At 37.6% G+C, this 288,358-nt stretch overlaps 1 protein-coding gene across 2 annotated transcripts; it reads left to right on the top strand.

Annotated features, from left to right (window-relative positions):
* Positions 1–54,557: 54,557 nt before the first annotated feature.
* Eya1 (EYA transcriptional coactivator and phosphatase 1) lies at positions 54,558–191,213 on the top strand. Of its 2 annotated transcripts, none has more exons than XM_042666172.1 (17): positions 54,558–54,601; positions 56,152–56,279; positions 77,244–77,321; positions 86,131–86,200; positions 86,523–86,668; positions 90,490–90,612; positions 108,585–108,667; positions 109,061–109,247; positions 126,682–126,821; positions 128,892–128,975; positions 154,314–154,403; positions 176,812–176,870; positions 176,992–177,152; positions 178,031–178,145; positions 178,250–178,371; positions 182,004–182,104; positions 189,267–191,213. In XM_042666172.1, the coding sequence occupies exons 2-17, from the start codon at positions 56,156–56,158 to the stop codon at positions 189,345–189,347; spliced, it is 1,764 nt and encodes a 587-aa protein (XP_042522106.1). In that variant the 5' UTR covers positions 54,558–54,601; positions 56,152–56,155; the 3' UTR covers positions 189,348–191,213. The 2 variants fall into 2 exon arrangements, with proteins under 2 accessions (XP_042522106.1, XP_042522098.1); XM_042666164.1 differs by having other exon boundaries at positions 90,475–90,612.
* The last annotated feature ends 97,145 nt before the right edge of the window (positions 191,214–288,358 follow it).

Raw genomic sequence — 288,358 nt, 5'->3', positions numbered from 1 at the left:
TGTTTAATTTTTGACTCATGAGACACAAATACATTACAGAAGTGAATGTATTAAAGAGATCAGAGATCTGACTGTAATCATTATAGGCAACCAGTCTCCTTGTATGCTGTCCCAAGAAATCATTTCCTTGGACACAATTTATTATTGAATACTCCTTGGCATTAGAAGAAGTCATATTCTAGCTTAGGAAGTACTGCTGGGAGGTGATGATAATTCCATCAAGCTTTGTCCTTTGTATAGCATATTTATAAAGCAACCAGAGCCTTGTAATTCCTATAAGGAGAAGGCTTTTGTGGGCCATTATTTAATGTATTGTTTAACATCAAGTTAAGGGACACATAAGAAATACAAGTATTAGCTATCCAAGATTATATCTGTTTTATTATTTTTCTAGTAACTTATAGAGTTATTTGGCAATTTTTTTAAATCAAAAGTTTTGTATTGTTTACTAGCAACTGATTTTTGTTTTAGAAAAACAATGTGAGTACACAGGGGAAAACAATCTAAGTGATTTCATTAGACAACTTCCAATACAGAATTGAATATTTGAAACACATTAAATAAAATCACCGAAAAGACATTTGTTCCTCTCCTTACTCTTATTTGTCATGGATCACTAATCTTGTATGCAAAGATACAATCACAGTATAAGGAAAACAAGGGTAACTAAACCAGAAAAGCAATTAAATGTTAGTCACTGAGTGAAAATTATTACTATTATCCTGGAGGAATAAAATCAACTTAACTATGGGTTTCTCTTGTAAACTTGAAAAATAAAAACAAATAACACTTCATTAAAATGTGATGGATTAGAAAATGCAAATCATTTTTGAAAAGTCATGGGAATTACATTAGTAAGTAGGAACATTGAAATAAGAGTCAATTCTATTTGTACCGTTGTTGGGGAGAATTTAAAATAGTTTGCCATTGTCATTATTTAAATTCAGCTCTTAAGAATACTTTTGCCATAGGGCTGGGAAGGTGGCTCTGTGGTAGAGTGCTGGCTTTGCATACTTGAGGCCCTGGGTTCGATTCTTCAGCACCACAAAAGCAAAACAACAACAACAGCAGAGCAAGAATACTTTTGTCCTATTAAAAATTTTCTAATAGATGTAGATGTAGGCATCTTTCCTTGAAAATGCACAATTGAAAAGAACAGCCCTGATTATGACCATGAATGAGACAGTTGAGGATAATGAACTTCCATCCCTGTGAAAGGATTAAAGCAAACTTTCTATCAATGGATATACTCACTCTGATTTCCATAGAGTAGTAGCCAATATCATGGTTCTTGGAGTGGCAGCAGCCCTAAAGAATAAGACCTTTTGTGTCTCCAGGCAGAGAATGGACTAAAACACTTGTCCTACATATTGTCTGTCTTTTCCCAGAAAAACTCATCAGATTATCATTTGACTTCTCTGTAAAACAGGACAAAATGTAAGAGACTTCTTCCTCAAAGTGACCATGTTTCTAAAAGTCATCCATAAAAGCAGATATGTTTTGCAGATGAAATTCCCAAGTACAAGAATATTTATTCTTAAGTGAAATCAGACATTCAGATAAAAGAAATAACTAAAAGGGGGTGTCAAACCACTAAAGAAAACTTCATCTCCTTTAAAAGATGGCCATTTTCTCAATGTAACACAAAGATAACCTCAAATATGGAGGCCAATAGTTTCCAAGTCCTAGGATGCCCTTGGCCTTGTGTCCACCCAGCCCCTCCATTCCATGTGGACACCACAACCCATTGTTCCTTTTACAGGTGCAGCAACAGAGTTGCAGGGAACACATTAGTTCAATTATGTCATCCCAATCCTCTGGAAGATTGGAGGGAAGGATTGAAGCTTGGAGGAGACTCATTGAAAAGCAGACAAAGCCATTTCACTCTATTTAATCTGTGGCTGCTTACTGCCACCATCCACAGTTGTTTGAGGTATTATATTATGTTCACATTCTTATGACCCAACCCTCCCCATAGCACTGTTACATGCTTGAGCTTGGAGCAATGGAACACTATGATGACCCCATCACTGAAAATTCCTTGTGGCAGTTTGTCTTGGTTCTGCAATTAAAGAGTTGGAAGATCCTGAGTGAGACAACTTCCTTGGCCTTTAATTTCTCCATTGTAAAAGGAAGCAGCTGGACTAGGAAATGTTCACACGTCTGTAATTCTGTGATAAATTCCAGTCCAGGAGAAACATTCATCAAGGTTTCAATGAGATTCCTTGCAACAGCATCACTATGAAAGGAATTGCTCATCCATCTCTTTATTCTTGATGAAAACAAGGAATTTCCCCATAAACAAGATGCCTCTTTTCCAAGGAATAAAGAGCCCCACAACTCAGGTTTCAGAGGATGGACCAGCTTCCCTAGATGTAGACCTTGGACTCTAGGACCGTGATCAGTGTTGTTTCAAATGCAAATTTAGACATGGCTACTCCATGAAAAGTTACATTTAATTTAAAAAGAAATCAGGGCTATGGCTGGTTTGCGCATGGTATTGCTTTGGTTCTTCTGGGGAAAGGGCCCTGCCTGGGCTACCTGGCTCAAGTTTTGTGGTGGTTGCACCTTTGCTCCCCCAAAATATTGCTGAGATAATATCTGATAGAAGAATGATGCCTTTCACCATTCATATTAACTCATAACTGATCATCTGTTACCGGGATAGCTACTGAGACTGCAATTTTACTATGCTAGTCTGGCTAAGTGCTTCTGGAGACTTGAAGCACAAAACTCTGCTCACTCAAAAAGCTTGTTAATGGGTCCCTCATGACTCAGCTATCAATTTTTTAGTATCAGATATACATGCTCTATCCATTATTAGTTTCACTTAGAGCCAGATCAGACCTGACTCTGCAGCAGCTTATGAGATTTTATTTATTCCCATATTAATGATGGATTTAAAAAATTGAAATAATGTTACAAGGAAAATGCATGTATTTTTTAATTCTGATGTAATATTATGGAGATAGCTTCTCCTCTTTTTAAAAGAATGGTTCATTTTTGCATGTTTTCTACCTTTAACTTATCCCAGGTTGTTTAAATGTGCTTTGTAAGCAATGATAAAATGACAAGTTATCATTGATCTGTCCTCTCTTCCATCTCAGAGGGATGCATTAAATAATGCATGCACCCATGTGAATTGCTCTCTTCCCAATAGTATCCCCTGACCATTAGCCAAATATAGCAACATTAACATCTTTCAACCCTTGGAAACCTTTTTGGCTTTCATTTAATTAAATTATCCCATTATGAAAACTCTTATAATGAGATTAAATGAGATTAAATTTAATTATTTATTAGACACTTATTTGCACTAGGGAGCCTATCAATTATGCATGCTCGAGCTAAACATCGTTCAGCCCATCACCTTTTTCTTTTCAAGGAAGGTGCAATTTATTAAGTGTATTCAGTCTATATGTCTAACAGGACTTGAGAGGATTAACTTTTTAGCCCTCTTAAAAGCTACTGCACTAAGGATTCAAATCACTATGTCTGGAAAAATAGGGAAGAGAATTTCTGTCAGATACTCTCATGTTCTAGACTTGCAGTCTTATTTTTTAAAAAGTTACTAATGAAGTTTACAGTTCGTCTTAAGAGTAGTTTTCTATTTTCATATATCAAATTAGATTTAATATTTTAATATAGCTTAATTTTAATTATGGAACAAGAGTAGGGTTCACTTAAAACAATTCTGAATTAATGTTGGCAGTCTGTTAAATGATGAAATTTAAAATGAACTTTTATGGGACATATCAAAACAGACATAGCCATGATTATATTCAGAACTCTTATGCAGCCATCTTCCAGTTTCACACAATTCTCACTCATAGCTAATTTGGTTCAACTGTCAACTCCCACTTAACACAGCTGAAACAAATATGAAACATGATACTATTTTGACAGTCCTTATGAAAAGAAAATTGAACATTTCAAAGGCAAAACATTTTTTTCACAATGGAGTGAGATTTTAGTCAATGCTGTGATAACAAAAATTAATTTCTGACATAGAATCCCCTAAGAGGACTCATCAATATACAGTTACTCTTGGGGTATGATTTATGCTGTCTTAAAGTGAAGATGATTTGATGCAATGACCTGAACATTTCAATATATATGACATTAATATCATGCCTATAATATGATGGGACAGATTTCCCTGCCGTCCCTCTGTCCCCCTTAAGTTTGCTTTCAACATAGAAGCAACAGTGATCCTTTTTAAAGGAGTGTTAATGGAACTCAAATGGTAGAGTTCTTGCCTGAATTCAAAACCCTATTACAACCAATAAAAGCAAACAAGCAAAACCAACCAACTAAAATAACTGCTTATACTGTGACTCTGCTAAGACCCCCCGTAAAGCGAGTCTTCATATTACTGTGTATAGCCCCTGCCGTGGCCCTCAAGGCTCTGAAACCTGAATTTGCTAATTGAGCCGCTGACATTACTTTGTTCCCCTTCCTCACATTCTGGGGCAGGTTCTAGCCTCCAAGCTTTCCCCCTGGCTTCCTGCCTTGCTATCTCCAGAGTCTTCTGTCCTCCTCTCTTCCAACTGCTGTCCTCCTGTCTTCTGATTCCTGTCCGATGTTATCAGAGATCATCCCTGGCTATACTGCATAGAACAGCATCTCTTGTCCAATGGTTATGACTCTTCACACCAGTGCCCTCTTCCTCCTTTGCAGGACCCAGCTCCATCTATCGATGACATTTGTTTCCTTCATCTCCTGACTGATGAAGGGTTTTATTTTTATTTTTGCTTTGTTCTGTATTTTCTGTGATCACACGAATGGGGTAAAAACACTGTCCTTGCTGAGTAAATAAAATATTTTACTCAGTTTTCTGTGTAAGTTTGTTTAGATGGCTTTGAGTACTGGAGAAAGATGAGGAGAGGAGGGCTGGGAAGGTGGCTCAGTGGTAGAGCGCTTGCCTTGCATGCTCGAGGCCCTGGGTTCGATTCCCCAGCACCACATAAGCAAAAAGAAAAAAGCCAGAAGTGGCGCTGTGGCTCAAGTGGTAGAACGCTAGCCTTGAGCTGAAGAGCTGAGGGACAGCTCCCAGGCCCAGAGTTCAGGCCCCACGACCAGACCCAAAAAAAAAAAGATGAAGAGAGAAGTTCGTGCCACTCACCAAATTGAAATCTTCTGGAAATTGTTCTAGAAGCAAAAGCTTATATAGGTTCAAGTCAAAAAATGGGCTTAGGCCTGAAGAGTTACTGGGGCAGACTGAGGAACTTGTGACCTAGCAAGAGAGAAATATCAGAAGCAACTAATTGTGTCTGAGGGTCAGGGAATGAGGCATTTTTTAGTTTCTCAGAAGTTTAGAAAAGTTAAATTTTATGATGCACCTTTGAACTCTGAAGAATCTGTGTAAACCACACGAATCATCTCTAAAGGGCATCATTTCGCCATGTCAGCACCAAATATTGGGGCAGCAGATTAAATCTGAGAGGGTTACATCTGCCCTTTGAAAGATAACCCAGGTCTCAGGGTAAAGAGTAGATGAGGGCTAGCAAGAGCCAAGCAACAGAATGTGCTAAGGCTGTTATGGTAAGTGAAGTGAGAATGAGGGTAGATGCCTAAGATACCAAGAGGAAGGCAATAGAAGTGGATAAGAAGATTACTGAGGGAAGTAGAGGCAGGCATGTGAAATGAAATAAGAAGGAAAGGGAACAGACTTAAGGGCTTGTTTTAGGTCTGGAAATAAAAACAGGAAGATTATAGTTTCATTAAATTATCTCTACATATTTAGGGAGATCTTTCCACTGTCAAACATATGGAATGGGGAGCTTGGAGGGTAGGAATGAGGCAGATTTCAGCCTTGGTGTTATTGACATTTCTGTTGTTGAATAGTCCTTTGTTGAAGAGGGCTGTCTGGTACCAGCTGGACCACCTAGCAACATCCTTTGTGTCTATTCACTATGCACCATAGGTTCTACAAACATTGACAAATTCCTGTATAGAAGAAAACTACAACTCTTCCCCTCCAACCTCCCTCCCCAGCCACCCTCCTGTCATTGAGACTTGAGAACCACTGAGCTAAAGATATAAGATTGGTTGCATCATATTTATACCTCTGTGGATATGACACTGCCAAATTTTTGAGTATAAAATTATAGGTGGCAATTGAATTCATAGGAATGGGTCTGGTCACCCAGGAATATTATGTAAAGCAGACCTTTTAAATAGAAACAGAGTTTTAAAGGACTGCTATGGTTCAGATTGGGAATGGCCTCCAGAGGCCCTAAGCTCAAGGCCTGATCCTCAAGTTGGTACTGTTTGGGAGATGGTAAGGTAAGAGGTGGAGCCTTGAAGGGGATTTGGGACACTGGTTTCTTCCCTTTTTTTTTTGTCTGTCCTGGGGCTTGAACTCAGGACCTGAGCATTGTCTCTGAACCCTCTTTGAGCTCAAGGCTAGCACTCTACCACTTGTACCACAGCACCACTTCTGTTTTTTTCTGAGTAGTTTATTGGACTTTCCTGCCTGGGCTGGAAACTACTGTGATCCTCAGATCTCAGCCTCCTGAGTAGCTAGTAGCACTGGGCTTTCTTCTTCCCTCTTCCCTTGATGCTTCATGTCCTGAACATGGGGTCAATGACTTTGGTCCACCATGAGTTCCTAACCATGACATGTTCTGTTCCAACCTTAACAGAGACTTAAAAATAAAATGTACCTTAATCATGGATGGCACCTTTTAAAACTATGCCAAAGCAATTTTTTTGGTAAATTTAACAAACATTTTTTGTAAATGTAGGTGTTCGTTGCAGTAACAAAAGGCTAACTACCATGAGTAGAGGATATGACTGACATCAGCAAATGATTTATTTCTTCCTTTTTCTTCTACTCACCCTTATTTTAATTGTCTGCTTTTTGCATCTTAAATATTTTCATTACAAAGACATTATAGTTTTGTGGTCTTGATCAGTTAGAATCCCAGAAGGAGACAGAATTCAATTCAGATGGTAACAACTGAAGCCTACTTGATAAAGAACTACTTATGCAAGTATAACACTTAGAAAAACAATGAGGAATGGGCAAGGCATCCAGCCAGCCACGGGGGAGGTTGGGATGCCAAAAGAGATGGCAGTGTGGAGACAGGACTGCTGAGGACCACACCTCTGCCAGAACCATGGCACAAAGCTGGAGGGAACAGGGAAGAACAGCCATCTCTCTAGGACCTCTAGCCTTCTGCATCCTCCTAGAGCTTCCTGTGAGAATGTGAGAGCTGGGTGATAGAATTCGAAGCATGAGGGTGGGAAGCACAGAGGATGGATCTGTGGGATAACACAAAGCAAAGAATAGCTATCAGATAGTCCAAACGGGAGTGTACAGTGAACATTCTCAGACTATGTGTATCTCATCATCCCCACATTGTGATAGTTTTCTAGGTATAGAGTTTACATAAAACATCCTACCAGCATGATCGTCATAATCATAGAAATGTATCTTGGTTATATTGGATCTAACAATAATTGGGGAATGTCGATGGGAATTTTAGCTGTATTTGGTTTTACTGTCCTGTGACTAGGCCATAGAGAAGGTTTCTTCCTGGCCAACTCCTTTCTACTCAAGCCTGAAGCCAGGCAGCTAAAGACGCAGCTTGTATGTCACACTCAAAGCATACCATGTAATGCTGATTTTTTTAGGGGAAAATTCAGTTTAAAAAAATGTTTTGCAGATCTTTAAATCCAAATTATCCAGAGATGTTGAAACATACAATGCAGACTCTACAATCAAGCTGCCCAGCCTTGCACCCTGGTCTGCCCCTGACCTGTTAAGTGCCTTTGCACAAGTTAATCTGCTTTATACCAATTTTCTGTAGATACAGGAGCTTGTAAACTAGAAATGATTAATACTCCACTTATTGTGACAATTGAAATAATACAAGTTACTGAGAGGAAGCTGAAACATTTTGTCATCAGGAAAGAGTCGAAGGGAAGGGGGGAGATAAATAGAAAGAGAAAGGGTGGGCAAATGGAGTCATAATATTAAATGTACACATATGAAAATGGAGCTGGGAAACTTGAGGGCATGCATGGGATTAGAAGAGAAGAGGGAGAACTGTGAAATGTGTGACATTCACCAAGATGCATTGTACTTATAAGCCAGTATGCTAGATTTGAAACTCTTTTACACAACTACTTCCAGACAGTAAAAATGTTCTAAAACCAAAAAAAATGTTACTGAGAATTATAGGTGGTATATTATGAGCTTTGCGGTTATAATAAAATGTCCGTCTCCTATGGAAAAAAAGGGTTAATGAGAAATTGTCCTATGGATGAGCACTGATTAGTGAGAGCTTTAAGTGCTCTGGCAGAGGTCAGAGAAGAAGAAATGGTCTCTTTGTGAAAGGATGTCACTATCCAAAGGACCACTGACATTATTTCCCTACTGCCTTCAGATAGTTACTAGAAAAAGCTACTGATGGCCTTAGAACACCCAACATTACTGTTTATCTCCAGTGCATGCTAAGGCCATCAACAAATTCCCTTCTACAAGTTTTAGATCATAGGAATCTATTGATTTTTTTTTTTGGTGAACAAATTAGGGTATCTGAATAGTCACTTGAGTGACAAAAATACCATCTCAAGTTGAGGGAAAGATCTTGACTAGAAACACAGATCTAAGTTGTTGTCTTTTCCAGAAATGTAGTTTCATAAATGAAAAAATATAGTAAGGATTTTTCTCTGCTTCAAAAGAAAACTCCCAGATTTTCCAGAAATGAAGGCTTTAAGACCAGATGTTTCTCTTTCTTGGAGTGGAAAAAAAAAAACGACTTGCAGATTATTTGATCAGAGTGGTTCCAACATGATTTGGCTTATATTGTAGAAAACTTAGGCATATGGTTGAGGATGTGAGAGACCTCTTTAAAACAAGAGTAGGAAACTTTTTGTTCCCCTCCCCAAAAGAGAAAGAGGGGACTATAGATGTGTTTAGTTTTGGTGGAACTGGAGTTTGACTTCATAATTGCTATATAGATTCTAGATAGAACCATGCTTCTAGCCCATTTTGTTCTGGTTATCTTTGAGATGATATGGTTTTACTTTTCATCTGAGCCTACCTGGACTGCAGTCCTCCTTCTTATACTTCCTGGTGTAGCTAGGATAACAAATATGTGCCACCATTCCCAGTCTTTTCTCTTCCTCAGGGCTTCAGAACTTTATGCCCAGGCTGGGCATAATCTCTGTTTCCCCCCACCCCCACACACACATAGCTAAAATTATAAGCCACCAGTACCTTGCGTGAAGGTAGGTTTTACTGTGAAACTTTTAGTACCCACAACCTAGACACAATAGTAATAAAGGCTCCAACCATTTCTCTATAGTAAAGACATGAAAGACTAACCCTTGTTACAGATGACTCTATAGACTTAGGAACCAGGAAAATGATGGGATAAGAATTCATGAAGCCAAAGAATTTGTTATTTATTGATAGAAGCCTCTTGCAGTGGATATTGTGTGTGCTCCCAGATCTGAAGGATATATTCCCTTACCTCCCAAAGAGCTATTGAAACATGCTCCTTAGCTGCAAGTTCCTTTAGGAACTGGCTAAAAAGACAAAGGTACATTGTATCCAATGACTACTTGAAACAGGCACATAATGGCCCAACTCAGGATAACTCTTTAAGACTTTTCCTCTGCCACAGGAAGTTCTTCTTGGCATCTACCTTCCAGTTAATCTCTTTCTCTGACCAATCTTTCTTCTGCACCCTTCCATTGTGTCTATCCAACTATATCATCCTAATATACTCCCTATGGGCCAATCATCTTAGATTCTACTTTCTAGGAAACACACTTGGTGATGCACACCCACTGCTAACAGAGGGAGCAGTGTAAAATGATTCCTTTCTTGCTTAGATATAGTCATTAAAAGTAAATTCAGAACCAATCACATATCCAGAGATGACATAAATATAGCATTACAATATGACCCTTTCCCCCCCAAAAATAATCACTGAAAAAAAAAACAAACTGGTATTTTCTTTTGAAAATAATTAGGCCATTTTTACATATCTGTATATATGTAATTTCCTTTTTTATAATGGCCATTAAAAAATCTGTGACATGAAGATTGTTTTATAGTCTGTGTATTTAGAGTGGATTTCCCATGCAATAAAATAAATGGCATGCCCAATTTTGTGTGTAGGTGTTTATGGTACTTTATCCTGGGGAAATGGTCCATGCTTTTCATAGGATTCCCAAAGGAGCTCCTGACCCAAAAGAGGTTAAGAACAATTGGTATAAAGTAAAATGAGAAGCAGATCTTGGATAATAGGCTGAGCATATGGAAGGTGCTCTAATTCATGCTAACTACTGAGGGGCAACTGGAGTTGCCAGTGCGGGAGGCTGTGGCTGGCTGTTGTTGGCCAGGTGCCTGCGGTGACATCACTGCCACTACACTAGTAGTTCAAACTTAAGAATGGAACTCTACCACAATTTATTTTTTTCCATTTAAAAAGTATTCTTGCCAGGCGCTGCTGTTTCACACCTGTAATCCCAGCTACTCAGGAGGCTGAGATCTGAGGATCGTGGTTCTAAGCCAACCCAGGCAGAAAAATCCATGAGACTCTTATCTCCAATAAACTAACAAAAAAGCTGGAAGTGGTGCTGTGGCTCAAGTGGTAGAGCTCTTGCCTTGAGCAAAAGCAGCTCAGTAGGCTTTTTATTGATCTTGCTAGCCATGTCCTTTGCCATGCAGAAGCTCTGCAATTTCATGCAATCCCACTTGTCCAAGCTTTCTTTGATTTGTTGTGTTTCTGGGTCTCTATTAACAAATTTTCGGCCTGTACCAAGGAGACCTAGGGTTTCTCCTATTCCATCCTGTAATGTTTTCAGAGTGTCTGCTTTGACTCCAAGGTCTTTGATCCATTTGGAGTTGATTCTGGTGCAGGGTGATATATAAGGATCTAGCTTTAGTTTTCTACAATTAGTTAACCAATTTTGCCAGCACCATTTACTGTCTTTCTTCCATTCTATTTTTTTAGCTCCCTTATCGAAGATTAGATGGCTATAGGTCTTTAGGTTCATTTCTGGGTTTTCAATTCTATTCCATTGGTCCTGAGGTCTGTTCTTGTGCCAGTACCAAGCTGTTTTAATTAAGCCAGGCCCAAAGAAACATAGGTCCCATGGTTTCCCTTATTTGCAATAACTAGTGTATGTCTGAGTCAAGCACAAAAGGTCAGATAAGTTGATGTTAGGGGAATGAACCCCAAGATAAGTATTCAAATTTTTTTTCTTTCATGCATCTGCTTTTAACATATTTATAAGGTGATTTCTATGTTGCTTTGTATGCCCCTCCCCCATGGTATAACCCCTGCTTTCACTGTATTTGATGTTGGTATAATTTGTGGAGGGGAAGGGAAAAAACAAATCGTTTAACTAGGAATACAGGTGGACCCATTGCAACAATGAGATGTACAAGTTGTTATGTCAAAAACCGAACTTTACAACTTTGGTGGCGGGGGGAATGGAGGGGAGGTGCCCCGTGAGGGGAGGAGAGGGGGAGGATGGGTACGGATGGAAAGGGGAAACAAAGAGGAGCAACAATGCTTTATAAGAAATATACTCATTATCTTGCCCATGTAATTGTAACTCCTCTGTACAGTATTCTCACAAAAAAAAAAAAGCTCAGTGACAGAGCTCAAGTCCAGAGTTCAAGCCCCAGGACTAACAGAAAACAAACAAAAGTATTCTCTATGACTTTTTGCTCATCTTGTATTTGATGCCCTTTTGAGAGGACAAACTTTCACTTTTGTGGTAATCTCTTTTCATACCAGTCTACTCTTATTCTGAGAAATTAAACTGAAGCTTTTTTATGTAGGGTATTGCTTCAGATTTTGATTATGGGTTCTCAATCTGGTTTTGCTGCTTCACAGAAGTCCTTTAGACTCTCTCTAATTTAGACATGGACCTTCTTTTCCTAGTATTTCTCCCCAGGTGGTATTTCTAACAGACTTTGTGATCAGGAGAGTGGAGGTAAGGAAAAATTGGGACAGGGGAAACATTGGAATCAAACATAAGATTGTCAATATGCAAGTGATAGGAAGTAGTGTCATATGACAGTCATGATGATGACTTGAAAAGATGCTTGCAAAGGGGTGACACTGATCAAAATGCATTGTCTTCATTAACTGCTTGGTTGAATGGCAACTCCTTTGCACAAATGCATAAAGATCATAAAAATACATGTATAGGAGAAAAGAAAGAAAACTTTACAAGAGAAAGTGGTGTTGTGGCTCAAAGTGATCGAGCACTAACCTTGAGTGAAAAAAGCTCAAGAACAGCACCGAGGCCCTGGGTTCAAGCCCTATGACTGATAGAGAAAGAAAGAAAAAGAAAACTTTACAAGAAAAACAGACTGAACACCAATGAAAGTGAACTCTACAACTCTTGGGTGTAAATGGGAGGGAGGGACTAGGAGAGAGTAAGAGAATAGAAGACAATAAAAGGACATGTACTTATTGCCTGACTCATAAAATTATAATCCTTCTGTATATCTTCTCTATAATAACAATGAAGTAAATTTAAAAATGAAAAAGAAGCGTGGTTAAAATGAAAACAAAAAAGATGCCTGACATGGAAGATGGGCAATGGGGTTACTCGGAAAATACTCATAGCAGTTAAAGTAGGATGTTGGGGATAGAATCCCTTTGTTAACTTCTTTTTATGGAATATTAGTAATATAACAATACATAGTTATGTACTTGAGTCCCATATTTAATAATTTTCTCAATTCCTAGTTTTACTTTGTGTCGTTTGTCTCATCTACAATACTATTCTGGAATAAAACCTTCGGTATCTTATTTCATCCATAAATCTCAGGCTAGAAGAAAAAGTCACTTGAAATATAGTTATACCAATCTTTGTACCTAAGATAAACAAAAAAATGTCTATATACTATCAAAAGCCTAGTGTATGAATTTCTATAATTTCCCCTTGCTACCATTTGGCATAAGTTTCCTTTTTTGGAGGGAGGGGTAAGCATTATCAGTGTTTGAACTCAAGGCCTCACCCTCAACTCTCTTGCTCAGAGCAAGCACTCTACCACTTGAGCCACATCTCCAGCCCAGTCTGAAATTTCACAGACTTTTCTGGCTGGGTTGGCCTAAAACTACAAGTCTCTAGATTTTAGCCTCCTGACTAGCTATAGTTTACAGGCATGAGTCCCCAGAATCTGGCTATAATTTTTTAAGGCTTGAAATAAAAAGTTTCATGCATTGAAGTTTTTTAATATCTCTAAAATCTATTTTAAATCTCTCACTTTTTCATTTATTGCTATTAGCTATTGATCTAAAGATTTTTTTTAAAGTGAAACTGATGATAAACCAAGAAGTGTATATATTTATGTATTCAGCTTAGTGAACTTGACATATACAAACAATCTTAGCTGCTAAAGAAATTGGATTACATATTCCATAAGAGTTCGTTGTACTCTAGATTTGGTTGTCAGTGTTCCTGTGGTATATATATATTGTCTGTGTTCCCTATAAATTGCAGCCAAAAACATTGATTGAGATACATTGTATTCATAAACTTTGTTGAATGGTGACTCCATTGTACCGCTACTTAAAGATATTAAATATATATTTAAAATGTGCAGTTGGACTTAAATTTTGATCAAGGGAAGCCATATTGTAGGAGTTCAGAAATGAATGCAACAAATTGGAGAAGAGGAGAGACCTTAACTTGTCTGGCTTTCCAGAAAGTCTAGTAGTGATAAGAAAGAAATGACTTTAAAATGTGATGAAGTTTCATTCCTTCTGATTTTGTGGGTGACAAGGACATAATGGAAAGCTTGTTTGTGCTTATCAAACACAATGAAGGAAAAATGCAGACAGAAGCTTAAGATAGAGAGAAGAGAGACATTTATGAAGCAAAGGCATGTAAAATACAGAGAATAAGAATCTACTAAGTGGCATAGCAGGAATCTATATTCACCTACGCCAATATTTTGTTCCTGTACCAGATGTAGTACAAGATATTACAGCAACAAAGATAAAAACAAATAACCTACATTTCATAACTTCTTGTTATAGATGATAGAAAGCCTCCATGTGAACCAGTAAGACAATAAATTATTAATAACCATTCCTTGGACATCTGTACTAGGAGCAGTGGGTGACTGAGAGAAAGGAAGGATCCAGTCTTCATTTCTGATTGGACTAAAATTCTGTGTAATAGGTAGCTACTCAGAAAAAGGTTGGAAAGAAGTGGACAGGAAAGAATGAAGTTGGGTTCAGATGCTCAAGGAGCTGTTGTTCTAAATGACATCCCATCCTCGTCCTTGTCCTCCTCCTCCTCTTCCTCCTCTACCTCCCTCCCTTGCCCCTCCCCGGAGTCTTACTCCTCCTGGTTTCTTAAGAACTAGTCTAGATTGGACAATGATTCTAGAAAGGAAAGATAGTAATAGTAAATACAGATGCTAGAATGGGGTCATGCCTATGAGCATTCACCTTTCATGGTAAGGTAATATGTTGGCACCTAGATACCATTCTTATTTCTTTTTTGGGGCGGGGGGCCTGGTCGTGGGGCCTGAACTCTGGGACTGGGCACTGTCCCTCAGCTCTTCAGCTCAAGGCTAGCGCTCTACCACTTGAGCCACAGCGCTACTTCTGGCTTTTTTTCTTTTTACTTATGTGGTGCTGAGGAATCGAACCCAGGGCCTCAGGCATGCAAGGCTAGCGCTCTACCACTGAGCCACCTTCCCAGCCCCTACCATTCTTATTTCTAAAACTGGATTTGGATTCTACTTGAATGTAGGCATCATGGAGTGGACTTGAACTGGAAAGGTACAGTTATCGATGGTGCCTGTGCACAACACAGGGAGGTGTATTATCCTTTCATTTCTTTTTTCTTCTTTCAGGAGAGGGGGTGAAACTGCGGTTTGAACTCAGGGCTGTATACTTACTTGGTAAGCACAGGCTGAACCACTTGAGACATACTCCATTCCTTATCGTTTTAGTTACTATGCTTTAGTTAATAGTTTTGTTTTTAAATAGAGCCTATGTTTTTCCCAGACCAGACTGAATTATGATTCTCCTATTTAGATCTCCAGGAAAGCTATGATCACACATAACAGGTTACTACCTTTGGGGGACTGGTTGAGATGAAGTCTCACTAGCTTTTTGCCTTTGCTGGCCTTGAACTACAGTTCTTTTAGTCTCTGCCTCCCAAGTAGCTGGCATGAAAAACTGTGTCGTTACCCTTTCTTTTCTTTCTTTTTTTTTTTTTTTTGCTTTTTTTTTATTGTGAAAATATAGAGGGGTTACAATTACATGGGCAAGAAAATGAGTACATTTCTTATCAAGCATTGTAGCCTCCTCCTTTGTTTCCCTTTCCCATCCCATCCTCCTCCCATCCCCCCACCCAACCCTCCTACTCCCCCCCCCCACCAAAGTTGTAAAGTTCATTTTTCTACATAACGACTTGTACATCTCATTGTTGCAATGGGTCCACCTGTATCCCCATTTAAACGATTTGTTTTTTCCCTTCCCCTCCACAAATTATAACAACATCAAATGCAGTGAAAGCAGAGGTTATACTGTGGGGGAGGTTACCCTTTCTTTTCTATCATTTAATTCTCTCTTCCTTTACTTCACCATCACGTGTATTCTGTCCATTTTACCATGAAAATCAATGGCTTTTAAATATTTTGAACTGCAAACCATAGTGGGAAATATGAACTTGAATGTGTGAATATCCATGTAGCTAAAAATCGTCACTGTGTTACCCTCATTTGATATGATACCTTTTGATACTTTATATTTTATTTATTTTCCAAAAAGTTTACCAGCAAGTCATTCACATCATTCTAAGATTCACTAATGGCTTTTGAAAACTAACAGTCCTATGTTTTCCCTCTTCACCCATTTAACTGGGACTTTTTAATAGCTCCATGATAGGGATTACTTCAACATCTTATACTCCTGTCTGAAATCTGATTGCTTTCTAATATATAACTTTCTGATTAGATCATTTCCTTTCTTAAATATCAGAGCCTACACAGAATAGAAATATGTTACTCCATGATCATCTGACCCCTGTACCATTTTTCTGTCTGAATTCACTGTTCCCTCTCAGTCTTATTCTGTAGTCAATGACAACAGAGTGGATTTTTTAAAATGTCTTTAAGTCAGATGCCGGTGACTCATACCTAGTTATTCCTAGCTACTCAGGAGGCTGAGATCTGAAGATCACAGTTCAAAGCCAGCCTTTACCAAAAAGCTAAAAGTGGAGCTGTGGCTCAAGTGATAGAATGCTAGCCTTGAGCACAAAAATGTCACAGGGACAGCTGGTAGGCCCAATGATCAAGCCCCAGGACCAGTATACACACACACACACACACACACATACACACACACACACACACACACACACACATGCACTCACACACACACACACACACACATACACACACACACACACGCACTCACGCACACACGCAGTACACACATGCATGCAACACACACACATACACATACCACATGCCTTTAATGCTTTCTAAAGTCACAGAAACTAAGGTTGTACTTTAAAAAGTGGCATAAAACAAGTACACGGGAAGAGAGTTTCAGTAGCTCTCTCTTTATCTTCTCCTTGTGAAAAATCCAGTGCTGATTTTCTTGGAAGTGTACTTTCACACATTCCTATGTCTTTTCTTTGTATTATTTCATAAAGTTTGTTTTTTAGTCCAAAAGGTGTCACAGCATATGATTCCTGCAAGTTGCTTTTTGACTTGAAAATCACTATTGCTTTTGTTTTGCAGGTAAGAGCCCTAGCTGATGCTGTTTAGAAACAGAATGAACTTTTATCACTAGATAATTCATCCATTCATTTTTCTACTAGCAGGTGATTAAACTAATTCCATTTTGCCATTACCAAAATGATAATGGAAAGTAAAACTGGTTTTTTGTTTGTTTATTTTTGGTTTTTGTCAGTCATAGGGCGTGAACTCTGGGCCTGGCCGCTGTCCCTGAGCTCTTCAGCTCAAGGTGAGTGTTCTACCACTTGAACCACAATGCCACTTCTGGTGGCACACAAACTTTCCTGCCTGGGCTGGTTTTGAACAGTGACCTTCAGATCTCAGCCTCCGAGTAGCTAGGATTATAGGTGTGAGCCACCAGCGCCTGGCCCCAAAGTGAAATTCCTTAACATGATTCATTCCCCAAAGTGGAATTTCTAGACTCAGCCTATATTTGTAAACTGTGGAGTGTTTGTTTTTTAAAAAACAATAAACAGTACCAACTTGAGTTTCTAGTCCGCTGTAGTATCCTCCAATGTGACATGTGGCGTTTTTCACACCTGTTTAAGCCATTTCTCTGCAGCACCACTTAACTCTTGAATATTTCTTTTTTTTTCATTCGTCTGCCAGTAGATGCACTTCTTTTCAAATGTTTATGGCCTTTTGATTCCTTCTTCTGCCAACTGCCTGATTGAAGGATTTAAATAATTTTCTATTGAATTACTTGTTTTTTTTTCCTAATTCTTATGTAGAGTGTTTCTTGTTTGTGATTATTAACTCAATTTGTGTCAAATACTTTCCCATTCTGTCATTTTTGACTTCAGATATTCTGTCCTTTGCCATACAATGGTTAATAGTTTAAAATCTCTATGGATAGTCAGTTTTATATTTTTCCATGGTAGCTTTTCAGGTCTTGGCTTTTGCCTGGGAAAAATAACAACTATTCAATGCTTATATAAATGGCACCCTAGTTTTCTTCTTAATATTTTTCTTAAAAAATCATTCATGCTTGAATTATTAATTCATCTGGAATTAATTTTTATATGGAACACATACACAAAATGCAACTCTGTTTCCAGCCAATTATGCTTGCATTATTTATTAAATAAACCCTACTTTCTCTAGTGAACTGAAATGTCATTTTGCCGTATATTAATATCCACAAATATTTGGATTTACTTTTGGTTTTCTGTTCCACTCATTTCTTATTGATTTCCTCTGCCAAAAGCATACTGTCTTAATTAGCATAATCTTATAATAACAGTTATAATCTGGAAAATCAATCCATGCTTTATTCTTCAATTCAAAGTTTCAGAGTATCTTCTTGAGTGCATTTTATTTCATATAAATTCACAAATCATTTTAATTATCTTATTTTCTCCACATTCAACACACTTTACTTGAAATACATTATTTTATATACTTTAAATTGTGTTTCGGGTATGATTTTAGAATATCAAAACTGCCTGTCTTTTATGTACTTGAAAAACACTTACTAGTAGTTTATTGTTTTTCTTTATAAAGCCTCATATTCCTCATTTTAAGTACACTTTAGATTTCTTGTATTTTTTATTGCAATTGTGAATTAAGCTCACCATGGTCTGACTCTCATCCCTTGTTTGCAGCTTATTAATTGCTAACAAGCTCTGGATTTCATCTTCTTAAATCTGAGAGAGAATAGTATAGAATACAAATTTATGATTCCTCAAGAAAACCAAACAGATAGAAACCTAACTACTTAATGAGGTGGTTCTCAGGATGCCTCAATCTTACAAAATCCACAGGCGTATAGAAGGCCTACCGTGGTAGTCAAAAGAAAACCACAGTTCCTGAGGTTGATGAAAGACTTTTTTAAACCAGGCAAACCTTGAATCAGAGAATGTCTTCCAGTGTTTACAGGTTCAGTCATGAGGTGATCTCAAGAACAGAAATATCACTGATATTTACTGTAGACTTTTCCATTAATAACCTGGCTTATATGGTTGCTGAGGAAAAACAAAAATTCATAAGGAAACAATAGAAAATTGTAATTCATTTAAGTGAAATTCAGTAAAAAGTATTTTAAAAGTTGTGAAAACAAACATTTATCAAATGTATACTCAATGCCAAGCACAGTTTTAAGATCACTTTTTAATTATTTCAACCTTTAGAATTGTTACAGATGTTAGGTCTTATGATTACTCCCGTTTGACAGATTTTATTAGTCACCTTTTTCATTTCTGTGACAAAACACTGGAGCAAAACAAATTCATGGAGAAAAGGTATATTTTTCCTAGTTGTAGTCTTCAGTCCTTGACTTTATGGAGAGGCATGACTCGAGAGCAGGAGGAGCTTATGACAAAGGCTTCTAGCCTTATGTCAGACAGGAAGCAAAGAGAAACAAAGGAACTTGGGACAAGGTATAACCTTCAAGGGACAATTCAAGTGACCTTCTTCTGGCCAGGCCCTGCCTCCTAAAGTTTCTGTCACCTCCCAAAATACCACCAGTAGCTGAGGTAGAGGACTAAATGTTTAACACGTGACCTAGGAGAGACACTTTGAATGCAAACCTTAACATTCCTACCACTGACTCCCACAGGCTCATGACACCTTCTATTGACAAATGCATTTAGTCCTCCTGAGGAGTTCCCAACATCTCCACAATACCAACATTGTTTAATAAGAATCTCCTCTGAGACTCAATGCAAACTCTTAGCTTTTAGCCTTTGTAAAATCAAAAAATCAAGTTATATATTCCTGAGGTTCAATGATACAGATTTAAGCATTTTGATTCCAAAAGGGAGGGAAAGGAAAATAGCAAGAAAAGACTAGATCAAAGCAAGATTAAAATCCAATGGAGTAAACCTTAGGGCCCATAGCTCCATGGCCAACATCTGGAGGACATGGGGTTGTGATGTGAGTTTCAATGGGCTCGGGGAACTCTGCCTCAATGGTCTTTCTTTGTTCACCCATATGACCTCTCTTTTGGACTGACTGCTTACTGCTTGAAGCTTTCCTGGGCAGACATTCCACATTGGCATATCTAACTTCCTAAGATCTCCATTGTGTCTTCAGCTTCACCTTTACAGCACCACCCCTCCCCTTTGCCAGTACTGGGATTTGAACTCAAGGCCTTGTACTTTGTAGGCCAAGTCCCCAACCTCTTGAGCCACACCTGAGACCGGGTGTATACGTCTTAATGTTCCAATGTATAATATTTAGCATCTCTTTTAGTGACACTAACTTTTTCAGAAACCAGGCACTCCTTAGATCCCAGTTTCACCTTGGCTTTTTGCACTTTTTAATCTTTCTGCCTTAGCTCAATGACAAGTCTCAGTTAAGAAGCTACAGTTTAAGTTCTGAGAGGAAATATGCTTTCAACTGTATGATGGAAAAGGGGAACGGAATATGGTGGACTCATAGAAGACAGTTGGAGGATGGCCTCCCAATGGCACATGTCTTGTACTCACCTGAATTCTATATTCATGAAATAAATCAAACAGGACAAAGACTTTAAAGAATTGTCCACCTAGACAAACCATTAGCTAAGTTCTGTGCTAGCCCCTGAGTGGTTCTCATATGGCAACATCCCAAATAGCCTTAAAGGATTTCAAACTTAAAATGACATTAGAACCACCGTACATACAAGAAAGCTAAAACTTGCAGTCTGAATCTAGCCAAATTTATTGCTGGCTGAAACAAACAGAAAAGCAACATTCTACAGTGGATTTCAGCAAGATCTAGAGTGTCAAAATATAATAATCAAAGATGCCAGATCTGAAATATAACCCAAACTTCCTTACCATAGAAACAATAAGGAAAATGTGACTGAGTCTTAAGGGAAAAGACAACCAATAGATGCCAACTCTGAGATGACAACAATGTTGGAATTAACAAAGATTTTAAAGAAACTCTTATGCTAATTGCAATCAAAGTAAGCCCTCTGGAAATGATTGGATAGAGAGCAGCTCCCAATAACGAAACAAAAACATTGAAGAACACATTGAAAATTCGAAGTACATTATCTGAGTTTCACTGTATTTACTCAGTAGCGGAATCCAAAAGTACACAAGGGGTTAAATAACCATCTAAGAAATCAATAGAATTCAATGTGAAGAATGGTAAGATAAGCAATGGAAAAATATTAACACTCCCCTAGGAATCCATAACATTCATGAAAGGAAGGGAAACTATTAGTGTAGGAGAAGAAAATTGGAGAAAAGAACATGTGGTTCTTTCTTTTTTTTTTTTTTCTTAAGTCATGGGGCTTGAACTCTGGGCCTGGGTACTGTCCCTGCACTCTTCAGCTCAAGGCTAGTGCTGTACCACTTGAGCCACCACAGCACCCCTTCCAGTTTTCTGGTGGTTTATTGGAGATGAGTCTTGTGGACTTTCCTGCATGGGCTGGCTATGAACCACAATCCTCAGATCTCAGCCTCCTGAGTAGCGAGGATTACAGGCGTGAACCATCGGCACCCGGCAGGTTCTATCTTTAAAGAAAGAATAATTCCAATAAGTTTTTTGGTTTTTGCTTTTTGGTAGTCCTGGGGCTTGAACTCATGACCTTTTTATTCTTTCTATTCCATCAGAATCACACATTTAAAATAGTTTACTCTTTTTTATGTTTTTGCATGATTTATGATGATAAAAATGCAGCAAATGATATTTAATTGTATTGTTAAATTCCTACTTTAGAGAAAATGACAGCATATGTGTTCTCTCTTCTATGAAAAAACAACAAAGCAGGCTCAAAATATACAGGTTTAATGAACTGCAATTTATCTAAAATCTCCACAAACTAGATGTATAAACACTCATATAACCATGAATACTTAGCAAGACATTGTGAAACTGAGTGACAAGGTAGATTTTTGTATTACCAGAGCAGCTTTTTCTAAAGAAGTTTTAGCTAGGGCTTCCATGCTGTCTTAGTGGGTTTGGCTTTTGAAAGTAGACTTCCTCAAATAAGTAGATTGAAAAAATATGATGGCTCATGCATGACTGTTGATATACGACTAGTAAATTAGTGTTGAAATTGTCATCTATTCCTTATACTGTGTCACCTAAAGTTCAACTGAAAATCTGAGGATCTGGATGCTGTCCCTGAGCTTTTGTTCTAGCACACTCCTACTTGAGGCACAGCTCTGTGTCCAGCTTTTTGGTGGTTAATTGGAGCTAGGAGTGTCACAGACTTTCCTGGCCATGCTGACTTTGAATCACTATTCTCAAATATCAATCTCCTGTGTAGCTAAAATTACATGTGTGAGCCACAACATGCTTGTAATTCCAATAGTTTTTAACTTATTTTACTTAATACAAAAAGATGGTAATGTCTCATATTTATTTTATTGAACAATATAACATTAACATCAAATTCAAATTTTAAAAAGAGCTAATTGTGTGATTTTTATAAGATACAAGATTAGGAAAACTTCAAATAAATTTGATTAGAAAATCAAATTTTTGAAGGCAGAATATGACAATTGGTAATGATGGACATGATATCAAAGAATGATGCAAGTGATTCTCAGACTGGGAATGACAAGAAGTCAGTATTTACAAGATAGAGAATGGAAACAATGTGTTGTTTCTCATCAATCTATAAGCAGAGAGCTATTCATATTTAAGTAAAGGTGAACACTGACATCTAGTTTAGCTAGATCACCAGAGTAGATAGCAAAATGGATAGATTTGACAGAGAGACAAGTAAGAATTAGAAGTACCACTTAAAAGACTATTATAGGGTCTAGGTGAGAAGTCTGAGGTTAGAGCTGAGAAAAAAAAAAGAGACAAGAGTTTTGCAAGAAGAGTGAGCTAAAAAAACGTTTGGAAGGCAAATTGTTCCACCTGAGTGATTCTTTATATGATGATAGAACTGAGGGCAAACAATGCAATGACTCACAAATTTCTAACTTAGAGTGAGTCAGAATGCACTTAAGTACTAGTGTCCAAAAAGATCAATGATAAAGAAGAGGAGGAACAAGTTTCAAGGAAAATGTTGCATCTAATTTGAATGTTCTGCAATGAGGAGCTCCTGGGTTAGTTCAGCGGAAATTTTTAGCTATTTAAATCTTGGGGATGAGCTATGAGTGGGAAACTACTTTTCAAGGATTCAAAACCACAAATAATGGGTAAAGCATGAGGTGAACAATGAGAGTGAGTGTGTAATGAGAAGTACAAGGCCAGGCCATAGAAACTATGGGTGATGTCATACTACAGAAAGAACCATCAGCCAGGTAAAAGAACTGATGGACTAAAGATTTCAAGGTCAATATTCAGCACTCAATATTTCCCAACTTATCCCTTGGTTATAGTAACTTGTATTCCTGCCCATCATCAGCCTTCATATCATTATATGTGCCAGGTTTCTGTTAAAAAGTGAGGCAGAGGACATACTTGCAGTCTTAGCACTTGGTACATATGAGTCCCCTAAAGAACAAGAAAATGTTTGGTGTCATGAATTGAACGTGCACCCCACATCTGCTCAACAAATTTTATATTAGAATCCATTTTGCATAGCCATTAGTCAATAAGATGATGCAAAGTGGTATGAAACTTTACAGTTTCATGAATCTAGATTTTTGTTAAATGGCTAAGGGTAACCTCCCTTTCTGTTTTGAAATTCCTTAGTTTGGGCTTTCCATCAACAACACTCACTTACATTGGCAGGAGTAATTTCCTCCTTAGTATTCATTCTTCAGTTCTCTAATATTCTAATTACGTTTTATACCATCCTAATTTGTAACCCGTGGAGGAAAACAGTGTTCCCTTCCAAATCTGAACTAATAATGATAGGAACTTCAAGTCTTCAGGCCAACAGTTCTATGGTTAGATTAAAAAAAAACCTAGTCAAGTGTTTATTGTGAACTCAGGACCCACAAATGCAGTTTGCTCTAGACAAGTGTTAGTCAATGCAACATTTAAAAATGTACCTGTAATGCAATTTAATGATTAAAACTCTCTTGTGAGAAGTAAGCTTTCTGGTTCTTTCAAAGTTCAGCAGCAATGAATCTCCAGTCCTGCACGACAACACCAACTCCAGTTGAGCTGCAAAGCATTTGCTGTTGGCCCATTTATGAGGACTTTTTGCCCCACCCCATCTCTACTCCCCAGTCTTTTCCTATATTGGCTTCCATGTTTTAGGTCTTGACCCTGTCTTGGAGACTGAGCTGATTAAAGATGTTTGGGGACTTTTAGATTGTTGCAATTCAGAAGATGGAAAAACAATCAAAGAAACTTAAGGAAAATGGCAAGATGATTTGACCTAATGGAGAAAATTATCATTTCTGAAAAACAGAAGTGTCTTTCTACATGGTATGAAAGTAATACAGTGAAGCATATTTTTTAATACCAAAACAAAACAAACAATTATAATTTCACAGCAACCTAAATGGTGCAAAGTTAGGGATAGATTTTCAAAGAATTACGTAGGAATTGACCTACTTGATCTCTATTAGTGTTAATAAGAACCACAACTACGTTGGAAATGAACTTTATAACTTGTGAGGTGAGGGAGTAGGGAAGGTGGGAGAGAGAAAGGATAGTAGGAGAACAGCAAAAGAAGGAGTAACAATGCTCTACAAGAAAAGTACTCATTACTCATGTAACTGTAACCCCTCTGAACAATATCTTTACAATCAAATAAAATTTAAAAAAAGAACCACCACATCTGTGCTTTGAAGATTTCTCCTAGGTATCTCCCTATGAATATTTATGCACTCAGAAGCAAAAATGCCCAGCTAAAATTCTCCCACTAGATATTATTTAATTATAGCAGTTATGAAATTTCTAAATACCAATGTAAATATGTTTACCTAGTAGTTTTTTTTTTTAAGGAAAATTAACTCACTGCCACATTCTGGAGCAAGACTAAATTAAAAGTTTAATTGTTTGGGGTGAAACATCTATCCAATGACATCTCTAGATTGTCCTTTGTCTTTCTGGGCCTCAAGCTCTTTATCTGTTGAGCAAACATCTTATCTGATCTACTTAAACTCAGGCTTGTTGTGGGCTTTGAAAGACATTGTATGTGAGGACATTTTGTAAATAAAATAAAGCAGAATATTGCCATGGAATTAGTAGATAGTTGAAACAGGAAAAACCATTCTTTTGCCCCTATGTGTTTCTCAGCTCTTTTCTTCTATCACATTAACATTTCCACCCACTTTTATTCTCCAAGATGACTAAAGTAAAACCAACTACTTTCTCTTTTAGGGTCAGAGAAGAAATATTCTGTCATAATGAGGCATTTACCACTCAGTCACTCACCTTCTGCCTGGTTGCCCTTGAGTATTTTCCAGCTATGCCTTTTAACTTAATAATAAATTTGAATTTACTTTTAATTGTGTGTGTGTGTGTGTGTGTGTGTGTGTGTTGGTACTTACTGAGGCTTGAATTCAGGGCTTGGACACTGTCTCTAGCTTTTTTGCCCAAGGCTGGTACTCTAACACTTGAGCCATAACTCCACTTCTGGCTTTTTAGTGGTTAATTGAAATTAACAGTCATAAGCTTTCCTGCCTACCTGGCTTCCAACCTTGATCTCTCAGATCTCAGCCTCCTGACTAGCTAAGATTGCAGGCATGAACCACCAATGCCTGGCTTAATTAATTTATTTTATAAGAAATAAATATTTCATTAAATCTGGACAGCCATCAGCTTCCTTCTTTAATTTCTACAAAGGACATTATAAAAATCTTTTGGACATGTTAGTACTTTATATCCATGAACATCTATATGCCATGTCTGGTATAACAGAATAACAATAGCTGATTAAAAATTACTGTACCGGTAAACCTCCCATTTTGAGAACTCTTCATTATCAGATCAGAGCTGTTCAGTGAGAGTGGCCTGTGCTGGATTACTGGGTAAAATGCGTTTTACTTCCCAGAGGCATGGCTTTTCTTAGGAAAGAGCCCCATGCTGACTTGCTTTCCACCACACAGAATTATCCAAAGGACACTAGTAGTAGAATTTGAATGCTGATACTTTAACATCTTCGTAATTCATTTACCTACTTAACAAGCACTTAGCTGGTAATTATTTGTTCTGGGACAGAGTAGGTAAAAGGAAAACATAGTTGGTGCTTTTGTAATTGAGGAGATGAGGGATTGCCAGAACAGCAGGGGCCTGGATGTTTTCCCCCATCCCTGGACCTGCAGGGCACTCTGAGAATGAAGGCAGCCAGGGGAAGGAACTCAACCCAGCCTCTGCTGATCAGAGAAGACAACCCAGGGTAGGTCCTACCTAAGGTGACCCCTAAAAATGGAAAGTCCTACTATGAATTAAGTCACCCTGATTCAGATTTTCTAATGCTTAGGCTAGAAGAAACATACATGGAATGGTTGAGTTCTGTAAGGCTGAGTGACAGACAAATATACCAATATTAAAGTAGATGAGAGCAGGAAAGGGATGGCACAGTTCAGAAAGCAATGTGCTCATTACCTTACTTCTGTAACTGTGATCCCTCTGTACATCATCTTTACTATATACACATAATATACTATGTACTATAATAAAGTAGACTATATAATATATAGTATATTTGTATATATATATATATACATATATATAATAAAGTAGATGAAGGCTTGGTAGTGTAAGCAACATAGCAAACAAGCAATTGCCTATTAGAGGGTGTATCACCAGAAGCCAAAATATGTCTCCTAGAGAGGTTAGGCAACTGGGTACAGTCTTACAGAGAGTAAATGATTACTATGGAAAGATTCATATAGTAGTGACCATCTCTGAGAGGCAATGAAATTTTAGAAAGTAATATAAAGATAGTAACAGACATACTAGCAATATTTACTAAACTGAAGGCAAGGTCGTTATTATTTAAATGTTTGAAATATTTTAACCAGAAAATTAGAAATAGTATTCTAAGGTCTCAGAGTCCACTTGCTAATTAAGGTATTAATTAGGAAGTAGTATTAATGTTAATACTAATAATTATTAATACTGTTAATATTTTATTGTTATTAATATTTAAATATTAATAATTAATAGCATTAATTTGGAAATAGAATTAAGACTTAAATGCATACCTACCTAGTATGCAAAATGTAACAATTTTTATGTTCTTTTTCTTTCCTTCCATCTTTCCTTTCTTTCTTCCTCCCTTCCTCCCTCTTTTTCTTCCTTCCTTCCCTTCTTCACTCCTTCCTCCCTCTGACATGAGATGTCAAAGAAACATTGAATCACATTGGGAACTTTCTTCATTTTCACTCTCCTTCCTCTCACTTTGGAGTTTATGTCCATCATTTGCTCTCATGATTTTATACTTTTGAAGTAAATCTCTATACGTGATTCATTCACATTATTACATGTTTCACAACATAAGTTAAGACCTCAGCATGTGTAAGTACAGCTAGTAAAAAGTTTAAAATATATTCATTGTAGATCGATAACTTATGTTTGTCATGTAGCTCTTATTCATTCCGTTGGGCACCATAAAATAGTAAATATCTTGCAATTTTAAAGCCAGCTAAGTGATTTTTCTTTAAAATGATTAAAAGTTGTTTCTACCTCTTTGAAACAATGTTATGGTGAATAGTTTTATGAGCTATTTCATGTGCATATTATTAATGTTTACATATTATTTCATGTGAAATCATAGGGTACTATGTTAGCCAGCCTCCTTTACTATAACAAACACCTGAGAAAATCAACTTATAAAAAGAAAAGTTTATTTTGGCTTATAGTTTGGGAGCTGTCAGACAGGATCAATTGGACCATTGTTTTGGGCTTTTGATGGGCAGTACCTCATGGCTGGAGTATATGGCAGAGTTTAACTGCTCACTTCATGTGCAAGAAGTGAAAGAAAAAGAGGTGGAGGAAGAAGCCAGAGTCCTAGAGTCCCCTTTTAGTGCTCACCTGTCGTGATCTAAAGACCTCTTACTCACTCCCACTTCTTCAAGATTTTATCCTCTTCCATTCACACAACCCTGGGAAGAAGTGTCTTTGTGGGGCCACTTGGGATCCAAACTGTAGCAGGTACGATGGTATCTTTACTTTTTATAAGCTTGCTATAGATTCTTAAGCTTCGATAGCAGTAAAAGTCCTTATCTAACTTCTTTATCAACAGTTTTGGTTGAGATGAAGATGAAATTGTGTGTCATCTTAGTTTGCACTTTGAAAAAATGAGATCATTTAAAAAACTGTTCATGAAATAATCTTAGAAGGTATCTCAAATTAGTGTAATTAATCTCTGGGAAGAAAAGTAAGCAAAAGTGTAACCTCTCCTCCAAATTGTGCCCATTAAAGCTTAAAAATAATTGTGGTCATTTGGGTAAATGGCCAAAAATGGGATTACTGGATCATAGGGGAGCTCTATGTGTAGTTTTTTTGAGGAACTTCCATACTTCTTTCCAGAGTGGTTGAACAAATTTACACTCCCACCAACAGTGTAGTAGGGTTCCCTTTTGACCACATCCCCTCCAGCATCTTTGTTATTAGATTTCTTGATTATAGCATTTCTAACTGGGATGAGGTGGAATCTCAATGTTGTTTTGATTTGCATTTCTTTTATGACCAGAGAAGTTGAGCATTTATTCATGTATCTATTGGTTATTCTTATTTCTTCTTCAGAGAAGTTATTGAAGCATTATTCCATAGCTAAAATATGGAGCCAACTCAGATACCCCTCAGTATATGAATGGATCAAGAAAATGTGGTATACATACACAATGGAATTCTATGCTTCCGTCAGAAAGAATGATACCACCCCATTTGTTAGGAAATGGAAAGACTTGGAAAAAAATCATATTAACTGAAGTGAGCCAGACCCAAAGAAATATAGGTCCCATGGTTTCCCTCATTTTCAATAATTAGTATACATCTAGGATAATTTTATCAGATGAGCAGAAAAGCTCAAAAGCTATGTACATATGACCAAATAAGATAATGAACCCCAAGATAGGGACACAGAGGTCTTTCTTTGTTGTTGTTGTTGTTTTTAATGTAGTATGTATTTTTTTGTGATTTTTTGTTTTGTTTTGTTTCTTTTGTATGTTCTTCTCCCTGGTATTCTGCATCTTGTATACACATTTGTCTAATTTGGAAAGGGGAAGGGAAATAGCAAAATGCTGAAACAAGGACAGAGGATGACCCATTGCAACAATGCTATCCACAAAACAGTATATTGGAAGTGAACTTTACAACTTTGGGGAAGGGGGAGTGAGGGATAATGGAGAACGACAGGGAATGTGCTCATTACCTTACTCATGTAACTGTAACCCTCTGTACAGCAGCTTTGCAATCAAATTTAAAAAATAATTGTGTATTATTCATATTCATGTCTGACATGCCACATCCATTTAATTGTATCAGTCTTCCCAAATGTGGACTGATGCCAATTTTCTACAATCATAATATTAAGAATAAAAATTATTCCTGTATTTTAAAATCTTTACAAGATCTACACATTTTTTTTTTTCAGTACCAAAGCTAGAACTCAGGGCTCACTAGGTTTTATTGCTCTACTAGCAGTATATCATTTGAGCCAAGAATTTTTTTCTCCTTATTTTGCAAATAAATTCTCACTTATTTTTCTCTGTGGGCTGACTTCAAACTATAGACCTCCAGATTTCAGCCTACTGAGTAGATAACAGGTGTGAGCCACTGGCACCCATCTTAATGTATTCTGTGTGAGTGGTTAGTATCCTGTGCAGTGATCTAGCACTTGGATTGAAGCAGAGATTACTGGATTCACCAAACCACAAAATTCTGTAACTGAAGAACTCTGTGAAACACATAGTCCAATTCTGATTTGTTTCATGCAAGAATTTAAAGAATAAGTATCTGTATCTTTTGTTTGTAAGGAAAAATATGTACGCTCTTTAAAATGCAACATACCTTAGCAAGTTTCCTATTATAACTTGTAAAGGGGTAAATTGCAACATCAAATTAAAGATAATTCCTTGTAGTATAAAATAATATTTCACATTGAAATATTTCTGAAGTGAATATAGCCTTACTTTTAATATGCTTACAATGTAGATACTTTACCTCTGGTATACTTTAGTCATCAGGTGAATAATTGGAGTACTTTCTTACCTTTATATGTGTCTATGAAGGGAGCAAACACAGAGATAAAGTTCTTATGTGATAAATTGATGTAATACAAAGTAATATTCTACATAATAATTTGTTACCACTGGGTGAGTGCTATTTCAATTCTATATAATATAATTTTAATTATGAAAATTAAGCTTTTATCTACTTTCATCTGGTTTTGATTTCTTTTTTATTGTAAGACCCTTTCATAAATATTATGTAATTCATCTGCGGTTCCACAACAATGTCTAGCTTTACTTTAACAAATGGGAAGATGAGATGGTAGCCTTCATAGACGTGTTCTCTTTCCTCTCATCTTGCATGTCATTAGGAAAATAAGGATGGCTGTGATGTATAATGAAAATGCAGATTTATAACATGATTACCTTGTTGTAAAACAAATTTTAAAGTGCCCCAGGCTTTAAAGACTGGCTCTGTGCCCATATCATGTATACAAAATGCTCTTTATAGTTTGAGATCCTAGAATTGACCAAACTAAAATACCAGTAAACCCACAAATGATGCACCGAAGAGAGAGAATTTCAAATGATATGGCGGAGGGATAGGAAGCAGAGGCTTTGTGATGTGGTAGAAGCTATATTGGGATGTCTCTGCCTTCTCCTAAGAGAACTGAGAAGTAGAGAACAGAGCTCCGGAGATGTGTGTCTGCCTGATTGCTATGCACAAGTGCAGAAGTCTGACTTTACAGATAATACCATAAGGATCAACTTAATAAAATAGCTCTGGTAAATTTCCTGAGCGCTGATTAAAATGACTCCTACTTTTTTTTTCTTTCAAAACACTGAAACCTTTGCTTATGCAGTTGCTTCTAAGTCATTGCGTGCATGTGGTATGTCTCAGCTTCAACCTGGTCATAGTCTTCTCTTTTTCAACCCCGCTTTCTCAGTGCTCTCATATGCCCTGTTTTGATTATGATTATGTGTATGAAATTGATGACTTTTCCAAAAGCACCTTTAATGTGGTGGTAGGTATTTTTATTATGCACTGCAGCATTATAAACCACTCGCTATTTTATTTGCCCATAATTTTGTAGATTGGCTAATCTCCATTCTAATTTTGAAATGATAGGTAGGGCTAGAATATCTAAAAGAGCTTCTTTCTCATGTCTGGTCCCATGAGGGGTTGACTGGTAGGCTAAGATTTTTCTCCCACCACATAGGTAGCCCAGGGTTTTTAATGGAAGCTAAATCCAAAGCTAGCATTCCCAAAAGATTAGCCCCAAATGTCCAAACACTATTCAAGTCTCTTCTTGTATTGTCCTTACTAACGTCTCCTTCACAAAGCCCAGAATCTGGGCCCCAATAAGGTAATAGTCTACCATAGTAAGATCGAAATGAGTGGCAAAAACCAATTGATTAAATACAAAAGAATGGGTAAAGACAGTTTATGTCAGGCTAGCAAGTACCAGAAAATATGAACATGTATACAAAACCAGGAGAAAGCTTTGCTATATGGGAATTACAAAAAGAAGGCTGGTGAGGTGTGAGTATGGCCAGGGGCAAGGATATATCAGATAGTTTGATAAGGCAGCCATGAAAAAAATTTTCAGTTGACTGTGAATTAGTTAGATACTGGTAGTTCAGGCTCTTGGTATTTATGTCATGTCATGGTATGCTCAAGAGAGCAAAAAGAGCAAACGAATGAAGATGAAAGTAAAATCAGTCATGTTTACAGTTTATGCGGAGAGACTGGAGTAATTCATCATTTCTTTCTTTGCCTCAAACCACATCTAATCTTGAATTCCTATTGGCTCCAAATTATGCCCCAGATATGACCCCATGTCATCAATTCTCAGGTAAAATTGTATCTCACCTGAACCACTCCAGTAGCCCCCCGGATTTGCCTTCCAGCCTCTGTTCTTGCTCTTCTATCATTTATCCACCTCAGCAGCTAGAGTGATCTTTTCTTACACATACAACATGTGTCACTTTTCTTGCTCAAAAGCAATGTACAATAGACAATGTACAATAGACCACTGGTAGTTGTGGGTATCTGGTTTTAAGAAGACCACCATTCAGGAAAGTAGGCATGCTCAAGACATCCTGTACATGCAACAACACTACACTGCTGATGCTTGGTTAACTTTTCTCATGTCTCCATCTTCCACCAAAGATATGCCCTCCTGCCTTCTAACGAATCTCAGTTTTCTCTGTATCACAGGAATCCAGCAAGTCACTTTTACCTTGTTTTAGGGGTACTACTTGTTTTGGGAGAGGCATACTCTATTTTTACAAAATTAGAAGCAGGGAAAACATAAGCAGATCACACAATTTAAGTGCACCTGTTATAACGTAGGACTGACAGCTTCTCTGCATCCCCTGAACTGCGTAATACACACTTGAGAATTTCAATCATTATTTTTAAAATATCTTTTCATTAAAAAATATTATTTACCATACTTGGTCAAAAGTGCACAATAAATCCATGAATAAGATGCATACAATAAAAATAGGCAAAAAGCAGCCAGGCACTGGTGGTACACATGCCTGTAATCCTAGCTACTTAGGAGGCTGAGATCTGAGGATGGTGGTTTAAAGCCAGCCAGCCAGGAAAGTCCATGAGACTCTTAATTCCAATAAACTACTCAGAAAAAGCAGGAAGTGGTGCTGTGGCTCAAGTGGTAGAGCGTTAACCTTGAGCTGAAGAGCTGAGGGGCAGTGCCCAGGCCCAGAGTTCACGCCCCAGCACCAACCAAAAAAAACAAAAACAAAAATGAAGGGACAGGAAGTAGTCTAGGAAAAGGTCAGCAAGACCTTTATATATATATATATATATATATATATATATATATATAAAGAATATGAGATATATGAAGGATAATTTCTATTTTTATTCAAATAAATTATATGTGCACAATTTTAAAAGTCAAATTATTTCATAATAATATGGAGTGGGAAATTTCCACAGCACTCTCATTTTTCCTTTCCTAGTGAAACACACTTCTAGCATTTGGCCAGATTTTGTTTGCTTGCTTGTTTTTTCTGTTGTGCTCTGTATTGTTGATCTGCCATCTTCAGGGGCTGTCCACTAACTGACTATTGAAATAAGGATGTGTCTTCCTTTCTTTCCCTTTCCACCACTATACAGATACACATCCACACTGCCAGGCCTTTCCTCCCTCCAGTGGAGTAATGATCAGGAATGGGCATCTGATTTTGATTGCATCATTTTTTGGTGTTTGCATTATACCTCCTATACAGATGGGCTTTTTCCCATTTTTATTTGGATTTTTTTGACTATTGAGTTATTATGTAGGTACCTTCTATATTTTGGATATTCGCCTCTTATCAAATATACATGATTGTGAATATTTTCCCCCAAATTGTAAGCTGCCATTTCATTTGGTTGACTGTTTGCTTTGCTGTAAAGAATCTTTTAGTTTAATGTGGACCCATTTTACTCTTGCCTTTGTTACCTGTGCTTTTGGTATCTGTTATGGTTTGGGCATGGAGTATTCCTGCAAAAGTCATGGGGACAGGCTATTCTCTAATTGGTGTTACTACTTTGAGAGGTTTTGCAAACTTTAGGAGGTGGGGTCTCGTGGACTAAGGATGTCACTGAGAGCGAGTACTTGGTGACTGTGTCTTGTCCCAGTCTCCTCTCTATCTTTCTTCTCCACATATTCTTATCAGCTTCCTCTCAGGATCAATGTATTAGAGATACTTGGCCAAGGAATGACATTAGTGAGACCATGAGCCAACTAAAACCTTCCTCCATTCGGTTGGTTTTGCTCAGGTGTTTTGTCACGATGACTCACAGTACTTAATACAGAAAATTAAAACCAGAAAAATGAGAAGGTTGCTATGACCAAATATGGCCAGGTGGTTCTTAAACTGCTTAGTGGAAGGAATTAGAAAAGGTTGGAGATGAGAGCTAAAAAAAAAATCCTAAAATGCAAGAGCAGAAGCTTGAGGGGAAATTCTAGTGAGAGCTCAGAAGACTAGCATGCAGATAGAAATGTAGACAGTAAAGACTGTATTTATAAGGTTTCAAGTGGACATGAGTACTCTCTTGGGAACTAGACAGAGGCCATACTCAGTATATTCTGGCAAAGAACTTGGCTACATTTGCCCATATGCTAAGACTGTGTGGGAGGGTAAGTTTAAAAGTGATGGAGTAATTAATCTGATGGACTGATTAGTCTGATGAAGGAAATTTCAAGGCAGGTCAACATCTAAGCTGACACATACTTATTACTGGCTGATTGTCATCAGGTTTATAGTGAGCAAAAAGCAGAGCAGAAAGTTTGTCCAAAAAATAAATGTAAAGTTGGACCCATTTAAAGTGTGGCTGCTAAAGAGATTAATACCATTAAAAAGAATGGAGAGTCAACCCGATAATACTAGCTACTTAGGAAGCTGAGACCTGTGGATTACAGTTTGAAGCCAGATGAGGCAGAGAAGTCCTTGAGGCCCTTATCTCCAATTAGCAACCAAGAAAAGTTGGAAGTGGAGCTGTGGCCCAAGTGGTAGAGTGCTAGCCTTGAACAAAATTGCTCAAGAACAGAACCCATGCCCTAGTTTAAGCCTCTGGACAGCCCAAGAATAAATGAATGGATGGATGTATGGATGGGTAAATAGATAGATGAATAGGTAAATAAATAAATAAAATAAGAAGCTGAGCATTTTGTATCTAAACAATATGAAAAGTGATTTGTGGGCATCTCAGGAACCAGCCAAATCTCAACTGTCTCAAGCTCAATGAGTAATGGTTTTAAATTACTTGAAAGACTTTTTTTTTTAAATTTAATTTTATTTTATTTGAGAACATATTGTACAGAGGGGTTACAATTACATGGGCAGGATAATGCATACATTTCTTACTTGAAAGACCTTCTTATAAGAGACCTGGGTCACCCTGTTCACATAGGATCGTCTAGAAAGCTGTATCCCCACATTCAGAGGTAACCACAGCCATGGTCCATGTGGGACAAGCTATTGCTTGAGTTGACAGTACAGACTTCAACATCATCCAAATGATGCTGTTTGCAGGTATACACAGTACAAGAGTGACAGGCTCACAAAGGTTTCCTTCCACCTAGATTTCAGAGGAAGACCGAGCAATGCTTGTCAGGGTCAGGACCCCTGTAGGCAGTCCCTGAAAGGAAATGCTTGATGTTGTAAGGAAGAAGCCAAAATTATAATAAAGATGCCAAAAAGTAAGAGATGACAAGGATTTGGAATGTTTGCCAAGGAAAGCTGGAGAAGTGAGCAGAGCCAGCCCAGGAAAGAGGCCACATGTGCTGCAAATGGCAAGGCCATAGGGGCAGGGCTGTCCAAAGCTACTGGAGCTGTACCAAGTCACCATCTTCCCTGGATGACAGACGTGGAACTATAGAATGTAATGATTTTCCGGTTTGGCTTTAGTCTTGCTTTGGTCACATTCTTCATTTTTGTACTCCTATTCCTCCCTTATGGAATGAGAATGTTTACTCTGTGTCATAGTAAGTTGGAAGCGTGTAATTTTCTTTTTGATTTTTACAAGGACTTGTGCTAAGAGTTTCCCTTGAGTCTCAGAGGAAACTTGGAACTTCTAAGCAATACTTGTGTCCACTGAGAGTTTGGGGACTATTACAAATGGAATACATTTTGCATTATGGTGTGGATTTAAGCTGTCAATGTAAAGGGAAGAATATTACGGTTTGAATGTGTTGTCCCTCCAAAGACTTGTGTAATAAAGTCTTGATCCCCAGCTAGTGGAGCTATTTTGGTAGATCTTGGAAACTTTAAGAGGTGAAAAAGTAGAGTACCAGGGCCTTCTCTTTGAACCTGCATCTTGTCTCAGGCCATTCTCTGTCTTGTTTTGATCCTGCTTGTCATTAGGTGAACTTCCTTCTCTATATGCTCTTGCTCCTACGATGTACAACCTTGCCTCAGACCCAACATAATAGAACCAACCAGTCACAGGCAGAAACTTGTGAAACCATGAGCCAAAATAAGCCCTTCCCCCTTTAAGCTGTTTTTCAGTTTAAAAATGTTTATTAGCATCAATTAGTTGTACAAGGGGGTTTCATTTTACCACACCCATTTCATATTCAATGCATCTTGATCGGAGTCACCCCTCTAGCATTCTCCTTCCTTCCTGTTCTCCCTTCCAAAACTAGTCTCAACATGTTTCCTTCTCCTATTTTTCAAGCATGTAAGAAAATATTTTGTATGTCAGGAGTTGTTTTTGTCACAGCAGTACAAAAGTAATTAATAGAGTCTCCCTCTAAAATGTAATTTCAAGACCAATGTCAAAGAGCTTTTCTTCTCTCTTTTCTTCTAGGAGTTTTATGGTGTCAGATCTTACATTTAGGTAGTAGGTCTTTAATTACTTTTGTGTACAGTATAAGGTCTCTTCTTATTGTTTTGCATGTTGCTATCCAGTTTCTTACTTCCACTGACTAAAAAAGGCAATAGTTTCCCTGTGTCTTCTTGGTGGCTCTGTCAGAAATTAGTTGACTGGGTATCCTTGGACTTGTATGATGCCCTTTATCCTATTCCATTGGCCTTTGAGACTGTTTTCATGCCAGACCATGTGGTTTTGATTACAATAGCTTTCTAATAGAATTTGAAATAGGACGTGTGAGGCTTCCAACCTTGCTTTCCTTCAAGAGTGTTTTGACTCTCTGGAGTCTTTTATGGTTGTATACAAATTTTATCATTTTTCCTAATTCTCTATAAAATAGCACTGGAATTTTGGGGTTACATTGAAGCTGGAGTTTGTGTTCACTAGTATGAACATTTTAACAATATTATATATATTTTTAAATTTACAAACACAAGGTATCATTTCATTTCTTTCTATCTTTTTTCATTTTTCCCCCTTAATGTTTTATAGTTTCCAATATATGGATTTTTCACTCATTAGTTACATTTATTTCTAAGTAGTTTATTCTTTTTGGTGCTGATTTTAAAATTTTCTTCTCTAGCAGGGCACCAGTGGTGCATGCCTGTAATTGTAGCTACTCAGGAGGCTGAGATCTGAGGATCGAGGTTCAAAGCTAGCCTGGCAGCAAAGTCCATGAGACTCTTATCTCTAGTAAACTCCTCAGAAAAAGCCAGAAGTGGTTCTATGGCTCAAGAGGTAAAGCACTTGCCTTGATCACAAAGGGACTCAGGGACAGTGCTTGGGCCCTGAGATCAAGCTCCAGGACAGGCAAAAAATAAAATACATATAAAAAAAATTTCTTCTACAGACAGAAGTAATTGATTGTTTTATACCGATAATTTACTGAATCCATTGCAACAGTTGTTTTGTTTTAATTGAGTCTATGATTTTCTACATATAATGCTTTATAATCTACAAACAGGGATAATTTTACTCCTGCATTTTTGTCCTTTATTTCTAACTGTCTCATTGCTCTTGTTAGTATTTCTAGTACTATATTGAATAGAAATGAGTGGACATTCTTGCCTTGTGCCAGATATTAGGGCAGGTTTCCCCTCATTTCCCCCCATGAGTTATGTCAACTCTAAGCTTTCCATAAATAAATTTGGTCATATTGAGAGAAATTCCTACTTTCTCTATTTTGTTGAGCTTTTTTTTGTTTTATGTTTTTGCTTTTTTGTTTTTTTTTGTCAGTTAGTGGGGGCAGAACTCTGGGCCTAGGCACTGTCCCTCAGCTCTTCAACTCAAGGCTAGCACTCTACCACTTGAACCATACCACCACTATTGGCTTTTCTGCTTATGTGGTGCTGAGGAAGCAAACTCAGGGCCTCATGCATACAAGGCAAGCACTCTACTACATATCCACCTTCTCAGCCCTATTTGTTGAGTTTTTATCATGAAAAAATGTTGAAATTTTGAAAAATACTCTTTCTATATCTTTTGATATGTTTGTATTGCTTTTGTCTTTCATTCTGTTAAGGTAGGATACATCACAATAGATCTGAAAGGTTGTACCAAACTTGTATCTTAGGGATAAATCCACTTCATCATGATCTATAATATTCTTGATGTGCTGTAGACTTTAGTTTGTTTATTCCTTTTCACAATTTAATTTTATGTTCTCATTTATTAACTTTCCTTTCCATATGGTTATTATCAACCTATTTATTATTTTATTTATTCATTCACCTTCATGAAAACTTTCCTGACACTATCTGGCCTTCTCCATTCCAAACTCTTATGTACAGCTCTCATCTTAGTATTTCTCTTTGCTATCAGCATCGGGGATTTGGCTTTTTCTTTAAAATTGGGGTTGTCTATTTCATAAAGGAGATATGTTCCATAACTTTATAGATTCTATTAGCTTCCTGACATCAGATACTGGTACTTAACAAATGAACTTTTTGAGAATCCATATCTGAACGTATTTTTCTTAATTTAAATGTTTAATGTTCCTCCTTTTAGTAAAATTTAGGTTATAAAAATTCTAAGCTTGAAAAATTATTTCTGTAAGGAATTTGATGCCATTAATCCCATACCTTCTCATTTTTCCTCTTCTTTTTTATTGTTAACATAAAAGTGATGCACAGAGGGGTTACAGTTACATATGTCATATATAGAGTACATTTCTTTTTGGACAGCATTATCCCTTCCCTTGCTCTCTCTCAGTTTTTCCCTTCCATCCCCACCCAAAAGTTGTATAGTTAATTTTAAATATAGTGCTTAGTGAATAGCATTGCTGCATTTGTTCTCCCCTTGTCTACAAACCCTAAGAAAAAAAACACACCATTATGGAATATGGACCATGATTTTAGACTGCTTAGATGGAACATGTATTTTTAGAAAATAAGAAATTTCTGTCCTAGGGAGGGTCTAGATATTACCCTTCATTTTCTCATATCTTTCTAAAGCTCCAGATACTTGGATGTCTATATAACTCCCCATTTTCTTGTGTTTTTTGTACTCATCAACTCGTCTTACTATATTTTCAGGTTTCCTGGGAAACTTTCTCTATTTCAGTTTCGAAATTGCACTGAATTTTACATTTCTGTCATCAGAATTTTTATTTTTTTCTTATTTTTGTTTTCAATGGTCAGGATTGGACCCAGGACTATGGGCTTGCTTGATAAGTACTCTTTCACTGAACCACACTCCCAGCCATTTGATGGTCTTTGGAAAGAAAGAGAGAGAGAGAGAGAGAGAGAGAGAGAGAGAGAGAGAGAGAGAGAGAGAAAGGAGAGAGAGAGAGAGAGAGAGGAGAGAGATAGGAAGGAAGGAAGGAAGGAAGGAAGGAAGGAAGGAAGGAAGGAAGGAAGGAAGGAAGGAAGAGAGGGAGGGACGGAGGGAGGGAGGGGAGGGAGGAAGGAGGAAAGGAAGGAAGGAAGGAAGGAAGGAAGGAAGGAAGGAAGGAAGGAAGGAAGGAAGGAAAGAAGGAAGGAAGGAAGGGAGGGAGGAAGGGAGGGAGGAAGGGAGGAAGGGAGGGAGGAAGGGAGGGAGGAAGGAAGGGAGGAAGGAAGGAAGGGAGGAAGAAGGAAAGAAAGAAGGAAGGAAAGAAAGAAAGAAAGAAAGCAAGGAAGAAAGGAAAAAGGAAGAAAGAAGGAAAGAAAGGAAAGGAAGAAAGAAAGAAGAAAAGAAAGAAGGAAAGAAAGGAAAGGAAGAAAGAAAGAAGAAAAGAAAGAAAGGAAATAAGAAAGAGAAAGGAAGGAAAGAAAGAGGAAAGAAGGAGGGAAGGAAGGAAGGGAGGAAAGAGAGAGAGAAAAGAAGGAAGAAAGGAAGGAAAGGAAAGAAGGAAGGAAGGAAGGAAGGAAAAACAAAGGAAAGAAGAAAGAATGAAGGAAGGAACAAAGGAAGGAAAGAAAGGAAGGAAGGAAGGAAAGGGAAAGGAAAAAGGAAGAAAGAAGGAAAGAAAAGAAAGAAATAAAAGAAAAAGAAAGAAAGGAAGAAAGGAAAGAAACAAAGAAAGGAAAGAAAGAAGGAAAGAAAGAGAAAGGAAGGAAGGAAAGAAAGAAGAAAGAAGGAAAGAAAGAAAGGAAAAAGACAGGAAAGGAAAGAAAGAGAAGGAAGGAAAGAAAGAAGTAAGGAAGAAAGAGAAAGAAAGAAAAAAGCAAGAGAAAGAAAGGAAAGAAGGAAATGAAAGGAAGGAAGGAAAGAATGACAGAAAGGAAGGAAAGAAAGAAAGAACGGAAAGAGAAAGAAGGAAGGAAAGAAAGAAGGAAGGAAAAAAGAAAGAAGGAAGAAAGAAGGAAAGAAAGCAGAAAGAAAAGAAAGAAAGAAAAAGAAGGAAGATAGGAAAGAACAAAAGAAGGAAGGAAGGAAGGAAAGAGGGAAAGAAAGAAAAAAGGAAGGAAAGAAGGAAAGAGAAAGAAAGGATAAAAGGAAGAACAAAGAAAGAAAGAAAGGAGAGAAAGAAAGAAGGAAGGAAAAAAGAAAGAAGGAAGAAAGAAGGAAAGAAAGAGGAAAGAAAGAAAAAGAAAGAAGGAAGATAGGAAAGAAAAAGAAAGAAGGAAGATAGGAAAGGACAAAAGAAGGAAGGAAGGAAGGAAGGAAAGAAGGAAGGAAGGAAGGAAGAAAAAAAGGAAAGAAGGAAAGAGAAAGGAAGAAAAAAGAAAGAAAGAAAAGAAAGAAAGAAAGAAGAAAGGAAGGAAAGAAAGAAAGAAAGAAAAGGAAAGAAGAAGGAAGGAAGGAAAGAAAGACAGAAAGGAAGGGAGAAAGAAAGAAAGCAGGAAGAAGGAAGGAAGGAAGAAAGAAGAAAGGAAAGAAAGAAAGGAAAGAAGAGAAGAGAAGAGAAGAAGAAATATCATCCAAGTGTGTATGGGAAGCAGGGATTGAGCTATCTTGATTCAGGGCTAACCCAGGCCTAAAAGTTTGCAAAATTCCATCTCAACCAGTGGCTTAGGTGCAGTGGCATATACCTGTCATCTCTAGTAATTAGAGCATACCCCAGGCTAACTGGGCCGTAAACTGAGACCCCACCTCTAAAATAACCAAGTAGCCCAAGGTATGGCTGGAGACAGGGCAATATGCCTGCCTAGAAGGCCTAAGGCTCTGAGTCCATTCTCTACCGCCACATACACACACAAAATCGTTTTCTTAACTAGTCTCGACTTCAGTGCATTCGGTTATTTCTCTAGGGATAATTATGAGAGTTTAGTTTGTCTTGGCGTTCGCTTTTGTCTGATGTTTCCTGAAAGGGTCCTTTCTCTACATTTAGTGTCTACATTTCTTGGTAGAAGCTTTCTTTGACTCCTAATCCTGTATATACAATTGTTGGCCTATATTAAGAGTAGTGAGGCACTCTTAAAGTTATTGTTAGAAAAGGACTTGCTATCTTTATTTTGGAGGAACAGGTTGAGCCTTTTCCTTAGGAAACTCCTGGCTATAAATATCTCTAATCTTTCTTTTTGGATTGGAAAGAATTCTTAGTGAAGGTGATTTTAGGCTTTGAAACCTGGATGATTTAGATTTGGCTAGCAGTGTTCTGGAAAGGTTGATGGGGAAATAGTTGTGGTGGAAAGGAGCAGAAAAGGTGATCCCAGCATGCAGTGGGGGAATGCTTTGTGACCTACCTGCTGCCGATACAGTGCTGCTTATACCACACCTTCCAGGGTTTTTCTCATTGGGACCACAGTGCACCTGCTCCACTAGCTACTTGAAGGGAGAAAAGGCTGTAACTGCTTCTTACAATGACTGTTGGTAATCCTCTTTTTCAGACTTACTTTTACTTTCATTTACAGAAGTACCTATATTTTGGATTGCTTTTCAGCTTTCCTCAATGCCAATTCCTCAGATCTGCTAAATAACTTAGAATGGTGTTTGCTTTAAAAAAAATTCCCCACTTTATTATTTTCTGTACTGGGGCATGAACTCAGGGCTTCACAGAGTGCTAGACAGGTACTCTATCACTTAAAGTAGCTCTTTTTGCTTTATTTACTTTATTTACTTTTTGCTTTTTCTTTTTACATTAATTCAAAATTCTATTTTCTCTTGCTTCTACATGGCCTGGTGAGTTTTGTCCTAGCAAGACATTTTCATTTCCATCTCCTTTTTGTAAGAGTTGTTTAACCTTTCATCTATTTTATAGTTAACCAGTTTATAGATTATAAAGCAAAAAAGATGAATAATTAATAACAAAGGGCTCAGGGAAAACCCATACCAAAGCCAGTTTCAGAACTCACTTGAAACTCTAGTGTATTTGGAATGGTGTAGTTACTTCTTTTAATTGTAGATAAATGTTTATAATTCAACACGCGTAACAAATAGAATAGCTTGAGCTATATGCCAGTGTCTTAGGCCTGTAATCCTAGTTATTCAGAGGAAGGCTGAGATCTGAGGATCATGGTTCAAACCAACCCAGTCAAGAAAGTCTGTGAGACTCTTATCTACAATTAACCACCAGAAAACCAGAAGTGGCACTGTGGCTGAAAGTGGCAAAGCACTAGCCTGGAGCTTAAAAACTCAGGGGCAGAGCTCAATCCTCAATCCAAGCCCCAAGACCAATAAAAAAAAGGCGGGGCAGGCAGGGGGCGGGGGAGGAGGAGAATAACTTAAGTAGTAATATACATAAGACCCAAGAACATGGAGGAAGATGGGAGAAGAAATCAGGTTCTTATATGCTTTTTCATAAAGATACTAATGTGAAATATTGATGTTTTCACCCCCCTTTTTATGTATTGGCCATTAATAGGATAGCAGTAGGCATACTTTGGGGGCAATTCTAACTAACCTAGAAGTGTAGTTCCTTCGGTTTAATAGTTATCATTAGTTAATCATGAATGAATTTATTAGTGGGGAACTATCATCCATATTTATTTACATGTTTAGATTTATTCTTCACAAACAATATAGGGATACCAGTAATGAGAATTGTCGATTTAAAATGTACAAAATCTGCCTATCTAAATCCATGATCTTTACCCCTTAGAGTTTCTAAATCCAAAGCATTCATTCTTTACAAAAGGCCTAGGATCCTTGGGCAGTTCTCTGATTATTGTCGTGAATAATTTCTTTCTTTTTCTGCTTTGTTTTTGCCCAGTCCCTCCTTTACCTCCTGGTAGCCCTCTACTTCCAGGCTGGCTGGCGGGGAAGCTTGAGCTCCCTGGCAAGGACCGGAAGGAAAGTGAACAGTCATCCCAGGAGGCCTGAGCTAATGGGGGCTTTGCGGATCTTTCAGCAGGGCTTGTCAATGAGAATCAAGCAGTAGAGGGCTCCTCCATGCGCACTCTGACCTCTTGATAAACTATTTGTTTTTCCTTGTATTGATTAAAAAAACAAGCCACCAACCCATACCTCCCTTTCAACTAGAGCATTGTTTTTTAAGAATCATGCACATTTAAATACCCAGAAAAGCTCAGATCTCTGGCTTTGCTTTACACTTCCATTCAGGCAAACCAGATCATTAATGATGTTAAAAACAGAAGCCCTGAAAGAAGCAAGGGGATGCTTCCAGAATTGTAATTTTAAAAAGTTTTTTTTAACAGAAACCAAGTCACAAATTTAAATAATCAGTAATTAACTCAAATGCGAATCCACCTAAAGTAAGCATTCTTGTTAATTATGGACATCTAGAGACTGAAAAATGTTTAATTCTACTTACATGGTTGTCCTGGGAATGTCTCCTCCTTTATTTTGAACAAATTGAAGCCATTGTTTTTCTTAGTATATAATGTTGAGTCTACCTTCTTTATTTTCCTGTGCCACAGCAAGCTAAGATAAAATTCAGTGTTCCAAGGCAACTTGATCGCCTTCAAGTTTGAATCTAGCGATACTTTACAGTGGAGAGAAAGCTCCAGGTTGTATCCCTATTGGCATTGCTTAATCAAAACATCTAGAATAATGGTGCTTCTGGTTGTGATTCCAATAGCAATGTGATTGCAGCACAGTGGATTAAGTTACCCAGCCTTTGAATTGTGACCTTCTGTCTAAAACAGCTTTAGAGGTTACCTTCCCGACCCCCACCCCTTCCCTTTCTCTGATTTGGGAGGGTAGAGGGAGAAAAAGTTAATGCTGTTTGAAGGAAGAAAAAAATTCAATAGGTCATTAATTTTGCCAATTTTTCTTTCCATCTTTGGTAACTTCTTTGTAAAAACTAACTTTTCTTGATTTTGAAGAGTTAAATTCTACCTTCAAATGTCTTAAGAAACTTTAGAGTGCAGTTCAAATAAAATTGTTTTCTTGGAAATAAGATTAAAGATATCACACAGGATAAACATAATTAAGTAGGCAAAATAGAAACCAATGTGACTGTTATCTATATAATTATCTATATAATTATTAGTTGTTAGTCTCTTATTGTAAAGATAACATTAGGAATTTTATCATTTCTACTTTAGGAAGATAATTCATTTTTTGATAAATGATAAGGATAAAAATCATGTATCCTGGTTCACTAATATTAAGTTGGTAGATTTTTTACATATTTTTCATTTTAACGATTTAATGTACTTTTATTTTTGAACCTATAACCTGACTTGCAATATGTGATTGTGAATAGTCACATAGTGTATAGAATTGATTGTCAGTTCACTTTGATGGATATCCAACTGTATAGTTACGATCTATCATTTCCATAGATCATACACAGACTTCTGGATTTATTAACTTTATTGGATTTCACTTTCTTCCAAAAATGATGATACAACCAGGAGCCATTAATGTCCCAGTGCTCCATCTACTGTTTAGAGATGACTTTGATGGTGTTAGAGAAAGAGGAAGATTCCATAACAAATACTGGAAGGGAAACACACACACACAGAGTACCCATATATTTAAAAAGCAGGATTCATAGAAATATAAAGTGCCCAGCACAGTACTTGGCACATAGTAAGCATGTAATAAATACTCATTCCCTTTTTTCTTTGATGAGCTGTTCATTGTTTCTGATGAAGCTAAAAACTGTGAACTCAGCTGTCATGAAACCTGGAAAACATGAAGCAAATTTCCAGATCCTCTTACATGTTATGGAAGGTGCTGACAAGTTTGGTTTCCCCATCCCCACCCATGGCTTAAAGAAAAAAAAAAAAAAAGGAAGAGAGACAACCTGGGTTTCCAAGCTTGCTTCATGTCAACAGAACTCCATTTACAACGTTGAGAAGGCAAAGGAGCTTATTGCTGAGATTAAACATATGCTCCAAGACCCATTATTTACCTATTTTTGACAGAAGGAAGAAAAGGTAACTCTGTTTGCCATCTTGGAAAATCAGTTGCTTTTTTAAAAAAGAAAATCTGTTGTGTCATATTTTTCTTAGATAAAATATTTATCCCATCTCATGCCCTTTTCTGAAAGTCTGCTACTGCCCTGGACATCATTATTCATTTCAAGAAGTGTTTCTCAAAGTTTCTATTAAGAATAATAATTTTTTATGAAAACATCCTATAGGCAGTCATTACTACCTAGGATAACAAGTTTTGAACCCTATATAAATAAATGACTATGATTCATATGTAATAACCAATGTGCTTATTAGGAGGTCAGGAAATAAGTTCTATTTTCATATTGTGTTGGCATAAAGACTATAATATTTATGAAAATAATTTTCCATGGTACAGTTAATAGTAATTGCCTCCTTAAATGTGCTGTTAAAAGCTATTCATGTTGGAGTTTGAATGGAAAGCATTTAGCAAAATACTGGTAGACCTTTAGTTTGGTGGATTTAATATCATTCTTAAAATAAATAGAGGATGTTGAACTTGGTTGTGTTTCAGCAGAAGGATGGTGGAGCAGGACCCTCATTGTAGGGCTTGTGCCAGTGGGGGAAGCGTAGGTCATGGAAGTGGCCACTCCAAATGCCAAGGAGCAGCTAATCTCAGCCATGCAGACATAGTGCCAAAAGTTCCACAAAGAAGCCAGAAATATAGTGACGTGGCATGGACCACAAGGGGGAAAAGAAAAAAAAAACTTATCAGGAAGAAGGAAGACTACAAATAAAGCCTTCTGGGAAATTATGTTTACCAGTCTACTTTGAGCAGTTTGAATTGCAAAATGTTTTATATACTTCTAGAAATTATTGGCTTTCACCGTGGGAGAGGAATAATGACTAGGACTCTGCTTTTGGAGCAAAAGCATTGATCTTCACTAATCACATTTTGCAACTGAAACTATATTATTACTCTTGAGAGATAATCATTAGAATCACAGGTGAAGAGAAATTAGAAACTGGTTGATCCAGGATATAGCTCTCATGCTTAGTGTTGAAATTAGGTAAAAATAAACTGGAATAGAAAAGGATTACATTTTTATTGAATTTTTTAAAATAATCATTCAAGAACTGGATTGCCATTCCTGGAATGGATCAGGGAAAAAGACATTTGTTGGGTTTTATCCCTTGTTTCTCTGTTTATTTGTTATATCTAATTAGATTATCCAACTATTCACTCATGTATGCTTAGAAAAGTTCCAAGTCATCTTTTAGATATATCTAAAGAATCCTTTATATCTTCCTTTGCTTTTAAAATAAAGACTATTACTTACAATTTTCTATTGCTCTAAAAGCACTGAAAATTTATATCAAAATTACAGACTAATATATGCCTCGCATGAACACAGGCCACAGATGACTGTCAGATAAGACATGTTTGTTGCTATAGGATATGCAAGATCTTTGTATCTCATTCAGGACATTCAAATGTGTCATTACAACTTATTATTTCTTTCCCTTTTCCAGATAAAATCATATGTTTTTGTTGGGGGAGGGAGGAATCTGAAACTTTTATAATGTGTTCATGTGTTGAGATTTCTATAGCAAATATCAAACGCTTATATTTTCTAATATTATCTATTTTTAACTAATGAGAAATTTTCAACAAATTTTCCTAAATTCTCTTATAATCTGTATGACTGTAATTAGGAAAAGGTGTGGGCCTTAATAGTACATGGTTGTTATGTCATTAATGCTAATGAAACATTTAAATTAGGAAGTTGATAGCACATGGCAACTGTACATATTAATAACTTTAGTTATTCATCATAAAATAACTGTTTTTAAATTGTATTTAATAGCAATTATTATATATTTGATATTTAGAAGCAATAACCAGATAAAATTCATGGGTAAACAAATGATTGTCTTTATCTTGTTTTGTTTTAGAGAAAAGGAACTGTCTCTAAGATGTAAATACATATCTAAACATTACTTTTATGCAGCAACTAAGTTCTTTGTCACTAATTATGAAGTATGGCCTCTGTCATATTGATTAGTGGTCACATTAAGTTTATCATGCTCTTCAGACTCTTTCATGATTACATGCCTCATTTCTTTAATAGTATTTTATATTTATGCAAGTAAAATACTTGAATTTCAACATTAAAGAACATGTAATATAACATTTAACAATAATGCAGGCAAGTAATTTGTACAGGACATGGTACTTGACATGATACTTCTGCTGTTTTGACTTTATGTTGTTTGTATATTTATATTCTGGATTTCCCAATGTATAGGAAATGGGTCAGGAAAATAATAATTTAGCCTAAATATCTAAAATAACTTTTAAACTATGGGAAGTGTGGGTACAATAACTGCATGTCATTTAAAATGAGGTTTAATTCTTAAATGAGCACCTCAAATGTTACATTTTATGGAGCCCAGTAACAAATGTAATTGCAAAAACAGGGATTGCACCCGTTTGATATCACAGATTAAATTAATGTAACATGTTTTATCTGTCAATACTAGATTGTCTTTTGTTTTCTGCAGCTATCCAAATAACCAATACTCCTCTTCTGAGAAAGTGCTGTAGGTGGTAATATAATTCCATTTCTGCTGCATATGTGAACAGATCCAATAGCAATTGACTGTATTTTGCTCTGGCTTCCCAAATATGGTAGATGCCTTTACCCCATGGTTCTTTGCTGGAACTATATGAGATGGAATCCAAAGTGAGTTTGCAGTTTAAGCTGTCTCCGAGGTTTGGCAATGTATTCTTTCCAAGACTGGGGTCTTTTCAAGACTAGAGGGAGGGGAAAGCCTGTGTGAATTTTGGTTCTTAGAAGCATTTTGTTTTATTTTGTATGTATTAGAATGGTGCTTCCTTTTACAAATTATCAAAGTAAAATAAGACTATAACTGCTTTATTAGCTAATGATCTACAAGTGTATTTATGATCATTTAAGAAGTTACTGAGATTTTTTTTTTCATACCAAGGTGAGCACGTACAAGATAGGACATTTTTGTTTTCTAATAGAATGACCAAATAAGTAGATTAATATTAGTGGTAATGACAAGAATTTTAAGAAAAATAAACAGATATAAACATTTTATTATAGGTTATAACATTGTTTCTGATGAGTACCATCATAAAAATATGTTTGAACTGCAGCTTAGAGCTGGAAAATTAAAATGTGATCAATAGTTCATACACACACACACACACACACACACACACACACACATACACACACACACAATGCTGTTTTTAAGTATTTCAAATCGACAACATGGTTAAACCGTTGATTAAGCCATAATCTGCAGAGCATAATGATGCATAAAACACCAAGGAGAGGGTTACAGCTTGTCCCCGTCAGAGGCTGTAAAAAATAAAGTTCTAAGCAAAAATGAATCTTTTCTCCAGAATCACTTACAAATACCAACACGGAAATACAATCTGGTTTGGATCCCGAGAATTGTTCCTTGAAGACTTGCCATCCTAGAAATCCTTGCAGAACTATCAGGCAGGCGTTCGTTTTTAAATTGGCAATACCTTACACTTTTGCTCTTTTCCTGCTCCACTTAGCCATCCCACTTTGTATGTTCCTGTTAGTAGGTAAGTAGGTTAGGGGGAAAGATTCGGGAAAATATTCATTCCTCATGTTTCTAGGGCTGAAAAAAAAAAGTTTTGGGAAATTCTAACAGATAACGTGTAACTACTCCCCAAAGATCTTAATTGAGAGCTACTGTAGCAGGAGGTTATGTGTGTGTGTGTGTGTGTGTGTGTGTGTGTGTGTGTGTGTGTGTGTGTGTGTGTCCGTGTCTCAGAAGTTATTCTCACACAGCTGTTTATTCAGATAGCGTGGGGTGCGTTCATTTACATAATAATTTTTTTCTAAAGCAGCAAGGTTGAGTCAGAGAGCGCAGTGCTCCTTTCAATTGTTGTATTTAAACCAATAAGGTTAGGACAAGAGAATAGCTGTGGTTTGCGTTGCAAAAACAAACCAAAAAAAAAAAAAAAAAAGCCCCGAGGCTTCATGGGCAGACCTACAAGGCTGCGCAAACAACTGGAGGGGTGAGATTGTGCTGGCTCTTTGTCTGGGCTTCTCAGATGCTATCTGTGGCTGCTGGTCGGTGGGCAACGCGCGCTGCGCGCAAAGTTGTTCCCAAACAGAACGGTGGGAGCTGATGGCTCCGAGTTTGGGGCGAGGTAGAAACTCTGCAGTGCCACTTCCGACTGTCAGCCTTCCTGTTGCCGTGCACTGTGGCGGGGTCCTCGCCGGGGAAAGCCTTTGCGTTCAGTCACTCGGCAGCCCGAGCCTGCAGCTGCGCCCGGGCGCCGACCCCACGAGCCCGGCTCTGCCCCGCACCCGCGCTCCGCGCCCCCGGGCGCCGCGGCTCCGCTGAGAGCAACGCCTCGAGTCCCCCGCGCGCTTCCCTACCCAAGAACAAAACTATGTCAGGAATGGAGCTTTGCTAACCCAGAGAACTCCAAGGAGAACTTTAAACTGGTGGATTGCCGCCGATGTAAGCACCGTAAGTACAAGCTGACTGTTTTGAAAAATGGTCGTGACTGACAACAGTTGTCCGGTGGCAAAGCCCAAGATAACAGGAGCGCTTTAAAAAAAAGTATTATTGTTTTGATTTGTTGTAAAAGAAAAACATTCTGGCATGGGGTGGGGAAGGATGACACTTGGTGCCTGGGACTTTCTTAGTCACTGGGATCCAGCATGAAAGTATAATTCTTAACTTCCATATGATCTGAGCGATTAGGATCAGGAAGAGATCATGACAAATTAATTGTTAACCATTACTTTGTTATGTTCCATATAAATAAGTGTAATTTAGGACCATGTTCTCGAGAGTATTTCATCTCTCTTTTCTGAACTGCGGTAGAAACTTTCAGTATTATTTCGATAGAGTTAAGCTTAGAAAGATGCATACACCCATTATTACATGAATGTAAGTTTTCCTACCCACTTCAGATTGATATGAGAAAATCAGTAAAGGTTTCATATTGGAAAGGACACCAGATAACAATAAACACAACCGACTTTTAAGGAAAAAAAATCCTCTGGCTTCAATAAATAAATCCCCAAATATTATATTATACTAGGCCCCATCCAAAAGGTGTTAGACGATATATTTGTAATAAAATGTATTTGTCACATTAATACTTTCAATGACTTGGACAGTCCTGCAGCCTAAACTCCAGATTCCTAAACTTTTGAGTTATCATTTTAAATGTTTGCCATTCAAAAGCACTGTGTGAATTGTTAATGACTCATGGGCTTATGTTTCTTGGGGAGGAGTTTTTGAACACATTTACACATAGCATTTACAAAAATTCAATTCAGGAATGTCACTGGATTTAGACTAGCTTTTTTAAAAAAATGTTTGAAACATTAAAAAAAAAGTTTAGTTAAGCACACAGCATAGTTTTTGGATTGTTTTTATAATGTGTCTTTCAGAATAGGCTTTATGCTTGTGGGAGGGTTTTTTGTTTTGTTTTGTTTTGTTTTACCTCAGTGTTTGGGGGTTGAGGACATGCATACATGAATAGTCATGCTTTTGTATGATCAAACATTTGATATTTGACTTTCTCGATGCTTGAGTTCTCAAAGGCCCAAAGTGTTTAGGAAGTGAGTAAGCAGCCATGGCTTTTCAATTGTTGAAAATTCTTTGCGGTGACAGACACTGGAGCCTAATTGAGCCACTGTTCAGTTTTAGAAGCCGACTGCTACATGAGTTTCAGACATGATAAATGTTTTTCTCAAAATAAAATTTCAAAAATTATTTTCTAAGAATACACTGAGAAGAAGAAAAACCACTGGTAGCAAGAGAATAAAATTATCTTAATCAGCTATCAAAAGTCCTCCACATTTTAAATAAATGCTAATGTTTAAAACAATTCTTGTCTTTAAAACATTAGGCAAAAATGCTGCAACATTATATACTTGTTTAGCTTTGGTTTTATAAAGGCTATTTTCTCATTTTTCTTAAAGAAGATGCTGCACAAAAGTGCCATAGGATATTACATTGAGATAATCAGCAATGGTATTTAAGCCATTTACTTTGTGGAGTCTTTGATAAAGAAGGAAGGATAGTCTTGACATTTTAAACCCATCTACTCTTCCCTAGAACTTCATTTTAATTTTGTGGTTAGATTTTTTCTTCTAAAAATTTGTTTTTATCCTAATACTTGATATCAGAGTTGGGAATTGATTTTGGAGAAATTTTTGCAAGACTATTTTCTGCTTAAAAAGTAAATTTACAATTAAGGCACTTTTTTTTCTCTTTAAAATACATTCTGATTAGAAAATTACCATTGTCTTTCAAATTTGGGTGTATTCAGGTTGATCTATGCTTGGACCAACTAGTTTGTCTGCCAATTCTATTTAGATAAGTTCTGTACTTTCACTTTGAAAATTTCTTTTCAGTTTGGTAAAAAAAAAAAAAGTTTTAAATTATAGTCATTTTATAAGAATTGCTTTTAGCAAGCAAAAAAAAAGCCCATGGAAACCCCATAATTTAGATAAGTACCTACATTTTATTTGCTCTGTGCTGCTGAGATTTAGAATCCCTTTCCATTTACAGTTTACTTTTCACAGAACATTATTAACTTTTTGGCTTCATACATGATCTTCTGTCAGATGCTTTTGATTTGTAATTTAGCAAAGTATAATAAACAGTGCAAAAAGTCATGAATTTCACTCTGCGTCCCGAGCTCTGTGGTAGGGAAAATGTGATAAAATGTGTACCTTAAGTCTTGTTTGATGATCTCTCAAAGCAAGTTTACCTTCTGGAAATAATTTCTGGGGTTGAAGAGCATGGTATTAACAGATTTAATGTGGCTATTCAATGGATTGGCCAAGTACTATGTGAGGTTTAACAAAATGAGAGAGACAAATTGAACATCAACAAAAGTTACATCTGTGAAGAATTATAAATTTAATTAGAAAAAAAGGCAAACTTAAAAGACCTCATTAACTAATCAGAAGTCAAAGTTACTAGTTTAAGATTCTTGAATTTAAATTTGAAGGAGTTCTGCTATCTTGGTTTTTTGTGTGTGTTTTTTTTCCTTCTTTGTAGGTTCGCAACTCTGACAATATGCATGCTACTATGTGTGCTCTCTACAAAGAGTTTTAAAATGAAATGACTTCATTGTAATGTAAGATGACCATTCCATAATGTAATAGGAAATAATTTTTTGCATTCCTAGAAGTACGTGAATTAAAAATACCAGGTTAGGAGAAGACAAGAAACATATCCTCTCCTGAACATAAACTAGAAAATGGGAGCTTACAGAATGCCCCGTGGCACTTTTCTGGAAACCATGAAATATTTCTCTTCTTCTACAAAAAAAAAAAAATATCTTTGGTTATTTTTAAACATATTATGGCTTTAGACCATTAAAATCCAGAAACTTCCATTGTCAAACATGAGAGCAAAACAACACCAATCAGGACTAGGTATTCTTTTTAGATAAGTCATTAGAAGAGTATGTTTCCTTACTGCACTGTAATCTTGTAGTACACATAAAAAACTAAAAGCATGTGAAGTGTAGCATTTTGTAAACTGTAACTAATTTTGCTCACATCTGTGTCTAATTGTTGTCTGCATTCGCATTCTTGAGAGTAGATTTATTTTTCCTGGACCACGATGTGGGTTCAGCTGACCAGCCTAAGTGAGGATTAGTTGTTTTAAAGTTATTTTGATTAAAGAGTCATTTTTAAATACAGTAACACACAACACATGGTTTAAATAATCCTTGAGACACAAAAGAACATATCTGAAGTATACTTAATGAAATGAAGATCGTGGATATGGACTCTCAAAAATTGGAGTGTTTGAAAGGACAGTGGGGACTAGGTTGACGCTTAAAAAAAAAAAAACCTGTTGTGCAGATGCTTCCTTCTCAATAAGAAAATTTGTTAGAATAATTCATGTTTTCATGTTCATTTTTAAATTAACAAGTTTGACTATTAAATTTAGATATGATAAGTTAAGCCTCAAATGTAACTAGAGCCAAACTCCCAAAGTACACAATGAAACTAAAAGTATATTCTCAGGATTCTGCTTTCTAGCCAATGTTAGAATGGAAATGTATTTTAACATTTAACAGGAAGTATGCTTTACATACTCTCTCACATAATTAAGCCAAGAGAGTTCTTAAAACTAAGTTAGTTCTCACCTATAATTTATTCCATGTGTATAAAAATAAAGGGGAAAAAGAAGAAGAAAAAGAAATTTCCCCTTGAGGTAGTAGTTTGCTGCTGTTTCTAAAGGAAACCATTTAATCTTGTGTGAGAGCATTAACTTTAACAGAAATTATAGAAACCTGTTATCACAGATAAATATTTGCAGGCATTAACATTTAATTTCTACTTAATACTCAAGCATCATATAAAAATATTATAGAAACACTTACCCAGAGATTTTTATATAACTTTATAGTGAGACACATAGATGTTAATGATGCCTTATTTGAGCTAGAAAGGTAGGCTTTCTTAGTTTCATAAATCATAATTAAAAAATAACAGGACTCAACAGAAGATGTTTGGTTGAATGTCATTTGAGAGGCCTCAGTTCCCATCTTTGTTCTGTAGCCCTAATTGATGTCAGTTCAGGTTGAATGAAAATGCACATCAAAGATTTGGAATTCTGAGCCATTTTCAACATTCTGCACAGTGCTTTCCTCTGCCTGCTAGGCGTTACTCTGAGCTTGGGAGCCAGCAGCAGCCTGCTTCACCTGGCCTTCTTCACCTGTGGGTGTCTAGCACTAGCCTGGGGATGGAGGTCCAGGACTATGGGCTCTAAGAATCTGCCTGTTAGTAAAGCTGTTTGGTGTACTCTCCCAGTACAGATTGATCTAGAAACAAAAGACCTGAACAGGCTGGTTGACTGGCTAGTTGAACTGATTGTTCAACCATTCGCTCTCCCCACCCCTCTCTCCTCGAAAAGATGAGAAATTCAACGGGCAAATAAATAAATGTCACTGCTTTTTCAATGTTGCCGGCCAGAGCTGCAGAAGCTCTCGTTGAATTTTAACTTGGCACCCATACACAGGCACACTGGGCTATGATGTAACTTTAGTGCTGAAAACTCCTTAGCCATTTATCCTGAGTCCAGCCCTGCCTGAAAGCTGCCCAGGAGCAGTTCCAGTGGATGTGAAAATGACAAAGAGTGAACGTGGGAGAAAATCAACAGGATAAGGATAGGAAACTGTCAGGAGTCAAAGGGGTGGGCGGGAGCTCTATTTCAGCTGGTGATAACCGAAGATGAAAGATCCTCCAAGGATGCTGGGAGATTATTACTTGAACTACTGCTAAACACACTCATTTTGGTAATAGCTATTTTTTTTTCTTCTTCTTCCAAGCACCTTTTGCAAACTGCCTGGGCAAGGCTGCTTTGCATGTTGATTGGGGGAGGGGTAATCCCGTTTGCAGCTGTCATAGGCTAGTGATGAATCACTATCCCGTCATTTGGCTGCCTCCCCTCCCCCTCCCTGCCCCCCAACACAACACACACACTAGGGGAGGAGGAGGATAGACCTGCAGAAGGAAACAACAGTTGAGACCTCAACTTAAAGACAATATGCCTTTCACTGCTGCAGTATCCTCCTTTTTCTTTTTTGGTTAAAAGCGGTCATTGTTGGTCTCAGCCATGTGCTCTGTATAATTAAGAGCTGACCCTGAAGTACTGTAACAACAGCTTCTAATTTTTTTTTTTTTTTTTACTCCTGACCACAGGTGCAAACATCTCAAACCAGTTCAGATGTGTCTGTTTCCTCACGTTGCAGGTAAGGATATTGTTGGTATTCAACATATTTGTAGATTACCTTTCTGTGACCCAGATCTATTTTGGGCTAGTATTTCTTAATTATTTCTATTAATAGCAACAGCCTCGGTTAGAAATTTCTTAACAATTTGTATGTGTATGTGTGTGCACTTGTGAAAAAAAAACTTACATAGAAAAGGAATAGAAACCTTGGTTGCAAAATAATTATAGACTATATTTTTCTGTGTTAGAGAAACTGTAAATGTGAAATAAGAACTAGAGGAAAATTGGGTTGAAATAATTTTTGCTTTGAATTCACATTGGAGGAAGTAAAGACTTTCTTCAGAAGTAAAATGGCTCATGGTAAGCTGCTTTAAAAACTGAGGTCCACAGTGAATTTAAGCGCAGTGTGTTAAATTAAAATAACTACCTTACATTGCCCTGGTAGATGAGGAACAAATAAGCTCATGCATCTAACATGAAGCCATCCTTACCTATTATTACTCTTTTTTAAAGGAAAATAAAATGTTTAAAATAAAGTGATGGGCCTTAAACCATATTTTTAAAAAGTTAGCTGTCAGAAAGCAGAACCCACACTTAGGTGTATTTTAATGACTTCAAATAAGTCTTCATTAATAAGACTATTAAATATAAATGTGAAATTGTCCTTATGAGCAGTGAGTGGCTTTTGTACCTTTACAATGTAACTACTGAGTCTTAAAAGAACTTTCAGGAGGAATTGAGTTGTTTTTAGATGGTAAAAGTGCAGATGATAGCAATGAAGTAGAATTGTCCTGGTTTCCCTAAGTGACAGCTGAAGTATTCCTAGTGCTAATGCTCCCAGGGACTCACTGTATGTTGGCCTTATCCCTTTTCAATTGGGCACGCTGTATGTAATCCACAAAGCAAACAAGTGAGCCGACATCATCATGTTTTAATGCTGCATTTGTTTCAAGGGAAACAGAGGAACAATTAAGTAGTTTGCCAGAGTAAACACATGCATCAGGACTATCTCATTCCCTGTCACTAGACTATAGGTTTCAAGTGTTTTATTTGGTTTGGAGACCCATTAAATTACAATTGGGTGGTAAATTATAAGGAGTACCTAGTGTTAATTTATTAGATGAAGCAGATTCCACAGAAGAGCGATCGATTTCTATTGGACTTGATACTTATTTGCCTTTTCATTTAGAAAAATAAGACCTTTGGGGATTTTTTTTTAATATAAAAAGAAAAAAATGACTATTTTTTCTTTGAAGAGTGAAATAGATGTTATTGTCTAATGTTAGGCCTTGTGACTTGATCTACTACGTAAGAGGAAATAGAGGAGATTTTCAGAACTCCGTTAAATGTTTGTCTGGATAGGAAGGGCAAGTGCCTCTTTTAATGGTACATGTAATGAAAAGATGACTGTAGTAAAAATGCAAGAGGAACTGCTCTGAGTCTGAGAACAGAGATACAATGGGACTTTTGTGTGAGTGTGTTTCAAAGGAGGTGTCAAGTCGTTAGCGCATTAAATGGTGGTGTTATGAATTTGGTCCCTCTGTCAAACGGAAGGCTTCTTGTCTTTAGGTCTATGGAAATGCAGGATCTAACCAGCTCGCATAGCCGTCTGAGTGGTAGTAGTGAATCCCCCAGTGGGCCCAAACTCGATAATTCTCATATAAATAGTAATTCCATGACTCCCAATGGCACCGAAGGTGAGTGTCTGCTTCTTATGGTTTGCTTTGTACCTTATTTCCTCATCAATATATGCCTTGTTACTGAGGGGTTGTGATTTACGTTGTCAACTCCATTAAACTACTGTTCTACTTCTCTAAGTAATTTGACTTAATATTCATCACTATTTAGGAGCTCCACATTGCTAGGCTATTTTAACATGACTGAGAGCAATGTTACTTGAGAGTCTGTAGTCTATTTTAATATACATGGGGTTAATTTTTACGTAGATGTATATATGTGTAGGTGTGTGTATATATAATATATATATAATACATTCATGTGTGCATAACATTATTAACTGTTGACCACAATATGCTGTCAGCATTGTTTTACTGTAGGATCAATGAAAATTTGGAATTACTTTATTTTACTTTTCATTTTGTTACTAAATATAGCCAAATTTGTTGAAATGTGAGTATTGAACTGGACTATTTCTAAAGATTTATGAAATAGTTTGTATATCCAGTATTCTTGTATATATTCAAGTATAAATAAGTTTTAAAAAGTTACTACAAAATATGAAGATATGGCAGATATACATAAACTAATTTTCTTAAACATGATGTAGCATATGCCTTAAATAATACTGTTGCACTTGTTTCTGCATATTTAATATGTGGGGATATTTGTGTGAATCTTAGGTAAATAGAAACACTTGTTTTAACCCATGTGTATGTAATTCTAAATATATCAGGGTCTATGTATGTATTGCTACCTGAGACGTACTCTGAGCATTTTTATAACTTGAGGATGTGGAAGGACATATGACATTCAGCATTGTATTTCTAATTTCGTCTATGGAAAGTATCTTTTTCACAGATTTTTAAAATATATTTATGCATTTTTAAACTTCAGGCTCTTGACTCAGAAAATAAGTATCAGGAATTGTTCATGTTAGAATTCCATCCTTGGACAAACCTTTGACTATAGGTTCCCAATCACCATGATTATCTTTTATCACTCAGATTTTACAAATAAACCAAGTAAATGCTATAATTATTGTCTTTTTTAGGGTAATATTTGAATATGTATCGGTGAAACCTTTTGGAATCTGTGAGCTATGAAATTTATGATAGACAAAATTTAAATCTGCCTTCTCCCCTTTGGTAGTTAATTAGAGATAAGAGTCTCACAAGACTTTCCTACCTAAGCTGTCTTTGAACCACAATTCTCAGATCTCAGACTCCTGAATAGCTGGGACTACAGGCATGAGCCACTGCACCCAGCTTTAAATCAGTTTCATATATATATATATATATATATGGTGGCTTGATTTTTATGCAGTGTTTTTTTTATACCAGTGTTCTTTATTTTTCTTTAAGGCTAAAAATATACATTTTCAGTGTTTATGAAAAATAGCTGTTGTCAAAAGTAGACGCTCTGCTGACCTAGCAAAACAATTTCTGAATAAAGGTCCTTTTCACCTGAAACTTCTTCTCATTTCAATAGTCAATCAAACAGAAATTGAAAACATGTATAGGGAAGCAATTGAAGTGTAGAAGTAGACGGTGTAGAGCAAGTAAAATAAAAGCCAGCAGAGCTGTTTCCTCTCCCTTTGGACTTGGGCTTCAGGTGAAAGCATGCTTGCTGTGAGTACTGGCTTGGTCTGGAGACACAGCCCACCCCAGGCTCTGCTCAGGTGAGCCCATTCCAGCCAGCATGCTGGGCAGGCAGCCACCGTGGGACCTCAGATGCAAACCATTAGCAGTCATTTCTGTCATCATAGTGTGAAGATCAGACAGTCACTTATCACTTGAACATAAGGACAAACTAGGCATGTCCAATTACTTTGCTTAATAGAAGACACCGGAATAAATTGAGTAGCATATTTATGTAATACCCATAATTCTTATGTGAAAAATGAAATAGGAATAAGAAGTTTCTATCTCAACATTTTTACCAGCAAGTCATCTCCTAAAAATAAGATCCACTATAAACTGACATGGTGAATTGAAACCCTTTTGTGTTGTTGTTGTTGATGATGATGATGGTAAAATAATATTGAAAAAAATCTACCCAGTACTAAAGCAGAGTATGAGTTGGAGGAATTCCCCCTTAGATGGCTTTGTGTATCTGGCATTGTTTGTTTTTTAAGCACTTGTAGAGAGTTATTTCTGAATATTTACATTTTTGACCTGGATATGATATTCATATTCTGGAATACTTAATTTTAAGGTAAGAGTTTTTCATGATTAAAATCAGCTTGGAATAATAAAATATTTTAGATAATTGCTTGAAGCATTCAATTTGTGAAATAATTCAAAATCTCTTATACAAAAGTTTAATAGTTAGAAATGAGTTTTTGTTAAGCCCTGATTTCAGAGAAATAATGGTTCATTTCATCCTATTTTAAAGGTTTCTTCCCTGGTGTACTCTGCAGGATTTTGGTAGGTTGGAAAGTGAAGTTAGAGACAGAAAATTGTACTTGGACGTGATAAGTTAAACAGGACTCTAAACATTCACACAGTGAGACCATAGGATGATATTCTTAGGAGAGGATCACAAGGGCTCAAAGCTATGTGCATATGATCATATAAAATGTTGTTTACCAAAATGGAAGTAAGAGGTTTTTGTTATTTTACTTGTTGGGTTTTTTTCTTCCCCTTTTGTCACTTTTTTTGATTTTTGTCTTGTATGTAAGTTTATCTAATTTGGGGAATTAATGGGGGACACAGAAATGATGAGTTAAAGAGTTGAATTAATGCAGCAGTGATACTCACTATATACTATGTTGAAAATGAACTATACCATTTGTGGGGAAGGAGGGTCAGAAGAGAAAAAAAACGAAGGAAAGAAATGAAGAGGTAACAATTTTCAAAAAGTCATTACATGACTTATGTAACTGTAACCTCTCTGAACATCACCTTTATAGTAAAAATAAATTAATTGAATTAATTTAAAAAAGAATATCAGTATACATTATCCCAGGCATTAAATGAACTTTTGTTAATTGATTGGAACATCCAGTTTTATTTTACAATCTGAAAATATAAATTACAATCTCTATTCATGGTCCTCTTCTCATACTTAGATCTAAACAACAGCATGAGGTCCACATGATTATTAAGTCTGTGAATTCATTTCTTTTGCTACTTTCATGTTCCATCAAGTACATTTTCCATTCCTCTCAGCCACCGCTAGAGGAGTTAGGTTTTAAATTATTGGGTTCATTAACATCTGGCAAGTGTCACTAGAATAAAATCATTATAGATTTTCCTATTCCTTCTTTGAGATCTTAGTTTGAAACTAACAGTATTTACAAATGAAAATTATTTTTTTACAAAAGAATAAAACAAAAATGCATTGAAGTTTAAACTTTTCAAAATATTTTTCACCTGCTTTAATTCTTACAACTATTTCCATCTACACACACACACACACACACACACACACACACACACACACACACACACACACACACACACACACACACACAGAGTTTATACTTAAGCAATTTCTCTGTAGCCCAAGTGAAAATAGTCTCAGCTCAATTGAAATTATTTAGGTCAACAAAACTTCCATTTAGTTTACACAGTTGTTGGCTTTGCCTGAATTTATATAGGTTGTCTCCTCTCACTCAGAGCCATGTTTTATTTCCTGCCACTACTTGTCCCTATAATGAGGCTAAGAAAACAAGAAAATCTCCTGTATCAAAAACCCTAACTTTATCTAAAGAACAAACAAGAAAGGAATGAAATGGCAAGGCACAGAATATTAAATTTCTTCTTAAGTCTGCTGCCAAATTATCATAAGACTCAATGTTTGTAGGTTCTGTACTTACAGGCTAGTGCCTATTTTCATGGTTCATCTAAGGGATAAAGGCAGAAAAACACCAAACTATAACATCAAGTACTGTGCTTTTCTATTTTCTAGATGACATATTCCTCACTTATAATAGTTACTTGAATGTTTCATTTTTCAAAGCTTTTGGCCTTTCCTATTTTTATATTTCAGCTTTTCTGTGAGTATTATTGTTACAGTTTAGTTGTTGGTATTACCAGTTTATAAATCTTTGAAACAGGAAATATAATTAGGTAGACATAGTATAATATTGGCATAAATGAAGGCTAGGCTTGAATCAGAATGACCACTGTTAGAAGTGATATGTTTCCAGATGCATTAATGAACAATTCAATTACTATTAAACAATTAGTGTTTAACCCACAGAACATCAGTAGATTATTGTAAAAACACATTGTGATCTTTGAAGTGTTGTCTCTACACTTTTGGAGAGTTATAGGACTAGAAACTTCTCACTAGAGAAAGTTTTGAGTGTAATTTTTAAGAAATAGGTGTTTGTATATTGATGTTTCCATTTGTACATCAAATCTTTGATTATGAGAATTTCTTATATTCAGTATATGTTCATTTCTCGCTCTGGCAAAGGTTTGGACTGATGTTTGTGTTAAGTGTGAAAAGTCATTGGGAACTTTTTCTTCAGAAGAACTCAAAGCTATAACAATAAAGAGGATTTTTATTTACACACCTAATGAGGGCCTTGTTTGCAAAGCAGGGATTCTTTCTATCTTTATCTCTGGTTGTCTTAAGTCCTTGGGAGCCTGAAGTTAGTCATCCACTCTGTTGCTAGTTTGAGTGTTTATTTTTGGTTGTCTGTGGGTAGGGAGTGAGGAAAAGCTCAAAAGAGGTGTGAATGAAGAAATTAAGAGCTCAACTTGGAAGTTTCCTCTATTGTAAATTCAGATTCAAACTCAAGAAGCTTACTTAAACTGGTCTCATAACAGATACATATTTTTTTGTTTGTTTGTATTTTCTTTTTGTTTTTTTTTTTCTCAGATAAATGTATCTTTAAGTGACCTAAAACCAGATGAAAGTTGGGATCTTCACTACAAATTTCAGGAATTCTCATGGTAATTCAAATAGTAATTTTGAATTAGTATATCAGATTTCCAAGTTGATAACAGATTAAAATCTTGAATTAGATGGCTAAATTGCCCCATTTAAAACTTACTCAGTTGTGTTTTGCATACTTAGTATGATAGGTTGTTTCATTTATATACATTTTTATTACCATAGTCTATTATAAGATGTTGCCATTTCTACAAAGCAAATAATCTGAATTTGTTTTTCTCACTATAATTTTAATTTAGAAATATGCAATTTTGTCTAATGAGGGTATCTCTAAGAAAACTTATTTATAGGAAATATCTAAACTAGAGTGAATATGTATAAGATTATGGTTTGTGGCTGCAGTATACAGGCCAAATTTGTATATTTGTGGTCAAACATACTGATGTCTATAGAAACATAGTAATCTAATTTTATTACTGTTTACATTCTGCACATAATGCAGTTTCTGAGAGATTAAGGAAAATCAGAGGTAAAGAAGTTTGTAAATGACGTTTTAAAACTTTGTCTATACCCAAAAATCTGAATTCTTAATTTTTAAAAATTATCTTTAAGTAGTTGTACAAAGGAGTTTCAATTCAACATATCAGTGCATCTTTTTTTTTTTTTTTTTGGTAGGGGGATGCCATGGGGCTTGAACTCAGGGCCTGGCATTGTCCCTGAGCTTTTGTGCTCAAGGTTAGCAACTCTACCACTTTGAGTCACAACTCTGCTTCTGGCTTTCTGGTGGTTAATTGGAGATAAGAGACTCATGGATTTTTCTTACCTGGGCTAGCTTTAAACTGCAATCCTGAGATGCATCTTGATCAATGTCCTTAAGCAAAGGCCATGAGAAATTAATTTGCAGGAATTTAATATCGGCCATGATATGTATATGTATATATGTATATGTATGTATTAATAATTTTCACATGTGTAATGCTAATAGTAACATGGCTGCTTATAAATAGCTTGCTTTTTCTAACATTATGTTGGCCACTCTCCCTGCATTGTTGCATTAATCTTCAAAAGTTTTTGAAGATTGTCAATGGAATGGTTAAGAGTGTAAGTTTGAATGCCACCTCCATTATTTGCTAGCTGGGCAAATGAATTTGGGCAAATGAACTTGGGTGTAGCTTGCTTTTCTCATCTGTTAGGTGGGGAAAATAGCAGAACTTACTTAGGCTTGCTGGAACATGTATTATAAAACTTACCTCATATTTGGTACTTATTAGTGCTGCGCAGCTATTAGATTTTATGCCCTTTATAAATATAGTTACTTCTGTTTGACAAAAGAGACTTAAAAAGCTCAATACCAGGTTTAAAGGTGCATGGTTCTTAAAGGTTACCACTGGTATTTGAATATAGTTCTATCTGAGTCCAGAGCCTAGACTTTCAGGTCACTGTATTAGTCTATGGAGAAAGGTAATGAGAATTATCTGTAAATGCCTCTTTTAATAACCTTCATCTTAAACATTCATGCTTTTCCTGACAGACTGGTGCCTTTAGATTAGAGAATGCCACTCCCAGGAAAAAAGATGATGAAAATATATTGTTCTGAATATGACTTCCAGGAGTAGTTATCCCCTGTCCTTACGTCCTAGTGTGTGAGTGTGTGAGATTTCTAACTGTGGTCACCCAAACTAACTATCAGACTCAACTATCACTTTGATAGGTTGACTTTAATAGGATATTCTCTAACTACTTTTCAAAGCTTCTGGCTTAATTATCATTCCATCAGCCTTCTGACTATGTTAAGCCTCTCTGAGATCAAACAGAGATGGGAAGTCATCGCTGCTTTTCATTACAATAATCATTATGTGCACATTTGGGTTGGCACAATATAACTATGAAATAAAAGCAGTTGTAAGTTTTGCTACTGCTTCGACTAAATATTTTCTTCCTTAGAAATATAGTTGATGGTAAATCTGGTCACATTTCTCTTGAGTTTGAGTATCCGATTGTAATAGCCACATAATACAATGCTGACATTTGTTAGGAGTTCTGTAAGAACAGCAATGAATTGGAAACGTGCTTTGCATAGTCTAGGAACAGCTAGGAGATCCATGTAGGTGGAGGAGAGAGAATAGCACCTGAGGATGAAAAATAAAATCAGAAGAATAAAGTTGTGGCATAAAGCTAGAAGATCTGCTCTAGCATATCATCTGTAGTGTAGTTGAAGGGGAGATTTTTCTGGTAAAACTAAGAATTCTTATGCTTATTGCTTACAAATAGACACTCTAGACAGCTAGGCTTTTTGATAACCTAATGATGAAATGTAAATGGTGCCATTTATTTCCAATTATAGATAGGCTGGAGGATCAGAGGTATGTCCTATCTTTGTCCTGGTTGTATCAGAGTATGAGTATGAACAGAAATACATCTCCTTAAGAACATACTATCTTTGGAAGAAACCTCTGCTTTTCTCCAGGGAAATTTGTGAAATTTCACATGAATTAATGTCACTCTCTTTAATCATAGACTCTTTGCTTTAAGTAGTTCTTCATTTCTGGTGATGTCCAAGAATGATTTTGAATAAGCAATATATATATATATAGATAAAATGGCATACATAGGATTGTGTGTGTGTGTGTGTGTGTGTGTTTCTTATTTTTCTACTTTGAGTAGGAAAAAACTTATCTGACCTATAAAGTTGTTCTTAGTGACTGACAGACATTGCCTTTACCAAGAGAATGCATGTTATGAGAAGCTAATCAAGGATTTATGTTAATTTTCAGAACCCTAAATTGTTTATGAGTGAAAGCTTATTATGATTATGTTCATGGTAATTTGCTGGTTTTGCAGATTTTTTCAGTTTTATTTCATTCCACAAATATCCCATTACACCAAAAAAATGTAGATGAACTCTACTAAATGAATTCCACAGAGGTATGTTTATGCCCCTAATACAAATTGGAAACACTTTTTTTCCTTCTGTGAAATGAAACAAAACCTAAAATGCTCACCCATGTTATCATTGCATTTATTACTAATAAGGGGATTTTGAGTAGAAGCAATACAATATAGCAAAATAAGAAACATAAACTGAATTGCTGGAACACAACATTTGGCTCTCTGCATACCTTTGAATTTACAAATGTTTTTCTGGTGACTTTTATGCACCTGATTTTGAAATGTTAAGTGATCAGTTTGTTTAAGCAGCATATTAGCTATGTTAGACAAAGTATTCAATGGTTAGGCTAATCTCAAAAGCCACATTCTTTATACTAAAAAACATTGCCTTCTAACTAATACTCCTAAGGTTATTAGATGAAAAGCTTGGTTCTTACTGAAATGCTTTATCTGCTTAAAAACTTTTTATGTTATTGTGTTTGATTATGACCAAGGTAAAAACACACTTGTAGGTATATTTTGCTTGCTGGAGTCTCTAATCTTGAAGCAAGACAAGCTTGATCTGTTGTGTCCTTCGTTTCCAAGTAGAAGGGTTAGCAGCCAATATTTGCTAAATTAATGCCTTATATTCTTAAGCAAATAATGTAGGTAGTCATGACCAGAACATCTTCTGATTTGACTTAAAACACATTGACCATGCTAGAATGTATGTAAAATTTTTCAAAATTTTGAAATTGATCATTTCACATACCAATTAATTGAGTCTGTCCCTAGTCAATTTCATAGGCTGTCTACCCACTGACACTGGCTTTGAATTTGACCTATAGTTACTGATGCATTTGACCCCTACTAACTTACTGTTTGACAAATGGAAACTAAAACTGTTTGACTAAGTATTTCAGCAGTGATGACGCAACTTCGGCAGTTAGTACCTGTTAGGTTTTTAAAAAGAGGGAGCCGAGTAAGAACCACACCACACACTTGGTATTCAGGTAAAGGGTAGGTTTATTCATCATTCCCCCTGGCACCAGGCCATGTTGGCCCTCCACAAGGCTGGGAAAGACCTGGGAAAAAGAGCATCTGGCCCTGGGCTAGGCCTTATCTAGGGTAGGGGTGGGGAAAGGTGTGGCCACATCGAATTCACAGGTGACTTCAGCAGATGCAGATGAGACCTCTTCCAGGTGTGCCGGTTGCCTAGGTAACACATGGGCGGAGACTTTGCTGCGAGGAGGGGTGGAGTCTGCTCACCGTCCAGGAGTGGACCTTACAGGACCCTTAGTTCTTTCGTATTTTTGCAAGATAGAAAGTAATTGAAAGTAAGCATTTTTAAGGTCGGGAAAATTAAAGGAGTAATGATACATCCTGCATGCAATAAGAGGAAGAACATAGTTTGTATAGAAGGTACATGTACCTGTGTGTGTGTGTGTGTGTGTGTGTGTGTGTGTGTGTAGTGTAAGAAGCACACACCAAATAGTAGTGATGGGGCCAAGGCAAGGCAAAGCACAAGATTCAGGCCCAAGATGACAGGCTCAGGCACTTGGATTCAGTTGTTCAGGGTCTAGGAAGCCTAAAGGTTTGTAAGGAGGAGTGGTATAAGATTGGGTTTGCATTTTAAGAAACATGCAGAGCATTTTGAAACAATATCCAAGGGATGGTAAGGATTGAGAAAGACCCTAGGTAAGAAGAAAGAGGAATATTTTACCTGAAGCGTGTGCTTAGTTACATAGTACTGTCTCTTTTGCACAAATCAGTTAAAGTGGAAAAGAAGCAATACTTAGATTCAGGAAAGTAGCATTACATGATAGGAGTGCATGAATTTTGCTGTATGACTAAACTCAGTGCAGTGTTATGCAAGAGGCAATTTAAGCTGGACTGTAGGAGGATTTTATCCTTTGGAGATAGGAACCAGAGGGCACCAGTAATTAGGCGGCCTCTGTCAGAAGCTGGGCTCTGCACTCACCAGTTAGTTAGTGTTGTGCCTCTGTGCCTTGCCTCAGCATCTTAATCTGTTAAATGAAGATGATATTGTACCTACTGATGGGAAGTGGGTTCAAGGAGTTAGACACAAAGCCTCATTCTCTGAAAGTACTTAATGGCCACTGCCTATTATTATCTAATTATCTCTGAGCCTATGCTTTGCTTCATTGTAAAATAAGGACTTTATTCTTGTTATGATTAGTTTATCTAAGATAGTAAGACCAGTTACAGGCCTCTACCACATGTTTAGAAAATAGAATCGATTATTAAATGATAACAAATGTTATATTTTTTTAAAAGAAACATATCCTTTGGGACTGGCTACTGTAGTATCTCTACGTGACGAAAGGATATTATCTCTTCTTTTGGATCCTTCACATTGCCAAACAGCCTTTGCAGGTACTCAGTAAGTACTTACTTAGTTAATATTTAGTATGAGTAGGATTTCTGTTTGGGTGCTCCCGTGAGTTGGTGAAGGATGGGAAAAGGATAGTAATCATTTGGTAGATTGATTACATTTTAGGCAAATCAACTGTTTTTCCATATTGATATGATTGAGATTCTGAGTCCTAGCCAGCTCATCTGCTTCCAATCTCTATCCACTGGTTTATTTTACCATCTGCTAATTTGCAACATACAGTGATCCACTTTTGCTCAGTGTCCTGGTGTGCCCAAGCTATCCTATGCTGTCATTCGCTGATTGTCTAGGTCTGTATCAGAGGAAGGGATTAAGGATGATTACTAACCATAATTGGAAGGCTTTAGACTCCTCAGTAGGTTGAGAAAAGAGAAATTAATTTAAAAAGTTTGACACTAGCTGTGGGGATGTGGAGTGGCTATTTCACATCTTTAAGTTGTAGTTTCCTCATCTTTGAAGGCACACAATTATAACAAATAGATGATAAAGTCACCTTGAGGAACACAAGGGCTACTGCTTGCTTGGACAATGCTTAGCATAATGTCAAAGTTATAGAGAAGCTCAGTAAATATACTTGCTTTTTAAATTACTACCATCCATCTAAAAGTTATATAAATATTGCTCGTGTCAGAAAGTGAAAATGCTGTATTTGTTAAGTTATTGAAATGGGCTATCTTTTCATGCTGTTACATCATGTTTCCATTTTTGTAATAAGCTAAAAATATTTGTGAATGCGTGTGTCTGTTGGAAGTCATCAAATGGCATGTTTAAGATAGGTACATTTTAATTTATATAAATTTGGCTTAAAAAGATCATAAACATGAACTCTAGTTAAGGATATAAATGTTGAAATATTATATCTCCAACTGATTTTGAAGTATATTTTTTGAAGCAAAATAAGTAGACTAAACTGTTCATTATTGAGTAAAGGTGGTATTTTTTTGGGTCTTGGTTATATAATTCTTCTATCTTTTATTAAATTTTATAGTAGATTATTGAGAGAAAAGAGAAACAAACATTTACTTGTCTTTTACTATGCATGAAGAATTCTTCTAGATTCTTAAAGATAGACAAAGAAAAATGTGTACTATCTCTGCCTTAAGCTCACAGTCTCATTGGAGGAAGTAAGTTTCTGAATATTTCATAAAAACTAAAAGGCAATATTATTCCAAACAAATTATGAAGACTAGGACTTTTATTAGTCTATGACTTAAAATACCCTAATACTAGGTCTTGGAAAACTAGTACCAAAAGTCAACAAACTTTTTGTTCAAAATCTTTCATAGTTTGATGGGAAAATTAAAAAGCCAAATATGTGTATATAATTTTTTCATATATGGATATGTTGTGTTTATTAAAATACAACTTTTTAGCTATAGTTTCTCAGTAGGTTTTTGTCATGTACTTTCCTCATACACAGATTAAAAATAGGTTATCACTTGAATTCTGAAATATTTTGGTTTTGGAAAGGGAATTTCATTCTCTAGAAGGTTAGAAACTACTGATCCAAACAAAAATGCTTTGAGAGTTCAGAAGAAAAAGCTCCTCAGCTTTTTACATTCTGGCCAAGCTTCAAGGAAGACATGAATCTGAGATGAGTGTTGGAAAATGGGTAGAATGTGAAAAGGTTAAGAAAAGATGGAATGCATTTTAAATGAAGGAACAGTATGAACAAAGGTAGGATAGTTTGAGAGACTGGAAATTACATTAGGTAAAGAAGGAAGGCAGGGCGCCGGTGGCTCACGCCTGTAATCTTAGCTACTCAGAGGGCTGAGATCTGAGGATGATGGTTCTAAGCCAGCCTGGGCAGGAGAGTCCATGAGACTCTTATCTCCAATTAACCACCAGAAAACCGGAAGTGGCGCTGTGACTCAAGCAGTAAAGCACTTTCCTTGAGGTGAAGAGTGCAGGCAGGGATAGCACCCAAGCCCAGAGTTCAAGCCCCACCACTAACAAAAAAAAAAAAAAAAGAAGGAATTGTTAGTAGATAAGCTTGGAAGAATTGGCTGGAGCCAAAATGTGGAGCATTCTAAATACTAGGCTGAGGAATTTGGACTTCATCCTAGAACCAGTGGAGAAGCCATTGAATATTTAGAGCAAGGGACTGATATGGTGAAAATGTTTCAAGAATTAACCTGGCATCAATTGCAAGGAGAGATTGGACTTGGGGAGAGATGAGCTGCAGGATGGAGACTTGGGCGATCTGTCCAGATTTTATGTGTGAAGAAGCTGGGCTGGTGTAACAAGAATGAGAATTACAGAAAGAGGAAAGCAGAGTTGCAAAAGCCCTTTCAAAGTAACCAGTTATCATTCCATTCACAAAACAGCACTACTAGCCTAGGCCTTTACCTGTTCAGTTATACTCGAATACAAAAGATTTCCTATTAATACCAGGTTTTGAAAATGACTAGTATTCCTTGCTGGCCATTTGTGTTGATTAATTTTTTATTGCTATGATAAAAAACACTGCACATAAACAATTTAAAAGAGGAAGGATTTATCTGTTGCTAGCAACTCATACCTATAATTCTAGCACTCGGGAGGCTGAGCTTTGAGAATCATTTCATGGTTCAAAGCCAGCCTAGTCAGGAAAGTCCATGAAACTCTTATCTCCAATATGCTACCAGAAAAGCCAAAAGTAAAACTATGACTCAAGTAGTAGAGTATTAGCTTGAACAAAAGAACTCAGAGGCAGTGCTCAGACCCAGAGTTCAAGACATAGGATCAACACACACACACACACACACACACACACACACACACACACACACACACACACACACACGCATCCCCAGTGATGTATTTTTTTCTAGGTAGCCCTACCTCCTGCCTTTCACCTAATAATGCTATAATGTTATGAATCCATAAAGTAATCTACTCATTCAGTAGGTCAGGACCTTCAGAATCGTGTCACTTCCTAAAAGCCCTCAATGGACAACCAAAGCTCCAGTACACAAGCCTGTGGAGGATATTTCATTTTCGAACCATAGCACCATGATTCAAGTTTGGTCAGCTTTTGTTCATGTGGTTTTCTTAAGATTGCACTCTGTGCTATTTTGAAAAGCTAACATGTTTTTCTCCTCTTTTTGTTTTTCTTAAATGAAAAAGGTAACTTTAATGTTTGGAGGGATAATAATTCTTTATCAGGCTATAAAGCCAGTTCAAACCTAAAGAGATACCTCATATTTAAAATGAGACTAAAAACATTGCATCTACAAATATGTACATTTTTCAGTGAAGAAATAGCTAAATGGCTATTGAGAGTAATTCAATCCCATATTTTTTAAAGTCATGTACCATTTAAGTGTGTAAATTTGTAAAGATCATTTTTATTTCCCATCTCATGTAAAAATTTTACTCATACTTTTTACATATACCCATGTTGGCTTTTGTTCATTTTTTGAATCATTTGACAATTTTTAAAAGCATAAAACATTTCCGTCGTATTGTTTAAGAAACTCCTTAAATCTATGAGAGATACTTTCATTGAACCTACATCCTGATACTGAATCACTGTACTTTTCTATTATGTTCTACAGCAGCCACTTTGTGTCATGAGTTTCTTTAGAAAGGGTACTTTTAAGGCAGTTTTACAAAGCATTATCCAATATTTGCTTTTGGATGATCATACCCAAGGAATTATTATTAAATCTGTGATGTTATTTACCTTTATTTTTACTCAATCAGTCAGGGTCCTCTCTAAACGTACAAAAGTTTCAGTGATTGATATTAATTGATGCTAATATGCCTTCTCCAAATAGTAATTTGTTCAAAATAACCTAGCTGATTTTCATGTATCATCCTGTAAGTGATACTTTGTAAGAACCTCTGTATAAGTTCTCAGTGGTAATTTGAGAGGAATAGAAGTCATCTTACATTTGAGTGGTGTTTTTAATTGCCAATGGAATATACTTAATGGCATGAAGTCAATTGTAATCTACTTTTTAAGTCCATTGCACACTTTTAAATTTATTCTTTCAATAAATGTTGAGTTCTGACTGTGAGCCAGGTATTGTGCTTAATTCTAAAGAAATATAATAACATGAAAGGTGAAGCTTCTACCATGAAAAAAATCTATGGCATATTAAAATGGATAAGACTAAGAAATACAAAATAGAGTAGCATAAGTATTAAAAAGGAGACACAAAGGCTTCAAAGTTCAAGAAAAACAAAAACATATCTGAAAATACATCAGGAATGATTGAACAAAATATGGTGTTTTGGGTTTAAATTTGATGTATATCATTTAGTCATGGAAATTTATATAATACTTAATGTTAGAGGATAAAGCAAAACTGTATATTTAAGGATGCATTAAACATCTTAGCAGGACAGTTTAGTTTAAATGTATATATAGGGACATGTCGTTTGTTGTAATAAGTGTCCATGAATTTTTTTTTAAATGACATGGCCGGCTGCCGGTGGCTCACGCCTGTAATCCTAGCTACACAGGAAGCTGAGATCTGAGGGTCACGGTTCAAAGCCAGCCCGAGCAGGAAAGTCCGTGAAACTCTTATCTCCAGTAAACCACCAGAAAACCGGAATTGTCACTGTAGCTCAAGTGGTAGAGTGCTAGCCTTGAGCTGAAGAGCTGAGGGACAGTGCTCAGGCCTAGAGTTCAAGCCCTACAACCGACAAAAAAAAAAAAAAAAAAAATGACATGAGGAATATGGTAGAAGTTCTAGACTTGATGTGTTAGTCATCTTTCCATTACTATAATAAATACCAGAGACAATTTATAAGAAAACTTATAAGAAAAATCAAGTTTATTATGACATATACTTTTGAGGTATTAGACCATGGTTGGTTAGCTCCTTTGGTTTTAGGCCCTTGGTGGAGCAACACATTATAACTGGAGCATGTGGCAGAGCAAATGGACACATCTTAAGGATGGGACATGAAAGAGAGGAGGAGGAAGGGGCCAGGTCTCACAGTCCCCCTTGAAGGCATAACCCCAATGACTTCATAAGTGCCCCTTTTATGAGATCTTACCTTATACAGATTCAACAGCATCTCAAAAAGCTCTAAGAATCAAGTCTTTATTACAGGGTCCTCTGGGGGACACTTGAAGTCTAGACTGTAACACTGCAAGTAGGGTCTGAGGAAATAAGAGGTAGAGAAGACTGAGGTGAAAGAAACCTTTCAGTGTACCTGAATGATAACATTAAATAAAACAAACAGAAAGAAAGAAAAAAAGAAAGAACACAAAATAAATTCCTTCAGAAAGATGTTTGGAAAAACTGAATTTAATACTTTACCAGGCAAGGACATTGCAAAGGGTTGAACTAATTGGGATGTAAGGATTGGTTAGAATTCTCTAGAAGAAGGTTATTTTTTAAAAGCTATGGCAAAGAAAGAAATTACCATGAAAAAGAATTCAGTCTGTCGAGGAGGTAGAATTATGGATCCATAAAGAAGGCAAAGGGGAAAAAAGGGAGTGAATACAAGATATACATGGGGGAGGAGGAATTATTATGTTGAATTGATGAATGATGAAAGAACTGAAGGAGAAAGGTCTGTTCTTTAGAAGAATTCAAGAAAATCAAGATTGAGAAAAGACTGGGCAAATGGAAAAAATTATTAGTAAAATAATAGATACAAAAGGAGGTAACAATGCTTGATAGGAAATATACGTATTACATTACTCATGTAACTGTAACCCCTCTGTACACTATTTTTACAATAAAAAAAATAAGAAAAAGGGCTGATACAGCAGGTGAGAGTCAAGAAAGTGGGGAGGGGGAGCAGGAAGTGGAGAGAACTGGAGGCATAGTGAGAGAGAGAAAACCAAGAAAACCAAGACACTTGGTGACACAGAAGACTGAAAAGTACCATGCTTGAGAGAAAACTAGGAACACAAATCAGTGTTAGAGTCTTTGCCTAGAGGCCCTGGGCTCAGTCCTTAGCACTTTACTTAACCAATGATATAAAATGAGGAGGGTTATCTGTGTTTCTAAGTAGAAGGAAGATTCAATTGGAGAGACTCAATCAGCATGCTAATTGTTACCTATTCTGAAAAGCTCATGGCCACAGAAGGGCGAAGACAAGATTGTTCCTCCTGAGATTAGAGTTTGGAGAGAAGATGCTTAGGGAAATGACATTAAACAGCACATAGTGAGGCCTAGACATAATTGCCAGGGGTGGAGACTAGAAGCCAGAGCCGGAGAATGGGTACGGACTTGGAAAGATGGGTTATTCTGATGAGTCTTAAGAGCAAGATGGTCAGAAGTGAAGGTAGTATTTTTTTGTAGGTAATGCAATTGTAGGCAGTGGTCTAGCTGGACCATTTAGTAATCCAAACTGAAGATCGCATCTCATTGAGGCAGAAGACAGGACAGAATCATCAGCAGTAGAGAAATGGATGTTCAACTGAATATCTGAAGATACTGAGCACACAGCAGGAAACAGAGTTGGAAGGAAGACTGAATTTATTCCAGGCAAAGGCAAACTATACTATCATGTTTAGAAAAAGCTGAAAGGATTAGATACTGGCTGAGGAGGACGTGGGAGTCGTTCAGGGGCATTGCTCTTCCCTGAGGCTTTGTGTGACTTCTTGAAAGCACAGGCTGTCTCTCAGCACAGCAAGTAGAGCTAATCCTTTTAGGGTGAATTTGTTTTAACTGCTCTGGTCATCTGTGGTGAGAAATATAGTCATATGTACTGACTGCTTGTCTCGTGGTTTAATGGGTGCTCTTCATAGATTCAATGATCTGTTAGATGAATCTCCACTTAAAATTATGGTAAAGAAAGACAGGTTTCTTATTTTCACGGGACCAAGTGGAACTTCTGAGTTTTTTTTTCAAGGTCTTTAGGAATCAGAAGAAAGACTGGAAATTTGAAATGGTAGAAGAGGAGAAAAAAGGCTGGGCACCGGTGGCTCATGCCTGTAATTCTGGCTACTTAGGAAGTTGAGATTTGAGGATCACAGTTTGAAGCTAGCCCAGGCAGAAAAGTCCCTGAGAATCTTATCTCCGCCTTAAGCAAAAGAGCTCGGGGACAGCCCATAGGCCCTGATTTCAAGCGCCACTACTGACAAAAAAGAAAGGAAAAAAAATAACTATTTTTAGTGGACTGGAGTTATGTAACTGAAAGAAGTATGGTCGATGTAATCTTATCGCTAGGGGATAACAGATCACTCCTGTATTTCATTTTTCAGACAGGTGGCTTAGGCGGGTAATTGTTCTCAAATGTTACAGCCCCTTAAAAATCTAAGACAAAAATTTGAGTTGTTTTTTAAGTGTTCTTAAAGTCAGCGCCTTAGAGAGGTACTCTGTTATGTCATCTTCAGCCTATTGATAAACGTGTTCACACTACTGGGAGGGAATGGGTAAAATTTTGGTGGCTAGAGATAATTCTTGTCTTTTTAACTCTTCAGTAGGTATACACTTGGCCACAATAAAGCCCAGAGGTAATATCTGTTCTTTTTTTGGCTTTTGTTCAGAAACTATTTTACATTACAATAAATCACCAGTCTTTTCAGCATCAGGTCCCTGGTGATCAAAGTATTCAATTACACTCCCTGATACAATCATGACTATCCTGATAGTTACTTTATGGACATCCTCTTCTCTTTGACAGAGAGCCTTGTTAAAAATTGGATTCATTGGGAGTCTTTATTTCTTAGTGTATAGATGGGTGTATGTGAACAATGACAAATGGCAATGAACTTAGGACCTAAGAGAGAAGTATCATCTTCCCTTCCTTTCTATTCTTTTTGCCTAGATTTAATGGGTTTCAAGTACAGTTGCATGTGTCTCTTGGGAATGAAAGTTGCATTTGATTAAGCTAATTATACAGAGATGTCAATTTTAGGGAACAGGAATGGAAGGGTTATGTTGTAGGTAAGCTTTCATAAGTAACTGTGTAGTCAAGTATAAAGGACTATAGACCTTAGATTTAGCAATTATTTGTACATATTCTCTACACAGTAGAGGAATTCCTTCTACACATTTTCCTGAAGTAAAACATTAAACTTCTACTTGAGATCTTCCCTTGAGTTCAATGGGTTGGCTGCAATGAGTATCATGGAGAGCTGGGACTGAGGGTTTTGCTGTCTACTAGGTCCACAGTCTATGTGGGTGCTGCCCTAAGTACCTTGCTCTAGCTCTAACTATTGGAAAATGCCACTTATTACCATTTCTTTAAGCTGTGGTCATAAGCCTGGGAGTCAAAAACACATCTATTTTTTTTTTTTTGGCCATTGTTTTTTTGACTTTGGGATACTGACTACTTTCCCTCTCTTCCACCCCCAACTGCCCTACTCTCAAGTTTTATATGTGAATCACAAAGACAGTGCCTGAGCAGGGACTTTTTGAGATTATTCTAAGACCTACCTGTACAGTGGTCTAAAAGGATTAATTATAATGACTATTAGCCAGGTGCTGGTGGCTTGTGCCTATAACCCTACTATTCAGGAAGCTTAGATCTGAGGATCAAGTTTGAAGCCAGCCCAGGCAGAAAAGTCCTCATGAGACTCTTATCTCTGATTAGCCACCAAAAAACTGTAAGTGGCACTGTGGCTCAAAGTAGTAGAGTGCTGGTCGAGTGCTAGCTTTGAACAAAGGAGCTCAGGGACAGCGCTCAGGCCCTGAGTTCAAGCCCCACAACTGACCAAAAAAAAAAAAAAGAAAAGAATCTGACATGTAATAAGTATTTTACCTGCTCTGTTTCCATTACACCTAATTCTAATCTTGGGCCCACCATGGAATGTTTGCTTCTGAGCACAACATCCCATTAGTGGACCGTCTAATAAAAAAACAAAATAAAGCTATTGTCTTATGCATCCACGGTATTACATAAGTTCTTTTTCAGGGTAGTTAGGTGTGATACAACTGAGTAGGAAGCAGAAACTGTACTAATGGTGGAATGCTGACTTCCCTAAAGCTATGGTTGTGGAAGTAAGGTGTTTTTTTTTTTTTTTTATTGTGAAAATACTGTACAGAGGAGTTACAATTACATGGGCAAGATAATGAGTACATTTCTTATCAAGCATTGTAGCCTCCTCCTTTGTTTCCCCTTCCCATCCCTTCCTGTCCTCTCCCCCCCCCCCCACTAAAGTAAGGTTTTTTAAGAAAATATTTTTATTATCTTTAAGTTGTTTTATTATCTTTAGTATTTAAGGAGCTGCCATTCAACCAAAGTAGTTTATGAATGCAATGTATCTTAATCAATGTCATTCCTTTTAATATTATTACCCACCCTTCCTAACCACTCCTTCCCTTACTTATCTTAATTTTAGGTTATATATTGAATGTATTGCCATCTAACAAAGCAATTTATGTGTACAACAAACACATCGTGAACAGTCATTACTTCAATATCTTCACCCCCACTTTGACCCACCCTCTCTCTTACATTTTTCAACTCTGTGTATGTCCAATAAATTCTTGTCTGCATTCTCCTCCCTTCCCCTTTATTTTTCTAGTCTTCTCCCCTTGGCCCCTCCCTCTCGCAAGTACTGGTACTTATTTTATTGGGTTATTTGTACTCTCCCTAAAGTCATTTTGGTTAATTCATTTGTAACCCCCTTGCTTACCACCTGGTGTATTTACTTGCAGATTTATAGGCACATTCTAGCTGCCACAAATGAGGAAAACCATGCAAGCTATGTTTCTCTGAATCTGGCTTACTTCATTTAATATTAAGCGATGTAATTAGTTTTTGAAAAGCAAAGATCATTAGGTGGCTGGTGAGAGAAGGGAGATACAGGCTTATGTCAGAATTGACCAACATCAACTGAGACTTCTAACCTAAAACAACTGGCAGAAAAGTTTCATCCTTAAGTCGTCTACCTGCAAGCAGGCAGGATCACTGTTTTTCTCTCCAAGATCATTTAGAAACCATCTAAATTTTTTTTTTTTTGGAAAGTGGCTATCTGATACATCTATTTAAAAATGCATCTTTTAAAAATGTATTATTCAGTGGTAGAATACATTGGGATCCATGAATTACATGCATCTGTCTTCAGGTGTTTCTGAGATCTTCTGTGAGAAGAGCTATGCTTTCTCTGTCATCTTCACCCATTTTAGAATGTGAGACCAGCCTCCCTGAATGTTCTCTAGTTGGGGAACTCATTATGGAAGCATTTTTTAGTTGGCTTTAAAATATTACTGTACTCATTACAAAAATCTGGCAGAAGAAAATAAGTAACTTCCACAAAGTGAGCTAGGCAAATTCCAATGATGGCACTTCATTTGAAATTTCTACCTAGAATACTAGTGCTAGCTCTTCATTAAAAAATAAAATATATTCTGAAATGAATGTAGCATGGTTGATCTTCTTGGTACAATAGAGTAACTCTGTTACTCTATCAGGGAAGTAGATTGCTTTGGAGAGTTCCATAGCCTGACTCAAAAAGTTATTTCTCATCCCAAAAGGACTTTATCAATAATCATATATATGATATAAGCATATGATGAATTAGCAATTTGGTATGACTTGATTATAATATCCATTAAATTGACAACTGTGGAAACTTGCTAGTATTAGAACAGCCATTTATTCCCCATTTCAAATTGTTTTGCTCTGTTCTTTTGAGTGTTAGACTAATAATGGATTTTTATACAAACACTAGGAAATAGCTCACATCGTATTAAAAGAGATGCAATCATTAATAAATAACAAGGTAACAATGCATATAATTACTTTTGAAGTGCTGCTTTAAGGAATAACTTACAGTAGTAGAATGTCTTCTTAGAAAAATGTGGATTTTTAGCTTCTTTTAAGAATATTAATGGCTTATGGGCAATAGGAAGCAATTGTTTTAAAAATAATTTCCTGACACTACTCTGAATGTTATATCTTCTCTACCATACCGTCACAAATGACTGATATATGTTTATTTTTGTAGTTAAAACAGAGCCAATGAGCAGCAGTGAAATTGCTTCAACCACAGCAGACGGGTCTTTAGACAATTTCTCAGGTTCAGGTAAGGAATATTAAATTAGATTTTCACATTAGTGTTAAGCATTTTGCCTAATTTGTTTATATATGAATGTGTGTACACTGTTGCATGTTAGAGTTTATAGAAGTATGTGTGTACATATGTATATGTATATATAGAATACATTCAGTATGATGAGCCTCCAGCTGCTGGTGGCTCACACCTGTAATCCTAGCTACTTAGAATGCAGAGACATGAGGATCATGGTCCAAAGCCAGCCTAGGCTGGCAAGTCTGTGAGAGTCTTATCTCCAATAAACTACTGAAAACTGGAAGTGAAACTATGGTTCAAAGTGGTAAAGTGCTAGCCTTTGAGCAAAAGAACTCAAGGACAGTGCCCAGCCATGAGTTCAAGCCCCACAGCCAACAATAACAACAAAAAAGTTGCTATCCTATGGAGAAGGAAAAAGGACTTTTTGGTCCCTGTACTAGAACTTCAAATCAGGATCTTGCGCTATTGCTAGACTTTTCTGGCACTCTAAACTTGAGTCCTGCTCCAGTCCAAATGTTTGCTGGTGAATTGGAGGTAAGCATCTCACAGACTTTTTGGCTGAGAATCCTCTGATCTCAACCACCTGAGTAGCTAGAATTATAGATGTGAGCCTCCAGTGCCTGGCTTGTGCTTTTTTCATCTACTAAATTATATTTATGAGTTTCTCTTTTATTTTTTAATTTATTTTTGTTAATACTGAAAATTCGCATAGGAAATATTTTTCTCCTGGTGTCCTATAAACAGACGTACAAACACATCTTCCCTAGCGTGTCTCATGTAAACAGAGGTCTAAATTAGACACTGCAAAACAGCATTAAATTCTTGAGTTCATTTTTTATCTTTCACATTAATAAAAATCTAACTACAGCCACAAAATATCCAAGTTTTACCTCTGTCATAATGATAATAATAAGAAAGTGATGGTGGTAATTAACTCACTATGAGATACTGATTTTGTGTTACCAAGTTACCCTGATTGGACTCTTTAACTAAAAAATTATTTCCAATAGAGATGACTTAAAATACTAACTTTTTTCATGTATTGGCTGTGTTTATACTTTTCAGTCAGAAATGCTATACTTTTATAAACCTGTGACTGGTAATATAGCTCTCAGGATCATTTTTAGTAAAAGGGATTATTAGATATAAAATTAAATGCAAATGGAAATTTTGATATGATAATAAAATCAGAGCAGGAAGAAGATAACAAGGCATAGTATATCCATTTGTTCTTTTATAAGACATTTACTAGGACCTATGTCAGGCTATGTGCTTGGTGGTATTATGAATTCTCAAATAATATAAAAACTGGCCCAGTTTGAGGCCTAATTAGGTTGACACAGTAGGATTTAATAATGTCATCCTTAAGACCAGCCAAGACATGTCTTGGTGGAGACAAGAATGTGTTGCACTGATCATGGAAGTTGTCTTAGAGTAAACACTAACACTCACTTTTTTAAAAGGAGGAGGGCCAGGTATCTATCTGATGGTTCACACCTAAAATTCTAGCTACTTAGGACACTGAGACCTGAGGATCATAGTTTGAAGTCAGCCTCAGCAGGAAAGTCCGTGGTACCCAAATCTCCAATTAATCACCAAATCTTAGAGTAGAGCCATGGTTCATATGGTAGAGCACCAGCCTTGAGAGAAAAAGCTAAAGGACAGTGCCCTAGGCCCTGATTTCAAGTCTCAGGAATGGCAAGTACACACGTGCACATGCATGTGCACATGTGTACAAGTGCGCACACGCACATAGTAAATAAATTAAGTAAGTAATGAAGTAGTCGAGTAGGAGAAACACATGTAGATTTAAGGAATGGGACAATTAGACATTCAGTGAGAGGTGATAGTAGCCACAGGGCATGTGACCTGGGTAATTACTACTAGGTTAGCAGTACTAGAGTAATGAATGAGTGGTGCTTCTACTTTTTCCTCTGAACTGCTCAGAATGAAAGTGGTGATAGGCTTGTGAGACTGAAATAAATGCTAGGGAGCATGAGAAAGCCTGAAGGTGCTTAGAAATACGGAAGATGTTTGACAGAAGAAACAAAGGTCCAAACAAGGTTGGAGCGATTAAATATGAGACCTTTTGTGGTAAATGCTTGTTCTAAAAGGGCTTCACAACCTAGATAAGAAGACATTTGGTTTAATTCAGAGTTGAAGACATGCCAGATAGGATATGAGAGAAAGTAGAGGCAAGAAATTAAGGGCTCCCTGAGAATAATTTAAAATAATTATGCGTGTAAATAGGCTAGAAAGAGAAGATAAGGTCCCATAACTTTGCATTTTTGTATGTTGCTAGAGAATGGAAATAAATATTCCAGAAAAAAGATGTTCCTTTATCTGAAAACTCAATAAGGTTCTATCACATTCTTCTTACAGTTCTCTGCCAGTCTCTTCCTCAGCCTTTATCTCACTACTTTTGAAGTATATTTTAGTATATGTCTTCCTGTTATGCCCTATAGAATAGTCTTATTCACATTGTAGTCCCATGGCCATTATAGTATTGAGTCCACTGAAGATGCCCAGTAAACATTTACTAAATCAGTGAATGAGTTGGCCAGTATGCTTGTGGCTCGAGTCATGGATTGGGGCAACAGGTACAGAATGTGGTGTTGAATTTGGTGGTTGAAGTTGGAAGCCAGCATTGAAATCTAGATGGAATGGGAAAAGTATTATACATATAATCCAGAATAATGTTAGGGCTCATCAGGAGATGTGGCCATTGAAGTTTTTTGGTACATTCAAGTTTTTAATCCAGGGGGTGGATCTGTGATGGAAATGTTGAAGTATTCTCACGAAAGCTCAGGAAAACAGAAAACCAGAGAAGTGGCAATGAAGGTGTTGTCTGGGATTTTTGTGATATCTGGAATCTGATATGATGTTTTGCCATTAGTTAGAACAGATATACAGGAGAAGCAGAGGGTCTTGGGAAAGAGGCCAGATGAAGGTAGTCAGATAATAAGATGAAGTGGCTGAATGTAGAAAGGATCCATTTCCCACAGATTGAATCTCTTTGTGTGACAGAGAAAAGAATTGAAAGGGCCTGGGGCATTGGATGAAGGTACAGAAAGCACAGAGACACAGGGAGATGTATCTTCTTTTACTGTCCTTTTACACTTTTCCCTCTCTCCAAAAGGAGAGAGGGAAAATGCAAAATAGAACCAAGAATGCTTTTGGTGGAAAACAAATCATGTGTGACAAATATGGTCATATAAAGGTCATTTTAAGCCAGACACTGGGTGGCTCCTGCCTTAATCCTAGCTACTAAGGAGGCTGAGATTTGAGGATCACGGTTTGAAGCCAGTCCAGGCAGGAAAGTCTTTGAGACTCTTAGCTCCAATTGATCACCAAAAAGCAGGAAATAATTCTGTGATTTAAACAGTAGAGCACCAGTCTTGAACAAGAAAGCCAGGGGACAGTGCCCAGACCCCTGAGTTCAAGCCCCAGAACTGGTACACACAAAAAAAGTAACATTGTGATCTGATTCATTCGTCCAAGTTTTTTGTTGAGCACAAACTGTGTGCCAAGCAATGTTCTTGCCAATGAGAATCTAGCAATAAAAAGTTGGAGAGAGTCCCTGCCATCTTGAAGCTTTCATTCTGTGACAAGGGCAGATAATAATTACTCAGGTGAATGGTGAGTCTTGGTACACCTAAATCAGCCACAAAAAAGTACACATGGAAGCTGAAGAGTGAGTGGAGTTCTTATTTAAGTTGGAGGCATCTGATAAGGGGGTAACTGAACAGTGATCCTCATAAATTGAGGACATGCAATTTGGTTAGATAACAAAGGGCTTGAAGTTGAGGATTCCATGGGTTGTAGCCTGTTATAATTTACAATTTTAAGATATCTCTGTTGCATGGAAAGACTGTGGGGATAAGGGTGGAAGCAAGGAACATTTCTGTGGCTCCAAAGGTAGATGGCTAGTAATTCACATTTTCCTAGAAGAGCCACTGAGGCAGGATTAAATGTGCCAGGATTCTGATAGAGAAAAGGAAAAGAGGAGAGAGAAATGGAACACATGATCACTGGCCTGGAGAGGCCCATTCAAGCATGTCCCCCTACTCTTGTATAGATAGATTTCCCTAGGCGTAAAAGGTACATTTTCTCAATGCCTCATTGTGGGCATGAGAAGACAGTGATGGACAAGAAGTGAGAAGCTGTCTGGTTTGGGGGTGTATTTTGAAGGGAGAAATGATGGCATTTATGATGAACAGGTACGTGAGGGTAAAGGGAAGAGAAGAGTCAAAACTGACCTCTAGACTTCTGGAAGTTGTCTAGATAGAGGTGTTCTGCCTAAGAGGGGTGTGGACATTGAGGCATGAATGAGGACTTGCCCCAACAAGATCTAGGGAGCTTCTTCCCGTGTTAGTACACGAAAGAAGGGAATAATTAGAAATGTGCTAAAACAGATACAGAGATAGGAGATACTATTGCTTATCTTTATGCACCCAAGATGTCCACCTTGGCAGAGAAACATGGATAAGTTGGCTGCTGCATTTACTGATATAGTTGAGGAAGGAACATTTCTTTTGCTTTAGGTTATTCTGTTCCAGGAAATTAAAATTAACTTAAATTGCTGGGTTATTGTGTCAAGAGGTGTTTTAGGTTACTAAAGGAAGACTACTTGAATTTTTGACTGAAAGCTACCCAGAAATATGGTTTGGAAAAGTCTCAGAAGAGAGAATTTATTACATGACATTAAGATGCTTATTAATTTTATTTTATTTTATTTTTTTTAATTTTATTTTATTTTATTTGAGAACATACTGTACAGAGGGGTTACAATTACATGGGCAGGATAATGCATACATTTCTTACCAAGCATTGCAGCCTCCTCCTTTGTTTACCCTTCACCTCCCTTCCCAGCCTCCCCCCTCCCCCCCACCCAATCATACCCCCCCTCCCCCCCACACCGACATTGTAAAGCTGGTTTTGACATGACATTTTGTACTTCTCATTGTTGCAACAGGTCCACCTGAATCCTTAAACGACTTGTTTGTCCCCGTCTCCTCCACATGTTATACTGACAAGATGCTTATTAATTTTAGGTTGCACTCAATTGACTAAACAGAAAGACCACATCAGGGGTTCTTTACACTTATTTTATAGGAAATACTGTTTCCTCCAATTAATAGTACCGAAGACTGGGTCAGGTTTATTATATATGCTGCTAAGTGACCTAAAATAAGCGAACATCTTCAATTCATTGTAGCTTTAAAAAAACTACATTGCTATGACACCTAACTATCATAGTCTTAATACACAAATATTATTTATTTGATTAGTTACTATGCACCTGGTCTTATCATATGGTAGAGAAATCAGAGGAAACTCCCGACGCCTGAAGCTCATGATTAGCACAGAAAATTAGCCTCTATATACTAAACATATTAACCATAATGCAATGTGGTGAGTGCTACATTACCAATAAATATTTGCAGTACTCCTGGGAAGCTCAGCAAAGGAAGACATGATTGTGAAGAGAAATGGATGTGTTTGTCTCTTGTGGAATAGTCCTCAGCAGAGGGAAGATGAGTACTCCAAGGCAGAATTGTATAGTACCCAAGCAACCAAAACAGACAGATAAAAGAAGGCGTGACCTGTGCAGGTATCTCGCAGTTTAGAGAGGCCACAGAGTACTAAATCAATGAATCTGGAATTTATCTTAAGGTAGAAAGTGAACAATCAAAAGATTGTGAACTGCAGTGAAAACAATTCACTTTAAGAAAGTAGCCTGTGGTGGCAGAAATGAGTGGGTGGTTGTCCCTGAATAGAGCAAAGGGATAGCAGTCACATGACTACCACAGTTGTCCAGATGAGTTATAATGAGTGCCTGCACAGAGCTGGTATCCTAAGAAGGATGGAACATGTAGGCAACATATGAACCAATTTCTATATTTGGGATGGGTGGATGAATGAATTTCATACATCATGAAATAGAGGGAGGAAGCAAACTAAGGATGAGGTTTCTAGTTTCAGTATAGAGGATTATAGATAGTATATTTTAATGAAAATACTAAGATCTGGGTTCAAGTAAAAACTTTCCCATTTATTTGCTCAAATGTGTTACTTCTTTAAACGCTGAGTTCCTTGTATGGAAATTGGAGAAGAGAACCCTTCCTGAGAGCATTTTGCTGGACAGGTGATCATGATGCTCATCGGGCAGGGTAGTAACACAGGTGATAGAACAAATTTAAGAGCAATAATGATAGGATAATGATAGTAAACACTTAAAAAGAGAAATGTTAATCACCTTATATTAATTGTATCATTTCATTTTCACTGCAGTCCTAGGAGGCTAGCCATTGTCATTAGAATCATTTTGTAGGAGGGCAGAGAGAGACTTAGAATAACCTGACTGAAAAGGTAGAGTTAAAATTTCAATCTAAGCTGATGTCCAATTCTGATTCCAGATCCTGTGGTTGTTTTCCATACTTGGTATGTATCAGGATACATCGTATGGATACTCATGAATCTCTCATGTAGTTTACACACACATGTACTTGTACTCTACATCCAAGCCTTTCACAACCTACCTCATTCTCTGGGATAAATAACCCTGACACCTTCCATTTTTTTTGTAAAAGTTTCTAGGTGTAACCTATTAAATAGAGGGTTTTTTTGTTTTCTTTTTACTTTATATGAACCATGACCTGCAAGTTACAAAATGTAAGTATAGAGCTAGAAAAGAATAAAAGGATTTCTGTGTCTTCTATCATCAGGAAGCATCCAATTATTTGATTTTTAAGCAGTTTGTACCTATGTATGCATATATGTATGTATGTGTGTATTTAGTGTATGTATTTGGTGATGGTGGTGGAGCTTGAACACTGGAACTGGGCACTATCCCTTAGGTTTTTCACTCAAGGCTGGTACTATACTACTTGAACCACAGCGCCAGTTCCAGGTAGTTAATTTGGTAGTTAATTGGAGATAAGAGTTTCATGGGTTTTTCTTGTCTGGGCTGACTGAACCATGATCCTCAGATCTCGGTCTGCTGAGTGGCTAGGATTACAATTGTGAGCTACCAGTGTTCAGCAAAAGTTATTTTGTTTTATTATGATCGTCCAGGAAAGTGGATAAGTCCACTTTGCCAATTGCCTCTTTTTAGGAGACCAGGCATTTTCAGGTGGTCTGGGCAAGAAGTACTCTCCATAGTTCAGTGTTCTAATCTCTCCCTCCTGTAGACCAGCACCTCACAATCTTACATCTATTTGTGCATCAGTCATCCCAGGTGGGGGGGCCAGAACTTGTCTGCCTGTTTCCATATGCAGCATCCGGAATGGTGCCTGCAAACCAAGTTGTGACTGAGTATCTTCCGAAATATAGGAAACACCTGCTGGGCTGCCCATCCACCACTTTAATGTAGCTGTTATCCATCTCTGCCAGGCTGACAGCCAGATAGAAGGTGAAAGCCTGGCAGTTTGCAAGCATAGGACTCATCTATATCTGTACTGTTCCCAGGTTAGACTGCTGTGTTTGTTTACTCTGGAAGGATTTGTCATAGGTTTTGAGATTCAGACCTAACTCTGCCATCGTCCTCCATAACACAAGCTAGAAAAGTCAAACATGAGAGGAGCAAATGCCCTGATGTAATAAGTGGGAAAAAAATATAATACTTTGCATGAAACTTTATGCAAGGTTTTTTTATAGAATAAAGGTAGTACACCATAGAGCTCTGAGGACAGTGATTAATAGAAGAAGAAAAATATAGAAGAAGAAAATGTATTGCATATTAAATTAACTGTACCCAAAGAATATGTATATTAGGCAGGTGGAGAGTAGGGAGTTTAAGGGGGAAATATAGAACACTACAAATAGAAACACACACACACATCTATATAGGTATCTACATATAGATATACATACACACATGCGCATACATATATATACCCAAATATAAATAAGTATGCAGCTGTATATTTGCACACACCTGTACAAAGAAAGTGTAGATTGTAGATAATCTATGTAGTTACACTGTCCTTGTATACAACAAAAGTTGAGAATTAGCATTCTAAAGCCTTGTTGGGGTTAAAGTGAGTTTTTTGCTTTTTAAACTCAGAATGAAAATGAATGAACATATCATAGAAGTTTGGTGCCCTTCTAAAACACAATGAATCAAGTAAAACTGATTACAAGAAATTAAGTGCTGCTTGAATGCTTAAATACCTCTTGAAAGGAAAAAAAAAAACCTTTTTGCTTGAACATTGAAGTTAAACACATAAATAGAAGGCAAAGGAGCACAGATCAGCACAAGAAAAAACAGGCTTAGCTTGCAACTTGAGTAATTTAAGATAGTTATAGGAATGCATTTTTTTTTTCTAAAACACATTGCTAAATCAATGCTGGCAAATGAGGATCTCTCCTATTTCCATTCACCTAAGAGAAGATTAGACCACGTTTCTCTGTAATCCAGGCTGGGGTTTGTGTGTTCCCACTGAGCACAGACAATAGATCAGGTGACCTTTCACAGTACTGCCCAACCCTGCAATTCAGCTCCATACCACCCCTTTCAGCCTGGCTTTCCAGACTGGAACCAGAACTCCTGGTTCTTCTAACGTATTGCCACTGTAAAAAACCATCTCAGTAGGCTGACAGGTATTTAAGGCTATGCCTACATTTTCTAAGAGATCATTTAAAATGAGTGCCACTCGATCCATTCCTATAGACTGTTTTTTTCAGTTGGTAGAACCATATGAAATGGCCAATTCTGTGAGCCACAAATATAGTTCTTAATATACCACTTGTTTATTCAGTTTCTTGTAATACTGAATACTTTTCTTTTTTGTTGTATCAGCAATCGGGAGCAGCAGCTTCAGCCCAAGGGCAGCTCACCAGTTCTCTCCACCACAGATTTATCCTTCCAAGTAAGATGTATTTTCTCTTAGTCAATAAATAACTTTTCTGAGTAGATTTTTACCTCATTTTAAGTCATGTCTATACCCACATGTTACATCCGAGTTAAACAAAAGTGCATTTTATAGAGGCTTACATGTATTTGTGCGTTTATTTTGAGCATCACTTGTAGAGATCCTGAAGCAATTTAATGCTTTGTCTATTAGATTTGGAAGTTTTACTTTGAAGATATACTCTCTTAACTGGAATTTGTGATGTGGTTGTTAATTGGTTACCTTGCATGTTTCCATCTAATGCATGGGCTTTCTATTTTCTGTCATTTCTGACAAATAGCAGACCATACCCACATATTCTCCCTACCCCTTCCTCACAAACTATGGCTGCATATGGGCAAACACAGTTTACCACAGGAATGCAGCAAGCCACAGCCTACGCCACGTATCCACAGCCAGGACAGCCGTACGGAATTTCCTCCTATGGTGAGTAATTCTACCATTGTTGTGGTGCCCTGTTCTAGTGGGTGTATGCATATCTTCTAGTGGTACTTAAATCTTGGGCAATCTTTAGGAAATTGTCACCTGTTGTGTCTAGATTCTCCCTGTGATTGTTTTAGTGAGCATGAAAAAACAATTGTGAACTTTTATCTTGAGGTCAGAGGTGGTGGGCAAGTTTCATGGGTCATATGTCTCTCATTTTCCTTTTCTTCTACGTACATCTTCACTCTGAATCTTGCCATCTGAGCACTGGCTGTGGAATCCAAAGTATTTTTTTGTACGTGTGCATATTTGTGATAAAGCCTCTGAGAATGAAGTCTTTTGGGGTAAAGATCCATTTCCTATTTATCAGATTCTTAGCTATGATTAGAGAAGTATACATGGAATTCAGCTAACTACTGCCCTAAACTTGGGGGGTGATTGGATTACTAAATTTCAGCATTATCAACCATTAGGAAAAGTGATCTACATATCACCTCCTGGACTGTGCTTTGAAGAAACAAATCAGGAAACAGTCAGAGCTCACATTGCTCATTTGTTCCTTCCCACCTAGAGATTATCTTTATCCTGGTGTAATTTAACTCAATTGTTTCAGGGTCAGTACCTGTAAATTAAAAATAAATCCAGCCAGATCCCAAAGTTCAATTTCTAAAAAGCCTTTAGATTTCACAACACATTTTCTTCAATTGAGTTGTGATTGCAATTTTAAACAAATTGAACTGAACATAAATACATGAATTACTGTTTTTTGTGAAGAAAAATAAAACTAATGATCAAGAAAATGCACACAAATATTTGAAGAAAGGACTGGTAGAATAACTAATTCTGTGATTGCTAGAATAGATTTTTAAAATTTCTATTCTTACACTTCTTTTGGTGTTCTTTTGTTATAATCTTTTCTGCAGAATCTTGAAACAATCAATGCTCTTTTCAAGTGTTTCGTTAATAATTAAAAGCTAAACTACTTTATTCCTCTTAGTGCCCTGTCTTTACCTCAAGCAAATATGGGCTTAAGTAAATTTCTTAAAGAAGATATAAAACTAAAAATAAATTATGTATAGCTTCAGCTTTTAGAGTTTTATTTCAGAATTGTCAGGCGTAAAGATTATCTCCTGGGTACTTTGAAAAACAGACTTTGAAAGCAGTCTTAAGTATTTTCTAAAATTGTTAATTTCATGACTTTTACTCAAAAGTTTCTTATGATAATATTATATATGGGTCAAAATTTTCATTTTAAACTATTTTTTGAAATGAAAGAAGTATTGGGTAGCTTTTATTCTACAATTTGAATCAAGACAAATCTCCATTACTCACGAATTCATGTGCTCATGTACTTGCAAGATGATTATCTGAAATGCATATGGGATTTTCTGTACATATACAATAAAGCACTGCTGATCTGCCAGTGCTGCCTTGGGAAGTTCTTCCTGTTACTCCCTGTATGCCCCATATTTCTCTTTTCTCTTTGACATCCACCTTGCAAGTTTCTGGGCTCTGGGATAGGGACTCTGTTCAGATCCATTACCAAATGGACCTTGTCTGAGATGGCTGTTGAAGTAAGATGAATAGAGAGTGAGATGACAGAATCAGAACTTGTAGATTGATGATAGGGATTTTAATGTTGATAGAGAGGGATGGGAAGTTCATGAAGGGAAGGCTCAGTGTTTAGAGCTTTGATGCCAGAACTATACATGGTTATAAATCTTCTTTCAGTAAATCTCTATCCTTAGCATCTTTCCTGATCACATTTTTTTATTGTTGTTGTGTTTGAACCTTAAGTACATAGAGATGCCCTGACTGCTTGTGCGGTTCTCTCTTTCATGGGCCAGTGCACTGAAAAATATAGCAGCATGTCTCCTTTGGCTTGTTCCTGGGGGAAGAACACAGGTTAGGCTTCTTTGGCTCAGATAGTCAAGGTCCAGAAATTGTAAAAGCCTTTCTCTAGGGACCTGTGCTTGAATTTTTACTTACACCTTAAAAAGAAAAAGGCATACTTTTCATAGTGAGAATCCATGGTCCATGGGTAAGAGTAATCCATTCTATTCTTCACTGTGTCTGTTTTAGTCTACCAGGGAAATGAATTTGCTACCTCTGGACAGTGGACATGGTAGCAAGAGTGTCTTTGACTGTTTCTCTCTCTTTCCTTGCTTTTCACCTATGCTTAGGACCAACATTCCCATCGTGTACCATCTGCTAAAAGCAGATGATACTAGACAAGGCTGGAGGCCAATCAGCCTGCCCTCAAATGTAGAGAGGAAGGGGGAAAGTCCATTTTGGTGATACAAGGAAAGAAAGGGAGTTTCTAAAGCCATAAAACCACCTGTCTTGGGCAGGTGTCTCCAGGGATCATTTACATGTACAGGTTATACAGGGGTTTAGGATTGCCTGTATAGTGAGAAAAAAAATCACAGTTTTTTTAAATGTTAAGGTTGGGCTAAGCCTTAAATGTTAAGGTCATTATGAAGTATTCAGAGATTCTCCAGGAATTAATTATGAAGAGACTCTTTCTGCCAAGAGTCAAATTCTTCCACTGCCTCAGGACAATTACCTAGCTTCATTCTACTGGTGAAATTCCCCTAAAATGGAAATAAACAGTAAGACTACTGTGTGTTCTAGATTTGAAAGATATCATTTATCTAGTACCAAACCAAAATGATTAAAAAATGTGAATTCTTTCGGCATGGATGTCCCTCTCCACCCTCTGGGGGGATTAAAGACAGTTGTTCATTTTTATGACTGTCTTTAATCATGATGCAGAGTGGAGCTGCCAAGCCCCAAATCCTGAAATTAGGATGCCAGCCAGGTACTTTGGGAGCTATTTCAGAACCACAAATACATATTTTTATATGATTGTGAAAAGCATAAATTAGTGTGTCTTCCGATACATTTAAAATAATTTTATTGGAATATTTTGAAACGAGAAGAGATAAAAAGGTTGCTGCTAGAAAGTCTTTCTATTTCATTCATTCATTTATTCATTCATCCAGTGCTGCCTAGCGTGTGAACTCCTGGGTCTTACATTTGCTAGGCAGATGTTCTTATCATCCAAATCCTTTTTTGTTTCTTGGTTATTTGTCAGAGAGGGTCTCCTGCTTTTTGCCTGAGTCCAGACTGGGAATGCATCCTTTGGAGCCACACCTCCTTTTCCTGTCAATCTTTGTTGTTTGTACAATAGAACTGTCTTCAGAGTTTACTTCTTTGATATTCTACTTCTTTTGTGTTTGCCTTCTGGTATGATCTAAATACACGGGAGAAGATTTTCTCTCTTGTTGCTTTGTTCTGCGTCCAGTGTTGCTTCCCCTGACTTCAAATAAATATATACCAGCATCAACAGTGTACGAAAGTAGGGGAGCAGGAGCAGGGAGAAAAATAATATGGTGAGGTTAGAGGCTCTAATTTCAGGGAAACATAAAGATTTTGGTTTAGCTTGTTAATTTTGGACTAGCCTAGGTAACATTTAATTTTGGATATTTTTCCTCTTAAAGAAGTGACTAACATATAATACACCAACATGAAGTATAGAAATATTTGTATTTTAGAAGTTGTAAAAATATCTATATTTTAGACAAAGCTAGGTGTGTGAAAATGAGAGAGAACCCAATGGGTAGGCACTCAAAGGTGGATTTTTCAACATTCAGGCATAAATTAAATTGGAGTTGTACTGTAAGCATGTGGATCCGAGGGAAGACGGGAAGTCGTTTGTGTCTGCACAGATATGGGAGCATATGTTTTTATATCTTTGCCAGCTTCTGCAAATGAACAGATAGATAAGCTGTCACTAACTGATTTAGGTACATTGTGGGCAGGCATCAAGACGGAAGGTGGACTGTCACAATCTCAGTCATCTGGACAGACGGGATTTCTCAGCTATGGCTCAAGCTTTGGTACCCCGCAACCTGGACAGGCACCATACAGCTACCAGATGCAAGGTCTGTATATAGCTTGACGTGGAGGCTTTCCTTTGCCTTTACATAGACGGACATGTCATTTGTGAAGTAAATCCGATGTTCCCTTAGATAGTACATGAAGTTATGTGGGCCAAGCGAGACATGACACCCACTTCTACTTCACTTATGTACATGCCTGCTTTCTGGGCTGCAATGCCCATATTTATAATATCAAGGATGTGGAATGATGTATAGGTTTTTTGCTAAAAGCACCATTTTGTATGTGTGTGTGTGTGTGTGTGTGTGTGTGTGTGTGTGTGTGTGTGTGTGTGTGTGTTGCTTAAGTTTTCTGTTTTTGTCTTAATTACCAACTAGAAAAAGAATGAAAAGCAAGGAAAAGGCAGCCATGTCAGGGGTTGTAGTAGTATATGCTAGAAACACCTGCATTAGATTTTGCCCTCCTTCTTTCCTAAGAGTGTTGTGGTTTCTTTATTTTCATGCTGGAAGACTCTAAGAATCCAGTGTATATGTATTAATTATCTACTGAAAATCTACCAAATTTACAAAGATCACCTTTACACCTATCCAATGAATCTTTGAGATAATTCTTTCAAGAGCCAGTCTCTGGGTTCTGTTTTTGAACTTGTAGACAAAACATAATATAGGAAGTACAAATCAAATGGTGTGACAGCAGAAAGTTTGCACTGTCAAAGCTTTCTCAAGAATATGTTAGCAGATTGTTATCATGTAAGTGTACTTAAAATTGCTTGAGAATAGGTCTTAAGTAATTTAGATATTCGAATATCTTTACTATAAATCAATTTGACAAGCAATATTTGCCTCCTAATACTAATAAATTGTAGCTGAATTAAATTTGTTATTACTACTTTTTGACTGAAAGGAAAGTTTTCATCTTTTAAAAACATTTTTGTGCCAATCCTAGGGCTTGAACTCAGGACTTTCAGCTCTGCTTTATCTGTTCATGACTGGTGTTATGCTACTTGAGTCACACCTCCAGTTCTGACATTTTGCTGATTAATTGGAAATCATAGTCTTTTGGATTTGTCTGCCTAGGTTGGCTCCTAATCTTGATTCTTAAATCTTAGCTCCTGAATAGCTAGGATTATAGGTGTGAACTACCAGCACCCGGAAAGTTTTCATCTTTTTTATATTTATTATTATATTTTTTATATTGATATTTATTGCTGATGAATTAGAAAGTGCATAAAAGCAAAAGTAAGTACTATGAATAGATCCCATATATTTCTTTTTGTTCTATTATGTATTCTAGGTATTCATATTTTATGATACTGTCTTGTAACATACTATTTTCAGCAGTAAATATATTATATAATTTTTAACATCAGTAAGTTCTTTTCTATGGAGTCATTTTAATGGCTATATAGCATTAATTGATAGATTGTATTTAATTTCCTATTATTGGGCTTCTGGAGGACTACTGTGCATATCACTTTATTTCATTTGGAAACCATCAAGTGTGTAGCTCCTAGGCAAACATATTTATTTAAGAATTTCTAATATATTTTCAGAAAGAAGGACTATGCACTAGAATGCATACAGTTTGGAATAATACTTTTGAATCATTTTTGGAAAATATTTTAAAAAGAATTATCACTTTAGTAGATACAAGATTTATTTTCATATTCATTTTTTGAAACTGAGGAGATAAATTGTCTTCTCATTACAATGTTATTACTTGTTAATGTCTTACATTAATGTTCTTAATTATACTATTTTATAACTATTTTTGGCTTATCTTACTTTTTTTAAAGCTAGGTTTTGAGCTCAGTGGTTTGTATTTGATAAACAAGTGCTTTACCATATGATCCAATGTCCCCTCCTGGCTACTCAAGAGGCTGAGATCTCAGGATCACAGTTTGAAGTCAGCGAGTTGCAGGAAAGTCCATGAGACATTTATCTCCACTTAACTACCAGAAAATTAGAAGTGGCTCTGCAGCTCAAGTGGTAGAGTGCTATCCTTGAGCAAAAAAGCTCAGGGGCAATGCACAGGCTATTGAGTTCAAGCCTCACAACAGACAAAAAAACAAAAAAAGAAAGAAAGAAAAGAGAAGTATTTTGCATGTAGTCTTCCATCATTATCTAGGCTGGCTGCAGACCATTATTTTTCTGTCTATGCCTCCTGTGTAGATGGAATAACAAGTGTACACCACTATACTCAGCTTATTTGTTGAGATGAGGTGTCACAAATTACTTCTCCAAGCTGGCCCTGAACTGAGATTCTGTGGATTTCTGCCTCCTGAGTAGTTAGGATTATAGACACAAGCTACTGTGCCTAAATGACAATCTATCTATCTATCTATCTATCTATCTATCTATCTATCTATCTATCTATCTATCTAGTGGGCCTTGAATGTACAGTTTTATGCCTGGTACTCAAGATCTCTATCACTTGAGCTCTACCATAAACCAGTTTGTTTCTATTTTGTTTCTGAAAGAGATTCTCACTGACTTGGACTGGGTTCCTGCCTCTACTTCTCAAGCTGCTGGTATTAAAAGTATATGTCATCAACATGTTTTATCTTCTTTTGTGGATTTTCCTTTCTTCTTTTTTTCCTTTTATTCTTCCCTATTTCCTATATATGTGTGTGTGTGTCTGTGTACACACACACACATGCACACACATATATGATGAGATATCTTAGAGTCCACATCTACACATGTAATCCATTATGTTTCATATACACCTAATATAAATATAATCTGAAGGTAATTGTATATATGTTTTTAGTGCATCTGTATTTTCACTGAAACCCATTCATGAAGTCAGATGTGGGAAATTCCACTTGGAGATGCCATGTAGATATTCAAAAAACTTCAAATTTTGGAATAGATCTACTCAGGATGCAGTGTACTTGGGAGTTATACTTATTTCTTATCTGACTCTCTTCCTAGATTAAAACCTTAGGCATCAGTAACAATTCCTTAGAGGACTAAATAGCTCTTAGTTATAGTAAAATGTTAATGTAGAGTGCAAATGAAAGGGGGAAAGAATCTTGCAGGAAAACAATACTTTTAAAATGAAAGAGGACGTGTATAGCAGTGTTGAATATTGCTTGAAAACTTGTCTTTTTGCATACCATGGTTGAATCACCTTTCCAAAGAGCTTTTAGAACCCATTTTCCATATCTGAGATATTATTTCCTGTGGAGATTGGTAAGTCATTCAATTTTAGATTGAATATAATCTGACATATATATCAAGGAAGATGATAATGTGACATTCCATTAGATACCTATTTTGCTATTGTGATATGATTATGGATCGTATGGTGTACTATGCTATCAAATATACATGGAAAAAATTTGGGTACATATAATTACATTCTAAGTAATATTTACTACTTAGCTAGTAAATGCCCTGTGAAAATGACTTTGCCTTTATTGAATAATTTTGTTTGCCTAATTGTGGAATTCTTTTTTTTTTTGTCAGTTGTGGGGCTTGAACTCTGGGCTTGGGCGCTGTGCTTATGCTCTTCTGCTCAAGGCGAGCGCTTTACCACTTGAGCTACAGTGCCACTTCCTAATTGTGGAATTCTTTTAAGCATCTCTTTAACATCTGACTTTTCAGTTTACTAATTTTGTAATGTCTAAAATTATTTTCAGAATTTGTCAAATTCTGTTCTTTTTGTTGTTGTTGGTGGTGGTTGTAGATCTTGAACTCAGGGCCTGGACACTGTCCCTGGGTTTTTCTGTTCAAAGCTAGTGCTCTACCATTTACAGTGATGCCTCCATTTCCTCAAATTCTATTCTTAATAAATGATAATAAATAATACCATTGCTTATATCAGTTTTACTTTACAGCTAGAAAGATGGAGAGTATATGTATTTTATCATCTGTGGGCATTTATAGGGGCAGTTTGGAGGATGGAACTCAGGGTTTGCACTTGCTCAATATGTACTCTTTTGTTTGATCCACACACCCGATATGTATGGTTTTTGCTCTTTGCTTGTTGTTGCTGCTGTTTTTTCTTTTGGATAGAGTCTCTGTTTTCCTTTTTTGCCCAGGCTATGCTACTCATTACTTCCACCTTGAGAGTAGATGGAAGTATAAACAGGCACCATTACTCCTGGGTTGTTTTTGAGGTAAAACCTCTTGCTATATATAGGTGAGCCTGTCCTCAAAATCTCAGTCCTTCTCTCTTTGCCTGCTGAGGAGCTGCCATGACACCCAGCCTGCTAAGAGCATTCTTGTCTAGCTTTTCCTCCAGCAATATCCTTTTAATCTTTAAAACATAAAGTATGATGATTAGTTACTCAGAGAGTTAGCCGCTGGAATTTAATATTTGGATTTCATAGTAGTAGGTTAAATAGTCTAGTAGGTCAGTCAACTCAGGTAAACTGAAATGTGATTGGATCAGAGGAAATGTAAGAGGACCACTTCCATGGGGCTGTGAGACTTGGAAGAATGAACTAAAGATTCAGTGATGTTTTGTAGTGTGGATCTAGAGGTTAAGTGCAAGCTGTTGGCTCTGCCCTTCCATTTATGGGCTATAGTATGAAATGTGACTTGTCCACACATTTCTGATCTCCAGTGTTGATATGGCTTCATAGATTACACTGCCTAACATTTGGTGCTGTATGAACTCAATGGTCATTTTTACTCTTGCTACTTCTTGTGATAGTGACATAGTTATACCCTTGTTTTAATTATTATCATTATAGTCCAGTTTCTGGAATACTTCCAGATTAGGAAGACTATGTAAATGCTTCCATTACATCCCAGTTCCCAAAGAAGGGGTGGACATATGTGTGAATGTATATATAATATACATATATATAATATAATATATTCAAAATATATGCATAATAAAAAGATTACATATTTTTAAATAGTTTTTAATAAACATGACAAAAGTAAAATAAAATAGAAGTAAAAGAACTAGATCAAATTAATATGCTCATATGGAAAGAAAATTACCCTCAACAGAAAGCACTTAATACATGATTAAAGATATATATAAAGAGAGGTAAGGAAACATGAAGAAGCAGCCAAGAGCAAAAGGAAGCAAATCAGAAGAGCACAAAAGCTGAGTTGGCAGCAGTGGTGATGGGCATAGATGGGCAAGCGGAGCTGTGGGGCTACAGAAGGGCCGTTGAGAAGGAAACAGCCCTGCATTGGTGGGAAATGAAGAACCAACCAGGTCCTTAAGGCTCAGTTAAGGGCCTTACGGTAACATCTCTGCTTTGAGTCCTATGAATGAGTGGAAAATAAGGGGAGATGTCAGTCATTAAAGCATCATTGTGTGATTCATAAGATTAGGGGAAGGCTAGAGGTGTAGCTCAGTGGTAGAATGTCTGCTTAGAAAGCACAAAGCCTAGCTGGAGCTCCGGTGTTCACATCTATAATCCTAGCTACTCAGGAGGCTGAGATCTCGAGATCATGGTTCAAAGCCAGCCCTGGCAGGAAAGTCCATGAGACTCTTACCTCCAGTTAACCACCAGAAAACCGGAAGTGGTGCTGTGGCTCAAGTGGTAGAGTGCTCAGCTTGAGCTGAAGAGTTCAGGGACAGCCAGGCCCAGAGTTCAAGCCCCATGACCAGCAAAAAGAAAAAAGAAAAAGAAAGCACAAAGCCCAGCATTAAAACCCCAGTACCATCTAAAAGAAAGTCTGAGGACAAAGTGGCATGTGTCAACCTCTGCCCATTCCTACTCAACAAAATAAAATGAGTATTTATTCAGCATTTTTCAAATTGCAAGTCTTTTCAACTTATTTTTACATGTCATCTTATTTAATCCTTACAGTAACTCTAAACATTGCTTTAAAAGATAAAAAAAATCTGAAAACAGTGAAGAATGAATTAAATTAGAAAAATCAATCAGTAATATGATCAAGGTAGGCTACTTAAAGTCAAACTGGAGAATAGTTTGAAACTCTCTGATCCTGACATGTATATACACCTAAAATACTGTACCTACCGGAGGGACTCCTAGCTACCCACACACAAAAAAACAAAATGTAGATGCCTATAATATTTCTATTTTCCAAAGGGTAGACTTAACCTTTAGAATGGTGGTGCTACATTATATACACAGCTATATAGTTAGTTGTTTCCTGACTGTTCATGAAACCCTAGCAAATGCATTTAGAAAACTCTTTTCTGAACACTTTCACAGCTCTTAAAGTGCAGATTTATTCAGCAGTTCTGAACTGTTTTGCTCTGTGGAGTTTGTGAGCTAGTCACTTGGTCACCCTCATTGACTCTGCGTGGTCCCAGATTCCTCCAACTGATATTCAGAGCCTCTGTTGTGGTGATTGGGCATCAACCACACTCAAAGATGCCATTTCAAGCCAAATAAGAGTCAGATTGTCATTTTCCGTACACTAACTGGAAGCTCAGGAAGTGAAGCCTCAGTGATCAGAAACTCAGATTACTTTCAGCTTTGCCACAAGATCACTAGAACATTTTCTCTCTGTTTTAATTATTTCTTGCATACATCTAGCAAAAGATTAAAAACTTAAGTTCAACTGAGAAAGACAAAAATGTCCTCATGCACAAACACGTATGCTTGCCCCAAACGGTGAAATCTTTGCCTGTTTATTTTTGATATCTTCCCGTTTTCCTCCTTTCTGGAAGATTTGTGGTGGTCTGAGGCATCCTTTCTCCACACACCTTGGACCAACCTGGCGGCAGGAGAGAGGGAGCCTGTAGATCCCTGCTCAGTAATGAAAAGGCACTGACAACAAGAGGGAAGCAGGGTTGGTTGTGAGTGCACATGTGCACACGGACATGCATACACATAAGAAAACTATCCAGGAGTTGCTTTAGTCTCTGATTTACTGGTTATAGATGATCTCTCCATGTGTCATAAACAATCTTTAGTCTCCTTTTATGTGATAGAGACCAGTGACTTGACATCAAGATTTTAATTATAGTTTTTCAAATAGTTTTCAAGCTTTGGAGCTGACACTGAAGTGATTTCCATTTAAAACCCACACAGCTTTAAGACTGAGAGTTGCAACCAGCACAGAAAGCAGGGCACTATGTCTAGAATCAGGGAGAGGGCTGGGAAAGTGGCTTAGTGGTAGAATAATGGAGAATGAAAATTTGCTTAGTAATCTGTTGAAAGTAAAGAAGCATATATTCACTTGCAAAAATACATAATTACATTTGTGCCACTTAGCTCATTAAGCCTGAGCTTTGAGGAAAATCCAGCTCTCCGTAATAACTTAATTCTGTTTATTCTACACTACTGGAGGTAGCAACCATCTTCACTCATTTCAGTTTTGGAAGAACTGGGGTTTGGATTCAGGGCTTCATACTGGGCAGGCACGCCCTTATCACTTGAGATATCCCTCCAATCCCTTTTTGATTTAGCTGTTTTTCAAATAGGGTCTTGTGTTTTTTCTGAGGCCATTTAGGGAAATGATTTGGACTTTGGCACAATGAGTTTTTAGTTAATTTACTATTGTAGGCATCATAGAATTATCAGGGTGGAGGTGCAGAATGCCTCCCTGAGGGATTTATTGCCCTAGTGTAGCAGGATGTGATTGGCATTCCTGTCATTCTCCACCAAGGAAGGTGTCAGGATTTGCTGTGACAGGTGGGAAGAGCTACCCAGAAGGTCCTGTACTAAACCCAGAGGACCTGGAAACTCTGCTCTGTTTATTTTCCTTTAGACTTCATTGCTCTCAGAGAAAAAAAAAATAACACAAATTTAAACTCCCTGTTTGTATATAGTGTTTGTTCTACTAAAGAGATTAGGGTTGGAACCAGTGAAAAGGAACAATAAATCAGTGTGGAAGTTTGTCAAAGGGCCTGTGGAAGGAATCAAAAGTCTGAATCAGCCACGTGGCTCCTCAGGGAAGTAATACTCTACATCGTGCCCCACCCCCTTCCTTCCATCCCTTTTCTGTAGCTTTTCCTAGCTGAACAATTCTATTGGTTAGCTATTTGGAACCTCAATTGCTTAGCAGAATGTCTCGCTGCCCTTTTAAAGCTCCTTTCTGCTCAATAGAAATGATAATTTTTGAAAAGGAATCAATAAAAAAAGATAGAATTTCAGGAAAATATGTAGTAAGCCTATTTTATAACCTGCTGTGATTAAAGCCTTTGAGATAAATTAAAACTTTTGGAATAAAGAACACGATAAGGTTGGATGTTGCTGTGTTGATATTCAAACTTTCTCCTTAACGGTTTCACTAGTCTACTTGGATTTTTTTTTTTTTAATTTAAAACTTATGCTGTTCCTGAGACTTAAACCCAGGACCTTGAGCAAGAATTTTTTGTTCAAGGTTGATACTCTACCACTTGAGCCACACCTCTACTTGTGGCTTTTTTACTGGTTAATTTCAGATAAATGAGTCTCATGGATTTTTCTTCCTGGGCTGGCTTCAAACTCTCATCTTCAGATACACATATGAGTCATCAAGCCTGGCAAGTATACTCAAAATTGTTTTTTAGTTCTCCTCCTCCTCCTCCTCTTCCTCCTTCTCCTCCTCTTCTCCTCTTCCTTCTCCTCCTCCTTCTTTACCTTACATTCTAGCATCTTTGCTAAAATGGTATCTTAAAAAATAACATTCATTGTAATTCTCTTGGCATCTTGTGTTATTATTTTAAGTATTGAAGTTCTATGGAAATCTCATGCATTCCAGTGATAGTAATAATTTGTGATATATACCAATTTTCTTGTCTAGATGAGTTGTTTTTAGTTGATAAAATAACTTTATCAATAAAGATAATAGCTTGCAACCTTTTCTACCTAACTTGAGTTTCATGAAAGGGAAAAGTTCCATGGAAGGGAAAAGTCCTGATTTTCAATAAACCATCTGGCCTTGGGAAAATTGTCTCTGCAGACCACGCTGACTCTTGCCACGTGGAATGCACCTGATGACGGACATGGCCCATGGCAAGGAGGCTGGGCCAGAAAGCAAATGGACTTCTGTGAAAATACACACGATACAGCTGGTATCTTGCTGCTGAGTAAGCACTGGAAAACATTCTAAAAGCTGTAGGCACAGACAAGCAAGTCCCAGCAGGTTCTAGCCTTGTCCTATTGGCCTGGTGCTGCTCTTAATATGAGCTTTTGCTCTCTCTGAAGTAAATCTTTGACCTACATGGTACTCATTTGTTTTGTTTTTAAGTTTTTTGACAATGTAGCAAGTGGCATTCTCCAGCTAATCACACACCAAGAACTGGCTTCATATCTACCCTAAATCATGTTACAAATCAATGTAGGCTGTATGATTTTTAACTCTGCAAAAGTAATGGAGATGTATCCGTACACATTCTGCAAGGTGGGTTTGTTTGTTAACTGAACCACTCAGGGCTTATGAACTGGGTGGCCCAGACAGGATCTTCCAGTGACTGTTTCTTGTCCTGGTCGACAAGACTGCTGCCCTTCTTCATAGGAGCCTCTGGCAGTGGCAGGAAGAAAGCAATTTATAATACACTATAGGTGATTTTATATAATTTACCATTCAAGTATACTAGCCTAGAAAGAAGAGTTGCAGTAAAATAATTTAAAAATTATTTTGTAAACGAATGAGTCCAAATGTATTTGTTTCTGAAATCCAAATTGATTTGTTAAACTCTCTGAGGTGTCCATGTCTCTGTTCCTTGTGCATCTATGAATTTGGGGTAACTGAAAATTAATACCACTTGTTATAATACTGTGACTGATTCAGAAAATCTAGGTGGGAGATTTGGCAGAGTAGATGAGTAAATGATTACCAGGAAACAGAGTTAAGGTGGATTTTGAGCCAAGGGACCATGTTCAAGGTAATCCTTCTCCTTCCTGGGCTTTCAGCTGAAGAACAGGAGTCTGCCTCAGTGGTGTCATTGGGGAATGTTACAGATAAGCTGAGAAAATGGATGGAAATAATTGAAATGGAAATGTATCTAAAAATAGAGAATTCCTAAGAGAAAACCTGGAGGCATCACACTGTCTGACTTCAAAATATACTACAAGGTGGAATCATGGTCCAATGGGATAGATTAGAGAGTACAGAAATAAATCCATTGTATAAGGTGGTTTTTCAACAAAGGTGACCAGAACAAAATAAGGCCTGGTACAGTGTCTCAATCATGTAATCTTATCTACTTGGGAAGTAATTGGGAGGATCATAGTTTGAGGCCAACCTAGGCAAAACGTTAAGGAAGCTCCATCTCAACAAACATGCTGAGTATGATAGGTCCTATCTGTAATCCTAAATATATGGGAGGCAGAGATAGGTGAATCACAATCCCTTATGAACCGATCTGAAAAATAACCTAAAAGAAAAGGAAACTAACAAGCTAAAAAAACACAAAAACTGATTGAATGTTTGGTTCAAGCGGTAGAGGACTTGCCTAGCAAGTGCAAGGCCGTAGTTCAAACCTCAGCATTCGCTGCTACATGCATATGTACAAAGTGAAATGGCAGTTGTTTCAATAAATGGTGCTGGAAAAATCAGGTTATCCATATGCAAAAGAGTAAAATTACACTGCTATCTCCACCATACAGAAATCAATTCAAACTGGATTAAAAATAGGTTGTTGTTGCTTTATAAATTCCAAGTCTTTCATGTACAAGCAAGACTCTTATTTTCATGAACATACCTATGATACACACAGGCATCTGAGCTATCCATGGGTAAGTACCCCATTAGGAGGCTGCATCTGACCATATGGTTAGTGTCTGGCTAGGATACCAGGAATGGCACCACCAGTGTGAATCTTCATTTTAGCTGACCACGTAGTATGTGCTTATGAAGTCCCCAAACCTCCTCTGGGCTCCAGTAGTACTCATAACTAAGTACAACATTAATTTTATTTAATCTATATTCATCTGGACTTTTATCCTGAATATTCAGAAGTTGTTCACTTCTTCCACCAAGTATTAGTAAGGCCTACATTTAATTTTCTTTATACTTAAACCCCAAATCTTTGTCCTTTTCCTATTATTATTATTATTAATTACTGTCATACCAAGTTGTAGAAACATAAATTGTTAATTTGATATGATTATCAATTCATAATAATGATCATGATACAATCTATTTTCTTCTTCTTTTTTTATTGTGAAAATACTGTACAGAGGGGTTACAATTACATGGGCAAGATAATGAGCATATTTCTTATCAAGTGTTGTAGCCTCCTCCTTTGTTTCCCCTTCCCACCCCTTCCCATCCTTACAATCTATTTTTTAAGGTGCTCTTCTACCATGTAGTTTAAAAAGAAGTTGACAGTGAATTTTCAAGATAGTAATTGCCACCGCCTAAAATAATGTAGTGGGCTTTGTATGGGGAACCACAGGAAATAGTTCTCTAATCAGCCTGTCACTCCTTCTCAGGCCTAGGTGAGCATATGCAACCTTGCCTTTATTAAAAGTTCCCTAGCTCTCTCTTACCTTTTAGAGACTTGTAATCTTAATATCTCAATTCCCCTAATATACTAACCTTGATACATTGAACACACAATAAAAACATTAAAAAAAAGAAATAATGCATCCTAAGTGGGGATTATTTCTACCTCAGGGAGTCTTCATAACTTAATATGACAGTAAATGTAAAGTATTTATCATAGTACATTTCTTCTGTGTTTTACTGACCTGGAGGTGATTTTGCACAGAAAGTCATGTGTATCTCAGAAGGAAAACAGTTCCATGTAGCTTTTCAAAGGTATTCCACACACTGTGCCTAATTCCCTGATGGGATGTTCTTTTTTTTTTTTTTTTTGGGTCCAGTCATGGGGCCTGAACTCTGGGCCTCAGCTCTTCAGCTCAAGGCTAGCACTCTACCACTTGAGCCACAGTGCCACTTCCGGCTTTTTTCTTTTTGCTTATGTGGTGCTGAGGAATCAGACCCAGCGCCTCATGCATGCAAGACAAGCGCTCTACCACTGAGCCACCTTCCCAGCCCCCCTGATGGGATGTTCTAAGAAAAGATTCCTATATACCCATGAGCCTGTGGAAGAAGTTGTGGTTTCCTATCTGGGTCTTGTGCTAATCCTTCTATGTCACCCATGTTCAAGACTAGTAGGTAAGACCCTGCTACAAAAATGTACAACTCTTGCTGGCTGCACAGAGAAAGTGGGTTTTGCAGTGTACACACAAGCTTTCTTGATGGCAGGGTCATTACCATTTTGCCTTTGGTTTTTCATGTTCCAAACTTCAGTGAAGCCCATCTTGTAGTACTGGCATTGAAGTCTGTGCCAATATCACTGTGGGATTTCTTGTTCCCTATGATCTTTAGACTAACTCAGTAACCACAGTTGTCCTATAATTGAAGGCTTCGAGGAGCTTCTTCTCTGAATACTTGAAGAGTATGATTATTCTCTTGTGTAAAAATGAAAGCTTATATGGGTTACATACTTTTAAAGCACTTTCTAAAATATCTACTGAAACTAGAACTAAATTATAGCAATAGTAAAGCTCAAGTATTTCAGTGATTGATATACATGTTTTGATGTTGTTGTTTGTTTCAGTTTGTTTTTTTTTTTAAGGCAATGCCTCACTATGTAGCCTACGGTAGCTGTGATCTTACTAGGTGGTCAAGCTTGGCTCAAACTCTTGCCTCTCCTGACTCAACCATCTTAGTGCTGCAATTGCAGTCATGTTCTACTACTTGGCCAAAAACATGTGGATTTTTAAGCTATACTCAAGCCCTTCAGCTCAGCAACTCTGGGATTCCTGCATGTGAGGAGAAGAGCAGATAGGGTCCTGGCGCCTCTTGATAACTCAGAGGCTATTCATTAGCTCATCAACTATCTATAAATATATATGTGTATATATGAATATAAATAAAATTTATTTGTTTATTTATTTATTTATTTATTTATTTTGCTGGTTGTGAGGCCTGAACTCTGGGCCTGGGCATTGTCCCTAATCTCTTCAGCTCTACCACTTGAGCCACAGTACCACTTTCAGCCTTTTCTGCTTATGTGGTGCTGAGGAATTGAACCCAGGGCCTCATGCATGCAAGGCAAGCACTCTACCACAGAGCCACCTTCCCAGCCCTCATCAGCTGTATTTTAAACATATTGGTTTTATTAAAAAAGGAAAAAGAAGAAAAATGGAGTTCAGGAGCTTTCACTTAAGAATCGCATGCCATGCATCTAATAACATTGGGTGGACAGTTTTGGCATCTGTGCAGTGGATTTTCATTATAGTGTGGTGTGAGGAGTCAGTTGGGACTGGCTTGTTAATGGAAGTTTTATCATTTGTTTTTGCCACTTCTATTTGGCTTCTAATATATGTATGTATATATGTATATATGTGTGTATATATATATATATATATATATATATATATATGCATGTGTGCATGTTTAAATCCTTTGGAATAGGCTCTCAGAAAATGTTAGTGCATTTTCAAACAATAAAACAATATAGGGTAAGAGGAGGCAGAAGGCTTTGTGTGGACTTTAAAACCAGACAGGCTTATGTTTGATTTCACTTTGATCCCATGGAAGCTCTGTTACCCTCTCTAATCCTCTCTTGTGAGTATTGATATTCACAATATCAAGCTGAAGAGTGTAAAGCATGTAAAAGATAAGGAGAGATCCTAATATATAGTGAGAATTCAATGTAAGTTGGCTGTTTTGTTTTGTGGCAGGGTCACGGTTTAAAGCCCAGGATGCTCTCAAATTCACCATCATTCTGCCTCTGCCTCCCAAGTGCTAAGATTACAGGCATGCTCTGTAATACTCACTCTATTTTTAATGCTACTCTGTCTCATATATTAAGTATGTTTTATGAATTGGGTACAAAGATCCTGTTATTTCTGTAAGCTCCAACATTTCTTCTTGTTGTTATTGTTAATCTGTATGGGAGAAGGACATATACCTTCAAATATAATTAGTACTTGTTAGATTCCTGGTTAATTTATCACCAGTAGTTAGATCGAAATATTGACTCATTATGCATAGATGTGATTATGCATGTTTATATGTGTCTATGTCTGTGTATCTATATGTGCATATAGGTCATATGTGCATAGCATAGATTGATTATTATTTAATGGATGAACTTGTATCTCAGAGTTAGATGATAGACATAGATGAGGTGTGCCAAGCTTTTAGGGAAATGAAATGAGGAAGTGATGGGGTGAGGCTGAGGAAGGAAGTTTCTACTGCAATGCTGCATTAAACTATTCAATAGAACTTAGGCAAGGATTTGAAAGAAGGAAGTCATTGCTGTGAGAGGTAGCATTAGGAGAACTGCATACTGTTGGACTGCTCGCAGACTGGAATCTAGCATGGAGAACATGGGGTTTAGGAAATACTGGGAAGAAACCAAACAAGTCTAAAAGATAAATGGGCACAAGACTATGCCCTAGTAAGCCCTGGTGAGGATTTGTCTTTTATCCTGCAGGTGACAGAGTATCCCTGATGTTCCCTTTTCAGGTAGAGGGTGACAAGATCAGTCGTGCCCATTAACAGCAAGATTGTGCTGCTTGTGCAGAGCATGCGGTGGAGAGGACCCAAGGGAGGGTAGGGAACCAACCAATAAGGCTCCAGCCCAAATTGAAGGCCTGTAGCCTGGATTAAGTAAGCAGCTCTATACCAAAGTCCTACTTGAAGGCAGACAGAACAGTATCACAAACTTGCTTCTGTTGGTAAAAAACTAGTATGACCTACCTACCCTCATTCTCCAGTAGGAACACCTCACCATGAAGCAAGTGAGATCCTTTTGAAAGCTACATTAAGTCTCAGGCCATTGGGGTGCTGTTAAACTCCTACTCCAGCACACTAAATGGAATGGAATCTCAGCCTGCAGTCAGCCAGTAAATGAGTATAACTTATGTTGAATTCCAGCTAATGTACAGTCTTAGAAGTAGGATTCAGTCTGGAAAGTCACTTGGGTACCATTTGAATCACTGAACTGTGATTTACTTGGTCACACCCTACTAGCCTGCATATGCCAATGGGCTTTTCTATTTTCTTCCAGGGAATAACTTACAGAATGAAAACATCCATAAAAAAAAGACACATCTTCTCTATCTTATTCATTTTCTTGAGGGAGAGGGATTATTGAGATCCATATTTATTGCTCAAAAATGTGTTACTTAAATAAAAGTAGCAAATCATAACCTAAAAATGTGTGAGTTAAATGAAAGTAAAGATTTGTAGTCCAGACCGATTTTTCCCCCAGTAAATATATATGAACTAAAGAAAGAAAAAGAAAACAGAAGCACATACTTGAATTCTTGCTATTTATAGGTTATCTTTATATATAATGTCACTATTAATTATTTGTTCTCTGATACACAAAGACATAAGGATTGAGACATAAGGACCTCATGGCATGAGGTCCAGTGTTTTAAAAACAAAATCAGTCTACTATCATATTGATATGTCCTGTGAGGACCAGCTAATGTCTTAGTGAGCCTTTTATTCCCATGTAGTCATCACTATGAGCTTGTTATTTCATATATGATTAATAGATATGTGATTGTCACATGCAAATGAGTGTTGATACAGGAAGCCTATCTATGGAGGCTCTGATGTTTGTAGGGAAGAATTAGCACTGAGAGCTCTTTTTATCCTCTGAGATAGGTGTTCTGGGAACTTTGATCAATAGCTTTTCCTGAAACGGGTAAATAAGGAAACCTCGATATGAATTTGTATGATAACTAAATTCGAAATGATCTGAGGAAATATTCCCTTCTCTATAGAAATAACCAATTCTTGGGTCAGGCTGACCAAGTATATAGATGCTTGATATGTAATTAGGAAAAGAATGTCAAAAATGCAAAGAGATTAAGTCATATTTATGTAATTTGAGCAAGTAAAAAAGAGGGAAAGAGTAATAAATGCTGTAGAGAAAGAAAGACTTCAGAGCACCTAGCATCTGTGTAATAAGGAGCTAATTGTGCTTTGTAAAACTTTAACTCATTCTGTGCTTTTAGAACCCTATAAAGGAGGGATTTTTTTCAGACAGATAGAAAATTGTGTCTTAGAGTGGTTAATGAGTTGTCCAAAGTCTAAACAGCTCATACCTGATGAATCAAAACCTCTCTCCTGTGTTTTCTGAGCAGTAAACCAGTATTTAAATGTTCAGCAGTAGATAATTGGCATAAAGTACCATGTTTTATGCCCAAACATATAGGTGAGCAAGAGATTTACACTAAAGACTCTCTTTAATCTACCAAAGCATTTCTTGCCTAATTCACTTGAGATACATTTTATTTATTTATTTACTTTTTTATTTATTTTTGTCAGTTGTAGGGCTTGAACTCTGGGCCAGGACACTATCCCTCAGCTCTTTAGCTCAAGGCAAGTGCTCTTCTACTTGAGTCACAGCACCACTTCCAATTTTTCATTTTTTAAAGAATAGATTCTATTTATTTATTTATATATTTATTTATTTGTTGTGGAGCTTGAACTCTGGGCCTGAGCGCTGTCCCTCAGCTCTTCAGTTCAAGGCTAGTGCTCTACCACTTGAGCTACAGCGCCACTTCCAATGGCTTTTATTTATGATCACAGAATCAATATAAGTTTTGAGAAGAAAATTTAGATGTGGACATTGACTACCAAATATGTGACCATGGATCGAATTCTTCAGAGAGAACATAAATTTTTATGTTCTTAAAAGATTTTGTTATGCTTTAAGAAGATTTTAAAGTGAGATTGTCAAAAATACTTTCTTGTTCAAGTTTTTACTTTCACAAAATTTTGCGATTCCCTTTTTCTGATTCCATTTTTCTGAGTAGCACTCATTAAGCAGTTGGAGCGATTTTCTGGGTTTGTTGTTAGTAACAATGCTGAAAACATCTTTGTTATCTGTGACTTTTTCCCCTAAATTTCTGGCAGTAACATATTTGGGTATAAATTTTGAATAAATTTATAATTGGTATGAAAATTTTCTCAGTGATTAACTACATAGCCCAACAGGAAGGTAATTCCTGTTTATAAACCACTTTATGGTATATGAATGCCTTTTATTCACCACATAATTGCTGATCCCTGTGCAGAAATCTTTGCCAATAAGACTATCAAGAATAGGATAATTTTAACATAGCTTACTAGTAAAATAGTAAGAAATTCAAGGGAGGAGATTAAGCTTTGTTCTTAGTTATATGCTATATTGTGCCTTTTGATAGTTGTTGAACAATATGGACATTCACCAGTACAACACCACCTTGACAATGCACAAGAGAGAAAACACTAAGCCTGGCCCTCTTTAATCCTTACTGAATCCAATTCTTCTATTGGTCTTCTACAAGTGGAAATGATGAGCTTTCTCATAAATAATAGTATCTCAAAGCACTTTAAGTTCTTGGAAATAGCATCACAGTTTTTGAGCTACCAAAAATTTTAAAGATGGCCAGGCACCGGTGTTTCATACCTGTAAAGACTAGCTTCTCAGGAGGCTGAGATCTGAGGATCACAGTTCAAAGCCAGCCCAGGCAGGAAAGTCTATGAGACTCCTATCTCCAATTAACCACCAGAGTGGTCTGTTACCCAAAGTAGTAGAGAGTTACTCTTGAGCAAATAAAGCTCAGGGATAATGCCCAGGCCCTGAGTTCAAGCCCCAAAACTGAAACAACAACAACAACTAAACATCAATCCATTAATAAATGGATTAATAATCAGAGCATGCATCTTTAATAGGAAGACTTGAAAGATCTTAGTGTCTTACACTAAGTATATCCTCAATAGAGTATATCCTCAAGTCGTAGAGCACCAGCCATGAGGGAAAACATTGAGTGAAAACACAAGGTCCTGAGTTCCAACCTCAGTTACAAAACAAAAAACAAAATAAAATAAAATAAAAATAGTATTGTGAAAGATACTTTCATACAAATGTATAATTCTATTCTTGGTTGATGTGACTTAGGTGTTCAGAAATTTGAACTTTTTATTTCTTCATCTTTCATAATACAGTGAAATTATAATAGTCAACCATTGTAAGAAAACAAAATTTTATTCACAGCAGTGGATTCCAGTGTTGAAGATAAATCAAATTCCAATTCTGCCTTAAGTGATATTTTTCTTCAGTCATATTTTTACGCATAGCTTAGTAAGTTTTATTTCTTTTCATTTTGTTTTAGGTAGTAGCTTTACAACATCGTCAGGATTATACACAGGAAATAATTCACTCACAAATTCCTCCGGATTTAACAGTTCTCAGCAGGTAATTTAAAGAGCCAATTTAACTTCTGAAATACGTTTAAGTACAACATGATATTATTATATTTTAAAAAAGCACTTTCTGTTAAAGTGTGAGAACTTTCCTCAGCTTTTTAATAGTTTTTTTTTCTTTAAACAGTTTCTTTAACAGTCTTTTTATGAGTTATTTGGTTTTCAGATTGATTTACTTTTACTGTACTGAATCATGGAAGAGAAGATATTTGAAGAATGTGTATAATCTTATGTAGTTTGTTTGCAAGTGTGTGAGCTCATCAATGAATATGAACTCATCTAGATGAATTTAGAAAACACACATAAACACAAACATACTTATAATTGTTAAAAACTTGAGAAATCATGGTTCCTGACAGATTATTCCTCTGCTTTCATTTAATAGGACTATCCAGCTTATTCTAGTTTTGCCCAGGGTCAGTATGCACAGTATTATAACAGCTCACCATACCCAGCTCATTACATGACAAGCAGTAACACCAGCCCAACCACACCATCCACCAATGCCACCTACCAACTCCAAGAACCACCATCTGGCATCACGAGTCAAGCAGTTACGGACCCCACAGCAGGTAATTCTGTTTATTCATCCTGAAGGCTGCATCTTTAAATGGTGTTTTCTTATTGTTGAATTTTAAGAATGCTTTGTACATCTGGGAGTCCCAAGTTCTTTGTCACTTATGTACTTACAGGTACTTTTTCACTGTCTATGGCTTATCTTCCACTTAACAGTATTTTTCACAGAAAACTTTTTGATTTTAATTAAGTCCCTAGTCAATCCCCCCCCCCCATCAGTCACACTTTTGATATTGTATCTAAAAAATTATTAGGAAACCCATAGCCATCAGTTTCTAATCTGTTTTGAATTGTTTCTTATGCAAGATTTAAGACTAGGGTATAGTTTTTGCTTGTTTTGTTTTTGGTGTGTGGATCAAGTGGTTCTAACCATCTCTTATGGAAATTACTGTGTTTTCTCCTCTATTTAATTTTGTCCCTTGTCAAAAATCAGTTGACTGTCTATGTGCATCTATTTTAATCCAATGATCTATTTATTCTTTGCCAATATCACATTGTCTTGGTTGCTATAACTCAATAGTAAGTCTTAAGGACAGTACATCATGTTACTTTGTTCTACAACATTGTGTTTGCTATTCAACATCTTTGTCTCTTTAAACTTCAGAATCAGTTTGTCAATATATACAAGCAAACTTTTGGTATTCCAGTGAAATTAAGAATAAGTTAAGATAAATTAAAATCTTGATAATATCAAACCTTCCTATCCATAGACATGAAATAGCTTTTTATTTAGTTCTTAGATTTCTTTTATTACGATTTTATACTTTTCCTTATAGATGTTGCATAACATTGTTAGATTTATAGCTTCTCCCTCTCTGCATCTTTAAATAAATACTTGCATATAAGTAAGCAATAGGCTTATATCTGGTACTTTGCTTCCTGAAACATTGTTATTTCTTAGTTCTAGGAGATGTTTCATTTTAATTCTTGATTTATCTGTTTTACATTTTCAATATAGACATTTGTCATTTATGAACAAAAGACATATTTATTTCTTCCTTCACAATCTATTCATCTGTTGTTATTTTTTCTTCTTAAATTAACTAGGCCTTCCTAAACAATGGAATGTACATGAAGCGTTTGATCTTTGTTCCTGATCCTAGGAAGAAAGCAGCTCGTTTTTTCACTATGAAGTTTTGATTAGCTGTAGGTTTCATTAGATGTCCTTTATCAACTTGAGGAATTTCCTATAAATTTCAAAATTTGACAGAATTTTTTTTTGTGAATGATGGTTAGATTTTGTCTAATGCTTTTTCCCTACTTATTAATACAATCATGACTTTTCATCTTCAGCCTAGTTGTATGTTGGATTGCATTTATTTAATTGTCAAATATGAACCAACCTTGTATTGTCTGGAATAAATCCTATTTAGTAATGGTAGATAATTATTTTTTAAAATATTGTATTATCATTATGTAGTTGTACACAGGGGCTACCATTTGACAAATTTCCATAAGTAGAAAGCATCTTGATCAATATCACTCCTTTCACAATTCTCCCCCATTCCTCCCAACCCAAGTGCACATCTTAATTTTCCTAGTTTTATAGGATATGCTGTGAATATTATGACTGCATTCTTTTTATGTATAATTCTTTCATTGATTCTTCAATTCTGTTTGCTGACATTTTGTTAAGTATCTCCCATCTACATTCATGACAGATCCTTGTCTGTAGGTTTTGTGTCTAGCAATATCCTTGTCTAGCTTTGGTAGTAAGGTAATGTTGGCTTCTGACTAAATTATGGAATATTCCCTCTGCTTCTGTTTTCTAGAGAAGGTTATGGAAAATTCAAATAATTTGCTCATTAAATGTTGGATAGCATTTACCAGTGAACACATCTGGATCTAGTCTGTTCTGTTGGGGAAATTTACTAATTATTGATTCAGTTTCTTCATTAGATATGGTTGTATTCAACCTAATCTGTTTTTCTTTGAATGAGTTGTGTTAGACTGTGTCTTTCAAGGAATTTGTTCATTGCAACTGCTTTATCCAATTTGTAGGCATAGATATGTTCAGAAAATTCTTTTGTTTCATTTTTAAATTTTGAGACAGGTTCTAAACAAGTAGTCCAGGCTGGCCCCAAACTTATGATCATTTTGCTTCAACTTCTAGAGCACTTGGACCAACAGATATATGCTACATGCTATATCATAATTTTATTATCCTTTAAGTGTTTATGGAATCCCTTGTAAGAGCCTTCATTTATTTATGATACTAACCATTTGTATATTTTTCTTATTTAAAAAATCTTGATTGGCTTGAGTAGAAGCTAAATTGTTAACTATACTTTATTAAAGACAATTTTACTGATTTTGTTCCTTATTGTGAAAAACTGTTATTGGCTTCTCTTAGTCTCCTTACTTCTTTGCTTGCTTTTGACTTAATCACTTTGACTTGTCTAATTTGTTAATATTGAAGATTGAGTGATTGATTTCAGATCTCCTTTTCCCCTGTATACAATTCAATCCTGTAAATTTCCTTCAAAGCACTGTTTTTGTTGTATTTCACAAAATTTCTTGGTTTTTTTTTAATGTATTTGAAAGTATTTTTAACGTAAGTTTTATTAGTATTGGAACCCTTCCTTTGACTTAGGAATGTATTCATTGAATTTATAGAAGTCTTAGCATTAGTTACAATCACCCCATTACTAACACTCACATCTTATCTGCTAAATGGCTTTCTGAGATGAGAGAATGTGTTTGGCTTCTGAAAAGTAGGTTATTCATGGTAAACTAAGTGGAAATTTTGTCTCAGAATCAAAATTTGTTCATTGCTCAATCTCAGACTGGAAGACAGCACCACAATTAAATCTACGGTTGCCTTCAATTTAAATACTTGTTCACTTCATTTTAAATTTTATAACAATTCTTTAGTTAGGTCATTGATTTTATTCAGAGTTTGAAAATATAGATATAGAGAAAAAAGTTTTAGGGTCTTTTCATTTTATGCGAATACCTAAACAATCATTTCATCTCTTAACCCTGAAGTAGAGATCTCCAAACATTAGATATATTAATAATAGCATCATAAAAAAGTGTTTTCAAAACAGAAGTGATTTAATATTTCAACAACTTGAGAATATTATCAGAAAGGATTTTTTTCTGAAAAGATCACTAAAAACAACCATTCTGTAAAAGTACCATTTATCCTATCATTCATATATGTCTGATCAAAACCTATGTTCGAAAATTCATTTCTAATTCTATTACTATGTGTGTTAAAATAATTTGGCTTGAAAATTTCGTGTCCAAAATCTCTTAGAATGTTTCATTGTAATTAGATTGTAATAATATATAGTAAATTAGGAGCAATTGCAATTGCTGGTCTTCCAGCCTTATTTGCATTATTACATTCAATCTTAGTGTATTCTTGAGATAGGTACTCTTGTCTGCATTTTATAAATTTGCCTATTTTTTTTGCTCAAAACTCAGGGTACTATACTCAGTCAGTTTTAATATATTAGATTCCAAAGACACATAGCCTTATAATGTTCAATAAACATTAAGTAATAAGAATTTTCAGACTGAGCTCATATGAAAGGATTCTATTTATAACACTTAAAGAAATGTTACAAAGCAAGTCAGAAGAAAAGGGAATAAATGGTAAATATAAAATTTATAAAATTTAAATATAAATAAAAAATTTCATGTTTATGCAAAAATAAAAGCCAATTGTTTATTAAGAATGAGTTTTATTATGAATGCTATAGAAAAGTCAATTTTTTCAAGAAGTTTGCTCATTGAATTTCTTACCCAAAAGGTGGTTGAAATCCACCTTTGCACTAGCTGACCACAGGAAGACAATTTAGTGGCTAAGGTGATGTACAGGAATCATGCCAATATTAAATTTCAAGTGACAGAGGAAAAATCAGTGTAAGAGGGAATTCAATATGCATGGGAAACCATTTGTTCCCTCTGTGCTTTGATCCCTGCCAAGGCACAAGAAAGTAGAGCAAAAGACTTGAAAAACGGGAATGTTCTTGTGTAAAGTTGCTGGACTCTGAGCTCTCACAGGAACTCAGTGTGACAGGATGAAAGACTAGACTGCCAGACATCTTTCCTGTAAAAGCAGGAAAATTGAGCCTCATCTATAGTACCTGCCATACCTGCGCATGCTCACTATGGAAATGATTGGCAGGTTTGCAATGGCATACAAGCCCTATATGTTCATGTAATAGCATGCATAAGGCTGCTACATGTGGCTTTGGAAAATCTGCTGGCCATACTTGCTCTTTTACACAGATGCTTGTGGACTTCGGAAAAGTTTGCAATTTGTTCAGCTCAAGAATAAACCATTTTCAGCAAAGCAATTTTAACTAACTTTTTTGGGGGAAACATTTGTCAGCAAAACAAATATTTGTATCTAAAATATCCAGGCTATTAAGATGTGAGAAAACAAAACAGATGTTTGTTTTGGGTTGTTGAATTTGTTTTGTCTTGATGGTAGTTATTTTTTTCTTTCTTTTTTCCCCCAAAGGACATACAGTGTTAGCCATAATGAGATTATAAGAGGCATGGAAATACAGTTTACTCTTCATTTTTATAATTGTCAGAAATGTCATAAAAGTAAAGTTTATTGCCTGTGAACTTTTCACTTTGTTTCTAAAAAGTGAAAATTCAGTCTTTTAACATTTCTCCCTTTCAGGACTCATTCTTGGTGAGCCTAATTTTTTGATTAGTTGGCCAGCTGTCAATATTAGTACATTGGATTCTAGGATACTGTCCTTTCTTACGTTTATACTTAACAGATAATTTGTATATAAATAATCAAAATAAGAAACCATATGTTATTGAGCTAATTAAATTAGCTTATTAACTCTCCCAAGCACTGACTATTCTGTACTCTTTCATAAAGAATTGTTTTCTTATTTTAAATGTTGTAAAATATTATCCTATGGGATGAATCAGTTGAGTTTTTTGGTTTAAGTTGGAAGACAATAGCATTTACCAATTTGTTGTTGTTTTTTAAAATAGAAGTAGTTGAGGAAACACAGTTGACTGTGTTTGCCATCTTTCTACTTCATTAGTTGGAATTAGATGGTTTGGGGTATGTGCATTTGTGTGTGTGTGTGTGTGTACATGCGTGCATGTGTGCGTGCTGCAGGGGAATATTATGCTAGACAAATATTTTACAACTGAGCTACATCTCTAGCTTAGTAAACAGGTTTGGGAACTAAGTTTTAAACAAAGATAGGACTAAGAGGTTAATAGCTATCACTTTTATTTTGAGATCCAGATTTTCAGCTTAGTAAGTTTAATGAGTAATTTTAGTTTACTGACTAGCAATAGTACCAGAGAATGGGACAGAATTGTGAAGGCACAGAAGTGTTTACAGAGAAGGGTGTATCTCCTTGATCTCTGTACCCAGCTACTTCTTTCCTTTGAGCAGTTTCAAGGATTCCCTTTGCTTATATAAACACACACACACACACACACACACATACACACACACACACACACACACACACACACACACACATCCTACTTGCCCCCAGCCATTCTTACCCCCATTCAACTGTGTATATCTTTTCTTTTCTCTGTTTCTTTTGTTTATTTTTCTTTTCTAAAAGCCTTAAGAGCTGAGTTAATTGTCACCCTGTTCCATGAAATATGGACAAGGTTGTTATTACTCCCATTTTACAGATAGGAAATCTAAGACAAAATCACTGATTCAACCTCCAGGACCTTGGCTTCAACCTGGAGTTCCTAATAAAGCATGTTGTTTCTAAAAAAACACTGCATCTGAAGTTGCCAAAGGATAGAAAAATAAAATGTAAAGAATCCTAAAAGGTATTAGCTATGCAACATTCATTTTCTTCATTCATAGCACACTGTGGAGGTATATTCTATGAGATCTCGGTTAAGTATGCGCCAAATGTTTTACTGAGCTCTACTTACCAATAAGATAGTGATAATACAGGCTGAAATTGATCAGGAAGAAGTATTCCGTACAGCGTATTTTAGGTTAGTGTGTGGAGAGCTTGTAGCTCATTGTTCACACTTAATTCTCTTGCCTTCCACTTTCCCAGAGTTGTTCTGTCTCCACTGCCCAGTCTCCTCTTTTTTTTTAAATTTTTTTTGGGGGGTCTGGTTGTGGGGCCTGAACTCTGGGCCTGGGTGCTGTCCCTCAGCTCTTCAGCTCAAGGCTAGCCCTCTACCACTTGAGCCACAGCACCACTTTCTGCTTTTTCTGCTTATGTGGTGCTGAGGAATCAAACCCAGGGCCTCAGGCATGCAAGGCAAGCGCTCTCCTCCTTAGTACCTGCCATCCTTGGCTTAGTAACCATTCAGCAGTGGGTGGCATCTCTTCACATATTTCTTCCCTTCCCTTCTTCTTCAATGGCCTCATGTTCCTCCTTCCCTCCTCCCTCACCTCTATTTCTCTACTCAGCACAGGCTGATGAACCATTAAGTAGATGAATAATATTGTCTGAAAAAAATGGGAGTCATTATTTTAAGGTGAAAGTGGGCTTGGTAATCCCCTAAATTATCTTCTAAGGCTGTGAAAATATTTATATGACTTTTTAAGAATATTGAATACCATCTACCAAATACCTTCACCAAAAACCTCTTCATACAATTACTGTTTCTCACTTCATGAAGCTGCTGATATTTGAGAATCATTTTCTACTGGTTTACATTGAATTCATAATCTTTTGCCTGGGAAACATAGATTGACTGGGGAATTGTGTGTGACATTGTTTTTGTGACAAAATAGCTTGAGTTTCAATCAACTGATTTGAAATATCTAGAGCATAACTTATATCCATAAATCTACTTCATTACTTTGGCATGAAACTGCTAGGCACTAGGGAAGCTTTAAACTTTAAAGTTACAAATGACCTTACAGATTCTTTTGTCTGAGACCTTCACTTTTGTAAGTATGAATAAGGAATCCAGAAAGGCTGAACTTTTCCAAAATGTCATAGCCTGCCACTGATGGAGTCTCTTGATGGCACATTGGAGGGAAAGCCAGGATATACTCGACTTTCTTCACATTTTCCCAAGAAGCCCAACCTTCTTCTAAAGATGATATATTACCTTGGTTTTCCCTCCTTAACCAGAGGATATCCCTAAATGTCTCTTGGGTATCACACTTTGTTGGTCGTGGGGTGCTGGGCCTGAGCTCTTCAGCATAAAGCAAGCACTCTACCACTAGAGCCACAATGCCACTTCTGGTCTTTTTGGTGGCTAATTGGAGATAAGAGTCTCACAGACTTTCCTGCCTGGGCTGGCTTTGAACCTCAATCCTCAGATCTCAGCCTCCTGAGTAGCTAGGATTACAAGCATGAGCCACTAGGGCCTGACCAATATCACACTTTTATACAATAAAATTTAAACCAGATTGATAGCTAGGGATTTAGAGCTGGACTAACTGACCATTGGTTTGAATCCTGATTCTACCACTTGCTCTGGGCAGGTCAATTAGCAGCTCCATATATCAGTTTTTCTATAAATCAAGAACAATATAACTCAAGAAACATTTATATGAAATTCTAGAGAACAGAAGTCTTTCCTATTTCACTTCTGTGAATTCTAGAGTCTCAATATGTACATAAAGAGATATTTGAAGGTTTTACAACTATCAAGACTACCAGTTTACTCTACAGGAAAATTAGGAAACTTGGGTGAAAGGCAAATGGCCAAGAGGTTTGTAGATTTCCACATTGAGCATATGGACTTCACTGGGCTTTAGCTGAGTGTGACAAGTGTTTCGAACTAGGCCCACCTCTAATGTTCTCTACAATATTTTACAAAATAGCTCGTATCCTGTGAGGCAGTTAGGGGGAGTGGCAGCCTGAAGTCCACATCCAGAGACCCTCAAGATTGAAACCTGAATTTCCTACTACTCCCAAAGTCCTAAAGAAATTCCAGTGGTGGTCTAGATTGCATGCTTAAATTCTCATGTGACAAAATGCTATAAAAAATATGTATAGATACAACATTCATTCAGCATACCCCCTTCTTCTTAGCTTATAAAAGGGGATCAGTGCTGGAATATGTCTTTAAAGAAGATCACATATAATTTTCTTTCCTATTCCATCTTTTTTTTTTTTTTTAAGTCAGTTGTGGGGCTTGAACTCTGGGCCTGGGCATTGTCCTTCAGCTCAAGGCTAGCACTCTACCACTAGAGCCCCAGGGCCACTTAATTTTCTTTTCTAAAAAAAGAAATCTTGGGAACAAATCAATTAGAAATATCTGCACAATAGGTCACCCCACCTTTGCACTGGATCTAATCTTGTGTCCCTATATCTTTTGCTATTAGAATTTGGAAACAGAAGGGAAAGGTGTTCTCTCTTTCTGTTTCTGTTTCTCTCCTTGCTCCTGACCACCACCTGTCCACCTGTGCTTCCTCCATGATCTACTAGGCCACCATAGGCCCAAAGCAATGGGCTGACCTTGGACCAAAACTTCTAAAGCCAATTAAACTGTTTTATATATGAATATGGTTATTTCAGGTATTTGTCACATTGATAGAAAGCTGAGTAAAATACTCTCCATTCCTCACAATATACCTGTGGTCCCATACCAAACTTTTCTGTAGATTGATTCCACTGCCTTTGAGAAACATTCTGGATAATTTTCTATTATATGTGGCATTTTCTTTGCCCACCCCTACAGTAAGATGTAATCTTATTTGAAGTAACCAACTTACAGTATAAGTAACCAAACTTCACAGAATAGTTTCCCCCGATAGTAAAGTTAATTTAAAATTAGAAATGTGTACAAAAAATGCCTGTATATGATTATGTTGGCCAATAGCATGAAGCTAACTACATCTACCACTCTATAGAGAAAACCAAGGGACCATGAAACCTATCTCTATGCATTCTTACTTTCAATTTTCTTGATTTGGGATTAGCGTGCCATCTGTTAAGTTAATCATGAGCGTTTCACGTTCAGGGCTATCACAGTGTCTACTACTGTCCTGTATCTACTTCATGATGCTCATTTATGTAACTGTTCTGGGTGCTTGAGTCTCAAACATAACAATGTCTATGTTTAGGAAGCATTATGTTGTTCTTTTTATCTGACTCTCACATGACCATAAGTAGGATATAATTATTGGATTCCACTCCTCATGTTCACTGAATTCAGATCATCTGTCTGAGGATCTTACAATCTGCACTATTTTTGTAAGCCATATGTTGTTAGCAGACAACTTCAGGGTCTAACAAGAGATCACAACTCATCTGGCCTTGATCCAGTGTCATTGTACCTGTGGTGAGAGCATCTTGGCTAGGAGATCAGTTACTTCATTCTGTTTGGAGGAGTCATCTTTCACCTAACTCAGATTTAGAGGTGAGCCAGGAGGGCTTCCATACTCCCTGATTAGAGAAGACAGCTTGTAAAAACCTTCTTCCTTTATGGTGACCATCTGATCTTGGAGTATAAAGTGGGATTAGAGATCCCCTACCACTCTAGGGTAAATGTGAATGCTTTAATCCTAGCTACTTGGAAGGCTGAGATCTGAAGATCCTGGTTTGAAGCCAGCCTGGGTAGACATATCTGAGAGATTTTTATCTCTTTAGTGAGCCAGCAAAAAAGCCAGATATGGAAATAATACAGCACCACACACACACACACAAAGATGTGAAATGTTCATTTCTAAATTTTCTAGGAACCTACCGGGCCTTCATGCCAGACAGCAAGACACCATAAAAAGTTTTAAAAAACCCTTTCTGTGACAGAATCATTTAAGGAGCTTACCAGGCCGGAAAAATATCTTCAAATATTTTCAACAATGAAATTATTTTATATTAATTAATAAAAGATATAAGATTATCAAAAGGTTTAGAAGTTCACAAAAAGAAATATAGGAAATATAACCTAAATATATATATATATATATATATATATATATATATATATATATATAAGCTTTTCTAACATATGCAAAGTAACAATTCAACTACTATTCAATGCCTGAAAAAATAGCAAAGAAGTCTTTAAAGAAAAGGCAACCCATGTGCACATGATTATGGTAAAACTGACAGGATTTAAATTGACAGGATCCTTGTTAAAACTCTGGCACTATGTATAAGCAAAGAGGTAACATATTGAAGGTGGCATAAGAAACATAGTTAAATGAGGAATTTGTGCTGGTTTTGTTAGGTAATAAAACAATGTTTATGATGGTTGGAGTTACTCAAGGTGTATCTTTTAGTTAGAAGATGACTAATCTACTGGAGGGAGAGCCTAAGAATTAACTGCTGATAGGAAGGTTTAGGAAGTCTTCATTGATAGATAAGAGATCTTTAAGGCTGAGTAACGCAAACTGTGTCCTTTACTTGATAAACAAGAGATAGAACTAAAAAAAATTTTTTTAAAAAGGAAGTCACTTGCCCCAGGTTCATTCAAGTAGGAGTAGGAATGAAGAGGAACTGACGGACTCTTCCAAGTTCCAGGAGTCTGTTTTACTTGCTAATATAAAAGGATTTATGGAATCTTCTGTAGTGTTTACAAATGTAGAATTTTAATGATCTTGTATTGATTTTAATATTAAATGATTACATAAATTTTAATTTTTAAATGAGGTTTTTAAAGTAAATACAGCTATTTATATTTTGACTAGCTAGGAGAAAAAAATTAATTTTCCTAGCTCTAATAGATAAAAGCTAGGCTGGAGAAACACTTTCCAGCATTGATTTATATGCCTGTGTTACACACTAGTTACTTAATGCAGAAATGAATAACCAACAGGTTATACTCTGACAAAGTAGAAGTAGAAGACCTTTTCTCAAAATAATTCTGTCTGGTTGTTTATTCTTCACTACAAACATAAATTACTGAAAATATTGTAAGACTCTGTAACAGATATAAGAATAATTACTAGGGACTAAACAAGATTTAGATAGAAAATTCAAAAAGAAGATACCTGGGTTGGTTTTCAGGGACTAATAGAAGTTTCACACTCATAGTGGAGAGAGAGTAAAAGTTGAGAAAAGACATTTGAAAAAGAAGAAATAACATGTCCTAAGTCTTGAAACAGCCTTGCACTTTCAGAGGCTTGAGATAATTAGATTTCTCTGAGGTAGAATATACCTAAAGTATTAGAAATAAGGTTTTGGATGACTCTGGGAGACTTTTCATTTTTTAGAGTATCTAACAGACTGCTGCTAGTGCCATATACAGCTCTAAGTACCTTTGCTCACATCCCAGTTTGATCTTATCTTACTTGCTTTCATTTCACAGATAATGAAACAAAATGGAGCCATTCAAATGGCAAAAAAACAACAAAAGCATATTATTAGTAGGAAAATGAAGAGTCAATAAAAGCATTTGAGCTTGTAGTTGAGTATCCTAAAAATCTATACTGTCTTTCCTGCTTCATTCTGGAAGTACTGAAGAGATTTGTTTCTTTGTCTGTTTTTAACTCTATGTGATTGATGGTAGTACAGAAAATAGTTAAAAGGTTGGAGAAGTAATACTGGATATTTCCAGTTATATAATTTAATGACAAAAGCTTATTCCTTTTGAAATATTTTTTATTGCAAAGATACTATACAGAAGGGTTACAATTACATGATGAAGGAAATGAGTTCATTTCCTATCGAGCATTGTTACTCCCTCCTTTGTTTTTCCCCTAGTATCTCTTCTCTCCCCACCTCCCCACCTCCCTAACTCCTCCTTCCCCGCCCCTGAAGTTGTAAAGTTCATTTTCAACATAGTGTCTTGTATGTCTCATTGTTACAATGGGTCAACCTGTCTTGTTTCAGCATTTTGTTATTTCCTTTCCCCTCCCCAAATTAGAAAAATGTATATACATGATGTAGGACATCAGAGTCAAATACACTGACAAAAGGGGTTATACCATGGGGGAAGAACATACAAAAGAAACAAAAAAAATCACATCGTACATTAAAAACAACAGCAACAAAGAAAAAAACCTCTTGTATCCATATCTTGGGGTTCATTTTGCTTAGCATCATCTTATATGGTCATGTGTACATAGCTTTTGACCTTTTCTGCTTGCTGGTAAGATTATCCCATGGTTTCCCTTATTTGTAATTTGTAATACAAATAAGGGAAACCATGGGACCTATGTTTCTTTGGGTCTGGCTTACTTCACATAATATAATTTTTTCCAAGTCTTTCCATTTCCTAACAAATGGGGCGATGTCATTCTTTCTGATGGAGGCATAGAATTCCATTGTGTATAAATACCACATTTTCTTGATCCATTCATCTGCTGAGGGGCATCTGGGTTGGTTCCACATTTTACCTATGGTGAATAATGCTGCAATAAACATAGTTGTGCTGGTAGCTTTAGTGTGGCCTTGTTTGTGATCAGTTGGCTAAATGCCCAGAAGTGGGATTGCTGGGTCATAAGGGAGCTCTATGTGGAGTCTTTTGAGGACTCTCCATACTTCAAAAGCTTATTCTTTTTTTTTTTTCTTTTGGTCGGTCATTGGGCTTGAACTCTGGGCCTGAGCACTGTCCCTCAGCTCTTCAGCTCAAGGCTAGTGCTCTACCGCTTGAGCCACAGCACCACTTCCGGCCTTTTCTATTTATGTGGTGCTGAGGAATTGAACTCAGGGTCTCATGCATGCAAGGCAAGCACTCTATCACTGAGCCACCTTCCCAGCTCCAAAAGCTTATTCTTAGACTGAAGGTGTTTAAAGAAAAACATCCATAGAACCTAATTCTGATTTGATAGGCTACAAAAGGAGTTTCTAGATTTGAAAACTGCAGAGGTATTGGTACCACTACTCAGACTTACTAATAGAGAGAGAGAGAAGATTCATTTTGGCGCAAGTTAAAATATGTCCATGGCTATTCAGATGGCATGGTCTTACAAACAGTGGGATACTCAGGTCAAGAGGTCCAGAGGAAAAAGTTTGGAGTGATCAACATTCAATATCACACAGATACAACCAGCCACTGACAGCTACTGGCAGAGAAAGGATCTTGGAGAAGCTGCTCAAAATACTGCCCACCTACCAGCTGTCCGTTTACTCATTATTACTAGACTAGCATAAAATTACTTGCTTTAGAATATCACCAACTATGTCACAAAGTGTAACCCTGGCTGACTTTTCTCTTTTAATCTTAAAGATGAATCTTAAAAGATTAAAGATTAGAAGCAGTGCACTGATGAACATACCAATGTACACTCTTGCTTGTCCTAGGCCAACTCTGTGAGTGTAACTGGTAGAAAACACCAAGTGTTTGGGTTAATGACATGGAGGGAATATCATGAAGCAGGAGACAAGGAAGTCAAGATGATCTAATGTGTTCATGGTTTAAAAGAGGGCAGGGTCAATACAACCACCGAGACGTCAGAGAGGATGGAGAACTCAAAAATCTTTCATAGATTTTCTCATTATGCAGTCACCAGTAACCTTGTAGAATTTCCTTCGTACTTACTTTGTATCTTCTCAATCCTATTCTCGATACTATTGCCATGTGTATCAAGTACTTCTTTCACTGCAAATCTGAAGCGCTCTTGGGTTCAATGTTTGTTTTGCCTTTCTCTTGTCTGATCTGAACTTATTCAATTACTATCCTTCTTGATGTACATCTTCCTTTATAATGTGCCAACCTTTGTTTTCTCCTCACGCCTAACTTATCTTTTTCTGTCCAATTCCTCTATGCACACTGCATTTCTTTAAATATATTCATTCTTATAAATGATGTCAGTTTTATATCGATACCTGCTTTGCTGTTCTCTCATGCTTCAGAGAAGTCTAGGCGTCTACTGGACATTTTTATTTAGATGCCAGGAAACTCTACAAATTTAGTATATACAGTGCAAAACTCCTAATTCTCATGTGCAATTCTTTCTTCCTAAATTTCTTATTTAGTATTTCAATCTACCTAATTAATTTCCAAAGCACTTGTCTCCCTTCTTCCTTCTCTACTTAGTTATTGCTTTTACCTTCTGATGACACTGCAAACCTCTCACAGCAATCACTGCTTTAACCTATCACCTATGTCTAGATCACTACCATCCTTCACATGGTCTCCGAATTATCCTGCTGCTCAACTTCTTTTCTTAGTTGGGATTATCTCCATTCTCTTGTCACACTGAAGCTGGAGTCCTCATGTCCTTGTTGAAGCCTTATCTTTCTGGCTTCCTTGTTTTGCTCTTTAGCAGATGAGAACCAGATTGAAGTTTTTTTTTAAATTTTTATTGTTTGATTGTTGTTTTTTACAGTTCATAACCGTAAGATACTTTCTCTGTACCTTTGCGTACACATGCCCCTGACTAGAACACATTTAAATCTATAGTCTATTTTTACTGTTAAGTTTGTCCATCATCTTCAAGAAGCTTCTGTAACCCTGTGAACCTGAGTTATGTAGACTTTCTCCAAGGTCTTCTAACATTCTACTATCCTCACGTTACAGACATTTCCTTTGTTTTGAAAGTTTTCTTTTTCTCTATGATTCAATATCTTCCTCTGAGTTTTATGCTCTAAGAAGATAGATATTATATCTGTTTGATACATTAATATATTCCAGGCTCTTAGTACTTGTGCCTAGAATAGTTGGAACATAGCATCTAGTCAGTGCTCAAGTAAAATGAATGCCCCTCAACATATTTTCACATCCATTATCTCAGTGGGAGAGAAGCTGAACAATTTGGAGAAGGTTTTAAGGAAACATGAGCTGCTAGTGGATTAGAAGATTAAATTATTAGAGTTGTTTTGCCCTAGTAGGAGGAAGAAGTTAGAATCAGGAAAGCTGGTTAAGAGAGTTAAAAGTATTCAATCCCATCCCAAGGAACAAAAAGGAAAAACACAAAAACAAGCTTTTGTATCATTTTAAATTTTCTAACCAATAGAAGTCTGTAAGTAATAAATGTGTGTATATATTAAGATTCAAAGGTGTCAGATTGTCCATCTTTTAGACATTCTTTCTTCCACCTGGAAAAACTTTAGATAATATGATTTAAAAATTTGCCTACTTCGTTCAGTGAATTTATTTTCTTTGAGAGAAACCTACAGAACTGAAATTTTGGTTTAATTATAGCTTTTCTATCCATTTCCCCAAATGAGGTGAATATATGTTTTAAAAGTTTATTTTGTATTTTAAAGAAGGGATAAAGTAAGTACCAAAAATAAAGAAATGAGTAATTAGTAAGAGGAAATCTAAACCAAGAAGACCTAGGTAAAATAAAGTACTTTGAGAACAAAATTAAACTATGCAGAAATAAGGCAGAAATCATACTGTTACTAGATACTTTGTTTGGTGTATTTTAGCTCTTGTCAAATAGGAACTTGTAAAAGCTGGGGAGCTCACATTCAAGGTAGATTTTATAATAAAGTACGTAAAGCACACGCTGAATCTGATGTTAACTCTGCCAGCTATGAAATGAATGCTTTGCCATGGAATATATTATCGTGTGTTCTGTCTCCAATGGGGCTCCTTAGATTCCACACCAAGATGTACATTACAGGATATCATTAAAAGAAAGACTAGACTGATGGTCTACCATTGAGCCATGCTTCTGCCCCTGAGTACAATTACTACATACTAAAATTTTAAAACAAAATAGAGGATAGGAAAGTCAGGCTATGGAGGTTACTAAAAGAAAGAGGGGAATGCTAACAAAGAAGGCAGCTGAGGATGGATGTAGTCAAAATACTTTACATATGAAAACAGGACAATGGAACCTTTGACATTGTTTTAGCAAGCCAGGAGAGAAATTAGGGAAAGTGATAGAGGGAGAAAGTTTGATGGGGACACATTTATGTATACATGGAGCTGGCACCATGCTATCCCCCTTGTACAATGAGTACATGGTAATTAAAAAAGGAAGGCTAAATCTTTCTGCAAAAATACAACTGTGAATCCACTTCACTACTCAAAATGTATTTATTTGGAGCCCCCAAGTCTCTGTAAAATATGGAGGAGACATGCTTGGTTTGTTCAAGAGAGAAAGCCTTCCTCTCCTACCACTGCAACCAAAGGATATTAATGAAGATTTAGAGAATAGTTAATTTTGACCAGTCAGCATCATATTCTAACAGTTCTGTGAGATGTACTGGCTCAAAACTACATCCCAAGGTACCAATACATTAACTTCCTGACTAGAGTTGCTTTGGACTCTTGGGCCATAATTGAATGATACGGTTGTAGCTCGTTTATGGTGGTTTCAATGTATCAGAATCACATAGTTTATATGAGGAATTTGCTAGGTTGATTGAGATAGAAAAACACATAATTGTCTCATCTATAAGTGGTGGGAATCTATTTAGTTGTCAAGATTAAATGGGAGGATAGAGCTATTTCATGTGATTTAGAAATGGAATTTATTCTGTAGAGATCTATTCCTATCTACTCTGACTCAGCGCTTTGAAAAAGCATTTAAACTTGGAAGTAATGCTGAGACCGCGCTGTCTGACACATGCACAGCGTTGGTGGTAGACTCTTGGCTGAATGTAATAATAAATTAATAAAGGCTACTAGGCCTTCAGTTGCTTGCCATAATTTTGTGGTGGAATAACAGTCAAGAACACCAGAGTGAAAACAATCATTCATGTTAGATTGAGAAATTCCCACCTTTATCTAGTAAAGAAATCTGACAGACGGTCTTTGGGGAAAAGCCAGCACACTGGACATCTGGAACTTAGGGAGGTGGCTGATTATCTGATGTAAGTACCGGATAGACTAAGAAAAACCTGCCTAAGAGGTGAGCATGAATGGTTTTTTTGTTCGTTCTGGACACAGGATAAGAATCTCCTTCAGCTACACAGAACTGCTCAGCTCTTCCTTCCAGCCATTTGGGAGTTGTTCTTTATTTTGTGGTTTCTATGTAATTATTTCAGTGGTTTCTCTGAGGTAGCCAGATGGGTAATTATAAGGTGCTGCCTAGTTTGAGATGTTTGGTTCAAAGAGACTAAGACACAAGAGAAGCCTGTGATAGTACTTACTGTGCTAGGTGTGGGTGTTCTCCATATATCTGCTCTCGCTTCCTTATTGTTAGTAAAATGTGGCAGAAAGCAGAGATTTTAGATTTTTCAAAGAAAAAAAAATCTGTTTGATGACCCAATTTTTCCTGCCTCAGAACTGGTAACCTTTTTTTTCCCATCTCTCTCCATGAACTAGAATCATTTTGATAGCTGGAAAGGACAAGCTGGGGTAAATGTTGGAACCTCTCAGGATGGCCAAGTACTATTTGTAGAAAGAGAAAAATGGTTTGGGGAATTGGGATTGGGGCAGCACTGTCTAATCACAGGAAAATCTAGGTTAGATAGTACAACCTGCTTTTTGTTTCCTCCAATTAAATATCAAAGGTTTCTAAACAAATCAGGAATCAGGTACCTCATATATTATGTTCCAATGCCAATAAAAGAGAATGTAGAATGTAAGCAGAATGGAATGTGCTTTACTCTTCAAACTTCCTCCTGAATTAAAAGAAGGTTGATCTTGGCACTATAGCCTGTGAACTTTAAGATGAAAGTCCTTCCTATGTTCTTACAGAGTACAGTACAATCCACAGCCCATCAACACCCATTAAAGATTCAGATTCTGATCGATTACGTCGAGGTTCAGATGGGAAATCACGTGGACGAGGCAGAAGAAACAATAATCCTTCACCTCCTCCAGATTCTGATCTTGAGGTATGTCATCATCCATATATAGGTAAAGAACAAAATATCATTTATGGTTTTATAGAACTGTTATGTGAACAGCAATGGCTATTACCCAAAAGCTTTTGGTTACTGCTTTCTTTTTTATACTAATATTTGGTAGAACAATTTTTCTTTTTTTCACATTAGTGAAAATATGCAGTCATTTTGTTGCTGTCATAATTGGTTTTGGTCTTGTTTTGTTTTGGTAGTGCTGGGGGGGGGGTAGGTAGATGCTAGCATCTTGTTTATGGTAGGAGGGCTCTAACATGCAGCTACATGCTCAGCTCTGTGAAATTCTTTGTTTTCTTTCATATTGACTATAAAATTTATAAAATTCTTTATAAAAGAATTTTATATGTAATGTAATTCATTCAGAATTTTATGTAATTCAGGCTGAACAAAATTCTGTCGTACTGTTTTGTACCATTGCCATTTCAATTAAGTCAGTGCCACGCTGAAAATGCTTAATAAAATTCACTTTGAAACTGAAGACCCACTTGTGTATATTGAGAAAGTAAAACCTGGAATGTTCTACACTAAATGGTAATCAGTTCCTCAGACATGTTTTGGTGAAGTTCAAAGCTGGAGGGATTAAGTAAGAACTGAAAGGGTGGCACATTTCACAATCTTCCCATCCACTGCAATTAGGTTTCTGCTCTTTTGCCAAAGTGAAATCTGATGGTGGAAAACATGATGATTTTGGCCAAAACGATGAACATTTTTCCAGCAGCATTTATGTACACAAATATGTACTGGTGTGAGTGGGAATGGGAAGAAAGACAAGCAGTCTTGGGAGGCTTTCTCTTGTGTCTTAAGATGTTTTTTTAAATAAATTCTTCCAAATACTACTTAAAATTCATTACACTGAAGACCGAAGTACACTTAAGTCTTCCCTCAGTAATCGTCCTTTAGTGTCCACAGGAGAACCTTACTAGAACCTCCACTGAAGATACTAACATCCATGGCTGCTCAGGTCCCTTGTATATGCGATAGGATTTACAAATACAGTCTTTCTTTAAATCACTACTACACTGCTTCTACAACCTCTCTAGAGTACTCTGCATACCAAATACTCATATAATGTAAAGGTAATATAAGTCGTTATTGTCCTGTATTGTTTAAGGAATGATAACAAGGAAAGCTAAGCCTGCATATGTTCCAGACACATATAATATTCAAGTATTTTTCTGTCCTTGAAAAGAATAGATAACAAGGTCTAACTCTGTAGCTCATCCCTTTTATAACTACCTAATGGTTAACTTACAGTGAATAGATTAAGCAAAGTTTTAATTTCTGCATACAAATTTTAATATTTAGCTTGATAAGAATAAAACATAACATTAGTTATTATATCACTTGTTAATGAATGAAGGACTGAGAAAAGGTCAACACAGTGACTTTTAATTAACTTCTCTTTGCTTTCTCAAGTTATAAAAAGATGATAATTCACTTTGTACTTTCTTAGAACTGATACAGATTTTATTCACAGGCAAGAAGACATATTATTTATTTTCTATATTTACATTGATGTTAGTATACTTATCCTCAAGTACCTCATTTGAGGTTATATGTAAAAACAACAACAACAAGATTGGGAGATACTCTTTGAAATAGTTTTGTTTAAGAAAAGGATGAATTAGCTAGGCCTTGGTGGCTCATATCTATAATCCTAGCTACTCAGGTTGAGATCTGAAGATCGCAGTTCAAAGCCAGCCCAGAAAGAAAAGCCTCTGTGAGACTTTTATCTCTAACTAACCACTCAAAAATTAGAAGTGGAGCTGTGGCTCAAAGTGGTAGATCCATAGTCTTGAGCAGAAGAGTTCAGGGACAGCACCAGGTCCTGAGTTTAAGCCAATGACAACAATAAATAAACAAATAAACAAATAAAGCCAATGACAGACAGGAAAGAAAGAAAGAATAACGAAAGAAAAGAAGAAAATGGTAAATTGATATTTTTCATCTATCTCAATTTCAAGACTACTTTGTCAATTTGAAGCAAATTGAATAACAGTTTTCTCAATGAAGCAAAGATACATTGATATGATTCTTCCTTTGTAGAGAGTGTTCATCTGGGACTTGGATGAGACAATCATCGTTTTCCATTCCTTGCTGACAGGATCCTATGCCAACAGATATGGGAGGGTAAGTTCTGACTGGCGTCAATTTTGCATTTCTTTGCAGTAAATAGGCCTAGAATGAATACAAATGTCCAGATGAATACAATTTTAATTTAAGTAATGCATTTTAAATTATAAAATGAGAAACAATTTATTGATACAGTTCAAATGTATAGAATAAGCAAAACATATAAGTGAACAGAAAAGAGATGACTTTTTTAGTCTTAAAAGTAAAATATGCTTTATATGATTGAGTATATGTTTATTTCCAACGCTAATGTGTCAGAAATAATATTCACTACAGTGAATGTTATTTACTTTATAAAATAACAATCACTAAAGTGACTGAATGCTTTTTAAAATATAGAGGTGAGATCTTTTGCTGCTGAATGCTTTAGATGCCTGACTTTTATTCCCAAATGGGACAGTTATTTAATTGATTATTGCCTTTAGTGATTAACAGTGGTGGTATTTTACTTTGAGAATACCTGTGGTGATGTTTTTATATGCTTCTTTACTGTTGAGGCTAAATTTATTTGAATGGTATATGATATTGAGCCCCTGGATGACTATGAATAATACATTCATATGAGAGTTTATTAAAATATTTACCTCAGTGTTGCAGCTAAACAATAAAATCAGAGATCACAGAAGGAAAAAAAAAGATGTCATTTTCATTTTCAGGTTCTGGTACTGTAGTTATGTGTGGAGAATAGATGACAGGTGAAGAAAACTGGGTATCCAGATAGGTAACATGAGGGGTTCTATGAATCACTGGCAACAGAGATGGAGAGAAATGGCTTGGGTTCTGGATTATACTGCAGGTATTGGCTTTTGAAGTGATTTTAGTTGGAGCAGTAGGTGTGATAGAGAAGAATGGCAGGTGATTTCTACATTGTGCCTGAGCAACTGAAAGAATAGTCATGTGTTTGTTCAGATGGGAAGAAAAGCTGATATGGATGGAAAATAGGAAGTATGGAGTTAGACACAACTGAGATGCCTGTTAGGTACCAGGTCCAGGCAAGGAGGCAACTGGCAGAAGAGCCCAAGGCACCCATAAGGTCTGCAGATTTAGAGTCAACAATGCACGATGTGGGGCTAAAACCTCCTAGTCTCTTGTTTTATTTCTTCTAACACTCACTGAGAGCCTTCTTTGTATAAAACACTGTTGTCTCACTGCCTGAAGCATTCCTTGCTGCCCGAGTGGCTTTGAAGGATACATTGCCGAGATATCCAGTCAGCCAAAAGCACTGGAGAAAGCTTACTTAATGCTGTACTCCTCAGGGAGCATTTAGGGTTGAGAAGAATTTGTTCTCAACTCATGATAATCAAGACATGTAAAAGTGTGAGCCTCAACCAAGATTACTCCAAACAATAATAATCACCAGGCTGATGAGAGTGGTTTGTATCCCTTTTGTTCCTCTTACATTCTGCAGGCAGCTTAGTGTCAATCTGCTTTCTTCTTTGGAGTGCAGATTTAGTTATGTTCCTGTCCATTGTTGGTGAAGTATGAGGCTAGGCCTTTCTCCACATGCATATAAAGAAATGAATGCCTGACAATGTGGTAGCTGTTCTGTCTCTATGGGAACCAGATACTTGAGAAGTAGCTTAGTCACAGTAGCTTAGACAGTTCAATGAGTGAGCCATTCAGAGAGGGGACACAGGATCCGGTTGATATAATGCAAAATTAGGGCATGTTACAGCAATATGTACTAAAAAAAAAAGGTTTGAGAATATCCCACCTTTTGTGTAACCCTAGCTGTGGGAAGAAGGCATGTTGGGTATTATAAGGAAGTGTTGCTTTATAACAAAGGTGATGGGAACAAAAAGAGAGTGCTGGTGCACAGTACAACCTTGGCTAAGAAAGGGGAAAACAACAGTGTTGTAGCTGGAAATGAAGTCTATGGATATTATTTTAAGTAAAGATGCTGTTAGTAATATCTGTCCTAGCTGTTTTTGCTTTATATATTTATTTTCAAACTAAATCCAAATTACTGAATTTCCTGAAAGAAAACTAGTCCTTTAAAAAAAATAGTTCTCCATTGAATGGAGAAATAGACGATCTAAACCAATTGTTAATATCAAAGCACACACATCTACCTTGTATTTAGCTAAGTATGATGCTGATGAGTCAGGTTCACTGGAAGCCTTCCTAGGGTTCCCACACCCAATGGCTCCATTGTTTACCTGCTCTCTTATTGTTTAGCATCTGTGTCTCATAGGAATTTGGGTTAGAATGGATCTTAATGGTATTGAGCCTCACTCCTCATTTTATGAAAAATAAAATCTGAATACTACACTAACATTTAGGAAAAAAAGATGGCATAAAAATCTTAGCCTGTTTCCTTGTACACCTATTAAAAACATTCTCAATATCCAGCACTCATTTAATGCAACATTAATACTGTAAAATTGCTATGTCCAAGGCTATTTTATAGAGGAGAAGTTGTGAGAGGTTAGAAATCAAATGAATAAAATATTTCGGACTCTGACATAAATTTATATTCAATAAATACTAGATGTATTTGAATATAGGTGAGACAACTAAAAGCAATAAAAACAAAAACAAAAAACAAAAAACCCACCAATGTGTACCAGTGGCTCATACTTATAATTTAGCTATTTGGGTGCCCAGGCAGGAAAATTCATGAGATTCTAATCTGCAATTAGCCAGCAAAAAGCTGGAAGTGGGCTGGGCACTGGTAGCTCTTGCCTAAAATCCTAGCTACTCAGGAGGCTGAGATCTAAGGATCTAATTATTTCCAATTAACTACTAAAAGAGCCAGAAGTGAAGCCGTTACTCAAGTGGTAGAGTGCTAGCCTTGAGGGGAAAAAGAGGTCAGGGATAGCACCTAGGCCCTGAGTTCAAGCCCCAGGAACAGCAGATACACACATGAGTGCTTGTGTGCACACATGTACACACACACTCACCCTGGAAGGTGGGCCTGTGGCTTATGTGGTAGTACACCAACCTTGAGGGAAAAAGCTAAGTGACAGTGTCCAAGCACTGAGTTTAAGCCCCAAGACCGGGTAGGTGTAGGTGCACCCACACCTCAAATATTGGCATGGTATTAAGTAATATGATAGTTTCTTCAAATTTCTCACTATGGAATGATGGAAAAGAGGTGATGACTGAGTTTAAACATATCTAACATACAGTCTCATCTCCATTTTCAGCTGTTTAGGCAAATTATTTATTCTTATTGAACCTAGATTTTCTCATCTGTTAAGCCATCTCATCTTCTTGACTTACAGGATTAAATTGCATCATGAGTTTGAAAGTACACTATCTTCCTAATGACAACAACCCATAGCTAGAAAAACATGTCAATTGTTGAACTTGTAATGGCTCTTTGAGTATTTGTTTTATAACACACAGAATCTCAATTCTCCCAGTGAGTTTTGGTCCTCTTAACCCATTTTAGAAAATGTGATCTTGAGGAGGTTAAAAATTTGGAGAGCAGTTTATCTAGTCTGTGTCATCAGAACACTTCCATTAGGTGGTAAAACTTTTTTGGGGAGCTGGGGGGACACCACTGAAATTCAGGACCTTTAAAAAGATGTACCATCAGCATAGTACAGAGCTAAGGATCCCAGTGTCTTCCCTGGGTTGCAGAGGAATTGGTTCCTTTGTTAATGCAATTGCCCTATTGGACCATTAATACCAGGGTTTTCAAACTTTCTGTAAAGGGTTATGAGATAGATATTTCAGACACTGTTGGCCATATGCTGAATATGAGTGTTCAGCTTTGCCCTGGGAAGAGCTAAAGCAGCTATGGCTGGTATATAAACAAATAAATGTGCCATGTTCAAATAAAACTTGATGGATAGCCCTCAAATTTGAATTTTATGTGATTTCCATGTCTTAGGAAATGCTGTTTTTCTGTTTCTTCTTAAAAATCTAAACTATGGATTGATAGACCACACTGTATAGGCCAACTATGGCTCACGGCCTGATTTTGAGGTAATGATGTTGTTTGACTTGTAAAAGCTTATTTTCAAAAGGAATAGCACCAAGAAGAATGTGTGTCAGAGATTCTGTATAGCTGGCAAAAATGTGAATATTTACTATCAATTTCTGAAGAGAAAGGTGAGCCCTGATTCAGCACAGACTCTGACAATATCACTGTGGTGACCCCAGACACCATGTAGGCATCACCTGAAGCCATATGAGATCCCAAGGAAGCTCAGGCCAGCACATATCTTTATCAGGGAAAATAAAAATGGCTAAACACGCAGGCTTAAAAAGTAAGGGTACAAACACAATGCAAGTGTGTTTCTTTCTGATTTGACAGTATAGAGTAGAATATTCCAGGTTGCTTAGCTTGGAAAGATTTAGAGGTGCAGATAATTGTCACAATAACTTTAGCATGAGGGTTTTGAGGTTTCCGGGATTGTTGTCATCAGTAATCAGCCCACAGAAAGAAAAGGCAAGGGACCACATGAATGGGAGCTTTGTGGACCAGGCTAAGGAGTGCATATCTCACTCTGTCCATGACATTGGACTTGACCTTCTAGCCCAGCACCAGGGAGGCTGAGCAATGTGGTATCTGTGTGCACATGAATAAACTGAGAATGGATGTTCATGAATGGACAGCATCACAACTGTTGTCCTCAAGTTCATTAATGAGTGAACCTCAAATCTCACTTTCAAATCCTCTGGGACTCTGGCTATCCTTACAGAGCAGAGTCTAAGCCTGTAGCTGGGAGCCTCCAAGATCATAAGAAATCAGTGCAATCTCAAAGGAGGATATCCTGTTTTGTTTATCTTCATATATCCATACTTGAATTAGATGAAAATGACAACATATCATTTTATATATAACGATCCCTGATGAACAGGAGTCATCCTAGCTCCCAACGACATGCTGTCTTGCCATGTCCAACCAGCCCCTTACCCTAGAGCCTTAGGAAAGCACCTTCACTTCTGCTGTCTTAACCTTCCCACCTCAGAATAGAAGTAATGGTGGCACTGTTAGGAGAAGAGTGTGAAAAATCTAAAAGAGTGTGAAAAATCTTGAGGACACTATAGAAATAAATGTTAGTATTGTTACTTTGGGGGCCCCAAGAAGGGAGTGGACATATTTTATGATTTCCAGAAGCAGCAGAAGAGATGTGGAGGTCAAAAATAGTACAAGTAGTCAAAATCATGTAGAGAAAAAGTATGTGTGTGTGTGAGTGTGTGTGTGTACATACATACATATACCTAGTTAGGGGCTCACACTTGGAGAAAATGAATATGTTAAAGTAGCAACAAAACATTACACTTTCATTCTTTTGTTCAGCTCTTAAAATTTGTACTGCTATCACACATATCTTTATCTTTTTAAAAATGAGGACATTTGGCTCTGAAAAATTAAATTATTCATATGGATGCTGGTGGCTCTCGCCTGTAAACTTAGCTGAGATCTGAGGATCGAAGTTCAAAGCCAGCCTTGGCAGCAAAGTCCATGAGACTCTTACCTCCAATAAACTACTCAGAAAAAGCCAGAAATGGTGCTGTGGCTCAAGTGGTAGAGTGCTAGCCTTGAGTATAATGAAGCTCAGGAACAAGACCCATGGCTTGATTTCAGACCCCAGAATTGGTAAAATAAAAATAAAATAATATATATTATTGACTAAAGAAAGCATCTCCATGGGGCTGGGAAGGTGGCTCAGTGGTAGAGCGCTTGCCTTGCATGCCTGAGGCCCTGGGTTCGATTCCTCAGCACCACATAACCAAAAAGAAAAAAGCCAGAAGTGGCGCTGTGGCTCAAGTGGTAGAGCGCTAGCCTTGAGCTGAAGAGCTGAGGAACAGAGCCCAGGCCCAGAGTTCAGGCCCCACGACCGGACCCCCCCCCCCCCGCACCCCCCCAAAAAAAGAAAGCATCTCCATCAACTGGCAATGCAAGGATTGCAATCTAGTGTTTTGAGTGGTCCTTTGCCCTGTACACAGCACTGAGTGACAGGACTTTATGCTGTAGGCTAGGGGATGCCAAGAGCGATCTGAAACATCAGAGTGACATGATGGACATGTACAATCAGGAAGAGAAATCTGATGGCAAAGAAAAAATTCTTGTGCAGTGCTCCTGGTAGGAAATAATGAAGGCCTAAATAGTGGCTGTAACACTAGAAAGGAGCAGAGAGATAGGAGAGTGGTTACAAATGAAATCTTGATAGGTCTTTTGATTGGATTTAGCTGTTTAGCCTTTTCCTTGGCATGGAGTGGGTTTCAGATGTTTAGGCCAATTGGCCAGGTCCACTCTGGCATTCTTTCTCTCCTTCCACCCTCTTGTACCACTTCTTGGCACTTGTCCTATGTTTGGGATTCAATGGTTTTTTTCTTCACAATCAAAATTAATCTTTGGAATGATGAAGTTCTTTCTCTTAATTCTTTACATGGGAATTTGAACATGTTGAAAGGGAATTTCTCAAGGAGAAAATTCACACAGTGAAGTGTCGGGTATCTAATCAGTAAAAACTACCTGATTAACACCACCCTGGAGTTGGATTTTTTTTCCAAGTCATTCAGGCAACAGTTCAGCCATGACTCATTTTTCACATGCATATGATCCCTTACTTTAATCCAGATTACTTCTTAATTGGCATCAGATTTATGCCCAACTCTCCAAACTTGACATTTTACTACAGCTGTCCAATGATAGAACCTTCACCAATTTGAAAAATATGAATGTACTTTAAAAACTATTGATATCTTTAGACAACAGAAAGGACATTGTTGGATGTCTGGGCTCTCCTGGGTTGAACTTATCATTTAAATAAAAATGTTAATGTTTTGAAGGAAAAATAATATTTCAGCATATAATTTTTCTCTTTTCTCAGATAAGGGAGCTCATTTGCAAAGCTTCCTTAATCCTTCTCCAGTAAACAACCATCAAGAGGCCTTGAGAAAATAAACCCTATTGGGACAGAGTGCCCATTCCTGTTTTTTCAGCCTTTTTCCCCCCAAACAAAAGATCTTGGGTAGGGAGAATTTTTAAATGACACCCAAGCCCTGTTTGTAGCTGTAATATTAGCATTCTAAATAAGCATTATAAACATAAGGGATCTAAAACATGTATTGCCCAACAGCTAGTCCTTGATCTGAGCATACTTAAGAAGATTTTTAAATGGAGCTACACATTCTCCTTAACCAGCTTGTTTTGTTAGCATAAGGCCTCCTAGGACACTACAGCTCTCAGTGATTGCTGCTGGTAGAGGGAGGCTTAGGGGGCCCATGTAGAATCTAAAATCCATGCAGATAGTTCTTAGAAATGTAATTGTTTGTTGCACAGTATCACCATGTCCAAGTAACTGATCTTGTCATAGTTTCTGAAGAGGCTGAAACATCTTCTAAAAGTTCTTTCTAACCTAAAATTAATAAATAACACTTATTTTATTTTATCATTAATACGTTTTTTTAATTGTGAAAATACCGTACAGAGGGATTACAATTACATGAGTAAGGAAATGAGCACATTTCTTATCAAGCATTGTTGCCTCCTCCTTTGTTTCCCCTTACCATCCCTACCCTCCCATATCCCCCCCAAATCCCCTTCCCCTACCCTCCCAAAGTTGTAAAGTTCGTTTTTCGACATAATGTCTTGTATATCTCATTGTTGCAATGAGTCCACCTGTATCCCTGCTTAAACAATTTGTTTTTTCCCTTCCCCTCCACATATTATACCAACATCAAATACAGTGAAAACAGGGGTTATAACACTTTTTAAGAACGTGATATATTCTAATTTGTGATCCAAAGTAGTAAGGCAATTGCTGGAATTGTGTAGTCCAGGAGAAGCTACACAAAAGACATTTCTCATGCATTTTGCTTGTGTTTATAAGCTGTGAATCATATTGGAATAATAATTAAAAGGCAAGGTTCATTTTCGTATTTATCTGGTTTTTAGCATGAACAGATAAGTACATTGCAGAGCACCATTACTAACTTCGAATTCTGTAGTCATCGAAAACTCAAACAGTACTTAAGAATTAACTTCTTAAATTAGGTTCTTCAATGTCTGAACCGAAGGAATTTAAATTAAGCACTTTATTTCATCTAGTTATTTACTTTCTTTTACTGTAAGTTTTTTTGTTTTTTAGTATAGAATAGTAAAATGGTAAAGAATATAAAAGTATAAGAAGGAATGCCTGGGTAAAGAACATTAAATGAGAGCTCTATTCAAAACAGGAGTCATTTTTCTTTGAACACTGTACTGGAGTATCTGAGCAATAAACACAGGCGCTTCTGTATCAATGTCTGCTGCCCTTTTTAGTTCTTATAATAAACTGAAGTGACTTTTGGACTACACAGATCAAGTGTAATATTTGGAATTTTTGGCATTACTAAATCAATACTAAAAATCTTGAGCCATATCTTTTAAAACATAGTTACATAAAAGATTGAGACACTCTATTGGTTAAATAGTTAGATTTAAGGTACCTCAAAGAAGGAGAAAAGATACTTTGATTTTATTTTGGTTATTATTTTTAAAGTATAATTCTATACTCAGAGACATACTAGATCCTATTCTGAAAAGCTAATAAGAGATATCAACACCTTTTCCTTCAGGTTTCTATTTCAAAATAACTGTAGATACTCAAAGCCAAAGTAAATATTGGAGAAAATGAATGTTGGGGTTTTGGGGGGTTGTTTTTTGCCCTCTCAGAAGCAGCCACAATTCTGAAGGGTGTTTTGTGTTAGCCACTAAAAATAGATTACATTGTCATTGGATGCTGGCAAGTAAGAGATGATGCTTTTTTTTTTTTTTAACTGTTCCTTGTGATGGTTTTGTTCAATATTTGACTCTCCCTTAAGCCAGTGTGGTAATTTTGTACAGGATGCCAGAATGACATACTTAATTGGTACTGAGCAGGTAGAAAACTCTGCAATAGTAACTTCCAGAACTGATCAAAGAACAGTGAGAAAAGTTTTGGTGTCCACAGGAAACCCACGGTTCCTCAATGTCTCCACCTACAATAAGGCATTAGCCCAGCTGGCTGTAGATAGAACTCAGGGTACTAAAAAGTGTCTTGTAAAGCATGCCATGATTTTTGTTGTTGAAAGCTTTTGTTGGGTCTTTTTTAAAACCATTCTCCATAAACGTTTTGCATATTTTAAACTTACTCCCAAGTATCTTATCTTTTTGGTGTTATTATAGATGATCCTTTCCTTCCATTATCTCTCTGCTTGTGATTTGTATTTATGATAATGACTTCTACCTATTTACCTAATTTGTCACTGACTTATTATTGTGTACCTTTTGTTGTTGGGACTGAGTCTTTTGAATTTTCAAGTCAGATTCACAGTTTCTCAATAGTAAAAGTTTTAGTTACATCTTTTCTTGGTAGTATTTCCCATTGCTGTTCTTTCTTCTTAACAGTGCTGGTGGGTAAATAAAATGCCATATTAATTAATAGACCTGAGGAGATGAGAGGAGGAAAAGTATTTTGCTGTGAAGGAGATAAAGCTGCTGAATTTACAGGAAAAATATCTATTATTATGCAAGACTATCCATGAAAGAGTATGTGGCTGTTTTCTGATGTTTTAAGAAAGCTCTGAAAACTTTGCCTGCTTCCTTCTGTGCCAAGCTTTGCTCAGAATCGGGTGACAGAGGAACCCTGAAGCAGGGCCTCTGCAGCTATCCAGCTCGTAAAATTAGATATTGCCTCTGTACCCTCTTCTTCAATGCCTGAAAGCCAACTTCATAAACATAACTACAACATAAAAAGAGTAACCTCCTGATGAGATTGAGGAAAGGTACATAGCACCTTTCATCAGTATTGAATTACTAGAGTTAAGATAAAAGACAATGTATAAACACTAGAATCAGCAATGCAGACCCTACAACATTGCTCATCATACATGGGTGACAAAATAGGCTGAATGACTGACAGCTTCAGCCTGGTCACCAGCTTAAAGCCTTCCCATGTAAAATGTACCTGATAACCCTCTTCCCCAGGGATCTGGAAACATTAATTCGAGGCTGATTTGAATACTTACATTACAGGGTAAGATCCCATGCTAAATCTTAGGTCTACCTAAATCCTGAAAAGTCTATCAACAGAATTTGTCGTAAGTAGTAGATGTTACTCAGGATCTTAGCCTTCTACATAAAGTAGATGACTTTGGGGTAACCATCATTTTAAAAAGGTCCATGAAAGTGAGTCCGAAAATTGGACTCCCTTGGATCCCTCCTCAAGTACCTACACAATACGCTAAGAGTTACAAGGGCCTTGACTCTTAGAACATAGGACTAGCCACATACCCCTCTACAGCCTGAGTCACCATCTGACACTAACCTAGCCTGACACTAACCAATTGTTCAGAAAATCAGTCTTTCATGTTTATATGAAACACAAACGTGCTGTGTAGCTGTCGTTCTGCCTTCAGGGAGCCAATAAATTCATAAAATAGGCTGTTGCTAGAGTATGAAGGAATTCTCAGCCACACTGCCATTGACACTGAGCTGATGTTACTGTACATCATTAAGAGTGAAATTGCAGAATCTCTAAAGGATTAAGAATGAAAAACAAGTAACCAGTCTCCTTACATTATTCTTGACAGGTATTTCCTAGAAGCTACAATTATTTAACTAGTGAGAAATCACTAGTAATAGGAAGTCAAATGATAACACTAACATAATGGAGCAGGAACAAAAGAAAAATCAGGATCTACAGGAGCCATGCAACCAAAAATGTAACGCCAGAGGCCCTAAATGAGGTGCTTCTAGGATTACCGCTGTTCTTAAATTACGCCAAGCTTTCTCCCTCACAGCTGATCAACATTGCAGTGAAACTCTGTCATTCCTAAATGTATGACAGAAAGATCTCGTGGCTTCAGTTATAAATGTAGGCACTCCTCTAGTTCCTAGAAAGGAATGCTGCATTTGACAAAAATGAGAGAAGTTAACACAGCAAAGCAGAAACTGGCATATTCTAAACCCTGACTCACTCCTGGGCATAGATTATCCAAGCAAGGTCTAGCCTATTCTCAAGTAAAAGGGGATATCCAAGTCTTTTGCAATTTTGTTTTCTTTTTCTCTCTTTCTTCCTTCTTTTAGGAGAATTTTAGAAGTATGGTTTGCATATGCTTTAAAATTTCATAATAAATCCTTCAACAACGTTTCACATTGTGATAGTATTCAATATTATTTCAGTTCAGTGAACATTTTATGTATTTTGCATTCGTATATATATAGCCCTAAATACATATATATAATATATATATATATATAGCTTACTGTAGAAACTTTCACACTTATACAAAAATAGATAGACCCAATGTATAATGAAACCCAAAGTAACCTCTGTAGCTACAACATATATCAAGGTTAGTTATTCACATGTTGTTATCTATATATCTTTACAACACACACCCCAACTGCCCTATTCTATGCCAGGACTTTTGAAGGAAAATCTCAGATCATATACATTTTAATTTGTATATATTTTAGTATATATTTAAGGCTCTGTTAAAAGAAAAATTTTAGGACAGAAATAATAGTACATAACAATGTAAGTATCTTTGCCAACTAGCAAAATTATCATTAAATACTTAATAGTAATATATGGTTTTTAAAAATGTTTACTTTTAACTGAGAAGACATAAATGTTACCTTATTAGCCATTTTTAAGTACAAAGTTCGGTAGTATTATGTACCCTCGCATTGTTGTGTTACCAATCTCCATAAATTCTCAATCTTATAAAACAAAAGGTCTATATCCATTCAAACTTCCCATTCTCCTCTACTATCAGTTCCTGGAAAACTCTCTTTCTGTCTCTGTGAATCTTGCTACTTCTTTCAATGAAACCATACAGTATTTGTCTTTTTAGTGACTGGTGTATTTCACTTAACATGATGTCTTCAAGATTTAGTCCTGTTGTGGCAAGAATAGAATTTCCTTCCTTCCTAGTTAATTAATTTTTAACACAGGGTCTTATTGGGTAGGTCTGGCTAGCCTGTGTTATGTTATGTTACATAACAGTTATGTAACATAACATAACACAGGCTAGCCCTGAACTGTCCATTTTCCTGCCTCAAGCTCCTGAGTGCTGAATATACCACCGTATCTGAAAGGATTTCCTTTCTTTTCAAGGCTAAATAATATTCAGTTGTGTGTGCGCACCACACTTTGTTAGTCATTCATCCATCAGTGAATATTTGACTTGCTTGTACATTTGGCTGTTTCAAGAGTTCTTACAAATATAACAGTTCTTTATATATTTTAGATACTGACCAGACATGTGACTTGCAAATATTTTCTCCAATTTTGTAGGATCTTTTCAACTCAGTTAATTGTGCCCTTTGATGTACATCAGTTTTTAATTTTGATCCTGTCAAATTTAGGAATTCTTTTGTTCCCTGTACCTTTGGTGTCATACAAAGAAATCTTTGCCATTTCCAGTGTCTTGAAGCTTTTCCCCTGAGAGTTTTAGAGCTTAGTACTTTCAGTGAGTTTTAGAGCAAGATCTTTGAGACCTATTTTGAGTGAATTTTTCTGTATGAAAAAGGTAATGATCAAATTTCATTCTTCTACATATTGATACCCAGTTTTCCAAGCACCATTTGCAGAAAAGCTTGTCATGTCCTCATTGAAAAGTCTTGCACCTTTGTTAAAAATCATTTGGCCATATATTCAAGGGTTTATTTCTGTTCTTCCTATTCTGTTTGCCTATGCATCCATATCTGCACCAAATGCACATTCTTTTCATTAATGCAACCTTACATTCAGTTTTGAAACTATAAAATTTGATACTTCTAAGTTTGTTACTTTTCAAGATTGTGATGGCTGGTTAGGTTCCCATATCAAATTTAGGATGGCTTTTGTTGTCATTGTTGTTTTATTCTGCAAAGGATTAACACAATATGTGTTTGCTAGGGACTATGTTAAATCTATAAATAACTCTGGTTAGTGTTAACATTATGATATTTAGTCTTACATATATGAAAATAGGATGCCTTTGTATTTATGTCTTCTTAACTGTCATCCAGCAATATTTTGTAGTTTCAATATACAAATCTTTGTTTCTGTTTGGTTTATTCCGAAAGTACTTTTTGTAAATAGAATTGTTTTTTGGTGTTTTTCGCTTGTATTTTGCTGGTCCTGGGGCTTGTACTCAGGGCCTGGGCACTGTCCCTGAGCCTCTTCATGCTTAAGGCTAGTGCTCCATCTGAGCCACGGTGCCACTTCCATCTTTTTCTGAGTAGATTACTGGAGATAAAAGTCTCATGGACTTCCGTGCCATGGTTGGCTTCAGACCCCAATCCTCAGATCTTAGCCTCCTGAGTAGCCAGGATTACAGGTGTGATCCACTGGCACCTGGCTTTTTATTTTATTATTTTATTTTTTAGTCTCCTTCCCAGATTAACCATTGTTAGTATACAGAAATACAACTAATTCTTGTGCATGTTGATTATGTACCTTACAATGATGCTAAATTTGTTTCTGCTATTAACTTTCTTTTTGTTTGATGTTTTCTAAATATACAAACATACTGCAAACAGGTCAATCTTGCTTTATTTTTTTATTTTTTTTTATTGTGAGAATACCATACAGAGGTGTTACAATTATATGGGCAAGATAATGAGTACGTTTCTTATCAAGCATTATTGCCTCCTCATTGTTTCCCCTTCTTGCTTTAAAATTTTGATATTTTTTATTTATCATTCTTGTCTAATTACTTGCTCAGGTCAGATCTTCCAGCACTATTATATAGATATGGCAAAAGCAATCTTTTTATCTTGCTATTGATCATACAGGGAATTTTTCCAGACATTCATCACTGAATATAGTATTAGCTATAGGCATATATATAATATATTATATTGATATAATTTCTTTCCATTACTCATTTGTCCTTTGTGTTTTCTTCAAGGGCTTCATTTATTTTGGCTATCTGATTTCTCTAGCATTTTAAGTTTGTACATTCTCATTCAATCTTTTCTTTTTAAACCCTTGGTGTTTCTGTTGAAGTAACCAGACCATCTGTCCTATAAGTCTGGGTTTTCTTGATTGCATTCCTGATGTGTATTTAACAGTTCCTTCACTATATTTCCTACAAATTGATAGTTATGCCTAAGAGCTTAATTTATTCAGGTTTCTTTCCTTTTCTCTTTTTTTCTTATGTATATTTTCAGTCAAGACTGTAGATGGGATATATCCCTCTAGAAGGAAATGCATATATCTCGTTGCTGTTCTTTGTTTTGAAAACTTTACTTTTCCAACTGGGCAGCATCCTTCAGCCTTCAGTCATGCCCTTGTTTACTCAGTATGTCTTTCTCTCTAGCTCAAGGACAACACATTAGGAGAGAAAACACAAAAGTTAAGGGAAATTTTTAAACCAGGAAGACAATTCAACAGAACCAAGTCTGTGTAGATAGGCTGCCCAAAACAAAAAGGACTGAATTTCTATTGCTGATAACTAACCCAGAACTACTTTTGATGAAGCAAATTTGAAGGAATTCAAAATTCACTTTCTGAATTTGGTGATTTTCTTTCTGGAATAACTCTAAAATATTTTCATGTATCCTTGGTCAAGGCTTCCTTGTCTTCTCTGGCAGGTAGGGACATGTCCTCAGTGACTCATGCTGAGTAAGTTCACAGGTGTCATTCTTTTCTTTCTCTTTTTAAATTATCATTCATTAGTTGTACAAAGGAGGTTGGTTTATTGTGAAATTTCCAAACACATATACTATGTATTCTCATCAGCCTGGCTCCAGTATGGTGTTTTTGTTTATTTGTTTTTAAATGTTTTCGACAGGTTAATGAGTGTCAGTTTTCTAGCCACCATTTCAAGTCTGGGAGTGAATGAATATGCTTGATCTCTAGTTAAACTTACCTCCTGGTGGCTAATTTTAAAGGTACACACAACTATGCTACTTGAAGCTTGAATCCAGCCACAGATACTTTCCCTTCAGATAGTTTCCTTATAAATTCCCCAAATCCCCATTACAAATAAAATGCTTCTCTAAAATAGCATATTTCTCAAAATCTAGAGTACAGAGTCATTTTGCAAGTACTGAAAACTATTTAAAGGATCCATTGAGGCTACTGATAGTTCCAAATTTAATACCTTCAAAGGAGCTCTTGAAGGCTTATTAGTGTAGTCATACATATGTCACTACCAGCCACTTGTTGATGGATTTAGGTAGGGTCAAGATTTTGCAATACTTAATTCTCCCCATTTATTTGTTAATTTAATTGAATTAAGTTAACTTAATTAAGTTAATTTGTCAAATCATTTTGGGCTGTGCTGCAGTTCTTATTCACAAAGTTTCACTATTAGTGATAAACACTATAGGTTAAAATGTATATATGACTAACCTAAAATGATCTTACCACTTAACTAGGCAAGAAATCGATTTGTTTCTTAAGGAACTCATCCAGATTTCATTTCTATTGCTGCAGTTTCTGATTCCATTTGATTGACATGATTTCTTCCCTTTGTTTCTAAATCTTGAGAGTATAGGCACTTTTGCCAGCTTCCTTTAGTTGTGGCATCCATCTTCCCCAGTAATCAGAGAAGCTAGCTTGTTATCTTTTTTAAAAATTTAATTTTATTGACAAGGTGATATACAGAGGGGTTACAGTTACATCAGTAAGGTAATGAGTACATTTCTTGTCCAAAAGTGTTACCCCCTCCCTGTTTCTCCCATTTTTCCTCCCTCCCGACTTCCCTTCCTCAAGTTGTAAAGTTCATTTCCAACATAGTGTTTTATGAATATCACTGTTGCATTAGCTCACCCTTTGTCCTTTGTCTCCCCCATTTGTTATTCTCCTTCCTTTCCCCAAATCAGATAAACATATATACAAGACACACAGAGTACCATAAAAAAAAAAAAAAAACAGTGACAACAGAGGATACACCAAAGGAAAAAAAATGAAAGAAAAAAGAAATAACTTTACACAAACATTAAAAAACCCTCTTGTTCCCATATTTTGGCATTCATCTCAATTAGCATCATTTTATTTATGGTCATATGTACATGGCTATTGAGATATTGTGATCCTCTGCTAGGACTATCCTAAACACATACTAATTATTACAAATGAGGGAAACCATGATGGAGCCTATGTTTCTTTAGGTCTGACTTACTTCAATTAATATGATTTTTTTCAAGTCTTTCCATTTCCTTATGAATGGGGTGATGTTATTGTTTCTGATGGAAGCATAGAATTCCATTGTGTATCTACACCACATTTTTTTGGTCTATTCATCTACTTAGCTATGGTAAATAACACTGCAATGAACATAGTTGTGTTGGTAGCTTTAGTATGCCTTGTTTGTGATCATTTGGGTAAATGCCTAGTGGGATGGCTGAGGAACTTCCATACTGCTTTCCAGAATGGTTGAACCAGGTTACATTCCCACCAACAGTGTAATAGCATTCCCTTTTGGCCACATCCCCACCAGCATCTGTTATTGTTTTCTTGATAATGGCCATTCTAACTGGGATGAGGTAGAATATCTATGTTGTTTTGACTTGCATTTCTTTTATGGCAAGAGATGTTGAACATTTTTTCATGTGTCTATTGGCTATTCCTATTTCTTCTCCAGAGAAATCTCTTTTTAATTCTTTAGCCCATTTATTAATCTAGTAGTTATTTCTTTGAGGATTTGTTATTGTGGGGAAAGGTTAATTTTTTGAGCTCTAGGTATATTTTTATATGAGGCTCTTGTCTGTTATATAACTAGTGAAGATCTTCTTCCAGACTGTGGGCTATTTATCTTGCTAGCTATGTCCTTTGCTATATAGAAACTCTACAGTTTAATGTGATCCCATTTATTCAGCCTTTCTTTAATTTGTTGTTTTTGGATCTTTATTTAGGAAGTTTCAACTGTGCCAAGGAGCCCTAGTGTATCCCCTATGCCTTCCTGTAATATTTTCGGGGCATCTGCTCTTACCTCGAGGTCCTTTATCCATTTGGAGTTGATTCAGGTGCAGGTGATATATAAGAATCTAACTTCAATTTTCTACACATATATAGCCAGTTCTTCCAGCACCATTTGTTGAAGAGGCTGTCTTTCTTGGAGGGCCACTGGCAGTCTCTCCTGGGATGCCATGCTTCTTGCTCCCACCTTAACTTCCTCCAAATTAACATACTGTTAACTTGGCTCTTAAAAACATGGTTATTTCAAAAATTCTGACATGAGGAGTTATTTGAAAATTCTGTAGAAATTGCATTGTCCTATACTTAGAGTAAAAGCCAGTTTTTAATTTGTAACTTCTTTAAAGTAGCCTTATAGAAGGAGGTGACAGTGTCACTGTGCTTTCTGACACTAGGATCAATATCCGTGATAACTAACATATTTTTTTAAAAAAAAGATTGTTTTGTATCATTGCTTTGGAGACTAAGCCCTGTAGCTAGGTTTGGGTGAGACAGCACATCATGGAGGAGCATTTAACAGAGCAAAGCTACTCATCTCATGACTAGGAATTGAAAGAGAGAAAGAGAAAGGGCACAGGTGTGGAGTTCCATCATCCCTGGGGCATGCCCTAAACAAACTGGAGACTCCCTAGTAGGCCCCATCTCTTAAAGGTACCTTCATCTTTCAAAAGGACCACCCTGACACTAAACCTTGCTACATGATCTTCAACATTCATGAAAGATCTATTCTGTAGTAATGAATAAATATTCTAATGGAAGTTGGATGATAGAGTTTCTCTGGGTAGTTATTATCTTTAATGAGCTTGCACGTCACATCCAACTTGAATGCAAAATGTGAGTGCATGTCTTACAGTCATGGTGTGAAGTTCTTTGTCTGGCCTGTTCCACAGCTATCTGGTATAGCATCAGTGATAGAAATAACATGGTAGGAGTGGTGGTAGAAGCTTACTTTTGAAACACAAACTTGAAATGTTGCCAGGTTTAAACTTTCAAGAAAACTTATTCTTAGTTCCATTTGCTGGCAAGGGACTTGAGGTCTGGGGCTAAGTAACTGAACTTCCTCACCATAACACACAGCCTATGTGGCAAATTAAGAACCTCAGACATGAAGACTGCAAGGCCTGTGGAGTGACCGTCACAAGTGTGCGCATTGCTGATGTCCTTTATCCAGTAGTTCTCTGTCTACGAGTTATAAGCACAATTACTTTGGGAGAATCACTTTTAATATCTGAGATGAAACAAAACATTAGCCCTGTTAAGGCCTGCCTTACGTTAGGAGTAGCATCAGATCTAGTTTGTTTAAGAGATTAGCTGGATGATTCTGTCATTAAGCTCCGTATACATGACAGTTTTTTTACTTGTCATCCTGGGGAAATTCCTGGACCAAAGTGTGGAAGCATTGATACCACACAGTGTCTCTATCTGGTGTGAGAACAGTGGTAAAGTCAAAGTTCAGAAGCACTGTGGATTTAGCTTATTGAAAAGTGTATATTTAATGACTGTAAAGTTTATCAAACACTCTAGGAGATCTGTGAAAAACAGAAGCAGGGCAACAAGAGGCAAATTCTCATCCTATGACGACCTAACACATGCCCACATTTAGATATATGTTTTATTTACTACAAATCTAATTATTACTTTCCAGCATGTAAATGTAAACATACAGTCTGTGAATTTAATGACATTTTGGTATTCATGTACCGTGCTTTTGTTTAGAATTTTTCTTTTTCTTTTATAAACATTTTCATCACACAAATACTGAGTGTAATAACAATAAAATGACTGGGGAGAAAAACCCAGAAACAGTTTAAAAGAATGAGGTATAGCAGGGATGGTGCTGGTGATTTGTGTATAGGATGAGTTTCTGTATTCTAGAAACATAAGAAATATAGCTTGGGGCAATGGGATAATTAAAGATCACTTGACAAAGGATGAAGGCAAAGCAATTGTTTTAGAGCGAAGTCTACAGACACTCAGTAGATTTCATCCTGACTTAATTTTTATACATGTTACTTTCCATTCAGTAGACATAATTTGTCTTTGATGTACTTAAAACAGCCAGGGGTAGCCTTGCAAGAAGTCCCTTCCCTTTACTTTAATGACTTTAAGCAGACATTTGTAACTTAAGATCATATCAACATAATTGAGGAACAGGGTTAAATTTCATTCCTTGGGTGGGTGTTGAATGTTGTATGCTGTGTTTTGCTTTCATAAGGAACAACTTAAGAAGGGAGTCTCAATTGGAAGGTTTCCCTGGACATGGGACCTATAGTGAATATGTAATATCTTCATTAAACAAGAAAATTTAAGAGATTTGACTGTGATTTCTCCTTTTGAGATATTATTATTACTATACTATATTGAGATATACTTACTATACTACTCAACTTTTATTAGAGAGCTAAGTTTCATACCTCATAAGAATATATTTTGCAAACCATAGTTATGCATCTCACTACTTAATTTAAAAATATATAACTGTCTATTGATTTTACGTTAATATGTCATTAACTAGAAAAGTAAGGATTCTAAGCAATCCTCCTAAGATTGAAGGGCCCTTTAGTCAGATAATATTTACTAAGGAACATGTTTAACACCAAACATAAAGATAGAATGATCCTAGCATTCAAATATCCCTTTCCCTACTAGGATAGAAAACTTGCAAATTCTTTTTATACTTTGCCTCAACTAAAGATAAACTTTAAGCTAAGAGTGTAGTTCAATAGTAGAGTGCTTGTCTGGCATGTTAAGATCTGAAAATTAGGGAAGTAAGATGTTAACACTTAATTATCTTTTTTTAATAAAAATTCTTTGGAGTTAGGTGCTAGTGTCTCATATGTGCAACCAACCTACTCAGGAGGCTGAGGTCTGAGAATCGGAGTTCAAAGCTAGCCCTGGCAGCAAAGTCCCCAAGACTCTCATCTCCAATTAACTTCCTAAAAGCCAGACGTGGAGCTGTGGCTCAAGTGGTAGAGTGCTATCCTTCAGCAACAAAGCACAGGGAGAACACTGAGTTCCTGAGTTCTAGCCCTAGGAACAACACCAAAAAATTGCTTTTCCTTTGGAAGAGTCTTTGCATTAGTTAGCTTTTTGTCACAGTGACAGAGGCCTGGGAGAAACCAGCTTAATGAAGGGATGCTTTATTCTGGTTCTCTGTTTCAAAGGCTTCAGCCCATGGTCTGCTAGCTTCACAGTGACAGCCCTGTGTTAAGGCCACACATTGTGGCAGTAAGAAGCAGTGGTGGAGCAAGCTACTCACCCCAAAGTGTCCAGGAATTGGAGAAAAAAATCAGGAAGGGACCACATACTACATACATACTTCAAAGGCACCCCACCCCCCAACAACCTACCTCCTCCAACTTGGCTCCTCTTCTTCGTTTTCCCATCACCTCCCAATAATGCCAATCAAGTTATAAATCACTCAGTGGATGAATCCAGTAATTGGGTCAGAAGCCTTATAATCCAGTTACCTGTTAATAATTATATCCATAAACTCCTCAGCTTCAAGCCTTCCACAGGTGAACCTTTTGAAGGGCATTCTATATGCAAACTACAACACTATTTATTGTTTTTCATTCATTCATTCATTCCCCCAATACTTTGGAAAAGCCCTATGTTAGGGATTGTATTAGGTATTAAAGATGTAAAGAGTATACAGAGGAAGAACTAAGGAACCATAGTTAGCTTTAGAGTTAAAAAACTGCTGTTGAAATGCTATAAAAAAAAACGTCAGCCAGGTACTGGTGGCTCATACCCATAATTAATCCTAGCTACTCAGGACGCTGAGATCTGAGGGTCACAGCTTGAAGCCAACTCAGGCTGAAAAGTCCATGAGACTTTTATCTCCAATAAACTACGTTGAAAAAGGCAGAAATGGTGCTGTAGCTCAAGTTGGAGAGTGCTAACCTTGAGCACAAAGAGACTCAGAGACAGTGTTCAGGCCCCTAGGTCAAGCCCCAGGACCAGCAAAAATAAAACTAAAAAATAAAAAAAAAAAAAAAAAAAAAAAAAAAAAAAAAAAAAAAAAAAAAAAAAAAAAAAAAAAAAAAAAAAAAAACTAAAAAATAAAAATCTAAACAAAACATTCTATACAAAGTAGAAACACAAAGTTCCAATTACTGTTACAGAAAACTGAGAACTACTTTAAGATTATGCAATTAAGTATAATAAAACAATAACCAAAAATCAAAATTCCAAACCTTAAAAAAGAGTGGGCGCCAAGTGTTAGTGACTCACATGTATAAGCCTAGCTACTCAGCAGGTTGAGATGTAGACAACTAGGAGTCCAGGCTCATATTTATATTTTGAAGAAAGAATGTCTTAGTTAAGAAAAAGAAAAAAAAAGCACTAGTTTGAAAAACCACAAACAAGTCAGCCAGTGAGGAATAAGTAAAAATCTTCCAAGTCTTTCATACTTGCTGAGGTGTTTGGATGTTTTGTAAAAGATGTAGAAGAATGAGTATTAGTAAGACCCTGTAAATGCAATTCAATGAAGGAAGCTGGTGAAGAGACCCACAAAAGCTACTCCCACGTAGCTGGGGGCAGACACTATAGCCAAAAACCAAAAAAAAAAGACACAAAAGAAATCAACTGCTATAAAAATAAAAAAATGAGAGTTGTGGAAATATGGAGAGGCTGTTTGTTGATGGAAATGCCAAGATGTGGAATGGGTAGAAGATTTTCATGGAAATGTGATCAATTCAGCCTGCCACACATTGGGTTTCAGATACTTTAAGGACACCTCAGAGAAAGGACCACTAGCTGATTGATAATATGTGCCTGTACTCAAGACCTCCGATCTGAGAGAGGGGATGAGGTTGTGAGTATGAGTGTCTTTGTGTCATAAAGGTCTGAAGAGAGCAGGCAATGGATGAGACCAGAGTCCTGGAAATGAGATATAATTGATAAGTGATCAGATCCTAGAAGGATGCCAAGACATGATTGATGTTGTCCTGGACACACTAGAGAAGAAAAAGTATCTAGAAGACACCAGACAGTAGTGGCAAATAGCACTAGGATGTCAAGAAAAGAAGGGAAACAGGAAACAAGGAAATTTACTTAAAATGAGATGTTATTTTGAAGAGGAAGCAGAGTTGTTATAAATAATTTCATCAAAGTGATATAACCAAAAAATGGTAATTTAGAATAAATCATTTCATAACTACAGCCTTGGAATCTGGTATTGCAAGAGCACTACTTATTTTTAAAAAAAAGTAATATTAAACCAAAGACATGGCAATTTTTTATGTCTTAGTTTTGGTCTAAGAACATTTCTTTCTTTTGAGTATACCATCAGGCTAGGATTCATTAACTCTTCAATAGTAGCTTTTGTTACATTTGACTTGTGCCAGCTATGTCTGAAAATTTAAGATATTTAAAAAGTAGTATGTAAAATAGTGGGAGAATAAAATATGTAGTATGTTTAGAATTCTGGTTGCTAGAGCTGTGAAAGCCAATCCACACAGGTTATCTTATTTTGCCCATCTGCTGAGTTTTCTTAGCTAAAAGTTAGGGTGAGGTGTATTTTACACCTGCCAGTTCAGTTTCTTTGCACAGATCTGAAGAGTATTAGAATCAGAAATTCTTCTCTCAAGATCAATGGACGGTGTAAGAGGTGGTTCCAGAATCTTCTAGAGCTGTACTTTAAAAATCGTATATTGATTAGTACAGAGCTGAGAAGTGAAAATATAAGTTTGTTCACCAAACATGTATTTCAGGTTGGGGGGGGGGGGGGAGGTGGTAGGTGTGAAGGAAGGGGAAGAATACTGCATCACAGTGTAACAAGTTTTTATTGGTTTTTGTTCACTATTGAATCTCGTTAAAAGATGTTTGAGCAGCCTTGCTCTAAGCCCTTCTTATTCTAAAATTCTGATCTAGTTAACTACCAAGCTGTTATTTTGGTTTATAGTAAATGTTTCAAACAATGCCATGGAGTGGAAGGTATAAAAACTACCAGGAAGTGACTGCTAATAACAAAGGAGAATAAAAATAAAAGGTAAATAAGGCCGACATCTGTGTTGTATTTTTACCACAGGACTCAACAAGCCTTTAAAATTTATTAGTATTCTGACTAGCAGGTCATTATTGTAATTTATGAAGAAAAGTTAAAGTATGCTATATATTAACAGACACGAGAGTAATTCTTTTGATGACCATATAAATAAGTAGCCGTATCAAGGAGAAATAATACTTTTTAGAAGTAACAATACTGTGGCACATAAATTTCCACAATTGGCAATTTAATAAATGTAGTGAGTCTCCACCCTTGCCACATAAAAAGGTTGATTGACATGGTTATGAGACAAGTCAGTGTGTTTTTATTGGCTTGAACTAGAAGGAGTACACACCTTGGTCAGGTGTTTCCTTTTAGCCACAGCTGTTTGAACTTCCCCTACTGGTTAATTCTGCTCCAGGGTGTATTTGAGCATTTGCTTTCCCCAGCTTGCTTCCTGATAGGATCCTTGTGAATGAGCCATTTCCTCTAAAACCAAGAGAAAATGAGTTAGGGATTAAAAAAAATTTTTTTTGTAAACTGCTTTAAATTTTTCTTTAACCTATGAAATTTCATAACTGTTGGTACTACAGAAGGCCAATGGAAAAGCCATGAGTCACCACACAGGAAAGATTTGTATCTTCCAACACAGTTCTTGAAGATTCCATTAGCCACTGAGTCATTTCCGCCTCCCTGTCTTTTATAAACTCTGGAGTGTTGGCTTTGCCCCTCTGCCAATCTCACCTCCAGCTTTTAGCAGTATCATGTCAGCTGTCTCCTTTCCAGTGAAGTGTAGGCAGGCAAGAACTTCAGCTAGTACATGCTATTTGCCATCTTTTCTTCCCTTCTTCCTCTAGGAGTTCTGGAAGGTAGAAGGTGGACACTGCTGGTGGGATGATGTGGGCGCGGTTAGTGGTGGTATGGGCGGCACTGAGGGTGAGGGGGGTATTAGTGGAGTGGGCAGTGCCATCAAAGCAGGGCTGATGGTCTGCAGTTGATTAGCTTGTGGCAAGTGCACAATTTCCTCTTCTACTCCTGCATTGTAGGCTGCTACACTCACCTAGGTATACGGACATCCGTGATTGGGCCAAACTGAGAGAGAGCTTTTTTGTTTTCTTTCAATTTTATGAGAGAACAGCAGTAGGACCTAATCTTCCTGCCACTTCCCATGGATCCTCCTCCATCATTTCTTGGTGCCTCCCAAAGCCCGGGAGATAAGATATGTTGACACCCAAGTCCATGATAGATGAAGTACATGAAGTCCAGGCCACAAGACACAGCTAAAACCTGAAATTTGCAATGAAGGTAATATGTACAGAGGGAAATACATAAAGGGTAGTAAGTTTATGTTGGGCAAGGACTGAATAGGAAAAATCTTTTCTTTGAGTTTTATGGTCTTGAATCTAAGACTCAACTCTGACAATAACCATACTTTCTTGTAGTTATAAATTTTCTAGTTAAGTGATGATACAAATAGATCCTGCATTTATTCCAAAAGTTTGTTAAGATAGTGAAATAAATGATATCCTTATCAGTTTCTTGTTCTTTGGAAAAACTGAAAATTTTCTGTTTCTGTGTGTGTGTGTGTGAGAGAGAGAGAGAGAGAGAAAGAGAGTATGAGAACGAGAGAGACTGGTTTTAGGATGCCAATAAAAGCTTCAAAAACTCATTTATATTCCTCGTGTACTTTCTCTCTGGAAATTTTCATCTTCGCTTCATATGCAGGATTTCAACCAGAAGCCGTGCTGATTCATGGATTCCATCCATTACAAATATAGTAATTCCATAAAGCCTGCAAATATTTGCATATCCCCCAAGTTCATTTCCGTGGCTAGCAGCAGACACCACCACCATATGGATTGTGTGGGACAGTCTGACTGCTCATTTCCAGGGCCTAAGGCTTGGAGCATGATGTAGAAGCCTTGGACACCTCAGCACTGCTGTATGTGTCATCACCTGTTTGATGTCTGGACATGATGTCCAATAGCCATCATGGCTGCCTCTTCCTACTTTGAGTAGACTTGAAATAGGCAGGCCAACTGAAAAAAGTACAAATAAGGATAGAATTATCACCTTAAGTAAAATTACTACTTTGTGTCCTGAAATTAATCTATAGTCTTTGTGACAGTCTGATTTAGATACTCTTAATGGAGTGTAGTGTAATATAAATAATGACTTCTTGGTTCTTCTTGCTCCTGAAAGAGATGTGTTTGACTATCATGTATATTATATGTCTAACCCTAGATCTTATATTTTTTGCAAAATTTTAGGCAGCAAGTCATTTATTGTGCAAAGTAACAACAACATATGGGACACTTTATCATATAGGAAGTCAGAAGTTTGCACCCAGAATAAATCATGCCCTCCAAAGCCCCCAGAACCCAGGTGTCCCTAAGTGTCTCTTGCTTCCTGTCATCCCTGCTTCCCTTTTAATGTGACACTGTCTTTCATAGAGCCTGAAGGGTATGTGAGTTTTGACTTGTAAAATTCTTCTTTTAGGATCCACCCACTTCTGTTTCCCTTGGACTGCGAATGGAAGAAATGATTTTCAATTTGGCGGACACACATTTGTTTTTCAATGACTTAGAAGTAAGTTCTGATTATGCTACACATACTTCTTGTTGCATGTCTGAAACTAGGTGATGGGTTTGAAATCACACTGGGATACTATGTTTGAAGAATATAATTGAAATAACAAAACAGTAACTACTGTTTATATGGTGATCTGTTCTGGCAGTTCTCTTTAGCTTGACTTTGGCCATTGTGTTTCAAAACTGGATCCTCTAAGACAATTAGCAAGGATTGAAATTTTCTATTGAGAATAATAATCACCTGGTGCCAGTGACTCACATCTTCAATTCTAGCTACTCAGGAGGCTGAGATCTGAAGACTAAAACCCAAAGCCAGCCCAGGCAAATATCCTAAAGACTCATCATCAGTTAAAAACTTGCATTTACTATCCATGCCAGACTCATTATATACAGTCAGATGCTTCTCTGTCTAGTCCAGTTATTGGAAGATTGAGTAAGACCTCTGCTGTTTGACCAATATTTTATGTCTAACTGCTGATGAAGGTGGTTTACTGTGATTTGGAGAAGTTTTGTTAAGATGGCTAGCTAAATGTATCCTGGGCATTGACAAACACTGATCTTGGTTAGCAGGTATCTTAGCAGTAAGGAACCCCACTTTTAATATTTGCATTATGAGAAAACATGACTCTAAGTACATTTCACCTCTTTCTTTATTAAATAGAGACAGTTGTTTATTTAAATCCTGCCGTTAAGCAAGCTTGTGGCAGGGCTGCCAACAGGCATTAATCATCAAGTTGTTGTTTTGCTGGATTTTATAAATGTATGTTATTTCAGACAGGAGAAGAATCTGAATAGAACTTTTACTGATCAAAGTTAATTGGCAGCAATTGGCCTTTAAATATTTCCTGATGTTTCCTTTTTTTTCAAAATCAAGCAAAATGCACCTTATTTAATAGATGAGCCAGAATCATTTGGAAAAGGCCAGTGTGTGACAGAACTTAAATGTGGTTCGTTCAACATCTGTGCTGCATTTTGATTTCTTTTCATCTCCAATGAAACTACTCACAGACGAATTGGCAGTTTCCAGTGCAATAAAATTATACAAATGTGTTTTATTTTTCCCACTCTTTAGCGAAATATTTATTTTTACACTTAAAAGTAAAATGCATTTTTTTTTGCATTTTTAAATGTTTGCTTCCCTCCAGGAAATAACATGTAAGGCATGGTTATTTTTTAAGGCACAAATATTCTAAGTGAGTGACAAGTTCAAAATGGCCTCTATAAAAGCTTAATAATCACACTTGTTTTCCAAAGCTGTTTCTGATTTCTGGTTGTGTTTCTTTTCATGAGAGAGCAGCACCAAAAAAAAATCATATTTTGCAAGTGCGTTAAAATGCTTTTGCTAAGTTTCCATTTATTTCCAAAATACTTAGTACTATTTTGTGCTAAGTACAACGATGTTACTCTTATAAGTCTTAGTAGGTGTTAATAACACCCATCAAGTAATTTGCTATTATTTTTAAACTGCCTATTTAAAAATGCCACTAGTTCCCTATGTGGTGCCAAAAGTATGTGAAGAAAGAGAAGTTATAAAAGTAGTAACTTGGTATAATATAAACCAAAAATCTTCCACAGTCTGTTTTGTTTTAATACACATTTTTATTTAATTGACATTATTCACATTAAAGTACAGAGACTGAAATATTAACCAAACAAATCTACAAAATATATGTTAAAAATTTCTAGCTTAAAGATGTAGATAATCTATCTATCTATCTATCTGTCTATATCCCAAATTAAGAAAGAGAGTAAGTGGAGGTCTATACATTTATTGGAATACCAAATTCTATTCTTGTCACAAGGTCCATTTCTTCTTAGAAATGAAATTGAAAATAAAATGAAGGTATAATTACACCAAGTGTTTAAAACAATAATAGACATTCAAATTAATTATTTCAAATTCATTTACTTGAGAATAAGGTATAACAAATGAATCAATGAAAGATTTATTCTCTGGAAATCATTAATTTGTTCTAGATTAACATTAACATTTTAAAAAATTACCTTTTACACTTAGTCCAATCTTCCATTTTGTATTTGTGTGATTTAATGAACTTTGGACTAGTCATTGCAAATATGTTCTTTCAAAATTAAAAAAATGTATTTCGTGGCAAAAGCAAGCTTATTGGCATAAAATGCCTAAGAAAACAAAATTATCCTATTAAGCAAAAATGATAGGTAAAGCCTGATTTCACACAGGGAATAAGAACATTTTAATATATTTAAGTTGTATGCTTTTAGCTTTTAAAGGTCTATACTATAAGGAATTTGAAGGAATTTAACAATCTCTTGACTAACTTAGAGTGTGATTTCTGAGTTTTGACTGTTGACGTTTGGCCTTATCTTTTTGTAAAATGTTAAAATATTTGCTATACCATCCCTTTTTGTAGTTTGCTTAGTTTATCTCAATGAATAAGATGCTCTCTGAGTAACAGGTTTCCAGTAATACTTTTGTCTCATCAAAGTACATGTTTATAATGGTTATTAGGGCATGCTCTGGCATTTTTAAATACAATTTTAATGGAATTTAGAAATATAAAAACTCTAAGAACTAAATATATTAACTCTTTTTACCTTTAAAAGCCTTGCTTTTTGGGAGTTGGGGATTTAGCTCAGTGAAAGAGTACTGAGTTTGAAAAAAAAAAAAGCCTTGTTTATTATCTTCATGACTTTTCTAATTAAAAGAAAATTCCCACCCTTTGGTGGGAATGAGTTTCAATCATTAAAAAAAAAGTGACAACATTGATGTTGTTGACATTTTAGGAGAGCAAGTTAAATGGAGACATTTTGGGTTTTGTGTCATTACAAATACTGCGCATGCTAGAGAGCATGAGCGATAGGAAGACAGAAGTGTCATAATATATATTTCCTTCTGCCAGAGACAATGTTTGGCATGGATTCAGTGCACCTCAGGCTTTCCAAATTCTTACTCTGACACAAATGTCCTGCATGTAACTTTACAGAAAAGGATCCCACATACAATTCCATGATGCTTATGTGGAATGTCAGTATGGCACTGGAAGGGGTTTTCAGCATCTCTAGTCCTGTGCCTCTTCCTGACTGGCTGGAGAAAGAGTTCTTTCTGTTAGCTGTATATGACAGGCTGGCCGCCCTCAGTGGGACAGGCCAGCAGTGATGAGGTTTCAGTGTAACCGGCTGCTGCTCACTTGTTCTGCTGGATTTTTCCACAATTAAAAGAAAATATTTTGTAAATATAGATAAAAGTCTAAACAAAAAGCAAGCATTAAGCTTAGGTCTGAATTTTCTCTTTCTGACGGGTGTTCAGTAACAGGATTTCCCTGGTGTTGTGCTTGTCATTCCACTCCGTGTGCTTGGTGACCTGCCTTTCAGAGCGGAAAGAACTGGGTCTCTGGTTGGGACAGAGTGCCCTCTCTTGTGTCTGTGAACACAAGTGTGGGAGGCTGTCAGATAGCTCATGATCACCCCAGAGCATATTTTCCTGTGTTGGAACAAATCAGAAGATGATGTTTTGATGGTAGAATGGCAGAGCCCTCAGAAAGAGGCACGACACATGCAAAGGCCCTTTAGTGGGAATGACTTTCCATCATTTTTTTAAAAAAAAAAGTGAGACCCTGGACAGAGTGAATCTGGGAGGAATGGCAGGCTCCCAATTATGAAGGGTATAATACACCCTGGTGAAGAAATTTTCTTTTTCTAATTGCATTGGGAAGACACTAAAAAATTTTAAACACTGTCATAATAGACTAGTGTTCATACTTTTAGTTTACCAGTCTGACTACCAAATGAGGAATGAGGATAAGAAAGGAAGGAATGAGACCAAGGAAATGACTGCAGTCTGCCCAAGGAGCCATGTCTTTGAGACTGAAGCTGAAATAGTCTGGAGGTGATACAAAGGAGTGGGACTTACAGGGCATAGTGAAAGAAGTGCTGGCAGAGTTTGCTAAGAGGGGAAGGTAACAAAACCAAGAGTGGCTGGTAGGTGTTGACCCGAGTGCTGGAAGAGCAGTCACATTTCTGAGATGAGAAAGAATAGTAGGTTTGGGGTAAAGGTGGAATATTGGATGTTGTTTTCCATACTGAAGATAAGAAGTATAAAAACCTTCTCAGCACCCAAGTCAAGAGATGGAATAGAAACAGATGAATATATCGGTAGATTTTCAAGTGATAGGAGAGGAAAATTTGAAGAAGTTAGAAAAGCCAGAGGACTCGATGGCCTCACATAGGGGGAAGGGTAAATGGAGAAAAGGGCCAAAGAGTGAGCATTCGGCACTCTGCCTATTAGAAATAGGAGCTCTCAAGAGAACATTGTAAGATGTAGCCAGTGAAGTAGGTGGAAAAATATGTGGTATCCAAAGAACCTAATGAATAGTGTTTCAGGAGTAAAGGGTCATGCACAGCCAGCACCTAAGAGCAGACAAAGAGGCTATGAACTTGTTAGGATACTGGCTGCTGAGGAGTCTAAGAAGCAGACATGAGCTTAATTGAAAGACTAGAGGAGAGGATGAAGGAGGCAGAGAGGAGTGAGGGGTTCCACTGTATGTCCTGACGCACTGAGATAGGGACACGCAGGGACTGTAACAAGGGAAGGTTGGTTAGTGCTTTAGCAAAAGACAGACAGCATGTTTTGTTGCAGTGAAAAGGATTCCAAAGAAAGGAAAGGGTAATGTAGCCAAAGAGACAAGTAAGAGAGTCAGAGGCTAAGTGGCAGGAGAGCAGAGAATGGGACCTGGAGCTCTTACAGCAGAAACAGTGGAGAATCTGCAGGTGCAGTGGAGGAGGGAGGTGGTTTGTGATAGTGGTGAGAGGAAGCTACTTTCACTGTACCAAACAAGAGATGCTCTGTCCTCCATGAGGACACCCACTGAGGCCAGGAATCATGACCTATCTATTTGGATCCTGAGCTCCTGACACAGCACTTTGTTACATTGGCTTACATAGTATTTCTTTAACTATTTTTTCCAATTTCTTTTTCATATCTACCTTGAGCACCACTATTTGTTTTAAGAGTAATATCTGAAGCTTAGTACCACAACTTTTGCAACTTGTAAAAGTGAACTGTTAAAAATAAATGAAGAGCTGGAGCCAGTAGCTCATGCATGTAATCAATCCTAGCTACTCAGGAGGCTAAGATTTGAGGATCACAGTTCAAAGCCAGTCTGGGCAGGAAAGTCCATGGGACTCTTATCTCCAATTAACTACTAAAAAAGCCAGAAGTGTAGCTTTGGCTCAAGTAGCAGAGTGCTAATCTTGAGCATTAGAAGCTCAGGGACAGGGACCAAGCCCTGAGCTCAAGTCCCAGGGTTGGCAAACATAAATAAAGTCACAAAAAATTCAAAACACCATGGTCTGAGATGCTAGACTTTAATATTATCCTTTTGAAACTGTATTTTCATTGTATTAACATTGAAACTGTATTAACATTGAAACATAATTTCTGTGGAAGAATTATGATGCAAAATGATATATAGTATGGTTTTAGTTTGGAGTCAGAGAAAAAAGGTATACATCAAAAAGAAAAATACTGTCTTCTAAATTTAAAAATATTGCAAAAATTAAGTAATTTCAAGCATAAAAATAGGTTTCTGTCCTGATAGTAGAATGTTTTCTTTATATGTTAATCTTCTGTATTAGTATTTCTTTTATTAATGACACATTAGTTTTATATATTAGTAGGATTCACTGGATATTTCCATATGCATCAGGTAAGCATTGATTATATTCATGAGGGCATGAGATTGGACGAACTTAAGACTCTGGTATTTGCTAGGCAGGTGCTCTAGTACATGACCCATTTGCCCTTTGGCTTTAGGATTTTGCTTTTTTTTTTTTTTTTTTTTTTTGATTTTCGCCCAGGACTGGCCTTAGATGATGATCCATCTACTTATACTTCCCACAAGCTGGGATAACAAAGGTGAGCTACCAGACCTGGTTTGTTTCTTGAGAGAGAATCTTGTTTTATATGTCCAGGTTGGCCTCAAACCATGATCCTCTTGTATTCTACATCCAGATCTCCTCTTCCTCTCCCAAGTAGCTAGAAGTATGGGCATGCATTACTATGCCCAGTTTGGTATTTGTTATAATTCCAAAAATATTGACTCTAATCATGATTACTCAAGCTTAATTCAAATCTCTATATTTATGTGGCTTGTTTTCTTGCGGTCCTGAAGATGCCAGAGGTCAAACTCATGAGCTAATTTATGAATAAGTCATTTCTGTGTCTCAACTTCCCATTTGTAATGGTGGACAATGGAATATTTTATAGGATCTTTCTGAGGCTGGTGTAATTAAGACCTGTAAAGTGCAAAGAGCTAGCCTGGCACATGGGAAACATGGGGGAGATCAAAGCTGCTCTTGTTGTTTCTTGACCACTTTCTGTAGGAAGAACACTGGGCCAATCCCTGTAAGGCTGAGGAAGAAATGAAAGCGACTAAGGGAAGACTAGGGAATGAAGGGATTGAGACAGCAGGTGATTTGCTACCAAAACTCTCTTTACAAACTAATAGAATTCATATCACAAACATCAGAAAGAACACTGCTGGGCCCAGGCAAGTTACCAGACTTCCCTTGTTCTGGCCTCATGCACAAATCTTCCTTCTGCCTCCAGGCTCATGTACTGTTGGCATTTAAATAGCTACTGTACCTCATCACCATCACCCTGATGACAGCACTGGCTTTATGACAGAAAACACATTTCTTTAGTTGTCATGTTAAGTTTTCCTTTCTCTGTAGCCATTCAGCCTCATGTCTTAGTGGATGGTTCATGGAATACGCAGGTAGCATTTCAAAGAAAAGCAGAATTGTGTGCTGTGTGAAGTCACTTGGCCAAGCAGAGCATCCACCCTCAGCATGTAGCCTTGGGCAGCAGATCCATTGCATAGACTGTGGCTCAGTCTTGGTAGCATTGCCTTTGATTCTCCCCAGTGCTGGAATCCAGTCTACTATGGAGGAACTGCAGTGAAATGGGTTTTGGCCCAAAGCCACTTGGTTATATAATGGTAAAGTGAGGTTTTATTTTACACAAAACATTTCTATTCTCCTTGGGTAACAGGAAGGAGTAGCTCAGGAGTACTGTCCCACAGTGGTGTAGTAGAGTGGGTTGACAGTAACTGAGCAGCACTCTCTTCTACCATGTTCTGCAAAACATTTGCTTCTTGCTGTGTTTCTCAAACCCAGAAAACATAGCTGTTCAAGTAACCTCAGACCTGTTTTGGAATTGTTGGGAGATAGGACAGTAGACCAAAAGACAGGCAGGCAGATAGCAGAGGGACAGAGGTCTATTGTTGAATTGGCAGATCCTGAATTTAAGACAAAAGAACTACTTTACTGTAAACTGGCTGATGCCTGCTCCACTCTGAACACTAGCAGGAGTGGAGGAGAGGAGATGGAATTTATTCTCTGCTCTTAAGGAACCCAAAAGGGGTGAAGAGAGAGGAGAGTAAAGGGACAGTATTACAGAGTGATGTCCATAAGGCTGGAAATACATGTGGAAGTTAGCAGAGTTTACTCAATGATTAATTGGGAGAGAGGTGGGAAGGGTGGGGAAGAAATCTCTCTGGAGTGACTTTTAACCTAAAAGAGCATGGTGTTCTCAAACAGAGTTTGAGTAGGTTTAAAACACAGAGCACACAGCTCATGGGCGTTAAGACATGGATACTGCTAGGAAAATGGCGTTAGCTGGATTTTATCTTAAATCAAGGATCATCATTACAGACTTTCTAGCATTACCATGAAGGTGAAGAGAAAAGTCAGTAAGTCACAGAGTTTGATAGGGGGATAATGGTGGCACTAGGAAAGCTGGTAAGAAAGTAGTCTGCATAGGATTTGAGGGATCTGTTTCTTGCTTGAGTAGTAAGATGAAAGACAGAAACCCAGGAGATGAGATGGCCATAAAAAGAACACACTGAGCTGGGTGCAGTAACTCACACCTGTAATCCTAGCTACTCAGGAGGCTAAGATCTGAGGATTGTAGAGTGAAGCCAGCCTGGGCAGAAAAGTCATCATGAGACTATTATAAACTACTCAAAAAAGCCAAAATGGTGCTGTGGCTCAAGTGTAGAGCACTAGTCTTGAGCACAAAGAGGCTCAGGGACAGCCCCCAAGCCCTAAGTTCAAGCCTCAAGATCAGCAAAAAAAGGAACACACTGATCAGAGTTGAGAGGCTGAACTTGCTACATGTTGGACAGAAGTGGAGTCCAGCAAACAGGTTGGAGACACAGGTCAGAAGCTCAGAGCAAGGAACAGGAAGCCATCACCCATGAAACCAGCACAAAGGTCCCAGGAAGAACAAATAACTAGAATTGAAAGGGTAGATGTGGGAGTTATCTCAGGAAAAGTTATTTTGAAATTCTAGTTTAGAAACACAACAGAGGAAGTGGCGCTGTGGCTCAAGTGGTAGAGCGCTCGCCTTGAGCTGAAGAGCTGAGGGACAGCGCCCAGGCCCAGAGTTCAGGCCCCACGGCCGACAAAAAAAAAAAAAAAAAAAAAAAGAAACACAACAGAAACTCTACATCTGTACATGACATTTCTGGTTCAGAAAATCAAATGATTTTTAGGTAGGAGAAGAGTGGTAATTATGTTACCTATGAAAAGCGCTGCCTAGTTGGCCATGATGTCTTTCTGTGGGATGAAGCTGTTGAGAAGCAGATGGTCTGAAGGAAGAGAGAACACTTCAAAGGTGGAGAGAGACCTGTCTCCAGTCTCCACTTCCTGCAAGCGTGTGATGTCCTGTACACTGCCAGCTCTGGCAAGCTTCACAGAGGGTAAAGGGTGGTGAGCACTTAGAGCACAGTGGAATCCTGCCTCAGTTCCCACCACATGGCAGGACCACAGTCAGTAGAAAGCCCTCCATCTGTTCTTATTGAATAGGAAAGCCTTTTTTTTTTTTTTAGTACTGGGCTGGATTGCTATCCGTTTATTTATAATGCCCATGGGATTGGCCCATTGGGTTTTCAGTTGAGACTTTTGATTTTGGACAGTGCTTTCCACCCCATCTACTTGGATAGAACCACTACTTTGTAAAGCTAGAGTATATTCCAATGCCTTCATAGGAAGTTTGGTTTTCCTTTCCTTTCCTTTTTCTTTTACATCTTAACCTCCTTCCTTCTCTCCCTTCTCCCTCCCTCCCTCCCTCCCTCCCTCTTTCTCTCTCGTTCCTTTTTTATCCCTTTCTCCTTCCCTCTCCCTCACACTATCCTTCCTTTTCTATCTCCTTCCCTCCCTTCCTCTCCCCCACTCTCTCCCCCCTCACCCCAATTGAATAGTGCAAGGGAGGCATATAACTCCAACTTCCCCCAAATGTGTTTAAGTTACAATCCCTGGAGCTTTCTCCCATTTCAGAATGGTTACAATGGAGCCTCTATCCAGACTCCATTCAGTATTACAACCTCACTCCTGAGGAAACACTGAGTAAATCCTGGATTTGCCTTGCCTCTGCTTGTGTGCTACTTGTTTCTAAGACAGGTGGCAAGCTGAGGAGTGGGAGAGGATGTTGCTTTTGAGCAGTGTTATCTTGTGAGATCTCTTGCCCTTTTGGAGATAATAGACTAAGAATTACCTTCTGTTATTTACTGTTTTGCCAGAAAGCTAAAGGGAACTTGACTAAGAGAGCACCCTTTATAGTTGTTGAGAACTATGGTTTTAAACAAGCATTCATGCAATCCTACTGGACTTGAAGATCAGATGTTTCTATTAAGCAAAACATGAAAAGTACATAACAAATATTAAGAAATGCATCGTTGATAGTGTTAATCATATATGGCAAAACATGTGGAGGGTATTTTAAATAAAGAATATCCTTTTCCTTTCTAATGTAGTAATTGAAATTTTACTTGAAAGCTGTATAGAAAATTATAGATTTTAGCTGGCCAGAGTGAATGGCTCATATTTGCAATCATAAAGCTATTCAAATAATCTTAGCCAGTTGACCTCATAAATGGCTTTGCACTAGTTGATCAGAAGAATTTTTTCCAAAATCCAAGGGAAAGGTTAAAAGCTTTAAGTTGAAGTAACAAGTTGAATGAATTCTGTAAAAACAGTCTCTTGAGATGCTACAACCTGGTGCAGTTTGGAATGGGATATGCAAATAAGTAAAATAGCTCTGGGGTCTAGAAGCATGCCCAAAAATATGTGAGTAAAAGTGAAACTGCCACTGATAAACTAGTAGGAGCCACCTAAGCTAGATGCAATAAACTTCAGAGAAGGCAAAACACATATACATTAAACAAGGCCAAGAGAACCAAGTGATTAAAAATATCAGTTAAGCAAAACACATGAAAGATAGCCTAAGAAGATAAGGGAACCTCATAAATCTGACTGTGCATTTTCACTGCAATAGTAACTCACCTATATCAAGCATTACTTCCAATCCTTGACGTAGACTTTTGAGAACTGACACTATTGATGCCTACTAAAACTAACAGTCCAAGTTGACTATGGTTAATTTTACTTAACATTTTCCAAGAGACTAATGGAAACTGTCCCTCGGTCATTGCTTGACTAAAAGAAATATGAAACATACACTGAATGTTATTATAAAGCAATATAAGGGTAGAATGAACAATCATTTGACAGACAATGGAATTTACTATGCAACATTGAGGCGGGGAGTGGCCAGCATGTAGGTATCTGGTTTTATCGGATTTTTTGTTTTTGCTTGTGTTTGAAATGCATTAGTTCCTGTGTCCCAGGAAGATTACTCCCTGTGTTGGACATTGTATTCCTTGGCAGATTGAAAATCTGCTTTTGAAAGATGGATCCCAATGCATTGTACAGGATTGATTGAAAGAAGGGCTTTGTAAGTCTCGTAGTATCATCCCTGGGAGAAAACCACACTGACAGTCACTAGTACCCTTTTCCACCCCCCAGCCCTATGACATATTTTCAAAGCCTTAGCAGGATATACACTTAATATGTGATTAATGCCTAGAGTATAAATATATGTTTGTTCAGTCCTAATTAGATAAATGCTTGATTGAATGAGTAAAATAATTCAGACCATGGGTCCTATGCATTTTTAACAATAGTGCCACACACACAGCATACATCATATATAAGGTAATATTCATGCTATGTTAATAATACAGGCAATATTTCATTTTTCTCCATGACATATAATTTGAGTTCTAGCTGTTAAATTCTTTTTTTTTATTGTGAAAATACTAGCTGTTTAATTCTTGAGACGAGGGGTTTTATAAAGTGGGAATGAGTATGGACAGAATTTTTCCTTAGTTTTCCTTTTGGCAGCCAGTTCTGTAGCCTGTATTCACTCTAGTAAGTTGGAAACATCAGGGCTCCTTATGCTGGAGGTAAATGATCTAGTTGGAGTTCCACCCCAATGTAAAGTAGTTTAAATAATTTACCTTTACCTGAAGTCTTAAAAGAGAAAGTTCAGACAGATGTTTGCAGGGGTGATTTCATGCCCCGCCTCCCCCTCCACACACACACACACACACACACACACACACACACACACACACACACACACACACACACACACAAACTTGGAAGAGAAAGGACACTGTGAGTGAGAGCTGTCCCTCCTCGGGCCTCCCCTTCCCTGGAGCTGACACGGAGAGGAGGTGATGATAGAACCTTTCCTGCTGTTGCTGAGGAAACTTTTCTTTTTCTTTTCTCTTTTCTTTTTTTTTTTCTTCCTATTTCTTTCAAGTACCTATGTCCGGTTCTGCATATTTTTCTTTCTGGAGTCAGTAATGATTAGATGTCAGACAAAATTGGCTTTAGAAAAAGTTTATTAACTAAGGATATGATTGGACTTGATTTGTTTGGACTTATACATTCTTTTATACAATATTAAATAATTCTGACTGTTATACTATTATCTCACCATATAAGTTAATTAATAGACAAATTGGGCCTTTTAAAGGTTCATATACTAAATTCCACCCCACCTACCTCTCCACATACAAAAAAGGAGGCCCATTATATGAAAATATTAAAGATTATAAAGGTTAATTTTATGAAAATATTTCTTTTAAAGTTTTATTGACAAATGGTTTGAGATTAAAGATAGATCAATCAATCTGTAGCTTGACATATTTGTACATGCCTTGAAATCTCAGCTCCCAGGAGGCCGAGTCAGGGAGTGACAAGTTCTAGGCCAGTCTAGGCTACACAGCAAGACACTGTCTCAAGAACTGAAACCAGCCCTGTGCCATGGCTCATGCCAGTAATCCTAGCTACTTCAGCAGCTGAGATCTGAGACCATGATTCAAAGTAAGCCCCAGCAGGGAAAGTCCATGAGAGAGAGAGAGACAGAGACAGAGAGAGAGACAGAGACAGACAGACAGAGACAGAGAGAAGAGAGAAGAGAGAGGAGAGAGAGAGGAGGAGAAAGAAAAAGAAAGGAAGGAAGGAAGGAAGGAAGGAAGAGAAAGGAAAGAAAGAAAAGAAGAGAAAGAAAGAAAGGAAAGAAAGAAGGAAAGAAAAAAAGAAAGCAAGCCAGAAGCAGAAGAATTGAGGAAATAAAATAAGGGACAACACCAAGGTCCTAAATTCAAACCCCAATGCCACATAAACAAACAAACATTAAATGATCACAAAAATGAATTTTCGAACCTGAAAGAATGATAAACCAATAGACCAAACTAAAAACACTGAAAACTTGCTCTAGGGAAAAAAAACCACAAAAACATTTTCTTAAGATATGACCTATTAGCCAGGTATCAATGGCTCACACCTGTAATCCTAGCTACTCAAGAGGCTGAGCTGTGATGATCATGGTTCAAACCCAGCCTAGGCAAGGAAGTCCACGAAACACTTATGTCCAATTAAACACCAAAAATACACAAATAAAGCTGTTGTTCAAGTGGTAGAGTACTAGCCTTGAGCAAAACTCAGGTATAGCACCTAGGGACTGGTACAGAAAAGAAAAATAGTAAGATATGACCTATTTATATTTCAGCTTATATAGTTCATTTTAAAAATCTAAACAAAATAGGAATTATTTATGCCTAAAGCAAAATTTCTGCCTAAACTTCATAGGCAAATTGGTCTGTGATTTGTTTTTCTCAAATGGAAATGAAGATTAAAAGAAATAGATAAATGGTCTCTCAGTTTGGAAACTTTTCCATGCTCTGGCAGCAAGTTTTCAATGAAAAGAATGATTTTTATGAGAAAGTGATTATTCACAGCAAGCCCAGAGCTGGTGTCACTATAAGATTCTTCTTTAGTAGATACTCTCAGCAGGAATAATAGATCTAAAAGAAAAGAAACGAGTTACAAAGAATGCCGATGGTTGCCAGTGAGCAATTATGTTTGTTGAACTGATGAGCAAGCCCATTGAAAACTGAGAAATCAGCAGTAAATCAAAGGCTTATTTTCAAGAGTAGCTGTGAGTCTACACGAGAAAGACTAATATTTATTTATATTAGACATGTGCTGAGTTCTTTTGTTAATATTCTGAGTAATTACTTCATACACAAATTTAATCTTTTGTCTTTTATCATCATACTTTGAGCTACATGATATAATTTAAAATGCATACAGCACTTTAACGATAAAATTCTATAATTTAATTTTACATATCATCAATCTCTAGCATTGCCCTATACTGTATCTAAAGATTTGCAGTCTCCCTAGTTCCTACCTAGGGAATAATACTGTTAAATAATACTGTTAAATACTGTTTCCTTATGACTGAATCATAAATGAAGCTGTGGTACAAAAATATCAGTGGTGGGAGCCAAGTATGCACCGGCATGCCCTCTCCTCTCATATGGATAATAAACAATAAAGGTGAGGGTTAGAGGTATGGCTCAGTAGGGTGTGTGAGGTTCTTGGCCTCAAGCACTCTCCCCAGCAACCAATTAAAAGTAATCACTGCAGATCATGATATTAGGTATTATTCATTCAAAAGTCAATTCTAAATATTGCTATCATTAAACTAAGTATTACCTATACCGTAACTATTAATCAAATTAACCCACTACCATTAGAAGAGACAGAGGTACTGAAGTTTAAATAAGCCTACTTTATTTGGAGTATTTATTTTCAATTCTTTCTGGTTTTCTTTCAGTGAGACTGTTCAGCCCAAGGTTGAGAGTGTGAATAAAGACAAATATATTTAATATAATCATTCAGTAAAGCAGGTATTCATGGCAAGAAAGGTTTTGCTCTAAGCAGAGTGGAAACCACCATATTGTATTTATTAACACTGTGCCTGCTAAAAAGGCATTATCTTCGTGTGACTCCTTTAGGATTCTGAAAGGCACAGGCTCAGGCAGTAGTATAATAACATCCTTTTTTTATATAAAGTAACACGTTTTAACAGGAATTGATATCATTTTTAAAATATTAAAATTTTGACAAAAACATTTCCATTGTTTCTTTAGTAACTAGCGATCAATTTTCAATTCCTGGAAACATTTGCTTAACTCTCTTAATAACTTACCCCAATATATCCATGTATCTGCATACAGCTTAAACACTATCTTTTGCTTCAATATGCCATCTGTAGGCACTTTCAATATAAAGACATTCATGTCTAAATATTTTATGAAGTTTTGTATAAACAGGTTCAAAATGAAGTGGTTAGTCTGTTTGTAAAATTCTGCAATTCAAATCTCGGGTTTCTAATGCAAAATTTCTCTCTAACTTAAGACAATCTCTACGTGATACTGTACTATTAATGTATTACAAACACTTTTTTTTGTAGGAAACAAGAAAGTAGTGTGTGTCTCCACATGTTTCGTCTTATTGACTCAAAACTAGATGTTGAAGTTCCTTTTTTCAGTTTCTGAGATTTGAAGGTCTGTTTTCTTATCCCGTTCCTTATATGGTTATATCATCTTACCCTGTCAAAACAGATACGGATGTTAAAATATTGATTTTAAATATGTGTTGGTGCCAGTGGTATGCTGAGTGCATCGGCTGCATTAGGAATTTGCAGATATGTTTGTCCAGGTCTGTTTTGATTCCTTGGCTTGCTTTTCCCCCAAATTCTCAAACAGAACAAGGCAAATTTTGAAACTCCCTTTGTTCTTCATGGCTGTTGTTTAGCTGCAGGTAATAAGTCCCTTTTTCTCCTGCAAGTTAGCATTATGGTGGGAAAGTAGAGGGGAATTTGAAGGTCACCAGTATACCTCAGACAGATGACAGGCCTGCCAATGAGTGCTAGCTTGGACAGACACATACCCTCCTTCTCCTCTTGGCTTTGTGGGGGATGGGGTAGAGAGTTCATGCTGGCAGAGTCTTTGAGGTGACCCTTAAGCTCTATCCCACCTTCTTGACTGTGCCATGAGGGCTGGAGAATCCCTTTAGGTAGCAGTTGGGATAATATACTTGTATAGCAAGAAGTATAAATACTCAGAAACTCATTGCACAGGCTCCTTGTTACAGAACGACACAAGTGAAATCTTGGTTTCTGCAGAATGACCAACTTGTGGACAAAATTTCTTAACCAGAGGCTAGACTTGACATACCGAATCTAATTGTCAGTTAATTCAAAGCAGGGTTATTTAGCTCTTTCCCATCCGTGGATTTGTTTCCTGGTTCACCCTTTTCCCTCTTCTAAATTTTTGAATCTTAGATACAAGACAAGCAGGCCCTACATGCTGCTTATTTTACCTTATGTTTCCAAAGAAATTATCAAAAGATCTTGGGAGTCAGTTCTTAGCAAAGGCACAGTGGAAAATCATTCAAGTCTTATCACTCCAACACTGGTCACCTTTAAGTCTGTCTGTTCAATTTCAACTTTCTATAGAATAAGGACACTATACATAGATCCACAGGGAACCCTGCCCCCTGCCTTTTTCATTTGATGTACCACTGATCATCTAGCAAATACATACATACGTACATACATACATACATACATACATACATGCATACACTTTCAGACAACAGTTTGTCATCATACTCCTAGAGCTAACTATTTATATATGGATTTTCAGGTTCATGTTTAGAAATGTGAGGAATCCTTAGCAAGCTGTAAAAGCTCGAGGTCTCAAGCAGGTCTCTACATTACTCAGTAGGGAGTTAGAGGGTGACATTGTCCCCCAAAAGTACTCTTTACCTGACTTATATAACTGGAACCCCTCTGTACCCCTCACCTTTATAATAACAATAACAATTTAAAAATAGGTAGGTAGAACCATGGATGTAATTGCCTAATAACAGATAAAAAGGGACAAAGAAACTAAGAATAATTTCCCCCTTGCCTTGACCAACTCTAGCAGATCCCACAGGCCTGGGGAAGTCAGGACACAATGAAATTACTCTCCCTAGTGACTCTCTTCTTTCTTTCCTTATTCCTTTGTAAAGGGAAGGATTGAAATGATTAGTTGACAGTTTGGTGTTAGTTTTCTCATGGTAGATTTGGAACATGGGCAGATACAGCCTGGATCCGCAGAATTGGGATTGGTAACTTAACTTGTCCAAAGACAAATTTGTAACTTTTTCATATTGTTCCTTTTCATATCATGCAAACTGTCTCAAAAGCTTCACAGAGTCTCTGTTTATCCAGAGGCTTCAAGTTTTCTCCACGTTTGTGTGTCTAGGTTCATGTTCAGAGGGAAAAAGTTGCAATGGCTGGCAGCTTCGTCACTCTACTTGGCACAGATAATAAGACCCATTGTAACTGTCTTAATTCTTTTTATTAATTTTCCTCAACTAGCTTGAATCATATGGTGTATTTTTACATAATTATGGTACAAGTGAAAGGCTTGGGGGAAAAGTACAAGCACTACAGTATCAAAGCAGAATAAATATTTGCAGAAAAATTCTGCCATAACTTAATATTTTGCATATGAGCCCCTGTACAAAATCTGAGTTGTTCCTGGGGCTTGATCCAAAGGAACAAAAGTCTGTGGCCCACCCCTAGAAGGCCAGAGATGATGATGGATCAGAAAAAGGTCAGTTTGAGTTCTGATGCCAAGAAAAATGACAGAAGGGACCAAAAAGGCAGAAAAACAGTACAGCCAGAGTCATAAAAGCGAATGTGCAGTTGCCATGAGATCTTACTCCTTGTGGCTCTCTGCCCACCCGCTGCACCCGGGCTGTATTGGGCTGCCTCATATGTTGGCAGTGCTCCCTAGCCATCCATGGGAGCCATTTATAATCCGGCCCTGTGAGTGCTTCAGTGTCTCTGAGCTGAAGGCCAGTAGGAACTGAAACTTGCTTCTTTTCTTTGTTTTTCTCTGGAACACACAGGCCATGGCATAGAAAGGAAAGCTAGGCAAAGGTAAACACTGGCCATTTGCTTTGTGGTATTTGTCTGAAAGATGATGGCAGCAGCCTGTCATGGTAGAGCACAGGGTTGCAGGGTAGTATTGGTGGGCCCAGCGCCACACCTCAGAGGGTGGTCATCGGCCCTCAGTCACCTCTGCCTGCCATGTCTGAGACCTCATCTAGACTGTTCAGCTTCAAACCTCCCACTTAGGATGCACTGACTCACTGTGACTTTCCAAAAGCCATGCTCTCATCACCTCCAATCACACTCTCTCTGCACCTCCATCGTGGCCAAGACCTGGTGACCACAGTGGCAGTTCTTCAGGATGAAGTCTCTCTGAAGTGCCAATCTCTTCAGAGTGATGACAGGATGGGTTGGGGTTTGCACTGGAGGATTGAGGCCACGCATCCATGCTCCATTGGGGAATAGTGGGGACACTTTCACAAACCCTAGGCACAGAAGAGGAGGCAAGGGGGACTTGTTACACAGCTGCGGTCCTCCAAGCTACAAACAGCCAGGAAGTCCTTTCTTTGGTCACGACCAACATTAGAGAAAATGCTGTTGTGACCTTGGCAGAACCTGGAGTCTAGGAGTTCCATGTGTCAGTCTGGCCACTTACATTTTTTATATGCCAAATAAAGAGCCATGGCAATGGACAGAGAAAGGAGGTTTAGTATCTAGCTTGAGCAAGGCTACTGAAAGAAGGCTCTGCAGTTCACCTTCAGCCATCTTTGGGAAACATATCTGAATGTTAGGTTTAAATTTAAGGAGAAATAGGACCCAGTGACAGAGATATACATAAAGAGTCGCAGTGGCCTGCTCTGCTCATTATTTCAGTTCTGGTTCTCCAAGTCCTGAAGAAGTTGTTATTCTGTCAGCACTTGAGAGAAACAATCTTGTTCCCATGAGATGATTCTCCCTGCTCCAAGGGAAAGCCTGGCAGTTGTAGGTAATTGTTCTCTTTGGTGAGGATCTGCCCTGCCAGGCTGTTATTTCTTAGGGGTAGTCTCCATCCCTGGTCATAAAGATGCTATCAATCAGTCCTGTCTTTCCTGGAACCCAAGGGGATTACAAAGTGATTTTTAGAAAGAATGACTTAGAGCAAAGGCAAATATAAAATGGAGGCTGAGGTGCCAGGCTATTCTCATGCCTTTAGTTAATTGTGAGTTCAAGGAAACAGTCAGTGCTTTCTGGAAAACAATTGCAGTTCCTGTTAACAAATATACTTTCCATAGATGGGAAGCAGGGTTATCTCTAGGGTGAGAACATTGGCCTTTGGAGGTTTGAGTACTTAGCTTTCTTGTGAGGAATACTTTTAGGTTTCTTGTGAGAAGTTCCCATCTGAATGTTCAGCCTGTTGGCCTGAGGACACCTGTGAGTAAAGTTTAAATAATAGTCGTATTTTCTCACAGAGGCCTAGTGATGTTTTCCTCCTGTGGTCACTGATACTTGATGTTTTTTTCCCCTTTAAAGACTGGAGACCTTGAAGAATTTTCCATTTTAAGCTAGCATGCTGATCAAAGGTCCCATCCGGAACCCTACCAGTCCCTACTTTTTCCCCCAAGGAGATCTCAGGCCAGACACCCAGAGTAGATGTCCTTTGGGCACCCCAACACCCTGTGATGCAGATTAATATGTAAAGCATGCTGGCTTGGCAAAGGCCCTAGAAATGTAAACACTGTCCCAAGACTTGGATTTGCGAATTATTTCAACTCCTTAAAGCCCCATAGCATACTTTTGGAAACTTAATTTCAAAAGTGCTCTTTCAGCACTTTCAATTTGGTTTTGGAATAAGAACATATTTTCCCATGGAATTCTGTTTTGCTCTCTGTGTTGTAAGCATGTAACTAGGGATTTTTTTTTTAGAAGAATAGTTTGACACCTCAAAAACAACATGGTGTTTGTCTTTTGCATCTGTAGAAACTTCCAGTGTGTTCACATTCTGTTGCTAGCTTCAAGATCCCTTTCTGTATAAAACCAAGAACTCTAAGTGCAGCCCTGTTCTCCCTCCATTGTCTAATTGTGTGAGTTTACAGTAAATTTAGAGACTAAAAATGACCAAGTATAGATGGCAAAAGTGAAAACCTAAAATTAAGCTTAAGACAAACAAAAAGCTAGATGATTTCTAAAAAGCCAAAGGAGAAAAGTTCACCATCCTGGAGGGCTCTGAGTTCCAGGATAGCTGAATGAGGGCAAGATTTCTAATTTGGGAGTACACAAACCTAGGACAAGTTAATATCTGTGGCTCCACTGTGAAATAGTACAATGTTCTAATACTTGCCATTTTGGGGAAAATTATTAATTAATATTAATTATTTGTATGTGCATGCACGAGGATCAAACCCAAGATTTCCTCATGATGAGAAAAGGTACCTTCTAGCCCTAGGGATTAAGTATTATTAAATTATCTTTAAGTAGTTATACAAAGGTGTTGCAATTCAGCACACCAGTTTGTGAGCACAAGGCATCTTGATCAGTGTCATTCCTTCCATTATTCTCCCCCATCTCTCCCAACACCACCCACACCCTCAAGTTTCCTAGCTCCATTTTCATATATGAATATTATGATTATTAAATTTTTGTAGGTAATCAAGAGAATAATACTATAGTTTCTCCATAAATTATTGAGGAAGCTTAAAAAGCTTAAGCACTTACGCTATTAGTTGAGGCTCCCAGAAAGACTTAAAGCATGTGTTCTGTAGATCTGAAGTTAGTACGGTAGTATATTTTTCTGCTGTTCATTAAATACAGTGAGCAACAATTCCAACAGCATATTTACATAGTCATTTTTCATGCTTAAAGGTGCTAATTAGGCCTTTTCAAGAGTGTTCTTGACTTTTGAGTCATCCTTCATGAAATTCATTCTGTAATGAATTCTCATGATAAAGAATGAGGATTTCTTTGTGGCCTTTACACCAAACTCTGCTTTAATCAAATCATGGTGGACTGAATTTACTCTTTGCAAGTAACACTTTGAAGCTGTTGACAATTATAACTAACCCAAATATTGACCAGTTTTTCTAATGGGGTCTGGGAACAGTAAGTTTTAAATAAAGCTAGCAGAAGAAAATGTGTGGAGAAGGAGGGCAACTATGGAATCTTTAACCTAACTGTTCTTGAAGATAGGGACTTCTGTTAGTGAAGATTTACAACTGAACTAGTTTAAGAAAAGAGTCCTACTTCTTTTTCCAAACAATTCTTCCCACCCTTAATGTCAACCAAGAATTCCAGGTCAGTTTTGAGTTCTTGAATTAAATTCTTTCTCTTTTTTCTCTGTTCCCTGACTTCCTCCTCCCTTCTGTTCTTTCTCAAGAGAAAATTTCTCCTACCTGCCTGCCTGCCTGCTTTCCTTCCTTCCTTCCTTTCTTCCTTCCTCTTTCTTACTTTTCTTTCTCCCTTTCTTTATTTTTATTTTTTCCAGAACCCACATTGCTTGGTGGGGGGAGGGGAGGAAAGGTTACCAACAGCATAACAATTACTCTTCTGAGTAAAGATCAGAAGTTTTGTCTCCTGATTTAGTAACTCTCTAAACCTGGAGTAAGTAGGTTGTTGAAAATGCAACTATCATACCTCTCCTAAAATAAGATTAAATTGTTAACTCTGAGAAGTTCCCCACTGTGTTTTCCAAGAATGACCTGTTTTACAAATGTTAAATTCACAGTCAGCATGTGAGGGCTGCTAGCCAGGCTTTTTCTTTTTTCTTATCTGGGGTTATAGACCTCTAGAGAGCCTGGGAGGGTTACAAGGTCAAAGTCTTTTCCTCCCTGGAACTTGCTGCTTGCTGGGAGAGGGCTGCCTGGAAAATAGATGCTTTGGAGAAGAGGTTGGGGGTCACAATTTTAATTCTGTTAAGGAACAGCTGGTTTGAGTTTCTTCTACTTCTGTCTCCTGCTCCCTTCCTCACAAATCCACGGAGAAAGAAGAATTTGTTGAGAGGGAGTCAGCAACATAGAAACACACCTCCTATTACTGTGGTCTTTTACATATATGATCTTTGTTAGCAATCTGAACATCAAGCACTAGAGACAGAGGCTAGAGTTAACAAAATTAACTTGATCTGAAGCATGACCAGAGCCTTAGTCAAGATGAACTTTTTGAAAGACAGGATATGTGCCTGGAAATTTCTTTCATGAATATTTTAAACTAAAACTTTAATAAGTATAAGATAAATGTAAAGGAAGGGACATGACAAATATGAAAGCATCAGAAGGGTATGGGTTACTCGTGTCTGGACTAGACACCTTAGCTGGTTCCAAACTAGCATGTCTTCATTTATCTGGCCGAAGTTTATTGAGCACATTCTCTTTCTGGAAGCTTACCAGGAGTGGAGGTAGAAGCAGTAACATGTGCCCTGCTCCTATGCAGGCAGGTGCGCAAACATTCCCTCAGCCCAGGAGAGCGCTAAGCCCCCTCACCCCTCATGCCCCTGTGACAACCAGCTGTTCTAAACATTTCGTGTGCTGTTTAGGATTTAAAACTCAAGTCGGGTCAAAATAACATTATGCTACAATAAACTAATAAATCTAACACTTGGAATGAATAGGTAACAACACACTAAATTCAACCATTTTTTTAAAAAATACTACATATATGGTTACTTATTTTTATTTAGAGTTTGCAGTCTCCTGCTTCTCTCTCTCTCTTTCTCGCTCTCTCTCTTTCACTGTCACACACACACATACACACACATGCACACGCACACGCACAAAGAATAAAACTCTCATCTCTCAAATAAATGGCAAACCAGTAACAGATTTTCTGTCTGGGCTCCTCAGCACACTGGCCTGGGGCTGTGTTGGTGTGTGGCTCAGCAGCAATCAGAGGTCATAATTTCATTGGCAGTTAGCATCAGGTTTAATTTTTCTAGCATGTTACATTTACCAAGATGTCTGGTTCCAGTTATGCTTAGGCACTCACTGAATCAGTTCAGAGCAGCATGATGTCTTAGGGTACCTGAGGTTTATGGAACACATATGCTAATTGTTTTCAACCACTTTCCTTTCTAAACACAAAAATGTGTTTTCTGAAGTTGAATAACGGTAGTCCTTGATGACATTGCTTTGTTTCCTTGAGAAGACCCTAAGTAGGTAAAAATGTCAATTTCACAAGACTGCCACCTACTGATTGACATTGTTGAAAAACACTACAATTAAGGTGCTTTAAAAATAACTTGTTTTTTAAAATAATAAAACATAGGTGTTTCTTCAAAATTAACATTTATCATTTTAATTTCTTTTAGGAATGTGACCAAGTTCATATAGATGATGTTTCTTCAGATGACAATGGACAAGATCTAAGGTGGGTACCCTTAGCCCTTAGCTGCCCAACCGATGCTCTCCCCAGACTCAGCTGAATTGCTTGGCTGATCCAGATGAGTTTTCTGTTCCGTTAACTGTGGGCTTTTCTTGCATCTAAATAGCACATATAACTTTGGAACCGACGGCTTTCCTGCTGCAGCCACCAGTGCTAATTTATGTCTGGCAACTGGGGTCCGGGGTGGCGTGGACTGGATGAGAAAGCTGGCTTTCCGCTATAGACGAGTAAAAGAGATCTACAACAATTACAAGAACAATGTGGGAGGCAAGTGACTGCACCTGACACCCTAGTGGCATTGTGAAGATAATCCACTCTCTTTGGGGTTACTCCGGTTTGGCTTGAAGAGCTTTTTGAGTCCAGTTTCAGCTAACTAGTAGTTGTTTTGCTGTGATTTAGTGACAGGAATAGTCGACTAGAGTCAGCTGCTTTGTCTGGTTACTTAGTGGTGTGACCCGGGGCAAGTTCCTTGACCTCTCTGACATTCATTCCATCCAACAAAATGAGCTGGCCAACCACTGCCCAAATCACAAGTTAAGCCAGTATATTCCTTCTGCTGAGTAGATGTTGGGCTTTCCATTGTGGTTCATAGTGGTCAGAAGGGCTTTAGCAGAAATAGGAATGTGTTTGAATTAGTGATGACAAGTGTAGGGAGGAGATGAGCCTCTGGCCTGACTGGAGCCAGATGCCCAAATAATGCTATAGTGGAGACCTGTGCTTTCCTCTGGGCAGGACTTTTATTAGGTCACTAGGAGGGGGCAGAGTGGCCACCAGTAGATCTAGGTTTCTATCCAACCAGTTTAGAACTTCCACAGGGGAGCGGCAATATCTTCCTGTAAAATTAGCAAAAGTTCCAAGACTTGCTGTCCCTGCCAGGCCAAAGTCACCCTCCCACCCTGTACCCAGAGCTAGAAGCAGGGGAGAGAGCAGGGTCACCCCCAAAAAGAGATGCCTCCTGTCACCAGAAGGGATGTTAGGTATGTCACAAGATGTTCTCAATAAATGGCACACACATATGCAACCGATTGGTCTAGGTGAACACTGACTGTGTGTACTGCGTAGTCAAGGGTGCCATGGGAGTTTTCCTAAACCTTTCTTCTTAATAGAGTTCAGTAAGGTGGTTCATCTGTGCTTTCAATCCTCAGGTCTGCTGGGCCCAGCTAAGAGGGAAGCCTGGCTTCAGCTGAGAGCTGAGATTGAAGCGCTGACCGACTCCTGGCTGACCCTGGCCCTGAAAGCCCTCTCCCTCATTCACTCCCGGTGAGGCGCTTGCGGCCTTTGCTAGGACAGAGGTGTTGCTTGTCTGTGTTTGTTTTGGAGATTTATTTTTCAACAGTCTTTGCTGCTTCTTTCTGTTCTCACAGGACGAACTGTGTGAATATTTTAGTAACTACTACTCAGCTTATCCCAGCCTTGGCGAAAGTCCTGTTATATGGATTAGGAGTTGTATTTCCAATAGAAAATATTTACAGTGCAACGAAAATAGGTGAGCTGTGCTGATTTTTTTAATCACTAAATTTATGTCCTTCAGGTTAGTAACAATGAAAGGAAGTCAAAGCACGTTTTTTTCTTTCAGAAATTCAAGAGGTCAAAAATGGAATAGCGATTTTATTTTCAAAATTGGCTTTAGACAACAAGGGAAAGAAAAAGCATCATTCATGTTGTTAAAGTTATGAAATTTTACTTTTCTGGCTAACCTTAAGATCTGTGAACTTTAGCTGTAATTTAACATCAATTCGGACTATCTTTTATTCTTTTCTTCGACTATCAGTCAAAATATTTTGTAAGTAAAACAAATAGCAATATTAGCTAGTAATATTAATATTAAACTGTGCAAAGTAAGAAAGAGAAAACAAACCGTTTCTTCTGTTATTACTAAAAATGGGTTTTTGTTGTTTTAATCCATATGTACAAATAACTAAATTCTCGTGACAAATACAAAAGTTAAACTTCTTGCAAGAAGAAACACAGTTAAAGGGGGAAAGCCTAATATGAAATTTACACAGAGTTTAAGTTAATAAAGAATAAAGAATGGCATGGTGGCACACACCTGCCATTCCAACCATGTGGGATGCAGAGGTAAGAAGATTGTGGTTCCAGGCCAGTGTGGGCAAAATTATCAAGAAACCCTAATCTGGGGGGCAGGAGGCATGGCTCAAGTGCATGAGGACCTGAGTTCAAGCTGCAGTACCACTGGGGGGAAATCGTAAAAGTAAAAGCTACATGCAATGGCCAAGAAATCATTGGCTCACAGGCATTGGGAGGCAGGCATAGTGAATGTGAAAGCAAGGAGACGAAATGACATTTGAGCTGCATATATAGAAGGCTAAATAAGAATTTACCAGGCAGATGTGCTAATGGGATTAATGGACAGAAAAAAAAAAAAAGAACTTCCCTGCTAAGGAACTTGCATGTGGTCCTAAGCCATTGGTGTGCAATACTCACGAAAAGCCAAAGTTGGAAGGGTAGACTTAGGTGTTGTCATCTACTCACCTACAAAAAATGAATGGGATATTCATAAGCCCAGGGAAGGAGAAGGAACCCTAGAAGATGGGACACAGCTGGTTTTTCTTTCTCAAAAGAAAAAGAGGCAAAAATGGAATTCTGTACAGAGGGGTTACAATTACATGGGCAAGATAATGAGTACATTTCTTATCAGGCATTGTAGCCTCCTCCTTTGTTTCCCCTTCCCATCCAAAAATGGAATTCTTATAGTTCTATTGTCTATATTGCTATACTTCTCCTTGAGTATTTACTAAATGATCACAAACAATTGTGCATGCACTTATGTATGTATGACTTTACCACCAGACTTTAATATTCTTGAGGACCGGGTGTGTCTCATTTACTCATCACAATGACAATAACACCAGCACTTTTTACCCAATTAAACCCTGGTTTGGAATAAAAAAGATATAGATGCAAAGAAATAGTGGTATTTAAAAAGTCTCACACAGGAGTTTCTTTTAGGCACCTGGGTTAGTAGTGGTGTGATCAACTGAGGGAAAAGTGAGGTTTGATCATATGGTGCTACTGTTTGAAGAGCCCATTGGTATACAGGGACCCTCTCACACTGAAAATACCTCTTCCTGGTATTGTCAGATGACTCTAAGCTTCCTAAGAAAAGTCAAGGCAGAATGCTGAAGTATACAAAGAGGATAATATACCAAGTAGAAAAAGTTGCCCATTATAATCAGAAATGTGATATGCTCTCCTGTTTCATAGTCTAGCAGCCAGTTTACATTAAGTCAAGTGATAATCCTATTTTCATCTATATTACTAAAAGAGGTATCAGCACAAGAAAGTTCCAGAGAAGGCTATGTTACAGAACTGGAGCCCTTTGTCTCCTGGGAATAAAGTACAAATCATGTATTAGTAGCTTATGCATTGAAGTTTAATCTTAAATTGTATCATAATAAAAAGTTGTAATTGCAATCCAGTAAACACTGAATAGTTTTTTTAATTTAATTTTATTGTAAAGATGCTGAGCACTGCATATTTTTAAGTGAGTATTTTGTTTGAAATATGAGGCTTTCATTTGAGTATAAAATAAAACTTAGAATGAGAAAATATGTGGTGGCAAAAAAATTGCATAAAAGCCATTTCATTCTTCTACATTTTTAATAGGAAAAGAAGAGCTCAAAGCTCCTGTGGTTATTGCCATCTAATGAAATATATGTGGAGACAGTTAAAACTCCAGGAATTTTCACTGTAGGCAAAATGCTAGTGTCGTAGAGGAAGGAGCCACTACTACCTCATTTTGCACAGCTGTGTTGCTCTTTCAGTCAAACTGGATTCATCAAAGGGGATACTTTGTATAAAAACTTCTAACTAACTTCTAAAAGCCAGCTATATTTACTGTGAAAAATTTCCACATGACCAGAGATTCATAATCAAGCCTGTAGACAGTACATAGGAAAGCGTATTTAGGATTTTGTTTGTCCACCTAACAGACTTCATGTTTAACCACCAGTTTAAATTCTATTTCTCCACAAGAAAGAGGGGAAAGTTTCAGGCATATGTGGAGTTTTCACTGCACTTTATATTTTATACTTTTATATTCCACTGCACTGGTGTCTCTTAAAGTGATTCAATATTTCACAATTTAGTGGGCAACTACAGCAGCATTGAAATTGCATCCTTTGAATAAGACCGGCTCTATTTCATCTCTGTCAGATGCAAATGAGAGATTTTAGTGCAAAACACAAATATAAAGCAGACATTTGTTTAAGCAAACAAGCAATTTGTTCATGTGTATATCTGATCCTTATTTGAAAGAGGTGCAGGCCCTTGCTCAGCCATTCACATTTGAAAAGTAGAAACTGTCCCATTGTCCAGTAAAATGACCTTATTGGCAGCCCAGACTTGGAACACCAGTTTGTCCATCAGAGGAAACAAAGCATGCATTTGCTGCAGGGTTGTGCTGACAGCCCTAGCCTAGCTGAGCTGCTGCAGGAGTCCAAATAAGTCCCTCCATGGGAAAGATAATAGACAGATAAAGGTGTTGTATTACCTTTATCCCAGTTCTCCTCTAGAAAAGCCTTTATTTAACCTGAGATGCAGACATGAGGTCTTCCTGTAATACCCCAAATTACCTGACATTCATTTCAGGAGTTTTATGAGAATATTGCAAAGTAAACATTTTAGGCTTTGCAGATCTTTCAAGCTATAAATAAAGGGTTATACTAGTTCCAGTGTTTTACCTTGCTATATCAAAAATCAAGCCCAGCTATGTTGTTTTTTATCCTTCTCAGTAGTTTTTAGATCAGTTATTATTTTCAGAGTTTGATATATTATGAAACTGTTTGTTTGTAAATCATGTGGAAAGTTTCCAGAATTACATGCCTTTTAGTCTCAGCTTGTAGAATAATAATAAAAGTTTTACTGCAAATTGTGGTCTTTAAACTATGAAGAGCTAGATGAAATATTGCTAATTAATTCACAGTTTTTTAGTGCATGGTTCCATTTCTCATTTAATTGAGTGACAGAGCACTCCTAGTTGTTTTAGATGAACAGAGTTAAATCGGAAGCATGAACAAAGCACTGAGTATAAGAAGGCCCAGTTCTGTCTCACTGAGTTAAACTTAACGTTTCCTACAATTTATTTTTGTTCATTAGGAAAGGAAAGCTGTTTTGAGAGGATAATTCAAAGATTTGGAAGAAAAGTGGTATATGTTGTGATAGGAGATGGTGTAGAAGAAGAACAAGGAGCAAAAAAGGTGAGTCCCTAGCTGGTGCATCTTGTTCTATTCCTCGTCCTCAACCTTCTCCTGACTGAGTCATCTCACAAGGTTCACTTCTTGGCAAAATGGCAGTGTCTACAGAACCGGAAGTATGATAGAAGGGCAGAATGAAGGAGCCTACTGAAGTGTTTTACACAAGCTTAAAGGTCTTCATTAAATGTAGACTTTGAGGACAGAAGGGAAAGCTTAGTGGCGTAGTCATCATCCAGAATAGAGATGACGTACATGCTGTCCTCAGACCAGCGTACCTCTTCTTACCCAGGTCAGCCACTGCCAGGAGGCTCAAATCTTATCACTTGAGCCTTTGAAGTGTCACTTCAGAAAGCCTCTGGATAGGTGGTCTGAGCGGACTTGCAAGATGAAAATGGCTTCCTGCCCTGGAGGTCTTGATGCTTTCGTTCTATCCTAAAGTCAGCGCCTCCCTGCCTCCGTCACTCAGGGTTTTTGCAAGGGAGTGGGCCTAACTCGCCATTTGTTCATTACATTTCATTGCATTCCTTTGAATCTCTGTAGGTGTAATTCCATCATTTTCCTTAGCAGAGCCATCTCATCCCAGTCTTTAGCTTCATACTCAGGGTCTTCACAGTCTGGTTACAACCTACAGGTCTGATCTTTCTACCCCCTCCACCAAACCCTGCAGTGCAATTCATATGCTGACTTCTGTTTTAGTCCATGTACCGTTACTGTAACAAAATACTTGAGACAAGGTAATTCATAAAGAATACACATTTATTTGGCTCATAGTTCCGAAAAGCCAAGAGCACAGTATCAGTATCTGATGAAAGGCTGATGTTTTACATCATATCATAGTGGAAGGCATAACTTGTCCAGAGAGAGAAGGTATCTTGCCTCAGGCCTTCCTCTCCCTAAAAGCCACTTATGCCCTGGTAAGAACCTTGCCCTCTGGACTTCAGCAGGCAATTCAGTTCCCCACTCATGACCTTTAGGAGATGTACCTAAATCTTCATTTTCCTTTGTCCAGCATTTTTCTCCCTGCTGTTTACTTTCCCTGGGATAACCTTTTCCCTACTGCCTTTCTCTCTGTCCTCATTTGCTAAAACCCAGTTCACACAGGACATAACCTTACAACCTTGTACATGTTCTCTGCTTTTTCAGCTCAGTAAGGCTCACTGTTAGTTTAACTGGAGAAGCTCTAATGGCAAATAACTTGGATTCTTCATCCTGCCGAGGTTCAATTTATGGCTTTACTGCCTATCTGTTTTTCTTGTCCATAAATGGCAATAGTAATAGTGCCTAACTCTCTGGCCTAAGTCGAGTTTTAGATTCATTTAGGGTATGTAGCCCTCATAAAACAGCCTAATATATGTAAGCCAGCAACAAATGGTACTCATTATTATTTGTATGTCTGTTCCAGCAGCTAATTCTAAGCTTCAGAGGTAGAGACTTTTATTGCTTAGTTTGTTGTATGTAAACTGTCTTCATTTTTTATGCAACTTACTAAATTGTTATTCAGTGATCTATAAGTATGAGATTAACTAATAGCATAATTTCTCTTCCTCTTTGCCCCATACATTCATGGAAGTCCTTGTATGTTTCCACAAAGAATACAATTAAGTTCTTCTGGGGTATTCCAATGTTAACTAGAAATGGCAGATTTCTAATATTTCAGCATCACCAAAAGCAGCACTGAGCATCAAGCATGGCATGTAGTCAGATTGTTTAGTCTCTGGTGATACCTTGACTCACCTTCAGAGTCTCTGATTCCACAGGAGCAGAGACATTGATATAATTTTGTTGGCGATCTGATTGATGATTTTAGTGATGCCCTAGATACAGTGTGTGCCTAGGATTACAAACCTTCTGAGTGTGTTTGGCATTCATGGAACCCCTTCAGCACTAGATCCTGCCCCCGCCCAAATATTCCTCTTGTCTGCTAGTGCTTGACACACTTCTGTGGAAGTATTAGTCCTGACCTTCCCACTTCACTAGTGAACATGACTTTCATTGGGTTACATCTGTTAGCCCGTGGGGAAAGATTTTATGAAGATAGCCCAGCCTGAGCAAAAATTCCCAAAACTCAATCCTGGAGATTTAAAGAGAATATTTGATGGAAATCCAGAGGCTAGTTGTCTTCCTGGGAAAGTCACTGGAATCCCCAAGTCATGTCTAGTCAGGCCCTCCTGGTGACCAGAAGAGGCCTGGAACACATTTGCACCTCTGAGCAATGTGGAGTTGAAGAGTAATATTTCATGCTAGTATGGACTGGGGCCAGAGTGTGAATCTGCCTGCCAGGCTGGTCTTCTTCCTTTGGTTCGCCAGAAGTTTAATTTCAGGAGAAACTTGTCATAGTGTGGCTTTGTAGTTTGTGGTAGGTAGAGGAAGACTATGAAGGTAGTCACTTTAGCTGCAAGGAATACTGGTGAGAGCTTGTGAGGCCTATCAAGGTTTCTGTGCCATCCTTTCCTAAACTTTATGAAGAAATGTGGTCTTAGAAGTTAGTCTTTGCTGGACTGCATAAATCATGGAAAACAAAGGATTTGTATGTCTGATACGAGAATTAGAGGTAGCAGGAATAGCATATTTGCTCTTTGAATAGAAGTTAAAAGTACAGCCACTATTTATCTTTGAACATGCTATTCTTTTTTCTTTTTTAACATGGGGCATACCAAAAAGAAATTAGGCAGCTACTTACAAAGAGCATACTCTTTCAATTTTTTTTAAACTATGAATGAATCCTCCTAGCTTTCAAATTTGATTCCATGGATGACTGGATGTGGTAAACATACACAAACATTTGATGTCAGCAAGTTCTTTGCACCTTGAAACCTGCCTCTGTGTGTGTAAAATTTAGATTTTTCAGAAGATTCAGATTCCTCTTATCTTGCAGAGTGACTAGTTGAACTGTCCTGTTTGTTATTTGTTTTATGTCAATTCTGGGCTTGAATGCTGTTCCTAAGCTGCTTTTGGTCAAGACTAGTACTTTATCACTTAAGCCATAGCTCCATTTCTGACTTTTTTGGAAGTTAATGGGAGATAAGAGCCTCATGGGCTTTCCTGCCCAGGCTGGTTTTGAACTACAATCCTCAGATCTCAGCCTCCTAAGTAACTAAGATTACAGGCACTGGCACCCAGCCTGTTTTCTAACTGTCTAGCCTTTTTGAAGTTAATCAATACTTAAATGATAAGATTTAACACACAAGTATACAATAATTGGCAATAGACAATGAGTATCAGATATGGACAGAATTTAATTTTTGAAAAATATCTCTACCATTCTACAATATCCCTTATAAAGAAACTCCATATATAAAGAAATAAATGAAGGTAGCAATTTATGCTGTAGAATGATTGATTAATAATCTGAATGATAACTAACAAAAATTATCGCCAATTGTAATACCCTTACATCTCAGTCTTTATTTTAAGGCATTCGGTGGTCTAAATCACATAGCTAGAAAGTGGCCACACTAGGATTTAAACCCAACTGGGTTCCTCTGGCCATCACATTTATCACCATAAACTCACAGATAAACAAAAATAATTCATGTGCTTTGTTAGTAATATATCTATATAGTTTTCTACTTTCCTCTCATTTGAATTGCTAAATTGATAGACATGAAGTTCTATACATTTGTGCACTAAAATGTTTTACAAATCAATCTATTTTTCATACTTCACAAACAGTTTTAACTACTTACATCTTGCTTCTTGATTTCTTATGTTCTTGTAAAATGTACTCCAACACTCTGCTCTTTTCCATTCAGAGAGGTCTTTCATTTCCCTAAATAATGCTTGCTAAAGAGTGGTACATTTTATTTAAGTCAGAAACAAAACCCAGTAAGAAATTCCCCAGTTGGCTATGTCATTAAAGTGCACTTGAAGTCTGTTCTGTCATCCTGGGTCTTTTTGCCAATATAGTCTGAGGCCTTTCATAAGTAATTTAATCTAATTCCATAATTTGTCTCATTAAAATGCTTTTTAAACATAATTCTGTTCTCCTAAAATGGTATGCTTGAGTGACAGAATTAGACATCTGTCTAATAAAAGAAATCATTTCTAGAATAACCTTCTGTTTCAGAAATTTATTTAAAACTAAATAAGCATAACTGGAAAATATGACAAGCATCCATTTTCTGCATATTAACAAGGGCTTTATCAAAAATGTTCATTTTAATGTGTGCACCAACATTTGCTGAAATACAAGACAAAATGAAGATTCTGATGATGCCTAAACAGCTGAACTTAGAACATGGACTGCAGAGACTTGTGTCATTATAAAATCATTCAGTGATTTACTCTTAATGCCATGTCTTAAATTGGATTTCATCTTCTTCCTGAAAAAATTCACTTCTCTTTTGAGCAGAATAAGAGACATAAGTAGAAGTGCAATAATTTTCAAAGTGAGCTGTTAGAAAAATATATCTTTTGAAATCTCTTTATTTACAATCAGAAACATTTATACCTCCCTATGCAAACTGCTGAGAAATAACATGTTCATATGAAAGTAAAGCACGAATTGGTCTTTTTAAAACTACAGATGGGAATTATATACTTCCCCCCCCATACCTGCTCTTTTCACTTAGCAATCCATCCTGGCACTTTCCTGTATCAGAATATAGAGTGCTGCATCTCTAATCCTTTTAAGTGACTGCATCAGTGTTTCATTATATGGATATACTATTATTTAACTAGACCCCTCAGGCTAAACATTTAGATGGGTTCCAGTATTTATAACAAACAATTCTACAGTGAATGGTCCTTATGTGTACATGCAATTATGTCTGAGAAATAAATTCCTACAAAAGCAATACTTCCTATCAGAAAATATATGCTTTGAAATTTTGGAACCTTTTATTATTGTGTTTGGGGTAGTTTGGCAAAATTTAAATTACTTGTAAGCATTTGTGTACTCAGCTTTTTAAATGATGGATGTTATATGTGACCAGAGAGCTAAATGCAAAATATTGGATAAGAAAGGGGGGAAGGTTTTGCCTGTAGATAGTTGCTGCAGTGATGTGTCATGCTGGGCACCAGTGGCTCACATCTGTAATCCTAGTTAGTCATGAAGCTGAAATCCAAAGTATCATGGTTCAAAGCTAGCTGGATCTGAAAAGTCCTTCAGACTCCATCTCCAAAGTAACCATCAAATATAAGGGATGGAGGCATGGCTCAAGTGGCAGAGTGCCAACTGAATCAATAAACTACAACATAGGAGACATTACAATATTCAGGCACTGAAGATCCAGCCCAGATCTGGTAGGTATCTTAACCAGATATTATTTAAAACTTCTCCTCTTAAAGTCTCCATTTCTTCATCAGAATAATAACACTTTATCTCCCATGACTTAGCAGAGCTGGATACAAAATCTAATACATCACAACTATCGTCATCAATAAAATCTTTAATATGACTTACAAAGCTCTTTTAGCTAGTCTTGTCAAGAACATTATTCCTATCATTATTCCTACCTAGCCAGAGTTCTACCAATAAATTTCTCCTTATCTTCTGTGCCCTGACCCACAGTTAGCAGAGTAATCTTCTGAATGCTCATCCTTTTATACCCAGCTCAACTATCACCACCTCTTTACAGGCATTTTCCTAATTCCCTAGGCAGAGTTAATCGCTGCCCTCTAAGAAGACACAAGGAATTTCCATGACTGTTGTACATTTCTACTATTTATTCACATAGCCATATGTATCTCTTATATACCTAGGCGTGGTCTTGCATACTCAGGTAATTCCTGAATTAATGTTATCTGAAGCTGCCCAGAGGGAAGTATCCTTATATCCCCAAAGAGATCTTAGGATACCCACTTAGTTTATTAATACTATGTAGTATTGAGTCCAGAAAGATCTATATTTGATATTAGAATTCAGTATATGATTTTGTTAATAGATGTACTTAATAGTTTGAATGTAGTATATAACAGCTATGTGATCTATATCAGAATAGTAGCTTTCATTATCTACAAATGAGAAAAAATAAAACAAAACCTCATTTTTATTGTTCACCTGTAAGTCAGAGTCTTTCCTTAGTCTAAAATGTCCCCAAAATTATACTTACAAATTTTACTTTGGCCTTTACATCATTTATGTGTGCAAAAAAATCTATTAATTTTCTTCTGAGAGGTGATAGTTACCTTTCCCACAGGAGAAAACTTTTTGTTGATGCATAAATGCTTACCATGATCCTTTTGAGCAGTTATAGTTTATTTCCTCCTCTATGGATTGAGGTAACCTGGTTTTCTCATTTCTGGTTTATTCAGACTTTTTACAAACATTTCCTTATAAGTTGATCTTTAGATTGATGGTTTAAACCACCACAAAATTCAACTTTAGCTATCCATTTCGAATTTTTCCTGTGTGGAAAAGTCATTTTAAAGTCAATGTAAAGAATCAAATGGTTGAATTATGGGAAATAATAGTTGCTTCATATCTGAGAAAAATTACATTTAGAAACTTGTAAAGTACTACCAACTAAGGAAAATGGCTTAGACTCATAAGATACATCTTCTTTTTTTTGTTTTTGGGGTTTTTTGGTCAGTCATGGGGCTTGAACTCTGGGTCTGGGTGCTGTCCCTCAGCTCTTCAGCTCAAGGCTAGTGCTTTACCACTTGAGCCACAGCACCACTTCCGATTTACTGAGTGGTTTACTGGGGATAAGAGTCTCACTGACTTTCCTGCCTGGGCTGGCTTTGAACCATGATCCTCAGATTTCAGCTTCCTGAGTAGCTAGGATTACAGGCGTGAGCCACCAGCACCTGGTGAAGACATGTCTTCTTCTAACTTTCATATACATGTTTAACTTTCATACACATGTTCTTCAAAATATGTATATATGTATGTGTGTATATATGCATGTGTATATATGTGTTTGTATATATATTTGAATAGCAGCTGTTTTCAGTAGAGTCACAGCTAGTAATTCATATATAAGTTACAGTATAGACCTACTTAAGAATACTCCTCACCTTCTTAAAAGAAGCAGACTCTAGATTACATTTAAAACTCAGTCCAGTATTCTTTGGGGAGGACTGAGTTCAGATTTTTGTTTTAAGTCAATGTGATGACAGCTGGCAGTTTTCACAGTAATGAAACAAAGGGATGCCAGGAGGAACCAGAAGGGTGTGTGATTAGTAACCTCCCTGACTTCACTGTGTGTCTGCCCCTATGCAGCACGCTATGCCCTTCTGGAGGGTCTCCAGTCACTCGGATCTCATGGCCTTACATCATGCCTTGGAACTGGAGTACCTGTAACAGCCACATGACACTTTGAAACTGCACAACTGCCCCATGACCAGGGACAAATCCAACAGGCCTGAGTCTTGTGTCAGCGCTGGACTCCAGAACTTAGTGATTTCAACATATGGATGTGCAGCTGCTGCTGGTCTTGACCTCTGCCCTCCTGGTTAATGGAGGAACACGTCTATTTCTTCAGAACAGCTGTTGACTCGAGTACTGTGAATCCAATGAAAATAAGCCATGAGAATGTTCTAGCACAGCGTACTGTGTCTTTGCCACACTAACTCCTGGTTCAAACCTGTGAAGAAAGGACCTGCAGACACTTCAGTTTTAGCATTTTCAATGTGACAGAAACAGCTTCTCCAATACAGCAGACTTGATTGCACAACAAAGACTGACTTGTGTTTCCTGAATACCAGTGGAAGAATTTCTCTCACAAAGGAGGTTTTGCGTTTACGTTTTTGGTGTCTCATTCCCCGGGTAATCTGTACATCTCTACTTATTTATGAACAGACTTGTCTTCAAAACAGAGTTGCTGAGGTATAATTCTCATTATCATACAGGTTTCCCACACAGTCTATTTTCTTTTTGGCATCAACAGTGATCGAAGGGACATAATGTTAAGAAATAAAGGATTAAAGGCTTTTGCCCAAGTACATGGCAAGTACTTTGAATTTTAGCACATTGCAAAGTAAAGTATGTCTAATTTAAACGTATAATATGTACATCACTGAGACAATCATGTACAGAAAGAATTTTTGGTGTAAATTTGTAATAATGGATGATCTTTTACATATTATTTAGGGAAATGATATTGAGAGGTAGTAATGCCTTGATAGTGAACCTTGAGACACTATGTGCACAGACTTGTGTGCAAGTGCCTTAGCTAAGTATTGGGTATAAATATGTAGATAATGGACTTTTTTTTGATGTTGTCAAGACCAAAAAGCATGGATGTCAAGTGTCAATAAGGATTTTGTTTTCCAAATCTTTCCCTCCCCACTCAGTTCTTCTATCTGAGATCTTTAATGCTGTTAGGAGGACCTTAATAAAATAACAGAGCAGTTTCTTAACTCAAATTAAAGTCCTCTTACCACCTCATTTTCTCTTTTTAACACTCATGTATTATATGTAACTACTTGGAAAATGATTATTCAAATGCTTCATCCCACAGAAAGAATATAGATGATAGATATATTTTATTAATAAAATGAATTGGAGACTAGCAGAGTTTTCATGTGCTCAGAATTATTATTGTGTCTGCATTTTGTTTATTTAGATAAAGGAGGACATTATCTGGAAATCAGCAAAACTTTTTCATTTCCCTTACATATTCTGTTTTCCTCCCTACCCAGAGACAAATTAATTGCCAATAGTGGACATGGCTTTGGTCATCACTACCAAATAAAACCAATACTCCTCCCTTATGTATTACATGACAAGCATAAATTGAGGAAATAAGAATTGTCACTTTTGTCACACCATAGGAAAGTTTCTCCAAAAGTGATTTCTATGGAAATAGAAATCTCATCTAAAACTTTCCATTACCATGAAATCACTTTTTGGATAAATTTTCTTTATTATTATATTGAGGAGAGGGGAGGGAGGAGTCACCAGCTTTGACTCAGAGTAAACAATGACTCCATCTTTTTATTCCCCTCAAGTTTCATGTTGCTGCTAGAATTCAACATTTGTGAATTTTCCAAATTGTTTAAGAATTGAATTAAGATTTCTTTTCTGCTTGAAGTTGAATTTTTTTACCCTTTTCATCTTACTTTTATTGTACACTGCAGACTGAAAATACAAAATTGATCTTGGCCTCACTGTAAAAAAAAGAAAAAAGAAAAAAAAAGTGTGTTGTGTCCGCAATTGTGTACAGAAGTTTTCTCCATTAATTTTGTGTTTAAATTAATAAAATTGATTTGTGAAGGACTGTACACTCCTTGAATATCAGAACCATCCTTTCCCCTTGGTTACACAAAGTTGCAGGATCTTGTTTGCATTAGGACACTCAAAAATCCAGCAAAAGGAAGTCACATGAGCAATTCAGTGAGGGTTAAGCAGTCTTTAGGGGGACACACTGGAAAGCAACAGCTGTTTCTTTGATCACTGAAGAACTGCTAAGTGGAAAATCTCTTTACTTCCCCCAAAGCATATAAACTGGACTCTCAGTCACATTTATCTAAGGGAAACAGAATCTTAGATTATACGGCATAGATTTAGTCATTTGGTACCCAAGGGATAGCAATATAAAGTTGTTTAATCAACAACAACAAAAAGAATGCTCACAACACATATCTCTGCAATTTGCCAGATTAATCACTGACAGAAAGCTATAAAACTGCACAACTGGTCTTCCCATGAGAATTTTATCTCAGAAATATAGCATTTACCCAAAACATGAGTATCAGACATGCAGCATCTGACCCATTAATTAGCCCCATGATGTATATTTTTCACAGGCTCACACTAGGCTAAGCAGTTTGAATGATGAGGTGTCTGTCTTAAAAATGAAGAGATTTGGAGTGAAATCTGTAATGTGTGAGGAGTGATGGGATTATTAAGTTTTAACAGAAGAAAGTCCAGAAGCTGAGTGGAGGATACACATTCAGAGGGTGAATTTTCTGGAGCATATTTTTAACATAGCTTCCAGGATGCTGCACTGAAAGGGTGGCCCTTGGAGCATGTACATGACCCTCAGATGCTTTTTAGCATTGTGGAGCCTTAAATGAAGCCTGCACCACCTTCTTAGCATTGTCATTACTTTAATGAACAACATATTAGGCTCTAACTGACCAAAGAGCCCTGAAGCACCTGTACCTCAACTTTGCTCAGAACATTTTGAGTGCCAGAAATGACCTCATCCAGCTTCAATCCACCCAAATTATGACCAGCTCTGTATCTACAAAGCCTTTCCCATCATGATACTCAGCACTAAGTCCTTATTTCAATTGTTCTCCTTCACCCACCTATGCCTTCATAGGTAGTTTATATTTCATACAATAGACTTCCTGGGCCCCCATCATGTGACATTCTCTAGGTGTTAAGGGCAGGGTGACTGTGACTCCAGTACTGAGCTCACAGTGGAGTTGGTAAAGCCAAATAAGCAAGTTATTTTTGTTGTTGTTATAAAAATTAGTGAATTACTAAATGACTAAGATACAGTCAGAGCCCAGGATATAATGGCACATCTATAATACTGAGTTACTGAGGTAAAAGGAGGAGGATCATGGTCAGAAGCCAACTGAGGCAAAAGTGCAAAGGTCTCTGAAAAACAAACTTGAAGCAAAAGGACACAAAGATGTTGCTCAAATAGGAGAACACTTGGTTTGGTATGCATGAGGCTCCTGAGTTCAATTTCCAGTTTTCTCTCCTCCACCAAAGAAAATATATTCATATCAGAAAGGTTCCTCATGGAAAATTAAACAGGTAACATGGCTTAATGGACATGCAACTGACAACCATAAGCCTTTGGACAGGTTTGATTACCAAGAAGTAGTCAGTGAGAAAGATTAGGCAGAACATGTAGGCAAAGACCCTGCTGATAATATGTGTGTATACTCTATGTATACTCTACATATACTCTTCTATATGTACACTCAATCTCTCTCCTCTGCATACATATATACATATATTATTTAAATATAAATAAATAAATATATAATCTATACCCAGAGGTCCAAGAGAAAAGGAGTTGATAAGTCTAAGAAAAATGAGAGATCAAGAAGACTTTGAAGGGTTCAGATGTTACTTTGGGTGAAAGAAAAGGTTACTACAGGGCTTATTCAGGGGCAGGACCTGATCCAGCTTGCTCTTTGACATAATCCCTCCAGCTGCTGATGGTGGAGCATATTCTAGAGAGGAGCAAGAGAAGAAGTGGGGGAAACGTTATTAGGCCATGAGAGCAGTCTAGGCAAGCAGTGGGCAGACGGGCTAGGAGACTAGTAATTGAAATCTGGGTTTGTTCTTAGAGATACCAATGAACAAACTAGCTAATAGGTTGGATGGGGAAATAGGCACAATGTGAATTCAGATCATAATAGGCCAAGCCATTTAACTTCTCTGTCAAAAGGCAGTCACAGTAATTAGCTGCATCGAAGGATTATTGTGAAGCCAAATAAAATAATGCATGGGCGATTTGGGAAACAATCTGGTAGATTGTTAACTATTTCGACACTGCCCTATGTTTTGCTCATATTTTTTCCACCCAAGTGAAGAAATAGCATCTCATAGAAGCAGACTCTATAGATAGATAAATAAAGTACATAGATACAGATATAGATATATGGCATTGTTCTGTCTAAAAAAAAAAAAAATCATGGCTTCAAGCACCCATCAAGCCAGTGTGGGTAGCTAGGGGTGAGACTGGTATGGCCAGGCAGAAAATGCTGCTAAAAGACCAAGGCCAGCCAGAGAAGAGACTGACAGCAGCCTGGATTGGGAACGGGATTCAACAAGCCGAGGAAGCAGAGGGGAGGGACCTAACTCTGGAAATGAAGCTCAGAAAAGGAGTAGCCAGGAGAGAGGGGACCAGGGTAAATCCTCAGGCTCAGTGATCTTCATGCCTGCTCCTCTTCCAGGGGGGGGGGGGAAACAGGAAGAATTCAGGCTTCTATTGTTATATTCTCAGTACTGTCTAGTTCAGCCATTTTTATTTCACAGTTTACAAAGCTTGGGTTAAATGTTTTGCCCCAGGGGTCACAGCCAAATGATGCAAAGGCATGACCTCAACCCACGCTGATGGTTGCAGCAGAATCACAGTACGATTAGGCAGGGTAGGAATAGTGAAGTTTGATTTTCTACTACGCAGAATATCACTAAATGTTAGCATGAGCTCAGGTGTCTCCCATTCAGCCTTCCAAACCTATCAACCCCTTCATAGCACCATTTCTCAATGATTTCTGAATGTCCTAGTATCTCAATCCTACATCATTCTTCCAGAGTTTGACTTAAAATTTGTCTTCCAAAGTAAAATTACAAATGTCAAGCACCCACACATAAGATAACTTTCTACATTTGCATTTCAAAACATTTGTATGAGACCTGGACATTTCTCCATTCAAATGAACCCAAAGAATATCATTTGCTTAACGGAATGTGGAGATGACAGACACTGGCTTAAAACTTCTAAGAAATTTCCTTCTGGACACTGAGCCCTGCTCCACAACCTTCCTTTGGAATGAGTCCCATTTATTCTGTTCAGGATAGTTTCTTGACAATCCAGAAAGATTGTGTTCATCAGGGCACGTCTTTCTTTCAGTGTCTGAATGTTTTCATTTCCCTCCATTCTGTGAGATCGCACAAACTGACAGGATGACTTGTGGCAGAAAAAAAAAATGAAAGGGTTTGTAATTTAGGAAACCTCTGGCCCCACTGACTGAAAGCAGGTTGTTTGTGAAAAGGAAATCCTGACCTCAGCTAACTGGCAAACTCTGTCAGAAGCAATAGAAGGAAGCAAAGGAGAAAGAACAGTGCTGAGGATTTGATTGGCCACATAAAGCAAATGGGTGCTCTGCCAGAGGAAAGCTCATGGAGGAGAATCTGCCACTGGGCTAACAACATACACCCAAAATCACTGTGTGTGTGTGAGTGTGTGTGTGTGTGTGTGTGAGTGTGTGTGTGTATGTGTGTGTGTGTGTGTGAATGTGTGTGTATGATTACACAATGTGAGCTTCTGCTCTGGCTGTGGGAGTTGGCCATGTCAGGGAGTTTGCTACTTAGGACAATGGCTAGATTGCCAACTCAGAAAATGGATTCTCTATTGTTTGTCAAGGAGAATTGAATTCCCCCGTCTGCTGGAGGCACACCATGGTTTACCCCATCCATAGCTTGATTGACACAAAGCTCGAATGCCAACAGACATCAGGACTATTCCAAGTGTGAAACAGACCCACTGACCCACATTTTGCATGCTGGCAACGTGTGAGGTAGTGGGTCTGTCTAATTGACAACTCAGTCTCATTTCTACCTCCCCGCATACTGTCTTCAATGATCTCTGGGAAGCAAAGGCCTCTGAGATCTTCTAGGCCAGTGGTGTTCAACTGGTTATGCCTGCCATTCAGTGTGTGCTTTGACCAATACCAGGGCAGAACCTAGGATCCTTATTTGGTATGACTTGGATGAGGTTAGAGCTGCAGTATTTTGTGATCTCCACTTTCAGTCATCTGCCAGCAAAAAATGAAAGGAACTGTCTAGCTTTGTCTTGCATTTCCAGATCATTCTGAATGATATTGTTTCAATATTCTCATCTTCTCAACTGCATTCCATTTACCTAGAACCCTAGCATTGCTCCTCTGTGGGTGGAGAGTTCTTCCCTGTGCCAGAGGTGACCTCATTGCGCTCTCAAGTGCTAGGGAAGCAGTAGTGATTAAAAAAAAAAAGGCAGCCTAGGCTGGGTGCTAGTGGCTCATGCCTATAATGCTAGCTACTCAGAAGGCTGAAATCAGAGGATCATGGCTCAAAGCCAGCTCAGGCAGGAAAGTCTATGAGTCTCTTCTCTAACTACGGGGGGGAAAAGCTATAAGTAGAGCTGTAGCTCAAGTGGTAGATTAGTAGCCTTGATTGTGTGAAAAAGCTCAGGGATAATGCCCAGGCCCTGAGTTCAAGCACCAGGACTGTAACTGGAAAAAAATGAATGAAAGAAAGAAAGACAGAAAGAAAGAGAGGAAGGAAGGAAGGAAGGAAGGAAGGAAGGAAGGAAGGAAGGAAGGAAGGAAGGAAGGAAGGAAGGAAGGAAGGAAGGAAGGAAGGAAGGAAGGATGAAAGGAAAGAAGGAAAGAAGGAAGGAAGGAAAGAGAGAGAGAGAGAAAGGAGGAAGGAAAGGAGGAAGGAAGGAAGGAAAGGAAGGAAGGAAGGAGGGAAGGAAGGAAGGAAGGAAGGAAGGAGGGAGGGAAGGAAGGAAGGAAGGAAGGAAGGAGGGAAGGAAGGAAGGAAGGAAAGAAGGAAGGAAGGAAGGAAGGAAAAGCAGTCTAGGATGAGGACAGAACTGGATTTCGAGAATTGCTCCTAGCTAGGTGCCAGTGGCTGATGCCTATAATCCCAGTGACTCAGGAGGCTGAGATCTGAAAATCATGGTTCAAAGCCAGCCCAGGCAGGAAAGTCCATGAGACTCATCTCCAGTTAACCATCAGAAAACCAGAAGTGATGCTGTGGCTCAAAGGGCTAGAACTCTAGCCTTAAGCAAAAGAGCTCAGGGGTAGTACCAGGCCCTGAGTTGAAGCCTCATGACTGACAAAAAACAAAAAAAGAAAAACGAACTACTGTTATCCAGGGGGCCAAGGGTGATGAAGTTTGCCTTGGGGGAAAAAAATCAGCGCTGTTAGGTTCCTAAATCTAGTTTTCCTCCAGTCCTCCAGTAAATGGCCTTGCTTGCTTAAGACTCAGCCTGGTTTGGAAAGACATTCCTCATTTCTCTCTTGCTGAAGCCCTACTTTATTCCCGTCTTGTCTAAGACATGCCAGATTCCCATTCCCATCTTCAATAGGTTCACTTCTCTCTGTCTCAACTACCTCACTAGTAGCCCTCTAGAGCTCCCAGAAGAGCTCCCAGCTTGTCTTCAGGCCCTTGCTCTCTCATACCAGCCACCTTACTGCCCCAGACAGCAGCCTAAGGAATCTCATCAGGTTGTGTTCCTATCCTGGGACCACCTGTTGCTATTGACCCCAGGATAAAACTCAAGCTCCATCAGGTGCTGCATGCTTGGGCTACCACCTGCCTCTCGTGGTTACCAGCCCCTTGTCTCCTGAGTAAGCTTTTGTTCCATGAGCCTCCTGCTGTATCCTGAAAGCCCGAAGTGCACTTGTGATAAGGCCGTGACATGCCATCAGCCCCCAGAGACTGGTTCCCCCATCTTTCAGGTCTTAGCTTAGGTATCACCCCTGCACATTCCTTTCTGACTGTTCTGTCTAAAGGAGACCATGTCTCCCTCCTTTCCCCTTTACCTACAGCTCCCCCTATTTACTTATTTCTGCATACCTGCCACAATTGTTCATTTTGCTTGTTGGGCTATTCTGCTGCTGTCTGCCTCTCTCAGTAGGCTGGAAACTCCAGGGAGATGAGGGCCATCACCCCCACTCAATTCCCAGAACCAAGGGCAATGCTTGAAATTTTCATGTTTTTACACTTATGGTTACAGTAGTAAAATTAAAACATTTGCTGACTCTGTAGATGAATAAACAATGGACCAGTGAGCAAAGAGTACAATGTATTCTGGAGGCCTTTCTCAAGTTCAGTGAAGCTAGGCTTGCTGATAGGAGTGGGAAGATGAAGGAGGATGGGAGAGAAAATATGGTCCAGATTACCAAGACTCAGGAGCTTGGGCTTTATCCATTATAATAAAGCTATTAAATAATTTTAACCTTGGCTTTGATAATCAGATGCATATTCATTTGGCTAATGTGGAGTAATGTATAGAAATAAGAGGCTGAGTGACACAGGGGAGGTCATAGCAATAATCCAATGTGTACAGAGGGTCTGTTGGAGGTCAGGGCAGTACCTCCCTCCCCAGGGGAAGAGTGGAAACCACACAGCAGGGGTGCCAGAGGCAGAGCCAGTGGCAGAAAAAGGGGCAGACTCTCAAGACCCTCTTGTCCCCATCTTCTGTTCTGACAACTGGAAAGAAGCTGGCCGGATGCTGCCATGTTCAAAGTTGTGTGATTAAGTCAGAGGTTCCAGCTGAGTGGAGGGTGTTGGTGCTTTCTAAATTGTCTCACTATTAGAAGTGAACTGGAGGGCTTTGCTGTCTGGAAGTAATTTCATCTATCATTGAGCATATGTGCTGCATGGAACTGTTTGGAAGGGCAAGAATAGCAGCCTGCTTTCCCTGATGGCTCCTGCATTTGGGCTGAAGCCCTTTCCATGTAATTGAGGAAATGTCACTTTCCCATTTCAAATGGAGGAGAAAGGGCTGGCGGAAGGAAATTACATAGACACTAAACATTCCCCTATGAAGGCCTTTATTATCCACCCTCAAGTCAGGATTGAAATCATAACAAGAGGTGATTTCACCCCCCCCCACACACACACACAGGTCCAGATCAGCCCCCCTCCGTCAGGGCCCCTGAACACAGATGTCACCCAGGAATGGGAATGCTGCACTTTCAAGATTGAATCAAGCATCCAGAAGCTCTTGGAAGCTCCTTTACACCAGACGCTTTTTATAAAAAATTTTTTTATTGTTATTATTTACATAAGTCAGGTCATGAGTACATTTCTTTATGGAGAATGTCATTCCTTCTCTCACTCTCTCCCAGTTTTCCCCTCCCAGACCCATCGACAAGTTTACACAAGACACTTCTGATCTGTCCATAGCACTCTTTTACAACAAAGTGTTGGAGAGGAGGGAGAAATGAAACAAGGGAAGAAAAACAAAGACGTGTGGAGGAGGGAAGGAGGAATTGATTGTGTTAACCGAACACTGAAAAGATCTAAACCACGGAGCAGGATCTCTTTATGCTTACCTTAGCCCTAACATGTGCAAGGCCTGGCTAAGCATCCACCAGGTCACAGGGATCCAAGAGCACAAAGTGAGACTAGGCACACAGGAAGGGGAGGAATGAAAGGAGAGTCTGAGCAGGAAGCCTTGCCATCACCCCAGTCCTTCAGAAACAGCATCTGTCACCACTTTACCACCCCATGTTTCTGTCTGTAGAAACTTCTCACTGAGAAATCACCACAGGCACCAACTCCCTAGCACACTCAGTGGTTGAAAAACACTGAAGGCTGCCCAGAATTTCCATTCTTCCAAAAGTTGTTAAAATGCAAGAAGGAGGCGGAAGAGTTGACAGAGGAAGCACACACCCATGTTGGAACAGTCTTGTTTTGAAAAACTTCTGCCCTCTGGGGTTGAAAGCATTTCTTGGCTCAGTAGAATCAAGAGGTACCATGATAGTTCCAGAACTGTTTCCAGCCCCTGACCCTGATATTTATTTGCAAAGCTTGACAGGAAATCCTTGCTACACGTTCCATGAAAAACAAAGGAAAATGCAGGAATCAGAAAAAACAACAGGCTGCCTAAACAGCCTCATAGGAACAGACCTTAAAGAAAACTAAATACCTGGAAGTTAGTAGCCTTTGCCATTGTAGCCTTGCAATATTTTCTGAAGACACACTATGTGCATGGCCCTCAGCTAGGTGCTGATAGACTTTGTGCTCTGAGAAGGTCTTGTTTTCCAGGCTGAAATAAAGGAGGTGAGGGATGTGGACTTCATCAGTAAAGCCCAAGATATGCCAAAGGCTAGATATTGAAGGATGGACAAGATTATTTGGGAAGAATTCTAGGAACTCTAGTATTTCATCTGTGTTGTGACAAACCACTAGGAGTTTCACAGGTGAAAGGGAAAAAAGAAGAGTATAGCTGGGAGGAAAGAACAGATAATGTCTGAAGCAATTTCAGAAATTAAGCATTAAAATACTTTATAAATTGGATGGCTTCATTATCATTGGATGACTTCATTATCACTTATCACTTTTATGCAGTGCTTTCAATGTCTGTTACGAGATTTATAGAAAAGCAAGAGAGAAGTACAATAGGCATCATCTCACCTTGTATTTCCAGTGGATAAGGGTGTTCCTTGGTTTTGGGGGTGTAACATCTAAGGTTAAAATTTCACCCCAACTGTTGCCCAGGAACCACAAAGAATAGGACGATAGCAAAGCATGATGTGTGATGCATTAGAAAAGTGACAGTATATCTGGAAAGAGGAGGCAAGCGGTTTGGTTAAAGACTTTTGGCCGTGAGGCTGTTGTGGTTTGAGGGTTTTATTATGCAATAGGATGGGGTTATTAGAGTCCTTCCAAAATGGTTCTGAGACTGTATAAAGGCTGTTCAGCTGTGGAAAGCCATACACCTGCTATACCTGAGAAGGTACGAAGAGGCTTCTAGGCATTTAATCCTTTTTTCAGTTCCCAGTTAGAAGTCACCAGTGGGAGGCCAGATTACATACTTTATGGTGTAGGAGTGGCCTTAATATGAGAGTGATTTAGGATAAAGGAGGGATTTAAGATTGTAATTTTCATCACAGTTCGAGGGTGTGAGGAAACATTCCTCACTCCCATTCATGTCTGTTGGACCCACTGGGTGTCTGTGATTCTGTCTCTAAATGAAAGGAAACTTTCCTCAATCCCGCTCATGTCTACCTACCTGCCTACACTGATGGTTGCAAACTCAAATGGCATCAAGGTGAGGTAAGATGACATTTCAGTGTATAACAGACCACAAATGTAACTGTTGTCCCATGATTTCACTAGGTCATGTTGACCTAATGATGTTGTAGCCATCATAGTTTGTATAGTGCACTCTGGAATGGTACAGTGATAAAACTGCCCAACAAAACATTTATCAGAACCTATAATCAAGTAACATTTACTGCAAATGAGTGAACCCTATGAGCCATTTTAGAAATCCCAGGGCCTCCTTGTTTTTCTAAAGCTCCCTCTTTTTGATAGTGACACAAGTTCAGAAAGTATTTTTATGATATAAGAAAACTGAAAAAACAAGTACAAGCAATTAGCAATCAGCATGCATTCCCAGAGCTAAGAAGGCAGTAAAGAATGGTAGGGACTACGTCAAAAGGAAAGAGCGGATGCCATGTAAAAACGATAGTTGCTGTTGAACTCTGAAAGTTGTTCCTTTGGGCAGTGTTTCCATGTAGGCTCAGATGTCAGGCTTCCAGTTTCAAGAGAAACCATGTATCCTGCTATTGGTTGGAGCTAGTTGTAGTAATCTTAAACATTATACATTATAGATCAAAAACTTTAAATTCAAAGCTTATAATGGCTCACACTTGCGATCTCAGGTACTTAAGAGGCAAAGAAGAGGAAGATTACAATTGGAGACCAACCCAAGCAAAAATTTAGCCAGACCCCCATCTTAACCAATGGCCAATGTTGTAGCAGGTGCTTGTCACCCAGCTATGTGGGAAATGCAAATAGGATGGTCATAGTACAAACAAAAATACAAGAGCATCTCCCCAAAATAAAACACAAACATCAAGGTTTGACTCAAGTAGGAGAGCACCTGCCTCGCAAAGTACCTCATACCACAAACTAAATGAAAAGAATTTAAATTTTATATAATGATGGACAGACATATGGCTCTCACAGTTTAAAACATTCAGATAATCAGAAATAATCAGTCTGGAATGTGTAGAAAGACTAATTGGAGAAACGGATGTGTGTTGGCAGAACTGGGGACCAAAGTAAGTATAAGGGGCAAAATGGTTCAAATAAGAATGAAGTTCTTACTTATCTAGTTCAGTTGTCGGGAGCATGGTTATACTTTAGAATAGACTTGGAAATTTCTTCCCACAATGACTATTTTAAATATTTATCCATGCTGCAATTAATAAATATGGATAAATCTTGAAACATATATGTTAAGTTAAATAAGTCAGACACAAAGTGACAAATTCACAATTCTACTGAGTTTACTAGAACAGACAATATCCCAATAACAAAGTAAAATAGAGATATCGGGGCTGAGGTTAGCAAGAGATGGGAAGTGACTGCTAAATGGATTCAGAGTTTTTGACTGGGATGCTGAAGTAGTTCTCAGAATAATAGTGGTGATGGCTACACAACATCAAGGAGATGCTTATAGCCTTGGTTTATATGTTTACAAGTCATTAAGGCATGAAATGTAAACTGTTTGTGCAACCTAAGTGATACTTGCTTATAATAAACAAAAATGCACGTTAGAAGTAGTTTTTTTCTCCACATTTTTGTTTTTGTTTTTGTCGGTTGTGAGGCTGGAACTCTGGGCCTAGGTGCTGTCCCTCAGCTCTTCAGCTCAAGACAAGCGCTCTACCACTTGAGTCACAGCGCCACTTACAGTTTTCTGATGGTTTATTGGAGGTAATAGTCTCACAGGCTTTCCTGCCCGAGCTGGCTTTGAACTGTGATCCTCAGATCTCAGCCTCCTGAGTAGCTAGGATTACAGGTATGAGCCACCAGTGCCCGGCAAACATTTTCTTTTTTTTTTTCTTTTTTGCCAGTCCTGCCTGGGGCTTGAACTCAGAGCCTGGGCACTGTCCCTGTGCTTCTTTTGCATTCTACCCTTTGAGTCACAGTGCAACTTCTGGCTTTTTCTGTGTATGTGGTACTGAGGAATCAAACCCAGGGTTTCATGCATGCTAGGCAAGCACTCTACCACTAAGCCACATTTCCAGGCCTTCTCTACCTTTCTCCAAATGAATACAGAATGAACTGGCCAATCCTTCCCCCTCCACATTCCTACCAGAAATCACTAAGAACTTACCCATTGTGTTCTTGCATCTCAATGTTGAATCTGAACAACACTATCAACTTCCTATCCAGTTATCTTGGGTTTCATATGGTTTGAATCTGATTCACTGATTGTCTTACTATTCATATAAAGGATATGAATAGTAAGATATAGGATATAGGAGGGCTGACAGGAAGCTTCACATGTCCCATAAATTTCAGCCATATGACTGTCTTTGTGCACAGATGTTTTTGTGACATACATGTGTAGATGTATGTTTTAACCATAATAATACGGTATTGAATTTTCCCCTTCCTCTTTAAATAATTTTAATTACCATATGTATCTTTCCCCTTTAGTGTTTATAGATTATTTTCTTCACTTTCAACAGATACCTAGTATTGCACTATACATAACTAACAATTTACTCAATGTATCTTCCATTGATATAAACTTACAGGATTTGCTATATTTTTTATTAACTGTGCTTTTAGACTCTTTTACATATATATTTATAAATGTACAAAATGAATCCCATAACTCCCTTTTTTAGTTTTAAAAATAACTATTATCATAAAGGTAATGTTCAGAGAGTTACCATTTTATAAATCAAGGGTTAAGTACATTTCTTTTTTTGGACAAGGTCACCCCTTCTTTTACTTTCCCCCACTTTTCTCCTCCTGTCCTTGCCCACAAGTTATAGGCAATTTTCCACATAGTGTATATAGAATAGTATGATTGCATTTGTTTTCCATAATCCTTTTTAAGGACATGCTCTCAGTGAGCTAAAGACATGTCCTTATGACCCACTTCTTGTGTGTATGTGTGTTTGTGCCTGTGTGTGTGCTGGCCCTGGGGCTTGAACACTGTCCCTGCGTTGACACTCTACTTTTTGAGTCACAGTTCTACTGAGAATGTTAGCCATTCTAGACATCAGTGTGCCAATGGGACAATAGACAGAATTGATTCGTCTATTGTTCTAGCTTATTTAACTGCATTTGACTATTTTCCAACAGTAAAGGTGTACACTTAAGTTACAAATTTAATAAATATACAAAAATATAAACAAATAAATAAATTTATGACTTCCCTATCTAAGGAGAGACTACTGCTAATATTTCAATAACTTTCCTTTTAATTTCTCATCTCTTTTTTCCCCATAGTTCAGGAGAAATTTTATATTTTACATTTTTTACATTTTATCTTGTTACCTTATCCATTTTATGATCAATATTTACCTATATCATTAAACAGTTCCTAAATGTAATAGTTTAAGGCACCCTGACAGTTCTTTGGATGACCATTTCCTATGTACTCGATGCTGTGTTTTTCAAGCCTTGGTAGCACTAAGAGTTAACATCAGGAAGTGCTAGACACTATTCAACAAATTAAACAAGATTATCTCACTTGATGTCTACAACTTTGAGATGAATGCTAATATTAATTCTGTAATTCAGAATAAAAAAGAAAAACAGTGAATTATTGAAATAAAATAAAAAATGGTAGAACTAGGATCTGAGCTTAGCAAATCTAACTTAAGGACACCTGCTCAATTGTTCTTCTATGCTGCTTTCCACATGTGTGGTTAATATTGGCTGCCTTCTACCGAGAATAGGCTGTGAGACAGGCATGGAACTAAGTCTCATTGTATTAATTTATCTAATGCTTGTGATCAATCTATTACTCTTATTTTCTATCTTTTTATTCAGGAGAAAGTTAAATTTAAAAAAGAAAAGGTGCTTATGAGCATACAAATTGGATGTTGTGGACTTGAGTTTGTACTCAGGTCTTTTGCTTCAGCCCTTAATTTAACTATATTTCTCTACTAGAGCATAATAAAGCAGTCATTGCCAGGTTAAGTGTTACACAGAGATTTTCCTTCAAGAGATTTATAGTTGGAACTTTTACTTAGAAGTCTGTAGCCCATAGCTTATTTCTATATTTGGTATAAGCTGAGGCACACTTTCATTCTTTTGCATGTGGATGTCCACTTTGCTATATCATTTGTTAAAAAGAGTATCCTTACTGGGTGCCAGTGGCTCACACCTGTAATCCTAGCTACTCAGCAGGCTGAGATCTGAGGATCGCGGTTCGAAGCCAGCCCGGGCAGGAAAGTCCATGAGACTCTTATCTCCAATAAAAACCACTAGAAAATCTGAAGTGGCACTGTGGCTCAAGCGGTAGAGCGCTCACCTTGAGCTGAAGAGCTGAGAGACAGCACCCAAGCCCAGAGTTCAAGCCCCACGATCAACAACAACAAAAAAAAGAGTATCCTTTCCCTATCAAGTGATCTTGATACTTGTGCCCAAATAATTTTTATCATCTCTACCTTTGTCTTTATGCCCTACTACAGTTTTGATGACTGTAACTTTGTGATTTGAAATTAAAAAGTTTGTTTTATGCATTTCTTGTATTTTTTCCTAAGGTTCTTTTGGATATTTGTTGACCCTTGAGGGTACACATTGAAAGGTAACAGCTATGAGTGATAGGAAATTAAAAAAAAATATTGGAGATAAGATCACAGGGTCTCTGAGATAAAACATTTCAATTAAACTTTCCAACTTATAAATGACGAGGCTATGAAGACAGAGGGGTCACAAATTGTCATAAAATGTTGTGTTTTTAAAAAAAATATTCAATACACCTAAGGACTAATGATAGGCTTCATTTCTGTGTAAGGTGGATCAACAAATAGTTCTAAAACAAAAGATGATGAACTTACTTACACAGGCCAGTAAAACCAGGTTGTAGATGTCAAACGTCATTCAGTAATCCTCTTCCATCCTTGGCCCCATCTGACTAAACATGAGACTACCTAAACATGCATGTGACTGGTGAGTGTTTTAACTATGCATATTTATTCCCTTCCTCCCTCCAATTTCCTTCTTTAAACTAAGGTAATGTCTGTGACCCTGCAAATGGCATAGATGGGCTGATGTGTGTCTATCATCCTGGGACATGGCTATACCACATAATTTCTTTGTCTTTCATTTTTAATTTCTAATAAACTTTCATACCACTTCTTCCTACTTACTTATCCCCTTTACTACTACACTTGTACTAAAATTCATGTTCTGCACGAATTCTTCTCAAGATGAACATAAGGACCACGTTGACTTAAGCTGTGCTAAATTTTCAGTAACAAGGTGATTTGAGGGGGATGTGTTTTTCTATTTCTACAAAAACTATTATTAACTATTACGAAGATTTTAAAGAAGTATATAAAAAGACATATGAAGCAACAACTATATTGAAATGCTATAGGTCATGGGTGGGGGGGGTAAAAAAAAAACTGGGAGAAAATGAGGGAAGGAGTAACACTGTTTAAAAAGAAATCTACTCAATACCTGACTTATGTAACTGTAACCCCTCTGTATATAACCTTGACAATAAAAAAGGAATGCTATGAGTGTTGGAAGCTGCCAATTTATATCCACTCAGCTGTAAGCATGTCAAGGGTAAGTGTTCATATTTGTCTTCCCACAGTATCTAATATTGAATGATATATCAGACACTACTCAACTCTGAATAAATAAGAATCATAGATGATCAAATACTCATATCCTGTCTGATAAGAACCAGGATGTTTCATAAACTGCAACAAAATGAAGTGAAAATAAACAAATTTCCTTTTTATGAACAGACTTCAGATTTCCCCCAAAAGTAAAACAAAGTTGAATCCTGGCTGGCACAAACACATCCAAAATTTCCATGATTATGTAAGAGCTAGGACGGATGCAAAATAAAGTATGTTTTGTTTTGTTTTTTACAGTTTAAAACAAGTAAAACGTTTCCCCCAATCCACCTTCTCCAGCCAGCTATAGCTTTAATAAAATCTAAGAGTGGTATATACAAAGCCTGACCATCAGGGATAAGTGGTTTATTATTTCTGAGGCTATATTACCAGCTGCATACTTACTGTAAATGCTCAGGATTGGACATGGTTTATTCTATTTATAGCATTTAATACTATTTTTTTAAGTTTAAATAAACTAAACAGATTAAAGAATTGAAGTTCGCATAGTAATGTTGTTATATAATATAAAAGGTATGAAACATAAACCTTTTCTTTCCTTCTGTGGAGTCTAATGAAACTGCTAGTTATTTATTTTAGCACAAGACACTCTTGGCCTGCAGAGCACAGGAAAGACAGAAGAAAGCTTGCTTTGATGCTTCTAGAATTAACCCAAGAGGCCTTGTAAACCAAGATAGCAGAACTGCCCTCACAGCACCAAACCAGGCTCTACTGTGCCCCCTCCCTTGGCAAACAAGACTCCTAGAGCTCACACAGGAACAGTCCAACAGCGGTGTGTGAGGGAAGAGAATCTGCTTTTATCCAGGCCTGGAGTGTTTAACCTTTTATGGAACACAGCTTTCTTTGAAATCTGATGAAATATATGAGCTCTGATTCCCTCCTCCACAACCAAATACAAACATATCAGCAAAATATTACATGTGATTTCAGGATATTCATGGGTAAGAACTTGTGGTCTATTAAGTGCCAGCATTATACTGTCTTATGCTAAGTACATTAATATACATTAATTTGGCGAGTGATAATGCTCAGGTCCAAGGTCTGATAGAGGTAGGACAGAACTATATAATTGCTAGTTTGTCTTAATGGATTTGCCATGTAAAGAATCTCACAGGTAGAATACTTAAGAATGAAGAGACTTCCTATAAAGAGTTTAGCCATGCCTAACAATAGGTCTAGTCTTTGCTTTCAGCTTCCAGCAGGCCTACTTCATACTTGAGAGCAATGTTTTAGGTTAGGGAGAAAGCTGACCATGCTGCCTTCTACAGGAAGATCAACCATGCAATCTATTTAGAAGGTCATAGGTCACAGATCTAACCTAGAGCAGCTCAGAGATCAATTATGCTAATGATGAATCAGTCATACCGAGGCAATGAAGCTCCATACAAAACTGTGCTCACTAAGGCTCCAGTGGGCTTCCTTGGATGACAATATTGTACAATGCTGTCGTACTTCAATACCTGGAGGGAAATATGTCACTGAAGACAATGAAAGATTTGTTTGGACCAGTCCCAGACTCTATATCTTTCATTTGGCTGATTTTGATCTGTTTCCACTCCCTCACATAAGGCATAAAGTGATGAGTGTAATCTTGGGACTGTGCCATATGACTTTGATGTCAGATCCTACCTCTGCAGTTAGTGCCAGAAGTCATGGGAAGACTTGGCAGCCTGGCACAATGTGCCTTTACCCTTCCAGATTGTCTAACTTGGGATTTTTGACACTTCTGAGCAACCCCAGTAGCACACTGAGTAGCTCCCAAGTCCCTTCGCAGATAGCTCCCTAATGGTCAGCAGAAAGATTTCAGAATTTCTAGACCTGCTATCCCTGGACAATCCTACTTGTGAAGGCCATCTGAACATTTTGTGTCAGATCTATTATTCATCCAGAATAACGAGAGTAAATAACCCTCCTCATGGGAGAGCCACACATACAGCCTGTTATAGCCACTTTTGTTCTAGAAAGAAACTTGGCAAACATTTAAACTCAGGAAAATTGAGGCTCAGTCTTGCTCTCAAACATGCTAACACAAACCTCAGTCTCTAGGGGTAATAAAATACCTTTCTACATGGGACCAACAGCTGACATATATTGGGGTCCCTGTAGAACATCTGATACTATTCATATTGACTGAGAACTTAAGAGGAGCACATGGCACCCAAGCTACTAAGAAGAATTGAGCTCTATTCATTGCTAAATCCATTTTCATTGCTTATTAAGGAAGAAAGCCAGGTGACAGATGTCTATTCACCAAGATTAGCAAATCAAAGATGTTAATAAGATGCCTTGGGAGGTTGTAGAGCAAGCAACTGTACACTTCTTTCCTCTACCTTTACCTTTCTCTTTCCCTTTCTCCCAAACTAGAATGAAAGCCAAAGTGAGACATCAAGTAGAAATCAATAAATCTTCCCCTAAAGTACTCCTAAGGATTCATGTATTCATGATTAAGTGTGTACTGGTTACTTTGTATGCCTAAAATGCTATGTAAATGCCTTCACTGGAGATGGAAGAGCTTTAGCTCACCATTCTACCACAGGATCCTGTTCCACAAAGGAAGTAAGGAGACCTACAAGTAAGAAAGTAAGAAAAGCAGAATAGAATGGAAACTGCACAGCAGATATCAAAACTGAGTATTGGAAATGGAATGCTGGGGGAGCTTGAACTCCCTTCTGAGGTGAACAGCGAATGCGACAGACTTGAAATGGAGCTACTAGTGTTTGAAGTCACCTAATAGCAAAAACATTATCATGACAAAGAAATAGCATGAGCTACATGAGAAGGGACTTTAGGATATGAGGACATTGTAGAGATGAAAAGAAGGAAAGAAGTAACTATATTTCTACTGAAGACAACAGAGACTAAAAGAAAGGGCTAGCCAGCACCTAACCAAAAGACTAGAGCTTGTCATCCTGGGTTTTCTACAATCAGTAAGAGGCACAGCCATGATTGGAATGGCTGAGGAGCTTGTGTAAAATCATGAGAGAGGAGCTGATCTGTTACTCAAATTCAGACCTGTTTGATGTAAACAAAGGACAAGTCCACTGCAGGGCCACAGTGTAGGAATCTTAGACATGGCTCAGGAGTGCACAGAGCGATCTGGAAGGAAATATTAGCAAAGCCTTAACCTGGCCAGAGGGACAGGGCATGGAGATTCCAAAAACGCCTGTTAGAGATAGAGTGGGAGGGGCCTAGCTGGGGTAATAGTGAAGGCTGTGACTCAGACATACACTCAGAGAGACACAGTTTAGGGGAAGACTTAGGCAATAGGCTTAAATGACCAGAAAATGCCACAGCCACCCAAGGCAGAAGCCATAGGTAAGACAGGAATGGGGAGAGTCCTGGCCCATAGGGCCTGATGTCTACTGGTCCTGAAACTTCAGTGGAGCTGAAATGTAGGAAAATCCATCTTTTTCATGAGTGTTTCCAGCTACTTGGGAAAGCCAAGTAGAGCCAAAGAAGGAAGAAACAGCGCTACTGGGGCTTTAGGGTCCCCTCAAATCTCAAAAGCTACCTATTTAGGGTCAGTAGAAGGAACTACTTGGGTTTCCGGACAGTATTGAAGCCAGAGAATCTAATAGTTCCAAATAAGCAGAACAAGCTGAGCACCAGTGTGTCGTACCTGTAATCCCAGCTACTTATGAGGTTGAGATCTGAGTATGGCACCGAAGCCAGCCCAGGCAAGAAAGTCTGTGAGACAATTATCCCCAGTTTACAAGCAAAACACTAGAATTGGAGCCATGGTCCAAGTGGTAGAGTGTTAGCCTTTCGTGACATAGCTTTAAGACAGAGGCCAGGCCCTGAATTTAGCCCTAGTAGCAGCACACATACACGAATGTAGATAAATAGACACACAGACAGACAGACAGACACAGATCCATTATATTCATGTACCATTTTATTGAATGGCAATTCCTTTGTGCAACTGCTTAAAGATAAAAATTAAGATAAGAGATGTATAATCTCAAAAAAATAAAAATAAACAGATCATAGTGAAAATCATGGTGAGAAATAGAAGATTTAAAGGCCCTTTCCCAACCTCACACAGCTATTCTAGGTCAATGCTAGCCAAAGAAAGCTTCCAAGGTGATGGAAATAATCTGTATCTTTTGCTGTTGAGTATGGTAGCCACAAACCTTATTTAACTAATCAGCCCTTGGAATGTTGCTAGGGGATACTTTATTGTGCAGAAGCACATTCCATCTATGTATTTATACATATATATTTATGTAGTTTACGTAAGTGTACACATTCACATGCAGGCATACACACACACACACACACACACACACACACACACACACACACACACACACACACACACACACACCAAGTATTCAGTTAGGTTATTCTCACTGTAAATAAAGTTGACTGTAATTTGGTTTGGATAAAATAGATGATAAATCCTTGAGAGAACATTGAAAGAGAAATGTGCCATGGGCTAACCAAGGCCTCATCTCTGAGACGTGGTTTAGGAATACTGCCACATCCTCCTCTGTCTCTGGGAGAGGTGGAATGCTGGGGCCGATGGATGGAGGTAAATCAGAGGCTTTTATGGACACATGAAATGTTTCCTGCGTTTTTCTTTGATCTTACACCCCACCAAGGCAAAGGAACAGCAGGGCCTGCCTCTGCTCTCTTGCTTCTGCCTGGAAGGAACGTCATCTTTGGGGTTTATCCTGGGAAAAATGAAATTGGAAACATAAAAACCTCTGTCCCTGATGTGTGTGTGCAGACTAGTTACTTGGCTTGAAAACTAGAGCTTCGTTTTGTTTTTTAAGAATAGAGAAATAAACTTGTTCTGTTTGTCTCATTATGAGCAGCCTTACCTTCTCTCACACAATGAGCCACAGATTGTAGTACCCGGGAGAATTTTGGAAACTACGAGGAATATATTGGAACCTCCCTTCCAGGCTCAAGTCTCACTACAGAGAACTACTATCCTGCCCCTCTGTACTGGGAAATAATTCAGGAAAAGCTTCAGACTTTTGACAACGCTCCATAATAGCAGAACTCACCTGACGTTCTCCCAACGTGCAGTGGGAACCAAATAGTAAAGTTGGAAAGATGATAAGAAGAAAAGAACCAAGTCTCAACCTAGGAAAAAGAAGCAAGCAAGATAGAAATACACATGGGTTCTTTCTTTCTTTCTTTCTTCCTTCCTTCCTTCCTGTCTGTCTGTCTGTCTTCCTTCTTTCCTTCCTTCCTTCCTTCCTTCCTTCCTTCCTTCCTTCCTTCCTTCCTTCCTTCCTTCCTTCCTTCCTTCCTTCCTTCCTTCCTTTCTTTCTTTCTTTCTTTCTTTCTTTCTTTCTTTCTTTTCTTTCTTTCTATTGTGAAAATACCGTACAGAGGGGTTACAATTACATGGGCAAGGTAATGAGTACATTCCTCCCTCCCTGCCCCTCTCCGCCCCCCCATGCCCCCTGCCAAAGTTGTAAAGTTTGTTTTTCAACATAATGTCTTACACATCTCATTGTTGTAATGGGTCCACCTGTATCCCTATTTAAACAATTTGTTTTTTCCCTTCCCTTCCCCAAATTATACCAACATCAAATACAGTAAAAACAGGGGTGGAATGGGAGTCCATTTTCATCTCAGGCCTGTGGTGCCTGTTAAGGCTCAGTCTTCTCAACTATAAGATGTAGACAAAAGTTCTTACTTTGGGAGAAACTTTTTGGATTAAATTGGCTTACAAACAGTAATGTGTAACCATATTTGGATTCTAATATGAAGAAAACATAATTCTGCCATGACTGGAAAAGACAAATAGGACATTGGATGATATTAAAGAATGATTTTGTTTATATTTTGAAAAAGTCTCTATTTTTAGAGATTCATACTAAGATGTGGAAGTTACATGATATATGTCTTAGAATTTGCTTTACTGTAACTTCATGACAAGGGAGAGGGGAGGGAAGGGTGAAGGAAAAAGGAAGGGAAGGAAGGGAAAAGAAGAGGAAAGAGAAAAAGAGAAGGAGGAAGGGAAGTAGGAGCTAATGAGCAAGCTAGAATTATATAAATATATAATATAAATTAGATATGATATATATATATATATATATATATATATATATATGCTTTGGTTCTATCTAGCTTAATTGCCTATATTGGGCTGTTTTCTGAAGCAGAGTCTCCCAAGTTTGCCTTGTATACAATCCTCCTGCCTCAGCCTCCAGAGTGCTAGGATTATAGGTATGTACTACCATGCCTGGCTAACTAGCCCTTGTATAGAAATACTGTTCTAGAACACATTACTACATTTAGAACAGAAATCTTTCTAAAACTCCCTCAAATAGAAGCCACACAAGATGCTGGGTCCTAGTGGGGACAACCTATAGGTATTATATATTCTCAAATCAATCATTTGACATTTTTACGACATCACAAAATCTACACCTAAGCTCCAGCCTAAGTCAACAACAAAAGAATCAGCCAAGACTGCGTATATTACAGAATCCTTGTAAATCAGCAGTTGCCTTTAGGCTCAAGGGGCCTCCAAATTTGGCCAGCTGTTCCACACAGTAAAATCTCATTATTTCAATGTCCAACCACTCACCAGTTAAATTTACTTCAAAGTCATGAACACTCAGAATTTGATGAAAGAATAACCAGGAAACGCCTATATTTTTAAGGTTAATTAACAAGTTGAGAACCTGATTTCTTGTCAATAGGGAAAAGGAGGTAGCATGCTATTAAAGGATTCCTCTCACCTTTTCATTCCTCCTCTCTTTCCCTCTTATGGCAGGACCTCTTTTCCAGGTAAAAATGTAGGACTCTGCTTCCTCATGAATCAGGCAAGAAATGGTTTTTAAAAATCAATTATACATGGAAATGGTGGGACAGAGGGTAAGAAATGATGCAGTAGTGGTACTCGCCAGACACTATGGGGAAAATGAACTATACAACTTATGGGTGAAGATGGAAGGGAAAAACTGGGAGGGATTAAGGGAAGGGGTGATATTATCCAAAAAGAAATGTACTCTTTACCTGACATATAAATGCAACCCCTCTGTAATCACCTTTATAATAACACTAAAAAATAAAATAAAAATCAATTCTACAGTTTGATGTTGATTGTTTAAATGTGACGTTCCCATTGGGTATTAAGCTAGAAAAAGTTGGCATTAATTTTCATCCCTCATGAATCCCTGCTAAATAATCTCATAAAGAGATGCTGTTTTATTAGCACTCAAAGCATTTAAAGCAAGCTTTGTTAAACATGTGTCACAGAGTGCTAAAATCGTTGTTGGCAAGTATATTGAGAACCAAATCTGCCAAATGTCCATTAGGTAGTGAAAAAAAAGAGGAAAAAAGTGATCATGTGTGTAAATACATGTATATGCCCATATGTGTGTGCTCGCACACACACACATACACACACACACACATACACACACAGAGTAGCATGATGGGAAGGCTTTACTTTTGTTAACTCTGATCCTTGAAGGTATCAGGCAAAAAATGCCATGCATGTTATCATTTAGCAATAAATGTTTTCTTCACTTTGTTAATGGTCTACATATTCCCAAAGAGTTGAATAAATATGTGTTTTTGTTTGTTTGATGGACAGTTTGAGTCGGGGAGGTAACAGCAGTAGCCAGTATTTCAGGGAGTAGAAGAACTTAGTGATGGGTTAGATACTGCTAGCCAATGATAAGCTGATATATGCACATCTGTCAGTAGAGCAAATCCAATTGATTCGGAAAAGGGAAAAGAAATATCTCTTAGGGCCAAATTTGGAAAAGGAAAATCCAACAGACGCAGTAAGGAATAGAGACCTACACCTGATTTAGAACAATAAATCTTCCTCCAAATGTTTTCATGTAGACACATATACAACTTGCTCTTATGCCTTATCACTTTAATGAGTTATCTGCTTTATTATAGTATATGACACCAAGATGACAGCTTTTTAAATGAAGAGAGTAAGAGTGAAAGAATGATGGTCACAATTCCTTTTAAAAGAACTGGGGATCACTCTCAGATTATTTCATGATGGCTCGTGAAGAGGAAATTTCACAGCACCTCATGATTTTATTCAAACTCAACATTGCTTCCCTGTTTTATGATTTCACTAGACAATGCTTCAAAAATATACTTTTACCTTCTATATTATGGGTGTAAAACTAGTGCTGCCCAATAATGGTGAGTATTCACTAGATACTTGTTGGGTAGGTGAATAAATGACATCACTCTCTATTATTTGTTCTTTGGTGGCAAAAGGAAAGCCACATTAGACTGACAAGGTCATGTCTAGGAACAAGTTCTCTAAGAGTGTTGTTCATGGCTCTTCATCTTGTTTCTCTTGTATGATAAAATTCTTACGTCTTCTAAAGATATTCCCAATGCGTTTGTCACATGGATGCCAAATTCAGTTGCACCAAAAGTTAAAAGCAGGAATTCTTGCTGTGCATATTTCATGTCATTTAAAAAAGAGCACCAAACCAACCCAGAGACACACTCAGAATTAAACTGAAAATTCCTGTAGAACAATCAACGCTCACTGGCAAGTTTTCCAAATTACCCAAATGGTTTTGGAAACCAGACCAGAGACAACATTCACACACAAAACTCTGCCAGATTCTCACAGAAGCTTTTCACATCACCCTCCATATTTGGTACAGATGAAAGGGTAATTGGAGGCCTGTGGAAAATATGAGCAGTGGGGTCCCAGCATCTTCTTTGCTTCTCACATATTCATCCACGTTCTAGAAGGGAAGGAAATGACTTATGTAATGCTATGCTTGTGTTCAACCATTATTGTTTTGATGGTAGCACACCTAAGGCAGGCAGGTTATGGTACAGATTCTGGCTTGCCAGAAATCACAAATGCTTTATGCTTTTATTTTTTTTCCTTCTCAAGTATCCAACAAAGAACACAAAACACAAATACTTCCAAAAACCCTAGGTTCTGCTTTTTCTATTCCAATGATGTGCTTAACAGGAAAAGGGAAATGAAATTAAATGAAAAACAGGTTTCCAAAAACATTGGATTTTTAGGCCAAATCAAAGTCCAAAACCATGTTAACAGCCTATGATTATATCCTTGGTAAAAGATGATCCAAAATATAATCCATCAAGAAAAAGACAGATTATTCCATGATAATCCTTGAAAGGTAATCCCAGTAGTACCCAGAGTGGCTCCCAATCTTACTCACAGCCGGAAAAAGAACCCCCTCCCTCCAAAAAAATCTGGTTCATGAGCCTAACACACCAGAAACCTGTTACAAAGCCATATCCCCAGCTGAGAAAAATGAGAAAAATCCCCAGCAGAGTAAGAGACATACAGTCCTACGCATCCAAGGAAATTTAACATTCAGTTGCTAAACTTTATATAAGCATGCTTCTAGACTGGGGAGGAATTCCAGAAAATGAACTGACTTTTTTCTTTTACCCTAGCAGGATTACTCTAGCCTGGATGTTACATCATCACCCATATACTTAGGTTCTGGAATCTGTTTGTTCACCTGGCTGCTGCTGATTCTTTATTTCCACCTATTTCCCTAGGTACATCTCAGTCTTTCTACCTGAAATCTACAGCCCTGTTACTTCTACTATGTCTCATACTTTCTCATTTGTTATTTGCAAATTTGCCACCACATTTATACAGATTCTGAGGACAGACTCACGTAACATTAAAGATTCATCGTTAACATGGGTGCATGGATGCAATGTCCTCAGTAAACACTTAATTTGGAACAAGGGAGACTAGAGGAAGCTGTTTACTTTTCAAGTTTGATATGTTGGTGCAAGTGCAACATATACAATAGATCCTAATGGTTTATGTCATAACTAGTCATACTGACTTATGTAAACCTCTCATTAAGAGACTACTTGGGAATTTCCTTTGTATCTTCAGTCTTGTGTCTTTAGAATTTCTCTCTTCCATCACACTCTTTACAAGTTTATCCATGCTTTTGCTGAACAGAGAGTTGTAGTTGTTCTGATATATGGAAATAGCATCGTTTTGTGCATTATTGGCCAGGTTTGAATTGTCCATTCTCTTATTCATTCATTCACTGAACATTTATTACGTGAGTATTATGTGGAAGTCATTGCGTCAGGTGCTCAGAAGATGAACATAAACCAGAAATTTTACACTCAAGAGACTTTTTTGTTTTTGTTTGTTTTCACTTTTTTTGGTGCCTGTGTTGAGGCTTGGATCTCAGGAACTGGCTCTGTTCCATGGCTTTTTCACATGAGTCATGGCGCCATGTCTGGCTCTTTGGTGGTTAACTAGAGGTAAGAGTCTCATGGACTTACTTGCCTGGGATAGCTTTAAACTGTATTCTTAGATCCTAGCCTCCTGGGTAATCAAGATTAGCCCCTAGAACCAAGCTGACTTCATGAAAATAATGGGTATGTAGGCACTAACAGAGTGAAAGAAGTGACAATTTCCCCCAAGAGAAGTGCCAATGATGCTAAATTATTTGGTTGAAGAACTTCAGGAAGAGTTTTCAGAAAGAAGTCATGTTTAAGACTGAGGAATGAGCTTACATGTATTCATGTTGCTATATTACCATACAGTGTTTTTAAAATGTGTATTGCTTCTCAAGATCCTTAAAGACAAGGATACTTTTGTACATAGTACTTTATTCTCATACCTATGATGGTACCTGGAATGTGTTCAATAAATGTTTATTGAATGAATAACTATTAAATAATTTGGTCATGGGGAAAATTCCAGGCACAGGCCACAGACAGCCGTTGATTACAGACAGATTCTTTTAATTCCATTGTTTGGCAAATACAGAATCTTTCAGCTATGAAAAATAAAGCAATCTGTTTCTTGTTCCATCCACAAGTTTATTTTTATTTGAAACAAACTTCGTTGTCTTCTCCGCATGTCCTGCTGCATAAATTGCTGGGTGTGCCCACGGATGCTGAGAGATAACGGGGCGCAGGCTAGAAGTTCCCTTTCTCACTCGGGTTCTTTAGCAGCTTCCCAGCTGGGTGAGGGCCTTCCTCCTGACCCCTCCATAATGTGGGAGTGTTTCATCACGGCCATGCTGAGGACTAACCAGACTTGGAGAAAGTGCTTGGAGAGATTTTAATGAAAGTCCCTGAAGACTTACAAGGTATTAATGCCATGGAATGTTTAGAGAAGCATGCAGCTTGGCTCCATTCTTTAAACCCATGAGCTTCCATTGTGGAGTTATTGTTTGGTTACCATTTCCAATCAACTGTAGTCCAGTTCCATTCACAGCATGGAAAAAAGACTGTGACGAGAAAGAGAAAACAAGAGCCTAGAGGCTATACTGCTTCAGTGTGTGTGTGTGTGTGTGTGTGTGTGTGTGTGATAAATAACTAAATGAAAAGTGACATCCAAAGAGGCTCAGGACAGATTAAAGACTCATTTTATAGACGATTTAAGGCAATCTTCCCCATTTCCTCTCTTTTCAGCCTTGTTTATATAAGTTAAATGATAGAGAAAATCCTTCTATATTAAAAAGGTACTAATGGTAAATTCACTGGATCATGCTTGAGAGATGACTCAAGTTTGGACAAACCCTGTGATCTCAAAGTCATTTTAATTAGTGATTCTCACTTTTGCTCAGAATAACATGGACTGTTCGGAATTATGTTTTCTTGATAGTTTTTAACAAAGACATAACAATGTCTTACATGCATTGATGGTTGTCACTTGTTATGTCCACATTATGAACTATTAGAGCCTCATGAATCCTCTACAAATATCATAATGCAGTATTTTAATCCCCATCTTTCAGATGTATTTCTCAATCCAGTCTGGGCTACCACAAAGACAGAAATGACAGAACTGATTTTCTTTTGCATTCCAGTGTTGAGTCTGTTTCTTTATCTGAAAGGAAAGGGAGGGGGTGAGGCAGAGAAAGAAGAGAAGGGAAAGGGGAGGGGAGGGCAGGGAAAGGAAAAGAAGAGGAGGGAGAGGAAAGAAAAAGGAATGGAAGTGAAAGAGCAGGAGACAGGAAGGGAGGGGAAAGTGAGGTAGACTAAGAGAAAGAAGGGGGGCTGGGAAGGTGGCTCAGTGGTAGAGCGCTTGCCTTGCATGCCTGAGGCCCAGGGCAGAGAGAAGGCAGGGGGAAGAAGAGGAGGAGAAGAACAGGAGGAAAGGAATTAATGAAAGAAGCCAAGGAGTGGAGGAAAGGAGACAGAGAGAAGAGAGGAAAAAGAGATCGAAGCTAAGCGAAGCTAAATATGCTAACTGCTAATTAGTGACTCTAACACTACTTCACTTTAGTTTTCAGAATTCTTAAAATAGTCCTATTAAAAAATGTTCTCAGGGCTGGGAAGTGGCTCAGTGGTAGAGCGCTTGCCTTGTATACCTGAGGCCCTGGGTTCGATTCCTCAGCACTGCATAAGCAAAAAGAAAAAAGCCGGAAGTGGCACTGTGGCTCAAGTGGTAGAGCGCTAGCATTAAGCTGAAGAGCTGAGGGACAGTGCCCAGGCCCAGAGTTCAGGCCCCACAACTGGACCCAAAAAAAAAAAAAATGTTCTCAGCCCTTATTACAGATCATGAGTACTTTCTAATATATCGTAGAACTTGTAAAATTGGTGACTTAACTAGGTTAAAATAGCCACTGCAGCATCAACCAGTGTTCTTTTTTTTTCTTTTTTACATAAGAATATTTTTCATTTAATTTTATCGCCAAGGTGATGTACAGAAGGGTTACAGTTACATATGTAAGATACTGAGTACATTTCTTGTCGAACTTGTTATTCCCTCCCACATTTTTTTTCTCACTTTCTCTTCCCTCAATCTCCCCCGCCCTCTCCTTCCCCCCACCCCCCGTCATACAGTTCATTTCCAACATATTGTCTTATATAGCTGTTTCTTTGGTTCACCCTTTGTGTTTTGTCTCACCATTTTGTTGTTCTCCTTCCCTTCTCCAATTTAGGTAAATGTATATATAATACCCAGGTTACCAAAATCAAATACAGCGACAACACAACAGGGGATAAACCATAGGGGGAAAACACAAAAGAAAAAAGAAATCACATAGTACATTAAAAACAATGTCAAAGAAAATCTTGTTTCTATATCTTGGAGATCATTTTGCTTAGAACCATTTTATATGGTCATATATGTACATAGCTATTGAGCTATTCTGTTCATCTGCTAGGATAATCCTAGACATATATTAATTATTACAAATGAGGGAAAGCATGGGGTCTATGTTTCTTTGGGTCTGGCTTACTTCACTTAATATGCTTTTATCCAAGTCTTTCCATTTGCTTACAAATGGGGCAATGCCATTCTTTCTGATGGAAGCAAAGAATTCCATTGTGTATATACAACGTATTTTCTTGATCCATTCATCTACTGTGGGGCATTTGGGTTGGTTAATAAACAAGGCTGTGCTGGCCTTGTTTGTAGTCATTTGGGTAAATGCCCAAAAGTTCAACCAGTATTCTTTAACCTCATTGCTAGGCATCCAACAACATGTAAAATATTGAGTACCTACTATGTTTAAAGCACTGTTATTGGAACTTGAGATACATCAGTATCTTGTGTTTACGTGGTCAAAGTGAAAATGAGTGAATGGCCATGATGTATGCATGTATGAGTGCATATACAAACACCTACTAAAATTCAATAGAAATAAGCTGTTTGTTCTGTGTGAAGTGAATTACCAAGACTTAATCTTACAAGTGGAAAAAGATCATATGATTAGAGTGTATCAAGCACTGCTAAGTGCATACAAGAGCCATTACCAAGATCCTTCCCCCAGTATTTTGTCAAAATCCAATGAAAGAGCTCCACTTCTACCTCCAGGACCTTTCTTGCTTAGGACACTCATAACTCCCATCTTCCTTTCTGACCCACGATGTAGAAGAGGATAATTCAAAGTAAAGCTAAGAGTATTCATATTAAATTATGTCTATGTATGTTTTGTTAACATTCTGAAGAATTTGATGATTCTGTTATAACTTTAAAATAAGATGTGTATATATATTTTTTATTTATTTTATTTTTTCTCTCTTTTTTTAATTGTGAGAATACCGTACAGAGTATATATAGTTCTTTAAATTTATTTTTAACTAATATAAAAATGTAAAAACTATACATAGTTACAGATATATATATATATATATATATATATATACATATATTGTAGTGTTTAAACTGGAGTAAACACACCTATTTCCTCAAGCACATTTCTATACATTTTGTTTGAGAGTGAGCTGGATTATACAGAAATGATTCGTTACAAGGTTTTATATACTTCAGCCACTATCTCATAAGGAATTTTGAAAGTGCTATGCTACCATTCAAATATTTTATTTCTTTCTCTTTGCCCCCATTTTTTCATGTTAATTGATTTGCTCCATGAAATGCCCTGTAAAGTGGCCAGATGTTGTAAGAGAATCTCGATAGTATGGGAATTCCGCAGGAGACTCCAGCAGCATAAAATGATCCTCAGGTTTCCCCGGCTCTTGCCTGAGCAGAGACAAAGGCTCCCACTTTAATTGGGATTAGAAGGGATCTCCTGGATTTAATTGGTAATGTCTAAGGCAAAGAAAAATCACCCACCATTCCCATCACTAAAAAATGCACAAAACAGTATCTTATAAACTCAGACTTTTGTCCTGGACAAGCAGCCAGGAGACAGCCGTTAATTCTGAACTTTGCCACTGTCTGGTTTTGTGAACCTGGACCAATCATGCACACTCTGGTCCTCAGACCATTTATCGAAACAAATATTGGGCATCTAAGCATGCTTCCATTAAGAACTGACAAAGTGCTATAGGAATTCAGGGAGCAAGTAACTCTCCAGAGGGAGCCAGAGAAGAATTCACAGAGAAGAGGTGATATTTAGGTTTGTATTTAATGTGCACGTAGTTTTACCAGCTAAAAGAAGACAAGAGCTAGAAATGAAAGGGCAGATGTCACAGGGGTGTCTGTGTCATTACAATAGTCATCGTCTTCATAATCAACAGCCATTTGCTGAGTTTGTTGAGGAAAGGGGTTGTGGGATGGCATTTTCAGGGACTGGGGAGAACTGGGGAATCATTGCACACAGTATCTAGACAAGGCTGAAATGTGAATTTTTTTCAGATTACACAAGGCCTCCTGCAATTCACTCAGTTTAGCTCTATACACAAGGTAGCAAGGAGTCAATAGGATTTTTAAAAATTTTCTTTTTCTTTTTATTATTTTTTTATTGTGAAAATACCATACAGAGGGGTTACAATTACATGGGCAAGGTAATAAGCACATTTCTTATCAAGCATTGTTGCCTCCACCTTTGTTTCCCCTTACCATCCCTTCCCATTTTCCACCCCTTGCCCCCCTTCCCCTTCCCCTCTCCCCCCCCCCCCACATAGAACTCCCCTATGACCCAGCAATCCCACTTTTGGGCATTTACCCAAATGATTATAAACAAGACCATACTAAAGCTACCAGCACAACTATGTTTATTGCAGCATTATTTACTATAGCTAAGAGATGGAACCAAACCAGATGCCCCTCAGTAGATGAATGGATCAAGAAAATGTGGTATATATACACAATGGAATTCTAAGCCTCCATCAGAAAGAATGACATTGTCCCACTTGTTAGGAAATGGAAAGACTTAGAAAAAATTATATTAAGCGAAGTAAGCCAGGCCCAAAGAAACATAGGTCCCATGGTTTCCCTTATTTGCAATAACTAGTATATGTCTGAGACAAGCAGAAATGGTCAGATAAGTTGATGTTAAGTGAAATGAACCCTAAGATAAGGACTCAAATGTTTTTTTTCTTTCTTGCTATTGTTTCTAACATATTTATGAGATATTTCTTTTTGCTTTGTATGTCCCTCCTCCATGGTATAACCCCTGTTTTCACTGTATTTGATGTTGGTATAAAAATTTTCTCTTCTTTTGTACATTTTTTATTATAAAAATACTGTACAAAGGGATTACAGTTACATGAACAAGGTAATGAGTACATTTCCTATTGAACATTGTTGCCTCCTCCTTTGTTTTCCCCTACCATCTCTTCCCTCCCACCTCCACAACTACCCCCCCCAAATTGTAAACTTTGTTTTCAACATAGTGTTTTGTACATCTCATTGTTACAATGTATCCTTATTTAAGCATTTTGTTTTTTCCCTTCCCCTCCCCAAATTAGAGAAGTGTATATACAAGATACAGAGCACTGACATACAGTGAAATACAGTGAATACAGGGGTTATACCATGGAGGAGGAACATACAAAACAACAAAAAAAATCACATGGTACATTATAAATATGTTAGAAACAATAGCAAGAAAAGAAAAAAGATATTTGTGTCCCCATTTTAGGGTTCATTTCACTTAATATCATCTTATATGGTCATATGTACATAGCTTTTGACCTCTGCTTGTCCTACACATGTACTAGTTATTGGAAATAAGGGAAACCCTGGGACCTATGTTTCTTTGGGCCTGGCTTACACAACCAGCAAAGGGAAAATGTGTTCCTAAAAAGAATGAAACACTGCAGGAGAAACCACGTGGATTCTGAAAGAAGAATTTCTACATGGTAAGAGAAGCTGGATATGGTGATTCTCACTTTTTTCTAACCCATATATATATATATATATATATATATATATATATATAATATATATATGTATATATATACACACATATATATATTACAATACTTCACAGCAAAGATTCCTTATACTAGTAAATTCATGTGAAGTTGAAATGAGGGATATCGTAGTTCAATGGGCTATTATATTTCAAATTAAGAAAGGATAAACAAAATAAAAATGCAAAAAATAAATTAAGAGGAATCACAGGTCAGGACACTGGTTGAAAGGAAGGATGTAACTGGACTCTAAAGGCTCATACCTATAATCCTAGCTACTCAGGAGGATGAGATATAGAACTGGAAGCCAGCCTAGGGAAGGAAAGTTTGGTAGATGCTTATCTCCAATAAACTCTCAAAACAAAAGAAGCCAGAAGTGGAGTTGTGGCTCAAGTGGTAGAGCATTAGCATTGAGCAAAAAAGCATACAGTCAGTGCCCAAGCTGTGAGTTTAAGCCTCGAGTCTCTCTCTCTCTCTCTCTCTCTCTCTCTCTCTCTCTCTCTCTCTCTCTCTTCACACACACACACACACACACACACACAAAGATGTAACCCATACAGAGTGGATGCATCATTTGGTTTCAGCCACCATCCAATACCATACCACACAGCAGAACAACTTAGTCCACCAGCCAATCACTCTTCTATCTTCTCTTCATTAATCAAGACACAAATATATCTTCATGAAAAAAACAAGTTCCTATTTGTTGGAATATCATAGAACATACTTGTGCTTACAGATTATAATTCTTATATAATGCTTACAGATTATAATTCAGATAATTAGCTAAAATATGTATATATCTTCTACATATATATAAATACATTATATATATTCTAACCCTGGCACTTATATTTTGAAATGGATTATTCTTACAAAGAGAACATTTAAATTAGAAACCATTTTGCTAAGAAAAGAATTTTTTTAATGTAAAGGGAATTTGTGGTCTGAGTGATAGAACATGGTCCTATCCAGTTAGAGGACACTTTCACCTCTGCTACTGCGTCAAAAATACTTCAGAAATACACAAAAGATTTAAACACACACACACGCACACACACACACACACACACACACACACACACACACACACAAACAGGAGTGCAGTGCCTCAGAGAGTACCGCTAGTTTAAATAACACATGAAAAGTATTTATGAGCCCTTTTTTTATGAGGTGGTCAAAGAAAAGACCATCCAGCATGTAACATAAGACTGGCTGAAGAAGAAAGCATTTCCAAACCACATTGGAGAGTTAAGCATGAATGGAATTTTATTTCAGTCTCTATTGCTTATTTAAATTAATGGTGTTTTCAGATGGGGCCTAAATGATAATGCAGATCAAGGTGAGGCTCGCCAGGAAGAAAATATACTAGTCTATTATTCAAAGAATGTTAGTAGGTAATGTTGAAATAATCTGAAATATATGGGTTTGGCAAAAGAGTTTTTTGGAAGGGGTATGTGGTTGTAATATGCCCAAGTCCATTTTAAATCCTGTGGGTTGAGCATTTCACTCGAGTCAGGGCTTTGGAACTTCTCCATGTTCAGCAAATGTGGCTAGATTGTCTGCAGCCAACAAGGCCAGAGCATTGTACACACAGAACCACAACATGTCCTTGTAGCCTTCGGTCCATTGGGCTACAAAATGTGCTGTTCTCCGTTTATCCTATTGTTGCAGCTGAATCCTTCATAGAGCACATGCCAGAGCTTTATTTCTCCTAAGTGGTAATGTGTCTTAGCTAATCCCCTCCCTGTCTCTCTACTGGGCCTCTTTGTGGCAAAGAGCATGCCCTGGTGTGTGACAGCTGGCAAAGGTTATGGGTTGGGGATGCAGCCACGGAGCAGAACAAAGATAACTGGCCCCTGGAGGCATTAAACGGAGATCCTTGGCCTCATTAATTCCCTGTCTTATAATGAGCATCTGCCCCACGAGTTGTATCGGTAACAAATTGTAACGGTAAAGTGTTCCCTCAGGCCACCGGTTGATCAAGTTCCATTGCTACGTCAGGAGTATTGATGTGTGCAGCCTTTAAGTGGATGGTCACTGCTCCTGGCTCTTCACTCAATTGTGCCACAAATGCTGAGTACTGACTCTGTTTGAGGCACCCTGCAGACTTCAGTCAAACTTTGGTCATTTTCAACTCCTGTCGAGTACTACAAATATAACACAGGATACCAAATCTTCAGCCAGTCATTTCTGGATCAGGAAACAAAAAAATCTTTTTGTAGAAATTTTATTTACTTATTTATTTTAAATTTAATTTTATCGTCGCAGTGATGTACAGAGGGGTTACAGTTACATACAGCAGGTAGTGAGTAAATTTCTTGTTTAACTTGTTACCCTCTGCCTCATTTTTCTCCCACTTTCCCTACCCCCCATCCCCCTCTAAGTTCATTTCCAACATAATCTTTTGAATACTGCTGTTAAATTACCCTTTGTCCTTTGTCTCACCATTTTGCCCTTCCTTCCCTAATTCAGATAAACATACATACATACAATACCCAGGTTATCAAAATAAAATACAGTGACAACAGAGGATAAACCATAGGTAAAAAAAAAAAAAAAAAAAAAAAAAGCACAAGAGAAAAAAAAAGAAATCACATAGTACAATAACAACAACAACAAAGAAAGTTTCCTTGTCTTAGATTTCATTTCTCTTTGCTTCATCTTATATAGTCATATGTACATGTTTATTGTTTGTTTAATGATTTAAAATACAACCCATCAGATGAGTAACCCAGCATTGCTCTTCAGAAAGTCCACATTTCAAGTTCAGAAGTATCAAGCTAAGTGACATACTTTATAATGATCTCATACTTACCAAGGGCATCAGGACTTAGCCTGTCATTTGTGTGTCTATACAATCAATAGCTTCCAAATATCTTGAAGGCAAGAAAGAAAGGAAATCAGGTCAAAGAAATTTAATTTGTAGTAAATTTGGCAAAACCATTCAATCATTTTTATTTCCTTCTATAGAGCTGAGTCAATTTTATTATAAATTTCTCTTCAAATCCTTTGCTTTCTGTTTTCCTTAGTCATTTATCATCCTTACCCCCAAACTTTTGGTTTGTGGTGGACAGGCAGCAATGGAAATGATGGATACACCCCAGGAATCTGCCTTCTGCCCACTTAAAAGGGCCACTAGCTAGTGCACAGCACAGCTTGGCACACATGTAACCCCCACCACTCTGGTGACCAGCCTCCACCTCCCTTTTCTCCCTCCGCCTCCTCACCAGATGGAATAGTAGTTTAACAGCAGGAGGGAGCTCCATCCAGTGACTGCCTCTAATCCAGACCACTGGATACCAAACAAGAGATGTCTCCCCTCAGCAGTTGTCAGACCCAGCCCAAGGTAAATGATCAAGCCTTCATCCTGGGCTGGGGGGAGGGGGCGACTCTCCAGGAGATAGAGGGGAAAGTTTAATCTGTTTTTACAAGAGCTAATCTGCCCTTCCTTACTTTTCGTTCTATCAAAATGATGTCCAAAGTCCATCTTGCTGTACCAAATACAAAACAAATGTAACCAGGGTGCTGCCTTTATGTTGCTTTTGCTGTTCTTGATGAGGTTAAAGTCTCAGAGTCTAGGGGGCTGGACTTCAAAGTTCACCAGCACAATACCACATGGTGGGAGGGGGCTTGATATGATTATGCAGATTAAATGCTGATTATCCAGTCATATTCAAAACATAAGAACTTACATGGGGATTTTTTTTCAATTAATTTATCTTAACACTTGGGCAAACAACTCATAAATCCTGACATGTTGACAGTTTTTCTGCGCTAAAACAGAACAGTATCTCACATTGTCGTAATAGACTTTATGCTCATATTCTTCATTTTTCTTCCCTAGAGGCAGGCATATTTTTAGTTAAAAGATGAAGAAAAGTAACAGCTGAATACAATCGCAACCTCAGTTTCTCCAAAAACACTTTAGGTTATCTAATAGCAATTCTCATGATTTAGATTGTTTCAACAGCTTAAAAGACACGAACATGAAATCTACCAACATCCTCCCAAGAAGTCATTTCAGTGTATCCTCATAGGAAAGTGACAGAACATTATTTATGGAGCAAAGCTTCCAGCAAGATCAATGGGCGATCACTATAACTATGAAAAATACACACTGTTGGTCTTGGCTCCCTGGACAACTAAGTCTGAAACTATATTTTTTGACATATAGTATTTCTATTTATGGATATCTCATAATCAAGGGAAGAATTCCAGTTCATACTCTTAGCCACTGGCATACTGTGATGAGATACAGTGTACAGTGTCAATTGAATGTCAGGACTGTGCTAGGTGCTGAGATATTTAAGTTTTCCAGATGGTATGGTCACTGCCAGGAGCCTCTGAAAATAGGACAAAGCCTGATTTTCTGGTTCACTTTCTATAATAAATTTGAAATAGAGTCCTTGAGTTCCTGGTTTATCCATTTACTTGCAATATGTATATATATATATATATATGTATATATATATATACATATACATATATATATATATATATATATATATAATTTTTTAAGACAAGCTTGAGACCAGGCACCATTCTAGGTCTCAAGGCCATTACTCTTGCAGAAAATGTGGTCCAGATCCTTAAATGTATAAGCATTTTATCAAGATCATTTCCACAGATCAAAGAGACATTGGCATTCCTGGAAAGATCCTAAGTTCTCTGGAGCCAGAAACTGTGATTTTGTACTGATGTTACCACAAGCGACATCTGTTGGCATATCTGCCATAGGGAGAAATTATGTAAGACGTTACCTCAGCCTAGTGAGACAAGTGGATATGCAGTTCCACTGATAAGGGCTTTGTTATGGACCCCTGGCAGTATCAGCTTTGAAGATGGACTCCAGGCAGCTAGTCCTACGAGAGGAACTCATCATGGACTAGATGGCCTTTTATCTGGTTTCTAAGTGTTCCCAGATACCCATACCCCCAAACATACACACACATCTGCCTAGCATGGATATGGAACAAGAGTTATAACAAAGGCAACTACACATTTACCATTCTGATGACATTCACAAACATCTCTTTAAAAATAGGAAGTTTGAGGCTGATGGGTGATGATGTGAAATTTCATTTATTATCATATTGGATAAAATGAAGAATATACAGAACCTGATTTATAAATGGGCTTTTCAGTCACATGACCTTTGTGTTTAATCCTAACCACATAGCTTCACATTTGAGTGTTCTGGGAAAACTTCTCTCTTCTCCTGTCTGATGTGAGGTCATGATACCTTGGCCTTCGTGACTATTCTGAATGTAAGAGAAACAGGGCAAAGTACCTATCTTTGTGTCTAACACACACCATTCTAAGAAAACACATGTGCCTCCATGTATAATTGAAGGAGAATACACTATATCCAGGCTAGAACTCTGTAGTTTACAAGAACAGGAAAGCCACAATAACCATCCAGACTATTCATTCATCCAACTATCTAGTGGCCATGTTCCACATGAAAAGTACTGGGACAAAAGAAACAACTGACATCAGACTTTTTATAATCCTAGATCTGAATTTTTTTAGGTGAAATTTCAAGTCAATTGCTTACCAAGTATATTTGAAGAAAAAAAAAAGGATTGTTTTACACTTCCTAAGTATGTCCAATTTGTTGTTAAAAGGCAGAATTCCAATCTCACAGTCAGAAAATGTGGTGTTTAGGGTAGCAGTTATAATACTGTGACTATATTTCTCAAACCATAAATTGACATGTGGTCTGACAAGCATAAAGTGTACTTCTGGAGACAGTGGGATAGAATATTTGAAATCAGAACTGGAAAATTTGGGACATATGAAGGCTATAAATAGTGGGAAGAGACTGGGCTGGTTCCAGCAGAGACTCAATTCCTACTAAGAACCACATAATTAGCTTGCCCCCATTTGTCATCCATGTAAATATTGGTGCATAGGAGAGACAATTTAAACTGGCATGGTAAACAAGACAGGCCTGTGCCAGAGAACTGCCTGGCACACAGACACCCCGCTTCCACAGCTCTGTACAGCCCTGGATAGGATAAGGCTATCCTTGAGGAACTGACAGTACAGCTGGAAAACAAAACTTAACAATAGTCGGAGCTAAACACGGGCACCCAAGACACTGTTTTGCTCACTAGTATGAAGTGGGCTAGTTCTCATTGCTTCTTCCTTCCTGCAGGAGGACAGTCAGATGATTTCATACAGGAAGTTTGAAGGAATCCATGCTTTTCCCCAGCTCTGATCCATCAGGGAGTTACTTCTCTGCCCAAGGCTAGGATTAGAACAAGACAAAGCAAGGGATGGAGAGATAGCACGGTGGTAGAGTGCTTGCCTAACGTGCTTAGGCTATGGGCACCATCCCTAGCACCAAAAACAGAATCAAAACAAAACAAGGAGGGCTGGAGCAGGAAGCAGTAGTAGGTAGCAGGCATTTCATAAAGCATAACTGAGGAAAGTCATATGCCTTTTATATTTTCACGTGATTAGGAAGAAAGTTGATTTTATTTTCACATTATCAGAAAGATCATTTTTGCAAAATATAGTCAGGACCTGACTTGGATTTCACCAGCACAGAATGGCAGTGAACAAGAAGTATGAAGGGCACTCCCTTATCAAACTAAGGATAAGAGTAACCTATTACATAAGTCTTAGTCATAGCTGCTACATAGGAAGCATTGCTAAGATCTTTGAACAGAGTCAATCTCAATCTCACCAGCCCCTATTGTCATCTCATCTTTTCCAAGAAAGGACATAGAGGCTGAGAAGCACTAAGGGAAACTTGCCTAAGTTCAGACTCTTAGTGGTAGAGTACAAAATTGAGTCCCAAACAGCTGCAGACCAAACACAACACTCATGACAAAAGAAAACACATTCCTACAAGGACCAAAATGGAGACAGTTGTCTCAGTCCTATGGTTCCTCACAGCATAAGCATAAGAACCAGTAGGAAATATTCTAGTAACAGGATGGTCGGGCTCTATCCTGGAATTTCTGATTGAAGTGCCTAAAATGGGCCTGGACCTCTGTATTGTAAAGATGCTCTCACAGTCACGCTCGTGTTTTTGATGCACACGGCCTATTAAGAACTTTTAAAATTATTTCTTTTTTGTTTTGTTTCATTTTTTGGTTGGTACCAGAGTTTAAATTCAGGGCATGTTTAGCTTGCTTGCTTAGCTACTGCTCTGACACTCCATCTGACCTCCAGACCAGCTTTTTGCTGGCTATTTTGGAGATGGAATCTTGAAGACTTTTTTACTTAGGCTGGCTCTGAATTGTGAATCTCTGGATCTTCGCCTCCTAAGAAACTAGGATTATGGTGGTGAGCCAGCAGCACCTGGTAAAAAGAACTTCTTGACAAACCTAGCTGCATTTGAGTGCCCACCTCTTTTTGAGGCAAGTATTCCATCTCAAATGTTACAATTTAGCATTTGTTGTTTGCCCAGTATAAATCTGTCATTGATGGTAATTCCTTGATGGTATTTCAGGCATTCTCCAAAAATATCTTGAGATTGTCATGAAATTCCAAATTAACTCCCAGAAATTTAATTTTCAGTTGATGTCTACTCTGGATGACAAAAATCAAAGTCAGATTAAAACAAAACCAGGTTAAGGAGCTCTACTCACAAACTGTTTGCCAGATGACCAGGGTATAAATACTAGAGGCGAAACAGCAGCATCATGTGTAGGTGAAGCTAAGCAAACACTATGCAAACCCCGCTCAGGTGGCTTTTAATAAACAGAACAGATAAATAAAGGTATGGCACATGTACTTAAACTATGGGTAGAACTTCCAAGAATACAAATCTCTACAAATTACTCAAAACAGGAAAGCAGAAGGGATCAAGAAAGTTAGCTGAGTTCAATTCCAAAACCTTCATTTGCAAGTTTTTGGTATTGCTCCTATGGAGATGGGTATGAAAATGAGATTAGACCACAAACTTCAGCCCTCATTTCTGAATGACCTAAGTCTCAGAAGCGATACATTATTTCCCATCTTAACCACAAAACACAAGAGTTTAGCATGAGGCCCTAGTTTCTAGACTTGATAACGAACTTGGTACCAGGACAAATGGTATTCTTGAGCTGCCTCTGCAGATCAGTGACTTGGGTCAAAGTTTTAGCTTCAATGCCTCAATTTCTCAATCTTAAAATATGGGTAAAAGGAAAAAGGAGGAATATGGGTAGACGAGAGACACCACATTTGTACTATACTTATGCTCTAATTGCAAACTACCCACAGTTATGTACAATCTGTCTTATGTACTTTATAAGAGTCAGATGTGGAATTCCCTGTGGTAGTAGTGGTGGTGGTTTTAACTCTCTACAAACTTGAAGGCAAGTTAGAACTAAAAAAGAAACTAAAGAAAATAGGCTTTAAGAATTAAATGTTTTGAATATTTCCGTCCTAATTTGCTTTATAGAGAAATGCAATACAGACTATCATCAATGGAGTGCTTTCAAGTGGGTCATAATCACATGCACGTGCAAAGCCATGAGTGAGGTCTAGCAGCTATGCAATTAAATGCCTAATTATGTCTAAGGAGCCCCTGCGTTCTGTCCTCCCAGGCTTCACCCTCAGGAAAACACACAGTAGCCTTCTGTCTTGAGCATGAGTTCTTTAACATGTTTAAATGCCATGAAAATGCAACTGTGTGCCCAATTAGGGGTGCAATTTCCAGGTCAAAGCATGAAACTCAGCCTTGTCCCCTGCCATGCTGACTAACTCTCCAGTTCTTGGTTTCAACACAAAGAAGTATATGAATCTGCTTCCTCCATCCACCTGGAACTCAGTGAAAAGAGCTAAACGCTTTATTCTTTGCAGACTTAGAGATGCTTGAGGGAGCAACGTCAAACCTATGGTTTGTGTTGCTTATTCAAAGGGCCTTTATTTATTCCTCAAGAAAAATCACTGAAAACTGTCCACCAAATACCGACCACAATGTAGAAAGGGGAAGAGAAGTAGGTCATGAGGAAAGAAAGACAGAAACTCTTCCTTTCATTCTCTCTCTACATACAAATCTTGATCAGGGCTCTGAAAAGCTGGTTGAAGAAAGATTATGCACTATCAAGATGGACCCCTGCCTAAAGACTCATAGCACATTTCCAAAAGGGCCGAACACGAAGCAGCTAAAGTGTTCTCTATTTGGACATCACACAAATCTCTTTCATGAAAACGTCTTACATTGGCCCCTGTAAGTATGGGTTATCCATACTCAAGACTGAAAGCTAGTCTGTATTTTTCTGAGGGTGGAGTTAGGGCGTATAGAATCCAGAGGCTCCCTTCACATAATTAGGCATTACACATCTACATCTCACTGATGGTTTTGCAGAGGGCTGTGGGTAACAGGCAGGAAAAACAAAGGAAGGAAGAAGAAACTGAGCAGCGTATGGCCCCTCGTGGCAGTGGTTCTCTAGAGGCAGAACTTGTAGCTGAAAGGAGACAATTGAGGAAACAGGACTTGGATCCCAGGGGAACAAGTGAGTATAAAAAGGCATCAGAGGATGTGTCAAAGCAAAACGAGGTGGAAAAAGTCAAAGAATTCATGGCTGGATTAGAAATTAGTCACAAGAAACAAAACAATAGCTCAAGTATTGGGCTTTTACTTAAACTTCAACTACTACATGTCAAGTGTAGGTTTCAGCTAATAGTGTTGCTAGTAATAAATAAATAAATAAATAAATGTAATAGTGTGGGTACTGGTGGCTCACACCTGTAATCCTAGCTAATCCAAAGGCTAAGATCTGAAGATCACAGTTTTAAATGAGCCTGGACAGAAAAGTCCATGGAACTTTTATCTCCAATTAGCTCCTTTCTTACCCCCACCCACACATACAAGATGGAAGTGGAGCTATGGAAGTAGTAGACTGCTAGCCTTTAGCACAAAGGCTCAGGGATGGCACCTAGGCCCAGAATTCAAGCCCCAGGACTAGCAAAAATAAGTAATAGGAGGAGCACTGAAGTGAAGCTCAGGATGCTGGATACCCCCCTATGGACTCTGGGAAAAGTGTGAGCTCCCTTTGCAAGATTCCTCTGACTAGGATGACAGGTAAGTGCTTTCAGCTGGGGAAATCTAAGTGTTGTTGGAACAGGGCTCCAGTGGGCACATCAGACCCCTGACTCAGTGATTTGTGTTTATTTCTCTTCCCTCTTGTTTGTCCAAGCTGCTGCATTTCTACATTCCGAGTCTTATTTTTAAAACAACAACAACAAAAAAAAAAAACCCTTGTCTTCACATGCCTTTGCCTCTTTCCTAGTTGGCTAAGAAGCAAAAATTCCAGCTGTTGATATTTCATAGCTCACCATGAAACAGTGCTTGGCCTCTCACTGGCAAGGCGGCCTCCTATGATATGCTGGGCACACAGCTTTCTGGGCCTGTCCCCTCAGTCTCTCCTGCTCCTGCCAAGACAACACTATGTGATACTGTCACAACTTGAGTCATGAGCAAAATAGTTGAAATGGTGAAATGCCAGCCCCAGTCTTGACAAGAAATGAAATCATTCCACCTCAATTTTTTTAAAGTTGTATTTATGAAGCAAGCCTGAGCATTTCAAACTTTTTCTTTATTTGTGTGTGTGTGTATGAGAGAGAGAAAGAGAGAGAGAGAGAGAGATTTCCCAAGTACAGTAACAGCTAAGTGTCTGCCATTAAATTGGAGAAAATATAGCACTGGGAGAACTCCTTAGAGCTGAAGCAATCTTAGTATACTAGAAAATCTATTTCACAAAGCAGAATGCTAAAACAAGTAGACTAGGTGCAAAGAAAGAGCTGGAACCATGTAGATCTAGGCTCTCTCTGATGGGTTAAGGACTGAGAAAATATTGAGAGTACCGTGATACACTAGGACAGATGCTACATGCTAAGTACCTTCTTTCAGGTCCTTGTTCTCTCTCAACGATTTGGTGGCTTCCCACTTACTTGCTCTTACTATATCCTCTCCCTCAAAAAGTACATGTGTCTGAGTGATCTTCTAAAAGCCAGCCTCAGTTCATGCCGCCTACTTTCCCAGTAACCTCAAGGACTCCTCTGGACATCCCAGTATTGCATTTTGTGAGATGAGGAATTGCCTTCTAGATTTCAGTGCTATGCTTTGATTGCCATACTCACAGTGATCTCCTTAGGCACGAGGAGATTCATTTAATAAACAGGCACGAACAAACATATCATCAAAGTAATCAAGGAGAGTCAGGGTTTGAGAATGCTTCTCCAGGTGAGTAGCAAGTGGTGACTTTAGTGTTCAAATCCTGATCTATCCAATTTGAAACTGTAGGATCCCTCTTTTTTTTCCTCTTTCCCAGAGTGCCTCATGGGGAAAAAAATAAATGCAAATAAGTAGCCTGGAAACTTCATGCTTGGTATTCAAGACCATGTAGAATATGCCTTCAACAGATGAATCCAGTTGAATTTCCCAACTTCTAACCCTTCATTTTGGTTACAGGGATTATTTGACATTCCCTACAAGTGCCTAGTCTCACCTGTGTCTGAGCCTTTTATTCTGACTCTGGCTCTCACAATATTCCAACCCATCCAAACTGCACCCTCTAGTTCCAGCTAACAAAGCTATTGTTGCCATCAGACCTTCCTCAAAGGACCCTGTGACCCTCATGGGTCAGCTATAAGTGACTTCTTCCCTTCCCTGCCTCTCAAAGAACCCTCAGACACTTTCTCTGGGTACCTGCTATCGAGTGTGTGTGACCACAAGCCTGGAAGAGTTCTTTACTTTTCACCATTACTTAAATGCTAGGACCTCTGCATCCCTATGTGTCATATATGTGAAATACCATGGCAAAACCCATTTGAACAATTAACATGTACTTTAAAAATTGTATGACAATTGAGAGGGTGGGGGGCACAGAAGTGGAGGGACAAAGGGTAAACAAATGCAGCAGTTATACTCACTAGAAACTGTGTTGAAAATGAACTACACAACTTGTGTGTGGAGATGGGCGGGAAGAACTGGGAGATAGCAAGGGAAAGGATGACATTGTCCAATTTACCATTTACCTGACTTATGAAATGGTAACCCCTCCTTTTTAATAACAATTAAGACTATTTAATAAATAAAATAACCAAAAAAGAATTAAACTATTCAATTGCCTGACAAGAGTAACGAGTTAAAATATCTATCATTATTATTATTATTATTGAAATGATCTCTACTCATTGGGCACAGTTAGCTGACACCTGTAATCCTGGCTACTCAGAAAATTAAGATTCAGAAGATCCTGACTCAAAGCCGACCCAGACAGAAAACCCCATGAGATTGCAAACCAATAAGCAAAATGCTGGGTTGGAGGTACAGCTCAGGTGGCAGTTTGCTGGCTGAGCAAGCAAGCTAAGCAAGCACAAGGCCCTAAGTTCAAATCCAGACACCAGCAACTAGAGAACGAGATTTATATCCATGTATCATTCTTTTTTTCATTTCTTGTAGAGGAAAAGTATTTAGTAGACTATGTTTGGTACAACACATGCAACTAATACACATGATGGAGCCTGTAATTTAATTCCAAACCTATTAGGCTACAGATAATAATAAAGACATATGTAATGACACAGTACAATTGCACCAAGAGTTTAAGGAGACAGCTACATTCTGTGTTATTGTCCTACTTAGCTCAAATGAACAGGGGTTAGTGTTCGAAAGCCACAGTTAGATGAGAGAAAAATGCTCAAAACATGCCTGCCTCTTCCTGTAGGCAGATGAGAGAAGGCTCACACTCCTGAGGAAAGCCTGGCAGCAGAACTATCATTATGCCATAGGAGACATAGCACCTAGTATTTGTTGAGTAGGCACCCCACAAGAAATCCTTTCATGTGAGGGAGCTGCTATGTTATTTGCATCTTTTAGATGCAAAACCGAGGAAGACAAAAGGAAAGTGTTTCTAAGCTCTCACAGGAAGCAGCAGCAGAAAGACGTGACCTGAAGTCCATATACTCAATAGCTACACTGCACATGGCATGGGAAACAGGCAGCGGGGAACACTGCGCTGTTCCCGCTCAGGACCTCGGTCCTCTCCAAGCTCAGCAGACTTGAAACGGATCACTGCCCACCACACAAGTGGGCTGCTTTCTGGGTGAGACCTAAGCGCCATCTGAACCTCATGCGAGGAGAAGGGATAGATAGGAGAATATATTTGTAGAGTAATATTTGTCCATATTTGTGTGCTGCAAGGCAACTTCAAACACATCAAGATATGTGGACATAATGACCTACATGGACAAAGCTGGCAATTATAGGTTAAGAGCCAGCACAGACACCTCTCTGAAGAGGCCAGGGTACATGAAAAGAAAGTTCAAGAAGAGGCAAAGGGAGGCAGCCTCGCTCCTGGATCCATCAGCACCATGAGGAAAACAAATGTGAACAATCCTGTCCAAATGTTTTTTAAAATATATTTTGTATTGCTAAGATACTGTGCAAAGGGGTTACAGTTACATGAGTAAGGTATGGAGCATTGTTACCCCCTCCTTTTTGCCCCCTACCATCCCTTCCCTCCTCACCTCCCCAACTGCTCCCTCCCTGCCCCCCCCCCAAAAGCAGTAAAGTTCATTTTCAACATAGTGTCTTGTATATCTCATTGTTACAATGGGTCAACCTGTATCCTTATTTCAGCATTTTGTAATTTCCCTTCCCCTCCCCAAATTAGAAAAGTGTATATGCAAGATGCAGGGCACTGACATCAAATACAGTGAAAACAGGGGTTATAGCATGAGGGAAGAACATACAAAAGAAACAAAAAAAGACGGAGTACATTATAAATACATTAAAAACAACAGCAATAAGATAAAACCTCATGTCCCTATCTTGGGGTTCATTTAGCTTAGCATCACTTTATATAGTCTTTTGTATATAACTCTTGACCTTGCTCATTCTAGACATATACTAGTTATTGCAAATAAGGGAAGCCATGTGACTTATGTTTTTCTGGGGCCTGGCTTACTTCACTTAATATGATTTTTTTCTAAGTCTTTTCATTTCCTATTAAATGGGGCAGTGTCATTCTTTCTGATGGAGGCATAGAATTCCTTTTTAAATACAACTACATTAGGCATCAACAGCTTGGGCAATAGAATGTTAAACAGTTAGTATTGAAACCTTAATTAGTTAAATATAATAACATGTTTGGAAAACAAAGGCCCACGTAAATGAAGTCCAAATGGCTGAGACTTATTTATTAGTACTGTGTAGATACAAAATGCCCAATTTTTTTAAATAAGTTTTTTATTGTGAAAATACTGTACAGAGGGGTTACAATCACATGAACAAGGTACATTTCTTACAAGCATTGTTGTCTCCTCCTTTGTTTTTCCCTTACCATCCCTTCCCTCCCATCTCCACAACTATATTCCCCACCCCCTAAATTGTAAAGTTTGTTTTTTGACATAGCATCTTGTACACCTCATTGTTGCAATGGGTCCACCTGTATCCCTATTTAAACAATTTATTTTTTCCCTTCTACTCCCCAAATTATACCAACATCAAATACAGTGAAAACAGGTTATAAGGTGGAGGAGGGACATACAAAACAAAACAAAAAATCACATGGTACCTTATAAATGCTCAATTCTTAAAGGGCCAGAGGCTACTTATTTCATTTCCTGAGGGATGAGGCACATCAATTGCCGTTTTGCCAACCCTTCTTGAATGTACTACATCCTGGACAAGGGTATTTCACTAAATATGGGAAAGCTAGGTATTCTAACTCAGGACTGTCTATGCTAGAACTATAAAGTTCCTGGTACAAGAGCTTGGCTAGAATCTATGTGGAAAAAAAAGGCATTGGGTGAATAAATCACCTTCTGGACTGGCCACTTTTCTTTCATCTCATGACACTAGAATGTAGTCTCCATGGATTAATAGTGGGGCAAAAATGAAGTCTTTTGACAGTGAACTCTTACTCTTTATACATATAAAACAGAGATAGATAAACAGTACATAGCTGATACATAGTATACTGTAGTAACATTTCATAGTAAGGCAGATTTATTAGGGAAAATGACTTAAATAGCTTAAGAAATATAAAAACAAAATGGAAAAAAGAAGGAAAAGAGTTAGGCTGCCCTGCAATAGAACAAAGAAACAGAGTAGTAAATCTGGCTCATGAGAAATAAGAGGCACTCACAACAGAGCTTCGAGTGGCTCCTCTGGTAGAGTGCCAGCCAAGGAGCAAAGCGTCAGGTATTAAGTTCGAGTCCTGGTCTAGCAACAAAATAAAAAAAGGAAAAGAAAAGAAACACAGTTATCCAATACATGCAATTTAAAAAAAAACTTCTTTTTCTAATTCACAATCAATATGGAAGTTCAGCTAGTCTTTGGGGCTTAAATTTGTTTTTTTTTTCTTTATATGTTATTAATTCTAATAACAGTAAAAGTTGAATGGAAAAAGTTCAAAATTCTGAGCAAAACAAACATCTTTAAATGTGGGGTTCTGACCATAGTTCTGGAACCTTGAATAAGGTTTTTAATTTCTCAGAATTCTTAGCAACTCTACCCTTGTTGGTTGTCATTAAAAATTTCTGAAGTACATTTTTTGTCGAGCTTTGTTACTTCAGGTTTTTTTTGTTTTTGTTTTTGTTTTTGTTTTTTGTTGGTCATGGGGCCTGAACTCTGGGCCTGGGCACTGTCCCTCAGCTCTTCAACTCAAGGCTAGCGTTCTACCACTTGAGCCACAGTACCACTTCCGGCTTTTTCCTGCTTATGTGGTGCTGAGGAATCGAACCCAGGGCCTCATGCTGTGAGGCAAGCACTCTACCACTGAGCCACCTTCCCAGCCCACTTCAGAAATTTTTTAATGACAACCAACAAGGATAGAGAAATGTGCTTATTCCCTTGCTCATATAACTGTAACCCCTCTGTACAGCATAGTTAGAGTAAAATAAAAAATTTTTTTTACTGTTCCACATTTGTATTTTTAAATACATTTTTATTGTAAAAATAGTGTACAGAGGGGTTAAAACAAAATTTAAAAAAAATAAAAAGAAGAAAAAAATTTTCTGAAGTAGCCTAGCAAGTTGACTGGTATAAAATTGGTGATTAGTGTCATTTATCATTATTCCACTTGGCCAGGTTTCAAAGGAATCAATGAAAGAAGTTCAAAAATGAGAGTGGTGTGTGTAAGGAAGTGCTCTAGGTTACATAAAAAGAAAATACCAGCCATAACCCCTAACATTCACTAAAGAGAGAAGAAAAAATAGCCTAAGATAATTTATCAAGTGCAATTAATTACATATATCTTGAGATATAAAATCTTATAAAGATGCTAAATATTTATATTTAATAGTAATTATAAAATAATTTAATATATAATTACATTATAATCATTAAATTATTACATATACATATAATATGTAATTATTACAATAATTATATATAGTAATTATAACATTATTAAACCCTATTATTATTATAAAAATATTAATTAAAAATTACTCAATTATCATTAGTCATGGTTGTCATAATATTGTATCATTATTATATAATTTAATATATAATATTTTAGAAAATATTCCTTCTCATTATAGAGATATGCTGATAGAAAGAACATTTAATACTCTACAATAGCAAAACAACTCAGTGGAAAAATAGGCCAAGATACCTATAATACGTCAATAAAGAAAAGACTATAAAGACTATAGTCCTAGCTACTCAAGAGGCTGAGATCAGGAAGACTGTAGTGATTCCAGATATTGAACTTTTTTTATGAATATAATAACAATCTGCACCTCTTTTAAAGCTATTCATTTGCCCATTTGTTGGTTAGATTATTGGTGCTTAATTTTTTGCATCCTTTGTATTTTGGATATTTTTTCATTCTGTTGTCGTGTTTCTAGTTTGGTGACAACTGTCATTGGAATTCTGATGGAGATTTCAATAATTTCAATCACTTTCAATAATATGGCCATTTTCATAATGTTAATAATGTCAATCCATGAACATGATAGTTTTTCCATCTTCTATTGCCATTTTTTTCTTCAGTGGTTTGTGACTTTCATTATAGAGGTCTTATACCCCATTGATAAGGCTTATTTCTAAGTTGATTTTTGTTTTATTGATTTTTTCCTTCTGTCTTCTGTGAATGGGATTGTTTTCCTAATTTTTCTTAGCATGTTCACTATTGGTAAATGGAAAACTACTGATTTTTGTTTGTTGACGACTAAGTCTAGTTTTGTGGATACCAGTGCCTGAGTCACTACTTCGTTTCTGTGCTCTGTATCTTTGTTTTTTACTTCTCTGGCTTTTTGAGCCTGCCTGAGCCTTCCAGCACAAAGCCAGGGAAGGACAGCCATTGGCTATCAGACCTACCTCTGGCCAAGCTAATGCTTGAACTGCTGGTCCCACTGTGTAATTTAACACTTTTCCTCCTGGTAGTCTCTGAGCATGACTCACAGTTTGCCTTCTTTATTGCCAGCTTCTTTTTCTTCAATAGTTATCTGGGCAATCTCTTCATGTACTTCTAGCCCAAACAAGGAAGACTTGCTTAAGCGGAATTTAGAGGTATTACAAAACCTGTCTAACTTTTAGACAGGCCACCACAGATATGATTACTTTCCCATTATGGCCAGTCACATATCCAAAGGACAGAGAGAGACCCACAACAACTATTTTCATTCCTGCTGCCTTTCTTCCTCCAGGTGGTTTGGAAGCCATCTATCCAGGTGACATCTCCTTTTACTGCCTTTCTGGAGATGGAGTTGCTGCCTTTGACAAGAACTAGACTCAAAATAAAGGGAAGATGCTCAGCAGAGGCCAGAATCTCTCATAAGACTTTGGCTAGACTGTGGCTAGTACACATTTGTCCAAAGCATGATGGAGATGGTTTCTAAGCTGAAAGTGTATGTCAGTCCATACATGAGGGAACTCTAAAGCAGAAAAAAACACTAACACTGGTTATGTCTCCCCCTCTTTCTTTTCCTGCTATCCTCATCCTGTCCCCATGGGCCTACACACCAGAATGCGTAGCTTCTCCACCCAAGCTACTATGTAGAGGTTCACTCTGCCACATTTTATATAGTTCACACGATGTAAACCTCTCTGTGAAGAAGGGAAATGAATGAGCTCATATTTAGGACACCAAAAGAAAAAAATACAAGCAAACTAAAAAAGTTTGGCTGATGGGAAAAAATTGAAGAGATAATATTTGCCAAACCCTTCTCATGCTCTGCAAAGTCACAATAACTACCTATATTCAATTTCTTCATTGTAGTGATGAAGAAGGCCCATGTGGACAAATGAGGACATATCCAAAGGTCAGCTGTGGACTGAGATTTAGGGAAAAGATGATTAGGCACCAAAGATTAGGGAGAGACTCAAAGTCAGAGCTTGTTGTGGAATGTTTCTAGGGATCTGAACAACATAGGCAAGACTTACTGCCTATAAAATCCCTCAAAGTTAGCTAGGTGCTGGTGGCTCATACCTGTAATCCTAGCTACTTAGGAGGCTGAGATCTGAGAATCCTGGTTCAAAGCCAACACAGGTCGGGGAAATCCATGAGACTTTTTCTCCCCTTAACCAGAAAACCAGAAGTGTGGCTGTGACTTAAAGTGGTAGAGTGATAGCCTTGAGAGAGAGCTCAGGGACAGCACTCATGTACTGAGTTCAAGCTCCACAACCAACAAAACATAAAAAAAAAATTAAGAACTCCTAAAGTCACCTTCAGAATTGTGTCCCTGCCAATCATTCAGATTCTGAAGCCTAAACTTCAGAACCTTAGAATGATACTGAGTTTGGAGATAAGACCTTCCAAGAGGAGATTAAGTTAAAATGAGGTCATTAGTGTGCATCCTAATTCAGTTTAACTGGTGCTGTTCTAAGAAGTAAAGATTTGGACGCCCAGAGAGACATCAACATTGCATGTACATACAGGAAAGGCCATGTGGAACAAAGAAACAAAGTGACCATTTGCAAGCTCCTGAAAGTACCAACAGGATCCACAACTTGATCTTAGACTTCTGGTTTCTAGAATTTTGAGATAATTCTGTTGTCTTAGTCATGCAATCTGAGTATTTTGTTTTGGAAACTTTAGCAAACTAAGACATAAGGAATTCATGATGTATATTATTTCATTACCAGTGCCTATTTGTACCTAGTTCCCCTACCCTGGAAACAGGGGAACAGTTTTCTCAAGTCTAACCAATTAGTTTGAAGTTGAAGGGACATGTGACAGTCCTGGATGAAAGCATTAAATCATTAAATGAAGTCACTCTATCACTTTATTTCTTTGACAGGGTCATCAAGGATGACCACCACATACAGCTGGAGATACCAAAAACTTCCCAAACATATTAGCAGCCCAGAGTTCTAAATGATTATCACCCAGGAGAATTGGTCTGAATCTACAAGGGATGTAGTATGAAAGACAATTAAGCTTTTGTTCTGTTAATTCATAAGATTGTGATGTTCATTTTTTTAAACCAGGTCAAGTTGGCCTATCCTAACTCCTTTGTCCACTCTACAGGAGTCTAGGGAAAGCCTCCTGGTGACTGGGGTATCTCTTGTAGCCTATTTATTAAAGGAGAATTTTGTCTTCTAAGGAAGTCATAAGAAAATGAAAACATTGATAGTGAAAAAGAGGCTTATCCATGTGGAATCTTAGCAAACCAGGACCCAGTGGTGTTCTACACTTGTACAGTGAGGTTGGAAGGGAATAGTATAGGTGTGAAAGTCAGTGACACAATTCATGTATACTTTGGCATAAGGCAGAATAGCTCAGTAGAAGTTGATTCTCAAAGCATTCATAAAATGTCCAAGGTTTTCTATGGTTTCATTCCCATGAGGAAATACTTTGATTTTTTAAAATATATTTTTTATTGTAAAGATACTGTACAGAAGTTACATGAGCAAAGTAATGAGTCCATTTCCCATCGAGCATTGTTATACTCTCCTTTATTGTTCCCCTACCATCTCTTTCTTCCCCACCTCTCCAATTCCTCCCTCCCCTCTCCCACCTCCACACCCACAAAGTTGTAAAATTCATTTTCAACATACTGTCTTGTGCATCTCATTGTTACAATGGGTCATCCCGTATCCTTATTTCAGCATTTTGTTATTTCCCTTCCCTCCCCAAATTAGAAAAATGTATATACAAGATGCAGGACAGCGGAATCAAATACAGTGACAACAGGGGTTGTACCATGGGGGAAGCACATACAAAGAAACAACAACAACAACAAAAATCACATAGTGCATTATAAGTACATTAAAAAGAACAGCAACAAAGATAAAAACCTCTTGTGTCCCTAACGGGGTTCATTTCACTTAGCACCAGATTATATGGTCATATGTATGTAGGTTTTGATCCTTTCTGCTTGTCCTAGACTTATACTAGACTTGTCCTAGACTTATTGCAGATAAGGGAAACCATGAGACCTATGTTTCTTTGAGTCTGGCTTACTTCACTTAATATAATTTTTTCCAAGTCTTTCTATTTCCTAACAAATGGGCGATGTCATTCTTTCTGATGGCATACCACATTTTCTTGATCCATTCATCTACTGGGGCATCTGGGATGATTCTATATCTTAGCTATGGTGAATAACTCTGCAATAAACATAGTTGTGCTGGTATGGTCTTGTTTGTGATCGTTTGGATAAATGCCCAAAAGTAGGATTGCTGGGTCATAAGGGAGCTTTTGAGGAACCTCCATACTGCTTTCCAAAGTGGTAGAACAAGTTTACACTCCCACCAACAATACAGTAGGGTTCCCTTTTGGCCACATCTCCTCCAGCATCTGTTGTTATTAGATTTCTTGATTATAGCCATTCTAACTGGGGTGAGGTGGAATCTCAATGTTGTTTTGATTTGCATTTCTTTTACAGCTAAAGAAGTTGAACATTTCTTCATGTGTTTATTGGCCATTCTTATTTCTTCTTCAAGTACTTTGATTTTGGGAAGCAGATTTCCTGGGTAATCAGCAAAAACTCTTCTTGCAAAAAAAAAAGGAAGGTTTTTTTTGTTTTGTTTTGTTTTTACCATAGAAAGTGAGTAAATAGGTTTCTCTGCATATGTAATTAAGTGCATATTTATTTATTTATTTATTTAATTTTTTGAGTCCAGTCGTGGGGCTTGAACTCTGGGCCTGGGCGCTGTTCCTCAGCTCTTCAGCTCAAGGCTAGTGCTCTACCACTTGAGCCACAGCGCCACTTTCGGCTTTTTTCTTTTTGCTTATGTGATGCTGAGGAATCGAACTCAGGGCCTCAGGCATGCAAGGCAAGCACTCTACCACTGAGTCACCTTCCTGGCCCCTTAAGTGCGTATTTAGCTAATAAGATTCTGACATATTTCCCCCAAGACTTCATCATCCTGAGGGAACTATGAAAGTCCCAAGGCATCACCAAAGCATCACCAGGAAATGCATCTAGATACTGCTCATCTTCAGTACCTGCAGTATATGGGAAGATACCCATTAAATTTGGGGGAGCAGAAATTACTAAACTTTTCATATTTTCACTTATATCTTATTTGCTGGTTTCTTTCTCCCTTTAATTACTCATAGGTTTTTTTAGATAGACTATGATTTACTTTTCAGGATAAATTAAAGCCCCCTAACCATCTGATCTAGCTATAAACATCTAGTCAGTCTGGAATTTGCCTTATGGTCTTAGCTTTTCATTTCTGTCTCATCTGGAAAGGGAGCAAAGGTGTTACATATATTATAGAGATCTATCTATCTATCTATCTATCTATCTATCTATCTATCATCTATCTATCTATCTATCATTCAACAAGAATCAGTTGGATCAATGGGGGGCCAGAAGAGGAGATGCACATCCAGCCAGAGCACTACTTGCCAAGTCGTGACTGGTATGAGCTATATCAATGCCAGATAGTGTCTTTTCTAACTGCTTCACATAAAATGAGCATCTCGTGTTTAAGAGATGTGTGTGTTTACACAAATGTGCTTATGAGCTGGCAGTGACTGTGCCTTGAATCCCACCCCCACCACAGCCTGAACTGGCTTCCTTTCCCCAGTGCCATATTAATACTATTATATACAGCCTTCCAAGAATAGTTCCTTAAGCAGCTCGGCCTCATCTCCTCTATCTGACTGGGGCATCATTTCTGTGAGTGGATTTATCCAGGCATCTAAAGGACAGATGCTGCATCCACATCATTACTTAAATCTGTGGCTCTAAACAGGAACAGCCAACGGGGGTAATTTGGATATATTTGGTAGTGGCTTTTGGCTTCTTAGAATAATTAGGAGCAAAGCAGGGTTCAGTGAGGTGTCTGGGGAAATCCTACCCCCTGGAAACTTGTCCCTCTCCCTGCACAGTTTTCAAATGTCTCACCTAATTTTATAGAGAGAAGAAATTAATGCACTCATTATGAATACTTACTAAATGCATACTGTGTATTAAGTTCTGTTTCAGGGACTTTTCTGTTCTCTAGGACTTATAAAAACAAAACAAATTTTAATTTTCTGAGCCTGGGATCTAACTCAATTTTGAATAGAAAGCACGTCTGCTTTGTCTTAGGTTTGCAGTGTGTTTTCCTGAAATGTAAGTACCATGCAAATCAAGGGAAAATTACAATTTTTATTCTGAGATCCTCCAAGAATTGTTCCCTATATCAGAAAACCACATTGCTAATTGTATCACTCCCAATAATAGCCCAGCTTCCAGGGTGCCACATCTATGCGGTCCATATTTAGGGCCCTTCAAACTAGCCAGATAGTTGTTTCCTCAAGTAGCAAACATTTAAATTCAGACACACAGTAGTTATTTTTATCGTAACTTGCTTTTGTTTGTTTTCAGCAACATTTTAGGTAGGGTATGGTGCCGTAGTGTTGTCATCTTTTAATGGGTGTGTGGCTGGTTTTATTATCACTGAGTCTCATTTTAAGATGGCAAATAACATGATACAAACACTTTTCCTTCTTATAAAGAGGAGCTTTACGACCAGTGAGGTACAAACCCATATTTTAACCATTTAAGTGCCTGACATCCCAGTCTTCAGTGATAATCTCCCCCTACCTCCTTACTTACACACACACACACACACACACACACACACACACACACAGAGTTTCTAGGGAAATCCTGGTGAGGGCCGAGAATGTACTCATTTGAAAGCTTAGGGTCCCCATCAAACTAAGGAATTTGAGGAATACTCTTTCAAGGAACCAAATCTAGTGAGAGTCTTAGCACTTGGGAAAGAAAGTAATATACATGGTTGTTGAGAAAAAAATTAAAACAAACTGAATCACACACACATAACTTTACTAGCTAAGGATTCTAAAAATAAAAATCTCTTTTATCTCTTCATTGATGCAGTAAATTACTCTCAACTATGAACTAATCTATGACTATTCATTGTTTACAGAGGAGAGTGCAGGATGAATCCTAAGCTAACTGGGAAGATCACTGTTTTTAATAAACACATTGGATAAGCCATAAACTTTTCTGCCATGGGATGTAAAGCAGGACCTAGGAGGGTTGAATTAGGGTCAAGAAATCAGCTCAAAGGGAAGGGGTTGAACAGTGAAGGGAGAAGGAGGGGTATAAAATGGCAGTTCCTCTGCCACTTGCAAGCTTCTGGCTTGGAAGAAATTGCTTTTCCCATGTGTTAGGGCTGAATTAGAGAATCAGAACCAGCATGAGAAATATATTAAGAGACTAATTGCTGATGTGATCATGAGGACTAGATAGGCAGCCTCAAATCCACATAACAGACCAACAAGAAGGTCAACCAGGGATTCTGGGCATGGACCAAAGATAATGTCCACAGTTAGGAGTTTCTTTCTTTTTTTTCTTTTTCTTTTTTTAAGAAAGACTCAAATCCCTTCAACTGATTGAATCAGGCTACTATGGTTTCAACATCTCCCCCAAAGTTTCTATGGGGTAACAATTCCCATGTAATAGTGTCAGGAGGAGGGACCGATTGGGCTCTGCCCTAATGAATTTATCAAGGGTGAGGATATGTATTTATGTTTTTAACAAGGAGCAATGCAGTATTTATGAATATAAAGGAGCTATGTTAGTTACCAAGGGAATGGGTTGTTATAAAAAGTAAGTTTTCCTCCCTCCTGCCTTTCTACCTTCCCCCATGGAATGACACAGAACAAAAACCCTCACCAGTGGCTAATATCTTGATTTTCCACTGTACAAAATCAATTTCTTTCCTTTATAAATTATATATTCAGTCTGTGGTACTCAGACTAACAAGAGCTCACCCAGGCTATCTAGAATAATCCCTTATTGCTAAGGTCAAATGAGTATGGATTGCAATCACAGCTATAAAACACCTATGTAGCAACACACAGATTAGTGTTTGATTGGAAAACTAAAGTATTATAGTTAACTGAAATTGACAATTACAGTTCACCCTTCCCAGCCTGATACTCACCATAAGTCTGCTTAAATCAAAGAGTCTTCAAATAATAACAATAAAGTTACACTTCTCCCTACATGCAACAGCAATCTCTGTGCACAACAAAGTATAGAAAACCTTTCCCAGAAAACAATGTAAAGGTTTAGGTAAAGTTCATGTAGTTCTTTGAACATCCAGCTACTTAAATATGTGATATAAAAATGTACTAGTTACAGCAGAGACCGGTGGCTCATAGTTACAATCTTAGTTACTCTGGAGAAGAGAAATGAAGATCACAGTTCTGAGGCAGTCTGGAAAGACTGTTGAAATTAAATTGCTTTTCATTATCTATTATCTTTTCATTATCTGGCTCAAGTGGTAGAGCTCCAGCCATAAGTAAAAAGACTAAACAAGAGTGTAAGACCCTGAGTTCAAGCCCCATTGCTGCACATACAAAAAAATTCATTAGTCATCTTATTGAGATTTTAAAAAAGAAAAATTAGCTTGGTACCAGTGGCTAACTCCTATGATCCTAGCTCCTTAAGGAAGTTGAAAACTGAAGATGTGGTTTGATTCCAACCTGGATAGGAAAATCTGTGAGACTCTTTCCTATAACTAACCAGAAAAAAGCTAGAAGTAGAGCTTTGGCTCAAGTGGTAGAACACCAGCCTTGAGCAAAAATTCTAAGAACAGCACCAAAGTCCTAAGTTCAAATTCCAGCTCTAGCACACACATGCCCACATTTAGGCGCACGCACACACACACACACACACACACACACACACACACACACACACACACACATATGAAAATTTTAATAAGAAAGGTTTAAAACAATTATTATTATAAGTAATGATTTTTCCGCCACTAAAAATAACAAGACCCATTTGCTGAAGTTGCTAAAGGAATAAACTGATATGATGTATCACTAAAACTGTATTCTAAATACAGCAGCTATAGAGTTAATATTACTACTGAACAGGATTCCTTCATAGTATTGTGGCAATGATTGTGACTCAAAAGAGAGCACAGTGAATCTGGGATATAACTTTAAATGGATAAAGAAAGAGATGTTTCTAAAAGAAAAATAAAATCACAATGAAACATAATTAGTGTGAAAAAATGTGAAACAATATTTAGTCTTGCTCCCCAAGAATTCTGATGATTCTACAATGTGCATGGTAGAAAGACTTCTTTTTAGAGAGTAAAACTGTCTTTTGATCAACTAAATACCCGGATCTCATCTTTGTTGTGAGTGATATATTACTGTAGGCAATAAAGTCTCCTCCCTCTCTTTCACCATTCATCCTCTTCCTCTTTGAGCTCATCCAGAGAGAACTCCAGATTAAAATAAAGAGGGGAAAGGGGCTGGCAATGATTCCTAACATGAAGACATTATTAGGAATCTGGAGGACTGTAAATAAAGTCTCAAATAAAACAGGCAGACAGACAATCGAAGGCCATGAGACAGGAAAGAAATGGAGAAGCCTCGGGCAGTGTTTACTGCCTTTTTAGAAATCAGTTGTCCTTGGAAATGGGTTTATTTCATTCTGTAAAAGCATCTGTAAATTGATTCTCAAAATCAAGAATCTTAATTTTTACACAACGATATGCTTAGAAAAATCCAGACAAGGAAACATCAAAATATTAGCTACTTCTTACTAGTAGAAGTGCTTCTTCCATTAAATGATCTTGTATTTTCCAGCCTCATGATAAATTTGCTGATTTTTTTTTCATAATCAGAAAATCTTCCTGACACAGAGCCAGTTTCCATTGAGGAGATGCTGAGTTTAGAACAGCACTGACTGTTTAAAACCTACTGATTTCAATTTCACATCCATTCATGTGGAACATTCCATCCATTGTTCTGATTGCTATAGAAGCTCTAGTTTTCTTCAGAACCTTTGTTTGCCTTCAGATTTAAACACAAAGTGAGCCAGTGGCTAGGCCGCCATGGCAGCATTTGCTTTGCCTTGAGAAGAAGCAACAAATGGAAAGACTCAAGACTCAGGTTTCAAAAGGGATTCTGCTAAAGAATTCACTGTGTCGCCTTTGCTGGACCACTTCCCCTCCAGGTTACAGCATCTTCAGCTATAAAGTGGAGGGTGGGAGGGGGGGCAGTGAACCAGATCATCTCTGAAGGCCCATCTAGGACAGACATCCACCATTTTATGTGCCCCTTTGGGGAGGAAGAGCAAGCAAAACAGAGGTGTACTGCTGAGTCATCTCCTCATAGCTCCGTGACAGAAATCACACCTCCACAGCCCCTTCTGTCTACTTCTCTATTTCTTCTCACCCTCTCAAACTTCTTTCTCTCGATGATCGCTTGGCAGTAAAACAGATTCTTTTTTTTTTTTTTCCTCTCAACACTTCAGCCATTCTGGCTGTTATTCAGATAGCTCAAGAGTTATTGGTATCTGATTTTACTCTGGCACTTTGTGGGGGTCTAAATATTTTCTCTTCTCAACTCCATCTTGCTCCAGCAAAACTTCACACCCTCTTTCTTGTTGAAAGCTTAGCCAACCCCTCCCTGAGCTATTAATAAACGCACATGGAACAGCATCCAGGCTGATCCCACTCCTGTGCTCACAAATATTAATGCCCTGAAATCTTAATGTAATCGTGCTCATTTTAAGAACTGCAGTCATTTGTCCTTGGCTCGTTTTTCCCAGAAATGACTGGCAGAGGAAGCTTTTTCGTAAGGGTGGTTGGCACAAGGCTCACTTGGCGGGTCTTGAGGAATCATTTCAGTTAGTTTTGCCTGCCAAGTCTGTATTCCCTGCTGACCCAGTTTGGATTTTAAATTTCCATCAAGACCACCTGCCTGGTGTTAATTAGTTATGGTTTCTTGTTTTATATGCAAACTTGTTTTAATGCCCAGGAACTGGCATGATCCTCCTGGGCTTCTCCCTTGCTTCTACTGCACAGGGCAGTGTTCTTAGCTGACCAGCCATTGGTATTCACGCAACATACTAGAGCTGGGACTGCCAAGTATTCAGGAAAACCTGAGGATGCGGATTGCACAATCCAAGGAAATGCCAACATGGGTGTTTCTTCTCTCTTCATGAGTTTATAGTTTTCTTAGTTACTTCTTGAGTTTATACTTTATTGCAGCCCTTTCTAATTCTCTACTCCACACGTGCTCTCCATCTCTAGTAATACACTGGTAGGAGAGCAACACAAACCCACTTCTTCTAATGCCATTCTAAATATCTAAATATCTCTGCAATTTCTACTCATTGTGACATTTGCCACCTGCCAATTAGCAAATCAAATAAACTGGTTTTCCTCTTTGTTTGCAATTAGAGAAGGAAAGAATCTGTTCTTCCTTTTACTTCAGAATTGGGGGTAGAAAAGATCTTTTCTTCCTTTTTGTTTGGAATTGGAGTAAGGAAGGATCATTGCAGACATATTGGCTTCCCTTTAGCATGAAAAAAAATGAAATGTTACTTTTCCCCATTTGTGTGGGCATGCTGTCAGAAGACCAGTGCAGGCCAGTTAACTTTCAAAAATTTATACTAAATTTTTCTTTAAGCCATGATACAAGGATAAACAAAAGGCACATTAGAATGGTGGGTATAATAGCTTATAATAAAATGTTTAAATAAGATTTTTGTTGTGAAAATACTGTACAGAGGGGTTACAGTTACATGAGCAAGGTAATTAGTACATTTCTTATTAAGCATTGTTGCCTCCATCCCTTCCTTCCCACCTTTACAACTACACTCCCACCCCCAATCTAAATTATAAACTTCATTTTCCAATGTAGTGTTTTGTACATCTCATTGTTACAATGGGTCAACAAGCCAAAAATTTCTTAATAGAGACCCAGAAACACAACAAATCAAAGAAAGGTTGGACAAATGGGATGGTATGAAGTTGCAGAGCTTCTGCATGACAAAGGTCATAGCTAGCCAGATTAATAGAAAGCCCACAGATTGGGAGAAGATCTTCACTAGCCATAGAACAGACAAGGGTCTCATATCTAAAATATACCTGGAACTCAAAAAATTAAATCATCCCCCCGACCCCGGGCTGGGAAGGTGGCTCAGTGGTAGAGCGCTTGCCTTGCATTCATGAGGCCTTGGGTGCGATTCCTCAGCACCACATTAGCAAAAAGAAAAAAGCCGGAAGTGGCACTTTGGCTCAAGTGGTAAAGCACTAGCCTTGAGCTGGAGAGCTGAAGGACAGTGCCCAGGCCCAGAGTTCAGGCCCCATGACCCGACCCCCCCAAAAAAAAGACTATCTGAAAAAATTAAATCCCCCAACAACAAACCCTCAAAGAATCAACTGCCCGATAGATAAGTGGACTAAAGACTTAGAGAAACTTCTCTGAAGAGGAAATAAGAATGGCCAATAAGCACATGAAGAAATGCTCAACATCTTTAGCCATAAAAGAAATACAAATCAAAACAACATTGAGATTCTACCTCACCCCAGTTAGAACTCTAATAATAAAAAAATTTTGACTCATGAGGCTGAGACTTGAGGACCTCAGTTTGAAGCCAGCTTGGGTAGGAAAATCTGTAAAACTCTTATTTCCAATTCACAACCAAAAAGCCACAAGTAGAGCAGTGGTTCAAGTGGTAGAGTACCAGCTTTACATGAAAATATCTCAAGGACAGCACTCAGACCCTAAGTTCAAGCTCAGTACTGGATATTAAAAAAATAATGACATTGACATATCAATGAAGTGAAATATAATAATCTGCTTTATCTCCAGGTTTCAAAAATGAAAACTGAATGGCCATTGACATTCAGTGAAGACTGTGTCTATGGGCATACAGTGGCTTGAGTGTTTCTATCTTTGCCCCAAAGTTACATGTTAAAAAACAAATCTCCAGGTATTGGAGGTCATAGAACACCAGCCAATGAGCAAAAGCAAGAATCAGATACCTAGTCCAAGTCCCATTCCGAGACAATTTAAAAAAAGAAGAAAGAAAAACCAAATGTGATGGCCTTTGGGAGATGAGTACGGCATGAGGGTGCAGCCCAGTGAAGGATTAGTGTCCCTTAACACAAAGAGATTCCAAAGAAATCCACTGCTCCTTGTGCCATGTGAAGAGACAGCAAGAAGTTAGTCTTGTATAAAACGTAAGGAAGGTCTTCACTAGACACAGAATCTTGGACTTCTAGCCCCAAGACTGTGAGCATACATTTTCTTGTTTATACATCACCTGGCTTATGGTAATTCATCATAGTAGCCCAAACAAATTAAAATGAAACATTTACTTTTTCTTTTTTTAAAAAATTTATTTATTGCTTTTGTTAGGTGATATACAGAGGGTTGCAGTTGCGTAAGTCAGATCAAGAGTACATTTCTTTGAACCCCTTCCCTCTCTCTTCCAGTTTTTTCCTCCCATCCCCACTCAATTACTTTTCAACTAAATGATTTGGGGTCAACATTTAATGGAGCTAGAAAAACTAAACTAATTCTGCATTTTCTTTAGTTGCCTGCCTTTAGGATTCCTCATCACATTTAGAATGGCCACTTGGAGATGCCACAAGGAGCAGCATTTTCTCAGCAAGGCTGCTGCTTTCATGCCCCTTAGATTGCATGAATTCTTTTATGTTCTACTATGCCAGTGACTAAATCCAGGACTAAAGTGGATGAAAAGAGAGGGCATGGAATTACTTTTTTGTCATAATTTAATGGACAATTTTCTGGGTGCTAAGTATTAAATGGTTTTAGGAAATGATGAATAGCACCAGCCCCTGGAATTGGAAGGATTCCATTTCTTGAATAGCTCCTTTGGTCCTCAAATAACTAGGGATTAGCTGGCAACAGGGAAAAGCGATTGGCTAAGACAACCTCATCATCCCCATTGGGTTTCTCTCTGAACTCATAGTCATGGGATGCCTATGGCTGAGGGAAGGAAAGAAGCCCTGACATGCAGGTAAGATCACTCTATGGGAACCATGTCCAGCTGGAGAAAGCTAGCTTGGTGCTGGATGGCAAACACAAATATGTGTTAAGGAACAATTGAAATGCAGTTTTCTGAAGAATATTTTGGAAAGTAAAAGTACTAGAACACCATAGATAATAGAGTCCATATACATTTTCAAATATTATGCGTGCTAAGTAATAATATCTGCATTACACATTATGCCTATGAATAAATGATGCATTCTTCTGGAGGTGATGATATATTTTGCTAAGCAACTTCTTATACCGCTGTTGCCAGTGGTACTGGGTAGATGTAGCTGTAATAATTTCTAGCATAGTAGCAATTTTCACCTTATCAGAATTTATTCATTACTTTGATGATGTTATTTTTAAAAGGCAACATGGATGTTATTACAGCACAAGAACTATTCAGTTCTAATTACAGCACTCTTTTCTACACTTAATGTTATCTTCAAAGGCAGATACATTTTTCTTACTTTCATGGCAAGAAATTAAACAGTATTCAGTTGCCATATGTCAGGTACAATAGTCTCATACATCCATTTCTTCCTTGTTCCTGCTGTTCTGAGCTGAAAATCCTTTTACCTTCTGGAGGTGACCACATTTTCCTTTTGCAGATGTCATTTGCCTTTGCTATAATCACTTTTTCTACTAATTTTCCTCCTGAATCACCTTATTCTCTGATCTCTTAATTTCCAGATGCTTGAATGCAAATATTAGTGATTTCTACTTTCTCCAAACCAATGTTCTCCAAGCCAATGTTTGGATGTATTGTTTGAATTGCAAAAATGCTAAATGTGCACATTGTGTTAGTTTTACTACTTATTAAATACCAAACAGAACCAACTTAGAGGAACGATTTAATTTGTCCTTGCTTTTCAGAGGTTTCACAGAGAAACGAAGTGGCAGAGTAGAGCATCAAGGAAGGAGGCAGGGAACTTCAAGCTCTTCAAAGACTTCCTTGTTGGTGATCTCTTTCTATTCACCAGGGGTAGCCACCCACAGTTCCACCACTCCAAACAACCTATTCAATGTATTCAAGTTCTGAACCTATCTATGGATTAAACCACTCATTAGGATCAGAGGCTTTAAGATCTAATAGCTTCTGCAAAGGCTTTCATGGACCCACCCAGAGGTGTGCTTTACTAATCTCCTAGGCATTTCTTAATCCAATAAAATTGACAATGAAGAGTACACAGACCCAATCTCCTTCCCCATTCAGTCAGAAAGTATCAGTTTAGTTAGTGGGGGGAGTGGGGGAGGAGAATTACTCTTTTAGAATGTCACTGTCAGGTTCTGAATCATTATCTACTTCACACTTTGTTTCTAAGTAGTCAGTAAGTAGTTAATTTACCATAGAGAAGTTACTATTTGACTTTAGTTTGTATTTCAAAATTTTGAGAATTAAAATATATGCCCTTAAGAGTCTGCCTTAAATTATTTTTTGAAACATAGTTAGATACACACAAATGGATGAATGGCTAGATAAATATACCCTGGCCTCCTCCCGAGAATTGTTAATTGTAAAAAAACCTACTAAACTAACATAAATTAAATATGGATATTTATTAACCAAAAAGAGAGAACCACAGCAGCTCATAATTAAAGGGCTGGTGTGTGCCTCAAATTGTAGAGTGCCTGCCTACCAAGTACAAACCCTGAGTTCAAACGCCAGTACTGTCAAGAAAGAAAGAAAAGAAGGAAGGAAGGAAGGAAGGAAGGAAGGAAGGAAGGAAGGAAGGAAGGAAGGAAGGAAGGAAGGAAGGAAGGAAGGAAGGAAGGAAGGAAGGAAGGAAGGAAGGGAAGAGAAGGGAAGGGAAGGGAAGGGAGGGAGGGAGGGAGGGAGGGAGGGAGGGGGAAGGACGGGGGAGGGAGAAGGGAGGGAGGGAGGGGGGAGGGAGGGAAGAAGGGAGAGTAAGGTCTGCCCCAGGCCCTGTGCAGACACCTCCCTACCTCTTGGCTAAGTTTCTGCCCAGTATCTGTGTTACCTAGGTAACTAGCTCACCTGGAAGCAGTCACCTCCCCTTGCTGCTAGGTCACATCCTGGGCCACCTCTGGTCACACCTCCCATCTTACCATAGGAGGGTCCCAGGCCCTGAGGTCACATCCAGATCCAGTGTGGCCACACCTTTCCCCATACTTGGCTACATTTCTTCCTGCCCCTGGCCTAGATAAGTCTTGGTCTTAGGGTGGATCTCTCCTTTCAGCCATGCCTCTCCACCATGCTTGGCCTGCGCAGCAGTTCAGTAAATAAACTTCTTTCCTGCCTGAATATACCGTGGTGTTCTCTTCATAGGCTACCTAATGAAACTTACCTATTTAATATACCTTAAGTATTTTTCTGGATGTGACCTCAGGGTCTGGGACCCTCCTATTATCAGATAGGAGGTACAACCAGAGGTGGCCCAAGTTGTAACCTAGCAGGAGGGGGAGGTGACTGCTTCCAGGTGGGCCAATTATCTAGGTAACACAAATATTGGGCAGAAACTTAGCTAAGAGGTAAGGAGGTATCTGCACAGGGCCTACTGGCCCTGGGCAGACCTTATAGGAAGGGAGGGAGAGAGGAAAGGAGGGAAGGAGGGAGGGAGGGAGGAAAAACAAAAACACCACAATTACATGTTGTTTCTGAATGCTGCTCAGTCAAGTAAATTTGTCTGAACTTGTTGTCTCTACCTTAGTTAACTATGTCTTGTGTCCCTGTCCATCTTTTTGTCCCTCCTTCTGCTTCTTTATGCTCTCATTTGTTCATGGAGACTGATTTAAAGAACAATACACTGAATTATAGGACAGTTTGGGTTGAGAAAGACTAGTATAGATTAAACCTAAAGTTAGATCCTTAAAGTTAGATCATTTTGTACCAGAATCAATTCCAAATGGATCCAAGACCTCGAGATAAAAGTAAACACTCTGAAAACAACACAGGAAGGAATAGGAGAAACTGTAGGGCTTCTTGGCACAGGTTGAAATTTTCTTAATAAAGACCCAAATCCTAAATGCTCCAAAATCTGAAAGTTTTCGAGCATTGACTTGAGGTTTTAGATCGAAATTCCATATTGACAAGCGATGAGTCATTAAAATATATGCACGCTAAAAATACCCTATAAAACTATCTTCTAGCCATACATAAGGTGCACATGAAATACAAGTAAGTTTTGTGTTTAGATATAGATCTTATCCACAGGATAACACATTATGCATAGCTTTTGTATGTATATACGTGTATATATATACATGTATATGTATGTATATGTTTGCATATATTCCAAAACTTAAAATTCAAAATTCCAATACTTCTGGTCTCAAGCTTTTCAGTAAGACACATTCAAATGTTAGCAGCAAATTGCTAAAACATTAGAGGATGCTCTAAGAGATAAATATCTTCTTTTTGTTTTTCATAGAGGAGATGAAAATTCATTATTATTTCACTGTCAGAAAAGATTCATCTACATTCACTGTCATATTGAATACATCAAAGCACATGAATAACCTATATTTTCACCCAGTATTGTTTCCTATACCACATAGACACAAAGACAAACTTTTGAAATTGTGGCTTAAACTTCAAATATTGCATTGTAAAAATTATACTATTCATGTGTTTATATACAAAGATAATTCGACCACATGTGAGATTTTTTCCACTTTTATTAAAAAATACTTTTAAAAACAGAAATGCTTCACATCTTCATTTTTCTGAAAATATTTTTATATTTTTTAACCAGCTTTACTAGTAATCAAACAATTTTCTAAGAACCCGATTTAACAGATTCAATCCAAATGATATCACCAGAAACCTAAGTATCATGCTTTCTAAATAAAAGATTGATATAAGATTTCTCTAAAATCTAAAGCAATTTTATAAGCTCAGCAGCATTGTTGGAATTTAGAGTGGGTTGAGCCTTTCCTTCTTTCAGTGCTATAGTGTGTTGTATGTATCTTTATATAAAATACAAAAAATAAATTAGTCTACCTATCAATTCATCATGAAAGTAGTTACATGGTTTTTCCAGTGTAGAGGAAAATGATTTTGGAATTTCCAGAATTTACAGAAATTGAAAGAGGTCTGACCAAATCTGAATTTAGTCAAAGAATAGAAAATGGGATTGGATGCCATTTCCAGCTATACATACCTATGTGCTTGGCCAGTTCTCTTCTACTTGCCAGTAGTAAAAACTCCCAAAATGTCATCCAAACTTCATTAAAGACAAGTTACTCCAAATTCATTCTGTTAAGTACTCATCAGAAAAGGAGTGAATACTTCAATACTATAAAAAGGCAGGGAAACTAAAAGCAAAAAAGTTAGATTTAATTTTTCTCTTTAAATAAGTAGTAGAGTTTCTATCCATCATTCCCACAAGGGTACTTAGAAAAATCTACTCCCTTTCTCAGCAATCAGCTATATAATTTAGTCTAATAATAATAACCAATAATAACAATAAGCAAGACTAAAATCCCACTGAATTTGATACTTAGAAAGTCATTGTTTTTTCACCAAGTGCTGGTCCAGAGTTGTTTAGCTCTCCTATTTGTTACTTCATAGTGTATTTCAGTTGCCTGATCCTAAGGGTTATACTTCCTAGGCTCTACTAGCCCAGATTTCTGGCTGGCAAATTCAGTCACTGGGAAAAGTGTCGAAAGGAATAGAGAGGTTGTTTCTGTTCCTCATTACCATTGATGGCATATCTGCAGTTACTAGGCTGAATTCCTTCTCTGCAGGACAATTCCGTGCCCACTGGATAGGCCAGCCCATCTGAGGTGATACTCTATGTGTGATCCCCAGTGAAAGGTCTGATAACATATCCAGTTTCTGCCTCCTTTCCAGGTATGGTACTGGAACCAAGCCTTCACTATCCCTGGAAATCTTCACTACTCTCTGTATGCTTTCCCAGTTCTTCCACTCCCCATGTCATCAGTTCCCTGTAGTATATTTTCTCTGCTTATAATTGAAACTGTTTCTTTTTGGATGGTTGGGTCCCAATTAGTGCAAATATTATAAACAAAAACCAAAGCTAAAGCATGAAAAAATAGGAGAAAATGTTGGAGACTAGTCTTTCTAATGGTTTAGATAAAAAGAGAAGAAATTTGGCAGTTGTTTGCAGACTTGGGTCATTTTATGTGATTTGGAATTAAATTTGGTAAAATATGAGCTTGCTTTTAGGCTAAGGAGAAAGTATCTAAAGAGAGTGAGAGAATAAAGACAGAGCACTTGAAGTTTGAAAAAGAAAACAAACATGGTCTTGGTGGAAAGTGAAAAAAGAGGTGGGGGCTTTAAAGAACGTAGGTAACAGGCTTGACCTTGAAAAAGATAGATTAGTACTCTGAAACTATCAAGAAGTTAAATATTGATGTGACTATAAATCACTTTGTAAGTAAGGTAGATGAAATTCTCTGCTGGCCTCTGTTTGACCAAAAAGTGTGAAACTTGGCTGAGATTGGAGACAGAAGCCCGAAGGAGGAGGAGGGTTGATTGAATTGGTATGTGTGGAGCAAGAATGGCAGCTGATTCCAGATCTCTAAAAGAATTGATGGATGATGCAGAAGACTAAGTTGAGGGTAAAGCAAGGAATTTTAATGGAGCTAAGCTGCACAGTTTTATAGTTTGTATTTTTCCCACCTCTTTTTAATTTTTTAATATATGTTTTCATTGTAAAGATACTGTACAGAGGGGTTACAGTTTTGCCTCTGGGAGGAGGAGGAGGAGGAGGAGGAAGAGGAGGAGGAGAAGAAGACAAAGATGAAGGAGAAGGAGGAGGAGGAGGAAGAAGAGGAGGAAGCCGAAGCCAAAGCCAAAGCCAAAGCAGAAGAAGCAGAAGCTGGAAGAAGAAGCAGAAGAAAGAAGAAGCAGAAGCAGAGGAAGAGAAAGAGGAAGAAGAAGAGGAGGAGGAAGGGGAGGAGGAGGGGGAAGAATAGTAAAAGTAGGGTTGTTGTCTTGCCACATGGGTATTATAAAAAGCTAGGACTGCAGGAAATCAGTGATGAAATCATAATCTGAGCAGTCCTTCAGGAAACAGGAGCAGCAGAGCTGGTAGAAAGGATTGTCAGAGTTTATAGAGCCAGTCAGAGCTGACTCCTATTCTACCTCTGGTTAGGAAAGTGGAAGCCTCAGTTCCTGTGGCCAAAATAGCAAGATAGTAATAGTCTTTGTCTCAAAGGGTTAATGAAATTGGATGAGCAAATGTGTATGGAATTCATATTAAAGTTGCTGCCACATAGAACTCAGAGGCGGCAAAGTTGGACATTTCCAGAGATCAGCTCTGCTGCAATTTGAATCTGAAATGTTCCCCAAAGGCACATGCATTGAATGTGTGGTCAAGACCACGGTGCCACTGACTGTGGTGGAACCTTAGGAGATAGACCTTACAGAAGGAAGTGTGTGCTTTAGAGGGCATATTGAGTTCATCATGCTCCTTCCTGTTTCACTCTCCTCCCTCCTTCTCCCTCTCCCTCTCCCTCCCTTTCCCCCCCCCCCCATCCCTTTCTATCGCTCTCCTTCTCTCTGCTTCCCAACCACATCCTTCAGCTATGTACATCCTTCATGGTTTTCTGCCTCACTATACTAATATGAAGGCCAACAGAGCAACCAACCATGAACTGAATCCTCTGACACTGCAAAGCCAAACAAACCTTTCTTCATTATAAATTCTTTATCTCAGCTGTCTGCTTACAGTGACGGAAGGCTGACTAATACAAGATCCTTACTCAATTCTCAGATAAGTAGCTCTCCCTTTGAGGTTGGGTCTCAGTTGTTAAACAATTCTGAAACTCCCCAGGGAGACAGCACAGATTTGTCCCCTCTCTGGTTCTCTGGAAAATGTTATGAAGCCATGTCTCATTCTCCTCTGGATGAAATAGAGCTGTTAGAGAGCCCTACATTAAAACTAGATTTCTGGAATACGGTCGCCAGAGAGCCACAATCCAGGAAAGTCAACTGATGTACAAATATTGGCCTAGTAAGAAAAGAGCTTACACTGACTAGCTGGTGGAGGCATAGGGAAAAGCATCACAGTCACACACCCCAACACCATAGCTCTCAGCTCTACAGTGCCATGGCTGGTGTACCTCCAGTTTATAACTTCACAAAATGATCACTACATCTGTTGAATGCCTAAGATCTTCATTTTTTTTGCTTTTCTTTTTCATACTGACTCTTCCTATTTTCTCATTACTCTAACAGATGGAAAAAGATTTACCATACAGCCATACACAAGTAGATCAGGAGATAGAAAAGCCACATTGGCTAGTTTTCTTTAAACCTCTAAGAAATTATTAAAGACTAAATTCATTGCTTGAAATGACCTTTTAGGAAGTAAGTTATAGACGCATTTTACTCATAATCATCCTCATTCTTACTTCTGTAGCTAATCATCTAGCACTATAAATTTACTTATTTTCATGTGCTTTTGATTAAAAAAGAAATCACAATATTCTCAAATATTTGAAGCCCCTACAGGGGTACGAAGGGCTAACGGTGGTATCTCTATTCCTTTAGGAATCTCAGTGATGTGAAAATGACGCATGCCATCAGTAATTCCCAGGAATCAGAGAGAAAATATACAAAAGGCTGGAAGAACAGATGAAGAAAGGGAACTGGTAATTGACTTTTCTGGCTAGAAACTATGACAATCAACAGAAGGGCCACTTGCCAAATCTCCTTTACAGGCTGCAAATGCTAAAAGCTTCACCCAGAGTCAACAAATGCCATGTTCTAAAGAGAGCCGTCTTTGGGGACAGATCTGTTACCCATCAGTGCGCATGTTTCATCTTACCGCTCGCTGTGGGCTAGTTAAAGGAGGCTTTGTATACCTGCTTTCGGACAGAAGCTGGATTTCTGAGGGGCAGGAAGGCGCGGGCCTGCCCTGGGGCCCGGGGACAGATAACATATACACAGACACGGAATGTATAGACACACAGCACTGCCTTCAAACACAGTCCTTCAGGCAATTTCCCTGCATTTTAGACTCACTGTGCAAGTCAACCACAGGTCAGAGAGATGTGACGGGAACTGTCTTTCCCCATCCCCCCCAATGTTGTATTTTCCATAGCTGATTTTCCTATTCAGCAAACTCAGAATGGTTTGATATCCTTTCCAAATGCTGTGGCTGTAACTATAAAGCAACCACTGTGCAGAAAGGTAATTTTCAAATTAGCATGACAGCAAGGTCTCTTCACAGCATGCTTAGTTTGTACAATACATTTTAGTGTCATCTTAAAAAAAAAAAAAGTGAAACATCTGTTGGATGCTCTTTTAGCATGTGCTACCAAAGGCCACCAAGCCCTCTGGTAGTGTTGATGGGGAAGAGAAGAAGAAGACAGGACAGTGGGACCTGGTATGGAGCCATGGCAGCTCCCTGGTACCTGCTTTAGGGTGAGGCTATTTGGTTCTCATCATCACCCTGCGGAAATAAGCTACTCAAGCTGAGCTAGTACTGGCCAGGCCAGACTAAATGGCTCAGGGCTTGCACAGGGCAAGTCATGTCTTGGCCTCCCTCCTCAGTCAGTGGCAAATCAAAATCAAAGGTCATAAAGCCCCCAACAAGAGGAACCACCTAGAGCCTTTGCTTACAAACCACAGCATGGTGTCCAAATAGTCTTTCCTGAGTTCCTGGATGTTAAAGGGAAATTTTTTTAACACCTGGTCCTAAAAGCTATTTAAACGAACCCATGTGTCAGTCAAGGTCCAAGTCGTGTGTGGCATCAAAACAATGCTTTTCATGCCTGTATTCCCACTATTCCTGAACCAGAGAGTGTGCAGTAGAATCAACTGAAACAGAAGCCAGCTAACCCCCAGCCACGACAGCAGTGGAGGAAGCGAGAATATTCCTCTGGTATATTTAAACAAGTTCTGCTGTGTGGTAACCCTGTTGTCTTTTCCTTCCTTGTGTCCAAGTTCATTTGGGGAAGGGGGTCAGAAGGAGAACTACAGACAAGGAAAAGGAAAGTGTCCACAGTGACTTGTAGCGTGAAGTCAGCCTAGATTAATTTAATTTACTGTGGTGGTGAGACAATAGTGAAAGGCCGTACCAGCCTGAGAACTTTTTGATTGTTTCTGACTGGGTAATCAGAGGAGAATTTCTTCATAGTGGTGACTTTTTCTTTTCTTTTTTGCGTAGCATGCTCTTTATCTTCGGATTGCACCTGCAGATCAGGGTGATCTATAGGGATTTGTTTATCTTCCTTTCCCTCCTTTTTTTATTTTTAAATCTCTCTCTTTCACTCAGTAGTGAAAATAAAATAATCTTCTTAACAATATATGTGAAAGAAAGTTGGGTTGTTGTGCCCTGAATATGCAGTGTTAATTCTGAACAATGATTTATTTGCTGAAATTCAATATTAAAATATGTTCCCTATATTCTGCTTTAAAAAGAAAATCTCCATCTGAATCTTTGATTGAGAAGACACAAAACTGGTGTTGCATTAAATCTCAGGGTTCACTTCATGTTCTTTGCCTAGATATATGCCATATACAGAGACAAAGTAAACTATGTATTGTTTAATTTCCTTTAAAAAATCAAAATTACTTCACTAAAAAATAAACACAGAGCATTTCACTATTGTCAATGCAAGCAAATATTATGAAATTAGCTTGCTAAATCAGTCTGTGTTGGAACTGATTTCATATTTATGTCTCAATTTTAAATGAACATCATTAAATAGTTGACTTTGAATTATAGAATCAAACTGTTTAAAACTATGTGCATAGCTTGGCCCCAGTGGCTCATGCCATGAGTTATAGCTACTCAAGAGGGTAAGATCTGAAGATTGTGGTTCAAAACCAGCATAAATGAGAAAGTCCCTGAAACTCATCTCCAATTAACACAAAAAATCCAGAAGTGGAGGTATGATTCAAGTGATAGAGCACCAGCCTTGAGTGAAAGTTAGTAGCCAATGTTTAGTCCCTAAGTTCAAGCCCCAATACTAGCATATGTGTGCTCACACATACCAATAAAACCTATGTGCATACACACAAATGTGTGTGCCATAATTTAATAGTAATTATACTGGAAATAATTCTAATACTTATCTAGCAATGTAGAACAATGTTCCATTATCTGAAAACATCACAAAAAAAACCACCAAAATTTAAAAAGGAGCCTGTAAGTAACCCATTTTTTCCATACATGCATAGTACAAAGAGGCTGTATGACTTATTAGAATCATAGCCATGGCCTAGTAATAATAATTAGATGAGTGATTTTTATTTGTTCATCAGTTCCATAGATACCCCCTAATGTTACAAAAAATATAAATATCACCAGGAGCAGGTGGATTACACCTGTAATTCTAGCTACTTAGGAGGCTGAGATCTGAGGATCACGGTTGGAAGCCAGACCAAGCAGCCATGACACCCTTATCTCTATTTAATTACCATTCAAAAAAAAAAAAAAGGAATAAAGCGGTGGCTCAAGTGGTAAAGCACTAATCTTGAGCAAAAAGCTCAGGAACAGCATCCAGGCCCTGAGGAATGGGTCCAGGAATGGGCAAAATAGATGAATAGATAAATAAATACTCTCTCTCTCTCTCTTTCTCTTTCTCTCAATATATATACACATACATATATACTCATATATATTATAATATATACATATATTTGTATATATACCAAGTTTAGAAAATACTATTTTTCAATTTTAATCATTTTTCCTGAGCTTTCAAAATGCATTATGATACTCTCTCAAGATTCTGGGTGGGGAAGGACTCCTAGCTAGCCCCACGAGCAAAAGGGAAGACAACCCTTCCTCTACAATGTATGTGTTTCTAAACTGGGGTATCTAGTAGATAGGCTGGATTACAAGTTTTTCCAGTTTACAATCTATGCAAACACTAAGTTTATCAGATGTAACTCATGATTAACGTAAATGACTGCATTTGTGGAACTCCTGGAATTTGGACCTGGCACCTAAAACTCCAGTTTCACTTTCGGGAAAAGAAGATTCAGAGGGAACCTGCCTGGAAACTGAGAAATTGTGCAACAGATTTGAGCACAGATTTCAAAGGGAAGAGAAACATAGCCTTACCAAAATGCCACCACCATCTACCTAATAAAAAAGGAAAGAAAAAAAAAATAAACCAAGGAGCTGTCCTGAGGCACCTGTATGAAGTACTAGACACCTTACATGAGTAAGATCCTCACCAACTCGGCAGGTCTTCCCCCCTTGAGCAGCAAGGTCATAAGGTATACTTACATGAGCATAAGGATACCTAAGTGGAGAGTCCAAATAAATTCCTGAGCCCCAGCCTCAGAAATGCTAATGCAAGTGATCTACATCCTAGACTCTATCAGAGTCTAGGACTCCTCTGACAATAAGAACTCCAGGATATCCCAATCTAGTGGTTTAATGGGTTGTGGGTTTTGACAAGTATAGATAAAATTCTGTACTACTTTCCAGTTATAGGGAAAGACCTTGGCAAATTTATGTTCTCTGAGCTTCTGATTCCTCTGTATATATAAAAAGGGAGGACAATAATTCTTCAGTGATTGCACTGAAGAATTAACAAAAAGCACCAATGGAAAGTATAGCGTATTACAGGTATTCAGTGTAAGACAGTAACTAGTCTGATGTTGTGGGATTATGAGGCTCACTTAAAAGATGAGAATCTCAGGCACATAGGATTAACATTATGGAATAATGTCATTATTCAAACCTGCTTATCAAGCAAGACACAAAACCAGATCTATTGCCAAAGCCGTGGCTGCCTTAGATTACACAAACCAAGTTGGCAACAGCTCAGCTGCCTCAGGTCAAAACACCTGAATCACTTTTTCCTCTGTCCCTATCCTACTATGCCAGTCTCTTTCCTATTTAGACTTAGAGATCAGCCTCTTCCCCTGTACCTTTCTCCTCAATCCTTTACCTTGTTTCCAGGGTTTGACCGTCAGGGTTTTCAATAGACTCTGGTTTTCCTGGCCATGGCCACTTTGGGCAAGGTCTTCCTTACAGCCTTCTTACCCAGTGTAAAGTACAGGAAGACCTCTGTCCAACAAGAGTCTTACACATAAAGATGACAGATAGAAAAGTAATAGTACCCAATTTTGAAGACAGATCTTAGTTTGGTACTTAGGGTTAGCATTTTACCATTCTTGGATCTTACTAGAAAATTTTATTTTGAAAGAACAAGTCTTGAGGTAGATGCCAGTGGCTTATGCTTATAATATACTCAGGAAGTTGAGATCTGAGGATTACAGTTGGAAAACAGTATAGATAGACAAACCCAGCAAAATGCTAGACTAGAAGTGTGGCTCAAGTGGTAGAGCCCCAGCTGTGAGAGAAAAAGCCAAATGAGAGCACAAGGCATGAATACAAGCCCAAGTACCACCAGTAAACACACACACACACACACACACACACACACACACACACACACACACAGAACAACTCTTATAAGAACGTCAATCGCAGCTGTAGAATATTCAGGAGAGAGGATTTGAGATGGAATTATTTACCCATTATACTCTAATACAAGTGGGGGAATACAAAATATATTATAGAGGTAACACAATCTCATAAAAGACATGACAAGAAAAGCCACAGATTTACATTACTACTGCTCTGGCCGAAAAGATATTTCTTGAGGGACTGAGATACTTTAAAATGTTGGAAAAACTCAAGGTCCTAAATAAGCAAATTGTTTTAGCATTTCTGTTCCAAGCAATAACATTCAATGACTGCATGGAGATTATTTTCAATAGGGATTTTATGGGGAAAAATATAACTGAAAATAAAAGGAATACTTGAGCCATAAACATGACGTATCTCTTGTTACACAAGTTGGTGATGACATTGAATGAGATCTCCAAGCAAATAAGAGTTATGATGTGTGGTGTCAGCATAGTAAAATAAGATGTTTCCCTCTTAAAGGTCAATTTTGAGCTTCATAAAGATGTACAGAATTTCATAGCCTGAAAACTATGTTAAAGGGACACTGAGAACCAGATGGCAAAAAAAAAAAAGTTTCTTAAAAAGAAAATACAGCCTTGTGACCCTGCCTTAATTCATTGCAGCACAAATTGTGTTCAAAAGGGCCATTCTAAGTGTATTTCTTCTTTAAAAGTTCATAGACTTGAATTCTTTGGAAGAATATGTCCTTACAGAGAAAAGCACACAAGAGTTGAGCCTATCATCTTAAATAGTTTACACTAAGCATTCTGTTTCTTCTTTAGTAGTACAAATTTTTATAAGGATATTCACATTATTTAAACAGAGCTTAACTGCCATTTTTTGTTTTCTTAATCTGGAACAAAATGTGTAAGATTTTTAAATAGGGTAGGTAGAGGTTAGTTGAATTGAAATAGGACATCTCTTCAGCTAGGAAAGGTTCATGGTTAACCCTGGATTTGACAAACATCTTGAATTGAATTCTTTAACCAACTTACAAGCCAGGAGATTTAGGACAAATCTCAGAAACGTCTTCTGTAAAATAAGGATGATTATAATCTTCTCTAATTGGATAGCTGTAATCATAAGGATGTAAAAGAGTAGTTCAGTTTTTATTCTCTTATCTATCATCTATCTATCCATCATCTATCACCCTTATTTAGATATATCATATACCATACAATTCACTCATTTAAAGTCACAGTTCAGTGATTTTTAGTATAATCATGCATTCACAAAGTAGACATCACCAGTGTATTTCAGAATCCTGCAGGGATCCCACTTGAAGTGATTACAACCATCACAGTTACAACAACCATTTTGCCCTCCTGGCACACTTTCCAAACTCTGTAGAGGACACAAGTTACCAAGAGTGTTCATGCCTAGATTGTTTTTTAGCCAATGTGTGACATATTAATAGGTTTTGAGAAAGCCTGGGTACATTCTGTTTGGTTCCTCTTTCTCTAGTTCAGCATACTAATCTTCTTCTGCCTGGGGATGTAGGGATCCTTGTGCCCTGCTTCCTCCCAAGGGTTGTTTCTATCCCAGAGACTTTGATCAAAAGGAAACCCAGTGTTTGGGCTCTCTTTCCACTGTCTTGTTATCCCACAATTATGTGGGATAACATATTATGTATGTAACATATTATGTACATAATAGAGAGTTTATAAAATATAGAAAAAAAAGAAGTGTGACTCCAGTGGCTCACACCTATAATTCTAGCTACCCAGGAGTCCAGGCCCTGAAGATCTCTGTTCAAAGCCAGCCCAGGAAGTAAAGTCCCCATGAGATTATTACCTCCTATTAACCTCTCAAAAAAAATGGGAGTGGCACTGTGGCTCAAAGAGGTACAGAGCTAACTTTGAGCAAAAGAGCTCAGGGATAGTGCCCAGGTCCTGAGTTCAAGCCCCATGATGGGGGGAAAAAAGGAAATCTAGTCTCCCCTCTCCTACAAATCATTTCCATTTCCTACAACTACCCTCCCCTCAGTCCCAATAACCATACCCCATCCTCTGGGCCTAGGGAACTACTATCTACTCTCTCTACAGATTTGCCTATTCTGGAATTAAAGTCTAAATGGAATTTAAATATGTATCTATTCTTTTGTGAGTGGCTTCTTGTACAAGTATGTACCCTGTATCAATACTTTATTTCTTTATATTAATGAATAATATGTTCTTAAATGGACATACCACATTTTATTTACCCATTCACCAAAGTTCCCCACTTTTTGTTATTGTGAATAATACTGCTAGGAACATTCAGCATATTGTTACCAACACTTTCAATGCTAGCAATTCCTGTGAGAAGAGCTACCTCATGGTTTTGATTTTGCATTTTCACTGGAGAACTATTTGGCTCTCTGACTTTTTTTTTTGGTCGGTCGTGAGGTCTGAACTCTGGGCCTGGGCTCTGTCTCTCAGCTCTTCAGCTCAAGGCTAACGCTCTACCACTTGAGCCACAGTACAACTTCCAGCTTTTTCTGCTTATGTGGTACCGAGGAATTGAACCCAGGACCTCATGCATGCAAGGCAAGCACTCTACCACTGTGCCACCTTCCCAGCCCAGCTCTCTTACTTTTATTGGGTTGTTTATTACTATTTTGTAAGACATCTTTATATAGACAAGATACCAAAGCAAAACTGTAACCAAACAAAGTCATTATTTCTTATGAATACAGATGTTTCAGATTCTTAAAATATTTGTAACCAAGTCAGAAATAAAAGATTATACATCATGACTGACAATTTGTCCCATAAATAAAAAGTAAATTTAACATCTAAATTTAATTTACATAATATCAATATCAATAAAAAGGATAAAGCCCCATAATCACTTAGAAAAAGTTTTTGACAAAATACAATACCCTATTTGTGATGAAAATAAAGCAGGAATGAAAGGAAACTTCCTTAGACTGACAAAGACAATTTTAAAACCCCACAGTTAACACTATATTTATGACTAAATACCTTATATCCAAGGTCATGAACAAGGCTGAAATTTCCTTCTTGCCACTTGAGTTCAACATTGTACAAGAGGCTTCATCGAGGGCAATTAAGTAAGAACATGAAATAAAAGGCATTCTGATCAGAAAGGAAGATATAAAACGTATTTGTAGGTGACATAAACATTTATTGTTATTGTGAAAATACTGTACAGAGGGGTTACAATTACATGAGCAAGATAATGAGTACATTTCTTATCAAGCATTGTTGCCTCCTCCTTTGTTTCCCCTTCCCATCCCTTCTCATACACCCCTTCCTCCTCCACCCGTGTACCCCCCTACCCCCGCAGCGCTGAAGTTGTAAAGTTCGTTTTTCGACATAACGTCTTGTACATCTCATTGTTGCAATAAACTTATTTTTATAAAAGAGTGGGAGTACAATGAAGGAGGGAGTAACAAGTTTGACAAGAAATGTTCTTTACTACCTTATTTATGTAACTGTAACCCCTGTGTATATCACCTTGACAATCAAATCAATCAATCAATCAATCAATCGATCAATGACCTAAGGAGTCTGTTAAAAATTTGAGTTCAGCAAGAAATTTTTTTATCACCTTGACAATCAAATCAATCAATCAATCAATCAATCAGTCAATGACCTAAGGAGTCTGTTAAAAATTTGAGTTCAGCAAGAAATTTTTTTGTGTATGTGCTGTTCCTGGGCTTAAATTTAGAGCCTACATCTGTCCCTGAGCTTTTATATCATTTTAGTTCTTGCTCAAAGCTACCACTCTACCATTTGAGCCACAGCTCCACTTCCAGCTTTTCGGTGGTTAATTGGAGATGAGTCTCATAGACTTTCCTGCCTGGCGTGGCTTTGAACTGCAAGCCTAAGATCTCAGACTCTTGAGTAATTAGGATTATAGGTGTGTACCACTGGCACCTGGGAAAGGCTTATGTTTTTTAAAGGGTCAGAGAATTGAAGAAAATATTTTTAATCCATATTGTGATAAACTAATCATATTTTAATAAAGGTGAGAGGACAACTGGGTTAAAAAAATTAAAGAACCTACACATTTGTGAGAGAGAAAAAGTAGCTGTGTCTCCACTCCTAGGTTCTTGGGTTGCACTAAAACTCTTAAATTGACTCTTAATAAAACAGACAAAAAGAGAAAATCTATTTTAACTACATACAAATACACAAGAGTCCCATGGTGGGGGGATGGAGGGTGGCAAGAGTGGAGAGATGCAATAGCCAGATGCTCAAAGATTACAGAGCATCTGGGCTACCTAAAGAAATGGAGGCTTTGTGAAGGTAGACTTTGGAAGGATGAGGGAGGCAATGAATGGCAAATAAACATTGCCTTGCTAAACTAATAAAAGTATCTCAGGTGAGTCTCTTTTTGAAACAGCTACCTTTACTCATGAACATTTCATCTATACATATAACCCTCTTTATAAAAGGATTAGTTTAGGCAGTTTAAGGGGCTAGTTTAAAAACTAGTTTAAGACTAGTTTAAGAACAAAGAGATGTACAAGACACTATGTTGAAAATGAACTTTACAACTTTAGGCAGGGTGGGGGGTGGGAGGAGGGGTGTTGTGGTTGAGGTGGGAGGAAAGGGATGGTAGAAGAAAATCAAAGGAGGAGGCAACAATGCTCGATAGGAAATGTACTCATTATCTTGCTCTTGTAACTGTAACACCTCTGAACAGTATTTTTACAATAAAAAACATACAAAAAAAAAAAGAATGAGCTATATTGGCTGCTTACTGCTCAGTGGATATGCCAGAATGGCATAATTTAGCATAGCATATTCTGGCTTCTTGCAATCATAATTTTGAAGTGGTATTTTCTCAGCCCCAATACACACCTATCATAATTAACTCAAAGTGGACCATAGACTTACATAAAAAAAAATGCAAAGCTAGCCAGATGCCAGTGGCTCACAGGTGTAATCCTAGTTACTCAGGAGGCTGAGATCTGAGGGTCATGGTTCAAAGCCAACCTGGGCAGGAACATCCGTGAGACTCTTATCTCTAATAAACCACTCAGAAAACCAGAAGTGGCGCTGTGGCTCTGGTGGTAGAGAGCTATCCTTGAGCTGAAGAGCTCAAGGACAGTGCCCAGGTCCAGAGTTCAAACCCCACAACTGACCAAAAAAAAAGAGAATACAGAGTTAGACTATAGAAGATAACATAGAATAAAGTCATTACAACCTGAGATTGTTTAGTCACAATCACTCCACCATTTTTTCCCCTAAGTCTTTTTTCTCTAAGTCTTCCCAGTGCTCCTTCATTAGCCAGTCCTTCCTACCTCAGTCCCAGTAAACAGCTTTACAAACAAATGCCAATCCTTGGAGAATGACATCCTCAAACTTGTTCCATTCTCAAGTATTTTGCCCGTATCTCTTTGTTTCCTCGTCAATTTCATGTGCAAGTTCTCTTTCTACTAACTTGATACCAAGTGCCTTAAGAACAGGCTATGATATTTTTCATTGACTCCTTAGCCTAGCCCACTTAGCAGCTAACTATGTATAGCAGAAATTAATGAATGAATACCTGCAGTGGAATGAATTCTTTACCTCAGACATCTGTTCACAGATAGACTGATTCATAAGGCCCATGCAACAGAGTTGAAAGATGAGCCCAAACTATTCTGCTACTTCTCCATCACTGAAGTGAACCTCAGCACAGCAGCAGTGCAAACCTGTCCCCCAGGAATAAAAACAGGGAATTATTTCTAGTAAAGTCATTTCAGAGAATCTGGGTGTATGACACTAGTGAAGTAAGGTAATTGCTAAAATGTCGAGTCACCCTGGCAGGAAGTGAGGTGGCTCTCAGGTGTGAGACAAGATGGCTGGGGCTTCACGGTAAAGGTACTGTGCTATCAAGGAGTGCATTAGGCTTCCTGATTTCTTCTCAAGAGATTAGAATCCACTCTAAAGGAGCATACCTTTGCATGCAAAGGCATCCATTCAAATGTAAATATATAGCAATACTTTAAAACTACTTATGTCTAATCTGGTGCTATCTGCAAGTCAAATTCCTCTAATAGATTGGGATTTTCTTGGAGTTAGGCTCTGCCTTACTCATTTCTTGTGAGAGGCCTCCTTCTCTGGTCTCCTGGCACATAATAGAGGTTCCTCAATTGGTTGATGGAATAATGATATAAACAAAATAAATTAATGAACTTGTAAACATCACCTCAAAGTTAGCAATAAAGTCTTTAAATTTTCTGGTTGGCTACCTCTTACTTAGAAGAGAAACATCTAAAATAACTACCAATGGTAGCCTATACCTTACTGTAAAGCCCATACTGTCTATTAGACTTTAAACAGGAATATGAATAATAAGGCTTACCTTGTTATCTCCATGGATTGTAAACTCTGGGGAGGAACTTTTTGAATTCTCCCTCTACACCCTCATTTCAGAAGACCATAGTTACCAGCTCGGATGTAAAATAAATTATATGGCATTTTACATTTTTTCATTGGCCCTGTGGATTTCAACTTCATTCTAGGAAATGCAGAAGCAGAATGAAGAAAATATAACTGTTCTGAACAATATCATTAGTTAAGAAAAGCTCAGCTGAACTCCTCACTTCCTTCACAATATAGAGGAACATATGCATGATTTCTGCCCACTCTCCACATAAGGGAAAAGAGTAAGTCAACACAGTGAACAAGAAGCCATATCATCCTAGCTCTTAGTAGAAATCACCTGTCCGACATTATTCTCTTTGAATTTTTCTGTTTGCTGACCTAGGAAAAGTGTAAAGAACAGTAGCCAGGTAAAATATGCTATTGCCTGAATGACACACATTAAAAGTTCAATGCTTTTTTTAAAAAAAAAAATTCATTGTCACCAGCTTTGCACATATATTTCCAGAAACTATTCACTGAGAAAAGGCCAGTTGACAGCATAAGGTGTGTTTGCAAGAGCTTTAATGATTTACTTGCAATGTGTGCTGAATATACATCATAACCACATTTCTTGAAGATTAATGCAGAAGAAAGGAACTCTACTCAAATGAAAAATCAATCACTCTTAAGGCAAAAAGTAACCTTCTTTGAGAACATAAATAAGTGCTGTTCAGCACTCAAATGTGATGAAAAATCATTGTTCAGAATCAATGGCCATCTTTGTGGAGAATTATGGAACTTTATAACTTGTTAATAGACCTGAAAGTTTACAGAGGCTTAAACTCTCCCTCACCACCATCTCCATAAACCTATGGAAATTGCTAGCATGTGACTACTTTTCTCAAGAACTCCTGGATTTCTGTAGGACCACCCATCCAGGTCCATCTCAGGTTGTCTAACCCAGACATTGCACCTTCATTGTCAGTACGGAGCTATGGACTGAAGAGTTCACAGAGTTCACATCGAAGGAAAAAAAAAAAAACGTTTGAACAGCTGAGCCAAACATAGTCAAGACATGAACCAATTAATTACTTTCCTGCCACTTAAGGGTTACCTTCAACTTATTTTGATAAGAAATTGATGTATATTGATCTAACCTTCCTCAAGCTAGGTGTTGATGCCTTTTATCCCTCAACCTTTACTTCAATTGCCTTACCATAATTGCTACTTTAACCTTTTCTCTTAACCATTCTTTCTCTTCTATCATACTCAATTCATTCCAGAGAAAATACAAAATCAGAAATTTTCTTCCACTCAGGTTTCCATTAGCTTTACCCACCTCTTTTTTTCTAAAATCTACTTTTGTAATATCCTTATCAGTATTTATCCAAGGTCTGTGTTCTTCCCCCTATTCCTTACATCCCAGTTATTCCACTGTCTGTATAACTTTAAAAAATTAACCTATTTCCCCAACCAGACATTTGCCTCCATCATCGAACATGGAAGTCATTCTTCAGCATCTTACCTTGTACTTTCCTTTCCTACTTACACCAGTGGCAAAGGCAGCCTCAGCATTCCTACACATCTTGGCTACTAAGCTCTTTTTTTGCTTGTCCTACTGTTAAAACAGAGCACTGAGGGAGAAGTCTCTATCCCTGAGCCACTCAGCCACTCTGCCTTCTTGAACATCAGAAATACTTGTGGAACTGATGAAAAATGAATATGTTCAGGACCACATGTCAGAATTTGACTCAGTGGATGAGGTTGTGTTTGAGGCTCATCTATCTTTTTTAAAAGGTACATAGATGTGCACACAAGTTGCTAACTACTGTCAGCAGAAGTTCATCAGCACTTGTCCCAAAGGAAAAATTCAAATCCCATTCCTTCAGCTACTAATGGCTCTATGATGTACTATACCAGGGATAGAGTTAGGAAGCAAATCTTAGCACCCTACCCCCATGAGTCCATGGCGTGGGCTTCCTGGACACAATGAAGGCCAGTCTTAGCACTTTGTTCATTCAGTCAAATGATTCATTCAGTCAAATACAACTACAACGCCTCCAAGACTAAAGAAGTTCCCTAATAAAATTTGCTTAGAAAAAAGAGGCCATATAGTAAAGCAAAACTTATGTGGCGGTGCATGCCTGAATTCAAGCTCATTCAGATCACAGGCTAAGGCTGGTCTAGGGAAAAGCACAAGACTCTGTCCGAAGCAAGTTAAGTAAAAAGTATTCAAGTGGTAGAGTACTGGCAAGCACAAAGCCCTGAGTTCAAACCTCAATACCACAGAAAAATCTTCTTTAAAAAGGATATTTATCTTTATTTTAAAAAGTTGTACTGTGCAACCACTGTCAAAACAAACTCAAGCACACACTCTCTTTTTCCACCACCCTCCCCCCTCCAGCCCCTTAACTGGCTTTCCTTGGAATGATGGTAACTGTCGTGGCACTGATAGCTACCACCCTTACCTGGCTCTACAGCACATTCTGTACTTTGTAGACTCTTTGTGGTGCCATCCAGCAAAACAGGCCAGGCTCACTGAAAGAGAAAAGTGGAAGAGGAAGTATATTACTAGGAAACGGGCACTTGTGGGGTTCATTTTTCCTATCAGCAAACATGTTGAGATATCCAATAAGAAGTGATAAATGCAGTGAAAGAATGAAGAAAAATTAAGTCAGAGTGAAAAGAAAGCTAAATTAAGTTGGAAAAGAATAAAACTACATAATCCCTATAAAATCAATAACTCAAGGAAAAAATTGTTGCTGACAGGACTAAGCAAGCTTCTTATCTTGATAGTATGTTTGTCAATAACAGGGACCATATTTCATCCTCTCTGCATAGGGTTTGTATATATGATGGTGGAGGAAGTCCAGTGGGTTACTGAGTGGGGATCTGGATGCATGTATACTGCTTTCTTAACACATGACTTCTTCTTGACATATCTTTAGTGATTTGTTTAAAAACTGCTCAAAACTCACATTGGAACTTGCTTGCTCCCTGGTCAATTCTTTCTTTGTATCTATGAAACATTCAGAAAAATTGTGTGTTCTAATGAAAAGTTACAATGCTTCTTATCACTTGCCCCAAAATGTCACAGCTGTGTTTGAAAATACATCCTTATATGGAAACAAAGTCTTGGCTCCCTAGATCAATTCAGACTACAAGTGATCGTGTGTATAGAAACTGTTGAGGACTGGCATCCCTAGGCCTACTTAAAAGTTCCTCTGCTCGGCTGAGTCTCCTCTGTCAGCTGTCTCGGCCCCCTTCATTGCTCCAGTTCAGCAGGAAGTCGTCAGAGCAGAGCTCCACACCCCCATGTCGCACCAGCAGACAGAGAAAACTCAAGAGGATGGCAATGAAGGAAAACTACAGCGACAGGGTTCAGGCCAACTTTGCCTCCCCAGCCCACTCTCACCCCCAACCAACCAATGGCTACCACCCAGGGGAGGGTCTTGGGTTTTGCCATAACTCAGGCCAGCCCCCCTGTAAGTCACCACCTAGCAAGAGGGTCGTGCCTGTTTCAAAGAAACCAATCAGGAGCATAAATTAGCCTGCCATTCTGAGGCTATGGCCCAGAGAAGGGTCTTGCCTCTGTGGCATTATAAAGCCAGATGCTAATGACCAGTTTCCTCCCCCAGTGTTCACTCATCTGGGTGGCCTTTGCTTTCTCGGTATTAAACTCTTTGTTACTTCACTAAAAAAGAAAAATTAAAAACATGATCCCAAACTTCTCATCTAGTGCATGCTGCACTAGACTAGGAAAATGAGATGTTAGCAGCAGCATAAATAAAATACTGGTTATTTAAATATAGCCAAATATGTATCGCTTTCACAAATGGATTCAAATTACTAATGTATGTTTGCATGTGGTCTTTCGGGTACATAATAAAATGTTAGTGTAAATAGCAAGTCAATTTTAATAAATACTATTTGTTAGGATTATGGATTATGTTATAAAAATCAATAAGAATTTGAGCTCATTGAAATTCCAAAACCACAATGCATACACTAAAATAGTCAAGCAAAAGTGTTAAAGATGTGTCTCCTTTCCCCATAGAAGTGAAATAGAAATTATTCTTTCTGAAGATCTGTCATCAGATATAATTTGAGTACAGATTCAGTGCTTTCCTATCATGTTGTTGGCTGGCTATTTTTTATTCTATGAATGCTTTAAGATATTAACTTTACTCTTTCATATCCTTGAGACTCAGCAACTACATCCTTAGAGAAATAATTAGATACACTAAAGATATCATTGTTATATGCGAATGTGTTGTCATATATATGACATTGAGATTATGAAGAATGTGATTAAATAACAATCCCTTAACTTTCAGGCTCATGATAACACACTGTCCTAACACACTATTCCTAAAATTATCATAGGCTAACTCCATTTAGAGATATCTAGAGCAATTTCTAAGCAAGTAGCTTACTGCTATATAATTTTCCTTGTTCTGATCATTCCTTCAAGTACTTTTTGGGTAAAATTTGACTTTCATTGTTTGTTAATCTAGATTCTTCAACGGACTCTAATTTACTAGTTACAAAGACAATTGGAATGTATGCAACCAATATGTCTCTATCAGGACAATTCCTCTTGCCACTTACTTTAGTCTCTGTGACATTTATAATTTGAATTGTCCATTAGTAAATTGGTATTCTGCCTCTAAAAAAATAAATTACTTTCTCATTTGCCTTTGTTCATCTTGCCATGAAGCCACCTGGAGGGCAGATCAACTTGCAGCATCATGATACTGACATTGTTCCTTGTGGGCTGACACATATGGTACCAATGGCAGGAGCAATTAAGGACATGGATAAAATTCAGGTGGCTGAAAAATAGGTAGAATGAAGTGGTCAGAAGACACTCCTATCAGGTAACAGTGAATGCCAATGTGGGAGCTCCTTAATTCTGTCAACACTCAGAGGAACCATGATCCAAATCCATTTCCAAAAATGAAGCAACCTTTAAAAAAGAAACAGAAGGAAAGAAAGAAAGAGGTAGATAGGAAGGAAAGATGGAAAGGAGGAAGGGAGGGAAGAAGGAAGGGAAAAGAAAAGAAAAAAAAGAAAAGAAAAAAGAAAAGGCATGCAAGCCAGTCTTCAAACTCTCAGTGACAAGTGTACATGGCCCTGCTTTGCTTTGGTTTAGCAGTAGTAAATCAGTTTACTGTTAGTAGCTATAGATATGGTATCATAGACTCACATATCTGTAGTTTCCATACAGTCAAGTTTCATTTCAAACAAACACCAGCTAGGAGCTGGAGGTTCACACCTGTAATCCTAGCTTCTCAGAAGACTGAGGCTGAGATCTGAGGATCATGGGTCAAAGCCAGCTCAGGCAAAAAAATCTGTGAGACTCTTACCTCCAATTAACCATCAAAAAGTTGGAAATAGAAATGAACTCCAAGATATGGACATAAGAGGTCTTTCTTTGTTGTTGTTGTTTTTAATGTACTGTGGGGTTTTTTTTTGTTTCCTTTGTATGTTCTTCCCCTTGTGGTGTATCTCCTATTGTCACTGTACTTGATTTTGGTACCCTGCATCTTGTATACACATTTATCTAATTTGGGAAGAGGAAGGGGAATAGCAGAATGCTGAAACAAGGACACAGGATGACCCATTGAAACAATGATACCCACAAGACACTATATTGGAAATAAACTTTACAACCTGGGGGGCAGGAGGGGAGGAGTGAGGGAGGGAAGGGATAGTGGGAGGACCACAAAGGGGGTAACAATTCTCAACAAGAAATGTACTTATTACCTTTTACTCATGTAACTGTAACCCCTCTGTACAGCATCTTTACAATAAAATAATTTTTTTTAAGCTGGAAGTAAGATGTGGCTCAAATGGTAGAGCACTACCTTGAGCAAAAAAGCCAAATGAAAGCACAACATTCTGAGCTCAAACCACAGTATTGGCACAAATAAACAAATAAATGAGCAAATAGAAACAATCTTAAAAAGGCTTTTGTTCTTTATACCAGTCAAAAAAGGTTAGTCTGTTCTAGGATGGAATAAGCAGAAGAAACTTTATACAAATACTGGCCATCAAGTGCTTACCATTTAAAACAAATTCCTGTTACCTTAACACTATCCTACTCACACAAAAGGCCAACAATAATTGAAGTTGTTCACATTCTTCTGGTAATATCTATTAAGAAGACAATCATCTATCATTTGCAAAAATTTCATAGATAAGTTGCTAAACTGAGGTACTAACTTGTAGAGCAAATGATGAAAGCTAACTTTCATTAAATACCTATAATGTGTTAACAATATAATTAACTTGTGTGAATCAGTTGGTTCTCATTCCATGTAATAAGATGGATTCTATCATTATTTTCTCCACATACAAATGAAGAAACTTGGGAGAAAAGAAAGACTACATGATTTGTCCAAGGACATTCAAAGTCAGGTTAACAGGGGTTGAGCCAGGCTATTTATGATCTTTATGCACTAACTAAATTAGTTGATAAATAAAAGGTGTATGAGTAGTACATAAAAGAAAGGGCAACTTATGTAACTGTAGCCCCTCTGTACATTACATGTATAGTAACAATTTTTAAAAATTTAAAATGAGAAGGCAGAAACATTAAACACTACTGTTCTACTATTTGTGTCTTCAGACAATTATTTCAGTTCTCAAACCTCTCACTCTTCAAAGTATAGTTCTCGAACAGTAAGATTTGTATCTTCTGGGATCTTGTGAGAAAGGTAGAATCAAAATTTGCAGGTTAACAAGATCTTCAGGCAATTTATATGCACATAAATTTTTTGAGGAAAAAAAAAAAACCTGAAAATTGGCTAGGGTGATATCAGCCATACCTTTCAACTCAAATTACAAGTGTGAATGTCATTTCAGGTATGCAGGTGATTGACATGGTGTATGTTCTCCTAATACAATGTTAGATACTATACATATCTGGGTAAAAATAATTTTCAAATTCATTATAGTTTCTTGATATACAGTTTGTCAAAATTGGAGCATATGTACTACATGACTTGGAGTTACTATTGTTAAATCAAGTGAGAAGTTATTTGAATTGTTATATTTAAATTTCATACTGATATTATTTTTCACATTTGAGACATGGACTTAACCAATGTTCCTAAGTTAAATACAACTGTGATTTACTTAAAAGCAGAATTTAAATAATAGTATCCAAAAGGAGTATTTTCAAAATCTTGATTCATGCTGAGTTATTTCGGCCTTCATAAAGACATTAATTGGCATTCACATATTTAAGAAAATACACAGTAAATGATCCATTTTCTCTTTTATCAACCCATTAATCATGTGTTTTTTTCCATTTTGCACTAGTGACAGTTAACTTCTGAATGTTATTGACCTTTACAAATGAGCACAAGGAAATAATGAGGCTATAACATCACTTTATATTCCAATATTTTAATAAGTAGATGTATTTTAATTATTTATGATATTTCAGAACTGCCAGTAAGTGCTTTCTAATGCTTTTTGTAAAGGCAATGAAGTCTTGATAATTTTATCTGACTCTCATTCCTTGCTATTAAATTGTTAACTGGAAATGTAAAGTGATACCACTGATGGGTTTTGAGAATTAGATTTTAGATCAGCAAAGTTGAAGCCAATGTATGGCTACTATTTCTGTAACTAATTATCCCAGAAAGAATTCCACTTTGTTGTATGCTGATGTTACTGCTGCAACTGTTATGTTGCTCCTTGAAGTGACCTTCCTTTATGGATATGTTTATTATCAGTAGAAAAACAAATGCCTCTTTTATGTTTGTCCCAATGACAGGTTAGTTTGGGGAAATAGTAACAATCGGCCAGGACCTAGCTGGGTGATTGAACAACTAATTTCAAATTTTCTGGGTTCTTGAAATTCTAAGTTCAGTTCTAGGCTCTTTTTGGTTTCTTCACGGAGTCCCTAGATCAGCGAGTACCACATCCCTGAGAGCAGTTTACCATATCTTCTTGCTTACCCATAAAATGTTTGTGGTTGGGGAAACCCTGGGTTCTTCCCTGAAGTCTTGAGTTCTTCCTTTGCCTTACTATGTTTGCATGAGTGTCCCACTGTTCACTTTAGTGTCTCCTCTGGACAATCTCTCTTAAACCAGCTACTTTAGTGCCAAATTCCTCTCAAGCCTCTAGCTGTGGAGGAAGCAAAAGAGCAGATGGAAAAAAAATTGACAGACTCTCCTTCATTTATTCTTTTATTAATATGTCATTCAGATTATCACATTAATAAATAAAAAGATACAGAGGGACCAAAATGGAGACTGATGAGCATTTTGTTGAAAATTGAATTGGATGAAGAAAGTTGAATACTGTCCAAATTGATTATTTGCAACTCTAAAAGCAGAACTATAAAACCTATATGGTTCTGAAAGAAGGAAAGGGAAGAAGGTCAAGTAATTAAGTATGTGTAAGACTAATTGGGATACAATGTAGACATGTGTGGAACAATGAAATCTCTTTGTATAATTAATATAAGCTAATAAAAATTCACTTTCTCAGACACAACAGCAACATTTCTTTCTCTTCTTCTAATTTCTTTTCTTTCTTTTTCGGTAGAGGCTTGAGCTCAGGACCTTGAACTTGCTAAAAACGAACTCTGTCACTTGAGTAATGCCCCAAATCTTTTTGCTTTTGGTTATTTTTCTAGAAAGAGTCTTTCCTGAGAACATGACCCTCTTCCCTATCCCTACCACATAGCTGGATCACAGGCAGAAATCACCATCTGGCTTATTTGGTGATACAGGGGTCTTGCTAACCTTTTGCTCGGGTTGACTTCAAGTTATGACCCTCTTGATTCCCACCTTCTGAATAGTCAGGGTCATGGATGAGCCACTATACCCAATCCCTACCAACATTTGAAGTGCTTAGAAACTACATGTGGTCAGCATCTACCATAGCAGCCAAGGTTCTACACTCAAAAATAATGATAAAGAATAATGCTTTCTATTCACTTTTTCATTTTCTCCTAAGAACAAATTTTTAAGGCAGAACGTTACTCAATACTTATGCACACAAACTTAAAGGGACTCTGAGATGCTCAGGAGACTCATCCAATTATTAGGTGGAAGAACCTGAGGTTAGGATGAAATTTTGGTTATTTATACTCAAGATTTAAATACTGATCTGTTGGGCTTTAATTTACCACTCTACTGAATTCCAGACTTCTGCATGATAGTAATATGGGCATGACTGTTGGCATATTTTTTTTCTGCTGGTCATTTGTTTCAAACCAATGAAACTAGAAAAGAAAATGATTCTAAGGTCCAAACACTACTGCCTAACAGAGTGCTAGGAGCTTACAATACTGTTTTCTATAACTGCTATATCTCTTCTTTGGAAAATGATAGAAGATAAAGTGATGAATGGGGACGATAAGAAAACATGAGTATTTAATCTTAACTTTATGCTAAATGTTTTTTTCATATTTTAGAAAATAATTTTCAAATGCATCATAGTAAACAGCTCATAACAGTCAAATTACATGTTCTGTATTAACTGAAGTTACTACTATTGAAACACATGAAAAGGTATTTGAATGCTTATGGTATTATCCTTATTGTATAAGTATCAAAATAAAGAAGTAATAGTGTGGATTGATTTCTTGGGTCTCTTCCATATTATGAACCATGGTTTGTTCATAGTTGATTATTTTAGATTTGTTTCATTTCCTGTATCATCACATTTCTATATGAATCTACTGACTCACTACCTTTATACAAGGTGGCCATGTGGGTATCTCTACAATGTCCATGGTCTTGTCATTTACACTGTCATCCAGAACCACATTGCTTTCTAGAAACAAAGTCTTGACTTTCTGACTTAGCTATAGTGACAATGCCGAGTAGAATTCCATCTTGAGAGATGTAACATACACTCTAGACCAAGAGCTTAAACATACTACCATTCATTTAACAGCTAGAAATAAGGAATCTGAAAAGCTTTCTGTGTAGATGGAGTTGAAGCTTCTTATAAAAATACCTACTGATTCCCTGGCAAACTTACTGTTTCCTGAACCAAGAATTTAAACTATTGATTCAAGGTTTTAGTGCCCTAGAGAGGAATGCTCAGAAATCAATGTATAAGTTTAGTTGCCACCCCAATTCTCCTTGCTTACAGTAATTAGATTCTGCTTGGCCTTGGTTTAAGGTATGAAAAGGAAATTAGAGTAAGTCAGTAAAAATAGCATGCCATATATATCTGATAGTAGGAAAAGGCAGGAATAGGATGTAGCTAGCATTTTATAGCTTTCTTCACAAAAAGTTCTCCTTCTCTGAGAGTGAAGCCCATTTCACACAGAGTCAGTCCCCAGTGGCTGCATCTGCATTATGTGTATCCATGCCTTCTAGGTAGAGCTGATAGATCTACCATCTGACTTATGTCAAGCTCACTGGATTCTTTGCTATGGTAATTTAAACTTCCTCCATAAAGAATACCTTCAGTCTCATTAATGTAGCCACTTGCAGAAAATGTCAATGGAATCATATTGCTGAAAACTGCAACATGTCCCAAGCCTGTGCCCCTCCCAAGATTTCATAATACCTTCAGTTCTGAGAGAGAAGGAGAGAGAGCATGTGTGCGAGAGAGAAAGAGGAGATTATAAAAGGGAAATGGGAGGAAAGGGGGAAGGGAAAGGAGAAGGAGGGGAGAAGAGAGAAGAGGAAAGAATAGTCTCTCTACCATATATTTTATATAACATTACCAGAATCCATTTTACAACCAAAAGAATATTAACTAAAATATACATGCTCTCCTAAGCCTTTAGAGATATTATTACATTAAATTTTTGCTTAAGTAACTGTCTGGGATGCAGGAAATGATGCCCATTTCATTATAAGAAAAGACATGCACTGTATAAGTTTTAGGCTTTTAAGTGGGCCTCTTCAGGTCATGGTTTTGCTACAATCTCACTCCTGAAGGTATATAAAGGAAGGGAAGTAGGACTATAAACACCATCTGGATATCTGCTGGTCAGCCATCTATCTGGCAGGTAAAATCAGGACACACAAGGTCAGAAAACCAGAGGAAGTTTTAAAGAAATAGATGTAATTTCTCCTTATGGCATGTAAAGCATGATGGAGAAATCACTTAAATACACACACACACACACACACACACACACACACACACACACACACACACACACAGCAAAATAGGGGAAATCAATAAACTTGGATAATCTGTGAGTTATAAATTCTTAAATGAAATGTGATGTTATTCCTAAATGCATAATAGAATCCTTATGAGACAAAGAAACAATGCCTACAGAAATGCATAGTTTACCAATGAGTAAACAAATTAGTAATTACTAACGATATGAATGGTATTCAAAAGGCACATCTCTGATTACATGCAATTGTACTGCTAAAAGTAGTTATTTCTAAAACCAATGCTAAAAACAGTTTGTTCTCTTACATAATTAAAAAAGTTATCGTATAACGTATTTTCAGCATTAACTTTTTCTAAGCACTTTCAAATACCATCTGGACAACCACGTACCCAGGCAATGAACAAACTAACAGAAATTCCAAGTTAATCTGACTTAAGGAGACTTTATTATACATGCAGCCTCACATTAACAGACATCCCTGAATATAAACAATTTGAGTTCTTGAAATTTATAAACACATTGTAACTTTTGATTAGTTTTTGTCATTGCCAGAATTTTAGCCAAATTAATTCCAGAATAAGGCTAATATAGAGCAACTAGAAAACAAAATCCCCTTGAAAATGTGTAAGAACTTATGTTCATGGATACAAAGATATTCTTTAAGTACTACACAAATGTTATGTATTATTAATGAAGAAATGAAACTTGGAACTAATTCTAAGAATAAATAAAACATTATTTCTAGTTTAGTTAAATATATGCCAGGTGATTAAAATACTTTCTTTTATAGTGCTGGGGAATCCCACTTAGAACTTGACACAGAGTAGGTAAGGGCTCTACCACTGAGTTATATCTACAGCCCTAATTACAATTCATTTTTAAATTAATTTTGAAGTCTTATATAACTCTTAAGTTGTTTCACCTAATTTGATTTTTATTAAAATTCATCACATACCATTTAAAGAACTATATCTTATACTCCTGTTCTTCTGCATTGCCTAGCACAGTGGCAGGGAAGAAGGGAGAGGAAGGGAGGTAAATGAGAAATAACAAATTAGGAACCACAGATTGGTTTTATCTTCCATCTCTACTTGAGTCACAATTCTGCCTGGGAAAGTATACCAAAAAGATCATGAATTAATGACCAGTGAGTTTTATTTGCTTTCCCATCCCATGAATAGATATTTGTTTCCTAGTAGTTAAATGCATTTTTAAGTTTAAACAAGTAGAAAAGATAACTACAGTTCAGTGTTACCATTAAGTTTAACTTTCATTGCATTCAATAAAAATTATAATACATTATTTCATTATCCATTATTAAGCATGGCATTAATAAGGTTAAATTGAAAGAAAAGGTGACTGGCATCCGAGGATTTTATGTCATATATATCCTACTTCTTCAGATTCTTTATCTGGAACTATCTTGATTGAAACCGTAAGGATTTCACAAGTTTGAGGACACTAGGAGCTTAGTGGACATGCCCAGAAGACTCCACATACTAGTGGCTCATGGGTAAATGGATCCCAGCAGTGCTAGTTTGAAAGGGTCAGGCTTCCAATGAGACTAATGCCGATGAACCCCAAATAATCTTCTTGCCTCAGTTACTGATAGTTCTAGTGAGAAAAAAAAATATGGTTATATCTTCCCTTCTGCCTCTGCATAACACATCTACCTTGACTTGTATACCTGCATAACTACTTGTAAAAGAATATGACCAGCTTTTTAATTTATAGATGTTTCTGGGGAAATAAAACTTCCTATTACATAAGTTAATAGGAAGAAAAAGTTGAGTTAGATGCTATTGTTGTTGATGTTTATATCATGGAGGTAGAGTATAGAGAATGTAGTATTCCAGGTCATTTAATATTAAAAATAGGTTGGCAAGAATATATATTCACTTAGTAGCATCTTTAAAGTAAAGGAAATAAAAATGACAATAATCACTATGCATTTCAGTTCACTTAAATCTCTCACAGAAACGTCTAATACTTATATAAGCATTCTATGAAAGGATTCTATCTCATGAGGAGCACCTAAATTCAAACAGTGTGTTGAAGCAATTAGGTTCATTATTCTAGTTGTGCCTGGGTAAAACTCTCACAGTGGGCTAAGAAATACATTATATAAAACATAAAAAAAAGATGCTCCCTACAGAAAGGATTTAAATCCGTAAGTCTAATGCCAGCTTCCCACCCAGAGCACCTGCTCCCTGACACTGAACTGAAGTCCTCACGGTACAAAGTGGGTGGCCAAAAGAATCCACAGGGGCATTGGGTTTGACCCCAATTACCTTTTATTGTAAATAGGCCATATGTCAAATTCCAAGATAAATTGGAAACATTTGATATATCTGCTTTCCTAGATTAATTTTAGGAGTTCAGTCTCTCTTTTTTTCAGATCCTTTATTTGAGCTACTTTGCTCTTTCACTTTAAGAAAAAAAAGGCCTATTTGCCTTTGTAGATTCAAGAAGATTGTACCATTAAGAGCATTTTAACTAGTCAGAACATTCTTTGTGGGAAAATGGCAGGAAATAATTATACTTAAAATTGAAGATACTTGCCAATATCATCTACCGAGTTTCTCCATTGGCATCTATGTTTACTAAGGAGACAAAAATAACTAGGAACACAATGAACATTAGCATGTTCACCACTGATGGATGCCTTAACAAATCTCCTCATTTCCCCATGCAAACTATTGCCATATCCATGCAAACCAATACAAATACATACCTCACACATGAAAAATCATATTCCTATGAGCCATTGAGGTATATTTGGAACAATGATCTTCTTTTGCAGAAAACTTAAAACCACTGAAAAGACTTTGATTTATTAAAAAATAAAAACAGTACTAATGTAAGCCAACATGACCTACAATCAAATACATACTGCAGGGATGACTCAGGTCACTGTGATTTTCAAACAATTTGGTACTAAAACTGATCAGATTCTAAGCTAAAATATTCTTACTTTTAGACTCCCTATACCATCACCCTGTCAAATTCTCCTAGTACTGAGCAATTCAATAGCAGAGAAAGGTCTGTCAACAGAAGTATTTTTATCCTGAAGTTAATCAAGATGGAATGAAATTATTAAGTCAAATATTGAAAGGTGTTAACTACTTCATAAAATATCTCAGAATTAGACATTAGTACTCACTGTATTCATTAAGGTGTGCTTATTCTTTTTTTCCCTTTTCTTTTTTTGAAAGACCATTCAGTGGGCAATTTGCCTTCTAGATTAATTGGCATTGACGCCTTCATTATAACTTCTGTATTCAGGGTTACATTTCTTAATCGGAGTTATTTTTTCCACACCACAGAGATCATGAACAATACCTTCATGCAATAGAAAGAGAAAAGGAAATAGAGCTGAACAGGAGGAGAACAAGAAAGCCATACAGAGCTGAGTCAAGGGAAGAAGAGCTCACAGTGATGGAAAGAAAATAGCATCCTGTTCTATTCCAGCTTGACCTTTGTTGCTACTTAATTTTGAATTTTGTGTAATGATACTGAAGAAGTGATGAGAGGCAACTGCCTAGATAACAACCTTAAATGTCCCCTAGGTCGTTTTCAGGTCACTCTTACACATATCCACTGACCTCTCCTCACCATCCCATACCCCCTTTCCCTCAGCAGCTTCTTTCGGCAATGCCATCCTTTCCACTGTAGGTTGAAAAGCAGCAAAGAAAGAAAATAAGGAAACATTTGCCTTATTAAAATACACATGTATACATATATATACATAGTCTAATGAACTTTCCACCTTTCCACAATAAAGCATTTATAAGAACGAAGCAAGATCCTCACAGTATCAATGATCATTAATGATGTATTAATTGCATCATTAGTGTCACACTGATGATTTATCTTTTTATAATCCTAATTAATAATATTAAATATCAGCAATGCATGATCAATTTACTTTAACTTATTTTCTTAAGCAAGTACATATTTTTTTTATTAAGAACTTGTTTCTAAGGTTTCAAGTGTGTGTTTGTATGCGTGTGTGTTTGAATATGTCAAAGACATATTCTCCTTAGACTGATTCTTAAAAAAGAATATATTAATGCTTATTAGATCACTGAGAAAAATTGATCATCCTCAGGAAACAGAAGAAAGAAAAAGATTGCTATATTTCTTTTTATTTACCAAGCTGGTTTAAAATGCAATCTGAAATATACAATGTATATAAAAGTAGTTCTCTGATGCTTTAGTGAAACAGAACACAAGTTGTAGTACAGTATTGTGGTTGTAACATCCATAGCTAAACACCCCCATATTCCTAGAGGGAAAAACATGGGTCTTTGTAATGGTCTAAAGAGAACAGCTTTATCACACATAACATGGTCTTTCAGGAGCGTTTCTCACATTCTGGGTTGAATCTCAGGCCCCACAACCAGGCAAAGTCACCTCAATGGCCACCCAAATGCTAAGTTAGAAACTTTTGCTATTTCAGGTTCCTCTATCTGAGATAACCTGAAGCCACCAAATAACTACAGGGTATTGGACCAATCACTCTATTATCTGGGTCATTCTATATCAGGCCATGAAATAAAGATCCCAAGAATTCCTAGAATATAAACAAATACTGATCAATAGAAACTAGTAAACTAAGTAAAAACATGTTTATATCATCTAGTATATATAATTAACTTAATCAGCATCTGAATATCCAAGCTGTAAAAAAAAACACAGATGATCTTTGTCTCTGCCATTATTTCTAGTTCTCTTTTATAATTTTATACTTGCATGAGACCAAGAGGAAAATAGACAGCTCAAAATATGACATCTAGTTTTCCATTATTTATAATAGAATAGATCCCTGCATTACAGTAATAAGAAAAGAGGGGAGGGAGAGAAGGAAGGTAAGGGAGGAAAGGAGGGAGGGAGAGAGAGGAAGGAAAGAAGGAAGGAAGGAAGGAAGGAAGGAAAGAAGGAAAGAAGGAAGGAAGGAAGGAAGGAAGGAAGGAAGGAAGGAAGGAAGGAAGGAAGGAAGGAAGGAAGGAAGGAAGGAAGGAAGGAAGGAAGGAAAAAATTATTAATAATGATTAGAATAAAGTCTCAAGCAATAAATTCCCAAGGAATACACTCCTTCAATTGCCTCTGTTTCCTGACAAAAATTGTGTTCAAACTTATGAAACACTTACAAACACAGGACACAGTAAGAGTTGGAGGTTTTTACTTTATTTGAACATAAACTCCAAGGTAAAAACCTTTCCTTCACCTGATAAGAGATACATGTCTTAATCTTATGTTTCGAAACACATTTTATTTATTTAGCTATTTTTATTAGCACTTTGTAAAATGTATGAGCAGCAGTTACTTGTACAATGGCGTTTCATTTTGACATATCCAGATATGTACCTTGATCAAACTCACTCCTTGTCATCCTCCCTCAGTCTTTCTCCTGGCTTCTTAATCCAGTTTCAACAAGCTTCATTGTTCCATTTTCACACATGTACATAAAGTGTTTGGGGCAGATTCACGCCCCCCACCTAGCCCTTTACCTGCTCTATTTGCCCTTCCCTTCCCATGCACATCCATACGCCAGACAGGACCGCTTTACCTTCTTAACATTCACATCTGTTAAAGTGTATGTTATTTGTTCAAAAGGGCTTTAGATTGCTTTTTCACACATGCCTATACCATAATCAAAGCAGATTGGTCATCATGATGATACAAGAGGCACAGAAAATAATGCTTTGATTTTAAATCCTAAGAAGTAGATAAAG

This window comes from Dipodomys spectabilis, unplaced genomic scaffold (assembly GCF_019054845.1).
Source record: "Dipodomys spectabilis isolate Male_0828 unplaced genomic scaffold, ASM1905484v1 ptg000015l, whole genome shotgun sequence".
Classification (NCBI taxonomy): Eukaryota; Metazoa; Chordata; class Mammalia; order Rodentia; family Heteromyidae; genus Dipodomys; species Dipodomys spectabilis.
This window is presented reverse-complemented; position numbering and strand designations above follow the sequence as displayed.

What these genes read in the sequence shown, in the direction of transcription:
- Eya1 (XM_042666164.1), top strand. Translation starts at nt 56,156, where the DNA reads ATGGAAATGCAGGATCTAACCAGCTCGCATAGCCGTCTGAGTGGTAGT. An exon ending in CCACAGATTTATCCTTCCAA is followed by an intron (nt 86,201 to 86,522) that starts GTAAGATGTATT and finishes TCTGACAAATAG; the next exon opens with CAGACCATACCCACATATTC. An exon ending in GATTTAACAGTTCTCAGCAG is followed by an intron (nt 108,668 to 109,060) that starts GTAATTTAAAGA and finishes TTCATTTAATAG; the next exon opens with GACTATCCAGCTTATTCTAG.